Source organism: Ceratotherium simum, chromosome 1 (assembly GCF_057802395.1).
Source record: "Ceratotherium simum simum isolate JZ-2026a chromosome 1, ASM5780239v1, whole genome shotgun sequence".
NCBI classification, from domain to species: domain Eukaryota; kingdom Metazoa; phylum Chordata; class Mammalia; order Perissodactyla; family Rhinocerotidae; genus Ceratotherium; species Ceratotherium simum.
The window spans coordinates 75,116,878-75,373,970 of record NC_141900.1 but is presented as its reverse complement, the minus strand read 5'-3'; the positions used below and the strand labels follow the sequence as shown (position 1 = coordinate 75,373,970).

The 257,093-nt window shown below is 39.4% G+C and overlaps 1 protein-coding gene across 2 annotated transcripts; it reads right to left on the bottom strand.

Annotated features, from left to right (window-relative positions):
- Positions 1-49,074: 49,074 nt before the first annotated feature.
- MET (MET proto-oncogene, receptor tyrosine kinase) lies at positions 49,075-161,159 on the bottom strand. Of its 2 annotated transcripts, XM_004418777.3 has the most exons (21): positions 161,026-161,159; positions 133,503-134,719; positions 107,800-107,991; positions 96,660-96,794; positions 95,293-95,466; positions 90,370-90,530; positions 88,491-88,593; positions 88,243-88,379; positions 87,371-87,532; positions 86,495-86,594; positions 82,677-82,895; positions 75,676-75,822; positions 73,547-73,703; positions 73,220-73,360; positions 69,995-70,225; positions 68,002-68,082; positions 65,962-66,143; positions 62,379-62,488; positions 61,001-61,166; positions 51,681-51,817; positions 49,075-51,572 (listed from the first exon to the last, which is right to left on the bottom strand). In XM_004418777.3, the coding sequence occupies exons 2-21, from the start codon at positions 134,703-134,705 to the stop codon at positions 51,362-51,364; spliced, it is 4,149 nt and encodes a 1,382-aa protein (XP_004418834.1). In that variant the 5' UTR covers positions 134,706-134,719; positions 161,026-161,159; the 3' UTR covers positions 49,075-51,361. The 2 variants fall into 2 exon arrangements, with proteins under 2 accessions (XP_004418834.1, XP_014640983.1); XM_014785497.2 differs by lacking the exon at positions 73,220-73,360.
- Positions 161,160-257,093: the final 95,934 nt, after the last annotated feature.

Below are 257,093 nucleotides of genomic sequence, written 5' to 3'. Positions count from 1 at the left end.
GGTTGAAGCAGCGTACTTCTGTGGGTGAGATAGATGTCCGCAGATGGTCCTTGCCCTGGGCATGGAGGAGAGAGCAGAAACTTCATCTTCACCTGGTCAAAGCAAACCAAGTACAGACACAGATCTGAGCCAGGCTCACCTCAGGATTCAGCCCTCAGAATACAGCAGACATTTTTAACTTGATGGCCCTCAACATGTCCTATTTCTTGAGGCACACTGAGTTCCAATCTGGATATGTTTCCCTCTTTGTCAGGTGCATAGGTATTGTCTTGGTATCTCCCTTTCTCATTCTCCAGGAGATTCCTTTAGTATTATGTGTTGAACCTGTTTGAGATCTCTTATTTTGCATCAGATCTATTTTCTGTATACAATGACTTCTTATTTTTTGATTTACTCTTGTATTTATAAAACATATTGTTCAGAAGCTTCTTTTTTTTTTTTTTTTTTTGTGAAGAGATCAGCCCTGTGCTAACATCCACCAATCCTCCTCTTCTTTTGCTGAGGAAGACGGCCCTGGGCTAACATCTGTGCCCATCTTCCTCCACTTTATATGGGATGCCGCCACAGCATGGCTTGCCAAGCAGTGCGTCAGTGCACGCCCGGGATCCGAACCAGCGAACCCCGGGCCGCCGCAGCGGAGCGCGCGCACTTAACCGCTTGCGCCCCCAGGCGGGCCCCCATCAGAAGCTTCTTGATAAAAAGTATCTAAGAGGTAAATTTTTTCAACTGAACATATGCAAAAGCATTATTATTTGACCCTCATGCTTGATTGCTAGTTTGGATGTGTATAGAATTCTAGATTGAAATTCATTTTCATTCAGAATTTTGAAGGCATTTTTCCATTGTCTCTAGAATTTTTTTGTGTGTGTGTGACATCTTTGTCCTCAGTGTTTTGAAATGTCACAATAAAGTGACTTCTGTGGATCCTATTTCATCCGTTTTAGTGGGCCCTGTGGGTCCTTCCAATCCGGAAAATTATGTCCTTCAGTTCTGAGAAACTTTTTAAAATTATTTCATTGATGATTTTTATCCTTCCACTTTCCCTGTACTTTTTTCCTACAACTCCAGTTATTTGTATGTTCAACCTCCTAGACTGGTGCTCTTTTTTTTTTTTTTTTAAATCTATTCTTTCATATATTTACATATCTTTTCTTTTTTGTCCTACTTTTCAAGTAACAGCCCTGATTAACATGGCTACTTAGTTTTTCCTTTTATTTGTTATCTGCTTATGTTCTTGAGGGTTTGACTAACTAGCTGAGTTTTACTTTAGGAATATCTGATTGGGGCATTTTAAAATTCTCATCTTGTTTTGGTCAGAATCCCCAGAGCTGACTCTTCTAATCTCCTGCCAGAAGAGGAAAGGCCTGGCTAATAGTATTTTAGAGGCCAAGTAGAGGAAGAAGGCTGGATGTCTCAACATTCACCACCCAGACATTCCTTTAATTCCCATTTTTGGCATGATATCTTCACCCTCAACTATATTTGGTATCCGCCAGTCCAGAGTCCTTTTATTTTACCTTCCCCAGAGAATAAACTTCCAGACTTCTACCAGGGTGGGGAAAGGGCAGTGGCTCAGCAGCACAGAGTAGGGGAAGGGAGCTAAGGATGAATCAATCTGCTTCTCAAACAGCCTTCATCTGGTCCTTCTGATCTGGGGCCCCACTTCACCCCCATTTACGGAGGTACTTGATGCTATCAAGTCATGGATCTTTCAGGTTTCCATGCGTAAAAGTGAGGCTGAATCTTGGCTTTAGCCACCACCAGTTCAAGATTTGACTTTTTGAAGTCCCCAACTCTGCTGCGATCCTTCGTCTGCTTTCTAGCCTCAAAATTTCTGGTGTTGTTTTATTCTTTCCTTTTTTCTACATTGTCACATTGTTGTGTGTTTATCAATTTTTAAAAAGTTCCTTTTGTTGGCACCACTCACGTAATAAGTAATCTTTACTATACATATTAAAGATTTTGTTATTATTATTTTTAAACTAAATCAGGGTATAGGGCATTGCTCTGGTCTCTGATGCATATCCAGTAAAACAAAAGATTATCAGGAACTAAGACCAGATGCCTCCCCCACCTGGAGACGAATCCCCCTATATAACTGGCCTGTAGTCTTTGTTCAGTGAGATGGTTCTTTTGGACATTAGTCAGTCATCTTTCCCCTTGCTAGCAGGCTGTAATAAAATTCCTTCTCTCCTACCACCTTGCCTCTCGACAATTGGCATGTCTTGCAGCAGGCAGATGACCCCCCCCACCTTGGGTGGTAACACTTTCAGTAGAGCTTTCTGAGAGAGGAAAAATTAGACACACGTGTTCACTTTACCAACTTTACTTAGAATCTCCAATCCATTTACTATACTGTAGCTATAAGGAGCATCCTCTTGTGGCTTCATGGGTGCAATATCTCATCATGTGAGAATATTATTCATAGTTTTATTTTTGTTTTCTTTTTTCATTTTCCAAAACACTGTATTTTTCAAAACGCAAAGCTGTTAGTGTCACTTGCCCCATGTGACTCCTATTTTAGCAGCTTCCTACATAGCTTTTAGATAAAGATAAAATTCTCAAGAATGATTTTCAAGACCATATCAGGGGGACAAATTAATAGTGAAATATATATACTTTTGCAGTACAGTGTTGTTTTGTTTCAAATTCAAACGGAATTTGAATGCCTGCAGGCAAGGTTTATACTCTCCATTTTACCATAGGTTCTGCCACTCCCTCCTGTCATTTGACACGTTATCTGCCCAATCCCTGAGGTTTTAGAGTCATTTACCTCAGCCTTGCATGTTTTGGTGTCTCTCACTCATGGCTCACTACATTTCTCTCATTCTCTCAGCTTCACACACTGGCTTTCTTGTGGATCTTTGAAAGCCCCATGATCACTCTTCCACTGGGCCTCTGAACATGCAATTTACTCTGCTTGTAACCCCTTTTTTCTCTTTAATGCCACCTTCCTTCAGATCTCTACTCAGTTGTTTCTTCTGTCCTCTGACCTTCCTGACCAGGCCAAATCCCCCATCATAGGCTGTCCTAGCACCATGAGCTATTTTACATTTTTTTGTATGTTATTTGGTTGGTATCCACTTCCCTCAACTAAATTATAACCTTCATGGGCCAAGATCTAGGTCTGTTTTGCCTTCTATTGCATTCACAGCACCTAGCACAGAACTTGGTTCAGAGTAGGTATGTAATAACTATTTATTAAATGAATGAATAAAGCTGATACCTTAAGGATAGAGATTATAAGATGAGGACTGAGGAAAGAGTCTCCGGGCCAAGAAAACATGTGAAAATAATCTTGGCGGATTTGAGGAACTGAAAGACGACGGCTGTGGCTAAAGTCATGTGAACCAGGGGAAGTGGCGCTAGATGAAGTTGGAAGGATCAGCAGGCACCAGATCACAGGGGGCCTTTTAAGCAATGGTAAAACTTGTGAACATTTTCTAAGGCAACAAAAATATTATAGAGGAGTTACATACCCCAGGATACTACATGGAGAATGGATTGGAAATGGCAAAACTGGATGAGGACCAGTTAAAAGGTTATTGGTCCAGTCCAGGCAAGATGTGATGACTTAGACAGGGGAAAAGGTAGTAAAGATAGAAGCATCAAAGGATATTCTAGAAGCACAAAATTTGATGATGGATTAGAGATAGGAAGTGAAGAAAAGAGAATTGTCAAAGGTGACACTCAGGCTTCTGAGTGGGTGAACCAAGTGGGTGAACATGGGTACCAATTATTAAGGCAGGAAAGATTAGTGGGGAGCAAATTTTGGGAGCAAGAGGAGAATATAAATTTTGAATGCTTTGTTTTAGATGCCTGTGAGCTATCTGAGAAGATGTGTTGAGGAGACAGTTGAACATAGGAGTCTGGAGCTCAGAAGAACGGTCCGGATTAGACATATAAATTTGGGAGTTGTTGGCATATAGTTGCATTTAAACCATGGTAGTAGATGAGCTTATCCAAGGGTGGAGGAAGAAGATAAGAGGCCTGAAGATAGCCAACCTAAAGAAGAAGCTAAAACTGTAGGATATTGTGGTTCCACACTGATGTCTACACTAGCAATTTTGATATGGAAGCAGGAGTGGGTGTAGGAATAAGACAAAATCTGAGGTGAGTGTGACTTTAATGAAAGGGTGACTGAGCTGGGTTGGAGAAGGTCACTTGGGATAAGGTTATTAAGTGAGAGGCCAAGATATTGAATGCTTATCAAGCGAACACTGACATAGGTTATGTTAATGACAAGAGTTGGGGGGGGCACAGACTGAGAGCCAGGTGCTACAGACTTGAGGGAATGGGAAGGAGTGACTAACTCAATAGATGAGGTATGGAGGATGGAGAGGGGGACACAACTGAATGACATAAGTCAGGTTAAAGTACTTTGTACTTTTTCAGGCAGCGATAAGGTATTTTCATTATTTGAGTTTTACAAATAAAAGGCAAAAAACCCAAAAAAACCCAAAAAACCAATAAAACCAAAAAACCAACTAAACTAAGAAAACAAACTAAACTAAAAACAAAAGCAAAGTTTATTGCAATGGTTTGCCTGGTCTTTAAGCATTCAGGCTTTTTGTTTGAGTATAGCAACAACAAGCAAACATCAAATGCTCCAAAAAAGTAATACAGTGAAATACAGTAATGTAAGACTGTGACGATATTTTCTCCTTACACACTTTGACATTTAGAGCCACTACACCTGGAAACTATGAAAAATAAAATAGAAAGTGGAAATGTTGGAGGCATATATAAATGGAAGTTCTGTTCGGGATGATTAGTTTGCTTCTCTTTGGTGATAGATATTTAAGTCTTTACCACATTGTAATTAAGTGGTATAGTGTCCTTAATGGATTAGACACCCTAAATTTATAGGTCACCTATTCAATTTTCAAATATGAAAGTAAATATTCGTATGCTGTATATTCTGGTAGTCACTCTCAACAACAAGATAAAGTCACTGAATTAAATTAAATTAATCTCATTACATTATTAATATTATCATTCTGTCATATTACATAAACTTAAGATATATGAGAACTTTGACTAATAAAATGATTATCCTTGAAACAATTCATTCACATACACACACACACACCCCTATTAGCACAATTAACAAATTTGGAACATGGTATAGAAAAATAGGCTCTGTAACCAGTTACATAAAATTCTTCCCTTCCTTCCCTCTAAATATCAGTGAAACTGAGTTTACGCTCTACAAACATTTGGGACTTTAAAGGGTCACATTTTAATAAGGGAAGCTCCTAACAGGGTCTCATTTGTAGTTGACTGTATCTTATTGAGAAAGCACACTTACTGCACCATGATTAGAATGGAAGGTAGGTTTTCTTTATTTCACATTTGTGTATCACCTAAAACAGAGTGGCTTTCTTCAAAAAAAAAAGGAACAAGAAAAATGATCAAGAGAACTAAGTGTTTTTTGTTTGTTTTCATGTTTGACAAATTCACCATGACAAAAACTAAATTTAGTTTCTGTGCTAGTTATAACCTTTAGTTATAGAGAACAGAGACACTGGAGTTGCCTCGGTTCTGAGATATTTATTACAAGGAAACTGGGGAACTATGGAAGACGGGGATCTCCGTAAGGTGATGAGACCTCAAGAACAGGAACTCCCCCAGTTCTCACTAGAAAAATAGAGACCTAAGTGCCTCTCAGCGTCCTGGAGACCAGACTGCCTTCAGGACCTGGATGATCACTCCAGACTGGAGCAAGGCTGCTCTGGCATATAGGTTATCTTCTCATCTCATAAATCCCTACTCTATGTTTAGCCATTAATGACTCAACTCCTCTCTGCTCCTGTTGCTACCACTCCCAAAGTTATAAATTAATTAACTCCCTCCTACTCCTTTCTCCCTTCTCAGTTGTCTGAAAAAGCAAAAATAAATAAAAAAGATAAGCCAGAGAGGATGTGGTTGGAGGAAGGTAAGTACCACTCAACTGGTCTCCTCCACTTCTCCAAGGGTTTTCTGTTTACTCAAGGATTTTGTTCCCTCATGCTCTCATTGGTTAACTACCTTCGGTGTCTCCAGTTCAAGCTTGCCAGGCGAAGAATCTGATTGGTAGTACCTGTCATCTCTTCTGGGTAAAGATCTCATTCCATATGGCCTCGTTGTCTGCTCTCAGGTGTCTTTCTCTGGCCAGATAGCTGGGAAACCTTATTTCTGGGTGTGTTTATGAAGTGTTTCTGGAAGAGATTAGCATTTGAATCAGTAGACCGAGTAAAGAAGATCTCCCTTGCCAATGCAGATGGGCATCATCCAATCAACTGAGGGACTGAATAGACCAAAAAGGCAGAGGAAGGACGAATTCACTCTCTGATGGAGCAAAGACATCCATCTTCTTCTGCCCTTGGACATTGGTGCTCCTGATTCTTGGGCATTCAGTCTTAGATTGAGACTTACACCATTGCCTCGCCCCGCCTTCTCAAGCGTTCAGACTGAATACACTACCAGCTTTCCTGGTTCTCTAGCTTGCAGGTGGCAGATCAGCAAGATTGTGGGACTTCTTGGCCTCTATAACTGATACTGGCTCAACACAAGGTTGACATAAGGGAAGCCATACTGTAGAAAAGAAACAATATTGTAACAACTTTGAATGACCTCTGACTAACCCAGCTGGATATGCACCCTCCAGGAGATCTAACTGCTCTGTAGATTTTATGACCCCTGCTGGTGTATGTACCTCCCAGCAGATAATAACTTCATTCTTTTGAGTTCCCTAGGAATGTGATGAGCCCCAGACAGAGAGTCTATCTAGTGTGGCCACTCCCAGTCCGTAACACCAGAGGGTCAACATTCCTAACACCCCCTGTAACCCACTGGCCTGTATAACTGCTTCAAGATTCTGTGCCCCCCTTAAGATGGTTCTTTAGGACACTAGTCCATTTTCTGATTTGCTAGCTTATCACTTAATAAAATGTCCTTTCTCTGTCACCGTCTTGCCTCTTGACGATTGGCTTTTGTCTCGCGGCAAGCAGATCATGCCCTTTGTGTAGTAACATAACCACGTGAGCCAATTCATATAATAAATCTCCTTTTATATGTATATATCTATATGTATCCTATTGGTTCTGTTTCTCTGGAGAAGCCTAATATAGTAAGAGATAAAATTTTCCTTTCATTGATAAATGATAACAGTGATTTTCATCTTGGTTAATAATCAATTATACAGTCCCTTTGTTCTTGTTTTCTTATCACAGACAAGGCCTGGTCTTTTTTTTTTTTTTTTTTTTTTTTTTTTTAGATTTTATTTATTTTATTTAATTTTTTCCCCCCAAAGCCCCAGTAGATAGTTGTATGTCATAGCTGCACATCCTTCTAGTTGCTGTATGTGGGACTCGGCCTCAGGATGGACGGAGAAGTGGTGCCTCGATGCGCACCTGGGACCCGAACCCGGGCCACCAGCATTGCAGCGCGCGCACTTAACCACCAAGCCACAGGGCCGGCCCCAAGGCCTGGTCTTCAAAACATAAGTCTAGTAATTCTTTTGTTTTCTGGTACAATTCTGTTAAAGTAATTCATAGGATGACGAGCCTCCTGATTAAATCCAGTGCTCATGGGAGGTAAAGATAGCCTAAAGAAATGTATGAGATTACAAGGCACATTTTAATCAAGTTTAATCTTCTCTTGCCCCTAGCCATCCTTTCCTAGAGCTAAAGAGAACTCTTCGGTTTCACTTTTACTTCTCTTGAAGAGGTGCTAATGAGTGCAAAAGAAAGAAAAAAGTACTTGAGTACTTAAGTAATTTAAGATGTGTAAACCCTGAATGTTCCAATCTTCTACTTAAGCAAAACACTAAATTGATTTTTGTTAATTTGAGTGAAAAAATAAGAAAAAATATATTGAAAAGTTATGAAACTCATACTGATGCCAGACTCAAGACTGTAAATCAAGGCAATGGCTCCACTAAGGTGAGTTATCTTGCAGTTTGGGTATGTAATGGGGACTGATCTGGGGACCAGGGCAGTGGTTAGCCAGGGCCCAGCTCAGAGGAATTTATTGTGACTCAAATTTGTATGCAAATCAAGCAGGCAACTCTGGCAGATCTGCGATGGGAATAAAAGATGGTGTTTCTACCCTTCCAAGTCACAGAGGTTACATTTCATAAAAATTATCCTGCATTTACTGTGCTTATCTTCACATATAAACTCCTGTTGTGAGGTAAATAGAATTTTGAGGGAGCGAGATTCTATGTAATTAGGACTTTTTTTGACTGCAAATTCAGAATTGTTTTCACTAGAGTCCAGAGCCTCCTGGGAGACAAGAAAGGCCTTCCGAGGCTTTCTTTGGCTGGATGGGAGGAGGCTGGAGCCTGGGGTGGGGAACACTGGGGGAGAAGAGGGAAAAGAAGAGCCCACAGAAAGAGGAAAAGGCAGAGTGTTTTTCCCCCTCTGTGGCTCACAGAAAAGGGAAACTGGGTTTCCCAGGCAGAGGGAGTAGAACTGCGGGGGAACCAGAGACTCCGTGGTTAGAGCCAGCCCAGTGCAGGCAGAAGTGCCAGCAGCCTGAAAGGTCTTTAACCCCAGCTTGACACGATTCATGACCGAGAGACCTGGAAATCCATGCCCAGATCCTGGGAGAGGTGTCAGTACACAAATCCAAGATGCAGAGTGAAGGGTTGTGAGGTACCAGAAACAAGAGGATGACTAAACTGCAGAGCTGGTCAGGCATTCGAGAGAAGATCCAGCTGTATTTCAGAGTTGATCTTTACAAAGGGTTTTCTCTAAAAGGGCTATAAAAAGAAATAAATAAGGGAGTGAGACGCTAAGGAGGGGAGACCACTCAGGGTGGCCAGGGAAGGCTTCTCTGAGGAATGGCGTTTGAGCTGAGGCCAGATGGGTGAAAGAAAATGAGCCCCCAGGTGATGGGGCTGGGGAGCAGGGAGAGGGAAAGATATGGTTTGAGATGGGTCGGGTTCTGGTTTACACTCTAACAGTACCAAGTAACTTTCCCTCATAGCTAACTTTATGAGTAGAAGAGTAAACAGCTATAAGAGTGTTATGTGTTGGAGAAATGGGTAGAATTCCGCTTCCATGGATCAAAACATGCAATAAAGCCACTTGTGACCTTGTCTTAGTCAACCTTCAATGATATTTTCTTATGCCTCTTCTTGCTTGATTTCTACCAAATACATTTCTGACAACTTTCTTTCTTCTTCCAAATTTTCTTTTTCCAAACACTTCGTTTTCTCGTATATGGAGTCTTAGAAATGATCTAGACCAGCTATTTCCAAACCTGACTGCAATTCAGAATTATCTGGGGGATCTTGTTAAAAACAGATTCTTCAGGCTTTTGGTGGGAGGCAGGCATCTGTATTTTGAAGGGCTCCATGTGATTCTGATGCTGCAGGTTTAGTACCCTAATTTTGATCAGTAATTTCCAAATTATTCAACAAAACATTGGTTTGAAGAGATGTTATCAGTGCTCCAAGAATAAAAGATTCTCTTGTCAAATAAGCTTGAGAAACTGTCTTAGATTCTCCTCTCAGCATTTCACAAACCATTCCAGGATAAAGCTCTGAGACATACTGAAGTGCCTAACAGCTCAGCAATAGGATCATATCAGGTATTTTTTCTTAACTTCACACAGAAGAGTTTTCCCTAATCAATAGTATGGAAAACACTGATCTAGAAAAACAGTCTTATTTAATTTCCACAAATGTGTATGTGTATGTATTTTTTTATTATATCATAAATTCTATAAGAAGTTGCTCTGAGAGCCAGCCCTGATGGCCTAGTGGTTAAAGTTCGGCGCTCACAGCTTCAGCAGCCTGGGTTCGCTTCCCAGTTGCGGAACCACACCATCTGCCTGTCAGTTGCCATGCTGTGGTGGCAGCTCACATAGAAGAACTAGAAGGACTTACAACTAGGATATACAACCATGTACCGGGGCTTTGGGGAGGGAAAAAAAAAAGAAGGGAACATCACAATTAAAAAAAAAAAAGATGTTCTTGGGGCTGGCCTGGTGGCGTAGTGGTTGAGTTGGCTCCCTCTGCTTCGGCGGCCAGAGGTTCCCAGGTTCGGGTCCCAGACGCGGACCTACGCGCTGCTTGTCAAGACGTACTGTGGTGGTGCCCCACATAAAGTAGAGGAAGATGGGCACGGATGTTAGCCCAGGGCCAATCTTCCTCAGCAAAAAGAGGAGGATTGGCAACAGATGTTGGCTCAGGGCTAATTTTCCTCACACACACACAACAGATGTTCCTTCTGTTAAGAAAGCAGTCCCTGGGGCTGCCCCATGGCTTAGCGGTTAAGTGCACGTGCTCGGCTACTGGCGGCGTGGGTTCGGATCCCGGGCGCCCACCGAGGCACTGCTTGTCCGGCCATGCTGAGGAGGTGTCCCACATACAGCAACTAGAAAGATGTGCAACTATGACATACAACTATCTACTGGGGCTTTGGGGAGAAAAAGGAGATAAAAAGGAGGAGGATTGGCAATAGACGTTAGCTCAGGGCCAGTCTTCCTCAGCAAAAAGAGGAAGATTGGCATGGATGTTAGCTCAGGGCTGATCTTCTTCATGGGAAAAAAAAAAAAAAAAAGAAAGCAGTCCCAAAGAAGACATCTAGTCCTAGTTGCAGGTAAAGCTCTGACCAGCCCCACAGCTGGTCCTGAACACTTTCCCCCATGCCTCTGCTCTTGTTCTTCCACCAGCCTCTGTCTAAAATCTCTTTGCTGTCTCTCAAATTTACAAGTCTAGAATCAGCCCGCCCCACATTTCTACCTGTTTATAAAACATCTCCACCTGCAAGTCCTAGGCTTACTTTTTATGATTCTGACAACAATTGCAATGCGTGGATTATTTTCCCCACACCACCAACCAATTCTCTGACACCAGCTGGGTGTCCCATAATTCAACTCTATTCTGACACTGTCTACCTGGAGATAGCATCAGATTCCACAGGTTAAGGGCTCAGTCCTACAAGACTGCCTCCTTCCCTTCAGATGCCAATCACAAGTCCAGATTGTTACCTGTGCTTCTGACCAACTGGCTATAAATTGGAAGTTCCCATGACCCCCTCCTTGGCGTTGATTAACTTGCTAGGGCAGCTCATGAAACTCAGGAAACCAGTTTACTCGCTAGATTGCCGGTTTATTACAAACGATATTAACAGATACAAATCAACAGCCAGATGAAGAGATACGTAGGGTGAGGTCTCAAACATGGGAGCCTCTATCCCTGTGGTTTGGGGCCCTGCACAATGGCCTGTGGTTGTGTTCTGGTTCACCAACCCAGAAGCTCTCGAACCCTGTCCTCCTGGGTTTTTATGAAGGTTTCAATACTTAGGCATGATTGATTAAACCATTGGCTATTGGTGATTGAACTCAATCTCCAGCCCCTCTCCCCTCCCATCCTTAGGTTATCTCACTAACATAACAAAGACACCTTTGTTGCTCTCATCACTTAGGAAATTCCAAGGGTTTTAGGAGCTCTGTGCCTCGACCTTGGATGAAGGCCAAATCTATATTTCTTATTATAAATAACAATATCACACTCTCTAAAACAGAAAACAAAATTCATGTTCCTTTCCAGTTTCTCAGTATGGTTTCTCTTCTTGACTTTCCCAGTTGGATGGTGACTGCAATTGGCCTAGTGACGTAAATCTCAAAACTCTGCAGTAACTTCTGCTTCCTCACTCCATTGGAGATTCAAATTCTGTTGCCAGTCATCCTCGAGTCCCTCAGCATCATTTCTTCCCTCCCATTTTTTACTGTTAATGACTGCACTTTTTGTCCTCCTTACTTTATGCAGAGATGATTTCAATTGGAATTTTCACTGCACGTTTTCTCTCTTCCCCTCATTTTACCTTGACTTGCTTTGTGACATTGTTATGTTTTCTTCCATTTCTCCAAAAGCCCTTCTCACTCTGGAAATCTGCTGAGACCAGTCGTTCTCAAATTTTAGTGCCTCTCAGCACTGCCTGGAGAGCTCCTGAAGACAGATGGCCAGACTCTACCCCCAGAGTTTCTGATTCAGTAGACGTCGATAATTTGCATTTCTAACAAGTGCTCAGGTGATGCGGATGCTGCTGGTCAGAGACCACGCTTTGAGAACCACTGACTTAGACCAATGGCTCTCAGCCCTGGGTTCCACATTAGAATCGCCTCGTATAGTAGATGCTGTGATGCTCTGCCCAGATCTCCCTTCCAGGACTAAGACCCTATTTCCTCCCTCCACCCACCCAAGATGCTGGGTGTGTTGGTTGCTGATGGTTCACAACCGAATTCCTCTCTGAGAATTGTCCTTATACATGCTCTGTGTAACTACCATCCAAATCAGGATTTCAAAAAAACAAACATCTCTAGCTCCCTAGAAAGTTCTGCCATGTCCCTTTCCGGTCAAGTCACGTAAAAATGACTTGGATTGCCATAAATTAGTTTTATCAGTTCTTAGAATTTTAACAATTGAATTATTCAGTATATACTCTTACATCTGTGACTTCTTCCACTCGGCAAAATGTGAGATTCATCCAATCTGTTCTACATATCAGTAGTTTATTCTTTTTTATTGTGTATCTTATTCAGTTGTATCAATGTACCACAATTTATTTATTCATTCTTCCATTGAGGGGCATTTGCATTGTTTCCATTTGTTGGATATATTCATTGCTAATATCTTCATCCAGTCTGTGGCTTGTCTTTTCATTCTCCTGATGGTGTCTTTTAATGATCAGAAAATCTTAATTTTAATGAAGTTCAAATTATTATTTTCTTTTATGGCTATTTTTTTTTTCCTCTTTAAGAATTCTTTGCCTACACCCAAGGTTTTAAAAGATATTGATGCCCAGAACCCACCCCAGATCAATTAAATCAGGATTATGGGTATTTTTAAAAAGGTTCTTAGGTGATTCTAATGTGCAGCTAGGTTTGTGAACCACTGACTCAGACTATGAGCTTCCTGAGGGTAGAGATGGTGACTTACTTATCTTTGTTTATACAGCCCCACTCACTGCCTGACACAGTGGTGCTTGATAAACACTTGATGATGTTTGATGAGTTTGATCCATCTTTCCCAGGTCATCTCAAGTTCTATCCTCTTTGAAATCGTTTTGCACCATAATTCTCCCAATGACATGGTCTTTCCTGGACTATTTTGCTCTATAAGTGTTTCTCAATTTTAAGTATTTCTATCTTCTGTCCCCAACTAGTTTGCATAACTGTTAGTATAGAGAATATTTAGGGAGAGCCCTTATTCTGTCTTCCTCCTGTTTCTGTGGGGAGATTAGCCTCTAATTTCTGGAAGGAACAGTTTTGGAGTATTATTTCCACTTCCTCTCTCTATCCTCTCATTTTCCCTTTCCTCTGTACTCCCTCCCCTGAGAAGTAACTAATATGCTTGGTGAGATGAAGAGAGTCCAGTGGACATCCCACTCCGTGGACAGATGGACAGTGATGGGGTTCAGGGCAGATTGCCCCGGAATGTGCCACTTTGACGAGTGGATTATTTTGAGTTGAAGACAATCAAGGCCCTACAGACTCAAGAAGAGCTTTTTACCTCCCCCTTAACTGCCTAAAAGAATTTAGGTAGAGGGCCTGGTCCAGGAAGACAGCTATCACTAGAGATAGCTACAAAGAGTATGGGCTAGGTGTGGTAAGCTGGGAGGAGCTCTGCAGGGCCTGTTTGTTCAAATTTCTCTCTGTGTCCCATTGTCTCTGCATGGCAGGATAAACATTTGTTTACCAAATGTTTGCTCTTCCCATCTTCCTGTGAATTGTCTTCCTTCCCTTTGAAGCCCCAGACCTCTACTCCCTTCTCCTTACCTCAGGATGGCATAAAAACCTCAATTGCCTGACTGTCTTTGAACCATGTGAGGTTCCTGTATGTATGAAATTAAATTAGTTTTTTCCCCATTAATCTGTTTTATGTCAATTTAATTACTAGGTCAGCCAAAAGAACCTAGAAGGGTAAAGGAAAAATTTTTCCTTCCCTACAATGTGAAAACCAGGATTCCTCTAATTCTGTCTCTTCCCCTAGCGAATGCACATAGTAGTAAGAATACCAGGGCTCTCCAGTGGCATCTTTCTCTACGTTGTTAACCGACTAAACTTTTCCACCTGCAACTGGTTGGGGAAGTTATATTCATACAGACCCTTAAGTTTAGGGTGTCAAAGGATGACGTGACCCTCATTCAATACTTGAAATAAAATGACAAAACTGAATTGACTGTTAACCATAGTCAAGGGGGCATAGTCTCTCTGAATAGATTGCCAATAAAACTGCTGATATAATTTTATAGGGGAAGCGTGGAGCTCAGGGATTGTCAGATTTGCAGAAGCTTAGGGGTGAAGACATCATTTGCAGAAGCCTGGTTGCTTGGGTGAGGCTGTTGTTGATTAGTTGTCACAGTGGTGTATTTATTGGGATGAGTCTGTGATTGGTTGACTTTTGATAAGGGATTGACACTGATTGGTTGGCTTGTAAAAGCCATTCAGTGAGGTAAGTTGTTGATGGCTTGCACAGGTTTCAAGCAGGTTCTGAGTGCTACTTATTGTCATGGTATAAGGCAATCAGGCCTTTCTAAGGGCTGTGCAAATTTGTTTTTATTTTCCTATTCACACAGCTTCACCAGTAACTAAATTGGTATTGTCCTTTTATTATTTTCAGGCTTCTTGTGTGTGGTTTTTCAACTGGTTAGAAGCTGGAGACAGGAAGGCAGTGATTAGTGCCCCCTAAACTTGCCCAGACAGAGAGGAGTAGGTAGGGCTGAAACAGGCTGTGTTACAGCTGGAAGGAATTTGAGACTTTGTTCAGTTTAGAGAGTTTTTGAACATTTTAAAACAATGCAACCACCTCTCTAAGAAGAGAACTTAGATGAAAACTTAGTATAAGCTAAGAGCTAGTGCCCACCTCCCTTTTGTCTAGGACACGTGGGAACACAGACGTTTTGGTCTTACATCCCTGTTAAGATGGTTATGTGGAAGCTGCTCTTTGATGTCTTCTGATCTGTGTTGATTCTGGCTCCACCATACACCACGGCTCCCTTTGCTGCTGGTCGCCTCCTCAAAGCTCCGGGCACAGGCCTTGGTGGGACTCGGTACCCTCAGCTGGGTCCAGGTTGGAGAGGAAAATGTGGTACTGGTTACTGTCAACTCTACAGCACTGTCCCTTCAGCCTCCAGAGCATCATCATGTGGGCGCTCAGGTTTTCAGACTTTGAACACAGGCAGGAGAAGTTAAAGGGCCTTTTCTAGAGACCAATGGGAAAAGCACCATAAAGGCAAAACGTCTCTGCCAGGTTCCCTTGAATTCTACTCCCACTTCCTTTCCGGCTCCCCTGCCTCAGCATTACCTCTCTTTACCTGGGCTGCTACCCTCCTTCTAAGGAAATCCCCAGTTACCCTCAGGCATTGATCTCGCTCCAGGGCAGCCCTCTCTCTCTGTGGCCCTCTGTTCTCCACGTCTGAATCATTTGGCCTCGTCCTGTGTTTCACAAATGTCAATGTGCTTATAACTCACTCAGAACCTTGTGAAAATGCAGATTCTGACTCATTAGGTCTTGGGTGGGGCTTGAGAGTTTGCCTTTCTAAGTCCCCAGCTGATGCCCATCCTGTGGATCTGCCCCCACAGTTTCAGTAGGAAGATTCTCATAACATGCTAGTCAGCAAGGGATTCATGAGGACAAACAGGGAAGGCTGCTGATGTGATCAAATCCCAGCACACATCTTGGGGATTTGGCACTCAAAGTGGAGTCTGGGTTGGACTGGGGCTCTGCGCCTCAGGTCTCCTTTGGGACCTTTCACTGCTGTGAGCTGTAGGCATCAGGGCTGCATTATGACACTAGTGTGCTGCAGGTACTAGTGGCCTTTGTGGACTCCTTCCTCCTTAAAAAATGTTAAAAATTATATTTTATGATTGTGTTGGTACAAAAATGATTACAATCCAGGCTGAATTTATTATATATTTAATATTACATATATAAAAGATAGTATATATTTTTTCTTCTGGTTTTAAAAGACATGAAAAATTTCCATGGGGCCCTAAAATTATTATGGGCCCTAGGCACTGTGCCTGCTGTGTCTAATGGCTAAGCCAAGCCTTGTGTGTCTGCCTGTTGGACCAAACATGCACATCTGCTATGAGAAAAGTGCTTTTCAGAGACAGTGCTATCTAAATTCCTAAGGATAAAAATATTTTCTAACTGCCTTAAATTTGCAAAGCATCTCCCTTTCTGTGGCACTGTATTAATATTCAGCACAGGTATTAATTTGTTCATTCCTCTCCCTACTGCTTTCCAAATTGTGCTCATTTGGATTTGTCATGAATTAAAGAAAAGGGTATAATATTTTAATGGCTGCACCCTTAATTACAAAAAGGAGCTTTGAGACTCTTACTCCAGGAAGAACTTGATTACATTTTTAGTCAAGGGTGTGTGGTTCTCCTCCATTTCCATTGTCGGGAGAGAGGGAGAATCTCCCTCTGCCCTTTTCCTTAAGGTTCTTCTGGCTGGCCAAATAATCAACAAGACAGGTTAGCAGGAGAAAATAATACCAAGTTTAATAACATGTATACATGGGAGAAACTCAGAAATGAGCAACTCGTCCCTCTGTCTAAGCTGCTTGCTTAAGTATTGCAGTTAAAGGTGAGGAATGTGTTGGGGGTGGGTAGCGGTCTGGGACTTCAGAGGCCAGGAAGACAATTCTTTTCAGGGTCATCTATAGACAATGTGGTCAGGGAGAGACAGAGTTTTTGATAAAAGAGGCTTGGTGCCTTTCCTATTGTAACCTCTATCCTACATTATCTTTACAGCCATCATGATAATAACTTCTTCCTGAAACAGATCTTTTGTTTCAAATTCTTTAGGCATTTTGGGAGGGGAAACTCAAATATTCTTCCTGAGTTCTCTGAGTCCTTATTGTCTTCAGCTCGAAATAATCCGCATACCAGAGTGGTGCCTCCTGGGGTAGCTTGCCCTGAGCACCATCACCATCTCCATGTACTTTCTTCTCCTAGTTACCATAATAGATAAACAGGTGCAAGGGGAGCCGCTCTGGTTGAAGTGGGGCTGGGGTCTTGCCTGCTCAGCTTCTCCATGCCTCCTGGGAGGCCCACGACACCTCTGAGGAAGACCATGGCCCTGGCGAAGCCACCAATCGAATCCACAACCCTCACCACAGTTTACATATAAGGAATCAGATTCTTTTACGTATAAGGACTCCCCAGTGTGATTGTGTCTTCTGTTTTTTAAATCATAAACTTTGATGTGTTTCCAGGTATTAGAACTAGCCTGCTTATTCTAGAATTAGAATAGAATTCGCCTGCCTATTAGCTCAGATGCTTGCCTTCCTTCCAGACAGAATGGTTAGTCACATTGTTACGCTGAATGGTTTTGATCCCAGAACCACACCCTGATTTCCTGGAGCAAAAAAGAAAGGCCGGAATGGAATTGTCAAGGCGAACAATATCCTGCTACCCAGGAAGAGATAATAATAGCACACAGGTACTTAGAATGACTTGGGTCAGGCTGGTTCTAAATACTTGACATGTGTTAACTCTACACGCTTTTCATGCTAGTGATTTGAAGTGGGTGCCATCTTTTCCGTGCTTAAGTCACAGAGAGTTTCAGTGTCTTGTCCAGGGTCCCCCCTGGTTACTCAGGTGTAGAGTCAGGCCACCGACCTAGCCAGTCTGCCTCTAGAGTCTGACTCTTAATGCCTCTGCTATAGGGATAGCCCTAGAAGTTCCCATCCCAGTACTGACATTTTCTGCCTCAGACAACAATTTTTTTCCTTTCTTTTTCGCTTAGCTTCTGCAGCCTCTCCAAGGAATTGAGAAATTTCCAACATCCATCCTTGTCTAGGGATACTGCTTACCTTACTCTCTCAAAATCCATGTGCAGACAAGAACTTCAGGTCATGATCCTAACTATTCCCTCTTTTTGTGCTCATGGGGAGTGACTGTGAACTAGAACAGTTTTGGGGGCTCAGGACGGAGCTCCTGGAGGCTGCTGCAGAGTCAGAGTGAGAGCCAAAGTAAGGCTGTCTCTGGTCCTCAGAGCCCTTGCTGTCTGTCACCCCACAGCCTTCCCCACCAAGCCACGCCCTCCACGCTGGATGCTATGTCGGCAACTCAGCACCAAGCCCTCCCAACTTGACCAATAAGTCAAGCTGCATCCTTGCCCAGATAGCTGTGCAATACTCAAGAGTTCCTGTCGCCACTGAGGTTGATGCTTTCCCATCTCTGGGAGGCAGTCAAGTGTTCAGGCAGAAGATTGTCTCTGGGGCCAAACTGCCTAAGATTCAAAGCTCATCTTATTACTTACTAGCTTGGAGATGTTCAGTAAGTGATTTAATTCACCTGTGCCTCAGTTTTCTTATTAACGAAATGAAAATAATTATAGTAGCTACCTCATTTAGCTGTTGCAAAGAATGAATGAGATAATGTACATAAAGCACTTAAAACAGTGCCTGGTTCATAGTGAAGAATTAATAAATAGTAGCACTTATTACGATGAGATGGTTGGCAGCAGGAGAGAAGACAGAGCGATGATCTCCTGTTATCATTTTCATATTTCTAGCAGATTTCAAATTCTAGCATACTTCAAGACTAGAATTCTTAAGGTATCTTTCACCACTCTATTGGACCCCATTTGTTGTATAATCAAAGGAAGACAGATCTCTCAGACTTAGAATAAAATTCCTCGTCTTCATAAGTCCTTTACAGCTGGGTGGGGATAAAGCAGAGGCCCGATTAGCAACGTTAGCTTCCTGGGAGTTGTCAACTAACTTGCCCCCTAAGCTGACTCCACTATGTCTGTTAATCATAGTAGTCTGAGTTATATTACCAAATCACATCTGATTCACTGGTTTCACCTCTACTAGCAGAAAACCCATGTATTACTCCACGGACAGACACGCCCAACTCTGTATTCAGTTGTCTTCTTCATCCTACCTCATCATGTTAGGTTCCTGACTTTGTCCTGTCTTGTCTGAGATTCTGTACCACTCCTAAATGATTCCTTTTACAGCTTGGCCTTCCTGCCTTACTCATTTTCTTTTCTTTTAGACAATTTTTATTGTGAAAAATACCACACATAAACTGGTGTGGTGGTGGACACTGTGATGTGCTGCCTGATCCCTTTCAGGAATAAAGGACCTAGTCCCAGCTGCTCGGAGCATGGCCAGCCAGAAGTCCTCGGTTGTCAGCCCCCGGTGTGGATGGCCTCAGTTGAAGAGCTGTTTTGCTCAAGGTCAAGACCTTGTCCCAAGGGTGACTTGCATCCAGTGATTGATCAATGCGGGCATATAAAGACCTGTCCTCCATCACCAAATCAAGACAACTCTGAAGGGCCATCCCAGATTCAAAACTCCCTATACGGTTGGCTGAGACCTCCACTGAAACTGCGCTGCAGATCTTCTTCCGCTATCTAGCCTTGCTTCCTTCAATTCCCTTCTACGGTTGTTGATTCCAACAACACTGCCAAATAAATCTCTTGCATGATAATCTCCATCTCAGAGGCTGCTTCCCAGGGATCCCAACTTGTCGCTTTCCATAGTGTACTCTTTGGAAGGAAGTCACAATGCTCTGACCACACATAGGGAGTGGGAGTTACACTCCACTTCTTTGAGGGAGGAGTAGTTACATAAATTATTTGGAATTCTTCTGCACGGGGGATTTGTGCCTTCTCCCCTCATTTATTTATAGATTCAATTAATCATTTATGTTAGTATCAATTTATGAATTTTAAAAAATACTTTGGGTTATAATCAATACCACTTATTTTGTTACTTAAATTGTTCCAGCTTTGTTCATTGGGAACACTTTCAGTTGGCTCTTGTGTTCTTCCTCATTGTGTGTGTGTGAGTGTGTGTGTGTGTGTGTATGTGTGTTAGCACTTTCTTACTTTCTATCACTACAAGACACTCCAGGCTCATCTTGTAAATTTCCTGCCCGGGTCCTAGACTCAGCCATTTCTCCAAAGAGCCTTGGTTCCTTTTTATTGAAAAATGGTATTAGAAACCAAAATCTGGGTGCTAGGTGTGCAGATAGAGTTTTTTGGTTACCACTTTCTTTATTTTATGTTGACTGAGTCCTAGGGCTGGGGTTAGCTTTTCCTAGGGCAGTTAAACTAAACTTGCTCATCACAAAAAATGGATACTGTAAACAATATACCTATTGGGATATCGTATTGATTAGTTGTGCCTCTACTGGAAACTAGGATGGAATGGAAAGCAACTGAAATTGTAAAGAGCTTTGATTCCAGCAGTTCCTCTTCTTTCCCTAGAAATAAACATGTATTCCTATAGACCAGGAGTCTTCAGTGCTGGCTGCACATCACAATAACTTGGGAAGCTCTTAAAAATACAGATGCCTATCTCTGCCCATAGAAATTCTGCTTTAATTGATTTTAGGTGGAATAAGTATTTTTTAAATGTTCGCAATGTGTAAATAGAACTGAAAACCACTGTTGTAAACCATGTGCCAATTATTTGGGTAAAAATGATAATGATTTTATTTTGTACAAAGGGTATTTATTTTTAATGATTATTATACGTTCATCAGGGTAAACTGAGATCAAGAAAGCATACACAACAACAATAAACTCAGTGGAAATAATAAGGTATGTGATATCTCAGTTGCTTCTCTTCACTAAGAGGTTGTCTCGCCCAATGATCCGGAAAATGAATCAGTCAGTTCCTCAGTGGAGCTATCTGCTCTTCCTTTCTTCAGCCTGATAGTCTTCTAGCTCGTCTCTTTTATTCTATAACTTTCTACATTCCTTAGCATTCTATGTTCAACTATGACATGTTCAAGTCCAAGCGAATTATACATATTCAGATGGTCTTGTCTGACTTTTTTTTTTCCACTGAATTAGGAGTATATTTTAGTGATGACAGGCTCACCGATCATCTCACATTCATCTGGAAAAAAACCAGAAAGCCAAAAACCTCCTTCCTCCACTGCCTCCATAGGTGGTAGCCAGTAACACATCTTCCCTCTCTTGTTTACGGCCTAAAGTTTGATTTACTTAACCCACACTCTCCCACAAATCAAACCACCCAACAAACTGCACAGAGTAACTGGATGAATCATTTCCAGGGTAGTAGAGTCCTGTGATGGCCCTCAGAATCATTGTGATAAGGGCCAGAAAGGTGACTAATGGTTAATTACTAGGAGAGTAGAGCCTTTCGGAAAGCAATGGACAATTTCATTACAATGATGTTTCCTTTGAAATTTTTGGCTTTATGTATTTGGCCTTAAAAGAAAAAGCATCACTAATTCAAGAAAGAAAACTGTCCTTGATGAAGAACCTGAAGAATAACTAACACTTTTTGGAGACCTTCTACACATTAAAAATGTATATGATATTTGTCCTAATGCATTCTGTTATATTCTATGTCATTCAAACACCTCTAAGACTCTGGGCTTTGAAATCACACTGGCTGGATTCAGATATTTGGCTCCATCATTTATTTTGGAGAAATCCCTTAATCTTTACGGGCTTCAGTCTACTCATCTGTAAAATGGGGTAATAATATCACATTGACATATGAAATTATTATTTTTATAAGTTACAAGCAGTCAAATATCAGCAATTTCCTATGTTAAATCTGATAATTCCTACTTCACAAGGTTCTTGAGAAGATTACCTGAGATAATGACAGTCAGATGCTTGGAATATTTGTAACCACGTGCCCAGGAGGACCAGTTCCAATTGACCCCATCTCTTATCAACAGAGTGACTAAGAATTGTTTTTCAGAAAATTTGCAAAGTCATGTAGCCAGAGCATGTGCAGAAGAGGAAATTTTGACCTGAAATTACCACAGAACCAAAGATTCTTCTCCCCATGGAACCAAAGCCCTGGGACAGGATCAGAACTTGAAAGTCGGACTCTCATCAGAGGCAAGGGGTCCCTCATCCAGGAAGATCCAGTGTTAAAACCCCTCCCCACCTTGCCATAAAAGTTTAAAACCCTACCATAAATGTTTAAAACCTTACCATAAATACTTAAAGCCCTCCAAAACCTGCCCACCAGCATTTCCACGTGCCAACCAGTTTTCCAGCCTGTTTTCCCTAACCTCTTAAATTTCACCCCAAATCTTGAATTGGGGGGACAGATCTGAGATCATATGCCGGCTGTCTTCTTGCAGATTGATCTCACAATAAAACTATTTTTCTTTTCCCAAAAGCTGATGCCGTAATAATTGGCTCTTTATGTGCGTTGGGTGGCCAGCCCTTGCTTGGTAACACATTCTTGGCACTTAGTAAGTACTCAGTATGTACCAGCCAAGATTAATATGTACTATTTTCTTCTTCTCTGTAAGTTCTAAATATGTAATATAACAATTTAGAAACTACTGTTATCATGATTGGACACATGAATGGTAGGCCCACTTCTTGCTAGTCATACATACTACGTGTTTAACTTAGTCTTGCCTGAAGTCAAGGGAACAGGTAAATCAGGGCCTGGAATGGAGGGTGAGTGGCACAATGCTTCATGACACGATTTGAGGAGCACCAAAGGACTTCACTCACCAAAACGATCTCCCTGACAATCCTGACCATTTAAATATCCTCAACACTTATTCTTTTAGGTTTAGCATTGTGTCTACCAGAGTCCACTTAATTCAAATATCATAATTATATAAACATATACACATAACAAGAGAGTGGGGGAGAAATTCATCAAAAAACAGATACGATGAAGTAGAGATGAGAAGGGTGAAGGACCAAAGCCAAACTTCTCCCTTGTCAAGCTGTGTCAAGCCAGCTCTTGGCAGGGACAGTCTCAGAGCTCTTCCATCTTAAGATACTTTGAATTCGTTGCATAAATAAGTGTCTTGGAAAAGGAAGGAAAAAAAGAAGAAAAGACAAACAAAGAGCAAAGCAAAAAATTCCATCTGAAATGAAATTTTTAGTAAGGGCTACAGAGTGCTGATTGCATCCCTCTTGACTTTATGCAGTGAATAGTATTTTTAACGTCATCTCATATAAAGTGATTTCGAATAAGAAGCCATATATCAATAAACTATATATTTTTCTATTCAAACAGAAAGGAAAAGCAGCCCTACTCACCAGAACGAGGGCTGATTTATACACACTTTAAATAACTGATTTACAAACATCACCATTAGAATCTGCTATGTCTTCGATAACAAAAAACCACACATTATCAAATATTTTCCTCTTCCTTAGAAGATGCAGGACAGCACACTGAATCTGTAGTCTTCTGTTATGCTTGCACGAGAAAACTGTTTGGTTTATGTGCTCCTTTGGAATCTACATGCCCTTGTTTACTTCCTGAAAATCTGACAAACTAACGCAGCGAACAGAGTGATGAGAATTCATTTTTGCATGGGAGAAACCTTCTTAGGTGCTTTTTAACAGATTTTATAAAGATTTTTAAAAGATTTCTTTCTAGCATTTCCCTTCTCCTTTCCACTTCTGCTAGCACTAATATTATTATTATTTTAAACTTAGTGTTTCTATTTTTCACTCTTACCCCACTTTTCTCCTCATTTTTATGTATTGGTTCACTCATGACATTTTTGGTAAACTTGAGCATCTAAATTATTCCTTAGAAATAGAGTGAAGTAGAGGGCCGGCCCTGTGGCTTAGAGGTTAAGTGCGTGTGCTCCGCTACTGGCGGCCGGGGGTTCGGATCCTGGGCGCGCACCAACGCACCGCATCTCTGGCCATGCTGAGGCCGCGTCCCACATACAGCAACTAGAAGGATGTGCAGCTATGACCTACAACTATCTACTGGGGCTTTGGGGGGGAAAAAATTAAAAAAAAAAAAAAAAAAAGAAATAGAGTGAAGTAGAAACAAAGACGACACAGCTCCTCCAATTAGGCAAAGAGCAAACTGGAGTGGTGTGGAGGAGGAACATGTTCTCAGAGGGCCACGTGTGGTCACTCCGTTTTCTTCCTCTCCCAGCTCACTTCTGCATAAGCAGTTTCCCTGCTTAACCAGGAGGTTATCAACTGCTGTATGACCTATAGCCAAAGCCACATTGCTTATCTTTTCGTCCTATACATATAACTTTTCTTTGTAACACGGCATCTTACCTGGGCCCCAGCTACCAGCTGCATGTGGGTGAACCTAGGTAAGGGGCTCCTGGAGTCCTCTGTGTCTTCAAGCAGATGAAGCTTCCTTGGACGCCATGAAATCCTGGGCTCCACCACTTAGTAGCTGCTTGACCTTTGGCAAGTTAGTTAATGTCCTTGTACCTCAGTTTTCTTTATCCATAAATTAAATTAGTATGATGAAGTACTTGCCTTATAGGGCTTTTAATGAAAAAATACCTGTCAAGCACTGAATAAATGTTAATGATGACATGGATGATTATGATGATGACAGTGAAGGAAAAATTCCTGGGGCCACTTAAACAGATTTTCAACTATATCTCTTAATTTGTCTGGGTCCCAGGAGTGTCAGTGGAGAGAACTTGGCTCATGGCCATATCTGGTGTTCAGTCATATAGACAAATGGTTCAAATGGTTGATGTACTCATGGGAGGATGGGTTTAGGGAAGCCAGATTAAAGGGAGGGCAATGGGGTCTCTGAAATAAAAATCCTTATAAGGGAGTAGAAAGTCTGTTATACTTAGGTGACTTAAGTCTAAGTCTGAGTTAGAAGGTAGAAGAAGGTTCCAAATAAAACGCGTGACTACACATGAATCCACTCTGACTCAGTGTCAACCCTGCCACGCTGCTTTCATATAATATGAAAGAATTATATCTTTAGGGGTCCAAAAAACTCTGCTGTGGGAACCCCTCTAAAGAGCTTAACAGGGAAAAGAGAAGGAAGCATCCATCAGTCACTGCCTTCTGGGAGCTCACAACCAAGAACAGACACACAAGTAAGGGACATACAGATAGAATAAAAGAAACATGAATGTATACAGTATTTATCCATTTACATGATGTGTAAATCAAAGGTAAGGAGAGATGGAGCCCATAAGATTAGTGCCATAAGATTACCAAGCGGATATTGGTTATGGTGAAAGACACATGTCAACTCTCATTTGGAAGGGGTAGAGCATGGGAAAAATTTATGTTAGAGCTTGGGACAATTTTATTTTAGGACTTGACTTGTTTTAGATTATCATTGGAGGCTGGATCAAGGGAAAGGATCCTGGGTGTATGAGTTGAATTGTGTCCCTCAAAAGGATATTTTGAAGTCCTAACCCCCAGCACCTGTAATGTGACCTTCTTTGGTAATAAGGTCTTTGTAGATGTAATCAAGTTAAGACAGGTAATTAGGGTGGGTCCTAAGCCAGTATGATTGCTGCCCTTATAAGAAAAGAAAAACATCCTATGAAGAGAGACACACAGAGAGAACACCATGTGATGACAGAGCCAGAGATTGGAGTGATGCAGCTGTAAACCAAGGAAAACCAAGTATTGATGGCCACCATCAGAAGCTAGAAAGAGGGAAAAAAGGATTCTACTCAGAGTCTTGGAGCATGGCCCTGCTGACATCTTGATTTTTGGACTTCTAGCCTCCAGACCGTGAGAGAACAAATTTCTGTTGTTTTAAGCCACCCAGTTTGTGATACTTTGTTATGGCAGCCCTAGCAAACTAAGCTACTGGGGTATGTTGATGGTAATAAGTATCATTACCATCAATTTATTATTAAAGAGTGTTTTTTTTCATGCAGCTAGGCATAGCTTTTTTAAACCTCGAATGTGCCTTTATAAATAAAAGTTTCAGTAAATAGTTGCTCTTGATAGCCATATTAGAATCTATTCTGTATCTGGCACAGAGACGTTATGTAATATAACAACTGTTTGCTGGTCAGCATTTAATCTCTCCATTTCCTGCTTCCCACATTGTCACTTGTTTCTACCTTGGGGTGACTGGTCTTCAGTAGCCCATTCCAAGGTACCTACCATTTTGATCTTGTAGCATTTCCCGATGACTTCATGCTATTCTTACTGGAATCTGTTGGATGTGGGGTCTATTCCACTCCGGTGTAGTAAGTGTAGGCAGTTCCAGGTTCATGCTGTTTCTTGTGTTTTCACAAGCAAGACATTTCATTACTGTGGGTTCCCCCGTAGTTCTGACAATTTAGGAGGAGTTCTTGGTTTTCTAAGATTTTCTCACTCTTTCATTAAAAATGCAATTGTAGGGTGACCTCCATTCAGTCAGGTCCCACCCCAAGCTAGGTACTCCATACATTGCTTTTAATCTTTGATGCTTTTGCAGGTCATTAACTCACGTGTTCTCACTTTGTCGCTGCAGGATAAGCACAAAACAAAGACTGCTTTTCTTTGGGAACTGAGAATCATCTTGAGCCCCAGAGACTCTTGAGGTTGAATCCTAACTCTTATCAGGGTGTCCTTTGGAAGCCATTGCTCTGGTTCCTTCATATGCAGGTTATAATCACCACATCATTTTATGTAAAAATCAAGGCCTGCCTTAGTCAAAAGCAGACTGAACTTTGCCTCCAGTCCTGTCCTTTCCTTTTCAGGCTTCCTTTTCTATCAACAATTTCCTATTTCTTATCCCTCTTACCTCTTGGGAGCTGGTTTCTCTTTAAAAATGTGACAAAGTAGCACAGCCAACAGAATAATGAGAATTAATTTTTGCAAGGGAGAAATCTTCCTAAGTGCTTTTTAATACAGATTTTATACAGATAATATGCTAACTTTAGTGGTAGGAAGGACAGGCCTTAACAAATGGGGAAGATTTTTGTTTTGTTTTGAGCAGGAGAGGCCTCATGATACAGTTTAGATGTACGTCCCATTTTAGTCTTTCAGATATTTTTTTAGGGGATAAAAGAAAAACAAATAAAAAGGAGGCATATATTTATAGTGCCCTTCTACAGTTGACACTGGCTTGGCAGTGCAACGGTTCTAGCAGTTATTAGTGTTCCTTGTATTTTCAGGCCCCACCAAAAGAACATTGAGCATCTCTCTTCTTTTTGGCATCTGCTTGGTTGCTCTGTAATTCCAAGGACTATTAAAAGAACTGATTTTTGCATTTGGTTCAGGAATTTCAAAATAACCCGGAGCTCTCATAATAAGCAGACTGCTGGCTACTTTTTTTTTTTTTTAATCAAAGCAACTATAAGATGCATGCAAAGGGTTTTGTTAACTGGCCATTTTCAAAGCAGCAAATGGAGGGGAGAGGCAATGTGGTGACAGACAGTTCTCACAACTGTGTGATTTCCAAGCCTCTGAGCTTTGGTCTAAATTATTAAGCAAGTTTTCAGAATATTTAATTTCTATTCTTCCATCACTCCTTTCTGGTAAATAATAAAGAATAATAGTGTATGACATCTTTCATTGATACTTTTTTTTTTTTTTTTGCTGAGGAAGATTGGCCCTGAGCTAACATCTGTGCCCATCTTCCTCTACTTTATATGTGGGATGCCTGCCACAGCATGGCTTGATGAGCAGTGCATAGGTCCGCACTCGAGATCCAAACCTGAGAATCCCAGGCTACCGAAGCCGAGGGCGTGATCTTTAACCACTACACCACTGGGCCAGCCCCATCATTGATACTTTTCTTTTGTGTGTGTGCGAGGAAGATCAGCCCTGTGCTACCATCTGCCAATCCTCCTCTTTTTTTTTTTCCTGAGGAAGACTGGCCCTGGGCTAACATCTGTGCCCATCTTCCTCTACTTTATATGGGATGCCGCCACAGCATGGCCTGACAAGCGATGCGTCGGTGCGCACCCGGGATCTGAACCGGTGAACCCTGGGCTGCCACAGCGGAGAGCGCACACTTAACCGCCTGCGCCACCGGCCTGCCCCTCATTGATACTTTTTAAATGATGACTTGGAAACACAACTTATTTTTTATAATGCATGTTTATTGAGTGGTAGAATGCTTTGTCTTTAGCTTCTTTACTTTTCTCTATCAACAAACGTTTATTAGTAACACTTTATTATATTCCAGGCAGAGTGCTAGGGATGCAAAGATAAAACATAGTTCCTGTCATTAGGAAGTCACAATATGGTATCAAGCTAATAAATAATTGCCATATAGCTTGAAAAGTGAAAAAACAAAAGCATGTGTTTGTTACAGAGGCAGCATGGGAAAAAAAAAGGACTGATGTGGATTTGGTAGATTGGAGAAGATTTTGCAGAAGAGGAGATCTTGGAGTTGGGCACTGAACGAAGAGTATGCGTTTAACATAGAGGGGGAGGGGCGGGGGCTGCTGGAAAGACATTTCTAGCAGAAGGAACAGTCTGTACCAGAGCACAGAGATGAAAATAGGAGGGCATTTCAAAGTCATTTTGGAAAGGCTAGAGCATAGGGGGATATGGGGAAGCTTCGAACTGTGATGCTCACAGAAGGCAGGGGCCCAATCACAGAGGACCTTTCTCCACCTTACTTAGGATTCTGTAGAAGAGGTGGAAACTCTGAAGGAAGGCTGTTAACTGAAATTTGTATCTTAGAAAAATTGGATATTGGATTTAAGAATGGTGGCGCTAGGGGGAGGCAGACCAATTAGGAGACTGTTTCATGTTAAGGTAAAAGATGAAGAGGGCCTGAGGTAAGGCAGTAGGCATGGGCAGGAGAGGACATGATAGAAATATGAGATGTTTAAGAGAAAGAATTTAATAACTAGTTGAGCCTTGGAAACATTGACATTTAAAATGTGGGTGGAAGCAGGGAAAGAGAAGAAAAGGCATTTAGGTAAAGCAGAAGGAACCGGCCAACTAGCAAAAATTGAACCAAGTAGAGGATGGTATTCCATAGCACCTGAGTCTCAGCCTTGTACACAGGCAGAGCAATAATGACTACTGTTCATTCATTCACTCATTTGACACATATTTTTGGGTGTCTGTTGTATGTCAGGCTCTGTCTAGTTTCTAAGGATACAGTGATGGATAAGAGAGATCGATCTTTGCTTTCCTGGAGCCCATGATCTGGTGGAGGGGAGACAGATAATATAGAAGTAAACACATAGATAAACAAGATAACTTCAAATAATTATATATAATAAAGAACAAGAAATCAGGGTTATTTGATAGAGCATGACTGAGGGGGTGGGTGCTATTTTAGACTGGATGATGAGGGAAGGCCTCTCTGAGAATGATGAGAAGGGGCCAGCCATGAAAAGATCTGGGCCAGAGAGTTCCAGGCAGAGGAAACAACTAGGGCAAGACCCCGAAGGGGAAACAAGCGTAGAGGAAAGAAGGAAGGCTGGTGAAGTGGGAGGGTAGTGTGCTAGAGGGAGTGAGGAGGATGAGATGGGTTGGACAGAAAGCTGAGGCTCAGTCATGCAAGCCTTAATGAACCATGGTAAACAGCTTGGACTTCATTCTAAGTGCAATGGGAAGCCTTCCAAAGATTCCAGATGTGAAAGCACCATGACCTGATTTATATTTTCAAAAGTTCACTCTGGCTGCTATGGAAGCATGTAGTGTAGTGGAATCTTGGAGACCATTTGAGCAGTAGTCCAGGTAGGAAACGATGGTGGCCTGATCTGGGGGTTTGGTGGCACAAATGAAACAGATTGTGGATTTATTTTGGAAATAGAGTTAATAGCATCTGCTGAAGGGTAGGATTTGGTGGAGTGCCACTGGGTGGATGATGATGCCATTTTACTAAGATGGCAGAAGACTTGAGGAGCGGGGGAGGTCAAGAGGCTTGTTTTTTTAGGTTAAACTTGAGGTGCTTATCACATGAAGATGTCAAGTAGGCAGCTGAATATATGAATTTGGAGTTCAGGGGAAGATGTAAATTTGGGAATCTATAGATGTATTTAAAACAGTAGGACTGGGGCTGGCCCCCTGGCTTAGCAGTTAAGTGTGTGCACTCCACTACTGGCGGCCCAGTTCGGATCCTGGGTGCGCACCGACGCACGGCTTCTCCGGCGATGCTGAGGCTGCCTCCCACATACGGCAACTAGAAGGATGTGCAACTATGACACACAACTATCTACTGGGGCTTTGGGGAAAAAAAGGAGGAGGATTGGCAATAGATGTTAGCTCAGAGCTGGTCTTCCTCAGCAAAAACAAAAAGAAAAACAAAAACAAAAAAATAATAGGACTTGATAATATTACTTTGGAGGAAGTGAGGCCACAAAAGAAATGGGGCTCCAGGACTGAACCTGAGATAATTGAGTTTGAGTTGGGGAAAAGGATCCAGCAAGGGGACTGAGAAGGAGCTTTCTGTGAGATAGGTAGAAAACTAGGATGGTGCGGTGTCACTGAAGCCAAGAGAAGAAAGCTAATCATTGAGGGAGGAGTGATCACCTGGGTCAAATGCTGTGGAGAAGTGGTGCAAAATTGAGGACAGATTCAACACCACTGGTGACTTTGACAAGTGGAGATCTAGAGGAATGGAGGGATGGGAAATCAGTTGGAGTGAACTGAGGAGAGAATGAGTGTGGAAGTGGAGGTGGTGTCTTTCAAGACATTTTATGGCACAGGGAAGAAGAGAAATTTAATGTTACTACTATTTATTGAGTATTACCCTGTGCTAGGCATTTTTGCATATATTATAATTTTCACAACTCGACAAGGTAGGTGTATTTATTTTCGTTGTTTAGATAATTAAATAGAAGATGAAAAGGACAAGAAACTTTCTTAAAGCCACATAACTAGCAATGACAGAGCTGGAATTCAAGCCCAGGTCCATCTTGGTCCAAGTCCTATCCCATTCCAATATGCCATATCCCCACCAGAGTAGCAGATCACCCCATTAGCATGATTTTTCCAGAGCCTAATAATTCTCTCTCAGTTCTGGCCAGAAATATTTTTCCTGAGACTTACAGTGTTCCTGAAATTTCACTAATAAGGATTTAAAAAAATATCCATTCTTGAAAGTTTTTCAGACTTCTGTTATCAATTAAAATGTCAATAACCAAGAGAAAGGTAAGATCCAACAGCTTAATGCGGATTCCTATGGTTTTAAGTACTGTCTATAAGCTCTGATATCCCAATTTTTCTCTTAAATCTAGAACTTTCCTTTGTGCTCTGGGTTCATACTTCCAATTTGACATTTGAATGGCTTATAGACATTTAAAAATCAATATATCCCAAATGGTGCTCTTGACTTCCACAACTCTTCTTCCAATTTTCCACGAGTAAGTAAATGGTGACATAGTCTTTTCAGTTGTCTATTGTGGAAACCTAGTAGTCATCTTCTAATTCTCCCTTTCCTTATCTCTCACATCAGATCCATCAAGTTATGTCAGTTCTGCCTTTAAAAGAGACCTCAAATCTGTCTGCCTTTCTCCATCTTCAGCATCCCATCTTTACTACTGCCTCACCTGAAGTGGCTCTCTCCCACTCCATCATCTCTGCTATCACTGTTAATTTCCTTCTAGCACTTATCCCATGCTATTATCATTTGGTTTAAAATTTTGTTTATGTCTCCACTCTAGAATGTAAGTTCTATAAGGACAGGGACATTATTTTGATTACTGTTGTACCTCCAGTGTTTATCATGATTAGCACACCACTAGGCACATGGTAGACTCTCAACAAATATATTGGTACTTGAATGAGAGGATTAATGAATAAATAATTTCCCTGTGGGTGGCAGGGACTCAAGGCAAGGATATAGCCCCAGCCAACTGTAACTGGAAAAAAATGTGACAAAACCCGTGGTCATCAAAGTTAGGCTTTCCAGAATTTTTGAGGCACTGAGGTGACTGGGGCTGGCTCCCTGCCAGTGGCATCCTTTCCGTCTCCCTCTCCTGGTTAAGCTGTACGTTATTCTTCTCTGACATGGCAGTAATACAAACAACAGCTTGTTGTTTGGAAGTTTACACAGCACATGCAGATCTGTTACTTTAATAACTTGTGAGATGGGGGATAGGTTTTACAGAGGGGGAGTTTGAAGAATAAGAGGAGCCAGCCCAGATGGCCTAGTGGTTAAAGTTTGGCACTTTCACTGCTTTGGCAGCTGGGTTTGGTTCCCCGGCGTGGAACCACACCACTCGTCTGTCTGTAGCCAACGCTGTGGCGGCCGCTCACATAGAAGAACTAGAAGGACCTACAACTAGAATATACAACTATGTACTGGGGCTTTGGGGAGAGGGAAAAAAAAGATAGAGAAAGATTGGCAACCCAGAAGTTATCTCAGGGCGAATCTTTCCCAGCACACACACAAAAAAAGAATAAGAGAGTATGTTGTAGAGTTGATAAAGGCTGAATCCCTGACTCTACATCTACTTTGCAATCCACATGCTGCGCTTATGTTTTCTATCCGAAGGACATCATATCCAGTTTCAAAGCACAGTAATGTTATAAGGTCAATGCCAGGCAATTTGCCTAAGTATAAACCTCTCTGTTGAAAAGGTACATCTACTTTAGAATTTTGCCTAGGATTCATCTTGCTCATTTCTGAAAACCAGGAAAAAAACCTGAAAACTGTGATGATTTATAACTCACTGAGACTTTCACGTATAATGATCTCACTAACTCCTCAAAATGACCTAGGGAAATATGTAGAATAGGTTTATTATTGTCATCTTTGAGATAAGTTATCTGAGTCTTAGTAAGGAAAGGGCTGAAGGTGACCCACTCATAGAACATTGATTAAAAGCATGGATTCCTGGAGGAACACTGCCTGTGTTTGATTCCTGGTCAAACTATTTATTAGCTATGTAATCTTGGGAAAATTCCAGAAAAATGGGGATAATAGTACTATGTACCTCAGCAGGTTATTGGAGGGGGTTGTATCTGTTAATCCACATAAAGCATTTGTGTAATGTCTGGCACACAGTAAGCTCACACAAAGTGCTGGCCACTAAAAAGTGGCTGAGCCAGGCCCTGGACCTAGTTCTTCTGGCTCCAACTCTTGTGGTCTTCTTATCATTCACGTTAGCCCTATTCTTAGAAGAGCAAGCTGAAGCAAATTTCTTTTGAAATGCTCTTTTCAGGAGCATCTGAAGCCAAGATGTCTTGTTTAGATTTTTACTTAACTCATAACAGGATTGCAGAGCACAGATAAGAACTTAATGTTGCTACATCTTATGAAATCACCGCACAGAATGTAATTTTGCCAGAGAGTATGCTGATGATCATAACATCAACATAAAGAGTTGTTCTTGTTCATTTTAATTTTGTTTTTCCAGAATTTCAGGCCTGGAGCAAATGTGGCCATGTCTTTTTGTTATGACACACGCTCAGACGTATTGTGTGTCAAAGGAGAAATCTTCTCTTTAAACTTCAGATATTTAACATGATATTAGAGGCTGCATCAATTATTTATTACTTTTTCTGTCTCTTTAGGACTGTATCCTAGAAGAATAAAAGGCTGATATATCAGATTATATGTATAAGATTTTTTGCAGCATTATTTGTAATGCTAAACAAAACAAAACAAAAAACCTGGAAACAACCTGAATGCTCAGAAGAGGAGAATGATTAAATGAATTTTGAAACACCCATTCTACAGAATATTGGGTGATGAAAAAGACTGAGTTACAAACCAGAGGAATACCTGTGATACACTAAATAAATCCTGCTGCAGATTATGTACAGAGCGTGATCCTACTTTTGTTTAAAAACCCTAAAATCAACATATATGTATATCTTTCTATAATGATGAGAGGCATGGAAATATGGAGGTGAGAGAATCTGTTGGAACAGGGCAGTACCGGAGAGGATTGTTAGAATCTGCAAGAATGCTAGCTTAAAAAAAATTACATCTTGGGGCCGGCCCTGTGGCTTAGCGGTTAAGTGTGCGCGCTCCACTACTGGCGGCCTGGGTTCGGATCCCGGGCGCTCACCGACGCACCGCTTGTCTGGCCATGCTGAGGCCGCGTCCCACATACAGCGACTAGAAGGATGTGCAACTATGACGTACAACTATCTACTGGGGCTTTGGGGAGAAAAAGGGAAAAAAAGGAGGAGGATTGGCAATAAATGTTAGCTCAGAGCCCGTCTTCCTCAGCAAAAAGAGGAGGATTAACATGGATGTTAGCTCAGGGCTGATCTTCCTCACACACACACAAAAAATTACATCTTGACATTATTTTACACACAGGAAATGTATATTACTTATGAAATAAAAAGTCTAATAAGAACAAATAAAGATTTTTTTTTCTTTAGCAGTGGCCAATTTACACATTCACTCTCCCAAAGCCCAGGGATCTTGAGGAAACATTGATAAGACGCCTCAAAATACCCAACAGTGAAGCTGTCTGTCCTGTTTAGGAATCAAACCTCTGACCTTGGTCTCAGCAGCACAAAGCTCCACCTGAACTAATACCCCTGTTTACACACAATCATAGCAAACTTGGAGTCCACTTGCAAATTACATAAATATGCACTGATACAGGATCACATACCTCCTTAACAGACTAGATTTAATTATTTAATTATGTTAGTCTTTTAATTAATAAAAAACATGGTACTTGAATTTCAGTATAATGTGAAGCTAGAACTATAAAATCTCAACCTCAGATATAATAAATGTAATTGTCTTTTTTCCACTGATTTACCGGTGTTCTTTAAAATGTATGTTTGATGTCATTTAAGCCATATCTGCTATTGTCACCACCGCCTATAGGTTTCAGATTAGTGAAGTCTTTGAAATATGACTCTGCTCAGCAGAAAGGAATCCGCAGCACTTGGCATAAAGATTATAATCTTTGGCCTTCCTGTGGCAAGATTTACAACTGTGACCTTAGGCTCTATTTCTTTTGGAGTGTAGTCACTTTAAGTTACCAGTGATGATTGCTTTGAGTTACTAGGTCAGCGTGAATTGCCTAATATAATGTCAGATTCGTGCTTCCCCAGGGCTGGGTAGTATTAGGGACATGAAACAAAGTGAATTTTAATGTCTGCAGAAGGCAGTGCTCTGATACATGAGCCACCCCAGTAACAATGAATTTCCACGGCAGGAGATTTTAACACCAGTTCCTAACCTCTTCCATCTTATCCATCCTTTAATTCATGAAATATTATGAGTTCACTTTTAATTAGGTGAAATAATCTGAAACTACTTAGTTAAAGAGTTGAAAAGAAAGAGTTAAAAGCTAACTCTACCTTAGGGCCAACCTTTTCCTGGAATGATAAAAAGAGGGAGTTGTATGAGGGATGACGCAAAGCTGAAAACGACACCCTCCAATTCTGTTAACTCACTGCTGCCTAGAAGTTGAAGCCTTCCTGTCGCTGCATTCCAAAATGAATATTTTGTTTGTTTAAAATTCAGATCTATATCTGGATGACAAGCAATAAAGGTAGTTTAAGTGTTTGGCTCTTCCTAGTCAGATGTTGCCTAGTTTTTAACAGGAGGAAGTCGCATACTGTATATGAAACCAAACCTTTCCTTGATACACTGCATTTAAAAATGTTGCTAACACTAGATGGCACTCTAGGGTTGCTTTTCTAGTATCTTCCGCCAGTGTCAAGGTCCTTCAACATTAATTCCCTCCTTTAAAAAGAGCAAACATGCTATTCAAACAAAGGTCCCTCTAGTTGCTCTGTAGTTCTGTTTTTATATTTATAGTCATGTAATCAATATGTTGGAAGAGTAATTAATTTTTAACCTCAATCCTTGGGGAGATCAAATGTTAGTGGAGTTAATGGATGGAACAGGCTTCATTATTCTAAAGTAACACTAATGATAAGGCAAGGAAGAAAGTAGAGGTTGTAAACAATTGTGCTTTCAAACACAATCATAAAGCAACGGTGCAATGTGGTCACGGGATCCTGACCTATTGCCACTCTCCTCAGTACAGCTGTAGTTTCTGCTTTAGTCAACTAGACTAAACTGAAATAGTCTTCGAATCCATCTTTTAAAATATTTCCTCTTCCAAACAATGCTGTTGGAGTTATTATTCCAAATAATAGTTCTGGTTTTGTTGCTCTTCTGTTTGGAAATCCTTTTGTCATTTCCCATTTTCTAATGCCTTAGGGGGATACTAAAGGCCCTTCACGACTTGGGTCCTTTGCACACCCTAGCCTGTACCCTAGCTCCAGGAGTGCCATGCCATTCTTCACTCACAACATTTTTGCAGTGTTATGTGCCTATGTGCTGTGTTCTTCCAAGAGAGATAAAGCCCAGTGCAGCTTCCATATTGCATCATATCCATGGGCATGGAGGGTTCTGGATGGGCTCACTCCCAGGACAGGAGTGGGGTGGCATGGACAGAGCCGAGGGGCTGGAAGCCAAACAGGACAAAAGACTCACCCTCTCTTACCCTGATTATATCCTTCCATTACCCAGCCCAATCGTTGAATTTCCAACGTCACTTCCCAGGATCATGAGAAAATAAGAAAGATCATTGTGTCGTAGGCAGGGGAGGCTCACAGTGGATCATACACCAAGGCTCATTCTCAATAGACACATTACCATTTCTTTTTTCTTTTTAATTATTTATTTATTTCCCCCAAAGCCCCAGTAGATAGTTGTATGTCATAGTTGCACAGCCTTCTAGTTGCTGTATGTGGGACGTGGCCCCAGCATGGCCGGAGAAGCGGTGCGTCAGTGCGCGCCCGGGATCTGAACCTGGGCCGCCAGCAGCGGAGCGCGCGCACCTAACTGCTAAGCCACGGGGCCGGCCCGACACATTACTATTTCTTTCCTAAATTTTATTATATTCAATCTTTCTTGTTGCTTAACCATTCTTGTACTTTCCCAACTTCTTTGCTGACGTGATTGTCTTTAGGTGGAATGTCCTTTTCCTGTCTATCCATCTGAGCCCATCTCGAGTCCATCTTTCACGAAACCTTCTTCAACGTCCTCTATCATAATGAATCTCTTTATATGCTGAACTCCTAAATTTCTTAATTTATATGCCTATTATAATAACCTATTATAGTGAGGATTTCTGTCCTTATTTTTCTTTTCTAATAAATGTGTATATTATGTGAGGATTTGTAAATCTTTGTATCTCCTACATTGCCTAACCAGGTGCCTCATGCAATGAGGTATGGACCAATTTATGGACCAATGATGGTCCATAAATGTTGAATTTACTGAAATTAGATAGGATAAAACTTGATCAAAGGACCCAGGATGGATGGCTGTGTCAGGGATGCCTTGTTTTTTTGGACTAATCATTAAAAGAGGAAGATTCTTAAATGGTTTATTCCATAAAAACACTGGTTGATAATGGTCGCGTATACACACTCTAAATAGACTATAGTTGCCTATCAACATCCATTTTCCCCTTCTTCCTTAACAGAACCCTGGTTTTCAGCTAGGCATACTGGGGCCAAAAATAAAGGACTACATTTCCCAATCATCCCTTGCATCTAGGTGTAGCTCTAAGACTACGTTCTGGCCAAATACAGCAGGGGAGGAGTTTCTCAGGCCTTTTAGGAAGGTTCTCAAAGGATGCTGACTTAGTCTTTCCTCCTTCTTCCTGAAAGTCAGGAACCCATCAGACCACAAAGGTAACTTTGAGGATAGAAACCTTGCACTGGGAATCATGGAGCAGAAAGATGGGAGCCTGGGTCCCTGACGACACCTTGCAGCCTCCACACCAGCTCCCAACTATCTGTCTCCCAACTTGTTTTGGGTTAAAAAAAGGAAACTCTTACCTTATTTAAGCCACAGTTGTTTTGGGATTTTCTGAACTTAATCCTGATACATATACTCTAGATTAATTGTAGATCATTACTTTTTTTGTTTTTAGGAACTTTCTCTAAGTATAATAATGATCATATAAACTTATCATCTAAGTTTAAGCAGGAGTTAAGGTGTTCAGAGTGAACAGGTAAATGCAGGATGTACAATTTTCCATTTTAAAATGAAAGAAGGCAAGCCTGGATATAATTTGTGTTAATTTAGTAATGTAAGCTTTAGAGTAATTAGAATGAAACTGAATTCTTCAGGAGGAAAGAGGAGACCTGTCCTTTGGGATTACAAGTTGTGAAGCATGATGACTTGTTAGTATATGATCTTTGCTCATTTATTACATGCAGTTGGGACCTAGGTAAAATCAAGCTAAAATTTTTTTATTCCTTAGGATATACAGTGGCTCACTTATCTTTTTTAGAATAAGAGATTAATTATATTTGGATATCAGGAGTGGGTAAGCAGGGAGAAGGTTAAAAAAAAAAGGAAGAAATTAACAATTGTTGAGCGTCTTTAACTGGCTAGTAGCAAACAATACATAATTTCATTTAATCTTTCCAGGTGACAACTTTGCATTTTACCATGAGGCAGTAACTCCTGCTCGATCTCACTTCTCTGACCTCTAAACATCGTATGCCCTGAGGTTTCATCCTTGACCCCCTCTAGCTTCTATCCCTAAATGAGCTCATCTGGTTTCACAGCTGTGTACCACCAAATGCTGATGGTTTTGCTCCTCTAAACTTCAGACTTATATATTCAAATGCCTACTTGGCATTTCCACTTCTTTGTCTAAGAGGCATCTCAAATTGACATGTCCAAAGTAGAACTCCTGATCTGACCTGTGACTTTCTCAGCTTTTTCCCTCAGTAGGGGGTGACACCATCCACCCAGTTGCTTAAGCCAAAAATCTAAGAGTCATCTTTGATCATTGTTTTTTCCCTTTTCACACACATACAGTTCATCAGCATGTTCCATTCATTTTATCTTCAAAATGTATCTCAAATCTGTCCACTTATTTCTACCTCCACTGCCTCCATCATACTTCAAGCCCACCATGATCTCATGCATGGAGTTATTCAATAGCCACCCTGCTTCTCTTGCATTGCTACAATCTATTTTCACTCAGCAGCCAGACTGACCTGTTAAAAATAAATCATGTCCTCTCCTGTTTAACCCTCTTTAGTAGCTTCCCACTGCTGTTAGAATAGAAATCTAACTGGTTGTTGCTTACATTTCCAACTTTGCCTCACACCACTCTTCCCCAGCTCAATATATTACTGCCATGCAGGTCTGTTGCCTGGGCCTTCAATAGGCAAAGCCCTTTGCTGCCTCCAGAAGCAGCCTTGGTATTCTCTCTGCTTCAGTTGCTCTGTACCAGCTCTTCACATGGCTGGCTCATTCTCACCTTCAGGTCTTAGCTCACATTTTGTTTTCCTAGAGAGGTCTTTCCTGATCACTCTATGCCAAATAGCCATTAAAATTTTTATTTTATTATCCTATTCATTCCTTTCCTAGCATTTATAACAATTTGAAATTAACTTTTGTGTATCTAGCTCTTCTGTGTATCTATCTACATAGCCAACCATATCTATCTATCTATCTATCTATCTATCTATCTATCTATCTATCTATCTAATCTATCTGTCTTTCTATCTTTCTCTCTGCTTTGGAATAAGTGCTTTGTGAGGCAACAGTCTTGTCTAGTATATTCCCTGCTGTATCTTCCTTCCTTAGAACAGAGCCTGTCATATAGAAATCTCTCAAAAACATTTTTATTTTTTTATTTTTATTTTTATTTATTTATTTTTTGTGAGGAAGATCAGCCCTGAGCTAACATCCATGCTAATCCTCCTCTTTTTGCTGAGGAAGACCGGCTCTGAGCTAACATCTATTGCCAATCCTCTTCCTTTTTTTTTCCCCCCAAAGCGCCAGTAGATAGTTGTATGTCATAGTTGCACATCCTTCTAGTTGCTGTATGTGGGATGTGGCCTCAGCATGGCCGGAGAAACAGTGCGTCGGTGAGTGCCTGGGATCCGAACCCAGGCCACCAGTAGCAGAGCGCACGCACTTAACCGCTAAGCCACAGGACCGGCCCTCTAAAACATTTTTAAATGGAATAAATGGACAACCGTATCTGTCCACAGGCAAATGGTGAGTAGATGGCAGAGCTGGGATGGGAACCTGGCCCTTTCTTGCTTCAAACCCTTATGTTTTCATTACAAGACCTTCCTACCAATCAACCAGAACTCAAAGTTCTTTTGTGTTATGAAAGTAAGAACTATTTTTGCTAAATATACTGAAGAGTTGCAGTAATATTTGGTTAATTTGTGTTCCCTCCAAGTTATTTTACCTGAGCTCCACAGATGTTTCAGTTAATCATACATTTTTTATTTGAATTATTTAAATAATTGCCTCAATTCTCACTTTTCTTTGCTATCATTTGTTATTCTATGTATGAAGAACCATTTCCTTTTAAAAATAATGTTGTCCATACCCTTATGAACTAGTTAATTTTCTTTCCAACGTTTTCTTTTGGGTCGTGTAGATATGACCTAACAGTCACCGCAATAATGCTGTTTTTTCAAAGGGTAGAGACCTTTTCCTTATAAAAAATTGAATGTGAAAAAAAAAACACTGCATACAGTGTGAGAATGCCTGTTTTTCTTGGTCATATTTCATTTCCTTAGCAAGACTATTTTCTTCTGCTTTCCATTGTCAGCAGACAAAAAAGATACAATTAAATCAAGGAAACCTGGCAGGGCCGATTTTGGAAAATAAAGTGAATTCAGTTTCTGATTTGAACAAAGAGCAATTTATTATGTTGGAAAAACACTGCCCTGATGAGATTCAAACTCAACATGTCTCATGTTAGCTCAGGACACCACTTCAGATCTGCATTTGTGTTTGTCTTTGAGAAGGGGCAGTGATTTCACCCCCAAACTTTGAACTCCAAAGAGAAGGTGGAGTTGTTTAAGGGTCAACTAGCAAAGAGCACCCAGAGCCCCTGTGCGGAGGCCCCGGGCCACATTCGCGGCAGTCTCCAGTTCTGAGCTCGTGGATTCTAAGTGCAGATTTCTGTAAACAACTCCAGCAATTATGTTGGAGCAAATGAAGTGCTGGGGTTGGTTAGAGGAAATTTTATGAATCAGATGAGTTCTAAGGAGACTTTTGAAATAAAAAATATATTTTAATGGATCTAATAACAATATAATACCTTGTATTTGTATAAAACCTTATTATATCATTTAATATTCACATCCAGCACTGTGAGGTATGATTATCTTCATTCTTTATAGATACGGAAAGTACAGCTTAAAAAGATTGTGACACTGATGGTCACACAGGTAGTAAAGTCAGACTGGACTAGGACCTCGTTCCTAATATCAGGCTGGTACTACTAAAAAGGATGAAAAAAACCAGCGTCCGTTTTCATGACTTTTACCTTCACGTTGTGGTAATTTTATTCTAGAGTCTTCCACGTTGTATCTTTCTTGTGGAGCAAGGTAGGTTATTATTATTATTATTATTAACAATAATAGTAAAATTATTTTTATTATTTTATTAATAATAATAGTAGTAAAATTCAAGGTCTCCAGAGATAATTACTGCCATTTATTGAGAGTTTTGCAGGCATGATTTCATTCAATCCTCACACAATCTTATGAAGAAGCCACTATTCATATTTCCATTTTACAGATGTGGAAATTGAGGCTTAGGAAGGTTAAACAACTAGTCCAAAATCACACTACTGGTAAATGGTGGAAATGATTCAAACCTAGAGTGTCTGATTCCGAAGTGAGTCCACCTAACCGCTATGCTACAGCACTTCTATGCAGAATGAGAGTAAGGGATGGGCCTGCCAGGTCGCTGGGCTCTGAATTATGACTGGATTAAGTCAGTAATATGATGTCAGGAGATTCAGGTTTCCACATGTGGCTCCTTATGTAACGGACAAAATTAGGTTGAGTGCACTCCTGCCAAAAGGACAGTTGGAGTGAAGCAAAATAACTTGCTACAGTAAACAACCCATCTGTGGTGTATGTTTGCCACACATTAAGTACAGATTCCAGTCAGTTAAAAGTTGTCAGTCAGCTGAAATTCTGACATAATCCCTCAGAGAATGCTGCTTATCAGGAATCGGTGATTTATTTTTATTACCTAAGTTTAAAACTCTTTATAACTTCCAAGCAGTCTGGTTTGGAATAATGCAAAAGAGAACTAGAATTTTAGAAAAGTGTAATATTTTGCTGATTTTTTTTTTTTTAGCATATTGATTTTGCTTTGTTAAATGGAAATAAGTAAATCTGCTCTTTAATTTTTTTTACTAAGGGAGAATCATTTCAATCTCCTCTCTATTTAAATAAAAGTTAAGAAAATATTGGGGCCTGCCGGGTGGCGCAAGCAGTTGAGTGTGCCCACTCAGCTTGGGCAGCCTGGGGTTCGAGGGTTCGGATCCTGGGTGCGCACCAACGCACCACTTGGTAAGCCATCCTGTGGCGGCATCCCATATAAAGCAGAGGAAGATGGGCACAGATGTTAGCTCAGGGCCACTCTTCCTCAAGTAAAAAGGGGAGGATTGGCATCGGATGTTAGCTCAGGGCTAGTCCTCCTCAAAAAAAAAAAAAAAGAAAAAAATATTTAGGGCCAGCCCCGTGGCTTGGCGGTTAAGTGCATGTGCTCCGCTGCTGGCGGCCTGGGTTCGGATCCCGGGCGTGCACCGTCGCACAGCTTCTCCGGCCATGCTGAGGTCGTGTCCCACGTACAGCAACTGGAAGGATGTGCAGCTATGACGTACAACTATCTACAGGGGCTTTGGGGGGAAAAATAAATAAAATTATAAAAAAAAAAATATTTAAAGAATATCGGTTTGAGGTGCACCAAATTATAGGCCAGCTTGTGGGATAGAGGTGGTCCAAATAGCTGGTCTAGTCCTGTTTAAACAGCTCCTATTAAAAGGGAAATATTTTTGGTAGGAGTTCAAAGTCACAGAGGTAGAGAAACAGTCTCTTGACTGGGGAGATTATGCTGAGTGATAGTTTGGTCAATAAGATGGAGGCTTTTGAAGGATATCCTGAAGTGTCTGGCTTAGTTTAGAACTGATGCAGGGTGGAAATTTCTGGAAGAATATACAAGAAAGTGTTAACATCGGTTACCCTCAGGGAATGAAAATGGAGGGTGTGGGAGAGTGGTCAGAGGATATTTCCTGTCTACTTTATACATTTTGTTTAATTAAAATTTTTTCCATGAGGATATATTTTATAATAAAAATAAACAAAACAAAACAAGACATAACAACATAAAGAATTGAATTGATGCAAGGAACATCTAGGAATGGTTTTCAAGCAGGAAAATGATGTAATCAGGTATATATTATATTACATTATATAATACTAGATATATTATATAATTTTGGCAGCTGGGTTTAGACTATAAAGAAGAGTCAATAACGGAGAGGGCAGAATTAGGAAGTCAGTTGTTAGAATAATCTTGGAATAAGACGTTGAGTAATGACTTGTAAGCCAAGTATAATTTGGAGACAATACTCTAAAGCCCACGTGAAGGATCCACATTTTCTTCACATCAGAGTATTTAAAATATAATGATTCAGGGCAATCATAATTTTAAATTCGATATGCCTGCACTAGAGGGAGTTACATTTTTATTAACAGGTTAAATCTCTGTCAATAAAATAATCCATAAGTAAACATATCCTCAGAGTAAAAGTAGGATAGATGTATGAAAGAAAAAAATTATCAAGAATATATATTCTTTCTGAATTACAAATGAACTAAGAAAATGAGTGAGAGCAGCACATGACACATTCTCATATTAGCTTTTTTTTTCCTATGAATCAACCAGGCTCAACGTTGGCAGCTCTGATTTTTAAATTTCTGTCATTTTAAGAATTTGTTTACTAAACTAACAGCATTTCATTAAGCAAGACTAATTCCTGAGAGCATTACCTTAGCCCATTAGCTTCTAGACAGCCATCAATTCCTGTGACATGTCCTGGGATGAGATCATTATTATTATCTTTATTATTTTTATCAATTAAGTTCATTTTCAGAAAACATATCCATGTAGTTTTAACACTGGACATTTTCTCTCTGAAACATGTTTTTTAGTATCTTTGCGACAGGGATTTCTTGCTTTATCCATGTGTTTCCACAGACCCTTTGGCTACCACCGAAGGTAATTTAAATCCCCTATGTTTAAGTCTAATTAAAATTAGAAACAGCTTTGCCAAAGTAGCCCAATAGGATATTTGGGTTTCTCTGTAATTTTTCTTTATTGGGACATCTGAAACAATCTCTGAAGATCACATGACTGACTTCAGCCGTGCGGGGCAGGATTTCACAGAGGCTCTGAATTTGGCATTTCTTGTTTATAAGGACTGTTGCCACTGATGAATATGGTGGTGGCTTAGTCACAGTTCTACAGAAGGAAAGGCTCAGCTGGACTATAATGGAAAGAGCAGATGTCACCGGAACACAGTGACAAACGTCAAAGTGAGGGCTTTGGCTGGCAGGGAGCAGCCTGTCCATGACCACTTTCCAACACTTTTAAAATTAGAGACAGAAAGAACACTCATAAAACAACTGTGAAAATTATAAACAACCAAGAGAGGTAAATGAAATACGGTGCTCAAAAATTCCAGGCTGCCCAATAAAGTAGGAACTGAGATTACAGATCCCATGGACCATAACGGGGAACACAAATGGTTTGGGGAGTCAATGAAAAACAGTTCTGACATGTTTGGATGCCAAAGATTTTTAAAGTTGATCTCTTTTGGCCTGGTAAGATTTTATGCATTTTTGTCGTTCCAACCCAGAGGTCTAAGGATTAGTGGATGTTTCTGCCAGCCTGGAACTCATGCGGTGAAAAGAATGTACACGTGTGACAGTGAAAAAGTGAATGCACAAAGACAGCAGTCTATTTTCAAGAAAAGGATAAAAATTAATTATCATTGTAATCTGGGCCCCATGCTTCAAAATAATGTTAAATTAGTAGTTTACTTAAATTAAAAATTCCTGTTTAAGCATCCTAAATATGGCCGTTTCCATCTCAGAGTTGCTTCTTTCATGCACCTAGTTTTTAGGATGCTTAACCAGGCAGCATTTAACTGTCCAGGAGAACAGGATCTGAGCCCTATTCTAAATTGGTTGATATGAGAAACTAGCTCTTCGGTAAAAAATAATAATAAAGGATTAGGAGCTGTTTGGATGTCCGGATGCCAATGTTACGTGAAACTAATTAATTCATACCAGTTCTTTTTAAATCTATGCTTTTTATCGATAAGAAGGAAAACACATTCATCAGAATAGCTCAGAAGCATGCAATGGAGAAAAGGGAGAAGACAGAAGTTCCTTCTGTTTCCAGCATTTGTTAAATATTTGCCTTGGAGCCAACACAGTACTCGTTGGACGACAGGACAGTAAGTCCTATTAATGATGGGCTTTTCATTACTGTAGACATGCTTTTGCAATTTTCCTAGATTTTTGCTCCAGGGTCACATGGTAAGTCAATAGCGGTTATAAACCTCTCAGTGCTGTGATCGATACCTTTGGCTGACGTCATCTAGACCTCTGGCATAATTTACAACCAAGGACAGTTTGGGCAAGCCTGTTTTATTATCTTCAATTCACCAACTGAAATATTTCACTGGTTTATGACTGAAATTGTTTCCAATTTTTGATAGGGAATTGAGATAGTCCTGAAGAAAAACGTCAAGTATGAAAAGGAAAAACGTTTCATGGAATGAAAAGCAATAAGCATTTCTTCCTTTGGGGCATAATGTCTGCATACTTACCTCCTGAAATTGTCTAATGCGCCACAAGAGTGACCCCTGTGTGTCTGTGCAGTTACCTGTGTATGTCTAGTTCTAGTTATCCAGATGGATTACAATATTAATGAAGTATGCTTATCTTCCAAACACACACCATATAACTAAAATAATATTGTACTTAGTCTACTTTTTCCTAAATCTCAATAATCATTAACCATGCATTTGAGCAAAACAAGGAACACTAATAATCTCTAGACATGAATGTTGAGGATTGTGACTCCTGTCATTGTACCTTCGTGTAACTTTCCTGTAATTCAGATGGATTGTTTTTTTTCCACATCTGTTGTGTGTCCTACGTCTGAAGGCTAAACAAGAAAAAAGGGAACTAATTATTGGAGACATGATTAAAGGAATAGTAGGCAGTTTGGAGAAAGAAGGGGGATGGAGGTATTCTTCAGGTGTCCTGCACTAAGAGGAAAGGTGCCACTGTCTTGTCACCCTTGTCATCCCCCACCTGCACTGCCATATCACTACTCAAGGATGAGGTGGAATCATGGCTCTGTTTCTACTGTATAAAGCAGGTATGAGGTGAAGGATGGGGTAAGGATTTGGATTTAAACATCTGTAAGGTCCCTTTCAGGCTTAATTTCCCTTTCAATCAACCACAGGCTACCTTTACATGAGCTTTTATTGTCCAAGACTGAAGATAATAACACTATCACAATTATTGAGCAACTGTGGTGTGCAGGTGCCTTTAAACACTATTTTTTAGTCCTCAAACAACTTTGTGAAGTAAGTATGATTAACCTAATTGACAGACAGAGAAACTTAGCTTGAGAGAGGTTCAGTCTTTTGCCCAAGGTAAGTCAGAGCTTGATCTATTTGCCCAAGAGGCTTCACTTTGGTATGTTTACACTGTGATGCCTTCCCTGATTTCAAACTATATTACAAAGCTACAGTAATCAAAACAGTATGATATTGGCATAAAAACAGACACATAGATCAATGAAACAGAATAGAGAGCCCAGAAATAAACCCACACATATATGGTCAATTAACTTACGACAAAGGAGCCAAGAATATACAACAGGGAAAGGCCCATCTTTTAAATAAATGGTGTTGGGAAAACTGGACTGTCACAAGCAAAAGAATGAAACTGGATCACTATTTTACACCATACACAAAAATCAACTCAAAATGGATTAAAGACTTGAATGTAAGACTTAAAATGAAAAAACTCCTAGAAGAAAATATAGGCGGTAAGCTCCTTGACGTAGGTCTTGGCGATGATTTTTTGAGTCTGACACCAAAAGCAACGGCAACAAAAGCAACAATAAACAAGTAGGACTACATCAAACTAAAAAGCTTCTCCATAGCAAAGGAAACCGTCAACAAATGAAAAGGCAATTTACTAAATGGGAGAAAATATTTACAAATCATATATCTGATAAGGGGTTATATCCACAATATATAAAGAACTCATACAACTCAACAGCAAAAACACAAACAATCCAATTAAAAAATGGGCAGAAGTACTGAATAGATATTTTTCCAAAGAAGATATACGGATGGCCAACAGGTACATGAAAAGATGCTCAACATCACTAATCATCACGGAAATGCAAATCAAAACCACAATGAGATGTCACCTCATACTTGTTAGACTGGTTATTATCAAAAGAATGAGAAATAACAAGTGTTGGCAAAGATGTGGCGAAAAGGGAACCCTTGTGGGAACGTAAATTGGTGCAGCCACTATGGAAAACAGTATGGAGGTTCCTCAAAAAATTAAAAATTGAACTACTATATGATCCAGCAATTCCACTTCTGGGTATTTATCCAAAGAAAACGAAAACACTAACTAAAAAAGATATATGCACCCCCACATTCACTGCAGCACTATTTATAATAGTCAAGATGTGGAAACAATGTAAGTGTACATCGACGGATGAATGGATAAAGAAAATGTGGTGGATATGTATACAACAGAATATTATTCAGTCACAAAAAAGAAGGAACAACACGGATGGACCTCGAGGGCATTATGCTAAGTGAGATAATTCAGACAGAGAAAGACAAATACTGTATGATCTTACCTATATGTAGAATCTAAAAAACAAAAAACAAATACACACAAAAAACCAAGCTAATGGATACAGAGAACAGATTTAATGGTAGCCAGAAGTGGCTGACTGAGGGTGGGAGAAATGGGTGAAGGGGGACAAAAGGTACAAATTTGCAGCTGTAAACTGAGACGCTTCTTCAAGACGGTTTACATATCTAAGAAATGATAGTTCTAATATTCACTAGTTGGGTAATTTTGTCTCTTTCATTAAATTCTTCAGGGTGGGAGGGACTATTTATTCTTAAATCCCCATTACTTAGCATAGTGCCTGACATATGTAGATGCTCAATAAATATTAGTTGAATTAAATAAATACTAGTCGATTTCTTTTACATAATGCTAACTTGTTTCCTGAACTAAATTGGGTAGATTAACAATGTGAGATGTCACCATTGAAACATTTGATGTGATCTACAGGTTTTACGGCCCTTCTCCATATTTCTTTAATGATGCAATCTGCCGTGTAGGTCAGAAAGAGCAAAAATATAATTGACGCCTACATTGTGAAGCAAAAACTCCTGCAGTAATTAAAAATTCAGAGCATCAAGCAAAACTTCGCAAAAGGATATTTTTTTATCCCTCCCTCCCTAGAAAGGTAACCCCTCCCCGAGACATACGGATGGCCAATGGGTACATGAAAAGATGCTTAATGTTCATCAAACATCATAGGAGCTACGTAGGTAATAACTGTATCTGTGGTGATTTAAAGTGATTAAGGGGGCTGGCCCCGTGGCTTAGCGGTTAAGTGCACACGCTCCGCTGCTGGCGGCCCGGGTTCGGATCCCGGGCGTGCACCGACGCACCGCTTCTCTGGCCATGCTGAGGCCGCGTCCCACATACAGCAACTAGAAGGACGTGCAGCTATGAAATACAACTATCTACTGGGGCTTTGGGGGGAAAATAAATAAATAAATAAAATCTTAAAAAAAAAAATTTCTTAAAAAAAAAGTAATTGAGGATAAAGAAATCCTGTTTCACTTCAGCAATTATTTGAGAATCTACTAAGTGCCAGATACTAGGGATATAAAGATGACAGATTCTTGTCCTTCAGGGGCATGGAGTCTGACTGAACTTCCTACAGAAATGCATCTCTTGGCTGGGAGGGAGCTGGGCTGTGTACATGGATTGAATTCTCTCTCAGTAAAGAACCAGCCCCCACTGTATCTTATAGGGCACCAGTTTAAACTCGGGCCTTTTTTTTTTTTTTTAAATCAGATTGCTCCAAAGTGCCACATGATTCTTAGATGACCGAAATATCACCTTTGAGTTCCCTTACCATTATGAGAATATTCCTGGAGATAACCAGAAGGTAGTTTCTCTGTAACTGGGGGCTCTTGAACAGTGGGCACCTGTATAGACGGAAAGGGTAGTTTTAAGGGGCTAAGACGGTCTCTCTCCTCCAACTCTCAGCTAGGTATCTCTGAGCCAACTGTGGGGTTGCAGCTCCACTGTCGTATCTTCTGGTTTAAGGATGCATCTTGCTGGAGCCAGGTGCTCTAGCAGTTGAAAGATTGCCGGAGAAATGCAAGTAATTTGGCAACTCAGGGCAAACCACCCTTAGAAACACAGATTTCCTGAGATTCAGGGGTGCAAATTCTTTTAGCTGCCCATTGATGCAGCCAGGTGAAATCAATCTTAGGCTTCCTCTGTCATTATGTAAAAGAAGTAGGTAATCAAGCATAACTAGCAATAACCAACTCTCAGTATACAAGATGATACATCACTTTATTTTAATTGTATGATTTATCAGAACAACAACTATTAATATACAAAGTACCATTCAGCTCAACTGCAGGCATAGGCAGTGACAAGTATCTAATAGAAGAATCACTTACTCCCACAATCTGTCCAGACACATTAACCTAAGGACACGTTTATAAATAGCAAACATGATTTTCACATTGCAGCTTTCTCAAGCATATACACAGGTGTGTAGTTTTGTTGATGTGTTGTTTCCACAGGTTCTTTCTATTCTTGATGCATTCATTCTCCTGACACGGGTAGAGATAGTTATTTCTTTCTGCAGAGCAGATTTTTTTTTGTCATGTACCATTTACAATACTCTCCGAATCAGTATTTCTCTTTACACTTTTGAAATAGTCATATTTGAACTGAACTATCTCTGCAGTACAATTCCTTGTGTCTTCTGGTAAGTTCCACCATTGTCAAAGAGCTTTTGGTTGTAATCACTCTCTTGCAACAATAGCCCAACTTTACTATTGGGTTTTGCAGTACACGCCCTCTTTATAGCTTGCCGTGTTAACCTTTGGCTTCAAGTCCTGGTGATGTAATGAGGGTGGGGTGTACTGGCAATCAGTACATTTCCTTATCACTATTTACAGCCATTTGAAACCATGCTGTTATGAATCCAAGTCTGACATACCTTTCTGAAATGTTCACAGTGCAGTATTTTTGTGGCCTAACAAAAGTTTTCTTATATCATTAAAAATAAACATTTTTATAAAAATATAATACTTTAAATGTTTACATTGACAAAACCAGTTAGAGTATCCTGTGCCACATGCACTATACAGTAGTAAGCACAAAATCCCACAGAACAGAACATCACAAAAGTCCTGCCCAGAGTAACTGTTCATCCAGGTGAAATGGCCAGAACTTTCAATTGCTTTTTTTTCCCCTAAAATGTGTTTTGCTTAACACAAAACATGTCCTAATGCAAAACAGGACTGCCAAAAGTTTTATTGTCTCCAATTGTTGGTGGGGTGGGAAGCTGCCACTTGAGAGAGAGGCTAATATTTCCAGTCCATTGATCCTTTCTTTTCTCTACAAATGAGTCGTTTTTAGAATCAATGAACATTTTAGTTAGATGTATCCTGCTTTAAAAACATGCTGAAAGGGCCGGCCCGGTGGTGTAGCAGTTAGGTTCACGCGATCCACTTCAGCGGCCCGGGGTTCACAGGTTCGGATCCCGGGCGCGGATCGACGTACCGCTTGTGCGTCGCACCGCCATGCTGTGGCTGCATCCCATATAAAGCAGAGGAGGATGGGCACAGATGTTAGCCCAGGGTCAATCTTCCTCAGCTAAAAGAGGAGGATTGGCACCAGATGTCAGCTCAGGGCTGGTCTTCCTCACCAAAAAAAAAAAAAAAAAAAAAAAAAAATGCTGAAATACCTTTAAAAACACTTATCACAAATTACTTGTTTTATTTTCATAGTCGTCACTTAAAAAAATACAGACAAAACATCTAAATGTCCACATTCATTAGATCAGAACAGTATCATTCTCAAACAGTTGATTTTTAAATGACAATTAAATAATTCGTTGTGACTAAGCTATTTTATGAAAACACTCAATGTCGTCTATGTACAACACATAAACATCCTTATTAATTTATAAACACATTTCGTGTTCTGCTATTTTGAAACATTGACTGTGTCGCCTATAGATATTTCTCCAATAAAAGGAATGTATATGCAAAAATTTAAAAGGGAATGTTTGCCTGTGGGCAAATGATAACATCAGTAATGAAAAATGTTAGTGACCATACAACGCACAAAAGTTCTTCAAAACACTTTAATTCTAAATGAGTGGCCTGGTCCTGGGGCTGTCATATCTGCCCTGGATGTCACCACTTCTGAATTACCTGTGATCAAGAAGCCCTCAAAATTCATTGCCTCAGTTCCTCATATGACATCAGGTGGGATCCTCGTTTTTAAAAATTTCAACCCAGAATTCAGGTTTTGGTTTGACTGTGACAGGAGTGTCATCATAGCTGCAGTGTTGCTGTTGGTCACTGGCCTGGGGGACCAAGCTTCTGGCTCTGACCATTTGTCAGATGGGAAATTCCTTAGAATCCAGTTATTTTAAATAACAACATAAGGTCCTATAATAGTGCAATTTTGGCAAAAGCAAAAAATATCTGGTGGCCTTTCAGTGGCCAGGCAGTGAAAAAAATATTGGACAAAGTGTGGACTGTTGTTTGGACAGTTCTATGATGTTTCTCAGAAGGCAGCTGGTGGTGCATCCATCCATCATGTATCCCCCTCGCCATCAATATTATCTTGTGATGACAACAGAGAAGGATATGGAGCGACACACTTCACATTCACATAAGTAGCGTTCACATGGACATAGTGTTCCCCGATGAAAGTAGAGAATATTGCTGATATCCTGGACACCAGTTCAGAAAAGGATGGGCGCAGTTCGGCTTTAGGGTGCCAGCATTTTAGCATCACTTCATACCTGTTTTGGAAAGGAAGAAATGCTGTGAGAGACCCTTTGAAGGCAAGCATTTCTGTAAAATTAAAGAATGTAAGACCTACAGAAGATTCTGTCACAATTCCTACTTACAGGGGATCTGGGCAGTATTCTGGTTGTAAGAGCCTTCTGCCTTGCAACAAGTAAACTGTTATATCAAAGGTGTTGACGTCAGGATAAGGCGGTGCTCCTCTTGTCATCAGTTCCCAGAGCAGAACGCCAAAGGACCACTAGTCAAACAAGGGAAGGGAGAATCCACATGAGAGAAGTTTGCACAAACGTAAAAGGTGATCAGTAGGTCTTGATAACTAAACTTGGCTTAGAATATTCAATACTATTGCTGTTTTGGGCAAAAATTTCCATAAAGGCAATTAGTAAACTATACATTTTGTGACTTGTTTAAACCAGAATTGGATAAAGTTGAGATTACAAGTAAATGTAAAGTTTTCAAAAAGAGTATCCGAAGTCCACAGGATGATGAAGATTTCATCTGTAGTTAGGGGAGCACAACTTCCAAGGTCTCTCTTATGGGGTCAAAGCATTAACATGTTTCTATACTTCTCTTTGCCAATCTTTCTCTTTCTTATCCTTCTCTTTTCACTACAATTTTAGATTATTAGTAAAAGAAGATGACAAATAAGCCTTCCAAAATTTAAATTAGTGGGATTTCCAAATGAATGTAAATAGTCTTTAAGAAATGTAACCATATCTAAAAGTTAATGTTAAAAGAGAAGATTTAAGTCAGTTTAAGTAAAAATCTATATTAAAAATAGGAGTAATAAAATTGCTAGGCAACAAGGCTCTCTATTGAAAACTAATTTCAATAAAATAACTGTAATTTGAAAATGTTAAAGTAGGAGATTAATATAAAACAGCTGTATTACTACTTTATAGGAAGATCGCAGGGACAAGGGGAGGTTAAGTGACTTTCTAAAAATTCCTCAATAAATCTGAATTCACATGGGGATAAACATTTAAGAGTTCTTGACTCTTGGGTATTGCGTGGTCTACTAGACTGCACTAAATACGCAATTTCTTGATTTGAAACACTCTACTTGGAATAGGTCAGGTCATACACATTATCTCCCCCCTGGATGTGTGCCAAGGTGAGAATGACACAATGAGGGTAAGTCAGCAAGTGTGGGTCACCTGCAGGCAGAGGACCCAGGAAATCAGTTGTTGCTTAGCCAACACTTTCAGGACGCTCACAGACTAAGAAGCATACAGGGGGAGAAAGAGGCCCTGAGAAAAAAGAAGCTTGGAGGGGAAGGAGAATGCAGACCAGATAGGCAGAGTATGAAAACACTGAGAAACATGTGTAGCTCGTAATATTCAGCAAGAAGGAAAATAAAGCATGTCTTTGAACACTGCGATCAACCGAAAGAAAGAAACCAGGTACTACAGTTGTTGATACAAATCTCCATTAATGGCTCTTTCCCTTTGCCCAAGTGCAAGAACTCTTCAAGACTACCTTGATCCAAACTGAGAAAACAAACTCCTTCCCAGCTGGGAAGTAGGTAACTTTGCTGTCTTCTGCAGCCTTTCAAAATCAAAGTTTTCGAAGCTTGAAAATCTTAGAAGTCACTTCTGACAACTTCATTGTGCTAACATTCAAGTTCCAGAATTTGCATTAAAATTTATATCAATTTAACAAGTATCTACTGACCCTTGATGGTGCACGAGTAGGTTACTGTCCAAATTACTGGATCGGCCCCAGGGCTGATTTAACAGCGTTAAGAGTATTGTGCAATGAACTGTCACATAGAGCAATAAGATATCATAACTGTAAAAAAAGAGTAATAACAGAAGAGAGATACAAACGTTGTGAAGAGTCAGAGAGATAATAGTGGGGTACTGAGAAAGGCTTCTGGAGGAAAGTGACAGTAAAGTGGATCTTAAAGTACAGGGAGAATTTGTTTCATAGGTACATGCAATGTGAGGGCAGGAAGTGCTCTGGATGGAGGGAGCGGGCCCAGGGGTGAGAGTACTCGTGTGTTTTGAACTGTAAGGACAACAAGTCACTCTGCTTGACGTGTGCAGTAAATGAAGGGACGAGGGAGAGATAAGGTTGAAATGCGACCATGCCGGGGAGGTTTTTGAACGTTGAACGTGGGTTCAACTGAAATCAATGGGACATGACTGGAGCTGAGCGCCGAGAGATTGCATCTGTAAACACTATGCTTTAGACAAATAGGAGAGGCTGATCCACAATATGGAGACCAGTTAGGAGGCTTCTGGACAAGAATGGGTGAGAAGTGCTACTGCATACTGGCCACACGGAAACCTATGAGACTGAACCCCGAATTAGCGGGGTGAGAGAGTGTGTATCACATAATGAACCCAGCACCGGCATCATTCCCTTTAAAAGAAGATTATTTTACTTAATCCTTACAACAACCCTGTAATATAATTGGTTTTGGAGATGTTTTAAGGATGAAGAAACCTAAGTTCTGAGAGGTGGAATACTTGCCCGTGATCAAGTCTCCCTAAATGACAGCCTAGGCTACAGGTTTGTCTGGAGGCAACTTCACACAAAAGGGGGCAGAGTGGTGTAAATTTCTGAGGAATTACAGGACTTGGGCAATAATCGGGTATCAGAGGAGGGCTGGAGGACTCATGGGGCTGGAGACACGAGAGGGAGGCAGTTTCCAGGAAAAGCACTGTACTGTCTTCATTCTAAACTCCCCTGACCAGCTTCAGACTGGCAGGATGGTCGGGGGAGGGATGGTGAAGGAGGAGAGTGATGCTGACCAAAAAGCGGGGGGAGGAAGGAGGGAGGCAGAGGGAGAGACAGAGAGAAAGGAGGAGGAGGAAGAGGAGGAGGAGAGGGAGGGAGGGAGGAGAAGGGGAGAGGGAGAGAGAAAGAGAGAAGATAAGGGGTGGGAGAGAGAGAGGGAGAGGGAGGTGTACAATGCATGTGTGTTAGGAGTGACGGAAACAAGTCAATTTTAGTTTCAAGATAGGAGAGCTCTGCCATTCACGCTTACTGTGTGAATGGTCAAGCCTTTCTGAATATCTGAGCACCAGCAGTAAGCTCATCTAAAGAATCTCTGCTTCACTTTATTAAAGGTGAACATCAAAGCAGTTATTAGACGTGAGATTGTTATAAGCTATAAAAATTGATAGAAAGGGACGCTGCTGAGGCAAGCAAGGAACAGAGACAGCCAAATTCGAGCGTTCAAAAGTAGGTAAATTGAGATCCAATACAATCTGTAGAAAACTACAATTGATTGAAAAAATGGATAAATCAATAAAAATTTTCAACTGGTAAATCGTTAAGATTTTCAATAAAATGTAACACTTCTGCTCTTTGAAAGATAAAAGTAAAAAAAGTGAAAAGGCAAGCCACAGACTAGAAAAATATACATGCAAAAACACGTATCTGATGACACATACCTGTATCCAGCATATATAAAGAACCCTTAACAACTCAATAATAAAAAAAGAACCCAATAAAAAACCATTTTCTAAAATTTATTTATTTTATAAATAAATTCTAAAACTTAAGAACAATGGACAAAAGACTTGAATAGACATTTCACTAAAGGACGTAGAAGGATGGCAAATAAACACATGAAAAGATCCTTCACGTCATTCATCATTTGGGAAATACACATTAAAAAGAAAATGGGACACCACTACAATCTATTAGAATGGCTAAGCCCCCAACAAATTGACAATGCCAAGTTCTGGCGAGGACAGTAAACAACTAGAACTCTTATATATTACTATTAGGAATATAAAATGATATAGCCACTGAGGAAAACAGTTGGCAGTTTCTCATCAAGTTAAACATATACTTATCTTACAACCCAGTAACCTTACTTCTAGGTATTTACCCAAAAGAAATAAAAATTATGTTCACACAAAAACCTTTAAGCAAAAGTTATAGCAGTAATAATTACGTATAAGCAATTGCCTAAAACTGGAAAGAACCCAAACGTCCTTCAAATGGTGAATGGATAAGCAAAATGTGGAACATCTGTATGGTACAATGGAATACTAATCACAAATAAAAAGGAATGAATTACTCTGCAATGGAAAACAGTATGGAGGTTCCTCAAAAAATTAACACTGGAATTACCATATGATCCAGCAATCCCACTTCTGGGTATATATTCAAAGGAAATGAAATCAGTATTTCAAAGAGGTTATTTGCACACTTATGTTCATAGCAACATTATTCACAATAGTCAAGACATGGAAGCAACCTAACGTCCATCGCTAGATGAATAGATGAATAAAATGTGGTATGTACATACAATGCTATATTATTTAGCCTTAAAAAAGGAAATCCTGTCATATGTTACAACATGGATGAACTTTGAGGACATCATGCTAAGTGAAATAAGCCAGTCACAAAAAGATAAATACTACATGATTCCACTCATATGAGGTATCTAAAGTATTCAAACACTTAGAAACAGAAAGTAGAATTGTGGTTGCCAGAGAGGCTAGAGGGAGGAGGAAATGGGGAGTTGTTCAGTGCACATAGAGTTTCAGTTTTGCAATATGAAGAAGTTCTAGAGATCAGTTGCACAACAATGTGTATATAGTTAAAGCTACTATACTGTACACTTAAAAATGGCTACGATGGTCAATTTTATGTTATGTATTTTTTACCACTAAAAAAAGAGGAATAACTATTGATACATTGATACCACTGATATAACAACATGGATGACTCTCAAATGCATTATGAGTAAGTGAAAGGAGATAGACTCAAAGGCTCCTTACTGTATTATTCCATTCATACGACATTCTAGAAAAGGTAAAATTATAGAGACAGAAAACAGACCAGTGGTTTCCAGGTCCTAGGGATAGGGTAGGGGTGACTACAAAAGGGCACAAGGAAATTTCCTGGGGTGATGGAACTGTTCTATATCTTGGCTGTGGTGGTGGTGGTCATAGAACTACACGCATTCTTCAAAACTTGAAGAACTATACACTAAAAAGGGTGAAAAGTTGTTATATTGCATAACGGTGATGCCATAAATAGAAATAAAGAAGTGAGGAATTGAAAGTTGGCAGGAAAGAATTTGACTTTGAACATGGTAAATTTGTGATACTGATGAAAACATCCAGAAAAAGAGGTTCAAAGGTGATTGTTGATGGGAATGGTTGAAATTGTTGAGGGTGGCTGATACCTGAAGACCAAAACCCAGGGGACAGTTGTATGCAGGATGTGAGAGAAGGAAGAGAAGCCATCAAGGGTAAAGAAAAGACAACCAAGAAGCAGGAGGAAAACCAGATGGTGCAGTGTCCCAGAAACCAAAGGAGGAGGAAATTTCAAGAAGGAAGGAGTGGCTGACAATGTTAAATGCTGCAGAATGCTGAAGCAGGATGAAAAAGCCAGCTGGCTGAACAACTGAGAAGTCAATACTGACTTTAATGGAAGCACTTGTGCTAAGTTTGAAACACTGCACAATACTGGACATGAGTAATTGCAAATATAGCAACACTCCCATTTCGTTTGAATGAGTTTCAAGAGCATTCAGACTTTAGCTCAACTCCATCTGGGCATTTGTGAAAAAGTGGGCCTTTCTACAAGCAGGCACGTTTTTTGCTTGTAGGTTTCAACATACATACCGCTTATTACATACTTTTGGAAATGTTTCAGTGTCAACATTCAAAAGATTGTGCTGTCCTGGAAATGAAACTTTATACAAATTTAACCTTGCAATCAATAACCATTTGCCAAAGCAGCACTGTGTATGGATTATTCAGGTTCACCCTTTCTGTAGTATAATAATATAGCATCTTTCAATGAGAGAGAGAGAGATACAGCACTTCATTTCTGCAGAAGCCAATGTAAATTTCCAGTCAAGTATTTGAGTGATAGTTGCTACGTGAGAAGTGTTGGCCTCTGTACTGTGTGTGTATGTTTGTGGAGGTAGTGGTGTGTGTGTGGAGTTGTCAAAAAAGTCAGAATCTCAACTCTTGCCTTGAACATCCAAAATTTCATCAGGCTCGTTTTGTTTTGTTTTAACAGCTTTGCTGAGTTATAATTTATATATCATAAAATTTGCCAATTGTAAATATACAGTCGATGATGTTTAGTAAAGTTATATGGCTGTGCAGTGATCATCACAATTCAGTTTTAGATCAATTCCGACACCCCAGAAAGTTCCCTCAAGCCCATTTGCAGTCAATCTTTGCTCCCACCCTCAGTCCCAGAAAACCACTGATCTGTTTTCTGTTTCTACAGTTTTGTCTCTTTCTAAAAATTTCATATAAATGGAATCATTCAGCATGTAATCTTTTGAGTCTGCCTTCTTTCACTTGACATAATGTTTCTGAGGTTTATCCATGTTGTAGCACACATCAGTAGTTCCTTTATATTGCTGAATGGTATTATTCGACTGTATAGATGTACCACGTTTGGTTTATCCATTCACCAGTTGGTGGATGTTAGGATTGCTACTAGTTTTTGGGTTTTATGAACAATACTACTATGAACATTCATGAACAAGTCTTTGTGTGGGCATATGTTTTCACATGCTTATTAGCTAGCTATTCATATATCTCTTTAGTAAAATGTCTATTCACGGGGCCAGCCCCGTGGCGTAGCGGTTAAGCGCGAGCGCCCTGCTGCTGGCAGCCCGGGTTCGGATCCCAGGCGCGCACGGACACACCGCGTGTCAAGCCATGCTGTGGCGGCAACCCACATAAAGTGGATGAAGATCTGCACGGATGTTAGCTCAGGGCCAGTCTTTCTCAGCAAAAAGAGGAGGATTGGCATGGATGTTAGCTCAGGGCTGATCTTCCTCACACACACACAAAAAAATGTCTATTCAAATCTTTTGCTTATTTTTAATAATTGAGTTATTTTGTCTTCTTATTGAGTTGTAAGAGTTGGTTCTGGTTCTTTAATCCAGAGAGTAAAGTCTGGATGAAATGTATGTTCCTTGGGGATGGGTTACTTCTCCCTATCTTATGCCTTTACCTGCCACCATCACTAACATGTCCCCAGTCTACCTCCCTAGCACCCACTTCTTTCATATTTTTCAGAATTTTTCAGGATCAGAATCCCAGGCATTAAGCTCTAGCATGTGCCATCACATCCTCTTATCAATCTTACCCACCCTGAAGTCCCATTCCTCCACTATGTCCTGTGACACATTTGTTTATTGAAAACAAACTCCCAGTCATCCTCAACTTATTCTCTAATGTCTCCCTTACTTCCTCAGGAACTGAAACTCTGCTTTCACTTAAAGACCACAATGCCTTTGAAACTCTTACCAATAGGAGCCACACCTCTCCCTCTTGCTAACTCACAGGGAGGAGGGTAGATGACTTCTTGCTTCCCAATGCTGCACTCAGATCTGTCCCCTGTTCTCTCTCAATAGCTGCCAACCCTTTGAAGTCTACGCCCTCCATTAACATTATTTTCTGCCCATCTTGTTTGTTGATATCACCGGTTTACACTTTTCCCTTTTCAGTTGTTATCCTCAAGGACTGAAACATTACTGTTTCTCTACCTCTGCACATCACAATCTTCTTGACTTGCTACATGCAAATAGAATAAGTGTACTCTCTATTCCATTTAACACCACGCTCCTCAGCACACTCCAGACCTCTGAATCACTCAAGTCACTCAGCCTCCAAGACCCTTCTTGTGCAGTGAGTAGCATGGACCCTGCTGACCATATCCCATTTCTTATTGAAACTTTCTCCTCCTCTGCCTTTCATGATAGTCTCTTCTCCTGGGTCTCCTACCTCTCCGCTTTTCTTCCTCACTTCATATATGTAGGTTTTCCTGAATAATTGTTTTGGGACTCTCAAAAGCCTACTTCTACCCTTCACCTCTGCTACGGACTGAATTGTGTCCCCCCTCCTCCCAATTCATATGTCAAAGCTCTAACTCCCAGTGCGATGGTATTAGGAAGTGAGGCCTTTGGGAGGTAAGTAATTAGGTTTAGATAAGGTCATGGAGGTGGGGCCCCCATGATGGGATTAGTGCCCTCATAAGAAGAGACACCAGAGAGCTTGTTCTTGCTCTCTCCTCTATGTGAGGACACAGGGAGAATGTGGCCATGCGCAAGCCATGAAGAGAGCTCTCACCAGAACCCGACCATGCTGGCACCCTTATCTCCCACTTCCAGCCTCTAGAACTGTGAGAAATAAATGTCCACTGTTTAAGCCACCCAGTCGATAGTATTTTGTTATGGCAGTCCAAGTAGACTAAGACAACCAAAGAGGTTGTACAGGCTGCAGAACCACATTTCCAATTGCCTGATGGACCTCTCTGCCTGGAGGTTCTACTCCCAAGTCAAACTCATTATGTTCAAGGCTCAACTGGTATTTTTCCTCCAAAACTGGCTTTGGTCCTCTGCTTCACATATTTGTTACTGTACCAGCATATAACTTTGCTCATCTTTGACTTTTATCAATTTCTTGCTGAATATTGTTAATTCTACTTCTGAGATGCCTCTCTTTCCATCTCTTTTCCATTCTCACATTTTTTATATTATTTCAAGTTCTACCTCTCACTTCGTCTTCCTGCATCCACTCCTCTCAAAACATCTTATGGAATGAAGAATGACTGTAATCTGATTACACGTCAATGTTTCCACATGGCCAGAGAATAAATTCCAGACTCCCTAGTTTGCTTTCCAAGGACCTCTATGATCTACTATGAATATATTTTTCTCAATTTATTCTCATAACTTCCCTCTGTGCCTTCTATTTTTGCCAAATCACCCACTGCTTACTGTTTCCTTAGAACTTTAAAGATGTGTATACTTCCCTGCCCCTTTGCCTCATGTGGACTGGTATTTCTTATTTCATGGCCCATTCCATCCTCCTTTAAGGCCCATTTCAGACGCCACCTCCTCCACCAGGTGGAAAGGCAGTGTAGTGGATCTGGCTGCCCAGGTGAGTGTCCTTCCCGCCCTCAGCTCTCAGGTGCATGCCTTTTGAAACTTGTTCTGTGAGAGGAGGATGACGTCTGCAGATGATGGAGAGCACAGGGATAATGCCTTCACTGCTGGATCTGCCTCAGTTACAGCTTCCAGATTTCTCGCAGTGGAATTCTCACCGCCCTTGAGCTATGAATGGCTGGAGTAATCCCAGTCTACTTTGTGTGACAGTCATTGATGGACATGCCTTCTCTTCCCTGCTGAGCCATGTCCTAGAGGACATGACATAATTCACGCCTGGTTCAGCTCTGGGCTTCCTAAGGACCTAGCATGGTGCCCTGCTAGACAAACGGTTCTGAATAAATGAATGAATTTATGAAAACATACTATGGGTACCTATTAGACAATCAAGCCTATTTTTACTTAAGAAGAAAACTGAGATTAGTGGTGTTGAAGATTTCCTTTTTAAAAAAATTAAATAGCTATAAAACTACTAAAAATGTTGGGTATGAAAGTAAATGAGGAGAAGGTCAGGGATGATCAACACATTACCACATCTGACTTGGTGGTGAACTTCTGAGTCTGCAGACTCTCTAAAGCCATCCACTTCACTGGCAGTTTTGCACCTGTTTTGTTGTGTACACTATAGTATTCTTTATCATACATGTCTCTGGCAAGACCAAAATCAGCAACCTTGACAGTGAATTTTTCATCCAGCCTACAGAAAAAACAAAAGTTATTACTGGTAGCTGAAATAGAATAATTTACAGTGGTGCTGAATATCTGTAGATTAGAACAAGCGACTTCAGTATTTGAAATCCATAACTTCAGGGAGGGCTTCATCTGGCCTCTATTGACTAACACTAAATTACAGTGAAATTCTTGAATAAAAATGCTTGACATTTACATTACAAATTCAACAGCCAAAGAAAGAGACCATGAATGATGTGGCATAAGAAAATCCTTTTTGCTTTAATGTAGATCTGGAGAAGTAGTAAAAATGGCCCCCCTCTCAGCTTTCCTTGATGGCTAAATTGAGTATGCCAACTAACTACCCAAAGCATTTGCCAATCTTCACTTGTCAACTTAATTAGCAATACTCAGTTTTATGGGGGAGATAGGACAGGGGACTGTTATTTTACTTTTTCATTCTCAACTGGGCTAGGTTAGCACATAAAACTCATAGACCCCACCACTGAGGTAAAGGAGAGATATAGGATCCATAGTAAAGCATCTCAGAAAAACAGCAAGGTTCGACAACAATCCATTTCCACTATCTGAGGCTATGTATCTTTTGTTTAAGCTGGCTTTTATGTTGTTACATTGACCAAAACCAAGGTAGGAAATTAATAGCACAGCTCTTTCATTCACACATACCATAAGCCATGAATCAGTGCTGTGCAAGGGAAAGCCCTGAATCAATTACAAACTGTTGACTGTTGTATTATACAGCCCAGGCAGCCAGACACAAATAAAGTTCTTTGTATATTCATTCCCAAATACCATTTTTGGTAGGGTTTCGGCAGGCAGACTTCAAACCCACTCTTGGGAAGTTACAATATGCTGGTATTTGTGTTACCAGCCCTCTCCTTTTCACTGTAAAATGCTGAATATCAAATTCTCCTTCTCAAACACTAATGCAGTGTGAAACCACAACATTGGGGGCTACTGCTGGGAAGGAAAAAGAAAAGCAAAAGCACACAACAGCTGTTTAAGAACCCCTCTGGAGAATCCCTTTTAAATTCTCCATTTGATAAAGCCTGAAAGCCCCGCCTCATCCCCAGTGCTTACATATCGATTTAAAACTGTAACGGAAATAAAGGACTTTTGCATAAGAAGAGAAAACATCCTCACTAGCCTCAAACAGTGGGAAACAGATTCCTCCTTGTCACTTAATTTGGACTGTGGGCACAGAGATTCTTATACTTACATACAGTTTCTTGCAGCCAAGTCTCTGTGGACAAACTTTTTGCTTGCAAGATATTTCATGCCTTTGGCTACTTGAAGCCCAAAGCCAATAAGATCTTTTACTGTTGGGTTCTGCAATCAAAGAGAAGTGGAAACACATAAACTAAACATCTATTATTCTAGCTCTGAATTCAGAATTCTGAAGAGTTTATAAGAGTTATCTTGTTTCAAATAACACCTTGTGCCCTGTTGATAGCAGCAATCATTTATTAAGTATCTTTTGTTTGCAAAGCATCAGGCTGGATTTTTTTTTTTTTTTTTTTTTTTTTACACATTTTGGCTAATTCTTATACATTTCTGTAAGGCAGGTGATACGGGCTCCATTTTCCAGATGGGGAAATAGAGGTGTTTTAAAATGTAGGTTTTATTATTATTCACGTATGGTGAGGCCAACAGATGGGAGACAATTGTCACTGAAAAGATAGTTTGTTACTTGCAATTCCCAAGAGGTGAGGGCATGCCATGCCATGTAAGACCACACAGGGAAGCACCAGGGTTGGTTAGGAGGCAGAGAGAGCGAGGGGAAAACACAGGCAAGAGACTTTATTGTGGTTTCTGTGGGATGGAATGGGCAAGCCAGGGTAAACAGGTTTAGGATTAGTTCGTTTGAATAATTTCAACAGGCTCTGGGTGTAGAGGCTGTCCCTAGTTGTCTGGTACCTGGCTCTGAAGTGATTAGGGCAGGGGAATAGTGGCCCAGAGTGAGAGTGCCCTTTAAAGAAGGAGTTGGGGTATGGGCTCTGGACTGGTTGGTTTGCTTATGAAAGGCGTGCTCTTTGAAGGTGACTTGTTTATTATCTCTGAGAATTTGCTAGTCCTGAGAGGGCCAGTTCCTCCTGGGTCAGCAAGGCCCTAGAAGTCAGAGCATCAGAAATACATGGTTAATACAGGAAGTTCAGAGAGAAATAAATCACCCAAACCACTCAGATGGTAAGTGGAGGAGTTAGGATTTTAACCTGTTAGGCTCCAAAGCCCACACTGTAGTGGAATGAATCACATCAGAAGCCATCCTACTGGTACTAAAGCACCAGCCCACAACTCCAGTGGCCTGGACCCACACAGAGAACAGGAAATCTCATTCTCCAGAAACTCCATCCACAAAACTGGATGGACAGAATGTCTTTAGTAACTATACCTGAAATCACATAGATGTCACCGCGGCTGGTAGCCCTACTGGCACCTGGCCATCAAAAACAGGGTATGTTTTCTTTGACAGCCACTGTGGAGTTTGTGAGCTCAAGAAGCAGACAGTGGGGACCCTGTAAGGAGGGTTGCAGCCCCCCTTAATGCACACAGCATGTGGAGAGGCCAGTTCCTTGTGTTTTAGGCTTCTCTTTAGGACGTGTCTGTTAGTGGTTGTAATAAGTATAGACTCCTTGGACTATAAAAGGCATGGTATTGGATAAGAGGAAATCCCTATCATGCTTTAACCCTGGGTAATAACATCCTAGAGAAGGCAGCATATCCAACCAGATGAACTCATCTGGGTAATGACAAGAGTTAAAGTGCAAAAGTGGGATCTGTCAGGGCAGCCTTGTGCCCTGTAAGGTAAATTCATCGGATCTGCAAAATTCACTGCCAGGGAGTATTTTATTCTTTTGGCTGAACACAAGATATTTCTTTACCATCCTCGAGCTTATTTCTTCTGAGAACCTGACCCCACGTTTATGAAGTTGTTTTTAATCAAGAGTAAAGCTACTCTATTAACTCCCACAGAGGATGCCTGAGGGCATCTGTGACTTCAGTTCTGGGGACTCCTTCCCCTTCCCTCCCTGCCCTGCCTGGCCATCACGTGCTCACCCTTTAGGTCCTGGCATAAAAGTCGCTCAGAAAACTCTCATTTGCAAGAGCCTAAGAACCTCTTTTGTAATCCTGAGCTCAATCATTCAACAAATATCTGAGAGCCCACGTGCAGAACACTATTTTAGGTGTTAGAGCTACAGCAGTGAAGAAAATACACAAAAATCCCTATGCTCATGAGCTTGCATTCAAATGGGATGTGTGTGCACACATCCACATATTTACACACATATAGAGCTATCAGTTATTTGTTTATTGCCTAGTATAGCACTGTTCAATAGAAATACAATTTAAAATTTTCTAATACACTAAAAAAGTAAAAAGAAACAGGCAAAATTAATTTTCACAATATATTTTTCAATGTAACATATCCAAAATATTATCATTTTAATATGTAATCAATATAAACAATTATTAATGAGATATTTTACCTTATTTTTTTACTTTTTTTTTTTTTTTGAGGAAGAGTAGCCCTGAGCTAACATCTGTTGCCAATCCTCCACTTTTTGCTGAGGAAGATTGGCCCTGGGCTAACATCCGTGCCCATCTACTTCTTACTTCATATGTGGGATGCCTGCCACAGCACGGCTTGATAAGCTGTGCGAAGGTCCGCAGCCGGGATCCAAACCTGTGAACCCCAGGCCGCTGAAGCGGAGTGTGTGAACTTAATTGTTACGCCCTTGGTCCAGCCCCTTTCACCTTATTTTTTTATACTAAATATTCAAAACCTGGGATGCATTCTACACTTACAGCACATCTCAATTTGGACTAGCTACATTTCACGTGTGGCTCATGGCCACAGTATCGGACCACTCAGGCCTAGGGTATCAGAGGATGTTAAGTGTGATGGAGAAAAATAAAGCACGGCAGAGGAGACAGAAAGCATGAGGGTGGGGTGGGCCAGTTGCACGTTTAGAAAGGTCAGGGAAGCCTCATTTTGAAGATGACATTAGGGCAAAAAGCTGAAGTTGATGAGTAAGTGAGATATGTGGCTATTTTGGGGAAGAGTGTTCCAGGCAGTGGGAACAGCAAGTTCAAAGGTCTTGAGGTAGGAGACTGGGTGGCAAGTTTGAAGAATAGTTAGTGACTCATTTGTAATTAATTTTTCAATGTCTTTCCTTCTAGAGTTAAAACTCCATGGGGGCTGAGGCTCATTCTGCCTTTATGTCTCCTGTGCTGTGCTGTTTCTGGCATATGGTAGGCACTCAAAGATGACTAAATGTACCTGTCAGGGGGATGATAGAGCAAGGCTGTCTGGAGGGCAGGTAAGAATCACTGCTCCCAGGAAATCCTTCTAGGTATCACTATCTTCCCACCAGGATAGAGGATTTTGAGGTACAAGTGAATTGAATCGGCCTCTGTACGTCTGAATGGTGCCAACATTTTACATGCACTTCTTTTGCTAAAAGCTTTTTTTTTTGGTGAAGAAGATTGGCCCTGAGCTAACGTCTATTGTCAATCTTCCTCTTTCTGCTGAGGAAGATTAGCCCTGAGCTAACACTTGCGCCCATCTTCTTCTATTTTTTGCATGTGGGATGCCGTCACAGCATGGCTTGATGAGCGGTGCTCATCAAGAGGTTCAAACCTGCGAACCCCAGGCCCCGAAAGTGGAGCATGTGAACTTGATCACTATGCCACCAGACCGGCCCCTAAAAGCTTTTAAAAAGGTTCAAAACAGGCACATTTTGGAAGGCTGACTGGCTCACAGCTAGTTCAGTAGTTAGTAAGCTTGGTAATATACTTACGTGAGTCTCATTTCTAATGAAATTTCGAAGATCTCCATGTTTCATGTATGGTAGGACCACCAGTGGAGACCCCTCACTTCGAAGGCAGATTCCCAAGAGTGAGAGAACATTGGGATGACTAAAGTCTTTCATGATGATTCCCTCGGTCAGAAATTGGGAAACTTCTCCTATGTCAGTGATTCCTGAGAAATTCAGCAGTGGAGACATTAACTTCATTATAGAACAATGAAAACTTTTATCAAGTTCGGATAGGGAGGGCAACGGAATGTAAAACCAGAGGGCTACATCTTGTCCTGAGGCCTCACTCTCAGAGTGGTTTTTGGAATACATCTGAGTAAATGACGTCACCCTGCGCTGCGCCTTCAAGTCACCACCTACACCCATTTTTGTAAGACAGAGTCTAGCAATCAGTTTGTCTCATACAGAAAAAGGAGAGGTAAGCAGGCCAGTCCATTTCTGTACTGATTATCTAGGGCAGGGGTTGGCAAACTTTTCTGTAAAGGGCCAGATAGTAAATATTTTTGGCCATATGGTCTCTATTGCGAATACACAACTCTGCCATTGTCGTACAAAAGCAGCCACAGACAACAAGTGGCTGAATCTCAAAACTTTATTTACGAAAATAGCTGGTGGGTCATAGTTTTCCGATCCCTGCACTAGGAGGATTTGAAGACTAATCATTGTCATATGGTCATATGGCCATAATGTCATATCTAAGAAGACTTTTTTTGGTATAATAGTTTCTAATCATTTCCAGATAGAGATCCTGAGGGCCTGACACTAGTCAGCATTAATGAAGAGTTAATAACCTTTAATTTATTAATCTGACTAGTATCAGTGTCAGTGATGATATTCTTTACAAATGCAATGCATTCTGAGACCTGGAAGTCCATCTGGACTGAATAGAGATCAATGCATACCAGGGACAGAGAAAGATTTCTCAGTGTTAGGATTATTCTGAATACAATCAGCAGTGGGGTTCTCTTATGAGGCAAATTTATTGACGATCATACTTAATCCATCACAGTTTGCAGTTAGGTTTCATATAAACTGTCCCTTTAATTACCTTGTGGTCAGACTTCCAACAAAATCAACCATATAGAACACTGCTCAGCATGGAGATTTACATAAAAAAGGCTGAAAGAGTTCTGACAATCATGTATCTTGCAGGAATAAGCATTTAAAGTTTATGAATTCCAATATAAATTTGTAATATAGCTGGTTAACATTTTTCAGGCTGCTGCAAATTATAAGCAGAAATTTAGAAAAGGCAAGCACACTGACTTGATATGTGAGACCTGTCAGCAAAGGTGGAGCCAGGAAAACTAGTATGAGGAGTACCGTGGGTTGTACAAGAGAGTAATTTATGCCTGGTCATCAGTAAAGACTCAGTTTATGTTTGGAAGCATTCCCTGTTTCTTAAACAGAGTACGCATTACATCTTAAAAAGATTTTCTCGATAACTGCTAAAATTTTAGGAAATGTTCTAGCATTAAAAGGGGGGTAAATTTCACTTGTTTAGGAAGTTTATTTATGTGGAATACCTCATTCCCCAAAAATGTGGATAAATGAGGTATTAACCACATTTACGATTTTTTAATTTTCTGCCAGCATATTTTTCTCGTTTGTCTTATTTGATTTTTTTATCTTTTTAATGAAAGTTGCAGTTAAAAAATAATTATAGTAATGCCTTTGGGTAAAATGAGTCATTACTACTGTATGTGCCAGCATGCTTCCAATAGTTTCCATAAATGTCATTTGCAAAACAAATATTATAAGCCAAACATAGTTAAATGATACTCAGCTCATCCAAGAACCTCATTTCTCCTCCACTCTTACTTATGAGGGCTCTGAGGATAGTTTCTGAGAAAATATTTCAATAAGAATTTAGACCAAAAAAATTTTCAGGATTAGATCCATAATTCCAGCAGTAGCCGATTTCTCCACAAGGGAAAGTGTAAATTGACATTTTATTATGAACTATTTATTAATTTGCAAACCACAAAAGTATACTCCACTGTTAAACAAAATGTAACTTACTGTTCAAGGATTTCACAGCACAGTGAATTTTCTTGTCATCATTGTCCAACAAAGTCCCATGATATACACACCCAAAATGTCCTACATGGAAGAAGGAACCTGGTTAGTGCTGCATTACTTTTAATTATGTAATAATTATTTATTAAGTCCTTCATGGTCTTCATTTCCCTCTTTTTTTTACATGGCAAAAAAGTGCATTGTTTCTTCTACTTTTGATTAACAATACCATCGTGTGTTTGTATGTGTTTGTGAATATACGTAGATGTAATACATTTCACCAAAAGACACAATCAGATATGATTATTTAATACACGGTAAGAAAATTTAGGTGAAATAACTGTTATTAAAGCCTAATATAATAAAACATTCAACCATAGTGGAACCACTGAAAACAGGAGTAACATCTGCCTCATAAAAGAAATTTATTATTTTTAAAGATCAAATAATATCTTTTAAATATGAAAATAGTTTTACCCACATGAAGAAATGCAATTAAATAAGCTCTCTATATTCCAATAAACTGAAATGAAATAAAAGTGTTACCATTAGAAATAAGATTGGCATTATAGAATAAGGATTTCCCCATTAGTCACTGGTTAATACATAATCCAGGTTTGCAGAAACTGAAAGGCAAGTGCCCAAATGAAGCAAATTCACTCTGAGTCACTTCGTCTGGCTTTAGCCACATCACTTTCCCAATGGTAGCCTTTCATCCAGTGGCAATAATTTTCCCCAGAGGTGCCAAATGTCTGATAGCTGTATAAGTCATTCATTAATTAATGCATCTAGCCAGTCAGGACTCCAAGTGCCTAGTATGTGAGTGTCAGGCATGAGTCTACCCTCTTGTAATGCAAAGATGAATAAAACAAAACCTATGCTCTTGAGGGCTCACATTCCACTGGAAAAAATCATATAAATAAATATTTATAGAATCGTTAATGATTATTACTTCGTAAGAGAAATAATTGCTTCTTAGCACCTTTCTTAGCACTAAAATAAAAAATTCTAATTTTACAATGTGTAGAATTAGAATATAATCAGTGAGGCCACATACTCTAAAACTGGTGTAACTACCGGGATTTATAGGCCGGTAATAGAACTATATATTACTCTGATGTGAAACATGTTTGCTAACAGTGAAGCTGCTTATTAGGGAAGGGGAGCATGCTGATGTATGTGATAGAGGAATGTGTGGATGCTACCACAGGAAAATGGGAAGCCCTCTCGTTCATATAAGACACATCATCCCATCAGCTTCCTCTGCATCATGCTGGCAGATGCCTGTGTTACCTCTTGCAGCACATATTGAATAAAATGGATCAGAGGCCATTCAGTACTAAAGGCAAAAGCTTTTTAGGAAAAAAAAGGGAGAGTGGAGTTCATTTCCTAGCCTCTGGTTGGTTTCTTTTCCTGCTAGACATCTCCTCAAATACTGCGTATGTTAGCTGTTATTGCTGCTCTGGCTGGCTTATTACAAATACTCATTCCTCTTTGTATGAAGAAATTGGAGCACATTGTAGAGATGATATATGTTGCTTCAGATCAGGGGGATGCTATAAATTCCCTGTCTTCTGATGCTGTCCAGCAGTGTACACACTGCTATAAACCAGGACTTCATAGAGTTAGTCACTGCTCTCAGTGTAAAGAAAGGCTGGAGGGAGATATGAGTAAACACATTGGAACTTAAAAGAATGATTTTTAGAAGGAAGTAAATGGCATCTTCCAGAAACTATAGTTGCCATTAGGTGAGGAAAGAATGTGATTTATTTCTAATATGTTCGGGAGATTATCAAATTGCCTCCACGCACGGGGGCAAATCCCCGTGGATACGATTTGCAGGGCTGTATTTTTGCAGAACAGAAATCAAGAGCACTTGTTATCACTGCTCTGTCAGTTGCTTTCACCATTGTCTAATTTCCTAATCTGCAAAGGCAGAAGATAAAATGCTTACTGGAAAATCGTATTTAACCAAAAGCTGAGTGGAAATACTTACCTCTTCCTATGATTTCATTGAAATGTACAATCAGGCTACTTGGCCCAATCACTACGTGCTGGACTGCCTGGACCAGCTCTGGATTTAGAGCACTGAGGTCAATGTGGACAGTATTTTGCAGTAATGGACTGGATATATCAGAGTCCCCACTAGTTAGGATGGGGGATAGGTCCGTCAGGGGATACTGCCCTTGTCTGCATGATCCATTCTGAGATGAGTTAGGAAACTGGTCTGCAAGATAAAGCAAAATTATTTGAAACAATAGGAAAACCTCACTTAGTGGGGACTGCAACAGGGGCAGCAAACTAAATTAATAATGAAGCCGATTTTTAAAATTAGAGAAATGGTGGTTTTATCATTGAAAGAGGCTAGGAGGATCCTTACAAAAGAATTGGTTTAATAAAAACGATAAGTTGGGAAAAGATACTAGCTTACACATACAACTGTTTTAAAAAAATGTTTATGAAGTTTCTTTTAAGTAGACTGAGCATTAACGTTGGAAGCTTGTTTACTCTCTTCATTTCCTTAGACATTTCTCTTTATACACAACAAAAAGCCATGCTTGAGGTTTATTTTTTAATATATTATATTCTTAAGAATGGGAAGCAGCAAAAGTAGTCAAGCAGCTGCCTTTCTCAAAAAATCCAATCCAAATATAAGAAAATGAAACAGATGTCTTTTGAGAGACTAGTGTTTATTAATGGAATTAATTAGCATTACTCGAAACCTATATGGATTCCTGGCCAAGAAAAAATACATATAGTGAAATATTTTATATATATGAATTTGAAATAAATAATGGCTAAATTTTCAGAACTGAAAACTTTTCACATTAGCGGTAAGTTCGTCACTGTGTGGTGATGGTAGCAGATTTAGTGTCACTGCTGTTTAGAGAAGGCAGGTTAGAACTGGGTTAGCGTACCATCTCCATTGCTTAGGTGGGGGCCTTTGAAAAGGGATCAGCATTCCTTATTAGTTGAGCTAACAACCAAAGTCCTGTAAGAGCCTCAGGCAAGGTTCCCTATTGCAAGGTGAAGCTTTTTCATCTCAGGGGTAAGAAATTGTGAGGCTGAGAATAAATTTTATAATGCCAAATAAGGCAGAAAAGCCACCCGTTTCTTTGCCCTTCCCGCTGGGAATCCATACATGTCAAGGAGAGGGCATCATATCCACCGAAATTGACTTGAAGATAAACTAGGCAGGGTATTGACACGTATAAGTGTAGAACATGGGGAGAGGGAAGAGGCTTATCTAGGAGGTCTGCATTGGCACCAAAAGATAATATTGTTTGTTTGCAAATGAGCAGGAAAGTCAGAACTTGAGAGAGGGGCATTTCAAAGAAAGTTGATGGTACCCTGACTATTCCTAATTCGACTTAAGCATTTTTAGTATTTTTCACAGTGGACAGTTTGGTTAACAACAAATCAGTTTGGCTAGAGGAGTAAATCTCAACAACATCCCAGAAAAGCTTTGGGGCCACCTATAGTTATAGTAATCACTACCTGGAAATAAGAAGAGATGCAACCTTAAAGGAAGCATGCAGACCATCAGGAAAGTACCTGAAACGTTGGATGGGTGAGGGAAGAAGGGAGCCTAGCTGGCTGCCTGTTCCTTTAATCCCAACGAGTCTAGCTCTCCAAACCTTCCCCAGGGGATGGAAATGCAAATGAGCCTCTCTAAACCCAGCTCCTTCACTTTCACTTCCTAAACCTTTGTACCTGGAGATCAGGGTTCTGAATTCTCAGAGGTGCAGAGATCAAGGGAAATCCTTGGTGAGACACAGGAAAAAAGTCCTCTGGCATGGAAATTCTAGTGATCCTTGGGCTAAGTTCAAACACGTGCATAAACCAATTTAAAGCATCAATGTGTGATTCTGGGTAACACCACAGAGAATTCTAGGTCTGCATGAAAGACTGATGAGGAGGTTGTCCCCATCAGATAGAGCGAAAGGCTCTGTAGTTGCTTCTTCATTAGGTGCTGGCTGTGCATTTCCCCATTCTTCTCTCTGAATGACCTTCTCTTGCCTATTTACTTTTCCATGTCTCCAAGGATCAGGTTCAATGTAGGAAAGAGGATGAAACTCAAGCTTCTTAGCAATGATGACAGAGGTTTGGTGAGTAACAAGCTTGAAAGAAGATTATGTAAATTGTTAAAAATTACTTGTGAATTTTAATGCTCTCAGATTGGAGCTATTAAATGTGAATATAAAATAATAAAGAGATTTAAATATGAAAACTATAAACTGGATTTGATTTGTCTACATTGTTAATGGCATGGATTTTTAAAAGTGAATGGAGTCATGTGGGCAAAGACAATATTTATAAGATGCATCTCTACAAAAACTAACATAAACTTCAAAAAATGAGAGGCAGTAAGTGTTGAAAAAGTTAAGATGTTAAGTGGCTCACTGCTCTTGTACTTGTTTGATGAGCAGCTTCTAAGTTTTCCAGTATCCTCAACTGTCTGTGACTCATTTTATTTGTCCAATGGTAAATATTCAACCAGGGAAATGCTTGTACTTGACTCACGTCCTGTAACTTCTAAAGATAATGGAGCAGATACAATACAGACGTTTTGCTTTTACCAGGAGATTTTAAATAAAACAATGTGAAACGCTCTGGTTAACTTGACCATTAGGCCTACTGTTTCGCAAAGCCGATGATGTTAACGCCTCCTTTTTTAATAGCATAATTGAAAGTTTTTATTGGATAAGACTCAAAATATACTCAAGTCGTGGAATGCTGTGGGTAAAAGGCTGTGTATTAACAGTTCATTGAGAATCCTTCAAAGGAGTACTAAAGGTATAATTTAAATGTTTGAGGATCAACAGGTAAAAAAAAATGTAGCAGTGCCAACTTATATTTAAATACGTATAAGTTGGTATCTTAACTCTTCCTGGGTGGTTAAAGAGAGCTTCACCATTTCTTAGCATTGCACTCAGACGACAAACACCTTACCTTTACTCAAATGATTTCCAAATTAAGCTTTTTGTGAGAAGCAAGCTTAAGGACTCTAAAAATCTAATATAATATATAAATGAGTTCATTTAAAAAGAAGAGCCGTGTAATTCTGTGTCAAGTTAAGTACTTCTTGGACAAAGAAGAGGTAAATATTTCTTTCATATTTTCATAAAAATATAAAGGCAAGACCAAAAATAAACAACAATGCCAAAACCCACTGAGGTATATGTATAGGTATTTCTCAGAACAATAAACTGAAATATACCTTCTGGAAAAGTAGCTCGGTAGTCTACAGATTCATTTGAAACCATTTCTGTAGTGGGGCTTACACTTCGGGCACTTACAAGCCTATCCAAATGAGGAGTGTGTACTCTTGCATCATAGCGAACTAATTCACTGCCTGGATCTTAAAACAGAGAGAGAGAAAGAGCTCGTTAAAGACTTGGCTACCATGGGTCTCAGGAGACCCAGTGACCAGATCTGATGGGTTTTATGGATTGTATATAAGACAGCACACACGAATCTATGACAATTTTAAAATCTAATTCTTAAGGTAACTCCTTAAAACAAATGATAAAAAAAAAAAATGCACCTTTAATTTGCTTTCTCCTTTTCAGCCACAGGAAAAGCCCGAGTAATAACAAGAGTATTATTGCTATTGAGACAACACCAACTATCAATCCTCTGAAATTCTGATCTGGTTGAACTATTACTTTTCCAAGGACGGTTGAAGAAACTGCTTGCTTCCACTAAAAATGACAAATAAAAGTCACAATTTAGCTATGATAGATACAAAATGTACTACACAGGTTGAATCACAGTCTCTCTGGGCCCCAAATATCACCTGGTTATCACCATTCTAGAAGTGGCGTACTTGACTTCAGAGTGATAAGACGTGCCTCAATTCTGCTTCAATGTTCAAATCATTAGGGGCTACTGATCCCTAAAGTACTTATATTACACTTAGCTGTTTGTACTTGCAACTAAGTATTAGGGATAAAAAGAAATAAAAAAGTCTCTGATCTTGAGGAACTGAAGTATAAAAGGGAAGACAAATGCACAAATAAATGATTATAATACAGTGATATGTACCACAGAAATATGAACAAATAGTAAGAAACAGAGACAATAGCACATTAATTCTGTCCTGGAGGGTGGGGTGGAGGGCAGAGGAGACTTCGAATAACAGGTAAGTAATCATATTACTATTATGGGTAATGAAGTCTCAGAATATTCTTATTTCAGTTTTTTCTTTTTTTTTTTTGGTGAGGAGATCAGCCCTGTGCTTAACATCTGCCAATCCTCCTCTTTTTTTGCTGAGGAAGACTGGCCCTGGGCTAACACCCATGCCCATCTTCCTCCACTTTATATGGGACGCCGCCACAGCATGGCTTGCCAAGCAGTGTGTCGGTGCGCGCCTGGGATCCGAACCGGCGAACCCTGGGCCGCCGCAGCGGAGCACGCGCACTTAACCGCTTGCACCACCGGGCCGGCCCCTTATTTCAGTTTTGATATGTAGAAAAAATCTTTGAGGTCTCTTCCAGCTCTAATATCGTGATTCTTAGGATATATGGTCCTTCTGAATTCCAAATTCTGATTTCATTATTCAGCTTTAGATTTTCTAATTTTTTTTGTACTTTCCCATTTCATAACTTTTTAGAAAACTTCAGGAACCCTTTAAAAATCACTTATTCTTAGATAAACAAAATGTGTATATATATATGTCTACATACATATACCTATATATGTACACAATGGAATATTAGCCATAAAAAGGAATGAAATTCTGACATAAGCTGCAACATGGATGACCTTGAAAACATGCTAAGTAAAATAAGTCAGACACAAAAGGACAAATATTATATGATTCCACTTATATGAAATATCTAGAACAGGTAAATTCACAAAGAAAGTAGATTACAGGTTACCAGGGGCTGGGAAAGAGGAGGGAGTATGACATTCTGCTTAATGGTTACAGAGTTTCTGTTTGGGACGACGAAAAATTTTTGGAATTAGATAGTGATCATAGTTGAACAATGTAATTAATGCCATTGAATTGTACACTAAAAAATAGTTAAAATGGCAAATTTTATATTATACATTTTACAATTAAAAAATTAAGAATATAATATACCCAAACCCACTGAACGGTATACTACAAATGAGTGAATTGTATGGTAGGTGAGTTATATCTCAATAAAATAGATAAAAAAAAAGAATAAAAAAAATCACTCGCTCTGGTTCTAGGTTATCTGATTTAGCTGTCTACCTCAAAGGTTACTGTAAAATAGTTCAATTCTTATTTTACTTTGTCCAGTGCATACATATTATTTTACCTACAGGGGTCCATGCATCTGCAATCACTGTGGAGGGCAGCAGTATGTTGGCTCTTGCCTCCTGGGTGGTGAGTGGTGGGGGAAGGGGCACTCTTGCATGCATCCTTATCCCTCTTGAGAATTACAGCAAATTTTGGCAAGAGCGTGGCATGATGGAGAGGCAGGGTGACTAGGAAGCACTTTTGACATCTACCCTCTGAAGCTTGGGAAGGAGATAGTGCAATAAAAAACTCACTATTTCTAAAATAACAACTAAGAATCAAAGCTGAACTGATGAGCCAAAGCCAACACACAAATGAGCTTTAATGATTTATTTTAAGCCTGCAAGTGACATAATTACACTGGCATCTTTATTTACATCATGAGAGGAACGCAGGAATCCCACCTCTATATTTAGCTCGCTGTTCAATTTCAGCAGGTCACTGGGGACTGTACATAAAACGGCTTCAGAATATGAGTGTATATTCTCACAGCTCTTATTTCCAACTTTTAACACTTCACCTTTAACTGCTTCAGGGTCAATATCATTTCCCTGGAAGAAAGAAAAAAAAAAAAAGAGGTTGTTAACACTTCACAGTTCTGCAAGAATGCTAACAAGTGTGAAGGAATATAAATATACTGCAAACACAGGCCACGATGTGTGCAAGGCACGTGATTTTATAATACTCATTTTCATGGGAATTTGGATGGTTGGAAGAGAGTATGACCATTTCAGGGCACTAATGAGCGAGGATCACAGCACATGGCTTTTCCATAAATTGGATTTTAGAGAAAAGGAAAGAGATCCTTGTTTCACATCCTTACATCAATGACGTCTTACCCATAATCACCTTATTAATGTCTTCAGGGGGTATTGACGGTTGGCAAGAAGGAAACAATTTAGAGATTCAGTTGTTGTACTGCCTAACACTGACTGACGCAGTGATACTCAATGTTGGCTTCACTTTTAGAATCACACTGAGAGCTTTATAAAATACTGTTGCCTAGGTCCCAGCTCCGGAGATTCTGATCTAATTGATCTATGTTAACATAATCCTTTTGTGTTTGAGTTGGGCAGTTTCTTGTCATCCTTCTTGCACAGCTGAATCCTATACATAAATGAATTCATTTTTAAAGAAATGCCTGTAAGATGCTACGTGACCCTCATTATGATTTGGGAGCATGATTACATTATTTTGAACAATTATATAGTTACATGAGGATTTAAAAAAATTCTTCAATTTGACATATTTAGTTAACTGAAGTTAACATTAGGCACTTAAAAAATATCAACGCTTTGTTAAAGAAACCGATAATTAGCCTTGGGAAAGAAGTGAAAATGTAGGTAAAATTTCTCATATCAAGACTTAATGAGGGCCGGCCCCGTGGCTTAGCGGTTAAGTGCACGCGCTCCACTGCTGGCGGCCCGGGTTCGGATCCGGGGCGCCCACCGACGCACTGCTTCTCTGGCCATGCTGAGGCCGCGTCCCACATACAGCAACTAGAAGGATGTGCAGCTATGACATACAACTATCTACTGGGGCTTTGCGGGGGGGGGAAATAAATAAATAAAATCTTTAAAAGACTTAATGAGGGGCCGGCCCGGTGGCGTATGGGTTAAGTTCGCACGTTGCACTTTGGTGGCCCGGGGTTCGCCGGTTCGGATCCTGGGCGCGGACCTAGGCACTGTTCATCAAGCTATGCTGAGGCGGTGTCCCACATAGAGCAACTAGAAGGATGTACAGTTATGACATACAACTATCTACTGGGGCTTTCGGGAGAAGAAAAGGAAAAAAGGAGGAAGATTGACAACAGATGTTAGCTCAGGGCCAATCTTCCTCAAAAAAAAAAAAGACTTAATGAGTACAGTTATTTATTAAATGAGCTATTACTTTGAGGAGAGATACATCAAAACATATTACTATTTTCCTTGTGGACAAAGAGCAGCCAGTAATAACTACAATACTGCTTCTTTGTTTTATATAATCTTTAATACTCCGAAAACTGCTTTTATATACGTTGTCTCAGATGGCGCTCAATAGATTAGTAGGTCAGATATTATTCTTGAAAAAGAAGTTGAAAGAAAATACTTCTTCATAGCACGAATCTGGAGTTTAAGAAAAAATGGATATAGACAAATCCTATCCTTATGATATTTCTAGAGGTGGTATGTGTATTCCATTGAACCAGGTCAACCACACAGGGCAATTCAACGTAGAAGCACATAAATCTAATAGGTCACTTTGGGGCTTCAAGTGACAACCTGTTGGTTAGGTCTGAGGAGGGCCAAGGCATTCACTCACATATTGGAGGGAATACAGGGAATGACAAAGAAAAGAGATTAAAGAGCTAGAGGGCTTGATTTATGAGGGAATGACTAAAATGTGTTTTGCCTACTTAGATAATAACAAAGGCTGGGGGAAGGGATGAGCATACTGCATTTACATTTCCAATACTCCTTCTAGGCTCAAGATTTCCTAGAATGTTGCATAAAAGCTTCCCTAAAGCAAAAACAGATCACACAGTGAAACAACTGAACTCCTTATCATTTGTGCCTACTAAGGAACACATAAGTAGTGACTTACATAAGAAATTACTATCAGCTTTGTATGTTGAGTAATTATTTTAAAGGTCTACAACCCAACATATCACAGAAGTGATACTGGCAGCCCACTACTATATAAAAGAGAGGCCTGACTCAAAAAAATAAAAATAGACATAAGCTACTTTTTGTCATCTAAAACAAACAGCTATATGGAGCTATGGAGAAACTGTACATGTTTAGAACTTTTATTATTTATTTTCATTATTTAATATTGATTATTATTAATTAATTAATTATTTTTTTTTTTGTGAGGAAGATCAGCCCTGAGCTAACATCCATGCTAATCCTCCTCTTTTTTGCTGAGGAAGACTGGCTCTGAGCTAACATCTATTGCCAATCCTCCTCCTTTTTTTTTTTTTCCTCCAACGCCCCAGTAGATAGTTGTATGTCATAGTTGCACATTCTTCTAGTCGCTGTATGTGGGACGTGGCCTCAGCATGGCCGGAGAAGCGGTGCGTCAGTGCACGCCTGGGATCCGAACCCAGGCCGCCAGTAGCAGAGTGTGAGCGCTTAACCGCTAAGCCACGGGGCTGGCCCTAATATTGACTATTATTAAATAGAAGAAAATATTTACAAAATTGGCTCAGTTCTTCAGTCATTAAAATGCTAATATGTGGGTTTTTAAATAAAGCAACATAAAAGGAACTTTCTGGTCTTTAATCCTCCATACACATAGAGCAATTTACAGTTACAGTTATCTCATTTTATCCTGTAAAGACACCCCCCTGAGGTAGGTATTATTGTCATTCCTGCTTTACACATTGAGAACTAAGGTTCAAGAAGGGACTCAGTCATGAAGCAAATCAAATTCCATTTGATACAAAATCTATTTACCATCTACTGTGTGTTAGACACAATTCTAGTTACTGACAATATAAAGACGAATAAGATTTTCTTCCTCTCACTATAATGTCAAAATGAATACATTTCTAAAGTGGAAACTAATTATTCCCAATGTCTCATATCTGGATGTTACTTGTCCCTTTCCTCTCCAACTCTGGCCAGGTGTGACACATGTTTCTATCCGGGATTCAGGCCTGGGGACCCAAGTCTGAGCTGGTTATAGAACAGAGCAGATAGGAGCAGAAAAGGGTAGGATTTGAAAAATAGCATTATAACAGGAGGGGTCTTACAAGTTTTCATACATTCACGTGGCCACAAGATTGAGTCTGTGAAAGTCAGCTAAGGCAGTGAGGTACAGGTCGGTAGCAGGACTCAGGCCAGGTAACAGTCCAGGGAGGTTGGCAGCAGAAAATCAGTGAGCTGGTGGTAGTGGTGGGGAGAGAGATTTATACTTTATCCAAAGGATACGAGTCCCTCAGCTTAGGAACCAGGCCAAAGAACCTTCACAGAAAGCTTCAAAACTGAGTCCACAGGATGCTGGTAGGCATTAAGGGGGAAATGTTCCTAGGTCATTTGAGAAAAGCTGGGCGAACCAAAATTAAACTGGTTTCTTCATTGGCTACTTGGGGCACATTTGCTGTCTACGTGCCCTGGAATATGTTTTCTTCACAGAATGCATATTACTGTGTGCAGCACAGGGAAATACCAGTTTACAAGTACCATCAATAAGAATAGGTCTTGACACTGGGCCAAATGACCTCTAAGAAAAAAGCCCTTCACTTCCATCCTGTCTGGAGGTAGAAGTGGCCTCACAGCGGCTGTGACTGGGATTGGGCCTATAGTTGCAGGTAAATAAGTCAGAAGGAGGAGGGAGACAATCTTTGGCTGGGTCTGGGCAGCACGTGGACCGGGTTGGCTCAGAACTATGTTCCCTTCTACATCCTTCTGATGCCAGACACTGATGCAGGCCTCTACCTGAGCTTTCAGCCTTTGCTCTTGTGCTTGCAGTGTCACAGCCTGAGTCCCTGCTCCCTGTTTTAGCTCATCTTCCTGTTCCCCGTTTCCGGTTTTAGCTGACTTCTCCATACTGGACTTCTGAAGCATCTCTATTACCATATATATCAATGTGCTCCAGAATAAGATAACTCCCCAGGGTAGTGTCAGGCAGTCCTTGTTCCAACATTAAATACTGTACTTCTCTATTTTCCATAAAATATGCTCATGTACAAAAAGTCACATAATGAGATAATTAGGGAAAAATATATGGTACCTTTTAAACAGAATTGATTTTTAGATATTCGTAAAGAGTTTAGAGCTATTTCACTTAAAGAATTGTATGGATATCTGCATACCATATGATAGAAAATTTTCTCTATTATGAAAGGCATTTTGGTATCCATTAAATGAAAGTTAATATGAAAAGTACTGTAATTTAGTGGAAAAAAGACCAAATTTGGAACCAAGAAATTTGAGTGTGAGCCCTAGTTCTGCTGTTTGCTCCCTAGGTGACCCAAGACAAATCACCTAATCTTTCTAAACCTCTGTCTACTTGTCTATAAATGGGATAATCATCATTGGCCTCCCAACCTCACAGATCCACATGAGTCTCAGATGAAATATGTCTAAGTACTGTGTTAACTAAAATTCCACACCAGTGTGAGCTGCTAGTGACATGAGCATTGTGCCCTAATATTTACTCCCAAAGAGATGTCTCCTTCTGATGACCACTGTCCACAACTGGTGCTCGCTGACTTGAAGCCTTGGTCATAAACTACCTCCCCATCAATGGAGTTTCTGGTTCATTCTGAGGAGTGACTGGATCCTTGGTCCTATTATGTTCTCTTGATCTTAACTTGGCTGACCCTCTTGGCCATGGCGTAATCATTGGGCCAACTGCTGACTTAGGCAATTCTCACAACTAGGGCTGGAAACTATCACAATCTCTTTTTAGCCAAGGAATTCTTGTATGCATGGCTGCTTGAGGAGCATAAACTCTCACTGGTAATAAGGAGCAAATCTCACTCTAAACGTATGATTCTCTCCATAGTGCTTTCACTGATAGAATACAAATATACTTCTCACTCATGTTTTGGATGGTAATTGAACAAGCACAACATGAGATAAAATGCTATCTTTTGAAAAAAACAGTCCATTGCTTGTCCAGAAGAGGACTTTTTTTTTCTTTTCTCATTCTTTGCTTTCCTTTGTTTCTGCCCTGAGAGGCAGAGGTTTTAATATGATCAACTTTAGAGATAGATAAAGGGTTAAATTGCTGTGATACAAATATTCTCTTACACTTTAGATTTCCTCTTAAAATAAGGAAATAGAGTACAGGAAAAGATTGAATCATGACACCAAAATAGTCCCCCTAAACTGGCCCCTATTCTCCCAGATTGCCACTCTGTGACATGACAAGTGCTATATACTTGGTAGAGAAAAGAATTATTCTGTATATAGGCCAAAAAAAAAAAAAGAAAGTGTTTTGTGCCTGTTTCTAGAGACCCCTTGGGCCATGTTGGGAATAGCACTGAAAGGCAGAGGATGATGTCAAATCATGTTCTCCTTGGTTCAACAATTTCGTAGGATGCTGAATAATGGGTATTTAATTTACAGAAAAAAAAGGTTTTCTCCTCCATAGAAGACTGTGCTTGGAAGGGTAGATAAAGAACCATTTATCTCTAATCCTTCCATCATAGATATGGGAACAGAAAAATAGAGTTTATCTGGGCGCAAAAATATTTGCAAATAAACCTTTGTTTTCATCAAGGAAAACCAAATGGAATCTTTCAAATGGCAAACACAGTAATTGTTGAAAGTAAAAGGTCACACTAGATTAGTTTTATTGAAAAAAAAAAGAAGAGATAAAAGCTCTTTCTCCCTTTCTAAAACTAATTAAAGAAGCAGATGAAAGAACTTTGCTGTGGTAAACACGCTGTTCATTGAAGCAGGCTTCCATTTAATTTCATGCTGGGTTTGCTTAATTATTGTACAAAACACAATTGCAAGGTTAGTAAACTTGTATGAGTGTGAACGTGTGCATGGGTTCGGCTATAGTTAAAATCTTGTTGACAAAATAGAAAATTTCAGCAGAAATGTGTTATTACTTAGATGGAGATGATCTATGGGAACTTAGGTTACATCTAAATAAGGACTATCCTATTACTTTGTGCTTGTTCATATTGCCATTCAGGCTATCTTTCAGGAAAAAACATCTGAATGTCTAAAACAACACGTTGAAGGATAAACAGTTTGCCGTTTCTAACGACTAGGGCTATCGATAATTCAAGTCTTGATTGTTTTGCCTGTTTTATTACTATTTGAAGTAAAATGACTGAAGCGACAAACGAGAGCTGTATTCTAGTTTTTGTTCTGCCACTATTTTATCACTTGTCAAAATACTTAACCTCTCCGGGCTTTAGTATTCTTTGTTTGCAACAGGCTGGGTTAGAACAGATGATCTGTTATTCTCCAATTAAATTATGTTTTGAGGCTAATATATTCCTAAGGTAGAGGAGGTCCAACTCCATTTATAAGTCAGCTTAGAGATGACCACACCTAGATAGAAAATTCCAACTATCACAAGGAAGTACAGAACTACAATTGATGCATTTACTTTCATGACTCACCTTTTTTCCTATAATGAGCACATTTAGGTGTCAAGGGAAATACACAACGTTGGCAGGATAATGCATCACAGGCAGCCTATTTAATGGATTCGTGTCCCACATTTGCTACTTTTTAATATATACACAAGAAAGAGTTTTTAAACTCTTCACTAAAAAGCAGTCCATGATTGTTCTTACCTTTAGTCTTATGACAAAAAGATTTGTTTTTCAGAGCTTAGATATTTGCTGATGTAGCATAAGATAATGACCAAGTACAACAATTCTATTCACATAGCTATGAAGTCAATTAAGTTCAAGTTGTTGATTTAAGAGAGCACTTGAAGCATTTCTTACCTTAATTTCCAGTACATTTTCATTGCCTATTGAGATCATCACTGGCTTTTCAAAAGGCTTAAACACAGGATTATGTACATAAATGAGATCAAAGTATTTGGAATGGATCCCGTCTAACACGAAAAAGGCTTTGGTTTTCAGAGGGAGTTGCAAATTCAGCTGTTGTAGTGAAGGAGTTGTGCAGCAGATTATCTCTGAATTAGAGCGATGCTGACATGCCTATAGTAAGACACAATTATCCACTGTAGACAGAATATGGCTTGACAATACCAATAGTAACTTTCACATTTCACTGCTTCAGACAATCCACTGAAAATATATAATTTTTGAAAAAAAATCCGGATTTAACTTCCTAACGTTGAAGAACACATTTCTGGAAACACGACAGATGCAAAATTATCCAAACAACAACGTCTTTAAGGGAACACAGAGCTTCACCTACCCGGAATAAGCTATGTTGATCTATCTGAAGCCGGCTCTCCGTCCCCATTTTATTTTCCTTAAGAAGACAGGACAGTCACCTGGAGGGGCTGCCTCCTCATTTATGAAACAGCGGTGGCAGAGTGGGAGCTGGACTTGATGCAGTTAAAAGTCCCTGATTCACATCCTACCTTTAAACCAAGCTGTGAGAATCAGGGCAAAGCCCTTACTTGGAAACTCAGTTTCCTCATTTAAGAAGTAAGACTAAAATGTTATTCACCATGTGGGATACTACATGGTAAAGTGCTCTGTCAACTGCCAAGCACCATACGGTTCACATTCTAATTACCTATGTAGTTAGGTCATCCTATTAGTGTGTTTTAAGCTGTCAATTACTGAGCGCCAGGTTCTGTGCAAAATTCTTTACAAAGTTGGTCTCATTTAATTCTCACAATAATCCTATGAGGTAGGTGCTATGATTACCCACATTTTACAGATGAAGAAACCGAGCTTTTCAAGCTTACGTCATTAGACCAGGTCACACAGCTCTGAGTGGCAGAGTAGGGAACATAAATCCCAGGCCATTGGCTCCAAAATTCACGGTCTTAACTCCCACTCTATGCAGCTTCTTGCTTACTCTGTATTCTATATGGGTAAATCTTTTCCTATGCTCTCTATTTTACAAAGGCTCTGCTATTATTATTTTATGACCTTTCATCTCTGATTTCAAATCTTCCCCTTTGGAATTCTGATTTATGGAAGTTTGGAAAATGTGGTTTCCTCTTGATTGTGCTTAGACTAAACCAGCAACACAAAGTGGCACATTTAAGGTTAAATGGTTGCATTTGTCCTCCAAGGAAAAGACAAACAAGCAACAACATCCCTTAGATTTCCTTTTCTTTGACAAGTAGAGTTGGAGATAAAACAATTACTTATGCCCACAATAGAAAAAGGACTCAGGATATACATAAAAAGCACAAACAAAATTGGGTATTTGATATTTTCTTTTAAAAATAATTTAAAAAAATTATCCTAATTTTAAAACGTATGTTGTAAGTAGATAAAAGAGACTGATACATAGATATAATATGAATAAAATATTATTTAGCTTTGTATCAAATTCATATTATAATGCTAAAACCTATTTATTCCTATCATCTTGAAAAATGGAAATGAACAATTTTACTGCCATTACTATAAACGTCTCCATAACAAGAAATCTGAAAACTATACAATAAACTGCTGGCTTCTGGGACATAACGCATATTAACAAATTAATATACATTTTGTTAGGAAGGTGATTAGTATTTTTATTTTAAAAGATTTGAGTTTGTTTGACTTAAAAGTTATTGCGGCTGGATCAATATATCTAAATCAGACCTGACCAAGAGTTTTTATTTGTTAAATAATGAACGGGTTCAATTCATCACAGTCAGCTTCAAATTCTATAAGCAGCAGGGAATGTGGAAGGAACACACGGCTCTTTATGAGGTAATTTTCACAAAGAATAGTCAAACAGACCCACTGAATTTTTCATTCTTGTCCAATTGTAACGCATAGTTTTACTGTACTAATATGTTTGTGGCTAAAATAACACAAGTTTACATTTCCAGATACGTAAAGAGATAAGATTTTTATCTTTTACCATTGTTTGTATCCTCCTTGGAATATATGACTCTTATGTCTCATATCTAGGAGGTTTTTAATAAACATTTGATTACAAATGAATAAATAAAGCCAAGAAGAGTTCTATGTGTCATCATAATGTTGGTGAGGGAGAAGGAAATTTAGCCATTGTTTAATAACGTAGGCTTGGTGTGAATTAGACAAACTAATAATTTCTCAGATTTTTACTTTAAAAAGTCACATGCCAACACCAAAGAGGGTTACTGGTATTCTTATTTGGTTAATGAAAAATTGTTATGCTTGGTTCTGGAGAATTGATGTCTTTTAAATTAATAGCAGCGGTATTCTAACTTTGTTTGTGGCTATGTGTGGGGATTGGTTTCAAAGCTCTCTACTTCATACAGTGACTCCCTGGAGTACAATCTCTCAGGAATATGATAAAAATTTAATAATACTCTTTAGAGGTGATGCAATGTGGCTGATTGAGAAGGTCGAGAAAAATCTCATTGGAGATGACCTTATTGTTTGGTGATCTGGCTTGACATTTTTAGCCCCAAATTGGTTTTCGTAATTAAAGAACACCGTGGCCTTAGTCTTCAAGAAATATTGGATGGGGAATCTAAAAGAAAGTGCTGTAATTCAATCTATCACCTGCCCACTCAAGACCCTGCTTGAGAGGGGGCACTTAGAACTTTCATTCTAAGTTGAGTGCACAGGTCCAACTAGATTATGGTGTTTTATATCAGAGAAAAACAAAAATACAAAATCTTTGTAAATAACTCCAACCTTCAAAGGTCTAAACTAAAACCATCATTTTAATGTGACCTATATAAATTGATAGAGCACAAAATCGGTCAATTGCTTTTAAGGAGGCATTCAGTTAAATTTTGATTGACCTTGCAAATAAAAGAGGAAAGGCAGAGAAATACCAAACAACATACTCTAGGATATAACGTAAGTATTCTATTGCTTTTTCTCATTACTTAGTCATGTGCTAACAAAGGGACAAGAAGAATGGTAAAATGGAGGTGTGAGAACACGTGTGCCTGCCACTTAGAAAGTCAAGGGTGCTGCTGCCAAGAGTAGGGGCTTTACCCAAAGAGTTTTTTAGAGCAAAAGGGTTGATGTTCTATGGTGCATTAAAAGACAGGTGATAAGGGAATAATACAGACTGAATTCCCCAAGGTGATGGTATCTGGAGAAGGGCCTTTAGAAGGTGATTAGGTCATGAAGGTGGAGTGCTCATGAAGGAACTGGTGCCCTTATATAAAGAGATACACGAGAGCTTGCTTCCTCTTTCTCTCTCTGCCATGTGGGGATACAATGAGAGGACGGCCTTCTGCAAATCAGGAACAGTGCCCTCACCAGACACCTGGATCTGCCAGCGCCTTGATCTTGGACATCCCAGCCTCCAGAACTGTGAGAAATAAATGTTTGCTGTGTAAGCCACCTAGTCTATGGCATTTTTGTTATAGCAACCCAAACTGACTAAGACTGTTTTTAAAAACACTGCCTCAAGTTGGTAATCATCATTTGTGTGTAAACATTATATATGTATAATGTTTGTGTGTGTGTGTGTGTATTTTTTACAATGTTAGCCTGAGACTAGATAATTTTAGTTGTGGAATAAAAAAATACTATTTGACCTCAGCTGCAAGGAAGGTAACTAGCAAACATTAAAGGCAAAACCAAAACGTCCTATGTACTCTGAAAGCTAGTGGCAGAGGCACAGACTCAGGGCTTTAAGCACAATCATCACTCAGAGGACTTACCACTGTAAAGTTCCTTCCTGCTTCATGCACATTTATCACCATCCTCAGGACACTAACCGAATTCAGATTTTTTCCAACACCTGTAATTGTGCTTCCACCACTGGCAAAATAAAATAGACAAATAGCAATATTGAGAGGTTCTTTCCCCACCAAGTATTTTAAGAGAGAAGTTTAACTAAATTACATGTAGTGATTGCAAGTTACTGTCACAGCCAAAGTCAAATGGAAGTTCAGTGGTAACTCTTCTTTGGAAACAACTTATTTAACTGGAAAATATTTTTAAAAATTCCTATTTCATAAGCTGAAGAAATGCATTTGTCTTTTTATTCACCATATATGCAAAAGAAATATTTTTTCTCTCTGAAAAAAAAAATACAAAGAAAAATGAACTATTGTTGCTAGACTGATAGAATTAACGGAAACAAGGCAGCCTGAACTGGGTCCAATGAGACACTGATTCAGACGGAGTCTGATATAGGGAAAAGCTGCGTGTAAAGCAGGCAGGGCAAAAATATACCGAAGAATGGAGGAAAAAAAGGTGATTCCACTTTTGGGCACTAAGGTTAGTACAGAATTGACATGTATATAATATAAGTGCATAAATACTATGGTGCCACATTAAACTGCCTTACTGAAATCCATTTAAAAAGTAATAGAATAGGATAAAATGGTTCTTGGCATGAACTAGCACTGATCAAGTCAAATTGTACTCAGACCTTGAACATAGTTTTCACTCCTGAATTGGAAAGGCAGCCTTCAAAGGAAATGTAACAGCATCAAAGCCAGAGATAAAACTGCAATTCCTCTCGACTATTTGACAGCCAAACCATCCTTATGCTCATTATTTTCCTATACCCATCAGAAGCTTTTACTTACCTAATAAAAGATTTGGTTGGATGAATTTCATAGACAATGGGGTCTTCCCGGTAACTGAAGCTGTGCATCTCTCGGTTGGCTAAGTCAATTTTCAATTTAATGGGAAACTCAGTTGGAGTGGTTTGGGCTGGCGTATAACATTCGAGAATCCTGTCTGACACACTGAACAAAAAAATTAAGAAAATTAAAAAAAATTAAGAAAATGAACCTTAGCTATTAGATACACACATATTTTAGAATTATATCCATTTATCAAAAGGATATCACTCAATGGCTCCTAAATGGGAATTTCCTGATGTGGTCCAGAAAAAGTTCTTTCTAATGTAAGCTGTTTGCATTTGACTGGACCCCAAACTTAGCCTTGTTGTAGACAAGCTATCCTTGACTTCAAAATATTTGAGATTTTAAACAATTTTTAAAGTACCCTTTTGATAGTTCATTAAACTGAGCTCTTCCAAGTCTAAGAAGCAAAAACATAACTTCTCTCCAAACCCAATCTCCCTCATGTTTTTCACACTTCCCCAAAATGATTTAGTCTAAAGGTAAATCTTGACTGAAATGTTTATTTTAATTTATTGTCAATTACCAGAATCTCACAGCTCATAGCATAGCTAGGATACTAAGATATAACAGTAGAGAAGATGGATGAGAAGAGAAAACTCAAAAGTGGAATTAATAAACAATAAGGGAAGGGTAGAAAAATCCACAAAAGGGAGTAGACGGATTTGGGAAGGAGGAAGTTTTATAAGCAGGAGAGTAAATAATAAACATCTTGATATTTCTCCACAAAAAAAGAATAAACTTTTCCTGATTTGTTAGGTACAGATATTAATCTGACTTGATTGACACAACAAAAAGTAAAGTTACAACACCTTTTTAAAGTACATGTTTTTCCACCAATTGAAATGTGTCTAGAATTCCCACTGTTCAGGTACTTTCCAGTTAAAGTAAGTAAGGTGCCACCAGTCTTAGGACCATAACTTGGAGAAATACTTGTTATTATAGGATTCTGAATGGGAGATAAAAACAAAACAAAGTAACTTGTTAAGTTTATAACTCTAAAGAGATGAAGTAGCAATTAAATATCCTAGTTCATGAGAAAAGTAATGCTTAGACTTACCACATAGGAAAATGTACTATATTGTGCTGTCCCTCGACTGTTCGAAATAATTATGGATATATTGAAATGCTCATTCCTTGCAGGACCAACGGTGCATTTCAACCTGAAAAAAACAAAGTTTAATATGTTACAAATCCAAAGGCATTTTCTGGTTTGGTTGTTTTATATGAAGGGACATTAACTCTAAATTGTGAGCTGGCTACTCTGAATAGCAAGCAGAGTTTTGTGGTCAGCATTAGGGCTGGAAATTATGTTATTCTATTTCTGTACTATTACACTAAACTTTATATCGACTGTATTACATTATTAATACAGACAAAACAGGAAATGTTAAACCTCATCAATGCAGACCTCACCAATTGATGAGTTCAATCTTAGTCTAATCTAAGTCTAATCATCTCAGTCTAATCCTATAAAATCATAGGCATGATGTTTGGCATACTTAAGACAAAGAAATGGTATTTCAAAGCATATGAAACAATAGGCTAATTATAAATTAGCCATATCTCTTCATTAAAATATGTCAACAGGTACATTTCTGTGGTTATACTTGTCACTTGCTTATTTAAATTACTCAAAAAACAACGAAATTGTGATGGGCTTTCAATAGAATTATTTTTGAATTAATAATCTTATTATAGTTTTGAAAAAGTATAAACATAGTTTGTTTTATTTAATAACTTTTTTTTTTTTTTTGGTGAGGAAGATTGGCCCTGAGCCATCTGTTGTCAATCCTCCTCTTTTTGCTTGAGGAAGATTAGCCCTGAGCTAACATCTGTGGCAATCTTCCTCTATTTTGTATGTGGGTGACCACCCCAGAACGGCTTGATGAGTGGTGTAGGTCTGTGCCCGGAATCCAAACACATGAACCCTGGGCCGCCGAAGCAGAGTGTGTGTACTTAACCACTCCTCCACCGGGCCAGCCCCTTAAATAACTTTTTAAAGAAGAGAGTGAATTACTTTTACAGGCTCTAATTTATGATGCGATGAGTAACAATTTACAAGGGAAATTTCTAGAATGAATTTGTTTTGCCATTAAGCCAAATAAGTATGACGTTAATTGATTTATCTCAGTAAAATGAGTAGATTTAGACCTCTCTGTAACCCTGGAAGGAATTCTACTAGGTATAAAATAACCACTTGATAGAATAGGTTCAACCATAAAACTTTAAATGCTTGGTGTTGTTACTACATGATAATTAAAGATTTCTGGATTCTCTGTTCATTACGGGACTCAGACCTTATAGAAGGTACATGTAGAATATAGCAGAACAAACACAGGTCTAGGATCAGGAGAGCTGAGTCCGAAGGCCTGTTCAGCTCTTTCTCTCTAGATTACCTCTGCTAAGCTACACTCCACCTCTCTGAATTTCAGGTACCACCTTTGTAAAAGAGGAATGGTATTCCTATCTCCTGGGATTTGGGAATGGCTAAATAAGATACACCCCTTACATTACAGTGCCAATAAATATGAGCTGAATATAAATTTAAAATCATCAAAAAAAAAATCAAATCTCAAATATGTGATTCAGCTGCTTCACTACACTTCTGAGGTTTAGAAAATGAATTTGGAAAAGAGGGTCCATACTGAGCTGTGCACTGATTTTTATAGAAAAAGCTCATGGAGACTCTCCATATTTGAAGACTTTAAATCCTCCCAATGCTAGATTCTTCTTCACCTAGGCAATGCCACCTTTCTCTCTCCTTAATCCTGGTAAGTAAATAGGATTAAAAACAAAACAAAGCCACAAGGGATATGATAAGCCAAGACCCTTTTTAACTCAAGAGATGGACGTTTGGGGCAATTTTTACAAGTATTCATTCAAAAACAAAACCTGTTTTCCAACCAAACCCCAGCAAAGCATTTTAAGATCCTTACGTATTTGATGTGCTCTCACTTAAGGTCAAGGTGCAGCTCTCATTTCCAAGGAGAATTCTGGTTTTCTTTGAATCAAGTTTATTATTCTTTCTGAATCCAAAGTCCCAGCCACATATGGTCAGTGTCGTCCCTCCTTCAAGAGGGGCACTGGTTGGGAAAACCTACAAGGACAACATAGAACTTTAAAAAAACCCCCAATATATTATTGTCTTTCATACGTATGGAAAACAAACAAAACATGTATCCTCAAATAGTCTGAAATTCTTCCATTTTCCCACTATCTAAAAGAATTGAATTTTCACTAAAGGAAAAAGGGTCACAAACTTCAGAAAATCTGGAACAAACATTAAAACTATCTGACGTGCTGATGAAACAAGTTGTTTTCAGGAGATCCAGAGATGGGACAGGGAGCAGATTCAGCCTGGGTGGGAATGAAGGGCCTTCTCGGGCCACACTGAAGTGAATTCTTCTAGGAATCTTCTGGGCTGGAGGAGACACACTTTGGACCCAGACTCTTACATGCTTATTCCTCTGATTATAACTCCCTCACGAGCCTCCAGATCAAACTCTGCTCAAACCTCCTTCATGGGCCCTAGAAGCCAAGTGCCAGTATATGCCTTGCTCTGTGCAGCACCCACAGGTGTGTGTGCTGTCTCGTTGCCGTGGTATTCCCCACCCAGAGAAGAAAGTCACCAAGTAAAAATACCTCTTTCAGTATCCAGTGTTTTCACAGTTTAATTCAGCAGCTATCGTAATATGAAACACATAGGTGGTATTCAATACACATATGCCATTCATTCTCTCATTATTTATTTAGAAATCATCTACTATGTGCCAGGCACCAACAAATGAATAAGTGAATCTACTTCTTCATACTTGTTAATTCACACTTATTACTGATTTGCGATTTTTCTTTTTTCTTTAAATATGATCACTATTTGATATATACCAGCTGGTTAGTTGACACACTCAGCCTTCTAAAAATGATGTAATGTTACATACACACAATATATGATTTCTATTAGAAATAGATAAAAAAAGAACTGGAGAGAGCCCCAAATGTGATGTGTATTGTAGCAATGTTTCTAATTATCTTCCCTGGCATTATTTTACATCTCATTTCTAGGACTGATTTTTTTCCTCTCCCATGTTCAATGTTAAATAAATAATAGGTTCATTTTTATTATTGCAGGCTCATTTTTGGTGTGTTAAAAGTAAAATTTGAATTTATTAATTAAACTTTGCCAACTGTGATATAAGATAGCACTAGACTCTTATGAAGTCTATAAGACAACTGTTTTTAGGCTAAAACTATTAAAACAAAACAAATTTCCACGTTAAAAATAATCTTCTCCTCAGCAGCTCTGTGACAATTGAGAAAGGAAATGCTTTTTTGGGGGGACACATTGTAAATTGTGCTGTAAAGTACAATGGTGGGAAAACACAGCACCACTCAAGAGGCAGCTCAAAAACCAGTTAAGGTATTTGCTGAAGGCCAGTTAGTGAAAGTCTAAAAGTGATTCTTTTACAATTTAGAAAGGCTTTTAGCAAAATTCAGATTTGCAAACATTCCCATCCCTCCTAAGTAAATAATCGCAAACCAAAGTCTTAACTTACCCTTGTTACCAAACCCCTTTAAAGTCCTAGCTTAATGCTTTTATGATAGCTATTTTACCCATAAAATCCATTACACAGTGTGCCTTTCATGAAAACCTACCTCGCCCATGTCTAGCCAAATGAGAACTGCTAGGGAAAAAATATCTGTTTATTATTATGTTAGAAATTCCGTAGGAGAGAAGGAGACATCTAACCCTCCCCGACTTTCCAGCCTGGGGCAGCCACACAGCTGCTGTTCCCTCGTTTAACGAGGAGGCTTCCCCATTGAAAGCAGCTGCCCGAGGCTGACATTGGCCTGATCCGGCTGCCTGGATCCCCCCATTTCTATGTAAAAATTGAAGTCTGTCACTCTACATACACCATCACTTTCTTTATGAGGAAAAGCGATTGGGTGATGATTCAAGAAAAGACACTGAGAGGTGTTCATTTGGTGCTCTGGCAACAGAAATGGATATTATAAAAACTCTGCTAGACTGTTAGGATTCAAAAGGCCAGCTCTACTTAGTTTTTCTTTCCAGGCTGAAATACTGGGGCGGGTGTGGGGGAGGGGGATGAGCATTTTCCCCTTAGCTTATGGGGTAATGTTCCCTCTTCCAGGGGAAAAGGCAGGAAGCAGTCTTGGACTACACACCCTTGGATAGAACCAACAATGGGCTGGCAAACTCTTGAGTTATCCTGAAGGGCAGAGAAACTCTGTGGGAAGGAAATGAGTGTCCACATAAAGCCACAGAGGCTGGGTCTCCCACCTGTCTGGATAGGGGAGAAATAGCCAGAAAAGTAGCTATTGTCCTTTCACAGGTGAAAAAGATTTAAATGGTCATTTTTCTTTCAAAATCCATCAAGATACTAGATGAGAAAGCTAAAACAACAACAAAAACCTAAAATTTGCAATGTACCATAGTAACGTAAGATATTGACAATATGGGAAACCCGATGAGGAGTATATGGGAAAAACAACAACAACAATCACAACAAAACCTTGGAAAATGAAAATTTGCCTCTTCAGTAGAAAAAATGTCACATGGTGGCAGTGTATTGCCTGCATGACCCCTCCTCCCCATAAGATACCGCTGTAGTTTCTTATCTGAGTCTTCTGATCAACTAATAAAGTGTTTTATTGTCTCACTGGGATTGAATTCAACCCGACAAGATACGACAATTTTATCCTAATAAATTCAGAATACATTGGAAAATGCTCTTCCTTTTCTGAAGCTTTCTCATTGCTCTTTAAGGACAAGATCAGATAACATGTTTGAAATAAAATAATGGGCTTGCAATCCTGAAGTCTCTCATAAGTGGAATGGCAAAGAATTTTAGCCACTGAACATCATGTACCTTGAAAAGCAGGTTAACTTACATTTATTGGAAAGTGAAACTCTATACATTAGCCAGGTTTTGTGCCTATAAAGTTTAAGACAGATAAGAAAAAGATGAATAATCTTATTTTTTGCAGTAAGAATGCTAAATGTCACGCTCTAGTGTAGCGTGAAATCTTTCTAACAACTATGAACCGAAAGGGATTTATGGACTCAGCTGCACCACTTTCCTTCTAACTGTACAGTCCGAGCCTCACTGACTCATGCACGATGCAATGCAACCTTTTAAAATTGCCAACTAGAGTGCTGGAGTTAAGAAAGGTGAGAGGGGAGAGAGATTCAAACATCATGAGAGATTTCTTGGTTTCAAAAAATTCTAAAATATTTACTCTGTTGTTAACCATTTTAATAATATAGCTTTCATGACTCATAAAAGGAAGCACATTGGTCAAAATTAAATGTTTCATTTGTACAGGTTCTCAACCTGCTCTTTATTAAAAACACCAGCTTGGCTATTTTTGAAATAAAATTATTATGATTTAATTGCATGCATGTGCGTGCGCGCACACACACACGCACTCCCCCTATCTCTTTCACGGAATAGCTGAGATCAGATTTCTAGTGTCTCAAATTGCCGAGACTGTGTGTTTAAAAAAGTATAAAATTGCATGTAGTTTTAAAAGTATATTAAACAAAAAAAGGTGCATAAATACTACAGTATAGATTTAAATTCGTTTTCTTACTATCTTCTGGTTTATTCTCTGACTGATCAAGCTAAGTCTTACTAATCATGTCACACCTAACAGAAAATGATTTGGTTTAAAACCCAGTCACCCAGTACAAATCTTGCCCCAAACCGTAACTAAATGAAAACAGCCATGTGCTTGGGGGCATTTCTTGTTCTGACTTGCACACTTTGTTTACTTGGGCTTGAACCAGGCAACCGAGACCTTTAACTTGAATCTTTCACAAGAACCACTTACTAAAGTCCAATTGTTCTACATGCAGGCAGAGAAAACACATACTGGGTCCTCAATAGGGAAGTATTTTCAAGCACAATGTATTTGGATCAAGACATTTAAAAAAACTGCCAAGGAGATTTTCATAGTGCCAAATATATGCTTAAGCAAATAAGGCAACAAAGTTAGAGAGTGTGGCTACAATGTCATGACTGAAGTCCACTGCTAGAAGCTAAGTTCTCTAATAGCAGGAGGCACTTTGACTTGTTCAGTCTGTATCCCTCCAGTGTCTAGAAGAGTGCCTGCTGTGTGGTATGCACTCAATAAATATTTCTGGAATGAATTAAAGAAGGAATTGGCTCACAGAGTATAGATGTTAGTTAGTATAGTCATCAGCTGCTCCTTTACCTCTCTTCCAGGGACTTTGAGAGAAGGCGCACAGCCACTCACGGGTGTCGACCACCTACTTGCCTCCCACATCACCCTGATAAGTAACCTCTAGTCTCATCTGTGATGAGACCAGGCTGCCATCTATGCGTCAAACTAGAAGAAAACTTCTGTCCTATCTGCCCCAGCAGGGCTGGGATCTCTACCTTGCATGGTTCAGCTTAGGGTTTTGGGTTATGACCTGAGCAGAGCTCCGTGTGTGGTGGAGGCTCACATCTGGGCACCTGGTAGATAAAGTGGGTAGTGTGGAATCAGAGAATGGGTGAGTCAGGAGGGAACAGGTCCCAGTGTGAGGAAATGGGGAGCAATGTTGCTCACTAGCCACCACTCTTTTATTCACATAGCACTAAAGGAGAGCAGTTCCCCAAGGAGAGAATATACTTAGTGAGCGTGAAGTAAGCACTTCAGGGGCAGGACTCAGGGGGATATGCCCAAATGCCATCCTAAAGGAAAAACCCAAGGGAGATGGTGCTTTCGCTGATGTCTCACAGCTAAATGAGTAAATTGATTTTTGGATTTTTTTTTTCATTAATGAGATTTGTGTTTACCAAAAAACATACACCACAGCTGACAGATATTCCTACCTTGTAAATTGTAGGCAGACAGATCTCTTGAGTCCATGTTCCGTCGGGGCATTCCTCCAATCGCACACACTTGTGGTTGCACCAGCCACACTGCACAAAGGGAGGGGCGGAGAGACACTGACTGCAGGACTGGAAATGTTGACAGCCCAAGCCATTCAGCGGGATCTTGGTGATCTGTGAAGAAAAGCGATGGAAAGAGCTTCCAGAGCTTTGTTAAATAAAAAGCAAATGCACCAAAGATACATGTAAATATAATTTCGTGGAGTTTACTGTGCGTGCAAATCGTGTAATGCTTAAGTGATTGAAATTTAAAAAGTCAAATTCCTTCCTTCCCTCTATTGTTGGCACATATGTGATCAAAGTTAACATGACTGTCCAGTGAACACAAACATTGTCATGCAATTTCACACACTTGAATCCCTGAGAGTAAGTTTACATATTCTGGCATCAGGATGCACCTCCTTCTCTCAGAGAAAAGGGATGACTGGCTGGCATCAGACTCCAATGTATGTTTCAAGACTTATCTGCCTGCAGTAGAATTCTGCCATTAGGACTGGAATTCTCATTTTGTGTGTTTTTCTTATTGAGAAATACAGGACAAAAGGAGAAGTACTCATTATGAAAAAGCCCTCCCTTAGGTCCAATCTTTCCCAAATAAAAATTTAACTTGATTTCAGAAGATCTCTGGACTACTCAAGAAGAAACTTGATAGAGGCGAGGTGAATCCAAGACGAAGAGAGAAGTTAAAAAGGACCACATGGTATGGAGATTCCTCAAAGAATTAAAAATAGACATACCCTATGATCCAGCTATCCCACTACTGGGAATCTATCCAACGAACCTGAAATCAACAATCCAAAGAGGCTTATGCACCCCTATGTTCATTGCAGCATTATTCACTATAGCCAAGAAGTGGAAGCAACCCAAGTGCCCCTTGACTGATGATTGGATCCAGAAGATGTGGTATATATATACCATGGAATACTACTCAGCCATAAAAAAGACAAAATCTTCCCATTTGCAACAACATGGATGGGCCTGGAGGGTATTATGTTAAGTGAAATAAGCCAGAAAGAGAAAGACAAACACTGTATGATCTCACTCATATGTGGAATATAAACCAACACATGGACAGAGAAAACTGTATTGTGGTTGCCAGGGGCAATGGGGGTGGGGGGTGGGCACAAGGAGTGAAGGGAGACATATACATGGTGATGGACAAACAAAAATATACAACCCAAAATTTCACAGTGTTATAAACTATTAAAACATCAGTGGAAAAACAAAAGGACCACATGACACTGGATGTAAATATCCATTCAGGAAGAACTGCATTCACGGAACCTCCCTGTGGGAACAGGCCTTACTTTTTTCCCAGTGACAACCAGTGTGTAGCCATTTTGGTTTAATGGGTGCTCTACAATCACTTCTGGAGACACACGGTGGGAGTCCAGGCGAAAATTCACATGAGGGGTTGATGATCCCGATCGAGAAACCACAACCTGAGAAACAAAACAGAAAACACCCTTAGTCCAATAAGCTCACAGTTTAACTATACGTGGAAAATGTGGATGATAACGGTAATAACAGATTAGGAGAGCTCGTGGGTGTTTGCACTAACGGCCCAACGGTTTATCTCATTGTAAATCAATATGACATCTTCTAATCTCCTGCCTTGAAGACAATTCATCTGAACCCCCAGGACAGACATTTGCCTATGATCTTTTAATGGTTTCCAGGGAAGGAGATCTTCCAGTCAATCAGCCAGCACATGGAGACAAATCCTCATGATTGTATAGGGAACTGGAGGAGCCAAAATTCTCCCCGGAACAGAAGGCCTCACTTATGCTACAAGGATCTTGGATTATTTTAAAATCTATCCTCCTGACGCTCCCACCGGGCAGCTTCCCTTGACATAATGGAAAGTGTACCGGATGGGGAGTCTGGAGACCTGGATCTAGTTCCAGCTTTGCTACTCTTAAGCCATATTTATAGATCTTTTGAGGTCCAAATAGGCCCTCAGCTAATTTGAAATGATGTGCTGTAGTTTTTATAAACCATTGTCCCATCGCATATTATTACTTGGATTATAAATAAAGCTCTGCTTCTTGGCTTGGTTTTTATAATAAGGCCTGAGGGTTTCAACAATTCCTTGGGAATGAGGTTTGTTGACTGGTGTCATTCTTGCTTTCAGGTATTTCTAATTTGCGATGTTTCTCAGCTATATAATTTCCATCTGACCTGTTGTTAGGAATCGTTAATAATAAAGTCAGGATTACCATTTGAGATGAACATTTAGACATCAGGAGAGTTTAGGAGGACTCAGAGAGATTTTCATTCTTCAATAGGCCGTAAGGTTCTATCTACATGAGGGTGTAGGAGGCTGAGCACAGCTCTGGGCTTGAAATTGACTTTGTGAAACTGCCCGACATCCCCCAAATCCTTTTATGTTTAATTGAAAGTACATTTATTTGCCGTGGGTATGAAATTACAGGAAAAACCCGCGCATCTGTGAGATTAAGATTAGTTAAATACACTCCCTCTACCTCAACTTTCTCATCCGTAAAATGGGAATGAAAATTACAGGAGTAATTAACTGCTTAGTACTCTAACAAACTCTCACACAACATATAAATGTTCTGGGGAACCAGTGGTAAATTTTTTCTTCAACATGATAAAGGATTCAAGTAGCCTGAAACAATTTGGGAAGATTCCCAAAGTACCTAATTTGCTCCCAGAGAGTGGATTGTTGACAGAGAAACTAACCAAGCTTATATAGAGCCATAAAAGTTAAACATGACATTTTTTTTTTTTTTTTTTTTTGTGAGGAGATCAGCCCTGTGCTAACATCCGCCAATCCTCCTCTTTTTTTGCCGAGGAAGACGGCCCTGGGCTAACATCCGTGCCCATCCTCCTCCACTTTATATGGGACGCCGCCACGGCATGGCTTGCAAAAGCAGTGCGTCGGTGCGCGCCCGGGATCCGAACCAGCGAACCCCGGGCCGCCGCAGCAGAGCGCGCGCACCCAACCGCTTGCGCCACCGGGCCGGCCCCTAAACATGACATTTTTGTTCTAACATTTGTTCTACCCCAAACACTTAATACTTTCAAAACATCTCCATTAAGCAAGGTGGCTATATGTGCAAAGAAGTTAAATGATGGATCAAAGGTCATTTGGCCAGGATGGGAAAGGAGGGAAACTATTGTTATTCCTAAATATAGGGCCAAACAGGTATTTGTAACTTTCGCAGGTAAAGTAAAAAGAAGTTCAATTACCAGTCCTACCTCCCTCTGGGTGCTGGTTACAAGTAGAGTATTAGGACATGAGACTTCTAAAGCCTCTATTCGAAATTATCCAGATTTCACTTACCCAACTTTTCAATCTTAACTCACTTTTCTTGTTTTTCCTACCTCCTCCCTCCCATTTTTTCATATTTCCCTGGTTGATGCCAATCATTTCAAACTGCAAAGGTAAAAAGAATTCCTTCTCTCACAGACAAGTCAAAAAAACACCAAAATACCAGCCTTTCTTAATCCCCTGACTCTGTTCTCCACCTCATTCTGTGCTTCAACACTTCACTGAAGATCATTCATCCCTATGAACTTTCCTATGGATATTTGCTTTTTTCTTTTTGAGGAAGACTGGCTCTGTGCTAACATCTGTTGCCAATCCCAAGTAGACAGCCCCAGTACACAGTTGTGTATCATAGTTGTAGCTCTTCTATAAGGGATGCTGCCTCAGCATGACTTGATGAGTGGTGAGTAGGTCCGCGCCCAGGATCCGAACTGGCAAACCTGGGGCCGCGAAGGGTAACTCGAGAACTTAACCGCTGTGACGCTGGGCCAGCCCCTGGATATTCCCATTTTGTGCCTGTCTCTCTTGTATCTTCCACTCTATTCAGACCTGGCACATAGCAATCACCTCCTAGGACCCTTTTTTCTCCTATCTTCTAGCTCTCTTTAATACCATTTCCCATATCTATAATAAGCAATCCCTTCTTAATTACTAGGTCATCATCTTTGATTTTATCAAATGTCTGAAGTCTATCCAAATATTCATTTCCCAGAAAAGATTAACCTTTCTCTGTCCTTTCATAAATAAGCTCTTTGCACCTATGGAACTTGGATAGATTGATTTGGTGTGTCCCCTGTCAAGACTTGTCTGGAGAGCACCACATATATGGTACTCTCATAAGAGGTAACCGAGCCAGGCATTGTGCTAAGTGCTTTAAATGGATATTTTGTTTACTCTTTGCAGTAATCCTACAAGGTTGGTACTTTATTTTCCATAAAAAAAATATGACAGAGAATTTTAGCTAGAAAATGCAAGAGTCAGGTTCTCCAAGGAGCTTTATCTAATGCCAGAATCTGTTTGCTTGATCTCTTCCTAAGCACTCAACTGCTACACTTTTGGGGCACCAGAGTAAACACCAATAAAAAGCTTCAACTCTGAGCTCCCAAGAGCCACTCGTGAGTCAAAGCATTAAAACAAATTTCACAACGTATTTGCCTTGCCAAATACTCCTTGTTTCGGTAATCTTGGCTGCACAAGTTAAGTGTGCCTAAGGAGAAAGACTCCACATCTAAATAGTTTTTGATGGCACAGGGAAAATGTTACCAGCACCGCTAGCAAGCTCTACTTTTGATCATGAGCTGGGATGAGCGTGGCCTGGTATAGAAAACGGACGAACAAGAGAAGACTGGAAGACTGTGTTTTTAAAGTGAGATGACTGTTTGGAATTTTGAGCAGAGGTCATATCACAAATGCAAATACCTTCTTAGTTGATCATTAGCCCTCTCTCCACAGGGATACCTACCGCTATAAAATGCCAGGAATGCTTTTCTATCATTAATTCCTCACTTTCTCTTATTTCCAGAATTCTAAATAATTGAGCAACCACTTTAACTCTCAAAATACCCCTGAAGCAAGTTTGCCAGAAATTACGAGTTCCTTTTGGTTGTCATGGAGATATTTCTAGGGATAGAACTGAATCTAGCATCTAAATTTAATTCTTCTGATGAATCACCTGGCCATCTTAGGACAATTAGTATGAAATAGAAGACTGGCAATTACCTTTTGTGTTTCCACTGTGTTGACAACTAATCTTTAGCATTTAGGTTTCAAAATCTTTTCTTTAATGCTCTTGAAAATACAAGACTAATATGTGTTGAGGCAAGGGAGTAGGGAGGAACCTGAATTTACTTGATTGTTATGGTATGATCTCAAATTATCTGGGAGAAGACATGGGGAAGAAATATACGTACAAATAAAATACAACCTTTGTGGCTAGGCCCCAAATTTCATAAACCTAAACAAAGTAATTTTGTGTGATATATCTATAAAAACATAAAGGCCAGGTCCCCTCATACCACACACAGAGTTTTGTTTTTAACTAAGTTGTGTTAGAATTTATTTATTTATTTTTGGTGAGGAAGATTGCCCCTGAGCTAACATCTGTGCCAATCTTCCTTTATTTTGTACGTGGGATGTTGCCACAGCATGGCTTGATGAGTGGTGTGTAGGTCTGTGCCTGGGATCTGAACCTGTGAACCCCGGGCCACTGAAGTGGAGCGTGCAAATTTAACCACTATGCCATTGGGTCGGCCCCTAGAATTTAATTTTTTTAAAGAAGGACAAATACAATTTAACATAAGATATTTGTACTCTCCTCATTTCCTTTTTTTAAAGTGGACAATTCAATGGTTTTTAGTATATTCACAGATTTGTGCAGCCATCACCACAACCACCTTTGGAACATTTTCATTACCTCAAAAGAAACTCCACACCTCTTAGCCATTACTCCCACCCCCCCGATTCCCTCATATTCTCCAGTCCCTGGCAACCACTAATCTACTTTCTATCTCCATAGATTTTCCTATTCTGGACATTTCATATAAACAGAATCCTACAATATGTGGTCTTTTGTGACTGGCTTCTTTCACTTAGCATAATGTTTTCAAGGTTCATCCATGTTGGAGCGTGTATGGATACTTCATTCCTTTTTATTTCCAGTAATATTCCATTGAAAGGATATACCACATTTTATTTATCCATTCATCAGTTGTTGGACATTTGGGTGGTTTCCACTTTTTGGCTATTGTGAATAATGCTGCTATGAACATTCATGTACAACTTTTTGTGTGAGCATATATTTTCATTTCTCTTGGGTCTATACCTAGGAGTGGAATTGCTAGGTCTTATGGTAACTCTAGCTTAACCTTTTGAGGGACTGCCAGACCATTTTCCATAGGGACTGCACAATTCCACATTCCCACCAGCAATGTATTAGGGTTCAAATTTCTCAACATCTTTGCCGACATTTGTTATTTTTCATTTTCTTGGTGATAGCCATCCTAGTGGGTGTGAAGTGGCACTTCGTTGTGTGGTTTGTATTTCTCTGCCAAATGTTTTCTCAAATTAAGTAAAAGGCAAGTTTACTTCTAGAGGTTCACAGCCTTCCGCCCATTCCTCCTCCCTGAGACTGAGTACTTGGGCATCACCTGCCGAGCCTCCCACCTGAAGAACATCCCCTCATGGTCAGACTGGACTTTTGTAAAACATGGTCCTAGAGAGGCTGGAGGTGGGGGAGGGATAGAAGAGACAACAATGGATTCTCACTAGGAGATCAGTCAGAGTGGAAGATGCACAGTCCCTAGGGGATACTGTTTTTTGAAGATTGAAGTGAACTTTCCTTTTATAAGAACAGAAAACATACAGTTCTATTTATAGGCAAATAGCACTGAATGGAACCTCAGAAATCATCTATATTGATTTCTAACTTAAAACGTAAGAAAAATGCAGGGTTTCTGTTAAGGAATAAGGAAAACTTTATTTTTAACGAAAGATGATGCACATTATTGGAGTTTGAGACTCAATGAGAGAAAATGTGAGTTGAGGGAAAAAAAATGTGAGTGAAGGTGATGACAACATTAATAAACAGACTGGGTTATAACTGGATGTGACCTTGCGGATCCAGGGAGTGGGTCTACTTTCCCTGTAGTTCTCAGTACAGAGTTGGGCACACGGTAGGTCCCAAAGGCATATCTATTGCCTAAATACATGAATAGACTGAAATAAGAAGCTCACTTGAGCCCTGATGAAGGGATGGGGTTTTTAAATGTTTCAGATATTTAGATAATCTTCAAAAGTTTGATCCGCATTTTCAAGGTATGGCTTCTGATGCCTCTTGCTTCTTCCCTGCTGCAATGGACTGAATGTTTGTACCATATGTTGAAATCCTAACCCCCATGTGATGGTATTAGGAGATGAGGCCTCGGGAGGTGATTAATTCACGAAGGTGAAGCCCTCACGAATGAGATTAGTGCCCTTATAAAAGGGCCTCAGAGGGCTCTGTTGCCCTCTTTCCACCATATGAAGACACAGCAAGAAGATGGCCATCTATGAACCAGGAAGCAGGTCTTCACCAGACACTAGGTCTGCCGGCACCTTGATCTCGGACTTTTCAGTCTCCAGAACTGTGAGAAATAAATGCTTGTTTTTTAAACTACCCAGTCTATGGTAATATGTTATAGCAGTCTGAACTAAGATACCTGCTTTAGGTTTACTATCTTCAGTATGTGAGAGAAACCAGTGTTTGTTTAGAAAGAAATCAGATACGAAGAGTAGAGTTCTATGTTTCAATCAAGCTAAACATCTAGTTTTATGCAACAGAAAAAAAATAAGCATGAGAAGAAGTAGAAATTGCTGATTGTGCTGACAGCTCAAAATTAAAAGTGGTAAGACAAAGTACCAGGTGGTAAAAACTGAATTAAATGAAGCTTTACTTGTTTCTTTCCTTCACTCGTTTTGGTAAATGGGCAGAAGTGCTTTTGCACCAACTTGATACTGGAAAGGCCAGGTATACACAAAAAACAAAACAATTTTTCTTACTACTATGATACTGATGTATGTGTGTGTTTCAACTTTTTGAAATGAGTCAAAGTGAGTCGAAATGAGTCATTACCACATCGAGACTTCTGTAAAAAATTTCAAGCATCTAAAAACCAAATAAGCTAGTAAATTTGTAAAAATTTTAAAATAACCAATACTTTCAAATCAATATTCCAAATACAATGATTATAGGATTAGCCAATCTATACAGAAAGTATAACTGTTTCTGAATTTCAAAAGTGATAAAAATTCAAAAAAACTACTCATATGTATGTCTTAAATATAGATATTATATGTCTATAAATGTCTTACTATATCTTAACGTCTTAAAATGTCTCTCTATTCTTTTAAATAAGCATCCAAACAAGAAATCCCAGTTATTTCCTGCTACCAAAACCAAAACAAAAGCTTAGTATTTTCCCATAGTTTCAAATATTTATGATGTTTTAAATTGTAACACATGTAACAGTATATAAGATATATGTATTTCAAGAGCATGTATTAATTCATTTTAGGGGACTATACACGAACTGGGCCTAATTTTTCGTTACGGACATAACTAAAATTATTATTTATAATTGGTTCTTTTTCACACAAAAGAAATTTTAGAACTCATGAGTATATGTTCTTCTAAAGAAATACGCCAAAGTTACCATTCTTTAGATGTAACTAAATCAATGATGTAGACATTAAAAAAAAGGCAGATGATATTTTTATCCAAACATTTTATAAAGATATATAAAGATGGGTAAGTTAGCAATCCCTAAAGAGAAGCGCTGTTCAAGTTCAAGCTTCATTCAGCTGCGTTTCTGCTGGATGCTCACAGCATTGATGAACTGATGATCTGTGTCTACATACTCTAAAACAGCAGTAATCCCAAATGTAATATATATGTCACAGGCTTCCAACACAAAGCATTGACATGCCATGATGGTGGCACAGGAACCAAAGGAATCTGAAGACAGGAGGTCAACAGATGAATTGATTCTTCTTACTGGAAGTGAGTAATTATTCTCAAGCTCACTGATTACTAACATAATACTTTGAATAATGGGCATAAGGAACGATCATGAGCTAAGGATGTCTTTTTAGGTGAGCTCTACCTCTTTAAGTTTCTTGCTTAAGATCCAACTAGTTCAGTTAAGAGGCACAAGAGAAAAGGTGTGAAGAGTAGCGATAGCATCAAGGAACTGGCAGAGCGGAAAGGGGGATGGGAGAAGAGCAAAGATGATGCCAAAGAACCTAATGACAGCTGTGACAGTGCCCAGGCAGTGGCCACTGTATGCAGACAAAGTAGCTGCCCAGTGAATGTTTGTGGAGTGAACTTGAAACAAGTCTTGAAAGTGCCTCCCCACCCTCACCCCACCCCAATTCACTCAGTCTCCCTGGCCTGACAGTCATGCACAAATATTTTAATAGCAAGGCCTTGCATCTAGAGATTAAAGGCCTATACAAGTGCTGTTAAAAAAAAAAATCAAGCAAGCATTGTTTTTGGATATAGATTAGATGAGGAGCTCAGAAGGGGAGATGTGGGCAATCCCTGTGATTAGTCCTGTGATCTTCACGAGAATCTCTCTTCCCTCTCCCACATAGCCCTGCACACTGCACTAATGTTCCAGAGTCTTGTTCTTTTCTACATGCCCTCCCCCTCCAAATCTGTAAGAAGGCTCATTCTTAATGTTTATTTATATAATCTCAAATATTGCTTATCATATTATTTTACTTCAGAGCATCCCAAGAGAGTGATCACACAAATAAAACTGTTTTTGAAATCTATATCTATATTGACATGGCTCTACAGATAGAGAGACTTAAATATATATACACATTAGTATATTTAGACATAGCTGCACCTGCACTGGATAAGTTACACATGTTTTTAAATGTTAGAAACATGTCAAAAATGTCTTCTCTGCCATACATATAATATTGTTAGCTAAACAATATAATTCTTTCTAATCAAATAACCACTGTGAAATACCTGATTCATTTTGCACTCGACAGCTGGGGCTGTAGCTTGTATTCCCAGCCAGAGCTGAACATAAGCACAATAGGAAAGGCAGAAACAGCTGCAAACTCTTGGGAGAAAACATTTGCAAAGCAACTCTGCCTTTAGGTTTCAGGGTAGGAAGGAAGTAAAATCATTTTTCTGTTCCTTTTCATGTATGGCAGCTGTCTTTGGAAAAAAAAATTATGTCCATTCTATTTTGTAACAGAAACTCCATAGTATTATTAAAACACGAGTTGTAGAAACTTAGGGCTGGCCAACAGATTTAGCACTTTAGTGCAGTCAAAACATTTACAGAACTAGGTAGTTAATTACTGCCCGGACAGATTAAGCTAGAAGGTCTCCGTGTCTTCGCTGTACTCCTGACTCCTCCTCCAACAGTATTTGCTGTAAACAAACTGGATTTCAGTAATGTTGATTCCCTGATCCTCCAAATGCTTTAGGTTTATTTACAGAAAATTTTATCGAATGGAATTCTCTTAGGCAAGTTATCAGAGAAATAGATCCTCTCTCTGTGGGTCTCAGTAGCCCTTTGTCTGTATGTCTTTGTCTCACATACTCTTGGTATCAGGTACATGTTTTTATCTCTCCTACTAAAATTTTAGTTCCTTAAAGGCAGGTTCTATGTCACTGCTTCCTTTGCTTCACTGATTTGCCTAGTAAAGCCAAGTTAGTAAATTCCTGATGTATATTTAAGGAATTAAGAGCGATCTGGTTTTTAAAAAAATCAGTGATATGAGTACTTTTCATAAAATAAATATCTACTTATTTACTTATTTTCATCTTTAATGTTTTGGATGCACAGGTAATGCGCATACTATAGCTTCTTTTATGAAGAATAAAACATCTGTTACAGCATTTGTTATAATGAGACTGATGCATGACATATCAGTCGGATGGTGGAATCTGTCACAGCACACAGCAGAATTTACTCAGTTATTAAAGCTATCTATCTAAAAGTGGGATTTCATTAGAACTTTAGAATCTGGGAATAGGCCAAGAACCTTTTGATGTAAAAAAAAGTGTCAGACCTGAAGTGACTATAGAAAGCTTATTAATATGAAACTGGATTGGCAAGGTAATAGACAATTTAGAAAAAAAGAAAAGCAGAAATAAAGACAAAGGGAAGCAAGCCAACACACTGAACACATTAGGAATTCAATAGATGCTAGCTTCTCTCATCCTCCATCAAAAATCCTTTGGAATTCCACAGAATAACATCAATGTAAACTAAAAACACATATAAACACAACACAATACTACACATTTTACAAAGATTATAGATATGACCATATTTCAAATATGTTAGTGTGCTCATCTGTGTGTGGGGGACAGATTTTGAAGAGTTAAGGACAGAATTAAATGGTCTGAGGTAGGTAAATAAGAACACTGAGCTGGGAGGGAGGGGGGAGGGGGAGAAAAAGTGTAGTTAACTGTGAAGCAGTGGGAGGAGGGGAGATTAAGTGTGGGAACATTTAGACAACAGGATCTATATGATATGTTTTGAGCTAGGAAGGTTTTATTTACATGTTTTATGACTTTGAAAAAATTCTACCATGCCTACTAGTACAAGAAAAACATGATTTAAAATATGGCAATGACCAATATTCAGACTGCTATAAAGACAGCGGTAATTTTTAAAAATGTTTTGTAAAAGAATACAGATAGAGGATGTACAGATGTGCAAGTCATAGGAAAACATCATCGTCCTCAATTGGTTTACTAGAAGTCATTGACTGGGATGTTAATTATATCAGATGTTTATGAAATAAGCATCTCTCTTTAAAAGAAATTTCTAGTATTCATAAAAGTCAACATTTCCATAGATGCTGTTGTCATTCTGCATTAATGAAGAATCTACTAATGAACTCAGGTTGAAAGCACTACCCAATAACTATTAAGGCAGTAAGAGAGATCTAATACAAGAGCATTTTAGTTTCCGCAAAGTGCTATAATTCTTGTATCTAGGAAATACAATAACTGCGAGTCTGAAATGTGAACTTTTTTTGTATGGAAATACTGCTGCTATTCATTAAGAGAATTTCTTAACAAAATCTGGATTTTTTTTCCTCCCAGTATTTGAACTTCTTTGTGTCTGACACCATCATTTTGAAGAATCAGGAGAGCTGGAGTTACAATGGGATTTTGGTGATAACGTCCCTTCCTAACCCCTGCCAATATTTCTCAATGATGTGAACGTTTCCTCTCATGGAGGCGCACGGTTCACACAATAGCTCTCCTTTGATCCGTAGCTTCCCTTGAAATAGGAAAACATCGCCTGGAAGTGCTTTAATTGTTTCATTTTATTTTCCAATCATGTGATAGAAATCATGAATGGAAAAAAAAAACACAAAACTCAAACCATTCTGGGCAAGAAAATTAAAGCAACCACATTTAAACTGAAAGCTTCAAGAATTGAACAAAAATAGGCCATACACGTCACAAAAAGTGGACCAGGCTTCACTGTTTTGCTTTTAGTCTGTGTCTCTAGCTTCTACTGTGATTTTTCACTTTACAATATTTGCAAATACTTTACTGCAAAAATAAAAACAAATTAATTGCATAATACCAGACAAAACAGACACAGTCACTCTCAGAAAGTGTTTACCTGCATGAAGCGACCCTCCGATGTCCCAAGATTAGCAATGGTGAGGTTTCCTTTAATGAAGGTGGATATAGATGTCAAGAGGACTCGGTTGAATTGGCCCGTGAATAAGTCAACGCGCTGCAAAGCTGTGGTAAACTCCGTTCGATATTCATCATTGCGTACTTCACAGCCCGATGAATTTCTCAAAAGTGTCTGGAATATAATGTGGTTATAGAATTAATGTGAGTCCAGATGCGAACAAGCTGGTAAAAAACTTTTCAGTGTGTCTTTTCAGAGCTCGGAGGGAAATGGCAAGGATAACCGTGCAAATAGCTCCAGATAGGCAGAAATATTTCTAGTGACCTGAATGGCTCCAGTATCACTAGGTGCTGTGGTGTATATATAGACTCCAACCTGGGGGCAAACCTTACTACCATAACTTGCACTGTGGGTCAATATGTGCATACCTAAAAATGGAACTTAGCTGGTGCTATTAAAAGAAAAACAAAACTATGAAATGTCTCAGTCCTGGACATAAAGGTAATGCTTCTAGTAGGCAAGTCCAATGAGATGAATTTCAACTAAATAATCATAAATGTTAAGAGTCACACTAGGACATTATATTTTAAAATGTGTGCCCTTGTGCATCTGTGTGTAGGGAGGTGGTGGGGAATGGTGGTTGGTAGATAATTCATGGGGAGGCAGCAGAGCATAAACCCCAGACCCAAGTGCTTGCATCAAATCCTGGTCCCTAATGCTTACTTGCCTTATGTAGTCCCTATAACCTCTCTGTTTGTGAAATTCATATTTTCTCTGTTTCAGTTCCCCCAACTGTAAAATCAAGAGAATTCTAGAAATATGCCTACCCTATGGAGCTGTTGTAAAGATTAAATGAGCTGGTTTATAGAAATCTCTTACAATAGAACCTAGCATGCAGAGAACACCACGTAAGTATGTGTCATCATTATGGTGAAAGGCTCAAAAAATGTAAAAGTTGTACATCAAATGTCTCAGTAACCAGTTTAGTAAAAGGCAATTACCATTCAGTCAGGTATTTATCCTTTAGGTTCAACTTTAAATGGAAGGATTTAAAAAAAAAATTGTTCAGTAATATACAACAATTAAGCACTGTGGATCTCTCCCTTCACCTTGACACTTCAGTCTCCCAGTTTTCCTCTGCTTCTCAGACTGCAACGTTTATGTCTCCTTTGCAGGACCATCCATGCCTGGCTATCAATGTTAGGGCTTCTCAAGGCTCCAGCCTAGGGCCACTCCTCTGCTCACTCGTCATACTCTCCCCAGGCAATCTCAGTCTCCCCCGTGATGTCTATTACTATTTAGTTGACACACACCTTTGTACCTCCAGGCTACCCCTCTCCTCTGAGCTGACTGTGCATACATCAGACTGCCTATGAAATCTGCACTCAGATGTCTTAAAGACCTCAGGCTCAACATGACCAAAGTTGAAATCACAATCTTCCTCCATGCCTGATCTTACGATACAACGCATCCCAGCGAATGGCTCTACCATTCCTCCAGGTGCACAAGTCAGAAATCTAAGTATCATCCCTGATTCTTCCCCATATACAGTCCATCACCAATTCCATCAATTGCGTTTTCTAACTATCTCCTGGACTCATCCAGTGTTCTCTGTCTCTACCACGACAACCTTCATCCAAGCCACCCCATCGCCTTCCTGGACTACTACAATGGCTTCCTAACTGGACCTGCCACATCCAATTTCATCTAATCTCTTTCCAGATCCATTCTCTACGTTGCAGACAGATTTTCTTTGTAAAACACAAATCTCATCATGTTATCTGACAGGCCTCCTGAAGTCAAATGCTTCTATTATAGACTGTCATAATACCTTTTATCTACATGGCATAGCACTTGGTATAGCTGCAACTACTATTTGCTTGTGCGATAGATGATTGATGTGAGACTTCTCCCGAGTGGCTCCCTGCGATCAGGGACCCTGCTTGTTCACCACTGTATTGCTAGTAGTAGATGAAATATCACATATAGTAGATGTTTAATAAATATTAATTGAATGAATGAACAAGTAAGTGAATCAATTATGGGTAGATGGGGCATGAGTATGGAGATATGAATCAATGTTACTACAGTCATTTTTTTCAGGAATAGGGGTAGTTTAAGAGTTTATAAGAGACACATAGAGTGACAGCTCTTGACTGTCCTGACAAGATAGTTGTGAATTGGTAAATCTGGGGCAGATATCAGAGGGCAAGAAGATGTATTAAGGAAAACAAAGTCTAACTTGGAAGAAAAAGAGAGAAAAAGTTCATTTTTACACATCTTTGTATGTAGCTACAAGTCCAGGAAAAGATCTGAAGATTAGAAATGCTCTATTATTGTCCTATTATATATATAATGATCAGAAAGTTGTCATAGTATATTTCAAACCAACTTAGTGTTTAAGAACAAACTGAAATAAAAAAATTTAGTTATCCTTATGTAAAATAACCTTACTCCTTAACGTCAAACTTCTGTCACATAGAATGCAAAGTTCGTATATCTATTGACTTTAAAAGTTAAAAGTCACCTAAAATGCTGTTTTATATAGCAACAATCATTCCTTTATTTTAAATGGCCATAAACGAGCAAGCAGAGAATCTCAGTGATGCTAAACCTGACTCTTCTAATTAATAAAACATTCTAGTTCTAGACATTTATTTTGATATATTAATGATTGCTATTTCACTATTTAATTAGAAGGTTTTCTTCACTAAAGTACTATGGATTGCTTTGAGGAGTAGTGGATAACTGAGATGTACCAGCAATTCAACAGTAACCGATTAATTGGTAATTAAGTTTTTATTGGTGATCAATCGTCCATTTTACAGAGATAGCCAGAACTAAGGGAAGATGCTTAAAGGAGCAGAGATCAGTTTTAAATCGAAGGCCATCTCAAGTATTCCAATATAGAGGTGATTGCTCTTCAGGGTCAGCTTCTGTGGTTGTCAGCTTCTGCGGTTGTTTTGTTCCTTCTCTTGCTCGTTCTTACTTTTTTCTACGTCTAGGTGACATTCCTGGAACTTCAAAGCCTCAAACTTGACCTCGGGTTTGGTGCTGGTAGAGATATGATGGATTCATTGGGATATAAAACAATTTGCTGTGTGTGGAGTAGAGTCTTAGATCGTAAACTAATAGCAGCCTTCAATCAATAAGAGGCCAGGAATTGTCTCATTCATCTTTTATCTCCACTGTGTATCATGCCCAGCACACAGTAGGTATTTAATAACAGCTTGCTGAAAAATTAATGCATATGCAAAGTAACCAGAGATAAAGCCTATCTGCCTACCCAGCTTGCTTTGTGGTCTGCCTTGCTGAACAAGGTGAGCTGGAGAATGGAGGTGAGACGGATCTCCAGGCATTTGCAAACCTGCAGGAACTTGCTGATCTTTTCTAAACAGCGGGAGAGCAGTATGACAAGAACTTTAGCCTCTATGTGTCTGTTTCCTCACATGGAAGGCATAAACGTAGAACTCTGCATCAGAGTTAATGTAACATTTATATTGTGCATTTCATGGCTGCTCCTTCAGGAAACAGTAAGGCCTCTAAGTGGTACCTCTTCAACGGCTGACAGGATTAAGTTATGTCTCTATTTCCACCAAAACAAATTCCTAAGTACAACATTGCACAATCTTGGACTAGGATCTACAGAACTCCTTTACCTTGAAAAATTGTGCAATTTGGAGCCAAAAAACAAACATCACGTCAGGCTCAGGTGGCATTCAAATTCATAAGCCAGGGGACCCCAACCTTTTTCTTTTTCATTTTCTCTATAGCTGCAGGAGAGGGGTAGGGGCATTAGCTTCCAGGAAGGAGTAACACTCCAGGGTTCACTGTAGGAGAGGGGACTACTCCTTGTCTCCTCCTGCTGAGACTCCTGATAAACTCAATGACCGGGGTCAGGGTGGTAGGATTGGGTTACAAAGCAGCATGCTGTCTCTGAGCTTGAATAGTAGAACTTTAACTAATAGAGAGCCTTGGTTTCAGCCCTCAGTATTGCAAAGGTAAAGCATTGCGCAAATATGACTAAATCTCAGCCTGATTCACTATATCCCTTAACGATAATGAGTGAATGTATTTGCCGCTTATTTGTGCAGGGAAGCTGGGGTGGCTTCTTCTCACTGTTTGACACACAGCTCCTGGGTGTGGCATTTGGGGTGGGATGGGTCCAGATGGAGAGCAACTGCAGACCTACTGCCAGCAGTCTCCTTGCCACTCACACTTCCCTCAAAGCCAGGAGGTCTTGTGCTTTGGGGTAAAACTAAGCAAGGCTGGTGGAAAGTTCTCTGGTACAACAGCTGTTTTGGGGCACTGCAGAAGAGACTTCAGAGAAGGTTTCACCCCAGCACCAGTTGGGGAGCCAGACTAACGCTCTCCTTTTAGTAACAAAGGGAGGAAGAAGGAAGGAAGGAGGGGAGGGAAGAAATGAATCTTTACCCTGCACCTACACTGTGCCAGGCACTGAGTTGGGCATTTTCACATACAACCAGACTCACAGCAGTCCTGTGAGCTCTCATCACACTCAGTTTTCAGGAGGAGGAGACTCAGGGCAGCCAAGGGTGTGGCCACAGTGTCCAGTTCACTGGAACTGGCACTAGAATTTAGTTCTCTCTGATTCTCAAGCTCATGAATTTCTTTTGCTACTGTTTAGTATTCTGGGCCAAGTTCTGAGAATTGTACAATTACAAAAATGGAAAGGGCCTTAGAGACCATCTAACTCCAGCCCCTCATTTTATGTATGAGAAAACAAAAGTCAGGGAAGTTGTAACTCTCAGAGAGTTGGAATCATTGAACAAAAGTTATAATTTAACAGGTAAAATCCTACAACTCTTCAAGGTAGGAACTGTAGACTTGCCTACCCTGGATTCCCTTTCTGAGAAAGGCTGGAATTAATCATTATTTTCTGGATAACAGCACAGAGATAATCATTAGCATTTTGGGCTGTTGTAATCAGCTTGGCTTTCAAATTTAGCTCTGTTACCTATTTAGGTTAACAAACATTACCATCTTTCCATACAGGTAACTTTGAAATTTCAGTCATCACCAACTCCTCTTTCTCTAGCATTTCCTACATCCAACCAGTTGCTAAGTCCCACTAAACCCTGTCCGCAGTGTCTCTCCTGTGCAGCCCTCCAGCCTGCACCCTGTTCCAGGCTAGGTGTTTCCTCACTGGCCTTTTGCTGTCCTGTCTCATCTCCTTGAAGCAGTTATAAGCTGTCACTCCCTTCTTCAAAACTTTAGTTGCTTCCCAAAGGCCTGCAGGAAGTCCAAACTCCTTAGCACGGCATCCAAATCTGCCTCGATTTATGTTTTTAGTCTTTTTTCCATTAAGGTGAAAGGTCAGGTGACCATCTAGGACACCAAATAAATCTCAGAGTGGCTATCCTGACACAAGACCCTTCCCATTCTTGGATTCTTGCATTTGCTTTGGCAGCAGATGCCCCATCTCCCGCTAGTCACTGATATCCACTCCTTGCTCATGTAAACCTGAAGCCTGGCTCTCTTCTAAAGTCTCTCTTTACAAGGTCTTTTGAATGACAGGAGTAATGTGTTTTATTGGGTGGGGGAGGGGAGATAGTGACAATGAATAAAGTGGATGGTATAAGGGTACAGAAAGATACCATATAGCTTGAGATTTGAGTCAAGAGGAAAAAAGAAATAAGAAAAAAAATTCACCCAATACAATATAGTGTTTAGACATATACATACATGTAGTGCAACTAATGGCAAGGCAAGACGAACAAACAATTTACAACCAATGTCTACCCACTTTTCTGAGAGGGAGAGGGATGTGACTGAGGTGGACACACAGAGGGCTTCAAAGGCACTGGTAATATTCTCTTTTTTAAGCCCAGTGGTAGAAAAATCAGTAATTGTTTTATTTTTCATACATGCGCACACACACACACACAACACACATACTTTATATAGTACATGATTCTTTTATGAATGTATTATATTAAAGATAAATTTAAAAAGAAAGCAGTGAATAAATGGGAAGTGAGAAAGTAGAGAAAGCCTATTAAGAACTCTCTCCACTCCAATTTCTTAACGTCCTAAGCAGGTCTGAAACATTCTCAAGGCTTTTCTCAGCTCACAGAAGCTCATAACAATGATGTTAAATAACACCTGCATAGTGGATTATGGTTTTCAAAGTACATTATCTCATCTGATCCTCTCAACATGTCTGTGAGTTGAGTTTGTTATGATCATCACATTTCTACAAATAAGGAACTGAGGTTCAGAGAGTTGTCAGTAAATATTAGAGTTTGAATCCTAGTTGTCCATTTCAAATCCTGTCTTCCTTACACTGCGTCATGCTACTTACTTGTAGGCTCCTAAGGTATTTCTGAGACAGACTCACACTCTAGGGATGGTCTAAGGACCTGGTAGAGAAGAAGAATGAGCATACCTACAGGACAGGACTGGTTCTACCCCAGCGAGGATGTGACAAGTCGCGTGACCTTAGGCAAATCACTTGATCTCTCTGGGTCTGAGTTTCCTTTTACTTATTTAACAAACATTTATTTGTAGTGTTTATGATGTGTCAGACACTGTTCCACAGCATTTTCCAAATATTAATTCACTGAATCCTCCTAACAATCCTAGGAGGAAACTGAGGCACCGAATGGTCACATGATTAGCAGCGGCAGGGCCAGGACTAAACCTAGGCCATGGCCTCAGGGTCTTCACCACTGCACTACGCTACATGCTCCTTGTCTGTAAAGGGAGGCTTGAGCGAACTGATCTCCCAGTTCTTTTCCAGCTCTACAATGCTGTGGATCTGTGGGTGGCTTTCCAAAGCTACTGCTAGGCTTCGAATCACCAGACTGCCATCAGCCCGCTGTCCGAACAAATGATTGCCCAGGATGTTTAGGATGCCATGAGTAAAGAGTCACTGTCCCCCAATCACCAGAGGCTACTCCAAAACATACATAGATTCTGGATACACATGCCTATTCTAAAAGAAGTTTTGAAAAGCATTTAACTTTTCAAGGTTTATCTTCTTCTAAAATAATTGTATGACATCAACTCTGAGAACCAATGGTCAACACTCTTGTTTTTTCCTAAAACTTGCTACAAACTTGCTTCCTCAACTCAAAGGCTTATATACTGCCATGGGGATAAATAATAGGAATTACTTTAGAATCTGTAAAACTTGAAACAATAGTTTAATTAATTTAGTCTTTCTTTACTTTTTCATGAGTACTTGTCAGATTTTTTTCGCCTGACTCAGGCATATACCTTTCTTTATAAAAAGAAAATTGAAGTGCTATATACCTCCATGTATTTGATTCAAAATGTTTCCCCTAATTAACATTATGATGTATGCAGTGAATATGCAATTACATTTGATTCAGTTCAATTAAGGATGTGATATATTTAAAATAGTGATTCTTTTAATTGATCTATAGGACGGATTTAGCTCATCTATAGATAATTTAAATCAGTCTTGCAGATAGATTTTTAAAAATGTACTATCTTGCGAAGTCTTTGCCAGTTCACTCATATCAGCTCTCTTCCCTCCTTGCCCATGACTAAATTAACAGAAGCAATTTAATATAAACTTTATTCATAATTATACTTTGTACAAATTCTGTGGTTTTCAGGGGGATACATATTTCAAAATAGAAAGTCCCTCTTTGCCTAAGGCTTTTCATATAGTTGGCTAAAAATTCAACTGCTTTAATTTTAGGAATTCCACTTAGCTTATTTCTCTAAATTTCACTCACGTGCTCTCTTCTCTTTACTAAATGGGACTGCAAGGGGGTGGTATGGAACTGACCGCAGGCAGAGGCACAGAGCTTTGAACTTCAGTGTCCGGTTATGCTTCTTTCAGACTATATTTTAACTTCTCTCAGTCTGTACTCAGATATCTAAGATGTCAACACTGAAGCCTCATTCTCTGTAAAATGCAGAAGAGTCAGCTCTCTGACAGAGCAGGCCCTTCTCTTTAGGATCTTTAATGAAAGGCCAGACGGTTAGGGTGGTGTGGCCAAACCCTAAGAATCTGACTACGTTGTCTTGTGCTATGAAGAGGACTCAGCCTGATGCTGTGCTTGGTGCACAGTTCCTTAATACTTCTGCTGCCATGAACTCCCCTTGATGAAGTAATCCTGCTTCACGGCTTCAATAGCCATTGGGTTCGTGACAACCTGAGACCTCAACTGCTGTTCTAGCAGGAGAGCAAAACTGAGGGGCAGTTAAAGAAGGGTTGATTCATCCCTAGGAAGGAAGAAAGGGCATCTTCTCTGGCTGTGTGTAGAACCTAAGATGGCCATGAACATAGCATAACCAGGCATCTGGCCAGCCAGCTGCTGGTTCAACACTGGTGATTCATGAGGTGATGGATGCTGCCTCGTGGTGATGACTTAACTTCACACATCCAGCAGCATTCTCTCTTCTGAGGACCAGCTCTGTCTCTGAAACTGCCTTCAGCCCAAGTTTGAACGTGCTGTTGATGACATTCAAACTCATCATATTTCTTTCCAAACTGGCTCCTCCTTCCAGTTTCCTATTTCTATATGGCATCAATAGCTACCCTCTCCCTAAATTTGAGGTCTCAGCTATCTTTGACTCTTCCCTTTCCTTTATTGTTTATATCCACCTATCGATTCTTAAAAATTTTTCTTCTGAATTAAAGGAAATCTCATACTTGGCCTCCTACAATCTGATTTCCTTGATTCTAGAATCTCCTTCTTCAAGTCCACTTCCATAATTTTTTAGTGTAATGTCCCCCAAACACCTCCTTAGTCATGTCCAGTGGTAATCACCATAGCCTAGTGGAGAAGAGCACGGGCTCGGGAGTGGCCCTGCCCTTACCAGCTATAAGAACTTTGAGAGGATACTTAGATCTCCAAGCCTCAGGTCTTTACTTGTAAAATGGAAAAACACATACCTATCTAATAGAATTGTTTTGAGGTTTAAATGAAACAAATCCAGTGCCAGCAATATGTTAAATGGTTACTTCCTTCATTCATTTAGTCATTCAAAAATATTTATTGAGACCTGTAGTAGGTTGAATAGTGTCCCCCCAAAAATTCATGTTCACCTGGAACCTCAAAATGGGACTTTATTTGGAAATAGGCTCTTTCATACGTAATTAAAGATCTTGAGATGAAATCATCCTGGATTTAGTGTGAGCCCTAAGTTCAATGACTGTTGTCTTTACAAGAAGAGAGGACACAAAGAAACACACAAGGAAGATGGCCGTGTGAAGGCAGAGGCAGAGACTGGCGTAATCTGCCACAGCAGAAGGAATGCCTGGGACCACCAGAACTGTAAAAGGCAAGGAAGGCTTCTTCCCTAGAGCCTTAAAAGGGAGCATGACCTTGGCTGACACCTTGATTTCGGACTTCTGGCCTCCAGAACCGTGTGAGAATAAATTTCTGTTGGTTTAAGCCACCAAGTTTGTGGTAATTTGTTATGGCAGCCCTAGGAAATGAATACAAAACCATACCACGTGACAGATACTGTTCTGGGTGCTAGAAGGATACAGCAGCAAACAAAACAGACCTAAGTCCCTGCCCTTGTGCAATATAGTTATTATTATTATTGCTGTTGATGGTCTAGCGATTCTTCATAATGCCTACAAAGACTAATTCTAATTATTTAGATTAACAAACCTCGGGTTCTTCATCTCTAAAATGGAAACACTCACACCTGTCTAATAGAATTACAGCTAGTAAGTAAAGTTGGCCCTCTTGTCTGTCCACTATTATTTTCCATTTTTCTCTAAAGCAGGGATTGGCACCCTTTTTTTGTAGAGGGCTAGATAGCAAATACGTTAGGCTTTGAGTACCATAAGGTTTCTGTAGCATATATTAGTTTGTCTGTGTGTTACTTTTTAACCCTTTAAAAATTGTAAAAATCATTCTTAACTTGCTAAATGTACAAAAACAGGGCATAGTTTGCCAACCCTAGCAAATGCTTCTACCTATAGTCCAGTCTGTTCCCTCAGTGTCCCTTGAAGGCACCATGCATATAGAGAGACAAGAGACAGACAAACAAAACAGCTAACTAATACTGCAAAGTACGAAGAACATCGCTGATAGATAAGTTCTAAAAACACTGGTACAGGTAGTAAATGCTATAAGATTAGGAAAAGGATAAGACCAGTGTGGGCTTTAACAGCTGGAGAAGGCTCACGGCAGAGGCTGAAGTTGCGCCAGGTCTTGACAGAAGTTAGATTAGTGAAGAGGGAAGAGATAAATACTTGGAGCAGAATATATTTTATGTATATGTGTGTATGGATTTATAAACGTGTACAAATGAATAAATAGATCTATTCTCCTCTCGAGGTACCCCTAGGATTCAAAAGACTCACAAGTCTACAATGATAGGGGCTATGGAATTCTAAGTGACAAAACTTTTGCTTCTTTATCATCGTTTCCTTAGGTGAATCAGATCTGAAACAGACCAAGTACATGTGGTTTCAATTAGCAGCCTTCACATTGCACTTCAATCACAGTCAGGAGTGACAGAGTGATTCATAAAAAAAAGTTGTTCCAAGTGAGGCACATTTTAACGCTTAGTGTTTAGAGGTTTTCTGCTTTTCTCTATTTTGTTAACAGAAAACAAATTTTAATGTACTTACTCAGAAACATAAGAGATACTCAGAAGACAGAACACCAATTACCTTGCACTAACCAGGAAAACCGAAGCAGTCCTTCCTGTAGGTGGTAAGAGCCATGGTCTGTTTATGTGCCTAACAGTGTCACGCTCAATAGAAACAGGGTGATGAATGTCTTAGTGGAGAGGTGAAAGATGGATGAAAGCAGAGTCCTTCAACTGTGCCCAATATATTGTTTAAACCCATGACTATATTCTAGCCTGCCATCACTGTCGTCACCTCTTATCCTTCCTCTCCATCTTGCCATTGTGCAGTGAGACTCTTTGCTCATCCTCTCCCCTTGTTCCTGACCAGAATTGTTTATCAGAAACCTCAATCTGTGGGCCACTCTTCTCACTGGCCAGGGTCCCTCAGGTCCTTACCAAACTCTCTTCTAATCTTACTGCATTTATATCAAGACCAAGCTCAGGAAAGCTTCTCTCTGTACCAAGCATGTACTCAGTACCTATGAAGTGGTGCCATCGTGGAGTCTAATCTTGTGGCGACAGTAAGGGTGGTATTAACAAAGACCTACGCCCTTAACTTCTTTTCCTTACCTCATACACTATTGTCAACTTGAAATCATAGATTCGTGGTCAAGAGTGAAAATCTGTGGATTCCAAACGCAAACTTCAGGGGAGGGCACCTCTATTGGTACCATTGCTTGAAATGCCCACCAGAAGGTGTTGTTTAAAGTCCCTCATACAGATAGTATCACCCACTCAGAGGGCAAGCCCTGTTGACAGGCTCAAGATAGCCTTAAGGAGCAGAGAAGTTACTCTTTTCTTTCTCCTTTTAATAGCTTTAATTGTATTTTCCTAATTTTGATGACAAAGCTCTGGAATTCCTGTCCATTCACCCTCCCTATCTTCATCTTTTCCTCTCCTTTCATTTTTCTTCTTTGTTCTTTGATCTATCTTCATCTCAAACTGGAGGATGGAGGAGGGTGTGTGTGTGTGTATGTGTAAGGAAGGGGCATAGGTAATGGTGAGTGGAACTTCCCAGAATTTCTTCAGTGCTAATGTAATTCTCAGAAACTCCTGAATTCTATAAATTAGTTTTTAGAGATTTGGGGGAGAGAATGAAAAATTGTTTTATCTAAAAATTATTTTTACTAATCAGCATTTTATTACATTATTTGAAATATGGGGGCTTTGTCATAGTTATTTACTCATTTGATAAATATATATTTTGTTAAAGCTATTGTGTAGGCACTGGAGATGCAGAGATAAAAGCCATAGTCCATATCTTCGGGGGCAAATGAGGGAAACAGTGAACATATCACCACAGAGTGTGGTAAAAGATACGATAGCAATAAGCAAGGGTGCTACTAGAGTTCTCAGGAAAGGCAGCTTATCCAGAATATCGGGTGAGGGGAAAGCTAGAGAAGATTTTGAGGGGAAGGAAATGCCTGAGTTGAGTTGTAAAGAATAGGGAGAAAGTGTTAAACTGATAAAATGAGGGTTGAAGGGAATTTGAGGCAGATGAAGTGATAAATGTTAAGGCAGAGTTGTGAGGGAGACTGATGGATCTGGGAACTACAAGAATGATAGGTTAATACATATTCAATAAAGGGTTAATATCCAGAATATACATGGAACACATAAAACTCACTAGCCAAAAAACAAATAATCCAATTAAAATATGGGCAAAGGATATGAATAGATACTTTTCCAAAGAAGACAGACAAATAGCCAACAAGTACATGAAAAGGTGCTTAATATCACTAATTATCAGGGAAATGCAAATCAAAACTACAAAATACCTCACACCTGTTAGGATGTCTATTATCAAAAAGACAAGAGATAAATGCTGGAGAGGACGTGGAGAAAAGGGAACCCTTGTATGCAACTGCTGGGAATGTAAACTGGTATAGCCACTATGGAAAACAGTAAGGAGGGTCCTCAAGAAACTAAAAATAGAACTACCATATGATCCAGCAATCTCACTTCTGAGTATATATCCAAAGGAAATGAAACCATTATCTCAAAGAGATGTCTATACTCCCATGTTCATTACAGTACTACTTATAATAACCAAGGTATGGAAACAACCTAAATGTCTGTCAACAAATGAATGGACAAACAGGAAAGAAGATGTGGTGTATATATAAAATGGAATATTATTCAGCCTTAAAAAGGAAGGGAATTTCTGTCATTTGCGACAATATGGATAAACTTTTTAAGCTAAGTGAAATAAGACAGACAGAGAAAGACAAATACTGCATGGTATCACTCATATATGGAATTAAAAAAAAAAACAAGTCAAACTCATAGAAACAAACAGTAGAGAAGTTGTTGCCAGGGGATAGGGGATGAGGGAAATAGGGAGAGGTTGGTAAAAGGGTACAAACTATCAGTTAAAAGATGAATAAGGTCTAAGGATCTAATGTATAATATGGTGACCGTAGTTGATAACCGTGTATTGTATAATTGAAATTTGCTAAAAAAGTAGAACTTAAATGTTCTCACCAAAAAAAAAAAAGGTAGATTGAGAGTAGCGTAGAATGGCAGTGGTGTGCTTGAGACATCTTGTACACTATATAGAGAGTCAATTATAGAGATTATATACAGCCGATTATAGAGAAATTATAGAAACAACTGTAAACATTTCTTCTTAGTTCTTGTTCAGTAACTTTACCTTGATAGCTTGAAATTGGTTTGGTGGAGGTATTTACACCACAGAAATGGGCAAACACTACAAAGCAGGGACTTCTGTTCCCTCTCTCTCTAGAGTTAAATATTTACCAGCACATCACCGGTAACAGCCAGGAAGTAGCCAGGGTCAAGGTAAGAAATGCCTTAAACTATGATACTAAAGAATGTAGATTTTACTCTGAAACCACTGGAGATCCCTCACATTATTGCAAGGGATGCAGTTACACAAATGAGTTTGCTTTTGAGAAAGATTACTTACTCCAGCAGCAGTATGGAGACAAACAGACTGGTTGGGGATGAGGATGGAACCAGAAAGATCTAGTGTGATCTTACTGGCATCATTTTCAACACACTTATAAAACAAATCCTGTCTGGAATGATAACATGCAAATTTTTTGTTTCTGCTTTGTGTATACGTAGAAGAAGAGAAGAAGTAAAGATTTTTAAACTTCATATCTACTGTGAATGAGACCAGGTTTCATTCTGAAGAAAGAACAGAAGCAGCAGACTAAAAGAGATTGTGCTCATGAAGAAGGCTGAGATAGGCTGAACGATTTTTTGGAAGTATGAAGTTTCTTGATTAAATAGGTGTTGTTAGCTGCACCCAAACCAGCAGCTGGATAAAGTGCTTAAGAAAGTCTTAAATAAGGTTGATACACAGAATGAGAATGTCAACATGGGTTAATGAATGAGAGAGGCTGTGTAAACTATTACTTAATCCCAACTGAGGGTTTCCTGAGCCATTGGGGAACTGGGCTGAGGCTGATAGACAAGAATAAGGCTAGAAGGAAACAGAGCATTAAACAAACAATAGTTCAGTTTAACTTGTGATTTACCCAGTTTAAAGTATAAAATGAAAGCCTTGCTAGTAGCAAAAAAGGTAAAATGAAGCTATGCCAGAATGGTTATTAAAATAATTGTTTAGCCATTCATGGAACAGAGATTTTATTATATATTGGCAGAGAAAATAGAAAATTTGACAGTTTTTTAACTAGTTCTTGAATCCTGAGCATAGAGTACTAAATAAGGCACTAGGAGTTATAACAGCTGGTTCTAACGGCCCAGAAAATGCAGGGAAAGCTTTAATATCTAAAGCTCACACAAATACTAAATTAATATTTACTTATGAAAATTTAGGTGTTTACTTTCCAAATATTTCATAATCCTTCTTTTTTCATGAGTTCATCTGCATTCAATTGGATTTTTATCTTATCAGTAGGGTCATAAGATACTCAATATCATATAGTTTACACCACAGCTACCCTAGATCTCATAATAATTTGGAGGGTTTTTTTTGTTTGTTTTTTTAATAAAGAACTTTCTTTTGTTAGGTGTAGTAAAGTTCTGGTATATATTCTTCTACGATCTATAACTGTGCCACAAATGGTGAACTTCAAAGTTTCAATACTGAGGTGAATATGTTTTCCTGTGCAGAATCTACTAAAAACAAATGGAGACAGGAGAGGAGGCATGGGGGTAATTAGTGTGCCACCATGCTGCATACCCAGGATCATAAAAAGGACTCTTTGCCTAAAAATCTGAAATTGCTCCTTATGTTATCATAAGCATTTGATTCTAAAAAAGTATCTAGATAGAAAATATCATAATCATTGTCACAATTTACCACAATATCTTTTTAAAGCAGGCACATATTTTAGTCCTCTTTGTACATGTCGAAACCTGTACTTGGACCTTTCAACGTTAATTACAAGTTATACCTACTACTGTTAAACTACCACTTACATATTACTCATCATTTGCAAACACTCACTAATATTCTTAATATTGGTCCAGTAACAGAATTGATCTTGTGCTTTGTCTGCCCAATTCTACTTGGAATCAATACCTTTTTTATGACTCTCCTACAATGAGAGTGAGTTTGGCTGAGAGTAAGAAACACTGCCCATTTTTTTCCATATCAGCTGTAGATAAACCAAACATAACTGGTGTTTTTTAAATTAGAAATATTTCTCAATTACTCTTACTAATACATTTACTGATTCTTGTTTACCATGATGTTGGAGCCACAAATAAGTTTACATTTAATGAATCATCAAATATATTATATTCTATTAAAAATTCCTCTTCTTTCTTCATTTAATTCAGTTCCTTAAGTATCAGGATCATCTAATTTGACCTCATATTCACCTCTTTTATTGCACTTTAGAACATTTTCAGAGTCTTAGACCTTCTCATATTAGTGAATAGATGAAGAAAAATAATCTTACCTCCCTATTATCTTTCTTGAGGCTTTGTATAACCCCTACACACAGGGCACTCTTATAAACAATCTCTTACATTCAAGATTCTGGTCACTTTACTGGAAAATAAATAGTCCTCTGCCTATAATTATAGCCTTCAGGAAGGGGCAAGCCAGTGACCTCTCTGACTTGTAGGCGCAGGAATAAGCCCTGAAGATTAAATGCCTCCTATTCCCTCCTCTTTTCCCTTGGCAAACTCCACTTCTTTCTCGGCCAAACAAAAGTGAACAAAGTGAACACAGAAAAAGGTGAGTATTTCTTTTGATCCCTCATACATATTTTTGCACCTGCATTTCAAATCTTCTTGGTTTGTGGAGATGACAAAAACACTGCCTTTTATGATCCAGTCATAAAAATACATTTGTAGATTTTTATCAAGGACTTTTCTCCAAACACTTCAGCAATTCAGATGGTCTCTGTTTACCGTGTAAATATACAGATTTCTTTTGGAAGACAAAATTTGTTCTCAAGTAAAATCAACACTATTGTCTAGGGTCTGCAAAGCAATATGCTTAGGTACAAAGAAGCATGACAAACTGCCTGCCCTCTAAGACCTTAAACTAATTGAGGTATTTGCATAATTAAATATATATAGGTAAACATGATTAAAATGAAAGAGAAAGGCAAAATGTGTCTGCTGCTAGAAATGCATTAGAACAACACAAAGGAAGCACTAACTAGAGAGCAGGCCCCTGGACGTTCAGTAGGTGCTCATGACATCCTCGTGAGTCCCGGGAGCATGTGTCTCTCACTTGGCCCTCTAGGCCACATGATTCTCATGAGAAGGAAATGGTCTAAGATGGATGCAGTTGTGCTGAGAACAATACACAGATGCAGAAAGACAATATGACTTGGGCTCACTCAGCATCACATTCCCTTGAATTCTATTAACTTTTACAATTGTGATAGTTTGAAAGAGCTTATTTCGTGTATTCTCAGAATTATATGATTTATTCTGTCACAGGACTTACTGGTAACAGGACAATCCCTTCCACCCCCAAGAAACACAGGTTCTTCCGACAAATAGCGTCCCAAGTGTTGGCCACAGAAGAAAGGAGAGAGGGACAAAAAAGAAACAACTTGGACTGATATAAGAAATATCTATTTTCAAAGGAGCTGATCAGGTGATAGGCTATGATAGGCAGTGACAGTGAGCACTTCCTAAATTATGTCTTTAGCTTCTAGAAATCTCCGCATTGTCTTCTTCATACTAAGAATCACTTAATGACAAGTAACTTGAATCATTTAGAAATCAAAGAAAAGACAAAGTTTGAACACATTGACAACTTTTCTTAAACAGAAACTGTTAAAAAAGTTAAATTCTCCAGCATAGTTCCACTTCGTGTGATAACGTTTTCTAAGTGTAAAATAATACGCACTGATGGCCAGAACCCACTTTGAAAAGCCAGCCAACAGCATTTAGTTAAGACCTAAAGCTTATGAAATAAGTAACAATTATTAATTTGTTAAATACTGGCTATGTACTTGTCCATGTACTGAAGATATATTGCTTTCCCAAATTTTGAGCTTCATGTAAAAGTTAACTTTTAGCCTTATGTAAAAGTTAACTTTCACTTTCTCGGAGTGGCCTTTTGTGACTATACTACCAAATTAACATATTCTCCTCATTTACATTCACAGATGTTTATTTCCCTCACACTATATTTCAAAAATTACCATGATGCATTTGTTTACTGGTGTGCCTGATGGTTTATTGTCATCTCCTCCCCTAGTCTGTTTGCTTCATAAAGACAAGAACCGTGCCTATCTCATTCACCACTGTAACACCAGCAGGGTTAGGCACTCAATAAAGAGCTGTTGGATTTCTTGTTGCATCTTGGTTGTATGAATAAATCCTTTCCTCTGTCTCTTGATGAAAACAATGATTACAAGTTTTTGGTCATTTTACGTACTAAATAAAATGGTTAGGCTTCTAGCACTTGGCTTAAGCTAATAAGATGAAAGAACAAGCATGTAATGTAATTAGTTTAAAATAAATGGAAAATATTGCACATTTTATTGTCAAGATAATTTTTAGAGATATTCGTTTTTGCTATTGACTGCCACTGCATTAGTGCTTGTAACCTGTTTAGTGCATTAGCACTAAATACTATTGATTCATTCAGCTAACTGACCAATTTAATCTTTGCATTTTTCCCATTTCCTGAGCACCACTTTATCTATAGTTTAGTTAGTAGACTGGTTGCTAGATGCAAGTGTTAATCGAATTTTAAATTTAAAATGTCATTAGAAAATTTAATATCATAAAGATTTACACTTTTCTGGTACATGGACACACAATTCTAACAAATCATGAATAATCCATGTATTTTGAGATGACAAGTCAGCAAACTTAATTTTCATAAAATCAGCTCTAGAAAAGAATGCTTTACAAATCAAAACTGACCTTAATTCACCCCTTTTATCTACAGCATGATTTGAAATATCACCTTCCATTTTAAAGCCCTCTGATTGATGAACATTTTGGTGATTTCCCCAAATAAGACAACTGAAGTCAGACTTTAGTGTCAATTCACAATTTTTATTATTATTTTTTTTTTGTGAGGAAGATTGGCCCTGAGCTAACATCTGCCAATCCTCCTCTTTTTGCTGAGGAAGACCAGCCCTGGGCTAACATCCATGCCCATCTTCCTCTACTTTATATGGGATGCCGCCACAGCATGGCTCGACAAGTGGTGCATGGGTGCGCGCCTGAGATCCCAACCGGCGAACCCCGGGCCGCCACAGCAGAGCTCGCCCACTTAACCACTTGTATCACCGGGCTGGTCCCCACAATTTTTATTTTTTTGTTTTATAGTTATACTATTCATAAACCATTTCCCCCATTTGTGAACATCAAGAATGGTTAAAATAAGCCTTTATTCTATATTTAGTGTGTTTGTAAGACATTTTTCTGTCCTCTTGTTGAAAAACTAGAGAATATGTTTGACGTATAGAAGGCAGACACACTTCACCTGCTCCAATGTGAGCCTAGGTCTAGGGTGAAGAGCAGTAAACCTCTTCTCCAAGGCTTTTAGGATAGGAAGTCAACACTGCTCAGCAAGCAATTCATATGCAAATGAACCTGCCTGGAACATTTTAGTTAGAAAAAATATATAATTAGCAGACTGGAACGTATCCAGGATCTTAGAATCACTTACCTCATCCACTATTATAAAAAAAAAAAAAAAAAAAAAAAAAATCAAGGGAGTTTAAAGGACTTCAAGAGTAGCTGAGCCCTTGGTTTCATTTCTCTGATAAATGAGCCCTTTACAGCCCTCCCTGGCTGCTGGAGATGTGACTTACGGCACACATCTGGGCACTGAGTCATTCTGGACTCCATGTGCCCACTGACTCAGTATCCGTGCCAATCCATGAATAAGCAATGGCAGAAATTCCCAGTGGGTCTTCTAGCCAAATTCTGACAGATCCTCATTTTTCTTATTAGAGTGAGGAGCTAAGAATGTAGGGTGGGATGGCTGTTGACAAGATAGAAGTCTGAAGCAAGGGTGTAACACCCAAAATTTGATATATTATTCCAAGTAAAAAAATCCATTATTACTCCAGGAGATTAATATTCTTATAAAAATGCAGGATCCCACACGCTTTCAGAAGTCTCTAATCATGTGTAGTATGGCAATGAAAATATCCTGTATTAAAGCTGTGTCTTCAAAGCTTTATTAACACTTCAGCTTTTCAAAACCCAACTTTAAGATTTATTTTCTTTGCATGAACTCCTTTTGTTTGCTACACTTATTTCATCAAATGAATCCTCATGTAGAAATCAACTACTTAAATAAAATACAGATCACACCACTTGCTTCAAAAGACATTAAGAAGAATAAAGAATTAAGTTAAAATGCATGTGGCATAGTTAACTGTTAAATACCCACCCATCTGGGAAATACTATCCATCATATTATGAACCGATATAATCCACAGCTAAAGCCTACCTACATTTTTGGTGACAGTTTTAGCATTACCTGTGTTTCCTTGCTGTTAGCTTATAAAAACATCTTGCCTTTGCTTTTTCATTCTTTCGCGGGGTGGACTTGCGTATAAGCTATGAAATGGTTTAAATAAATATTAGCAGGAGGAAGAGAAAAAAGCAAAAGACGTTAATGGTTCACTCTGTAACACATTTTCTAATACCCCCAGGGTGTGCCCAGTGATCTCAAAGAATGTATTCTGGAAAGAAAATAATTTTAAATTCCTTTTAATAAAATAATGCAATATGCCACTTTTCATGGGACAGGAAAAGCATGGAGAATTCAAATAAATAAGTTAGGGAGCAGTGACTCCCTGAGCCTTGGACAGAATAAAGAAGAGTTTACAGAAAGAAAGGAATCAAGTGTAAAATTAATGAATTTGTACTTAGATTTTTTTAAAAAGTATGTTGGATCTTTATACCTTAAGGATTTTCTTTCCTGCAAGATTTTGCTTTGGTAGCTATTACAGTTGGCATATGGCCAAGATATTTAGTGTTTAGAATGAAGAATGCTCAATAACATTTTTCATATAGGATAACATTCTCTCATTTCTGAGCACAGGAAGCAAAAAAGCCCCTGAAATCTGACTTCACATTTTTCATCTCTAAAACAAAATGCGTTCTCTTGAGAGTGCTAGATTATTTAAATAAGACATGCCAAACCAGTATAATTACATGGATGTTATTTGTAACATTGACTCCACATTCCCAGTTCAAATGGTGTGGTATGGAGATTATAGATATATGGCTTATCAAGAGTTATAAATCTTTGTTTATTTTATTAAATATCATGAGACATGCCCTGAGGATGACAGATCAATAATGGTCCTTGTGGTTTCCTGATGGAAGGCTGCAATTATTTTCTTCCATTACAACTTAAATGTAACCCAATTTTACTCATCTGTCATCTTTATAATAGTAATAAAGAAACATCACTGTATGTTTATTTTTCTGCCTATTCCTATTATTCCTTGTTTGCATCTTGTTTTGATTTTGTTTTTATTCAAAATTGTTCTAATCACTTTGCTTTCCTCCTTTGATGGTTCCGAGTGGTGACCCTTTAACTTTGGCACTCTTTGAACGGAGATGGAAAATTACTACTTTAAGTTTCCTTTATTTTGGGAAGCAGTTGGCTACTCTTTGAATTTGAGTGTAAATGATATTTAAAAACAAGGAAGCTTGATACAAACAACCTGTGAGGTTGACTTTTTCTAAAACTGCATTATCTGCAAATTCTTGAATGCACAGTATAACTTGAATTACATAAGCATAGCATCTTATAGTGCCATGGGGAGCTGGAATTGAAAGTTGGGAAAAGGAGCACACCTTATACCTTCTGCCTTGACTATAGTACAATTCTGATTCAACTGCCTTTTTCTCTACCCCCAAACCACCACCACCCCCTACCTCTCCTTTTTAAAGAAGGATTTATGCAAATTAAGCATTTTGGAGGTGGTTCACTCATAACAAGTAGGGAGGGAAGTGAAAGACCTTCATAAGCAATAAAACCAGAATGTGACTCTTTCAGAAAACAATCCAATAATTTGAATTTGCCTTTCTTTTTTAAAAAAAATTTATTGAGACTTTTTAAGGGCTTAGCATATTGTCTATTCTGAAGAAAGTACTATGTTTACCTGAGATAGATGCATATTCTGTTGTTTGGCGGAATGTTCTATAGATGTCTGTGAGGTATAGTTGTTTTTTTTTTTTTGGGTGAGGAAGATTGGCCCTGAGCTAACGTCTGTTGCCAATCTTCCTCTTTTTGCTTGAGCAAGATTGTGCCTGAGATAACATCTGTGCCAGTCTTCCTCTACTCTATATGTGGGATGCCGCCACAGCATGGCTTGATGAGCAGTGTGTAGGTCCTTGCCCGGGATCTGAACCCGTGAACAATGGGCTGCTGAAGTGGGGTGCACAAACTTAACCTCTATGCCATCGAGCCAGCCCTGAATTTGCCTTTCTTTACACAAGTATCCTTACAATGATACCTGCTGCTTATAATGTGCCAAGGACTAAGTTAGGGTCTTCTACAAACATTATTGCATTTGTCCACACAATAGTCCTGCATGGAGGAAAATGGGTTCATAGAGTTTAAATAATGCTCTTGTGGTCAGACAGGTAGGAAATGGTGGGGTCCAGATCTGAACCCAGATATCTTTGACTTCAGTCTCATTCCATTTAGCCAAAGAGCTAAATTTATGGTCATCTTATTGTGCCAGGTACTTTTATACAAATTATCCCAAATTTTCACAAAATCCTGTGAAGTAGGTACTGTTATCTGAATGTTACAAACGAGGAGACTGAGGCTTTAAGTAATGTGGCAGAAGTCACATAGCTGTATGTAGTAAGCCAGGACTTCCATCCAAGTATGTCTGGTACCAATCTGCATGCTTTTCCCCTTCAATTGATCAATCATTGGTCACTAAAATGACCAAGATGTTGGTGAAAATATTTTATATAAGTCTACTTTTATTCTTTCAAATGCTTATGTATAGAGCAAAACTTTGATAATGAGATAGCAAGAAACAGTGTAGTGTGATAACTGTATTTTCTGGGTAGGTGAGAGATATTTCAAGAACTCTTTTTTATTTCAACTTTGATTAAAAATCTTTCCAAAATACATTACTCCATTTCTCTTAGTAAGTATACTACAATTTAGGGAATAGGATCTTGGCTAATTTGGGGATTTAAAAAAATTCCCTTATTGATTCTCATTTGTAGGAAATTGGGCCAATGTGTTTTTTCCTAGAATAATTGTCATACTAATAAAGCCCTTATATGATACTGTTGGAGAGTCTAGTTAATGTGCTTAAAATGAACTGAATTTTTAGTACTGTTTATCCCCAAATAGAGGTGAAAGTTTTTTTCTCCCCCAATTTGGGGATTTACAAAGTCACCACATTATGGGACATTTTCTTAATTACTTTATTTTGAATAATAATGTGCTGTTTAGGGAATACACATTAGCCTAAAACAACTTCAGTCAATACTGATTTAGGATGCTTACAGAGGGCGAATGATGAATGAGCAAAAAAGGCGGTGAAGATATTAAGGCTAAAGATTTAGTAATTATTTGTGGGTGTATAATCTGATAATTCTAACTATTGGAAATCACTGTAAACAAACCCTTTAAGAATCCCTTTCAAAAGCAACATAGGAAATGGTCACATTGTGAAGATGAAGAGTTTATTCTTAGAGAACAACTGATATAATCAACACTAATATTACATGAATGGGTACCTATGGCTTGGGACAAATTTCCAGAAACAGCATCATATGTGGAATCAAAGAGTTCTGAAGCACACATAACTTAGAGGAGACGATGATGTGCTCTGGAAACTATGAGATGACTCAAAAGAGGGCGTCAGTGATGGCATTAATATGAGAAGATGTATATGAAGAATTTGCACAGACGCATTTCATAAAATGTGAGAGTGGGAAAAGCAACCCAATAGGTGATCTTACATAAGCAATCAGGACTGAAATACCTGCTGGACCCATAGAATTTAAAAAACCCTTTCCTGGCACTGTCTCTGTCTGATCCTGTGATAGAAATCCTTTTTGCACACAGTGGAAGCTCAAGGAGGGCCAGAAAACCCCTGCCATGGCTGTGCCCACACACTAAGGACTGGGCAGAAGCCTCAGCTGAAAGTTACTGCTGCAGCTTTCTTAACCTTGTCCACAGAGCACACAACAGTCCCTCCATAAAGATCTGATGGATAAGAGACGTTAATAACAAAACTACAATATATGTATTTATTCACCAAACTTTATGCCAAAACAAAAACTCAGTTCCAAGAATTTATTAGAAGAGTCACCTGATACCCTTGCCAAGTAAATCTGCCAAGACAAAATGGAGTCATCTTGTTGCTTAGAGTCTCTCCAAACTGGTTTGATCTTGTAAGTCATTTTGTTTTTGTGTAAGTAATGGCACTAGGTGCCTTCATTTTAAGACGAAGCTGGGAAATGATTGTATGCTGATTACTGGAACGATCTCAGGTCTTTCAGTGGAACAGGTATATGAAAACTGAGAATGTGGGTAGTCTCATTCTCAGAAGATTTTGATCTTTAGTAACCAGAGGAGATGAATATGCAAATAAATACAGGAGGTTTGAAGGTATTTGTCTTTATGGAATTTGGCCAGTACAAAAATTGGCTTCCCTTGTAAGAAGACTATGTTGGCAAGACCCATCTTGTTTCCCACAAGAATTTTTGCGATGGGAGTGATAACGGTTTCAGGTGTGGTTGGTGCATTTTGGGCATTTTTCCTGGGCGATAAAACTGACCTGAATTTCATTGGGTAATCCCACCTTTTTGTTCCCTTTGGAATACTAGAAAAGTTAAAGGGGTAGGATAAAGTTCAGATGTGTTTTGAGAATTTCTAGAATTGCTAAGTACTTGTATATCTGGGGGCTGAAATGTACAAAATAAAATAATGAGATAAGATATCGATAAACTCCCATAAGGTAAAGTCTCTTTTTAATTTTTAACAGAACAAGATTTAAATAGCAAAGTCATGTGCTCTAGAGGCCCCAGAGGAATTTCTAATAAACTCTTTTTAAAGGTGTTTCTGAAGCAATTTATTGGATGCAGGAAAAGTGTCTTCTGTGAAATGCTATTAATATTACACTTTTATTTCCTAATTCCAAGTTTCTGAAAGTCCTTTTGTTTCCTTTCATTCTTTTGTATTTTATAGTGAAGAAAAGGGGCAGCCACATGAGGAATTCCATTGCTTCTTACAGAGTTTGCAACATATATTAAACATATTCATGGAGAAATGTCTTAGTTGGTATATATATGTATTCATATTATGTATATCTATATACTTTGGAGAGGGGAGGAGGGAAGTTAGGTCTTTAGTTCACTAAAAGATGAATTTATTTTCTTGAAAGTATTTTTCTAGCTTTATAAAAAAATTACCTGGAATTTCCATCCGGAGAAGTATCCTAGACATTTCAGCAAAAGTGAACCAAATGTTTCTGAATTCGTGTGCCCTTTGTACTCCTCAGCAAATTATATATTTTCTCTTATCAAGGACATGTTTAATGTCCTTTCTGCTTGCAATTATAACCTTTATTACTTAGACTGAAAACTGCTAGAGTAAGTAAGATGTATAGTTCCGGAGTCAAATCATCTTTAGAAAAGCTATACTATTTGTTTATCTGATTATGATCACTAGTGGTCATTATGTTAGGAGGCAGAGCCAGGTCCATATGTTCAAATCTGGGTCCAAACCAAGAGAGCCCAAGACCACAATGGACTCCCAATTTGGTGCTCTTTCTCTGGCACCAAGTGATCTGATAACTAGCAGGATAAATCCTCTGGGCATAGCTGGTAGCTTTTACTATATCTAAATCAAAGCAACAAAGAATTTCCCTAAAATCCCCTGTGAAAATACCATTTCATAAAAGTACAAACAATCATCAATCATAAATATTTATATCTATAAATATCAAATACCAACTAGGTAAAAAGTACCAAACTAGAACTTGGTAAACACATGGCTATGCAAGCAGGAAGTCCACAATTGAAGTCAAGATCCAAAGGAGGGATTTGGGAGCAAAAATTTCTTCTCTCGTTTTCTAATTTATTCAGAGAAGTATATTAGCACACTTAAAAATGTTTTATTTACCAACATTTTAGAAGAGATTTTTTTGTTGTTTAGAGTTAAGTTTCTTTAAGTAATGCCAAGAATATAGACCATTCATTTATATATCAGTGAGCAAATGGGGCCTCATAAGAAAAAAGCCTTCAAAACTCACAAATTAACTTGAGCGTCTTATTCTAAATGTTGTAAGTCTGCAGTGGGATCTCAATAATGGTGTTGTACAGGAATTGCTGTCGTGTGAAACTTTGTGTTAATCTGACCAGAACTACTAAATGTTATATGAGAAATAAGTTTAACAATGTGAAAAGTGTTGGCAAACATGCAAACCCAAATTGTCAAAATATTTTATATTTTCTTTTACCTACCACATTAATTTTTTCTCAAGCTATGATTTTACTTTTAAATGAAGATTCAACTCCTAAATCTTCTTGGAAAGAATTTGCAAATATTTTGGATAAAGACTGTTTACGAAGCACTAAAAAGCCCTTGATACTCTCTTGTAGACTAATACCTATTCTGATTTATACCTCATAATTTCTAGTGGGGAACATGTGTGACTTACCCTATTGAAGCAGTGTTCGTGGTGGGGTCCATAAAAATGCTGGAGACATCTCACATTGTTTTTGTTGACGATCTTGTTGAAGAATTCATTGACATATTTGACAGGGAACGCACAGACGGCAGAGCGATTCATTGGTTCAGCAGAATCCGGCTTGCTTTGTGCGAACACCCCATAGAGAATGTCATCATTCAGGTTGGCACCTATTTGCTTAGCAAGATGGGCCCCAGGCTTACTGACATATGCGGCTTGGAGAATATTAAACACTTCCTCACTTGTTGATCTCTTTCTTCTCTTTTCTGTGAGAATACACTCCAGAGGCATTTCCATGTAGGAATGCAATCCAGAGTCTACGGAACAGAACCTGATTATTCTTGTGTGAAAAGTCTGAGCATCTAGAGTTTCCCGTTGGACTGTTAAAAAGTAAATAAAATCGTTGCTTTCAAAGGCGTGGACATACTTAATGGGGTAAGAATCTCGGAACTCAGGTAGAACATCAATATAGGACTGATCTGTCAAAAACTTAAAACCATCTTGTGTTTCCTTTAGCCTTCTCACCGATATCGAATGCAATGAATGATCTGGAAGGTAAGAAGAATTTATGGTATTGCCTACGAAGAAGTTGATGAACCGGGCCTTTTCAGACAGCAGGACTTTAGTTCCCAGGGCGCTCACCACACAGTCAGGACACTGGCTGGGCTCTTCGTCTGCCTGTGGGGAGTACATGCAATGAACCTCCGACTGTATGTCAGCAATATCGTTGGGAGGAAGGACGTGTCGCTGGCAGATCCCTCTGTGTACGCTGCCGCAGCTAATGAGTTGATCGTCATAGTACGTGTCAACAAGCAGAGCCATGTTGATGTTATCTTTCCAAACGCCACCTGATAAATTGGCTTTGTGGCTGCAGTCCTGACATGGGAAACAATCTGGGTGTTCCAGCACAGGCCCAGTCTTGTACTCAGCAACTTTCTGAAGGTCTTTGTCATTTAAAACGTAAATGTAGTTAATGGCACCAAGGTAAATGTGATGTTTGTGTAAAACGACATTCTGGATGGGTGTTTCCGCAGTGAAGTTGGGAAGCTGATACTTCATGTTCACATTCATCTCGGACTTTACTAGCGCCTCTTTACACTCCCCATCGCTCTTCTGCACCAAGGTAAACAGAAACACAAGGATGCCAGGTGCAAGCACGGCGGGTGCCTTCATGGTGAGAAGTTTATCTGCCAAAACACGTTCAAGGCAAGAGCAGTTCAGTTGTCATGAGAAACAAAGAAGAAGAAACTGAAAGAACCATACCAGTTAAACTATTAGAAACAAAGCTTCCTAACAGGAATTTTTACATCGAGTGAAAACAAAAAACTCTAGCTGGTTTCACATAAAGATGCATTGTGCAGTTGGACATGACTCTACATAGTTTAATTTTAGAACTCAAGCCATGAACGAGTAATTTTAGAGAACCATTATGAGATGCAAACAATGTTCTGTATTAAGGACGATAGAGCAACTAAGTTACACTCATTCAGCAACGAAGTCAGAAACATAGCAAATTTCTTTCTTAACCCCTCGCTGGTTGTTTAATGTGGTTTAGTATCTGTGGTTAATGACTAGGTTGATATTTAAACTTTCTCAGTTAGTCAAGTAAAGGAATTGTGGTTCAGATTCATTTATTCTAGAAATCACAGCAGGCATTGTTTCCTTGGGAGCATGTAGAATTGCTAGGCTAAATTTAGCTTCCTTTTGGAAGAAAACAATCATAAATTCTAGAAGCAATATGATCACATGCTGTTTATAGGATTTTGTGTGCAGAGGAAAGGTATGGTTATAATCTGGCTATAGTTGACTTATTGTTTTGGATAGACAAATGCTTAACTCAATGTAAGATCACCAGGAACATAAAAACAGCAAGCTGAAAATGTATAAAATAAAATATAATCTTCAGCACTAAAGTCCTAGAATTATTTCTCAGGGGAAAAACAACATATTGTTCATTACCAAGTCAAAAGCTACTAAATAATAAAAAGAACATTACTTTAACATTCCGTTGTATGCACACGGACAGTATTTCTACTAGGAAGCATGAGTGGATTTGTTATTCAGTTTTTAAAAACTTAAGGTGCACAAGTTATAAACATTGTGAGTTCTATTTATAATAGCTGTAGACAGGGTGGTAGGTTGGAGAGGACAGGTCTTAGAAGGAAAAGAAACCAAATAGCTATTATTTTTTTCCCTTTTTTTAAATGCAAAATTCTGACAGGACAAAGGGAGCCTCTAAAATCATACTAGGCATTATAGCTATGCCAAAGACTAACCCTGGGTCTACCAAATCGCAACAGAACTCACTTAGCAACCAATATGTGCATGGCTCTGTGCCTGCACTATGGGGAATGGGACATGGTGCCTACCCTTCAGAGAACCTACAATGTGGTTAAGAGATAACATACATATGCAAATAACTTTAATACACGGCCTTATAATACCCTAGCACAAACCAGAAGCTAAAAGCATCAAGAGAGGGAGGCATGGCCTGTACTTAGGATTACTATGATTATGAGAAATAGGCACAAGTCCACTATGTTGTGAGGTCCAGGAGAGCAAGGACAATGTCTGTTTGTCTGTTTGGCTCATCACTCTATCCCAAGTACCTGACATAGAGTCTAGAACATAGTAACCTTTAAATAAATATATGTTGAATAAATGAGTGAATAAAAATTAAGCAATAAATTCAAAGTCACAGAACAGGTAAGTGTAGTAGTCAGAACTTGAATCCAAATCTTTTTGACGCTAAAATCAAAGATAATTTTACTCTACTAAATTGATAGGAATTGCAGACATTATTTAAGAGGTAATAGAAAGTCATTGAAGGGTTTTGAGCTGGAGAGTCATATAACCAAGGTTTTCCTCTAGGAAGATTAAGCTGGAGGCAAAGTGGCTTAGAGCAGGGAGAATCTGGCAATGGGACGACCAGACGAAGGCTATTATTATAGCCCATAACCAGGCAATAAGGGCCAGAACCAAGATAGTGCCCTCAAGAATAGAAAGGAAGGGATGAATGAGAGACATATTTGAACAAATAAGATTTGATACCTAAAGTAGTGGATCACAAAGGAGAAGGCAAAAATGATTAGCAGTCATCTGCGAAAAAGTGGAACAAATTACAAAACTAGAGTAGTCAGCAGGAGGAAGTTAGGCTAAAGATTGGGGAATATGATAAATTGGTTTTAAACATGTTGAGTTTGATGTGTTACTGGGAAATGAGTGAAAATGTTCTACTACATGGATGACTAGCAGGTGTTACATTGTTTACCAGGAAGCAGGCATCTGGAATAAGGGAAGAATGAAGATTCTGAGCAGATAGAGCATTTGTGCCAAGCAACAGAGGAGAAAAATGAGAAGGATTATTGAGGAGAAGCCTGCCCTTAACCGGGAAAGTGGCACGATCGGTCTTGGGTGAGACAATATGCATCTTGGATGAGACGGTGGCAAGTGGAAGCATGAGTGCCAAGTATTTCCCATCTCTGCACTAGAAGGAATGAAAATTCGGAACTTGGGCTGGCGGAGTAATTGGGACTCTAGCTGAAATAGACATAAACTTTACATGGTATCTGAACAGAGGTGATGGTTAAAACCAAGAGTGAGTATGTTCACGGAGGGACAAGGTGAAGGAAGAGAACCAAATCTTGGGGAATACTCACAATGGAGAAACCAGTGAAGGAGTCAAGGAAGGTAAGGTCAGTGAGGTGTCAAGAGAGCCAATATAGTACCATGTCACAGAAGCCAGGCAAGGGGCTCAAGAAGGAGGATATGGTCTACACGGAAGCTCTTTGTTGACCTTCACGAGAGTAGCTTCAGTAGATTCAACAGTGGTATCAGATACTAAATTGCAAGGGAATGTGTGGTGAGGAAGCAGAGTGTTTGTCAAAGTAAGGACAAGCAGAAGGCAATATCAAGGTCAAGAGGAGTTTATTCTTAAATTGTAGGAAAGATACATGCTTATTAGTAGATCTCCCTATCTTCTACTAACATTTATTGGGTATCTATTAAGGGCCAGGCACGGTGGTAGGTGCTGGGAACACAGAGACATGGTTCCTTTCCTCTGGAAGCTTGCGGTCACTTGGTGGAGGCCTGGGGGTTGACAGATAGTTATGGAAGTGTGTTGGAAGCACAGCCAATCAGACTGGAAATGTTGTTGAGCTGAGCCTTGAAGGAGGATGAGGAATGGAAATTCCTAGTGGCAGAGCAGTTTGTGCAAAGATAAAGAGGCAGGAGAGAGCTCATGGCATGGTCAGGAGAACTGCAAGTAGGTGTGCCTAGAGAAGTGGGAAAACCAAAGAGCGCAAAAGAGAGAGAGAAAAATTTTGGAGCTACGTTCCAAAGGAGCAAAAAGAGGCATTTCCCAGAGCCCTGAACATAAGAGAGGTCATTCTTTCTGAGACAGCAGGAGAGGATAAGAAGTCAGACGAATATACAGGGACACTGAAGGAGTTCAGGGTATATGATCTCAATGTTCTAAAAACAAATTAGGGTATATAACCATCTGCTGAAATTGATGGCTACAGAGGAGGGACTGGGACTTCAGGGTGGAGACGGAGGTTTACAGTACCTACAGCAGGGCATGCAGACTGAGGTCAGCAAGAAATGAAAGAAAGGATTGCACAGCAGCTCTGAGGGCCCTTTAAGATAAGACAGAACGTATTATGACTTCCTCTTCACATTCATGAGGTATGGAATGGAAGAAACCCAAGGCAGAAGGTCACGGACACAATGATTTTCAGGATCCAAAAGAAGGCATCTGATTGGGGATACAGGCTTTAAAGGCTAGAAAATAATAGTTGGACCAGAGGGCAAAACAAAGCTTCATTCAGGTAAAGAATTGGAAGAGGTACAAACCATATAATAATAAAAATAACAATAACATGTATTAAGTGCATACTATGTGCCAGCCATTCTGCTAAACCCTCTGATTTACTCTTCATAAATGCCCTGTGAAGTAGGAGGTAGTATTATTCTCCATTTCCAGATGAACTAACCTGCCAAAAGTCACACAGTTAGAACCAGATTCAATCCCACGTCTGGCTGACAGGAATCTGTCTGGGCTCTTAAGTGCTTCACTCACACTGGAGCAGCTTCCTGAGCCGAGAGGGAAAGTACTGGAGCAGAAGCTAGACAGTTAGAGCTCTGGCTCCCGCCCTTTCCCTCTCTAGCTGTGTAATTTCAGGCAACTCATCCACTTTTGAGTCTCAGGGTCCAAAACTCACACATGACTATTTTAAGTATCAAAAAGAGATCTCATCTTTGAAAGCACTTTGTTATACAGTGTATATAAACATAAATGTAGGGTGTTATACTTGCTATTTTTATATATAATTCTTCATCGTTTTGAAATGTACTAGAAAATTTTTGGTCCTGGTGGGGAGAATGACAAGGAGTAAAAGAAAAGAAGGATTTGGGACAAGTTGTCCTATTAGAAGACAAATACAGGCCGGCCTCATGGCTTAGCAGTTAAGTGCACGTACTCCACTGCTGGCGGCCCGGGTTCCCGGGCGCGCACCGACGCACTGCTTCTCCGGCCATGCTGAGGCCGCATCCCACATACAGCAACTAGAAGGACGTGCAGCTATGACATACAACTATCTACTGGGGCTTTGGGGGAAAAAAAATAAATAAATAAAATTATAAAAAAAAAAGACAAATACAAACTGCAAATACATGTCTAAACCTTCTAGAATATATTATGTGGAAAAATTAAATGTACTTCTCAATAGTATCAGCGTATCTTCTAAAATTGGGAACATTAGCCTAATACATAATTTATCACCATATTTTTTCTAGAAAAATAATAAAGGAAGAAAATAAACGAACCATTACTGCCAAAAGAAACAAAGCATTACAACCAATTTGCATCTTAGTTGATGCCCATTAATGTAGTGTGAAGGGAGAATGATTTTTTTTTTTCTTCTAGGCTTTTTCAAAGAGCCTTCAACATGATCTTTAAAAAAAAAAATCTGAGGTATATTATATTAAATTATGTTTTAAAAAAAATTCTTATCTTAAGGTCGGTACATAATTCACTCTTGGTACTAAACCTCAGTTAACTAGGATCCAAGAAAATGTACAAATGTACTAATGGGCTTTTTTGTTATCTCACTTGATTAGATGGCAAATCATAAGAAAACCAGTAGGGAAGGAGGAGATTTCTTCTATTTAAGGAAAAAACCTTGCAGAATACCCCTGGAGTTAGCAGCCCAGTCTCCTACACCTTCTTTACATTCTCTTGAAAGCAAATGGTGATGCCAATTTTCAGATGGAGAAATCAGAGAAACGTTAATTTTTTTTATTAAACCAAAAAAATAGGACTAGGGCCCATTGTCAACAACAGGATTTTTAATTAAAATATGAGTTTCTATTTAATCCTCAGATAATGAGAAAACTTAAACACCCCATTTCCTTGATAATTCCAATTAATTAAGGCCCTTCCCCATTAACAACAGTGTGTGCTGGTCAGATTAGATATTCTCCAGGAAATGTGTGTCCTTCATAACAAATGGAGGAATGCTTTTGTAAGGATTTGTTGCTAAGCTGTGTACCCTGATGACACTGCCAGTTAACTGAGTGACAGCTGAATGGTCAAGTGCACAGGCCCTGGAGACAGACTACAGGGTTTGAATCCATTCACTGTCTGTGTGCAAATAACTCCTTGTGCAAATAACTTCTCTGAGCCTCTATTTTCTCATCTGAAATATGGGCGTGATTATAGTACCTACCTCACTTGTGATGGTTATTCTGAGGATTCAATGAATTAATGTATATAAGCCATTAAGAGCAGTGCTTGGCACACAGTAGGCCAACAAATGTTCTCTATTATTATTGTTTGTTCATGCCCTCAACAAATACTTTTTGAGCATCTACTGTTTTAGATACTATGCAGAGTGCTGAAGACACAAAAATAAACAAAACACTTTTCAATTGTCAGCAAGATCTCAGACTAGTAGAGGAGGCAGACAAACAGACCACAGTTTAAACTCAATGTGAAAAGGTCTATGGGGGCCACTAAAGGGGAACTCAACCAGGCTAGGGGAGTCAGGCAGGCTTACCAATCCATCAGTCGCGGTCCTTTCTTCATAATGTGTTCACAATACTGAGGGCAGCATGAGGGAGACCCTGAGTTTTACTTGTGGCAGTTTAGCTAAACAGCTGTATGACCCAAAGCCAGTCACTCAACTGCTTTGGCCTCAGCTGCTTTCTTATTTGTAAAATTACAGTGTTAAACTAGCCACGTGCTGGAACCTCTGCACCAGCTCATGACAGCCTATCGTGTCCTATCATTTCCCAACTTTCGTCCAGTGACCTCATCTTGGTAGCTTGATATCAGCCATGGTGGGAGTATTGACACGATAGAAATTGGCAAACACTATACAAATCAGGGCTTTTCTTCTCCCCTGAGGGGACGGTTATTAAATATTTATAAGCATACTCCTGGGTTGAACTAATGAACTCCAAAGTATTTTCCAACTCTAATAATTTTCAACTCTGAGATTGTTTTTCTACAATAAAATTTTACTCCAATGCCACTGAGTTGGCACATATTGCTTTCTCTTCTCCATCTATATAATCTGCCAGATCACGCTGTGTGAGCAATTTTTTAATATTTGTATTGGTAGTGACTCCAAAAATACTTTCACTTTTCGTATATTTTTGTCTTGATACATTTATTCCTGTGATGTGCCTAGATCAGGCTGCCAATACAGAATGTCTTTTTACCGTTTCCGTTTTTTCTTTCTTTCTTTCTGAAATAGTGCTGGCCATTTAACCAACTTTGAGTTCCTTATTAAAAGGAACACGTAAAGATGATTCAAACAGACTGACTAATTCATTCTCTTAAAATGTTGTGCACATAGCAGGTGAAACTGAATCATCCATAAAACATTTCTTTCTTTCTTTTCAGTTGATAGTTAAAATAATCTCAGTGGCAAAACATTTCCTGGGAGTGATTATCTCAATGGCACCTCGGTCATTAAACTATTGGTATTTAGGAGCATTTCCTTTAAAGAGTACTGCTCTGTTAGCTGTGAATATCAGCTCAGTCTAACCTTAAGATCAGCTGCTCAACTCTGTCTGCCGTCTATCTGCCTCTAGTTTTCTCACTGAACTAGCTTACATTGGTCTTTTCATCCTCTAGAAATCTAGCAATACCTTTATATTACCTAAGAATTATTGAATGGCTACCTATGCCTTTCACCCCCACTACTGTCACCATCACTGTCCTCATCATCAACAAAAACCTGTCACAAAAGCATATGTGTGGCTGTATTCAAGTACTGATTCCTCAGGAAAACAGACAATAGGTGTAATGAAACACATTTTGTAAGAGAGAGACTTTCCAAACTTTAACATAGGTAACTTTGCTTTCTTTAGGTATTGATTTTCTTAGAAATCATAATATTTTATAACTGTGTAGATAGCAATTTATAGTTTACAAGATACTGTCAATTACATCATCTCTTCTAATCAGCATGATTTCTTAGAAGGTAAGTATTATTCCCATGTTTTTAGATGACAAAACTGAGATTCAAAGAGGAAAAATTATTATCTTAAATGTGATAGGGATGCAATCTAGCTCTTCCGAGTGTATTTCAAATGCTTTTTAAAGAAAGTTATGTTGCTTATTTGAACTATTTCAAATTATTTGCATTTCCTGGAAAAGATTTTTATTCAAAAGGCATAATATTTTAATGAACAAATGTTTTTACCTGCCCAGCCCCCACTGTCTACTACTGGTGACTCTTGAAAACTCTCCCTCCTCTATCTAATGGGGCTGTCAATCACACGGCCTACTTCCCTCACCACAAGGTGAGCTTGCAAACCAGGCTGGCCTTTCAATGAACTCTATTCCTTTGACCCAGAGCTTGTCAAGAGTGAGCATGTGACCAAAGCAAGGCCAATCAGAGTCTTTTTTGGGATTTAATACAGATACTGGGAGAGGACCTCTCCTTCAAAGATCACAAGCACTAAAGATGATGTTAACTTGGAGTGTCTGATGAGCATGTTTGCCACAACGTGGAGAAAGCCTGCCTGAGCATGACACTGACCCAAGGGGCAGGAGATCCCAGACATGAAGAAAGGCAAGTTACTGATGTTATTGTTCTAGTATCTATATCCACCACGTCTTAAGCTAATGTGAACCAGTAAAATTTTTTCCCCCTCCTTTCTTTCTCTTTCCTTTTTTCAATCAGCAGTTTCATTGTGATTCTTTTATTTCTCGCTCTTGAGAAAGTCCCGACCAAACAATGCCCACTCGAAGATACTACAAATCTGAATTCAAACACAAAGTTAAGTGCATAAAAGCAACTTTATGTAAAATACTCAAGGAATTGGAAAAAGATGGTTTCTTTATTCACTTGAATAATTACTTTAAATATTTCACTTTGCCTTTGGAAACATATATTAGTCGAAATTTTTGAGGTGGTATACTAGTTTTTTTCTGCTATATAATTTCAAATTCTTCTGCAATATTTACTTAACATAATCTTAAGATAGAAATAATGTATCTAAGTGAAGAGTCAAGATATAAAAATTAGAAAACATTTCAATCCTGCTTTTAAGTGTAAAAAAGGGATTTATGATGATGGAAATTGCTGAGATCTCATATTAAGGAAATTGCAGTCATAAAAAGCTAAATCTAGCTGTCATAACTAAATCTCCAAGAGGACTTGCCAGAGTGAAATCCTAAGGAAAATTCTTAGCCCTTTCTACATTTATATTACTTCCATTAACTTTAAAAGTAAGCCCATAAAAACAAAGTTAAGGAAAGAAGATTCCAATAGGAGATTCCTGATGACATTTAAAATACTGTATTTATAAATACTCACTGGTTATGAAGAGTCATATTACATTATATCACACAATACTAATCAAATATTCAACAGCACCCATTGCATACCATGCTGTTGTCTAGATACTGAGAGTTTCTATCCTCAAAAAGTGTAGTCCATCGATTTGAAGATAGCAAGATAAATGCCAAAAATTTGAACGTGTAACTTAAATTGAAAAGTGAATGGATCTACTGGGATGTTGAGAAAGCAAATTTTAAACATGCTTTGTTGGGCATTTGATTCTTATGCCTAAGATTTAACACAGCATTATGATCATTAAAAAAGCCTAACCTGACTTTAGAAAGATAAAACAATACACCATGTCAAAAATTGCTTCTAACATAGCTAGACACTACCTTGACAATGATTTCTAACAGTAAGTCAAAGGACAGAAGAAATCTTCAGCATTTTTCAGCTCATCCAACTGCTCTTTTATATGACCACATTTAAATGATCCAAAATGCCCATGAGTCAATCTTATGTGTAATAATTACAGACTGGTTGGCTTGACAACATTCTTCCCAATAGCTCATAAAACCTTCTGGAGAAGAGGTGGGGTGTAGTGGAGAGAGTATAGTCAGACAGACTTCGATGTGATGTAAATCTGGGCTTTACCATTTACACACCTCTGACGCTGTGTCAGTTTCTTTATCTAACACATGAGGACAATGGTACACATCTTGTGGGTTGGCTGTGAAGGTTAGAGATAAATTATGAGAGACACTGGCATTCAATTATGCAACATACACTGGCTTTCAATAAATGTAGCTACTATGCTTATCAACCTACGTTGTGTTTTAGCCAGTTTTTGCCTGCCTTCATAAAAAATGAGGAACTTGGCACAGTCCACTGGGTGAGCCCACTCCAAATACCTGGTGACTGTTTTATCACCTTAGTCCTCTCGTCTACAGTTTAAATAGTGTTATTTCTTATTTTCCCACCCTTTGGTCATCTTGTAGTTTTCCCCTAAACTCATTTCAAGTTCTTCAAGTCCTTCTTAAGTTGTCCTCCAAGTCAAAGGCCATGGTAAGGTCTTTCCATACTAAGGAAGAACAACAAATAAGGAAGCATTACTTGACCTCTTTAAAGAAGAGCAAACCCGTACCTTCACTGAGGTCTAGCAAATAAAGATATAGGATGCCCAGTTAAGCCTGAATTGCACACAAACAATGAACAATTTTTTTAGTATAAGTATGTCCCATGAATGTATTTTATGTGACAATCCTAGTTGTAAGTAAACAGAGAAAAATAAAGGAATAATCATCCTTTTTACTAACAGAACTTAGATTGAAAAGATTTTGATTGAACCTATTCATCTATTGGGGTAGAACAGTATTTTTAAGGTTTTTGTAGCACATACACGTTGCAAAACTGCATACAATTTGTTGTTGTTGTTGTTTTGCTGCTGTATGTCTAAAACATGCTGTTTTCAAAGTGATTACCAGGGTAACCTGTTTCTAACAGTTGGTTTTAAAAGTCATGTGAAGGTATTTTTTTTTTTTTTACTAAAAATCAAGGATTTGTGTGCTGGTGGAGGAAAGTTATACTGTACATGGCAGCCTGTCATTGACATGAATTTCTGAAACAGAAAAAGTATTCCTAGATTGAACTAGTTAATTTATAATAAGCAAGCTTTATTAAAAATTCATATATAGGTGGCTATAGGAGAAAACAAGTTAAACATAGTACAAGAATAATTTTCATGTGTTATAATTAATGTTTTGGGGGCTACTCTAAACACTAATTCTTGATTATTACACAGATGTTGTTTCTTTAAAAGAGACCTAAATAGTGCTTTTATTCAGATTCTTGTCCAATACTGCACCTTTTCTTCTTCCAATAAACAGTTTAAAAGTTGGAAATGACTGAACTGTAGCATAAGAAAAAGCCAACTGTGCATTTTCTAGTTGTAACATATGATTGAGATCATTGCCAACTCCGATATGGTAAGAGTAAAGATAAAAAGAATAGAATTCCATTATATTCTCAAGATCATCCCTCATACATTTATAATCTGTTAGTAAACATCTTTGTCCTTTTAAGAATGGCTGAAAGTATTCAACTTCTGGGAAAGAAGAATAAAAGGACATTTGTTTTATCATTGTGCGTATGGTAAAAAGTCCTGTTCAGAAAATACACTGAACTGTCAGAGTCCTGACTGATGGACAGGCTTTTGTTCCATTAGTAACTTGTAGGTCAGACAAGAATGTCTCATCGCCCTTGAAAATGCGAAGGTTGAACTTCCCCAATGTTAAGAAAGTGCTAAGATGCTTGAAATCCTATAAAAGTATTTAAAAATATTTTTTCAGCCTAATGGATAGATCTAATTTTATAGTTCAGATTGTGCAGAAGTGCTACGAGATTTTGCTCAATTAATCTAGGAATACTGAATAACATGAAGCCACAAATCACATTTGAGAAACAGAATTTCTAAGTACGTAAGTTAAAATTAAAAAGTCTAGCAATCTTTTCCAGTGCATTCAACTATAGAATCTGAATAGGATAAACCTGACTGAACAGTCAGAGTGTGAACCACTGAAGGGAGACAAGTTGGAGAGGAAGCTGGTACATTACTCACTAATGAATCAGACACTTCTCTCCCTCAGTGTTTGAAAATGTTCTTGGCATAAGGCATGGTAAACTCCAAATGAGGGGAACTGTGCTCAGGTTTAGGTTTATAAAATGAATCAATCTCCTCTGGTGTTACCTAAAGCAGAAATCAAATGGCTGCAGAGGAACGCTGGTGGTGAGTGGACCCCATTCTTGTTACAGTGGCTGTCATGTAAAGAAAGAGAAATCAACATGCAGGGAAAGAGACAAAGGGGAGAGCCATGAGGGTGCCAAAGGCCAGGCGCTGGCCCTGAAATGTGGAGTGGTCAAATGAGGTGGGCATTCACTATTTTCACTTAGTCCTTAGGGTATGTCTGAATTTTATTTTGCTCACAGCTGAGAACGTTTTTTGGAAATCAAGGTTAGCAAGTAGACTCTCTGGCAGTGGAATGAACTTTCAAGGTGAAGTTTGTCAGTATATGACATTTCCTTTTTCAGGTAAAGTAGAAAAAAAGTTCTAGAAATCATGAAAACACTGAGTGGAAGGAATAGCCAAGCCTGGCTATATTTTGTACAGATGTGGATTCCTTGGGTGAACACAAAGCAATTCTAAAAGTGTTGGGAGAAAAATCAAAAGCACATAAATATCACTATGTTGAGATCAATATGTAATTAGAGGATAAAGAACTCCTATGTGGAAGATAACAACAACAAACAAACGAAAACACAGACACAGAGAACAGATATGTGGCTACCAGAAGATAAGGGGGGTGGGGAAGGGTGAAATGGGTAAAGGGGTCCATTTGTACAATGATGGATGGAAAATAGAATTTTGGTGGTGAATATGATGTAGTCCATACAGAAGTCAAATTATAATGATGTAAACCTGAAATCTCTATAATGTTATCAATCAACGTTACCCCAATAAAAAAAAAAGGAGCCAAAACTTTCTACCAAAATCGTTAACTACTTTTAAAAGAATAGAGAATGCCAAGCAAAAATATCCTTGTAAAAACAGAACAGCACAGAAAAATAAGTACAGAAGTACAGAATCCAATTTCTAAAACTCAGTAAACACTCTGGATCCTTGCGAAATCAATAAATCAAAAGGTTAGGACAACCTGAAAACAACTGTGCTCAGGATTGCGTTTATATAACTGATCAATTCAAGGAAAAATAATTCAAGGCAGTTTGTGTGTGTGTGTGTGTGTGCGTGTGTGTGTGTGTAGAAGGTATGTGTGTTTGAAGGAGGAGGGAGAGAGAGAAACAGAAAGAGAGAAGAGAGGGCAACACATAAAAAAAAAAAAAACCTTTTCAACCATCCAAGTGTTGCCCTCTGGCTGGTAGTCCCAGCCGCCTACCCCACTGCACTCCAGGCAGTGCTGCAAAGACAGGTGCACATCCCTGGGGGAACAAACTGGGAAGAAGAGCTAACTGTGGCAGACAGAGGCAGGGACAAGGAGTATTTCAGAGTGGTGATATTACTCGAGCTGGGTCTTGTAGGATAAACTGGAGTTGCTCAAGCACAGCTGAGGAGGGGGACAGACTCTCTGCACAGAGGAGCGGCACCTCAGGGAAAATGTGCAGGGCTGTTCAGGATGCTGTAACCGGCATAGAGGCTGTGTGGGCTGGGCTCGGTGTGGATGAAGCTGGAAGATTAGGCTGGGGCCACATCACAGCAACCTTTATATGTCCTGTTGAGGGGTCTGCACCTTATCTGTAGCGGACAGTCATTGGGAGGTTTTAAGGAGAAGATGAAAATCAGCAATATCTATATATTAGACAATTTTGGTGACAATGTGGAGAGTGGACTGGAGTGGTAAGGAGCTAGAGGCCAGAAGACATGCCAGAAGATCACTGCATCTGTTCAGGCAATAGAGAATGAAGATTAACAACAGAGTGAAGACTCCCAGATCTGTATTTTCATCTCTATCTCCAGAAAGTCCAGAAATCCATCTCTCAAGCATCAGTTTTGTATGTCCAACAGCTATTTAAGACTAAATTTGACAAATTTTTATTGAGGTCCTATTATGTGCCAGTTTCTTAGGGTAAACGAGTAAACAAAACAAACATTCCTGCCCCTGTGGAACTTAGTTTCTCAAAGGTGGATCCAGACAACAAATTATACATACAACAATTAAGTTGATCATGTAGTGTGTTAGAAGTTGATAAGCGTTAGAGGCAAAAAAAAGAGAAGGGTTGGGGGATCAGGAGCACCCAGAGGGAAGGTGGTGGGAGAGGTTAGGAGCTTTGAAAAGTTGGGAAGGCGGCTTTTAAGGAAAGAGTTGAAGGAGGAGAGTACTTAGCCATCTGAGATGTGAAAAGAGATTTCTGGTCAGAGGCAAGAAGGACCAAATGGAGAGCATGCCTGGTGTGTTTGAGGCACAGCAAAGGGGTCAGTAAGCCTGGATCTTGGTGACTAGATGAGATCACACAGGACAAAGAATCAGAGCATGTAGGGCCTGTGGGTCACTGTGAGGTTTGGGTTTTTATTAGCATGAAACGGGAAGCCACTGAAGGGCGTTGAGCAAGTGAATGATTATGTTTGAATGGAATCAAAAACTTGACCGCGTGTGGGAGAAGACTGCTGGTGGCAGGGGGTGGGAGAGGGCAAAAACGGAGAAGTGAGACCAGTTGGGAGGCTGCTGCAGTAGTCCAGGTGAGCGATGGGCCAGAGAGGAAGGAGTGAGTGATGAGAGGTGGCTGAACTCTGGTTATATTTTGAAGATAGAGCTAACAGGATTTGGTGATGGATTTGGATGTGGGATGTGTGAGAAAAAAAGGAGTCAAAAACACTCCAAAGATTTTGGGTTTTGTAACCGGGAGAACGGCTTTGCCAGTTACTGACATGGAGAAGCTGGTGGGTGGAGCAAGCAAGGCGAGGATGTGAGAAGATCAGGAGTTTAGTTTTGTTCATGTTTGAGATACTTTTTAGGCATCCAAGTGGAGCTGTTGAGTATGCAGTTGGATATTTGAGTCCTGGAGTTGGCCTGGACTAGAGATTTAAATTAGGACGTTGTCTGCATATCGATGGTATGAAAAGCTACGAGATTGGATGAAACTACCAAGGGAAAGAGTGCAGAGAATGAAGAGAGGAGGACTGGGCTCCGGGAACACCAAAGCTAATAGGCTGGGGAGAAGAGGGTGAACGAGACAAAGAGACTAAGAGGGAGCAGTTGGATTTCCTTCTGGCACTTCCATTTACTCCCCTGGAACTTGCTGTCCCACTTGGTGTCCTGTCTCAGTGCATAACATTTCCCACATTTCCAGGGCATCATTCTTGACTCCCACCAACAGGTGTTTTAAATATGTTTATCTGCTTCCATCCCCATTGCCACTGAAAGTTCAGGGCAGTGTCACTTCTTGCCTAGATTACTACAACAGCTTCCTACCTGGTCTTCCCTCTCCATTCTTGCCCCTGATCATCCGTTCCCCAACATACCAGAGAAATCTTTCTGAAATGACAAACTGATTATGTTACTTCTCTGTTTAAAAACAGTTCAACTCCTTAGCATGGCTTAAAAGCCATGCATGATTTGGCTTCTGCCTAATTCTCCAGTCTTGCCTCTTACCATTGCTCCCCTAGAAATCTAGGCTCTAGCCAACCTGCTCTTCTGAGTTGTTGAAGCAAACTGTGTGCTCTCTCACTCTGAGTCTCAGTACATGCAGATCCCTCTTTCTGGCACACTTTGCCCTGACCTTCACCTGGTTTACTTTTACTCTAGGTAACACTTCTTTTAGGTGGCCTTCTCCAATGCCTCTCTCACCCTCTAGTAAGAGATTGGGAACTCTCCCATGTGCTTATACACCAAACCTTCCTTCTCCTTATCTAGACTTTATCATGTTGTGTTATAATTTACTTATCTGTATCTCCCACTAGACTGTAAGCTCTATTTTTAGCCCCTGGTGTAGTGCCATTACATGGCACCTGGTAAAGATCTGTTGAAGAATGGATAATGGAATGAATTAATACATAAAAGAATGATCCAGAACAAAGACTTTGGCAGTATGGATATGATAGAAAGAAAGGATGAGATCAGAGAGATATTAAAGAGATACAATTTATGTGACAATTATTTAATATAGATTTTGATCACAGGAAAGAATGAGATGTCAAGGATGGCTAAAAAAGTATCTATCTTGGGTGTCATCAACAAAGGTAAGGAAAACAGGCAGAGACGAGTTTTGGGGCCAAAATAGTAGTTCAGTTAACAACTCTGAGGTATCTGTTGGTCATTCAAGTGCAAGTGTCTATAAAGTAGTTAATCTATAAAGTAGTTAACAACATGGGCATGATGGTCTAGAGCAAAGAGGGAGTCAGAGATAGCAATCTGTGAGCCACTGGTCCATCAGTGTATTTGAAGTCATGGAGGTAAGTGAGATCACCCACAGGCATGTTCAGTAAGTAGAAAGGAGACATTCAGATGGAACCAAAAAGACAAGAATCTAAACTTTAAAGGTAAAAGGAAGAGTTTGAGTGGTATTTCAGAAGCTAAAGGAGAAATTTCAAGAAAGGAGAAGCAAGACGCACGCGTAGTGTCAAATTTCACAGAGGGGGCAAGTGGGATAAAAACAAAAGTGTCCATCAGATTTGGCAATGAGGAGGTTACTGGTGATTAGAGTGGGGGCACTTTCTCAGGAGTGTGGAACAGACTGCTTGAGTTGAATGAGGTAAGGAATGAATGTGAGTAGACAAAAAGAGTTACAAATTTATTTTCAAGAATTCTTTATTTAAAGGCTGAGGTAGAAATAGGAGTGAATACTTAAGGTAACTGTGTATTAAAGATCAGAATGTCTAACATATGTATTTTCTTTCCTTCTAGAAGAAGCAACAAGTTGAGTAAGGGCTGAATGAAAAAAGGTGAGGGAGATTTTAAAAGATGCGAGGGGTTGGTAGGGAAGACAGGATAGAAGGAGCAAGGTGCTTGAAGAAGTGAGAAAGAATGGGACCAAGGCCATAGGTTGAAAAGACCATTTCATCATTTGAGACATAAGCAAGGAGGTAATAATGGGTGACATGGAAACCATATGGGCTTCTGTTTACTCTCTAAACTATAAAAAAAATATTACACTGAGAATGAGGGGAGCCAAAGAGATTCAAGAACTTGAGGGAATGGTGAAAGTTTGAAATCACTGTAATGGGAATGGGGAAAATGGGAAATGACCAAAACAAGACTAAAAGTTCACTTGAGATAATACTCATCCTAATACACAATGCCCATTCTCACCGAGTGTCCAAGCAGTCTGCAAGGCAGATTTGGGAATTAAATAATTCCATAATCATGACCTCTGTAGTGAATTCTTTGTAATGTTTATATAATTCATCAGATCTATGGGCCTTTATTAAGAGGAAATGCCAGCATTTGATTATTTTTATTTCAAAACCAGTTTTATTGAAATCTGCAAGGAATAACTTCAGGGAAAAGAAAAACATATTGAAACAGATACTCTGCTCGCTTTTCAATAAAACCAACAGTCTAAAGATGTTAAAGAAATGAATCAGATATAATGATCATCTAACTCTGAAAATTAAAACCCATTTAGGAATTGTGAGGGAGGCTTGATCCTAAATACCAGCCTAGTTATTCATTCAGAATCTTTAATAACATTTAGAAAGTAATTAAACAACTTATGACATAGATTCAGGGCTGTCACCTTTCATTGTTGTTAATGAAATTGTCTGGGGTTTTATCTGCACTTTTCTGGCGATTTAAAGAACAATTTTTTTTGGTAAGCTCTTTGAAGACCAGAAGAATGTTTAAAATCTTTGGACCTTGATGTTCAGATTTCAATGAACAACCCACGTACGTTAGTGAGAGTGAAATAAAATTTAGAAGTATCTTAACTTGAACATGTTAGAAAGTGAATTTTTGAAAAGTCCAAAATGCGTATTGATTTCTGTTAGGAGAAAGCTTTCTTCTGTCAGCAAACTTTGCTTTGGCTGCTTCATTATATAATAAATGGAACTTAAAATATTTATTGTACTATTTTACACTCAACTAAAGAAAAAAAAGCTAGGGTAATATTTTAAGCCCAAAGGTTCATGTAGGCCCTAAATGATTCTATTTGTCTGCTGTCTTTGTCTTAACTAGATAATAGTCAAACCGCAAGCTCACTTGGGACAGTGCAGCCATCGGCAGGAGCTGGAGGGATTCTGCCTGAATGTGAGGCCAGAGTCAGATGACAGCTGCTCACCTAAGACTCGCAGAGGAACAAAACGACAGGAAGTGAAGGCAGGCCCTGATACGAGCTTTCCTCACATCTTTAGACCACTGTCTGAGCTTGTGTTTAGAACATGAAAATGCAATTCCTATGCACACTCTAGCGTGAACTCTGTATAACGAAGGCCCAAAGAAATGGCCTCAAGATAATATCTGCAAGAAAAACTCATATACATCTACAGTACAGGATATCCCAATGGAAAGTAATTATGGATTATAGTTTTTAGGGCCATAACTTTTGGTCCCAACAGTAATGAATGCATTATAATTCTCTGATCCACTAGAAAATGAATATAGTCATGAAAACAATGTAAAACATTTATAAGTTTGTTTGGTTAATACTATGATTTCCTTTGAGAACATGAAATTTCATTTAGAGTGTTGGCGAGTAGCTGATAGAGTGCTTAGGACATGACTCCGACACTCTTTCTGCTCCTGCTACGTATTCCTGCATTCTTCCTGGTAGCTGAGGGTAGGATAGACTAAGAGGCCTCCTTTAGGAATGGACAGATAACAAGTTTAGTCTTTCCAAAAATCAAACCACATGGGACAGAGTTGGAGGAAGTTTAGACTTTGCTTATCACGAGCCCTACCATTTTCTGTGAGTGTCCCTTGATTCCCCACTGTTTTGGCCAGTTTTTTTTCCCTACTTGGAAGGTGGCAGCCTGATTCCTGATGGGACACTCTCTTCGTGACTTACAATGCACCCAGGCCCATCATCCTTCAGCATATCCATCTACCTCTCCCCTCCCATAACCTCGCTTCTCCAATACCCCATCAAAACCTCCAGGTCTGCTCCTTCGTTATCTATTTTCTCTATCTGGTGCGTGAGAGTTATCATAAAAAATTTCTTAAATTGAACTACCATTTTCAGAATGTTCACATACAGAGGCAGTTGACTGCTCATTTATCAAATTCTGAGACCTTTGAATTAGAGTTTAAAAAATCATCTAAATATGAATGTGTACAAACACACTGACACACGATTATCACTGACAGTTTGGTCAACGATTGAAATAAAAATTAAGCATGTCAAAACTATATAATTAAGTTATTCCTTACACAGAGCTATCTATAATAAAATTTCAAAACAAGCTTTAATGATGATATATGTATTCAGTCAAGAGTTCACCTAAGAGAACCTCTATTTCAACATGATAACACAATTTTCCTTTTTCTCCACACCAAGATTTAAGAAATTGACAAATTCTGGCATCCCTATGCCACACAGAAACAACACACTTTTGATCAGTGAAGGTTTTCTGAGGACAAAACATGATGAGTAGTTAGAAATTCACAGCATGGTTATCAAGAAAGATTTCAATGCCCATGTTTCAGTACTATGCCTTCTTCTATTACTACTTTACTTCTTTTAGAGACAAGGCATTGCTGTCTCCATAGAAGTCAGCACTAATCATGTGCATTTCAACTGCACTGAAAGCTACGTATTTGTGCTGAGTCCATAAGGGAAGTCTAGGTACCAGAAAATACACACTCACAAACAGGAAATCTAACTACGGTAAGAAGGTGTTTTCCTCCACACAATAGAGTCAAAGATGTGTCATCTGTGTAATTTGGAGTAAAACCCAACACCACGATTATTGTTGAGTACCTCCCTCTCCCCTCGTATATGATGGCAACTTATGATTATAGCATTACGTTTTCCAAGCCTGTTTCAACTTGTTTATACATACAAACGACCTGCCCTTTTCTGTGCATAGCTTTCAATCAGTAAGCATGTCAAGGTGGGAGGAAGAATGGCAGAAACAGTAAAAGGGGAAAAAAATCAATATTCAGAAAGCATATGGTAACAACTGAATATTTAATCAAATTAGCCTACAAATTCCTTCCTATTTTCAGCACTCTCTGCAAGGCAATTGCTTCGTGGTACAGAATGAATTTCAATAAATGTCATATATTTAGTTAGATGGCTTATTTTTAAAATTTGTTGAACCAGGTCACTGACTCAGAACAGATCTCATTCCAAGACATGACAGATGGATATTGATATCGAATGCAAAGATTGACATTAGCTGGAAGGTTCCGGGAAGAAGAAAGTCATTCATCATTCAACAAAATATTTACTGAGTACCTACTGTGTGCCAGGATAAAATGATAAATATTTGGACGTTATATTTACATTACAATAGAAAGAGGAATGGTGCCAAAATAATTTCCTTGGGGTTAGTAAAGATTACAACTGAATACCAATGGTAAGCAAGGTCTTTAAAAGTACTTATATTTTTCACACTGCATCAGAAAAATGCATTAGCACTCATTCAAACATCCATTCTGTCATGGTTGCAGGATTTCAGACCTAACTTAGATTTTTGAAGATGCTGTTTACTGACCCTCAGCAAAAATCAACTTCCTATTTTCCAGGAACAAAAAGGGCCTTACATGGTTTCAAAGATTTCTTAGACATCAAAGAGCTTAGAGAGACATACAGTTTATGGGTAATGATTTAGGATTTAGTGAATCAAAAACACATGGATTAAATTTCCTTTAAAAGACCCCTGGGTTTAAATTTTAAAAGCTAAAATGTTGGTCTAAACACATGTTAGTCCCAAGCAAAGCTAAAACTTATTTTTAAAGATAGTTGGAGCTGTCTTATGGACCCGAAACTTGGCTGGATTTTCCTTTCTTACATGATCAGGCCTCAAAGGAGGCAACCTGCCTTCTGCTAAACAAATTACTCCACCTCTCTCTTTCTCTGCCTTGTGAAGACTGCATTATTTCAAAGGTCTCCAGCTTTGAACGCTCTTCTTGATATTTTCAATAAAATATTAAAAATCAGAAACATCCCGTGGTCTTATAAAACAATTGGGGTACTTTTTGATGCCTCCAAGTGAATTCTTTGTTTTACATACAATTTCAAAATTGGACCTGAGATTCTAGGTGCTGCCTCAGAATTCCAACTATTGGGGAGCATGAGATGATTTCAAAACAGGAAAAGGCCACTAATCTTAATATGTGCTCTGTTTCATGATATATTATTATATTTGCATTTAAAATAGTAGGAAGAAATACAGTACATAATCTTCCATTCTAACACAATGGCCTTCCGGAAGGCCGCTAGCCTGGGCATTTCACTGAGTTTTTAGGATTAAAGGAAACAAGTTAGTGCACAACCTGTGAGCTTTTATTCCTTTGGAAAAATAGATTGTAACACTGATCTGATGGTTTTTAAAGGGCACTCGAAACCAATGCAGTGCTTGTTTTGAGTTTCAACGGTAGAGGAATAACAACTGATGAAGTTCAGTCAGATCTAAAAAAACAAAACAAAACAAAGAAAGCACCAGTATTCCCAAGAGAGAGTTTATTCTGAATGAGAACTTGGAAATGAAATATGAAATCTACATATAAAGTTATGATGAATTTAGGTTTCAGAAAATGATTGCTTCAGTTTAAGAATGAAATAACGAGATTACCCTTTAGTTTAGAAATATACATAGCTTGATAGAAAGTATGTGGGCTGATGAGCTTAGAAAAATAAGTATATGCCAATAGATGATGAATTATAAAATATCTTTTTCCTTTTTAAATTGCTAAGCTAATTTTCCAGAGACGAAAAATATCAGAACTCTACAAGATAAAACACTTTGCAGAAGCAGTCCTGGGGATCTTTGGCCATGCATGCTTTTGCTGCTGAATTCAACAGCACCCGAAGGTGACACAGGGGACCACTTGGCAGGTACAGTCATGGCTAAGATTGCAAACAGGACTACCAGAAGCCAAATTTGGCCTGCAGACATCTTGTCTCTCTAGCCTGCACAGTGTTTTAAAAGAGGCTGAGTCAACATTTTAAAACTGAGAGATTTCTAGCTTCTCCTGAAAATCTGAAAGACAACATCACACGGGCCCATGCCACACACTGGGCCTCGTGACAACTGTGATGATGCAAAGTGGTGGCTGCTGCCTCTTAGGTAGGGCTTCTTCTGAGCAGACTGTCAGTCTCTAGGGAAAGGGTTAGTTTTATTCATTAGGTTACTTGTTTGCAAATCTTCATACAGGATACAGAGAGGGCATAAAGGGGAAGGAAGAAAATCCAACATAGTGGTTTAACACTGGAAAGGGAAAAGGAAGGGGAGAGAGAGAAGGAAAGAAAGAAGTGCACAGCAGACAGAAGCTGTATACCACAAGCAATTACCTCCGTGGCTGTCTCCAGATTTATACTATGGGAGGGATCCATGACGAAAGCTATGAGTATTACTCTCAACAAATCCCACTGGGCCAGGCTCACAATAGAGAAAATAAGAAGGAAAATTGTCCCAATGGAGCAATATCGCCGATCAAGGACAGGATGTGGGGATGGGACCAGGCAAACGCAGGAAAATACCAACGGTTCTCTTCTTCCAACCCCATAAACCAAGGGATGTGGCCCACTCCTTTATCTTCATCTTTGAGACTGTAGTGAACTATGGCAGGCACTGTCTGGGTATTTCTCATAAAAAACCAGGGACTCCATGTACAGCTGTGCAGGCTGTGCACTGCACAATTCTAGAGACAACAAAATGAGAGTGGCACTCCTGAGGAATGCAAAGTAGAAGCTCTGCTCCAGATATCCACATGGCTCTTTCTCTCATTTCCTTCAGGTTCTAGTTCAAAGACCACCTTTGCAGTGAGGCCTTCTCTGACCCCATGACTGAATTGTTCAATCACCACCCTACCCCTTCTTATCCTTGACTGTCCCTACTCCCCTTCACCACTTGATGCTTCCTCGTAACTCTTATCATGACCTCACATACAACACATTTTATTTTATTTATTGTTTGCCTTCCTCAGTATAGAACAGAGAATCATAAGGTCAGAGACTTTTGTCTGCTTTACTCTCTGCTGCATTGCCAGAGTCTAGAATTATGCCTGGTAGGTACACAACAAATTATGCTGAATGGTTAAATCCTTAATCACATTCTTAGAGTACAGGGACCTGGCTTTCGCTAGAACCTGTGATTCTCTGACCATATGTCATAATTGCTCTGACCATATTTCCTAATAATCCTTAGTTATATTAGGAGAAATACATTTTCAAACCCTATGGACCATTATATAATTTATACAGCTCATAAGCTCTTACATAATTTCTATGGGACCTACAGCTACATAATTTATTACAGAAATTAAAAACAACAGGAGTAACCTGTATAAACGTACTTGCACAAATTTACACAATCACAGAAGAAATACGTATACCTAGGCATGCAATTAGCCAGTTAACTGTTTTCTTATTTCACCGTGCTTACACCTCCAGCCACAAATGCCACACGTGTGATTTTTCTCTCAATTAAGTTTTACAGCTTATAAAAACACTTTCTTCATTTTGTCCCTTGAAAAGCAAAGTACTTTGATTTTACTGGATGTTTTTATTGAAACAAATCCCAAGGGGAATATACTAAACTGTTAAACACAGCTGAAGAGATATCTGAGAATGGGCTTTCTGATAGAAGAGTAGATTACAAAATTACTCACAGCTCTTAATCTGATAATAGGAGAATGCCCCACACATATGAATGGAGCCTTTCTTGGTATGCTTTACCACAATGAGAAAGAGAGAAAAAGAGAACTGGAGAAAAGAGGTGAGAAAAACCCCAGAGACCAGAAATGTCATAGTCATCATTTATCACTAACCTAAGGATCCCAACCTATTTCTCGATGGAAAATGCTTCAGATAGCTAACCCTCATCGATGTCTGGGCAGAGGCTGTGTGGTGCTGTTGAGATATCATGGGGGCTGGGATCAAGCACAGAGTTTCCTTGTCTATAACATGGGGAGGTCAAGATTTTAATATCAGCCTTGCCTATTTTGCAAGGTTGTTGTAGTATGAGAAAGATGATATACTCAGAAACAGCTTGAAAATTTTAAGAGGCCTCTAAGTTATGATTTTTTGATTTCTAAAAAATTTCTATTATTTACCAGCAAACGGGATGACTCCTAACATTGTCATTCTCCTTAATAATTAAATATGTGTGATGTCCCCTTAATAACTATGGATCTTGGTTCAGTTTCTATGTGTGATATTTATCTGTATATCTAGATTTTAAACTCTTCAAGGGCAGAGATTTCATTTCTTCCCTTTAAAAAATGTTCCCCTAGTACCAAACACATAGAACGCTCAACATACAGTTCTTAGCTATTTTTGGTGAGGCGAATGTGGGCCTGGCAGCAACTGAGTGTCTGTTAAGAACAGAGAATCAAAGTGATCCTGAGTTGACATCAGTCAGTATATCTACCATTTATTACTAAGAGGTGACTATTTTGCAATGAGCAAAGCCCTTGAAGAAACTCTGCCCTGAAGGCTCAGAGTCAAAGGCACCAGTTTCAACATACACCAGGGAAGTAAAGGAGGTTACATGCCCGGCCCTTGAGCTTCCGCATATTTTCAATCCCCTTAAGGTGGCACAATTAAGAAATTCGGGATTCCATGAACAAACACAGAATATTATGGATGGTGGGAAAAGAAAGCATAGACAGTCTGGTGAGAAGCATTAAGCCTAATGACAGTGAAGAAACCATGAAATTGGAGTGGAGAAAAGCATAGAAGGGCTTGGAAGCAGCTCTGACCAAACCAAGGGAAAGGGATGAGGAGGAAGGGGGCAGAGAGACCGGAGCTGCTCTGAACGTGCAGGGAGCTGTGTACACACCATGGGTGTGTCACCATAGGCACTGGTGCAGCCACTTAGAGAACAGTGTGCGTCCTGAGAGGATGTTAGACCTTTTGAGTTATTCACTTTGTTTTGAGATGACCACATTTGAGAAAAAGTTTGTTTGAGGCTATTATACCCATTTGTAAAAGGAAAATTAGACTAATGCTATTTTGGACTATTTTTTAGACCAATGCTATTTTGGACTATTTTTTAATCAACAGCTAAGGAAATTGATTTTTGAAATGTATTTCTTAATCTAACCCTCATTAAAACAATTTTTTTTTAAATTTCAAGATTATAGTGGGACATACACATACAGTCTTAAAGGAATTTATAAGAGTATTTCCCCCACTTAGAAAAGTAACATTTTTCTTTTATTGTAGGTTTAAAAGTCATGAAAATACTAGTTACGAGCTTTCATAGTGACCGGCTGTGGTTCATCTTGCACATCTTTATCATTCAGATAAACCTTATCCACTAATTCTGAAGGCACGGAGTGTACATCTAATGTAAACCTCTACTGCAAGTATTAAGAACAAAGCAATCTTAGAAAAAGCAGTAGTCAGCAGATCATCTTCTATATGCCATAAATTCCATCATATTAAAATCAAAATATACTTAGGTTAATAACTACAGGCTGACGCACTGTCAAGTTTGAAACGAACAGAATTTTTAAAACACCAGTATATTTTATAGGCAATCAGACACATTTTTGGTACAACAAAAAATTTCTTATGAGTGATGTAAATTTCACCTGTCTTATTCAGCAACCCAAAAAGAATGAACACTGAATACACCACAGACTTTTGCAGTCTATGATTGGAACCAAAGCGTCTCAGCTCTGTTCCATTATGGACGGTGACATGTTAAAACAAAGCCCAGTAAGCTCAGAGCTGGAAAGGAAAGCTATGTACCTGTAAATAATCTGAGCACCACTTACAGTTTACATAAAAGCACAATTTATGTCCCAGTAGCAAAGAGAAACATGATGTACACCATTTTCAGATCATCCTCATGCAGAAAAAATTCATTAGTCAGCTATAATAGTTTAGCTGTAAAGGAAAATAATGTTTTTCTGAATCCATTTGCATGGCAATGTGCATGTGTCTGGCTGATGAAAATGACAGGAGAAACCTCCACCCAACTCTACACAACATTAACAGTCTTCTTAAAATTCAGGAGAGGGTCCAGATAGTCTATATTCTCTCCAACGTCAGTTTTTACAATCCTCTCACATTCATCGACCATCTTGAACTTGGCAATTAAAGTATCCTGATTATTTTGCCTAAGAGAGTTGACAATATTTCATTCTGCCCCAAGGCTCCTTTGAACATAAAATTGTTAAATTGTAAAATACACTGGGCAACTATTCATGTGTGAGCCACTGCAACCCTCTCCAACTGTCAAATTAGTAAGTGACTCTTTTAAAACATAAAAGGTATGAAATGGGAAACCGTACTTGGGAGTAAATTCTGCATTGGCAATAGCTGGTGAAAATACTTTCGTTGGTGCTTTAATTACTGGGTCAGTACCAGTACAAGCCAGACTGCCGACTGCTGGTTATAATCTATTTCACCTAATAAGATAGATGTCCTCCACAGAGTCCCAGCCAAGAGAGAAAGTACGATTGAAAATGATGGATCACAAAGCCCTGTGTATTTGCTAGAAATGAAGAATTCAGACCTTCACAGAAACACCTGCCCCTTGGAAGGACCCCTACGTAATACAGATAAAGCAGGGTTGGGAACAAGGAAACCGCTCTGCGGCTCAAACCTTGCCGGCTGCATCACCCCGGGACTGGGTGACCGGATCCCCTTTGTAAGGGCTGAGTCAGATCACAGCCTTGAAACTTGCCCGGCCATAACAGTCATCCATCACCCTCTACCTCTGACTGGCTGTGGTTTAATCTTGTCATCTGTGTACATCTTTATCATTCAGACAAACCTAATTCTGAAAGCACAGAGTGTACATCTAATGTAAACCCCTGTTGCAATGTATTGCGCCCCTCTCTCTCCAGAGTCATACAGGTGGCCGTCAGAAGCAACCCCCTAAAACGAAAAGCCCCATTCTAGTTTCGACTCCCCCCTGGCCACAGTCCTTCAGTTTCTGAAGCCCCTAAACTCTCGCCCACCTCCCCGGTCTCGTCCTCTGGAACAGCAGTCAGGTCTCTTAGGGGAACAAAGAGAGGAGAAGCGCTGGGGCCAGGGGTGGGTACGGGATCTGAAGGGGACTGCAGTTTTACCTTGCGGCGCCCAGGACCCGGCGGAGGAGAAGTCAGCCGCGCTGGGACCACCGGCGCGCTCCGCGCCTCCCCGCCTCCTCGCAGCAAGTCAGCTGTCGCCCCGCATCTGGCTCGCGCCCTCCGCTGGGCTCTGCATCTGGTCACAAAGCGCTCGGGGCTCGGGGCGCTGCGGGCGGCGAGAACCGCCGGGTCACCTGCCTCCGGGCCCAGCCGAGCGCCCCGTCGGCTCGCCGACCGCGCTCCCTCCGCCCCTCCGCACCCGCGCGCTGCCCGGCCCGTGACTCAGCCGGGCATCGGCGCGCGCGGCCCGGGCGCGTCCAGGCGGGAGGCACGGCCAGGCGACCCGACCGCGGCGCTCGCCCGCCCGCCCCAGCACGTGTCTGACTGTCTCGCGCACTGTCCGTCCGCTGCGTCCGCCGGTCCCAGGACCGCTGAGGTGGGGACTGGCACCACCCAGAGGGGGAAATCGGCCCCCGCCCTTCCTGCCGCCCGCGCGCCGCGCCTGGCCCCGCGGGGGTCGCGTTTCCTCCCGCCCCGCCCACGGCAAGGTGAAACTTTCTAGGTGGAGAAGTTTCCTCGCCCTGGCTGCGCGCTCTCTCCTCCCCCAGCTCGGGGAGTTTGAAGTTTGCAGCACCGGAGATAAGCGGCACCGAGTCTCCCCCTCCTGGTGCTCGCGCGGCGAGCGTCCCCCGGCGCGCACCCTCCGCGCTCCCCCGCGCGCGGCCGGCGGGAAAAGCGCGAGGCTCTGCCCGGAGCCTCTCCCGCGGCTCCGCCGGCCGCCGGGCGCTGCCCCGCGGGGAGGAGGGTTAGGGCGCCGCGGAAACAAGGCATTCATTGTCCAGGCGGAGGTGGGAGTAGGTGGACGAACTGTCCCAATGATATCGTTATGCAACCATTATCCCCTACTATAATAACTCGGATTTCTGGAAGGAAGAACAACACAGGAGTTGAACCCTGATGAAACTTCACTATCACTTTTTTTTTTTGTAGCAGGAAACAGGCTGATTAAATAACTAGGCAAACATCAAGGAACAAGCAAAACAGAACAAAAGTTTAATTCTTGAATGTTGAAATCTTATGATTTTTTTTTTTAAAAAAAGGGTGTTAGGGCCTTGGTGAGTTGTATCAGGATAACTTTTTATATCTCACATGTCTGAATATAAAAATTGACATTAACCTTCAAGAGAAAATAAACACTCAAAGGTAACAGGATCTAAGGAAGAGCGTTGCCTATTAGGACTTAGCATTCTCCTCTCTGCCTCTGGGAAGGGCTTGTCAGATAGTGGCATCTGGTAGTTATTGACAGTCATGGGACAAAACGACATTGACTGTGTAGGTTCAGGAATTATTTACTACAGAATGAAAAATAGGAAAATATAGTAAGAACAGTTACCGTTTTCCTGAGAGCTTACTATGTGCCAGGCACTTTACCCGGGACTACACAGAGCCGTTTCCATCCTCAAATGTGATTACCTCATGATTCCCCAATTTTATGGAAAAGGAAAGTTCCCGTTACATAATACTGTGCTAGAACCCTGCATTGAACCGTTTTGCAGATGAGGAAACTGAGTGCCTGAGAGTTCCTATGAGGGTCACACAGCTGGTTAGTAGAAGAGGAGAGGTTAGAACCCAGCTCTCAAATCCCAGTCAGGTGTTCTTCACAACATGCCAAGAGGCCACAGCCTGGGAAGGCTAAATAAACAACACAGCCCTACTGAAGATTTCCTAATATCACATGGTGTAATTTAACAATGACTAGGGTTCATATTAAAATGCTAATTGACTGGTTGGAGGCCCCTGGGCCTATTTATGGACAGGTCAATTATAGTTTTGGGGTTCAGTACCAACTTCCAATAAAAGGTGAATAAACTAATGAATTTACACACACACACACACACATATAATTAGTCACAGTTGTCCAAAGGAATGATTAGAGTGCTGATTCTGTTTCCTGGTTTCCATAGCAATATGTTAACTGGATTTTTAGATTGCATTATGTAGTTGCCTTAACAGGTTTTCTGAGTTTGAGTGCCATGATAAAAATATAAAAGAAAAAAATTACAATTAAAGTGGTAGAAAGACCCAGAAAATCCAGTACAAACTGGAAAATAAAATAGATTATAAATCCAAATAACCTATTATATATTTTCAGCACTGAAGTTTCCTAGTTTCTAGTTACTGACAAATTTCAGTCCAATTTTGAAACTTATTAAGAATTGTCATTTTGATTTATTAATTATAAATAAGGAGATAATATTTTATAAAAATAACATAACTAAGAATAGCATAACTAAAAGTAACTGAGTGTATGAAAATTAAATAATTAGTTTTTACGCACTACCTAGATAGGTTTGATCCAGAAAAGAGTTAAAAGTAATTGCACATATTTGGAAAAGGAAAGAAGCAAAAAAAGAAAAAAAAAAGGTCATAGGAGTTCTACAATTCAATTTTGGTTTTGTGGCCAACTTTAATTGTTGCTGTTTAACTTCCCTTGGATCCATGGCATGGGTGACACACTGTATGATGAAGTTCTGTTGGTATTTTCCTAACCAAACCAAACCCCTGTGGCCAACATTGTTGGCTGGCTAAGCCAGCACCTGTTCCCAACCAGATATTCCCTTGCCTGCCTCCACTCTTATAGCTGGAAAGGAGAAATACTTGCTTTCTCAGACTCCTTTGCAACCAGACATAACCATGTGATGTCATTCTGGTGATGAGTTAAGCTGAGGTCTATTGGGGACTTCTGGAAAAGAGTTTAGTTTCCCTAATAAGCTGGTGCCACCCCTTCTCACTTCTTGCGTTCTTGATTTCATATATAATGCTCAGCAAAGAGCTAGCCATCTTGCAACCATGAGGAGAAAAGTTGGACTCTGACACTGCTGAGCGACAGCACCAATGCCAGTAGACACCTGCTTCCAGATTTTGTTTTGTAGAAAAATACTTGTTCCAGACACTGTTAGCTGGGATTTCTGTCGTCTGTGGCCAAAAGCATTCAAAACTGATATACCCCTCAAATGAGGAGCAAGACATCTCCAAGTTTAGCACAGCAGTTAAAGGTGTGGATTTTAGAACCAGACAGCCTGGATTTCAAGCCCAGTTCTGCTGCTTGCTAGCTATGTAACTATAGGCCAGTGGCTTAAACTCTCTGTGCCTTATCTGTAAAATGGAGATAATAATAGGATTATTGTGAGGATGAAATGAGGAGCTATAAGTAAAGCACATAGAATAGTGTCTGGTAAAATATAAGTGCTTGAAAGACATGAGCTATCCTTATCTACATACTTGTGGATGACATAGTGCTCAACTATAAGCAAGATCCCATCTCTTAACCCTGAGATGGCCTAATGGTAGCCATGGTCAAAGGGGAGAGGAGCAGCAGTGTCTCGCTCTAAATATGCCACATCCTTTCTGCTCTCCCTTCAACACATTAAAATTGGAATCTTTGAAGGTACTCTAAGTGTGTTCACATGTTACTGTTTTTGAAACGAAAGAAATCTTCTTAGCACAGGGGCTTCATGCTGGCAACCTGTAGAGGGTAGGACCCACAGACTTGCCTAGGCCCACAGAATGTTTTTTAAAAGTTTGAATTGCAATAGACAGAACATATGTTCTGCAGTTTGCCATCATCCCATCTTCTCTTGTAATGCATCCCGCCTACCTCTGATCTTGACGTCACTTTCTCCTGTAGGCATTAGGATTTGTGACCCCTGTCTTAGAGTATTTATTCTTGGATTCTCTCGCTCTACTCTCTTCCCTTCCCTTGCCCCGTTGCCCCTATTAGTGTGCCTGTGGAAAAGGTCTCCACAGAAGGACAAGAAGAATTATTCAGGTGCTGGTTCCTCAAATCATTTCTGTGGGCGAATACAATTTGGGGATATAGGACTCTTCTTACCCTTTTTAGAGATACATCATGCACATTAGAATATTGAAGATTCTGAAAAATCACAGGGAAAAACAAAACAGAACAAAGCTAAACCGAAAATATGCCTTTTTTTCCTCATAACATCTTCAGTAGCCATTTTCCGTAAAATTAGTTTAATAGGTAACATGCTTTGGGAAACCTTGTCTTAAAGAATGCCAGCTACAAAAGGTTAAAATGAGGCTCTTGCAATATGAACTACTTTTATGTTGATTTGTATTGGTCATTTGCTTGTGGCTGGGCTCTCTAAAAATAAAACATGCAATGTTAAGTTATCTAAAAATATGACCAAGTGTATTCAGTATCGAGGACAAGTACAAGACTGCTAGGCTCTTGAAGCTACAGGTATCATGATTTTAATCAGAAGGCCTAGGAAACTGGAGGCAGAAAAATTAAAAATAAATTACTATCTCCAACAGGGTGCTGCAATTTTGTTAGTAATTTGGTTCATTTTCACATTTAGCTTATTGCCTTTCTCCTAAAATCAGGCAAAGGCATAATGTGTCTAGCCCTCATTTATTAAATGTCTACCATGTATCAGCCATGTGTTTGAGTTTTACTTATGATCTCATAATAAAACTCCAGGACAGGTATCATCCTTCTCCAGTTTACATCCAGGGAAATAATGAGGCTCAGAGAGATCATGTAACTTATTCAACATCACACAACTGGCCTAAGTCTGTCTCTTTCCAGAACACTTGCACTTCCCGTCGCAATATTATAAACTGTCACTGGTCCTGTGGTGAATGATGCAGTCATTTAACGTGGAGCAGCAGAACTTAGGGCTTTCTCTCATTTCCTTTCTTCCCTGTCCACAAAGTCAGCTGCGACTTAAGGCATGGCCACCCCTCTGTTTGCTTGACCCTCGGGGACTGGATGTTGCAGTGCAGAATAAAGGTGCTGGCACCACCTATGTTGTCCATCTATAAAACATTGCACGGGTTGGAGCGAGGGTCCCAGGCAGTTAGGGTAGCCTGGGTGGTGGGCTATAGATGCATAGGACGTAGACTTCCCAGACGTGAAAAGGACCTGGAATGCTCTTTCCCCAATGTCTCTGTTTTCACAACCCCTGAGCTCTCCTTGGGGACCTAGGGAATGTGAGGGAGAGAGGGAAGCATCAGATGACAGAAAGTCAGGAGTCCTAAGAGAGGGTCTTTTGGAGAGTCTCTGTCCTCTCAGAAGATGAGGAAATAAAGGCAAAGACTTGCAGAAAGACCCAGAAGGCTGCCCTCATAATTCTTTCTTCTATCAATACTTCCCTCCCTGAAGCTGTGTTAATTTGTTTTTCTTTTCTTTTCATCTCTTTTCCTTTTATGTCTTATACCTTGTGGTAAATTGGTAAAAGCATTTTGGGAAAGAAAAATCTCTCATTTTTATACAACATACCATAGCATTATTTCCCAACTAGCATATCCATTCTATTTGTTAAACTGTTTGATACTAACACAAATGGATTAGCCTATCTTGGGAAACAATGCACAAAAATAAACGTGTTTCCTTCATTGATCAGTGTTTCTTTATGGATAGCCCTTTAAAAATGTGTATGTGAGCGTGGGCATTTGTGTAATTACTGTAGTTCTAGGTTTCACCACAAACTTGATGAGTGCTTTGGCACTTAACTCCTGTGAATCAGTTTCTTCAGCTATAAAAACAGTTCTATGGTCTGATGAAAATGATTAAAAATTAAATATCAACCAAAATTTTACTAGAACCAGTCCTTTTGGAGCAAATATACCAAACAATTTACTAATTATATTGTATATAAGGGGACATTCTATTAGAAAGGAAGTACTCCTGTATGTAGTTCTTATTAACTACTGCCTTGTCCAAATATGATAAAATTCTTTTTTGTATTCCAATGATTATTGATTTAATAATCAATTTAGGGATAGTATGTTTGATGAGTCCAAAAGTAAATTAGGCAATTTAGAAATGGCTGCAAAATTTAACAGTTTGAGAGGGAATATATAGGTTTTAGTGGCATTGAAAATGATAGGATGTTTGAACGTTTTGACTAGAATCACTGTAACTATTACACATAACTAGTGTTTTCTGAAGAATAATAAAGATGGTTCCAACACTTTTGCATTGGCTAGATTTCGACCTTTTGTTTAACAACCTCAGAGTCTAAACATAATTAGTATTAGTGTATGTTCAAAACACACAGAAGAAATGGCAGTAACTCTGGATTAACCTAGGTTTGTCAATGAAGAATTAAAAACATAAGAGCGCAGACAAACTGTGAACAGTCAAGGGTCATGTTCAGAAAGTCAGCGGTGATGCAAACTGCTTTGGACTTCCAGTTCGCTGGTCTATTGTAAACATTCCTGCCTTTACTTACTCTGAAAAACAAAATCCAAAAACTACCCCCTAGAGACAATTGCAAACTAACCTCTAGACAGAACTGTCAGAGCCAATAAAATCATCTGCAAACTTTCATACTTATGTTGAAGGAACTTGCAAGGAGTGTGCAACCTGAATTAGAAAAGACATCTTTTTAAAGCTTTCCCTAAAGTGTCTGGGCCATCTGTTTTGGCCCAAGCTCCCCATGTTAGTGCTGTTATCAAGTAACGTTGGCTCTTCCATTGCTACTGTTAACAAATAGATTTGTCACCCCAAAGTTAAGAAAAACCAGATGTTTCCTTTGTTGTTCTATATTCCGATGGCAGGTCAAGAGCATATTTAAACAGCACCATTGAAATTACGATTTAGAAATAATCTTATTAATATGATCAATGAGGTCATATGATTTAGGGCTGTTTCAAGATTTAGACTGAACTTCAATATTTGGCCATCTACATTTATCAGATTACCCCCCAATTAATCATTTTAAAAAATAAATATAAACCTATATTTTATGGGAATCATAAGTTGTATGGAAGCAGTTATAAATGTGGAATAAATTATTTAAGCTTGTCAGGTCTTGTAATCCATCAATTAATTTCTTAACCAAATGTTTATTGAGCCCCTATCATGTGCCAGGGAAGTGTTAGTGTCTGGGGCTACAAAGATGAATGTGATGTGGTCCTTACCATTGAGGGGCAAGTAGTTGAGCACAGAAAACCTGCATGTAAATCTGCAGACCCGGTACAATGGAGCAAGTGCTAACTAACCACTGTTAGGACAGCATCATGGACTACCTAGGGGGATCAGGAGGAGTGAGGAAACATGGAAGACACCTCATGGGAGGCCACATTTGAGCCACATCTTAAAGGATGAGCAGGAGTTTGTCAGGCAACTGTATTTGCAGGAGGATGGAGGTGAGGAAATGAATTCATAGCAGAGGGAGCAGGCACACAAGCCTAAAATAATTATATATTCAGGGTTCTGCAAGTAGTTCAGAACAGTTGGGGCACAATGTGTTTGGGGGCTAGGGCAGGAAATTAGGCTAACAAAGTAGGTGAGGATCAGAATATAAGGGGTCTTGTATACCACACCAAGAAAGAAAATCTGTATGGTGGGTGATGAGTCACTAAAATAGTTTAAGTAAAATAATTAGAATTTTGCGTTTGAGAAAGATCACTCTGATTTAATGGAAGTTTTGGAGCAGGGTGAGATTGGAGGCAGGGTGGCAAGAGGGAAGGCTATTACTTTAACACAGGAGAGCAGTGATGAAAGCTTGATGTAAGGCAGAGACTGCTGGGATGCAGGGCAGGAGGAAAGTTTGATAGATGCCTAGGATGTGGAACATACAGGACCACTTAGAGGTAATAGAAATGGAGCAATGTTCAGATATTGCTTTTTGTTTTATTTATTTTTTGTTGTTTAACGGAAGTTTGGGATACAACGATGCATTCATTTTGGACTTATTGAGTTTGTGGAGGAGTATTTACGCATCCCTGCGTAATGAGTTGTTGGAGGTCGGGTAGTTAAGTCAAAATACCAATCTGCTGGATTGATCTATTGTCTACCTGGTTATGTTGGGGCCTAAGTTTTTGAGATTCTCCTTCTCTGCGTAATTCCGGATTGGATTTGGCCCAAAGGGAAGTTGCATGAGCTCTGGGAAGCAGAAGGGAAGCAGTCAACATTATGTTCTGAAGGTTATCATCACCTATAGGTGGGAAGAGACGGATCCAGGAGTGCCACTGGGTTCCAGTTTGTTCTTATTCTTCCCTCCTTCCTAATGCTGGCCTTGCCCACCAAAAGTGACCCCAGACCTCCTCTGGATGCTTTACTGACAACTCACAGAGGTGGCAGCCACGAAGAGCCAACAACTTTCCACAGACTTCACTGTCCCACCCAACAGCAGGACGTGCTGGTTTCCAGAGCTCCCTGCAAGTTCTGACACGTTCGTGACTTTTCTCTGTTCCTTCAACTACGTTTTTTGGATCTTTATCTTCCCAGGTCTTTCCACAGTTGAGTAAGCACTCATTCTTATCATAAATTCCTTTTTACATATCACTCATAGTGGTTCTGCTTCCCTGATTGAATCTTTTTAAAGCTACGTCCAAAGTGTATTTTCAAACAGAACCCCTTAAAAACACTATATTTTCCACTCAAAACTTTTTGCTTGAAATTGTTTTGATTTCGAGAGTCTGTTTTTTTCCTGACTTTCTGATAGTGATCACTAGTACAGAATGATGATCTTAATGTGTCCAAATAGGAAAAAAAATGTCAGAATAGCTAAGAGGAATTTCAAGAGAATGCAACATTCGGTTCTTATGCCGTTGAAAGAAATCATTGTTATTATTTTTTGTATGTGAACGTTTTAATATAATCCAGTGCTCTAGGACTATCTGGGCTATAGAGAGCCAGGCATGAAAGATCTCAGGTGCCTTGGAGACAGGGGGTGAGGACCAGGGCAGATTGTGGGAGGAAAAGAAGATTTCCTCCTGCTGGCACGTGGAACCATTCTTGGGGTGAAGTGTGATGGAGTCTCTTGGTGAAAAAGCAGCTGTGGCACAGAAGTCCTTGTGCTCAATGAAGATCCCATTATGAGCAGGCCAAGAACAGGACTGAGTAGGGGGTACTGTCCAAAATTCTAGAATGAGCATTTGGGTTGCTCCTCTCCATCCACTCCTGCCCTGGGAAGAGGGTGGAGTTTAAGCCCAAGGATGGTAATGAAGAGGTATTGACTTTGTTGTCAGTATTGGGAAATGAGACTTGACCTGAAAGGTGTGTGCTCTGGGGAGTACTTCCTTGTTTTTGTTCTGCTTTTTGCCTTTCTTCCAAAGCCAGCAAAGGAGAACATGGATGTTTCCTACTCCAAGAAGAGAGTGGTGAAGGAGGCAGTATTGGCAGCCTTGCCAGCAAAGGCAATGGTATTGGCATTGTTTATTCTTCCGGTGGGAGTGGCCTTCCTTCTTATATTTGCATGGCAAACTCTGACTCATTCTTCAAGATCCAAACCTAGTGTTGGAAGGCTTCCATGACTGGCCCTCTCCCACCCACCCTGTCCCACACTCTAGGCAGGTTGACAGGTTGCTTCATCTGTTTTCCAATGGCACTTCATACTCCTAATTTAGCGTATCTCACACTGTATTACAATTATTTTTTGTTGACAGCATAACCCAATGGTATATTAGTTTATGTGGTTTTTTTCTGTCTTCTTCTTTGTGGATCAGAAAGCATGAAGGGAAAGAAAATGAGAAAAGCTGTCACTGGGGGTGGTGGGAGGTAGGAGGTCTTACATCTCTTAGAGTGTTGTGCATTCAGAAGAGGTTGCCTTGCTGCAAATACAGGATCACCCAGCTTTACATTTGCTTGGTTAGGCAAGTAACTAGAAATAACACCGTTTCAATCTGTTTGCCTAAAAACCTTGATATCTATGTATTTACAAAATTTTAAAAATTCATAAGCAAGTGTGAAAATTGGGCTGTGTCCTCTGCAGACTGCTTTGGAGGCATAGCAGAAGTTGGAGATTGTGTTCTGGGGGCAGAGCCTTCATATTGCAACCCCTTTTATGGGCCTGATGACCCCTGACCCATACTGTGTAATTAATAACCTTTCCCTTCTCCTGGGAAACAAATGGGATTAGCAAACTGTGACAGTATCTATTATTCTTAAGGAAGTCACACTGAGATTGGTGTCTTCTCCCTAAAGTACATATTATACATACTACACAAACAGAGAGTCATGCAATATGTGCAGAAATTCTTGTGACAATATTCTCTTTGTCCAGAGACCATGCTTGCTAGCTATTTTCTATTACATATTTGGAAGGTATCCACTACTTAGTGCCACAAATGAGGCAAGAAAGTTGGGATTGAATGTGTCCATTAAACCTGTTACAAATAAGGTAAAGCTTGTGATCAGAGGGTACCAGTAAACCCCTCTCATGGGCCTGGGGGAGGAGAGTTGCACCTGGATGTCACCCAGGACTCACAATACACCTATTCCCTTGGAAGCACTTGCTGATTCTGCTCATAGCTATTGGCTGTAGGGTGGGAAGAAGCCCTCTTGCTGCCCTAGGACCAACTGAGCCATGCCTGCCAGGGCTCCTGTTCTGCATAGGCAGGCAAGACTCCACATCAGCCTGTTAGTCTCTTGACATCCTGAAATTACTTTCTCATTATAATTAAAAGAAATGAAATGAAACCTGACCTAGGAAGGATCCCTGATTTTGGTAACATTCTAAAACATGCAGCAAAGGCTTGGCTTTTGAAGGATAGCAGAATCCTGCTGGAAGAGAGCTAATAGACAATTGCTGTGAAGTCTTTCATGGTTGTGTCAGTCAAGTCCCATGGGCCTTGTCTGGGACTTGGTCACTGGGCTGAAGTAACTCTGTCAGAAGCCCACTCATGAGGGCTTGGGTGCAGCATAAGGTGCTCCAGGCCAGGACAGCTCAAATAAAAGATTTACTTATTTGCCTGTGATGGCCAAGGTAACAAAGCCAGAGTATCTGAATTAAGGTTGAGGAGGGGAAGACAAAGGTGAAAATCAGGGAGCAGCATTTTGTGTCAGGACTGAGGGATGAGGCAAAGCTACATCTAAGGCATGAGCTGAGAAGTCAGAAGCAGGATGATTGGCGTTTCTATCACCTCTCACCTGTTTCCCAGGTCCTCTATCTTTCTCTCTCTTGGTTTACTTTTTCATTTTTGGTGGAACACTTCTTCCCGTAGCTTCCTAAAAAGGGGTGCATGTGATGAGAATTTTTTGAGACCTTGTAAGTCTGAATGTGTTTTTATTTTACCCTTATCACTTGATTGATAGTTTGCGTGGAAAGATTCATTATCTTCTAGCCTCACTCCTGTTCTTGAAAAGTTTGATGCTGTTTTAAATCCTGATTTTTTTTTTTTCCCTCCAATTCATTTTCTCTACTCTCTCTTCTGGGACTCCAGAATTGAGATGTTAAACCTGCAGGATTTATCTTCTAGTTTTTTTATATGTATATGAAATATATACATATATATGAAATAGGTACCATGCCAGCCATCTTGGTATCTTCGAGAATCAACAACGAGGCCAGTGTGGACAAAGAAAGTAAGTGAGGGTAATAGTCTCAAATATATTTGTCTTAATTATTCTAAATAAGCCAGGAACTCTTACTTTAGTAAATGGTCTTTGACAATGTAAGTAGAAAGAAAAAAAAACCTTTTTGGTAAATTCAGTAATTTTTCTCCTTTGCTCTGAATATTACCTATTTTATCTTTAGTTTAGAAAATTTGCTAGGGTAGCTTATTGGGTAACTTTGGGTGAGTCGCTATGGATTTTTATTTCCTGGATGTAAAACAAGCAGTTGGGTACACGTAATCTTTCATATCACATTTGGCTCTAAAAGCTGATCTTGCCTTGGGTTATCTCAATACTAATTAGTACTTCTGTTAGAAGAAGGCCTATGACACAGAGAGGAAGTGAAACTTAAATCAGCATACTGGTGCTCATTCAGCATTTCCAGAAGTGTTGGGTAAGAATAGACCCATACCTCTAAAGTCCATTTATAGATTCTAAAGTTCTTCTAAGTTTATTATATTCAAAGAGAAAAAGATCACAGCCACTACCCAGCCCGTGTGGTTCCTATTTGCTAAATGTAAGTGAGGTTTTAATATAGCTATGATCATTTCAAGTGCACAATTAATAGCATTTAACATACGATTATATGGCATAGCTCAATGTCACAAGCATCGAATGAGTACTCTTAGTAATAAAAAGTGTATGGAACAATTTCTTAAAATCAAGTCCAAACTCAGGAGTTTATATCCAGCACTTTTAATGCACATATTGCAAGCAGAAACAAAGAACAGTATTTACCCTGACCTATCTTTCCAAATTCATTTTCTATTACTTGGCTCCCTACATTCTACTTTATGCTAGTCTCATACTCAGTATGCTTTAGACTTTTATGTGTCCTATGTCTTTTGTTTCTGTTACCTGGAATCCTTCCACCACTACCGCCCTCCCTCCCCCATATCATGGCCTCCAACTGCCAAAATCCTACCCATCCATCAAGGCCCAGATTAAATATTTCCTTGCTCAAGCAGCCTTTCCTGATTCTCCCAAGGAGCTCAAGCTTTTTCTTCTTTAAAGTTGATAACATGTTATTTGTACCTTTCTAATGATACAGTATTTATTTATTCTCCTTGGAAATATACCTCCCTATCTTCCTTTCACATTATAAACTTCTTGAGGGCAAGAACCTTGTCTTGGTTGTCTGCATATCTCGTGCTATACTCAGTAGAAGACTCCTAATAACTGTTGTTAAAATGAATTTTATATAACACATCTGCAGGCAAAAGTCCATAGTCATTCGAAAATAAACAAAAAACCAACAAAACCTTTCTCATGTATATGGGAAAACATGTATGTGTATCTTTCTTAAAAAGAGTTGTATCTCTGGATAAAGCTATTTTCCATTCTATCATAAATTATCATCTTTTCTATTCCACCTTTATTATTAGCAGAAATTTTGCATGTTTATCAGATTTTGATGACCTGGATTCTATTCCTTGGGTAAGTCATTAAAGTTAAATTTGATATTCCTTTGGAAGAGTACTCCCCACACCCTCAGAACCAAACAAAATAACCCATAAGTTTAAACTATTAGCTTTGAAATGGCTTTCATTAGTTAGCTGGCTTACAACTCTAACATTTTGAGCATGTCAGTTCACTAGAAAGGGTGAGCCAGGTGGAATGGAAGCCCAGTTCCCTCTCTTTAATAGCCTGGCCAGGATAAATGTCCTAGGAGAAATTTTCCAAAAATTTATTTTAAATTTCTGATGATTTGGAAAATCAGCAACTTCAAAAGATCTTTCAGGATATTGTCCTATATCTAAACTTTAGATTGCCCTTATTCGAAGAGTTTTAAAAAATCTATTTAAGGAGATTTTTGGAAAGATTACTGATGAAAGTCTGAGTTAAAAGTCATTGGTTCATGTTTCATTAGTCCTCATGCCGTTTGTCACCAGTAAATCTTGCGCTGGACACTTGTCCATTCCTATGAAAATGACACTCTTGCTTTTATTTCTGTATTTTAGCTTCCATTAAACCGAGGCTTCGGTCTCATTTTTTTTCAGACATAGATAAGATTACCAGAAATAAGTATAATATTGAAACTTTTATTTAGTGACTGAAATAAGTTTATCTGCCTCTATAAGGGACCATGGTTATATCTCCTTCTGTATTTGAAAAATTCCGTTGAACATATGAATTGTATTTAATGAATTTACTCAATGAATAACAAAAATGTAAAAAACCTTGAGATTTTAAATATTTTTAATATGTCAGGATGTTTCATGCCATACCAAAGAAGTTAGCTCTTTGGATAGCACATTCACAGTAATCATGTATTTTACCATCATTTTTATTATTTATTCATGACAACAACTCTAAGATAGGTTCAGATAATACACATAATATACATTCATATATAATTTGATTATTTCTTTAAAAGAAATCTGATATGTGCTGTCCTTTCCTGACATGTGAATTGAATAACTTTTTTTTAGCAGCTGTTTTTTCAAATTTAATCTAGGAACAAATTGCATCAAGCTTGGTGCTAAAAGTCTATCTGATGAGAATCTTTCCAATTTTATTTTTATATTTAGACTTATAGATAGAAGATTACACATCAGTCACATTTAAATTGAAGTAGCATTTCAAAATAAAGGGTTTCATTTTATGTTTGTTTTAGTAATGTGGCTTTGCTTATGTTAAATATAGGGTAATAATCATTTACTAGGCTAGTAGTAGCTAAATACCCAATTTTCAGGTTAACGTTGAATTTCTAGTACTGCCTACTTGATGTCCTTACATGGCTGTAACCAAGTAAGCTCCATAGCGCTTGATTGTAATGTTCATCTGGCTTCCTGCCACGTAAATGGATGTATTAATACTCAGTTCTCGAGAGTGTTGTGAAGTTCAGTTAATTAATGTTTATAAAAGCTTCTTGAGATTGTCTGCTGAAAGATATTACATGAGTTAAAATTATATAAAAAGCAAACATATAGAGCACTCTAGAAATTGTTGCTTAGCAAAGATAAAAGTGCCCTGAATATCTATTAGCAGTGTCTGAATCAACGACTTCTGGTTTCTTTAATTTACTGTAGTATTTTATGGCTAATACATAAAGATGAGTTAAAGATGCATCTCTTTTCATAGTGAAGAATTCTTTATGAAATTTTGGTCAGAGAAGTTTAGGTAAAGCATTTGTCTGGTGCTCATTCAGGCAGAACGTTCAAATCAAAGATCTCATATAAAATAAAATGTTAGCCAGAGGATTCATTCTTGCTCCCAAGTGAGTGCAGCTGGTGGTAGGCATTCTAGTTGTTCACCAGCATCTAATCTCCGTTTCTCTCTTGTAACAATAGAATGCCTAATTTCTTGCTGGGCACATGGCCAATCTGAACGAAGTCTACATATTGTCCACCTTTCTTACAAGCTGGATGTGGCCTGTGGTAACTAAGTTCCAGCCAATGGAGTGTGAACAGAATTCATCTGTGAAGCTTTTAGGTTGCATCCTTAAAGGGAGGGCATGCCCTTCTTTCTCTCTTCTTTCACCCTATTGCTTGGGATATAGATGTGGTAACAAGCCACGCTGGACATGTGGGTGGGAAGAAAACCACCTAAAGATGGAGGAGCAAAGATGTTTAAGACACGATTAGTTTGAGTCTTGGTTATAAACCATCGACTATATCGATCGACTATATCTTTATAGAAAGAAAGAGGCGAAAAAAAGTGATTCAATTTTCAGATCTTACCCCAATTCGCCCACTCATGGATCAGGTCTCATGGAAAAATCAACTAATTTTTATTTATGCTGAGTACATTAAAAAGCTTGAATTTGGGGATGTGACTCCCCATCTTAAAACATATAAAGAAAAAATTTTTAGTTGTACCTCTGAACAGACTAGAGAGCTCTACTTTGAAATGACTTCATCCTCTGAAAGTCCTAAACATTGCAAAAGCAGTAAAACTGAAAAGAAAATATTTTAACTAAAATTGTACAATTCTGATATATTATACAGGTAAACCATCTTGACTGACCATTGCACTCTGTCCTACTCTATCTCATTCTTGTGTTTATCAGCTGAGTGTTTTAGTGACAGTAACTGATTTCTCTGAATGGTAAAACCCAACCCAACATTGTTAAAAAAAATAGATGATCTCTATTCTAAATTCCTTCAGAGTTCACAATTCATTCAGAGCTCAGGAAGGTGATACTACTGTATCAGATGCTTTTCAGGGATAGTTTTCATTTGCTTCGTAAATACTTTTTGCTTTCATGTAAATGGGGAATACACCCTCCCCAAGTTTTTCACCAAATATTTGTATCAATGGCTCTGTGAATATAGCTAAATAAACTACAAAGTCAAGTATTAATAATAAATGTATTTCTGGCTTATTGTACTAAATAAAGATAAGTGGCGTGTTTATGATGATATTTATGTTCTTCACAATTTTTGACCACTAAAAATTCATCTATATTTACATTTCATTAAGGCATCATTAATTTCTTTCACTGAAAGTAATCTATTGCTGTGTAGCAAACCACCCCAAAACTTAAGACTTAAAGCCAAAGCAATTATTTGTTTTGCACACAAATCTGAAATTTTGGCAGTGTTCAGAGGGGACAGCTCGTTTCTGGTGCATAGGGCATCAGCTAGGACAGTACAACTGAGGCTGGAGGATCTACTTCTAGAATGGCTCACTAAAATGGCTGGCAAGTTGGTGCCAGTATTGAGCTGGGAGGTCAGCCAGGGCTATAAGCCAATGGCCTTGGTTCATTTTCCTGTTGACCTCTCCATGATGCTGCTTGAACTTCTTCCCAACATGGTGACTGGTTTCCAAGAGTTTGTATTTGAAAAGACAGGACGAGGAAGCTACCAGTCTCTTAAGGCCTGGGCCTGAGAACTGGCACAGCACCATTTCTGCCATGTTACAGAGCCCATTCAGATTCAAGAAGAGGGGACATAAACCTCACCTCTTGATTGGATGAATGTCAAAAAATTTGTGACCATCTTTGATCTACTCCAGTATTAAACATTTTCTAACCAGTTATGAAGACACAATAACAGAGGGAAAAATAGTTACGATAATAAGCAGTAGCAGTCACTCTTCCTAGGAAAAAATGACAGAATATCCTGAAAAGAAGTAACAGAATGGATTGACGAGTGTTTTAGAAATGTATGGAATCTTGTATTCCAGTGGTTCTAATATTTTTGAGTTCATGATTTCTGGTTGAATAGAAGAGTTTTTAGTAACAGTATGTGGCAGACATGGATGGTTGCCTACCCAGTATCCACTCTCTCCTCCTCCATACTAAGAGATTTCTGAATTTGTCAGCAATCTGCCCAGGTAAAAATTTGCACTTGCCTGAACTCCCTTACATTTGAGGATTGCCATGGGACACAGTTCTGACTAATTCGTTGTAAACAGAAGTTATTAGCTACTAATTGTAGGAAAACACCCCAAGAGAACAAACTCAGCTTTTTCTTTTGTTCTTCATTCTTCTCCCATCTTCCCGCCTGGATTGAGAATGTGACATCTTTGGTGCAACAGCCTTGTGATCAACACAGGTGATCACAGGTAAGAAAGCAACATGTAAAGGATCAATGACAGAAAAGCTGGAAGGCTGGAAGGTTGGGTCTTTGATGGCCTTGTGGAATCACCATAGCAGTCTTATACCGTCTACTCTAGATTTCTTGAAATGTGATATAAATATTCCTGTATGTGGTCAAACCACAGCAATTGGGTTTCTGTTGCATAAAGTTAAATCCATTTTCTAACTGAATTACTGCTGTAAAAGAGTCAGCAATAATTATAATATAATCACTGCTAGAGATTAACAATATATCACAGGATCTGTAAAAGCATCCACAGGTTCTCCTCTGTTCACTGTGTTTCTGTATGAATAGAGCTGTTACTGCTCTGACTGCCTTCTCTCCTATACTCATGAGGGACAGTTTTGGCATGTTCAATAAGTGTGGGCTCTCTGTGCCAGCAAGACATTATGACATGCTTCTTCCCTCTTATTTGCAGCATATTGAACTCTGCTCTATAATGGGCAACATAGTCTACTCAGCAAAACATTCTATCTAACAGTACTCCACCTGGTGATAGCAAAAATAAATCCAGTGAAATGCTTGCAGTGTATCAGTGATGGAACCATTGTTGCAACTGGCGAGGTATAATTTTGGCTAAGTTTATAAGATATTTTATACTTCATAATTTTAAGGGCTACACCCAAAGAGTGTAGTAGTATCAATAGATTAATATGTATTCTAAGTAAAGGATATGGATTTGGCTGCTTTAACAGAGATCAAATAACAGTGGCTCAAACATGATAGAGGATTTATTTTTCTCTCATGTAAAAGTCTGAGTTGATAGGTGGTGGAGGGAGGGAGGGTAGGCAGCTCTAGTTCACCAGGAAATCCAGGTTCCTTCTATATCATTGCTAGGCCATCTCCTAGACTGGAATGTTGTCTTTATCCACATGGTCAAAGGTGGCTCACTACCACTATGTCCATATTCTAGACTTCAGGAATGGCAGAAGTTAGAAGCAATGGGCAAGTAGCCTCTCATAAGAATCTGATCCAGAAATTGTCCACATCCTTTCTGCTTACATCTCATTGGCCATTTGTTAACAAGCCACAACCAACTGAATGGTCTGTTAGGAAATGACTCTAGGTGGGTCCATGTGTCCAGCTAAAAATGGGGAGATTTCATAACTCAAAAGAGAGTGGAAATGGATGCTGAGTGACAGTTACGTACCTCTTTCACAAGGAGTATATCATCTGCATTCAGAGGAGGGATGGTCTATCATGCTGGCATTTGGCTTGTATAAGGAGTTGTTAAAGTGAACAATTGTTATTTGGTATTGAAAGCCTGTGGACCTGCCCTCAATGAGCATTGTCTTTTGCTCTCCAGTCCTCATTAATACCAGATGGCTTACAATCTCCTGATTTCATCTTTTTCTTGATTTCTGGATTCCTCACATTCTGTCACCATCTTGCTCTGCTGCCACCTTGACCGAAACTTAGCACTCTTTACTTTCAGTATATGTATTGACATACCCAAAGCAATTATGAGTTTTGCAAACTTTACTGAAGACTAGGGGTGGCGGCAGGTGGTGAAGGATCACTTGTTCACAGAGCCTTTCACCTTTTCAGTGGCTTTTGCTCTTCCTCATTTCCCTTCCAATCTCAGCTCTTCATCTACTCATTTCCTAATTACCCCAGGAACTTCCAAATTTCTTTTTCCCTATTAGGCGCAACTATTTTCCTGTTCCTCTCAAGCCTTCGCAGACCACACCAGACCCTTGGAGGGTTCTGCTTCTACCTCAAGTGTTATTCCTAGCAAAAGTTTTCTCCCTTAAAGGAATTGTAGTGCTGGTTGTTGAAATAATAATTTTATTCACTTCATTATAAAATGAAATCAACTTCTGCATTTGCTGTAAAAATGTTGTTGAGAATATTGTCCATTATATCATTCGATGTTCCTTCTACAAGGCTCCACATCAGAAAGTTCTTTTAGATTTCAGTGCCAGAAAAACTTTGATTCTCCTCAAGCAGGCTTCCTCCTTTCTGATAACAAGATCTGTATAACTTATCATGCTTTCTGGACTGTACAACTCTGAGCCAAATCTGTAGCTCTATCATTGTAATTATGTTCAACATGCATTTACCCGTATTTGTATTTGCTTGGGCCATTTTATATGTCTATCATATTGGTTTGCTTTTTGTTCTAAGCCATTTCAAATCCTTTTAAAAAAGAGCCAAGATAAAAATAAGTTGGTCATTAACAAGTGAAGTAAACAAGCAGCTTAGAGGTCGTCTAAGGCAATAGTAGGCAGCATTTTGGACAACCCTCCCCAAATACTTAGATAAGGCAAAGGCCCTGTGGACCACCTACTCCACTCATTCCTACTTTTCTCATTCCTACTTTTCAAGGGAAAAATAACTCAGTGAATATGCTGCCTTTAGATTAAGAATGAAAAATTTAAAAATTTGATTCTTACTAACTCGTGTACTGCAAGTACCAGACACTTCTGTACCATTTTAGATCCTTTCAATGTCACTTGTCTTCAAGAGTCTTTGGTCTCTTTTTCCACTTCAGTCACCACGACAGTGACCATCTCAGTAAGAGTTTTAACTGATTTCAAGAGAGTACAACTCAATAGCACCTCTCCTTATGCTTGCCCAGGCACTGCTTACCTTCTGCCCTGGGGCTTCCTTGTTGATAGTGAGGAAGAAGACACTATGAGATCTGCTTGGCTCCCACATATATGTGACCTAGAAATGAGGAAAAGCTAACACTCTTTGGAAAGGGTACTCACTAGACAAGACTATCAGACGATCCAAAGTGCTGGCCAAGAATAAGGGAATCTAGAATGGATGGTGGAGGAGGGAAGATGAGATGATGAATATCAATTATGGCCTTATTATGGGACCAGCAATAGACATAGGAACTGAAGCTGGTTCTACTAATTTCCTTGCTGTAAGTTCCCTGCTTTGCTGGATTGCACTCTATAATGAAGTAGGTGCACATATGCTTTAGCTTCTGTCTCTGCATTCTGGGGAACCTGGCTAAGAGAGTAGGTTTTTGAAACTGGTCCTTGGTCATATATAAAATGAAAATCTAGGGAGTGCACATCATTCCCCTGTAAGAGACTAAGGAAGGATTTTTGTCCTTTCTTGGCCCATGAAGAGAATCCTCATTGCCCACCCACTAGTGAAGTCTTGGCTACCAGAGGCCTGAAAAGTCTGAGGGACTCTACCATTGCTGCAAGCAACTTAAACTCTTGGAAATTTAATCACAAACAAGCACTATCATTAATGGAAGCTACCGCAATAAGCTAACCTAGATGGAAAGACCTAACCAACTTCTAGGGCTTCTCAAGCAAATCCAATCCTATGTTGGTATTAGAAATGTCCCAGTTAAAAGCAAAACATATCTAGTACTTTCTGTAGCATTCTTTCTGATCCATAAATATCAATGGTCTGCAAATATATTATAGTTGGGTCTATTCTACAATAAGAATGAGCTATATTAGATGCTTTCTGATCCAGAGAGATTGGACATTAAAATAGTGAATTTTAATCAAGTTAGGAATATTATGACAGATGCCTCATTAATTACTTATACTAAGAGAATATTCTCTTTGCTACGTCTTTAAGAGTAACATAGACCTCATTTCATGGTTTAGTTATATCATATATCAAATCATATCTTCAGCCACCTTAAACTATTTATATATTTAATATTACATAGGTCAGCTGTAAGAAATACAGAAGGATTTATATTTATTACTGGAAATCTTTTAGCTCTAATCATGGAAATTTTCTCCACAGAAAAATGTTGCTAAACATTTTGTGGGATAACTTTTTAAAAATAATCCAATAGAAAACATGGCATAGATACATAAAGAATTTCTTTGTTAGAAAGTTCTTTAAGGAATTTTTTTAAAAAATATTCCCAAAAGGGAGACAGCTGAAATGCCTTGTAGAACACACGAGTAAGCAAACATTTCTAGGGAATTCTAGGAAAAAAAGCTAAGGGATAGGTTATCCACGTGTGTTAATTTTTCTGTAGATAAGTTTTGTTTTTCAAAAATGATAACATTCAGGGCCAGCTGGTAGCGTAGCAGTTAAGTGCGTGTGTTCAGCTTCAGTGGCCCAGGGTTCGCAGGCCCAGATCCCACGTGCGCACCGATGCACCGCTTGCCAAACCATGCTGTGGCGGTGTCCCATATAAAGTAGAGGAAGATGGGCATGGATGTTAGCCTAGGGCTAATCTTCATCAGCAAAAAGAGTAGGATTGGCAACAGATGTTAGCTCAGGGCTAATCTTCCTCACAGAAAAAAAAATGATAACATTCAAGAAGAATATTATTAGGATTTACTTATATTCTTCTTCTTCTTTTTTTTTTTTTTACAATTCCCAAAGATTTTTCAATATTACCTATCCTGATATAGGTCACAATGTTCTTAAAAAGCCAACTTCAAATGGCATTATTGATTTTTTTTACCATGTCAAAAGACAGTATTTTCTCCAAGTTTTCACAAGGCGAATTAAATCTATAATCTAATTTTAAAACATCTATTGGGAGCAGTTTCAGGAATCTGAAAAATTTCATTAAATGGTAACTGTACCTTAATAGAAATATTGTATAGCTAGGAATGCCTCAATTGATGGAAATATTTTGGTAAAATGCTATTTTGTTTAATTTTTTTATTTTTAATTTAAGATTAAGTGTTTCACTTTCAGTTCTTACTGAAAATCTTTTAAAAATGTATTGATAGTCTTTACCATCATGGGAAGTACAAAAAGTATATTAATCTTTCTTTGGCCACTGTGAATTTCCAGTGCCTGATATTGATCTTTCTGAATGTCAGTAATCATTGTATGTCAGAGATTGGGATGAGTGTATATAACTTCAGCACACAATCAGGGAATTTATTATTTGAATAAATCCTTGATATAAACTTCCTTTCTCAAGATGTGCTTCTTTTTCCTTCTCAAAATAGAGTTCTAGCAACTAGGCTTAGGATTGGAAATGTTTAATCAGGGGCTCTAGATAGATAGATATTTGTTAAAATAGGATTTTACTGTATTCTTGATGGGGTTTTGGTGAGCGCAGGGCTAGATTGCTGAGGCCTAGTCCATATGCTGGCAGTGATTCACTCAACAGGGTGTAGCTCATGGTTAGGGACTGGATAGGAGGAAGTAACCTGGATGTAGAGAAGGGCCTTGAGTGAGAGTAGTCTGTTTAGCATCCAAGAATTGTCACAATCTCTGGATTGACTTTGGAAATAGGAGTTCAAATACGGCAGGACTGCTACCAAGAAATCTAACCAGATGGACTGGGATTGATTGGTTCTGGAAGACTTTTTATAGTGGTGCTTATGAGTAGGGGATTAAGCCTGGGGAAGAAAGGCTAGGAGACATTAGGGCCCATAGGTATGAGCTGGATTTAGAATAGGGTCCCAGTGCTAAAGGGGGCCTGGGAAAGTAAATAGGATCACCAGATGTAACTCTACAGTGCAAAGTCAAGGCAGAGACTTCCTATCAACATGGTGAAAGGAGATGACAGTGAAAGTCTCTTCCTCCTGCTCCTAGTTATAGAAATACTGCAAATTATGTACATTTTTAAAAGTAAATAACCAATCTTGAAAGAAAGAAAGTAAAAATCCCTGGTACCAGAAATGAGGAAGGAATATAAAGTCAGATTTGCAAGGAGAAGATGACGCCATGGAGGCTCACAGGGGTTTTCCAATCAGACTGAGATTTGAGAGTTGGGACTAGAGTCCAGTTCAGAGACAGGAGATAAGGCCCTAGACTCACGTGAGACAGACACTGAGACAGTCCCCTGAATCAACGGGAGTCTAGAAGGGCTACCCCTGTATGAAATGGGACCACAGAAACTACTCTCTGGGGCAGGCCTTGGGTGGGTTGGGTAAAGAAATCTGCAAGGATTTGGAAACTTAAGGCAGCACAAACAGGTGTGTGTCTTGAATTTACACCACTCCTGGGGTGCAGGAATCCCAAACTGAGAAATTAACACCAATATTGGCACTAAAACTCATGAATCTCCCAGGTCTCTAGGAGAAACAGGAGTGGAACAGCTCTGAAAGGATCATCCCACAAAACAGAGCACATGGAAATTGCAAAAAAATCAGAACACAAAACTCCAGGAGGGAGAGAGAACAGCTGCAACGACGAGGAGAATTTGCACTCCAAGAGCTGGAGATTTTAGAAGGATCTGAATCATAATAGGCACATTAAAAAGGCTGAAAGATATAAAAAGAAAGAACAAAAATCATAATAAAAAATAAACAAAATAGTATGGAAAAAAGAAAGGCATAGTACATATAGTAAGTAAATGAAAATTCAACAAAGGTTAAGCAGCAGATTAGGCCCAGCCAAAGAGAGGATTATTGAATTGGGAGCTATTCTGAAAAAAATCAATCAGAATATAGCAAAAAAGGTAAAGAGATATAAAAAAATGATGAAGAGAGATGGAGGATAGATAAGAAGGCCCAGCATAGGAATTCGAGAAGCATAAAATTGAGATAATAAGAGGTTGTATAGTTGCAAATTTTCTAGACCTGAAGCAAGATAGGAGTCCTCAGTTTGACAGAATATACCAACATCTGAGGAGATAAATGGAAACAAATACAAATCCAGGCTCTTAAAAAACAAACAAAAAATCTTAACCGCTTTCTGAGAGAAAGGGAAGAAAACTTAAAAGAAATGACGATTAGACTGAAAGCAATTTTCTCACTGCAAAACTAGATTGAGGAAACAATGGAATGCATTTTTAAATGCTGACGTAAAAAAGGGTGGAGTGTATTTCTCTACTGCTTGATTCTAGGCTCAACCATCTGACTTGCTGTTGCCAATAGAATGAAGTGAAAGTGACAATGTACCAGTTTGAAACCTAGGCCTCAGTTGTGAGTTTCTTTGTGCTGATGCCATTGCCTTGGGGAAGAACATGCCTGGACTACCCCACTGGTCCCAGGAGGAGGATGAGAGACATGAAGAGACATGAAGAGAGAGCCACCCCAAATTGAGTGGGGAGGAGATAAACTGACCCACAGACCCACGAGAATAAATCACTGTTTTTTAAGTTCTTGAGTTTTGGGATGAATTATTGCATTATTTTCTTATTACTGATGTAACAAATTAACACACACTTAGAGGCTTAAAAAACACAAATTTATTCTCTTACAGTTCTGGAAGTCCAAAATGAGTCAAACAGGGCTAAAATCAAAGTGTTGGCAGGGCTGTTTTTTCTGGAGGCTCTATGGGAGAATTTGTTTCCTTGACTCTCTAGCCTCTGGGGGCCACTCGCATTCCTTGGCTCACGAACCTTCCTCAAGTCACTCCAGTCTTTTGTTTCCGTTGTCACATTTCCTACATCTGTAGTCAAATCTCTTTCCACCTTCCTCTTTTAAGGACAGTTGTAATTACATTTAAGACCTACCTGGATAATCCAGGATAATCTTCCCATCTCAAGAACCTTAATTTACTTACATCCTCAAAGTCCCTTTTGCCATATAAGGTAACATTCGCAGGTTCTGGGAATTAGGATATGGATATCTTGGGGAGCAGGCATTATTCAGCAGACCACAATTGTGATATAGGGTTTTATTTTTATTTTCATTTATTCTTTTAACAAAAAGACATTTTTTAGAGAACCAAAGTCCAAGAGACTCACTAGGCAGAGATCAATACTGAAAGAACTACCAAAGGATGTATTTAATAGGTAGTGTTAGTGTAGTGATAAAGCACGTGGATTTTTTAGATAGACTGCCTTCATTCAAATACAAGTTCTGCCACTTTCTATCTGTGCAACCTTGAGCAAATTACTTACCTTCCTGTGACTCAGTTTCTTCATCTGTAAAATGGGAATAATCGTAGTAGTATGTACCTCATGGGCTTTGTATGAGAATTAAATGAATTAATATTAGTAAAGTGCTTCAAACATTTGTAAGGCTCCTAGTAAGTGCCATATAAATATCTGTTAAATAACAAAATGAAAAGGAAACAACCCAGAACAAAGGAGTGAGATAGATGAATCATTTTACTCTCAACTTGGTAGCAAAATTTAAAATGCCTGACAACAGCAAGTGCTAGAGGTACTGTGGGGAAGTGGGAACTCTCCTATGTGGGAGTAGTTGTATAAATTGATACTATTTTCTAAAGCAATTTGGCAACATCTAAGAGTTGAAGATAAGCCTATCCTACTAGGCAGCAATTTTGGTATATACCGAGAACCCCCTGGCAAATCTGCACATGGAGACTCATGAGCATGGTCACAGCATTTTATAATAGTGTTTATGATAAGGACCCTGTCTGAGGTAAGGTTCCTCTGGAGTAGAGTCTGAGACAGCAGTGAAGGTGTATGCCATTTACTCTGGCATGCTTCTCAAGAGAAACCTGTGAAGTAGTGAGGGATGCACGGGCAAGATGGAGAAACGCCAGGCAAGGATGTGGTCTCAGGTGAAGAAGTCTATTTTGGTCAGCTCCAGGAAGGGTTCTGGGACATAAATCACATCGAGGAGTTCCTCCCTTGAGGTAAAGGGGTCTTTTTGTACCCCATTACTGTCATAACTGGGCGTGTATATGGGGTGGGGTGGTATCACCTCCAGGGCAAGGTAGCTCCTGTCAACCAAGAGGAATCTCTGGATAAAGGGGCAACTGGGAGCTGTCGTCAGCAGCCAACACTTAGAGCAGCCGGGGTGGATGCACTGCCTGGGGAAAAGGGATCTGAGTGGAACTCCCCTCAAAAATGCAATACAACAAAACCTAATGCTCCTCAATAGGAGAGTGAGTAAAAAAAATTATGACCTATGCATACAGTGGAATTCTATATAGAAGTTAAAATGAAGGAATGAGATTTACGTGTATTACACGGATAAATCTTGGAAGCATAATGTTGAACGAAAAAAGCAGATTGAAGAATGGTTTAAATAAGTGGTATCATTTATGCATATTAATAACACAAAAAGAATATGTGTTGCTATGGTTGCACAATATGTAGTAAAGATATTAAATTGTGGATTTGCACTGACTTTATTAGGATAGCAGTTACCTTTCAGAATGGAAGAATAGGAACAGGATTAGGAGGGACACAGATGGCATTTGAGGTATATCTGTAGTGTTTTATTCAATATGGCCAATGTTAACATTTTGTTAGCCATGCTGTGGGTTTAAAAAATACCATCCTCAGGGCCGGCCCAGTGGTGTAGTGGTTGAGTTCGGCATGCTCCACTTTGGCGGCCCAGGTTCCTGGGTTCAGATCCCGGGCGCCGGCCTAGACCACTCATTGGCCATGCTGTGGTGGCAACCCACATACAAAATAGAGGAAGATTAGCATGGATGTTAGCTCAAGGCTAATCTTCCTCAAAGCAGAAAAAGGGAAAACTGGCAACAGATGCTAGCTCAGGGCAAATCTTCTTCAGGAAAAAAAAAATCATTCTCTTCAATTTTCTGTATATTTGAAATATTTTATATAAAAGAAATAAAGAGAAAAAAATTCAAGGAAGAGGACCAGATTTCTGGACCATGCCAATCTGGACTGAGATTGGGAGGATATAACTTATACATACATAATTCTGGCTCCTGGTACCCAGGGTGTCTATCAAGGAGATTGTGGGTACCTGGAAGCTATGTTTGGGCCCCTAATCATATCTTGGCTCTGGAAACACTGAATTAGAAACCAGAAAGACCCAGACTTGAATGATCAATCAGTGAATCAACTTTAGGGAGCCGAATGGGAGAAAAAAGGGGAAAGGATAATGAGACTGCAGTGCAATGACAATATCTTAAGTAGAAATGTTTAGCGAATATTTATTGAGTCCTTAATCTGTATCAAGCAATGTGCTAGCATCTTTCCATTAGAGGCTAACAACTATATCTGTGGCCAGAGTCCTTTGCTTCTGAAACAAAAATCCCCAAATAATTTCTGTGTAACTCAAGTCTTTCAAGACGATCTATGAAAAAGGGGTTTTATAGTCAAACATTTCAGGAAATACTGTGTGCCATATTTCCTTCTTGGAGATTCATAAAGCAATTAACATATGAAAATTATCAAGACGAGTTATAGAAAAGAAACCTATAAAGAAATTTTGCATCTCCACAGATTATTTGACACCAACATTAATTTTTTGGAGGGGGAGGGTAATGCCTATAACACTCCTTTAGCGTTTTGTGGAATTCATTTTGGTCCTCTGTATTTACATTATTATTTTCCTAACTTCTTTGAAATATTTCTAAAAGGTTTATTTAAAAAAAATTTAAATTAAACCTTTATTCCAGTGTTTCTACTTAAATGTTTAAACTCTAATATTGTGCTTAAAATATTAACCAGAGGTTTAGTAGAGTTATTTTGTTTGACTTTCTAGGGAGAATTAATACCGTGAAGTTTTTCTCCAAGTTATTTTAGATCTTCAAAATAACAGTAAGGCAGTGCATTTATGATGGGCATATAGACCATTGTACTTTTTGCAGTTTGATTTTATGGTACCTCCTTTAAATGTCTACAATAACGCTCAGTCTTCAGTCTTTTGAACAAACGTATCAATAACCTTAAATCAAACTACCATGCTAAAATATATTACTGTGTCACAGCCATTTGCAGCTATCCACTTAACTGCATCCTATAAAATGGACCAGGAGGTATAAGTTTACAAACATAACATCTGAGGTGGTGGTAAGATTAGAGCTAAATAACACGTGTAGTTTAAATTCTCAATAAAGTCATGAAGGGCTGTAATTTTAATATACTGCTGAAAAGAGGCATCTGAGAATTAATGTGCACTCCCAATAAATATTTTTAGTATTAGAGGACATAATACAACTTCAGTTTTATGTAATGCTTACATATACCTTTTTTTTTTTTCACCTTTTGCCGGAGTGTGGGAATATTCAACTAGTATATTGTCTAAGTTTAAGGAAATAATAAAAACACTTCACTCCATAGTACAATTTGTGGCACAAAATGATTACTCTGTGACTGTTTATTTACTATGTAGTTGAAGTTTTTTGTGTTTGATTAATTTAACCCCCTCCTCTCAGAAATTACAACAGAATTAATTAAATATGGGATATGAAACTAATTTCCGTTTGATGAAATAGATGGTTATTTTTTCATTTGCACGATTATCTGTTTTTAGTAAATCTCTTAAGTTAGTGAAAATTTCTCTTGTATGTGTGTGACCTTGAGTCTGCAACTTATCAGTTGGGTGACCTTGGACAAGCTATTTAACCTTTCAGTGTCTCTGTTTCCTTGTCTGTAAAATAGGAATGCTACTAGGATTGTTGTGACTGGTAACTTAATTTAATATATATGAAGTGTTTAGAATACATGAAGTGTATGACACACAGAAGTGTACCATAGGTGTTAGCTATTATTATTATTATTTTGAGAGTATATTGGAGATACTGTAAATTATTAGCAATATACCATTGCTTCCACCAAAATCTTCAATCACAATTAAGCATGATCAGATCTATTAGCCTAACTCATAAAAACAGTCTAGGTTAGATCTTATTCATAGTTGCTTATTTGGTTCTTTTTTCCTGAGGAAGATTCCCCCTGAGCTAACACCTGTGCCAATCTTCCTCTATTTTGTATGTGGGTCATGGCCACAGTATGCCTGATGAGTAGTGTAGTTCTGTGCCCGGGATCTGAACCTGCAAACCTGGGCTGCCAAAGCGGAGCGTGCCATACGTAACCACTACACCATGGGGCTGGCCCCTTATTTGGTTCTTTTTTACAGGGAAATTTATATAAAGAAATTGGGTAAGTGTTTAAGTTTCGAGGGGAAGGGAAGGCTATTGTTGGATAGGGAACATAGATGCTGAAAATTCTCCTGTTCTTTGGTCTGCTTTAAAGTCTGTGAAATACTTTTTAGTTAGTATCAAGAGTGCAAGAGCCTATTAGCTTACCACCTAAACTTCTCTCATCTATTTCCTTTTATGTTTTAGCCTTGTTTCCATCTCTCCTTAACAGCCATTCCTTGATTCTCCTTTACCTCCCATTGGCTGCTGGACCAGTAGGCAGAATTAACAAGCATCGGGGGGTAGGCGGAGGTGGTGACATAGGTGAGGGCTGTGTAAGTGGCATATTATGATGGAGAATGGAGCTGAGAGAAAAAGGTTGCCTTCTTTTCATCCTCCCATTTAAATCTCTGAACTTATCAAAATGTTTCTTCATATATTTTATAGTCATCATAAATATATATGTATATTTTATATTTTCAAGGCCATACTCGTAGAAGAAAAGGCAGAGAAGTTATATAGAGACTTTGCTCACTAAACTTTAAAAAAAATTAAGTGAGGTTATCACTTAAAAAAGTAGAGTAATAAGTAGACATAGTGATGGCTATTTTTAAAAAGTTTGGAAAAGCTTGATTAGGAAATGAGCTGCAATGTGCAAAAATATAAAAAGAACCATAAAAATATTTTTTACATGTATTAGAGAACATGTTCCTCAACTAAGTGGAAAAAGACAAGAAAAACTGATTCCTACAACAATATGTAGTTGGGTATACTATGCATCAAACTGTGTCTCTACAGTCATATATATATACTAAAATATACTAACATATTAATTTCGGGCCACTGTTCAAGACACAATAGGAATGTAGGGCAGAGCTTGGGAGAGAGTTAAAAGGGGTAATAAGATAAAATGTTATAATCTTTATACTGTCTTTCCAACTTCCATTCTAAACCTATAGAGACAAGAGTAGGGCAGGAAGTATACATATTATAAGTGGAAAATCAAGCTAGGGTTTAGAGGACCTGGCCCTCAACTATTAAATAAAATAAAATATATTAAGATATATAGGCTCTTTAGAGAGCAATCAATAAACTAAGTAATTATAGTGATCTGAGTTACCAGTTTTGAGAACAGAGGATGGAGAGGTTACTCAATGTGTGTATGTGTATGCACACAAACGCACACACACAATATTAGAGACGTATTTTGCAGGTAAGGGGGAAAATATACATTAGCAAGAATATAAGTTGTGGAGAAATACACATGACAACAGTTTTAAAAGTATTATGCTGTCAGCACAAGCAATACTGACCTAGATTCTGGTTTTATTCTTATGACCAAGCAGCTGACCTGAGAACAAAGTCTGATTCAAGGTCACTGGAAACTTTGAACTTGGATTGGCTCCAGGAGAACACTGGATAACACAGTAATTGTCCCCCTGAGTGCCGGAAGTTTAGTAAGATTCAAAACTGGTAAATATTTTTATAGAAACTCAACTTACTATTTCCTACCATTGGGCTATTCGAAAATTTACTGTTCATAAATTGAAACAGTGACTACAAAAAAAGACACGGTACAGAGGCCATAAGTATGAGTTGGCTCTTTAAAACCCTTGAGAGGCTAATTTCCATGGCCAAGATAGTGTTTCAAAGAGATTTCTTTTCAATGTGTTTTGTTAAGAGGGCAAGATTTCAAAGAGGAGAATTAGCGAGGCACGGTAACTGTGATACTGCCATCTGGAGTTTTTAATTAGCATTTCTGACTAATACTTGGGCAAAATTGCTGGTAAATATTTCCAGAGTTGAGAAATAATCTTGTGGCACTTTCTGTTCTTATTTTAAGGACATCAAGGCATGTAAAAATAATACAAAGAGGTTTGCAAAGTCCAGCTGAAGGGAGTTGGAGCATTCTGGTTTTACTATCACACTTAGTTGTTCCATGTTGCTTGTATGTAAAATAATGTATTTAGAAATGGCAAGAGAAGTGATTGGCCCCAGACTCTTGTAATTCAATGACTAAAGGATGATTAACATATACAGTTGTGTAAAAATAGATATACTAGATCAAGAGATGACTTAAAACATTATTATTGAATATTAATTTTTAAAAATTAAACTTGTTGACATGAGCAAAGTGAAAAACCTTAAAAGCACAGATTGTGGAACTATAAAGGGCCTTAGAGATAGTTTCCAGTTGCCTCATTTTACAGGAGGGAAATCTGAGGACCAGGGAAATGAAGTGACTTTCCTGGGGTCACATCGAAAGTCAACAGCAGAGCTGTGATGGCACTCAGATCTCCTAATCTCCTGGCTATGCTCATTCACCAAGAGTGCTTCAAAGAATGTTTACAACATTTAGTCACAGTTTATCTTTTGGTTAATTCCACATTTATTCCTCTTTTTGTGGCTGCAAAAATAGCCCAGAGTGGGCCGGCCCAGTGGCACAAACGGTTAAATGTGCGCGCTCTGCTGCGGCGGCCCGGGGTTTGCCGGTTCTGATCCCGGGTGCCCACTGACGCACCGCTTGGCAAGCCATGCTGTGGCGGTGTCCCATATAAAGTGGAGGAAGATGGGCACGGATGTTAGCCCAGGACCAGTCTTCCTCAGCAAAAAAAGAGGAGGATTGGCAGATGTTAGCAGAGGGCTGATCTTCCTCACACACACACACAAAAAAGCCCAGAGTGATATAATTTGCTCCAGATCAAACAGATACTAAGGAAAAAGGCAAAGCTTTCACTAGCCATACTTCTCATGTGTAGTTCTTTATTACGTGTGTGCATATATGTGTATATGCATGTGTGTGCATGTGTATGTGTGAGTATTTGTGAACAATCCCTTATTCACTGCTCCCAAATCCAAAAAGCTCTGAAAACTAAACGTTTATTCATATTTGTGACAAACTCCATTGGTGGCAAAACCTGATGTGAACTGATGTGAGGCTATTTATAGACTTCGTATATACCAAGTGTGACTCATACATTTCGTTTCAGAAATAGTCATATGTTTGATTATAGGGCGCCACCCCAGACTCTGGAAATGATACGTAACACAGGCTCCATGTAATTTATTGCATTTTCAAACCCTGAATAATCCTGAATTCTGGCCCCAATGGTTTTGGATAAGTGATTGTGGATCTTCAATTTTTCCATAATGTAATTTCAGTACATTAGTTTAAACAGTTTTGGCTTATAACCAGGCAATTCAGAAAATGCTTTACCTATATGATTCCCTTTGGTTTAAAGTATATGAACCAAAGAGAATTAAATGAGATAAGCAGAGTGCTATCTATGTGAGAGTAAATACATAAAAATAAGGAGCTTAGTTTCGCCATTATTATTCGTGGTCAGGAAGCCCAAGATAAATTCGATGTTCAGTTGAGGCAGCTGCCTCAACCCAGGTTTCTGATAAAATTATCTGTGTCTTTTTCCTTTTCCTCCCCCTTTTTTGTAACCTTTAATTTATAGCCTTCTTTTATACATTTTTCTTTATTCTAAGCTGCATTGAATAGTAACATGTAGGTGGGGAATGAATTAAAGATTTTCTACCCCAAGTCTCGCAGTAACTCTGTGTTGTATTATCTACTCAGTAGTGAAGTTGAAGACTAATCAGTTAACTAATGTTTACAGTTTATAGTTTAGAATGTGTTTGTCGAGTAGGTTAGAGTTTAAATGGATTTGACCATACCTGACGTAATGTAGTCTTCCTTTATATTATAACTTTTATATTTAACCAAAGTCTAGATAAACTCAGTGTCCTGATAATCTGTGCTCAGCCTAAACAACAGTGACTGCAGAGCCCGTGGCACTGGATTTTGTCCCAGCTGGAGTTGCACTTGACCAACGGCAGATGGAAAGGAAGGGGCAGTCATTAGGGCAAACTCACAACAGGGCCAGCCCTTTCCTTGTTTGCAGGAAACTGCACCAGTTAAAAATTTTGACCTTTAATACGCTGTCAGGATAAACACACACACGCACACACACACCAGGTGGATAAGAGTTGACAACATCTTAGACTTTTCCTTGTCTCTATTCAGGATCCTAAAAGTAAATTTTATAGATGAAAGTCATACTTTTTGGTGAGCGTTGCTCCCATCATAACTTCGGGTGTGTTCTTAGAGACGTAAGTTTAATTTCTAGGCAATCAAGTTAAATGTAAGACATTTGCTTATTTCAGTGTATGCAGATCTCAAAGGAGGAGGGTGTTCCCTCTTTTTGTCAGCAGTCCCTATAAAGTGGTAGTTGCTTAGACTGTATTATTTAAAGGGACATCTTTGACATGATCTAACACTCTCCCTTCACCCCTGGGCCAAACAGGAAGAAAATAGTAGGATCTAATGGAAAGATACGGGACCATGAATCAGGTCCCTCCCAGCTGCACTGTGAGCTGGCTGTGTGACCTCAGACAAGCCATCAGCCTCTCTGGGCCCCAGTTTCCTCTTCTGTGAAATGAGAGGACTGTACCCTGTTCAGCTCTAAACTGTTACAATTCTATGAGAGGTGACCATCAATAGGCTCATAGTCTGTTTTGGATCTTCACTGAGAGGAGACCCCTCAAGCAGCAAATTTCTTCCAAGTTTGGGGCAGCTGTTCTTTGCCTGAGGAGAAATTTTTAAGCATGAGATTCTGACGTGGCTGGAGGGGAAGGAAGAGGCTTGCTGATAAGCCCCATTCAAGAGTTCCCTTCTCCCCAAGTGCAGGCATTGTGGTCTTGTGACTGCTGAATGACCCAGGGGGAGGGTCTGGCCGCTGTGACTCTGCTTGGCCGACTGACCAGCTGGCTGACTTGATTCTGCACCTTGGAAGAGCCCATGAAAGAGACCATGCTGAGCCAGAGGACTGGAGAGGAGCAGCAGAGTGGGCACTGTCTCCTTTGTGGCAGAGTCAGCTCTGGTCCAGGAGACGTGGGAGTGGGGAGGTCATATGTGAGGAACCAGGTAAAAGGGGAACTTATGAAGGAACAGGATGGTAAGCTTTATGTAAGCGATAGGCAGAAAAATCGACTCCAAACACTTATAAAAGAGAGTAAATCTCTTTAAGGCAGAACTCATTTTATAGATTACATCAGATGTAACGGGTATCCATTAAGTAATGAGTAGAGATGGACTATTTTATTTATTTATTTACTGTAGTAATAGCATTTAAATTTTATCAAGTATTATTGCCAGACATTCTGGAAAGTGCTTTGTATCTATTATCTTTTAATTATCATTATAACCGTATGAAGTAGGAACTATGATTTCCAATTTACAGATAAAGAGACTGAGGTTTGGGGGACTCGAATGATGCCCCATGTCACACAGCTAATAAATGGGGGGATCTGAGGTTTGAACCTAGATAATGTACTTCTGTACTGCCTTCCTTTTCCTGGTTTTCAGAGTATTAGAGGCAAGCTGTGGAGTCTATTCCTTTCTCCTCTCCTCTTCTCTCTTTCTTGTTTTAGTCTCTCTCTCACTTTCTCCTTGTTTCCTAATAGCATCATTATTCTTAATGATTATTCTTAATGATTATTTGATAATGACATTCTTAATGATTATTTTCAATTATTCCTCTGGAAAATGTAAAACTGAGATGCAAAAGGATTGCTGAAGTCAGTTAACAGAAAGTTCATCCTCCATAAACTAACCGCTACTGCACCCTATTAAAGATATTCTTTAATAGGCTCATAGTCTATCATTATTATCCAAATGATTTTAGAGTTACAGACCAATGTTAGCTGTAATCACAATAATTAAAATGTTGTTAACTCATGCTCCCCAGAAACAAAATTGAGATTTATGCTGTCATTTATATAAATAAGAAGATATGACGAGTTATTTTTTCTCTTCTTCAGAGGGGAAAGAGAATAACAAAGCCATGAACACCTTCTTCTGTTCCTCCTATTATGGAGGCCTGCTCTCTCTGTTGGCTTTCAAGATAAGGTAGTTAGTCCTACCTAGAGTTCCCATCTTGCCTAGAGAGAGAATAGCCTCCTGAGATAACTGTTAGGAGCTCCTGGCTTCATAGTTGTGTTTGGGTGAGTTCCAGGCATCCCCAACAGTGATAAAGGATGCTACACCCCTCTCCGGAACCAGGCTGTTAAAGCAGCTGAGACGCCAGACCAAATGGCTGGGATCACAGCTGATGCTCAGAAAATGATATGAGATCCACAGCCACAATCTTGTCCGTGGTGATAGACAGCAGCTGTACCTCTTGTAGGCTTCATTGCCCTTGATACTGGTTCTGGTCTTTCCTAGGGCATTGTAATTCTTCAAGGTGCTGAGGGGAAATTCCCACCTTCCTCTGATTCCTCTGCTCTCTCCCAATGCCCAGCCCCTTAGATTCATTTTCAGAGCCACTTCTTGGGGGCACCAGCCTGATCCAGAAGGGCAGGGCTGGGAAGTCTGGCTTTAGTTTTATCACAAACCCAGAACCATCACTCCCATTTGACTCCCTGAGTCAGCACTGGGTCAGCTCATTGGGCCAGGCTTTACTCCACCACCAAAGTAACTTTATTTTAGGAATCTGTTGCCTTTTCCTGTCTTTGAGACTTGGTTGAAGCCATGTTGGTCTGTCACAGCCTATTTCAATAATTTTGAATTTTAGGAGAAGGGATTGAGCATTGAACATTTCTTCCCAGAATGCCCTGCCCTCAGGCCTGTATTCCTCTAGTGTCCCTCTCAGTACCCTAACTTCTTTCACGGGCATGGAAGTTCCTGGATCCCAGAGCATGCACAGGCAGGAACAAAGACCCATACCTCATGCATCTTTCTCTATACCTTCCTTCACCAATACTTCTAAGCCAGGTTAGATGTGGCTCTAGGTCAGTGCAGGGCCTATTTTCCAGGCTTGTAGCATCCCCCCAGCTGCACCCAGGTAAGTTCATTCTCATGTACTTGCATTCCTCTCTGGGCGTTGTTACAGAAAACCCCTTTCTACCATCATCTTAGGATAGAGAAGTTATAGCACAGAGGATGGATTAGCTCCCTCAGTCTCCAATCCCAACCACCTCCTGTCTTGCCTTCCTGTGCTATGGGTGTTGGAAAACTAAATACTCAGTCTTGCTAGTCATCTGGTCAGAAGTAGCCATGGGACACAGTTCTGGCCAAAAAGATGCTGCAGAAACTGGAAAGGATTGCTTTTCTTGAATGAAAAAACAAGGCCATAAGAGGAGAAAGTTTTTGACTTCTTCACCTTCAACCCTGTTTGGAATATGAGAATCCTGCAATCTCTTAAGATCATTAGAGAGAGAGAAAGAGAGAAAGAGAGAAAAGGAAGTTATAGGGTAAGGATGAGAGAGCAAAAAGGTAAAAGGATTCTGGATATTTGATGACATAGGCAGCAACATCTGCCCTCAACTTCCTACCTCAATGCTTCTCATTATGAGAAAACAAAACAAAACAAAACAAAACAAAACTGTTTAAACCACTGTATTAGGATTTTCTTTTACAAGGGGCCAAATGCTTTCCTGACCGATACTATGGGAATATCTGCTTGGTTTTCATTCACTTTCTCTCTCATCTCCCTTTCCATACATCGTAGGACTCTAGGCTCAGGGCTTTTCTTCTTTCCTGTGGTGATAGTTTGAATTATTGTGCAGCGAATTTCACTCTCCTCCTCTTCCACCGGAGGCAGAGTTTACTTCCCTTAATGATTGATATAGGGCTTGACCATGTGACATGCTTTGGCCAAGGAATATTAGTGGACATGACATGTGCAGAAGCTTTAAATATGCTTGTGCAATGTGGCTGGCCTCTTGCATTCTGATGATCCACCACGAGAAGAACATGCCATGGCAAATTGCTGCTTCATTAGCCTGGGCCCCACAATGTAGAATGAACCTACAACTTGGAGCACAGCCCAGCTGTACCTCAGCCTGAAGCACAGTCACTCTGTTGAGTCCAGGCTAGATTAGCCGAACCACAGTTGACCTACAGACTCCAAGAAGATGAGAGGAAGTTCTTATTGTTGTAAGCCACTGCGATTTGATGTGGTTTGTTATTCAACATTAATGTGACCACAGGTGACTAAGACATCATGTAGCAGGGACCTCTCTTAAGACATATCCTTTAATCTCTTCCTTTGGCTTAGTGAAACTGAAGGTACCAGTCAGTCAAACTTGGCTCTTGATATATAAATGGGAATTTAAGTAATTAATAAAAAAAGTTTCACTCTGCTATGCTGGGCTTCAATATTCTGAACTGAATTTCAGTATTCAGTACTCAGAACCAAAACATTTTATTTCGGTATTTAGTAGCTAAACGTTGATTCTTTCTCCCTCTTTTCATATCTGCTAAATAATTCTAATCCACCCCTAAGGCAAACGGATGCCTTTGGCCAATCAAGGAGAAGGCCACATAAAATGAAATGTGAAATAAAGATGCACATAAATACATTTCAGAAAAAATGTAAATTATAATTTCTACTGTTACTAGTCTTTGCTTGTGCTTTTTAACTCTTCTGTGGCATCAGTAAGAAGTCTCATTGTCAGCTATGGTCTACAGGCCAAATCTGGCGATCTGGTTTTGTATGGCCCGTGAGCTAATGGTTTTTACAGATGGATATTTGCAATTGATTTGATGATGGGGCACTAACTTTTATGCCCCAATTAAGTGAATTATCCCCCTGCAAGAGAATTTCACTCTTCTCAGCAGTAGACCTGTAGTCCAAAAAAATTGTGCCCCATTATTATCATCATTATATTTTGAATTTTGCCAATAAAAATTTTGTGGAAATATGCTTTCTCTCTTGTTGTATATGTATTGACATGCTATCCTTGATTTTGTTTCCTGTTTCACAAAGGCTAAAATGTTAACTATCTGGCCCTTTCCAGAAAAAGTTTGCTGACCCCTGTCCTAAGGTATGAGGCTCCCAATTGCTATACTAAAAGGTTTCTGTATTCTCCGTGTCCTGAAGAGGCAAACTCTGAGGTGAGCAGAGGATAACTGCCATCCCCATTCTGTCATTGACAAAGGGCAGTTTTGTTCCCAGAGAAATTTTAGAGAAAAATCAATGCCAGTTTTCATAAATCTCTGTGTGCTTTTCTCTTATTTTATTTTTTATTTTTTTTATTTTTAAGTTTTTTTTTAAAGATTTTATTTATTTATTTTTCCCCCAAAGCCCCAGTACATAGTTGTCTGTCATAGCTGCACATCCTTCTAGTTGCTGTATGTGGGACGCGGCCTCAGCATGGCTGGAGGAGTGGTGCCTCGGTGCGCACCCGGGATCCGAACCCGGGCCGCCGGCAGCAGAGCGCACGCACTTAACCGCTAAGCCACGGGGCCGGCCCCTATTTTTAAGTTTTTTTTGTGAGGAAGATCAGCCCTGAGCTAACATCCATGCCAATCCTCCTCTTCTTGCTGAGGAAGACCGGCTCTGAGCTAAAACCTATTGCCAATCCTCCTCCTTTTTTTTTCCCCCCAAAGCCCCAGTAAATAGTTGTATGTCACAGTTGCACATCCTTCTAGTTGCTGTACCTGGGACACGGCCTCAGCATAGCCAGAGAAGCGGTGCGTCAGTGCACGCACGGGATTCGAGCCCGGGCCGCCAGTAGTGGAGCGCGCGCACTTAAACGCTAAGCCACTGGGCCGGCCCTCTCTGTGTGCTTTTTACTATGCTTATAAAAGCTTTCTTCTGGAAAACCTAAGCAGGACCATACAGACATTCCTTGGGCTGGTGCTCACACTGTTATGCTAAGGAAGTTAATGCGTGCCCAGCTAAATCACAGTTAGAAATAAACTCGGACTGCCGAGTCAGGCACCGTTCATATCACTCACGTAGAAATAGTTTAAAGAGCACCTCCACTAATTTACAATTGGAATTCAACTTGTTTACTTATATTTCTCAACATCTCAACATATAACTTCAGAAAATCTCTTTTGTGGCTGAGATTTTTTTCTAATCACTGTTCATATTTTATCACTTCCGTTAGCTGTGGTAATTACTAGGTGTGCTCTACTTTAATCTTTCCTTAATTACTCACATTTCCTTTTGGTACTCCAAACAGAGAAATGGGTTTTGTTTCCAGTTTTCACATCATGCACATCGATCCATTTAAATGTACCTTGGCCTTTGTCGTCATGGAAGTAAATTTCTTTTGTTTATCCTTTTTAAATATCATTATAGTTATTTCATGGGTGATATTGTATAGATTGGTTGTACTGATTTGGTGCCTGCATAATCATGGAATTGCTTCACATTCAAGTTTTCAAGTTTTTTATTTAAAATATTTTTTAAAGTTTTATTTATTTTCCTGCTGAGATCTTCAAAAATCACTTGTGATTTATATTTCATTTTTGCTTTTTGTTATTTTACTTTCTTTAGCATCTGTTTGATAATAATAATACTTACTGTGATAACATTTTAGTCACTCCAGATTTACCCAGTGCTCAAAAGCAGGCTTGGAACTCTCCCAACCATGCAGAGAAATCTCTGGTAGAGGAGAGAGTCAGTGGATGAAGTTGGTAAGCCTGCCCTGACATTTCCCAAGAGCTCCTTAAGGTTTCTGTGCTCTCAACCTCCAGCCACTGCAGTTTTGGTCTGAAGGAAAAAATTAATTTAACTCTTGCATTTACATTTTTATGATTATGTCTTTAAAGCTTATTGCCTTAATAATACTTCCCATATGGCCACTGTTTTTCAGAGCCAGCACTCCACGCTTATATTTTGTAATCAAATTTTCTCTTTTAGATGCCTGTCATTTTTCATGGACTTCTGAAGCTTTCTAGATTAGGGCAAGATTATGCATGTAAAGAGCTGAGCACAGAGCCTGACACCTAATATGTGCTCAGTCAATGGTAGCTGCTGTTATAATTTGATTTTATTTGGCTTAAAATCCCTATGTACTTTTACTGAAGTTCATTGAGATTATTTTTACATTGAAATTCAAAGGTCTAGTTATAAGACTGAAGGTCTGTGGTTGGTAAAATTCTGTATTTCTCAAGACGCCTAACTGGGGGATGCACTAATATGACTCTAAGCATGAAAGAGAATTATTCTGATCACTGTTTTATAAATGCTTTGTAGAGATATTCTTGCCTGGATCTGTTCTATAGTAAAAATAGGTTATTTTCAAAAAGCTACTTGATTAGAATACCTATCTCTTGGTCCCAGTGTGTAGCTGAAGTGTTATTGTGTATTTATGCTGCATGGGTAAGTATTAATTTTAGGGATCTCTGTGGTGTTTCTGAAGGCTGAAACTTTTCCCAAGTATTTGCCTGCTATTGTGAAGTCAGCACTGGAGTCCCAGGAACCCTGGATCTCAGTTTACTTCTGTAACCAGGAGTTCACATGACCTTTCATAAATGCCCTGCACTGTAATTACAATTTTAAAAAGTCACAATTAAATTAAATCACCATTAAAAAACAAGTATCCTAATTAATAAAACTATTCCACTAATGAAGTTACAAGGTCAAATAATTAACAAGTCTCAAGAACTATAAAGAGTTTGGTGATCTCATTATCATCTTTCTTTTTTTTTTCTTTGTGGTATCAGAACACCTCAGCAGATCAAACCCAAAGAATACTTGCTAAATTCATCTATTTTGGTAAATTGTTGCCTCTCCTACTTGTCTTACAAGTGAGGTATGGTTGGGTTTGAGTCCAGGGGATACCTAGCGTGCAGCCAGGACAATCTTCAGCAGGCCATTTTCAACAGGAGCAGTCTTGTCTTAGTCCACAAGAAAGCAATTTCTTTGCCAATCAGAATGATTTACGTGAAGATAAAAAATTAATAAATGGCGTAAACACCATCAGGAAAGCTTTATTGGAAATTCCCTTTGAGATAAAGTTCTCATTAGCCCAGCAAATGGTCTTTTGGTCCTTTTTGGCCACTAGTTATTAACTGTTGCAAGGATACCTAATACATGGGTGGCTTGGCACCCACTTCTGCCACATTACTGAATGTAAATTAGCTCAGGTCCCATGGGTTTCATGACTTTCTCAAACAGTATTGCCTCTGGGAAACTGTTTTGTCCATTGAGGTAAACATAGGCCATTATTTATTCATTTAGCAAGTATTTATTTGGAATTTGCTCTGTGCCAGGCACTGTGGCAGAGGTTAGGAAGACAGCAGTAAATAAGTCAGACAAAAATCCCTGCCCTCATGGAGCCTACAGTCTAATTGGGGAGAGAACCAACAGTGTGATAAGTGCTATGATTGGGCAAGTGCAGGTTATTGTACGACCACATTTATAGTTTAAAAAGGTGGATCTGCTCAGGCTGAAGACTAGATCCAAGTGTTGGGTGGCTGAAGTGCTGGCCAGCTTGTTCTTATAGGCATTGACTTTTCCCAGAGTTATGATTCTGAGTGTGCATGGCGGCAGTGTGTCCAAGACTTTGGTGAAAAGGGGGAAGCGACTGGAAGCTGGTAGACAATAGGAACCAGAAGAGGTAGCAAAATGCCATGAGCCTCAAAAGAGCGGGGAAGGTTCCCAAAGACACTGACCCCACCTCCCAACTCAGCTTGAGAGGGTATGGAAAAAGTGCTGTTCTCTCAGGCAGGCCAGGAGGTGGAAGGAATGTTTAGTGAGGAGGCTGGTGAAGTTTGTTAACTATTAAAAGGAGTCCTAGGGGCACCCATGGAAGGCATGAGAGGGAGAAGAGCAGAAAAGTTGGGTCAGTGGAGAGGAAGCAAAGAGTATTTTGGTATTAAATATCCTGGGGCAGACAAATGATTGGAGAGGCTTGTATCTTGGAGGGTGACTAAGGTTTGCAGGAATGTGAGGTACAGGGATGCTCAGATCCCTTTGGAATCACTGAGGGGGAGGGGGGTTTAGTTGGATTGCACTTCTGAGAAACACATGGTCTTATTTGGGAGACTCCCACGGAGGTCTGGAGGGACTGTGTAGACACAGCGAGTGGTTAGTGGCCTCATCCACCTGGCCTCATGTGACAAGGAGCTGGGAGGCATTCAGAGTCCTCCACGACAGTGTGCAGGGTGGGAATAAGAGCTCACTATATCATGTCTGAATCTTGCTGATATGGTAAACTTCAATCTGAAAAGCTTATGCTTTTCTTATTTGTACCTGTCTTCAAAAGGGCTTAGAAGAAACTTACAAAATCATTTTAATAAGTTTCTCCAAAATTATGATGTATTAAATAGTAAGGGTGTAAGGGAGAATCTGTAAAGCAAGCATTGGGGAGGAGGAAGAGATGGATAAAAGCTGTGAAGGGAAAGACCAAATAATGGCAGAAGCAGCATAAAGCTGAGATCGTAGCAAGCACACTGCAGGCTACCTGTATCAGTCATTCTCTGTGAAAAAGTACTTTATGTGAAGCTGAAATTGGTACAAAGTTCTGCAGGAAATGGAGGATTAGGGCAGATCTGTTTATTCCCAAATCCTCCACACCCCTCCTGAGGCTGCCTTTCGGGTTCAGGTACCATGTGTTGCAGTCTCTTTAGAATGTCCCCAAAGTGCTGTTGGCAAAATAGAATCTCTCAGGATTGGTTTGGTCTCTGCGCCCTGAGTTGAGTTTTTTATGTTTCCATCCTTTCTTACCTAGGCTTCTGTGAAGGGGAAAAATGTATCCCATGATAGTTGCTAGTGCTAATATTAAGCATCTTGAGGTAGATGAAACTCTCCTCTCTTCCTTCCTCCCTCCCTACCCCCCAACCCAGGACCTGGCTTGGTTGGGCAGTGGTCTGCAGTCTCTCATCTAGCAGTGTTGGGTGTGACGGACTACAGAGAAGTGACTTGAGATCCTGGACAATTGCATAAGGACTGTGTATACTTACCAGTCAGCACATACTTACTTTCTGGTCACAGTATTAATAATAGTAATAATAATAATAGTGATCACTCTTTCTATGTGCTTCATGTTCAAGGTTCTGTTTAAGCCTTTCACATTTTAGCTACAATATAAGGTCTGTGAGGCCAGAAATTTTTGCCTGTTTTATTCACTGTTGTATCCCAGTTGTCTAGAATGGAACTTAGTCCACAGAAAGCAACCAATAAATATTTTTTGAATGAAATTATTTATTACATTGTCACCACAACTATCTGAGGTAGATACAATTATTGTCTCCATTGTACAGGTGAGAAAACTGAGGTGCAGAGTGGTTAAGTTTGCACAGTTAGGAAGTGGCAGAGCCAAGTTTTGAACCAGGCAGAACTGCTGCTTTGCAAAAACGTGAAAGCAGTTTACATAATAATTACAAAAGAAAGTTGGGCTGTATGCAAAATGAAACGCACTTGGATAACCTCACTTTTGGATAACCAAGCATTGAACAAATTATATTGAGTCTTTTACCATATTTTTGCCACATGCTGAGTTAACTTAATCCCCTAGTTGTTGTTGTTTTTTGAAGTAACTTACATTTTCCTCACTAACATTTTATGAATTGTGAGCTGTTTTTCAGCCCTTAAGAATATACCTCATTTTGTTAATCCAGATGGCATTTCTTGAGACTGCCAAAATACACAAACAACATAAAAATATTAACATATCATTTTTTAAGAGAAAAATATCTCCCCTTCTGAAAACTCAATAATAAAATTCCAGAAGCCTAAAAATGCAAATTATTAGCAAGTTCACTTACTGGTCATCAGAAAGACATGCCCCTTTTAGAGTATCATATTCCAAAACATACACCTGATTTCCAAAAATGTGGAGAATGAGAGGTTCTATGCTTGCCCATATTTGGAAGTTTCCAAAGACTACATCACAGCAGATGTTACAAGTAGGACTGAAAAGATGAAGTAATTAAAAGGTCCTTGTTTATAGCTGAAATTAAAGATGAGTTTAGTGTGTTCTTAGAAAGGTGAAAGAATACCTGACAACTCAGTTCTGGCACCTCATAGAACAATGCATCTTTCAGGGCACTCCTGTCATCAGATTTCTTTGTAGCAACCCAAAGGAATTAATAAAACGATTTCAACAAACATGGAAACATTCAAGAGCAATCTTTGTTCTTAGCTCTGGAATACAGAGATGAGAGAGACACCGCCAGTTCCTCAGGTAATTCACAATCCAGAGGGGGAGGCAGAAAAGAAAAACGAATGGAAATGTGAAACCCAAATCATAATAAAACACAACGCGGATATTATGGCTGTGGAATGCACGGGGTGCGCAGAAGCTCCTTGAAGGAGTGGCTGATGTAGCGGGGGGCATGCCTACAGGTTTCTTGGTGGAGTTGTCACCTGAACTGAGTTTTGAAAGACAAATCTAAGTGTTTCTAAGATGGAGAACTTAGTGAAAAGTACAAGGCAAGAGGGAGGAAATGGCCAGTACTTAGGTATGACTGGAGCAGAGCCTGGAGAGGGAGTGAGCCTGGAGAGGTGATCAAGAGCCGCATTGGGAAGGACCCTGACCAAAGGGAGAGAGACTGAATTTTGTCCTGGGGGTAATTGAGAAATAATGAAGGGTGATAAGCAGAGGAGGGACAAGTTAAATTTGCGTTTGTGGAAAGATGATTTATTGAATGTCTAGTGGGATAGTATTTTGAGAGTTAGCTATGTTTTATTTTCTCCCTGCATTTCCCTCTTTCTCTGCTGTTTGCCTGTCTCAACCTGCCAAATTCAGACCGCTGGCCCTGTGCTCATTGCCTTAGAGTTGTAGCAAGAAATAAGGTACCAAAAGTCTGAGAAATTGTGTCTCTGAAACCTAAACCTTTTATTGAAAGTTTCAGAGGATTTGTGTAAAAAGTGAAAGGACTTTAAGAAGATACAGCATATATTCAAGATGTCTTGGCCAGAAGCATAAAGGGCTAAAGATTTTTTTCTAGACTAGAAAGATTCTGACCTTGTGTGAGATACTAATTTCTGTTTTGTTCTCCATGTATTTCACTCTCTTTTTTTTCATCTCTAGAAAGTGGCCAGGACTTTGTGTTTCTTGGCCTGAGGGAGTTTTGGGTCTTAGTGTCTAAAAGCAGAGTTGCCAGAAGAAATAAATCTTACTGGGAGGAAACCTCACCTTGTTAAGGGGAGGGAGAGGAGAGAAGCAGGAGGTCTTCCAACCTGGGGAGGGGTGGAGGTCCTCAGAGACCATGCAGATCTGTGTTGTAGTCCCTTATAGTGTCCCAGGAAGCTAGCACAGGGTTGGGGGGGGAAGAGGGTGGGGTGTCCTTAGAAGGCTGAACTCATGGTAATGGGTCTACCAGCTTCAGCAGAGATTCCTATGCTTCAGGAGAACTAGCTGTGCCACCTACCATCAAGGGATCATATTTTATTTTATTATTATTTTTTTGGTGACGAAGATTGGCTCTGAGCTGATGTCTTTTGCCAATTTTCCTCCTTTTTTTTTTTTTGCTTGAGGAAGATGGTCCCTCAGCTAAAATCTGTGCCAATATTCCTCTACCTTGTATATGGGACACCACCACTGCATGGCTTGATGATCGGTATGTAGGTCTGTGCCCGGGATCTGAACCTACAAACCCCAGGGCGCTGAAGCGGAGCATGCGAACTTAACCACTGTGCCACCGGGCAGGCCCCCGGGGATCATATTTTAATCTACATAGGACTTTTGAGATCCTCACACAATCCTGGAGGGAAGGTTAGAAGAAACTCAATAATAACTAAGAATAAGACTTTCTGCTCAGAGTTAGATTTAATTAGATTTTAGGAAAAATAATTTGGTATTTCATCAACATTTGAATTGGTGGATCAAAATTCACACCCATTGCACATTATAGAATGATTTCTCTGGTGTAGGAAGAAGTACTAGAAAACATCTAAACTGGAAGTAGGCAATTACTTAGGAGGCTTATACTAAAAACCAAACCAAAAGGTCTAAACTCAGGCAGGAACTCTGGGACTGGAGAGAAATTGATAGATCTGAGAGATGCTCAGGAGACAGAATTGAGATAGGGAGTGGTATCAATCAGGCTTCAGTCAGGAGACAGAAACCACACAGTGATTTGAACAGGGAAAGTTTAATATAAAGTATTAACTAACAAAAGGGGATTAACTAGTACTAAGAGGTAAAGAGAACTCTAAAGAGTACAGGAATAGCAGATATAAGGAGCTGCCACTCACCCTGGGGATGAGACAGAGCACCCAAGAAAGAATAAATTTGGAAATGCTCCCACCCTCCAAGGCTGAGATTCAGATCTCAATGGAGAAGGTTTCTGTAGCCCACCGGATGGTGAAGAAGTCTGCTGAAGTGCAGCAACCCAAGGCTGGCAAACAGGGAACAATCTACTAGGATGTTGATAAAGCTTGCCATAAAACTGGCCTCTGGGTGCTGGTGGAATTTGTTGGGAAGCTGTCTGGAGGAGTGTCGCTGAACTTCCTGGGGAGCCACTTCATGGCTAACCTCGCTGGGAAGCTGGTTGTGGCACTAGTAGAACTCACTGGAGAGCTGAACACATGGCTGCTGAAAATCTCTGGGAGTGAGCACCACTGAGTGTTCTTCATACTGGATAGGCAACACAGGAGCAAGAAGAGAGAAAAGAAAACTGCAACCAGGAAGAGAAGCCCCTTCCTTCTGCCATGTCCCTCCAGTTGCCTCCACTGACAAAACTTAACTTTGGGCCAGCTGGCAAAGGAGAAATGTTCACAGGGTCCAGATTCAATATCACAAGCAAGACAATGAAGGGTGTATTTGGAGATCAGAGGCAAAAGATTGATAGCTGGTGTGAGGTTGGGGGAACTTCTAGGATGACTTACAGGTTTTTGAGTGATTGCATTTATGTTGATGCTTTTCAATACGGAAGGAATAGGAGGTTGTGAGGAAGAATTTGATGGATTCAGGTCAGATTTGGTACATCAATAAGATTGCATGTAGAATGAAAAGAGGACATGACTGATAAATGAAGTATGAGAATACCACTATTTTAGAGGTGGATGAGGAAGAGAAGAAGGAAGGCCATAGGAGGTAATATTAAGAGGGAGTGTTGGTTATGGAAGCCAACAGAAGAGAGAATTAAAGGAAGAAAGGAGAAGTGAATAGTGCCAAATTCTGCAGAGAGGCCAGTAAAAATTTTAAAAAAAGTAAAAATAAGAACTAAAATCTATCAACAGGATTTAGGAGCTAGGAGATCTTGTGTAGAACCTTATCATATACAGGGTTAGTTCTAAAAGTGGTTAAAAAAGTCAGGGTATTGGATCATGGAGGTTGAGCAGGTCATTGCTCTTGAATTTGCTAAGACAGAGAGATGTATAAGATGCTAGGACGATTTTCAGGGAGTGTGCTTTAGAAATAGAGAAAAGACGTATACAAATAACTCCAATACAAGGTGTACTGCAGTGAACGTTGTATGAAACAACAAATGAAGTGTACTTGGAACACAAGGGAGGGAGATCTTGTCTCATGACGAAAGCATCAAAACAGGCTTGATTTTAAGGAGGATGCATGTAAGTTGGGCTTTGCAGGATAGGCAGAGTTTCAGGAAGTAGAAAATGGAACAAGCCAAGACACTGAGGTGGAAAGATGAAGACAGGCGGGAAGACCATGAAGTTTGACCTCTGTGTGTTATGTCTAATGGCAAATATTGAGGGTATTACCAGAAATGGAGGCACAAAGAGAGGAATTTTTGTGTGGTTGTTGACCATTTAATGAGTAATGGAAATGGAATGCCAATGAAGGTTAAGTTAGGACTTGACCAGCACTGTGCTTAGTAAGATTGCTGGGGGCAGTTGCATGGAGGACTGATTGGATGAATGATAAACTGGAAAGAAATATGTGAAATCAGGTGGCTACTGAAGTAGGCAAGGGACTAGCCCAGCCCAAGAACCAAGAACTTTAATTGGGGAGTAGCTGAGGAGATGGCTCAGAGGAAAACTAAAGGAGTTAGCAAAAAAGTGACAAGAAGTAGTGCTGAGATGTTGGTATCTAGTTGAGGGGGAAGTAGAATAGACCCTAGAGTTTACAGAGATTGGTTTGGGGAATGGTGACACCTTTAGTAGAAATGGAGAAGAAAAATATGGGTAATTTGGGTTGGGATGAGCTTTAGTTCTGGACCAATTGAATAATCTTAGGAGAATAGAAAATTTTGATTCTCATCTTTCCAGTCTTTAACATAGTAGCTACAGCCTACTGGGTGTTTCATATATGCTATCAACTGCGCACAGGGCTTTAAGAATGGGCTCTCATCTAGTTCTCAGGACTATCTTAGAGAAGCTGTTATGTGACAAATGTCCTACAACTAGTAAGTGGCAAAGCCAGCTTTCAAGGTCAGGTTTCTCTGTCTCCAGGCTCAGGCTCTTAACTATTACATAAGACTCTACTTGTGTATATGTCTTCCCTCAATCAACTAACCTGTAATTCCTGGTGACCAAGGAGCCACACCTTGCACTGCTTGGTAGCTCTCAGATTACTGAGGACAAGACTTGCTCAATTTAAGTACAGTCCTGAGGTGCATAATGACATTTCGATCAGGAATGGACAATATATATGATGGTGGTCCCATAAAATTAGTACCACATAGCCTAGGTGTATAGTAGGCTATACTATCTAGGTTTCTGTAAGTACACTTTATGATGTTTGCACAATGATGAAATCACCTGATGTATTCCTCAGAATATATTCCCATTGTTAAGCAATGCATGACTGTATTCAATTAGTATCTGTTGAATGAATGAATGAATGCTGAAGTCCACTTAATGGACCCGAGGGGCTTGAAGAAGTTGAGACTCCTATATTGACCAAATAAATATGTGCTTGGACTTAAGAAAATACAGCTGGTTAACTCAGTTGATTTGAACATGATACTAATGAGGCCAAGGTCATAGGTTTAATTCCCTCGTGGGCCAGTTAACTTTGCACCATTTTCATGCTCTCAATCTTAAACAGACTTTCTAGCAAATGCAAATACATACACATGGTCCCAAGGGAGCCAGCCAAAGAAAGGAGAAAGAATGAATCAGTGCAAATCCATCACTGCTATTGGAAAAACACCTTGAATAATATTACCTACTTATGGCTGGTCACTGGCGTCACTTAGGTTTACATATGAAGAATTGCTCGTAATTATTATGTGCCCTGCTTGAATTTGTTATACTGAAGTCCAAATTAGGACACGTACCTTAAATATAAGAGGATTTAATAATTTAAACAAAACATTATTAAAATTATTTGCCAAAGAATTTATAGCAGAAGAATACACCCTTCGTTCACTTAAAAATTAATTTGATTTATACATAAGAACACCTTTAATACGTTAAATGGTGTATTCCTGAATAGTTCCCTAGCCATTGTGATGTAAGAAATTTGCTTTTGGAATAAAAGAGAAAAGGAAGAAAGAGAACTTTAGAGAATGATATATTGTTGTGGAAAGGTCACGATGGCTGCTCAGGGCAGATATTCCTGGGTTTGAATCCTGAGAATACCGCTTACTATCTGTGTGATCTGTGACAAGTTACTTGGTCTCTCTGAGTCTCAGTTTTTCACGCGTCAGATAATCCTATGGACCCTACAGGGTTGTTCTGAGGATCTAGTGAAATGATATAGGTAAAGCACCCTGCATACAGGTGGTCTTAAAAAAATATTGTTCTCTTCACTCTTTATTTCTCAAAATTCCTCTGACTTTATTTCTCTGAATTGTAAGTGGTGTGAATAATTAGAGAAATTGTTGTAAATAAAATGGTAGCATTTAAAAAATATCTGTTGGGCCCGGCCCGGTGGCACAAGTGGTTAAGTGCACGGGCTCCGCTGTGGCAGCCCGGGGTTCGCCGGTTCGGAACCCCGGGTGCACACCAACGCACCGCTTGGCAAGCCATGCTGTGGTGGCATCCCATATAAAGTGGAGGAAGATGGGCATGGATGTTAGCTCAGGGCCAGTCCTCCTCAGCAAAAAAAGAGGAGGATTGGCAGATGTTAGCACAGGGCTGATCTTCCTCAAAAAAAAAACAAAAAAACCTGTTACATTAGCATTAAATATATCTTTTAAAGAGTTGATTAATTTTTCCAAGAAATTTTTATTTTGTTGGTTTGTGTTCTGTGTGTGGGAAATATTTGTTTTAGAAATAAGGAAGAACAATTTTCTGTAATGCTTTTACCTTTTCTTTGGCAAAGGTGAATTTTATTTTTTTCTGATGTAGTATAAATGGAATTTCAATTAAACGGTAGATCCTTTGAGGAACAATAATGCTTTTCAAAAGAGACTGTAGAATACAGAGATTTTCAAGGCATTATCTGCTGGAAGAACCATCATTGTGAGTCACTCTACAGCGCAGAGTTTAGTTTATTCCCTGTCTGTGAAGAACAGATTGCAGGATCAGGCATTATATGTTTACTGGGGTCAACCACCCTCTTTGTAGCACTAATATCATCCTTGCCAACAAACAGGCAAATTGGCATTTTTGTAAAATTAGATTAGTCACAAACTCCAAAGGAAAACATATTTATTAACGCAAAACCTGGTGGTTTCTAAATAAGATATTTGGAAACATTCATAGAAAGGAAGGAATTGGCCCACGTCTACCTTTGGGTACCAGTCTCTTTGGGTTTCTAATATGCTTCCATTCTTCAGTTCAGAACACCCATTGTACTGAGCCCCTGGCCTCTAAGTGGTATCTATTAATCTCTGTTACTCATATTCTCATTTTTCTGACTGATGTTGCTTTTGTCTAGGGAAATTTAGCGGAAGAAAGAGTAAAAATGTAGTCTGTGGGGGGAGGGATGGGGACAAATATGTGAGATAGATGGAGGAATCAGAAAAAAAATCAAAGTGGAAGGATTAAGATAAAGAATTTATGGAGTACAATTTGTCATGAGTTGTATTGACCAATAAAGAAAATGAGAAGTTTGTGGATTAATATTTTAAACTCATACCCTGAATTAGAATCCAGCAAATCAATGCCAGGAACCAGCAAATGTACTTAGCAATTAGCAGGAGGAAAAAAAAAATGTGAGCTAGTTAATCAGCTTTGGAACCTACCGTGGTTCAATTTTGCATCCTGATTAAACAGTTTCAATCTAGTTGTCATTTACTTTTAAAGTGCTGGTACAAGGAGTTTGCTGTAAATAGCAGTACTAATTGCACAGACTTGAGCCAAGCACACATACTGCACGCTGTGCATATTTGTCTTTTGTTCTGTAGCTCTGCCAAAGAACCTGTTCCTGCTGCTCCTACCCTTTCCTTTGTTGGGCACTGCACACCCATTTACTAAGTTCTCTGGTGTGTACGTAGGTGTGAATGCGAGAATGTTTACGTGTGGTATATGTGCGTATATTCTTATAACGGAATAATAGCATGAGCATTCAAAACAATTCCTTTTCATTTATTCTTAGGCCTTCAAATCCCGTTTTCTCAAATGTGAAAACCCATGGTGCTAGCCTAATGAGCCACTTACGTCCTGGTATCACTTTCATTCTTTTATAGATGGCTCTTTGGTTTCATTATTTCCCCTAAAAGTGTAAAAGGATTAGCCATTGCAATGCTGTGAATTCCCGTCTCTCTCAAGCTGCTGCTTGTCACTGAATCACTGAGCTGTAACTGAGAGAACGCTTTATGCTAACTTGATGGAGCTGTTGATAATCGGGGGACTGGTATGTCAGGTCTCAGGTTGGGGCAAGACCGAAACTACGCTGAAACTGAAAAAGGCATAATCACCTAAACCCAACTGCATATATACTTCCAGGAAACTCTTGGGATGTGAATTGGTAAGTTATGAAAAGAATTGTAAAGAAATGGTTTACACATATCACATACCAATTGGCAAGACATGATGTAGCATTCTTTCTTTTTTTTTTTTAAATCAAACTTACTAAAAGTATTTCTATAACGTGAACTAATTGCAACCTATCAAGGATGAACAATCACAAAGGTGAATTAATACCAAACCTCTTTTTGACTATTGTTGAGGAAGATGCCCGTACCCCCATTACCCCATCAGGGAAAAAGTTCAACTTACAAAGCAAATGCGTTAATTACTGTTTTTTTCAAAAGTACTTTATTTTGTTAGAGTGTGCAGCATTCATCACCTAGACAACCAGCTCCTTGGGAAGGCTGTGCCAGTAACAGAAAGTCAAGATAAAGCTCAAAAGTCAATATTGAGAGTACAGAATTCAAATCAAATTAAAGAAACACAAATGAGGTTGCCAACCGTTTGACTTGTCTACTGTGTAGGTTTCAGACAGCAGGGAACATGACATCACAGGGATTTCTTTTTGATATACGCATGTGTCCCCCTTAAATGAACTGTCTATATTTACTGGGTCCAGAATCGAGCTCTCCCTGATTATTAATAAGCTCAGATCTTTGACACTACCTTCATCATTTAAATATATTTTTTCCCTTTGTCTACCCTCAGATCATAGAGAAGACTCCTAACAAATGATCCTGTCTGGGCACAAAGAAAACACCAGACTCATGAAGAACACTCTCCTGCTAGTCTATTCCCTGGTTGCCCTTAGTGAGCAGCCTGTGCACCTGCAACCTCAGCTGAGGGAAGAAGCATAGCATTTCCTAGTTTATTTGTTACTAATTGGCAGGGAAGGATTCACTTTGCCATCTAAGTCTGGGCAGTGTGATAGTCTAAGCCACAAGTTTAGGCAAATGAAATATAGCCTCATACAGGTTTTCTTATTTAGTTGGGACTGTTAGCTTATGTTTTTTCATTTTCTTGTCTTTGCTCTAAATAAAGATTATCTGAGAGAATCAGTACAGTGGGAAGGGAAACCAGGGCTGAAAATTTAACTCTCCCATCCAAATCTCAGATATAATTTGAACATGAGCTGGGGCACTGGACGCTAGAGGGATGATGGCATCTGTCCCATCAGACACATCATTGTTTACAAGGGGTCTTCTGGCTTATGTTTTTAGTTGCATCTGAGATGCTATTACTTTGAAAAATTTGAAGCTGCAGAGGGGAAGGGCAGATTTTTTTTAAAACAATTATTTAGGGAAAAGCTGTGTTTTGTGACCCATAATTCAGTAATTGAAAATGAAAATTATTTTCCCCCTAGCCATTCACATTTGTGATCAATACATGCAGTTTTATCAGGAATATCATGTCTTCATATGTAGGGTCTCTACATAGACAACTATTCAGGAGAGCATTTTGGTTTCTCTTCATTTTGTAGAGCTGGTTTCATGTTGCTCAGTGTGCAAACCCAGACTGTGTATAATTGAATGAATTAATAACCCATACTTTTAAAAAATCAAAGCACTTAATTTTACTCCTTTTTACTCTTTCTTTCAAAGATTATAAATAATATTTTTCTAAATTACTTACTACATTTAAATAATCCACATTTAACATCCTCATCCAGAAGCAGTTCTTCCATTGCTATCCATTAGCTTTTTATATATAATATATCTTTTAGTCATCACAATGTACTTACATATAGAAAATAGTTGAAGTCTTTTCTTTTTGCTCAGGTCCTACCGCCTCGATAGGATTTGACACAGTGGATGCCCACCCTCTGCTCATTTAACAGTTACATTCTCCATCCTGTGGCCATGGCACTCTTGGCTCTTCCCTTATTCCTCCTCTGTAAAGTCATTTTGGCCATCTGCAGTGCCTCTTTACTTGACAGAGAAGTCCAGAGTGGAGGTGGGCAGTGGGGTGGAAGGCACTGGATGACCACAGAGCCGTACCAAATCCTTACCACGGTGGAATGACCATTGCCCAAGGCCTTGTGGGATTAAAAATCTGGTATCAGCTTCCAAAACTGACTTAGTAGACCTTATCCTCATGGAAAATTTCACCAGAAACTGATGCTTATAACTTGATTAAATTAAACTGCAGTGAGATATGGAAGAGCCTCAGGGGATGGATACTCCTGTCTTCTGCTCAATATGTTCTCTCTTTAAGGCAAAGTGTAAGGAAGCCAAGTTACCTTCAGCAGGTTGCATAGTGAGACGAGGGCAGGAAAACAAGGAGCAGATTAAGTAATTGATCTTCACCATGGGGATGTATATTCTTGGTCTGAATTTAGAGTGGGTGAGTTCATGGGCCAGCGTTCCTTCTCCCCATGGGCAGTGTTTGGAGCTTGATGAGCACTGCCACTATTTTTCTCTGTGCCTCTCTTTCATCTCTGCTTCACTAGCTGATTCCCATCATACCATGACCCACTTTATGCCAACCTTGCACCTTGTACATATCCCCCCACCTTTATTGTTCCTTATGAATGGTTTTTCTTCGGGGTGCAGTCATATCTGAACATATATGGGAATCCTACCCTCTGAGTTATTAGAAGCAGATGGTATAAAGGATAACTAATTCAATTTATATAGATCTCATTTACAATCTTATTTCCATGATTTGCAAGGGAAATAATTTGATTGTCATAGATGCCTCATTCCTTTCTTTTTTCCTTTTTTTTTTTTTTTGGTGAGAAAGATTAGCCCTGAGCTAACATCTGTTGCCAATCCTCCTCTTTTTGCTGAGGAAGATTAGCCCTGTGCTAATCTTCCTCTACTTTATATGTGGGACGCCTGCCACAGCATAGTTTGACAGCGGTGCGTAGGTCCGCGCCCAGGACCGAACCTGTGAACCCTGCGCCGCCCAAGCGGAGCGCACAGACTTAACCACTATGCCACCAGGCTGGCCTCCTTCCCTTCTTTCTTTGTGCGATTTTGTCATGTGGTCAAAGGAGCATAGATTTTGCAATCACAAAATTTCAAAGGCAGATCTCCTCTCTGCCTCTGTCTGGCTAACTATGAGATCTTGAGTAAGTAATTGATACCAAGTGAGCTTCAGTTTTTTTCATTAGTAAAATGGAATATAATAATATCTACCTTTTAATGACTTTAGCAATGTGGCTGATTTCCAAGGTCTCGTCTTTCGCCCCAGTCATTCTCCTGAGGTCCAGAACCGTGTTAACAACTGCTTACTAGGAAACCCTATCTGGATGTCTCACTAGCAACTTAACCTCAAAATGTTCTGAAGGTGCATCTTCTCTCCCTTCAACTCTCTGCTTCTTCTCTTTAACAGGATAGTATTAGGTGCCAGGTGGGACTTATTTCAAAATTGTAATTAAGGCTTAAAGCTGGAAACAGAAGATTCTAAGTAGTCCACATTCTAAATTCAGAGAGCTTACTGTTGGAGGAGTCAGGCTCTTTCCCTCGGGGCTTGATGAATGGTTTCAGCTGAATCTGCTGTGTGCCCAGCCTTCTCCAACTTCCCAACTTTGCACATGCCTCCATCTCTCTCCAACCTCATTCTCCATCCTTGTTACAGCAGCAACAGGAAATTGTAAAATTTGGTCTTAAGCCATCAAGTAAGCATACTTCTGCCTCCTCCCCACTGTCCCTCCTCCCAACTCTGAGATCGGAGGGGAAACACAGGCAACGGGGGAGTGGGGTGGAGGGGGGGGTGGTGGTGGCCATATGTGAAAGAGGACATGCCCCAACCTCCACCCCAAGCTGCTAGAGCTGCAGGTCTAAGATGGCAGGGTGGGAAAGGGGTGTTCAAAAGAGAGCTTTAAATCCATGTGATACTGAGGTTTCTAAATTACCGGGACCGAATTTAAAGAAGTAGAATTAGAAGTGTCAGAAGAAAGTCAGATACCAAGTTTTGGAGAGAACATGAAGCAACAATGTCTTCAATATCTTGCTAGAGGGAGGTAAATTGATAAAGTGCTTTGGAATTATCTTATGATGTTGAAGATATGTATATTCTGTGACTCAGTAATTCTGCTCCTAGATATCTATTCAAGATAAATTCATGAATATGTGCACCAGGACACAGGTACAAAAATGTTTGTAGCAACACTGTTTGTAGTAGCAAAAATAAACAAACAAAAATCTGTGGATAACCAAAATGTTCATGGCAAAAATAGAAACAAAAAGGATAAATAAATGGCAGTTATTCACACAATGGAATACCATACAGCAGTGAAAATGAATTAGTTACAGCTATATCCAAAAAAAGGGCTGGATAATGGCAATATAATGTTGAGTAAAGAAAAAGCCAGCCCTAGAATATTATATATAGCTTGATCATTTTGTTCTAAACTAGCATTTGTAATAAATTATTTTTTAAAAAGCAGGGGAATGATGAACATAAACTGGGATAATAGTCATATCAAATAAGAGGAGGCAAGAGATAGAATGGGGAGGTGAACATAGAAGTAAGTTTTTGTCACTGTTCTAATTCTCTGGTTGGGTGGTTGATTTATGGGTATTGATTACATTATTAATAAATACATAATAAGTAAAAAGAGGGCCATGAATGATGACAGTATTTAATGAAACAAGGATTATGCTTTATCCAATGTTGTACTCCTGAAGTCCATTAAAAAAATAAATAAAAAGAAAAGTTATGAAGTCAGGTGGGGATGAGTGCAGTGAGAATGAAAGGTGAGCGACGGAGAATAGCTGAAGGCAGTTACCGGAAAAAGTTAAGTTGTATGTTTACTCCCCAGCAAGTTGAGACTTCTCAATAAAATATTTTCAAATGCACAAAACCACCATTCTCCCAATTGCCCAGGTTTGAATCTGAGTCATCTTCTTTATTATCCAGTCCAGTGTTTTTTAAACCACAGGTCATGACCCAACAGATTACGAAATCAGTTAGTGATTTACTCTCGGCTTTTAAATAAAAAAAGAAAGAGAATAAAAATAGAAAATACTAGAGTGCATCACACATAGTAAAGGGGGTGTTTTTGTGAAACTTTTGTTTCCATTATTTATACGTGTGTGTGTGTGTGTGTGTTGAATTACAATGTAATTAGAGGATGCATTAAAAAAGTAGTTGGTGGCCAAGGTGTGTAGGTCCGTTTGCAACACATCTATTCTCTCCTGTAATTCTCACTGCCCTCAACTTTGGGCAGGTTCTCCATCAACTCACTTGGGTGTAATGGCCCTCTAGTGGTATCTTAATTCCAAGCTATCCTCTCTTCAATCTGCCATAACCTCTGGAAGAATCTAACTAAAACACAGTTCTGATCATCACTTCCTTGCTCAAAATCCTTCAATGATTTCCCTTTCATTATTTGCTGAAGTCAATAGAGATCCCCCTACCCTGTTAAAAACCCTCTGAAATATAGTCCAAACACATTTTTGTAGACTTATCCACTGATACTCTTTTTCCTGAAGCCTCTCCAAGATACATTCAATTTCACATCATTCTTGTAGCACTTCTGTTTTTACAGTAATAATTTACGTACATGTTTTGTTCTACTATTTCATTTCAAGCTCCTTGACATCAGTGCCTAGAACAGTGCTTTGCACATAATAGTTGTCTGATAAATATTTGTTTATTTGAGAAAGAAACTTGCAATATAGGCTTGGATTTCTATTTATTGATTAATTTTTAAGACAAGAACGTCCATGGCAGCTTTATTTATAATAGCCAAAACCAAGCCAGACATCCACCAATAGGAAAATGTACAGTATACTGTCATATATTCATACAGTGAAATGCTTCTCAGCAGCAAAACATAACAAACAATTGATACGTACAACAACATGGATGAATCTCAAAAACATTATGCTGAATTAAAGAAGCTGACCTGAAAGTGCACATACTCTATGATACCATATAATTTTTTTTGCTGAGGAAGATTCATCTTGAGCTAACATCTGTTGCCAATCTTCCTCTTTTGTTTTGTATGTGGGCCACCGCCACAGCATGGCCACTGACAAAGTGCTGTAGGTCTGTGCCCAGGAACCAAACCCGGGGCCCAGAAGTGGAGCAGGCCAAACTTAACCACTAGGCCACCGGAGCTGGTCCTATGATTCCATATTTATGAATTTCTTGAACAAGTGAAACTAACATGTGAAGGAAAAGAAATTGTATCAGTGATTGCTTCTGGTGAGGTGAGACAAGAAATTTACTGGGAAGGAACACAGGGGAAATCTAGGGTAATGTAAATGTCTTATTGATAAAGTTTGGGTCACATAGTTGGATGCATTTGTCAAAACTCATTGAATGGAAGGCAAAACTATGGAGAGACTAAAAAGATCAGTGGTTGCCAGGGGTTGGGGAAGGGGAGGGACAAATAGGGGGAGCACAGGGATTTTTAGGGCAGTGAAAATACTCTATATGATACCGTAATGATGGATAAGTGTCATTACACCTTTGTCTAAACCTACAGAATATATAACACCAAGGGTGAACCCTAATGTAAACTATGGACTTTGGGTGATTATGACGTGTCAGTGTAGATTCATCAGTGGTAACAAATGTACCACTCTAGTGGGGGAGATCAATAATGGGGGAGGCTATGCGTGTGTGGGGGTAGGGGGTATATGGGAAATCTCTGTCCCTTCCCCTCTATTTTGCTATGAACCTAAAACGGCTCTAAAAAATAGTATTAAAAACAACAACAACAATAACAATAACAACAAAAAGCCCCATTGAATGGTACACTTAAGATTTGGGCATTTCATTTGTATAAAATTTTTCTAAGAAAAGGGCTATACACAAATAATAAATTAAAATTAATAATGTGCATGCGGAAGCATTTAGGGAGAAAGGTATTAATGTCCACAGCTTACTTTGAAATGCATCAAAAAATAAGATGGATTGATGGATGAGTAGAGGGATATGTGGATGGCTAGATAACAGATGAAGTAAGTGTAATAAAACGTTAATGGTTAGAATCTAGGTTGTACGGGTGTTTACTATAAAAATTTTCAAATTTTCTGTAGTTAGAAATTTTTACAATGAACCGTTGGGTGGGGAGAAGACAGGTAGAAAAGTTTAAAATGCTCTGTGGTTTATAGCTCTTCATTAGTAATGGATTTTTCTCTCTATGATATGTCTGCCTTTACGGTGCCTGGGAAGACTGGAGGATGGGATGTAAGGAAAGTCTTTTCAGAGAGGAAAAGAGGGGTGTTGGATGTGAAAGAGGAGGGGAGGCAGATGGCGAGAGTGTTGGGGGAATGTATCAGTTAGAGATCAACTAGAGAAACAGAACCAGTAGGAGATACATGTGAAGAGGTTTATCGCAAGGAATTGACCTAATGTAATTGTGGGGGCTGGTTGGAAAAGTCCCACATCAGCAGGGCAGGCTGTCAGGAAGGGCAGGCTGGGAACTCTCAGGCGGGAGCTTGATGCTGGAGTCCATAGGCAGAATTTCTTCTTCTTTGGTCTCAAGGTTCTTAATGGTCTAAAATTTGAGTTATTTAATTATTGAGAGCAGTGGGAAATCTTTAAATGAAATTACCTAGTTATAAATTCTCAAATTTGCTCCTTATACAATTATATTAAGTGACTTGAATGCAAATGTCATCTGACTTTCCAAATTATTGATAATTCACAGGGCATATAGCAAAAGTTATTAACAAGGAGAAAAACGCTAAAAATTTTTGCCGTGGATATTGCATTTACATAGATAAAAGTACAGCACTAAGACAAAATTACAGAAAAATGCAAGTACTAGAATATTTTAGGTGATAACATTTGTATTGATGATTTTATCTTTTTTTAACTTATCCTGAATGACTATTTGATTAAATTATTTGAAAGTCACTTTCTTTCATTTTGCCCAAGTAGGAGATGATCTAAGATTTTCTATTGTAAAGTTATTACAAATACTCCTACATTTTTTTTCCTTAACAAACAGTAACAGAAGAATAGTGAAATAATATAAAATAAAGACAGAGAATCTGGAAACCCATGTTTGTGTTTGGACTTTTCCAATTAAGTAAACAAGTAATTACATAAAGACCGAGTAGGAAATTTGAGCTAGATCTTCTCTTGCATTCCTTACCCATACTCAGTGGTTGAGTCTAAAAGCAGTAAAATGCCCAAAATGCAGTCAAGGAAAGACTCTAGAAAAACGTGCCCTTAAAAAAATCTATGATTTGGATTATCAATTACTAAATCACCAAGAATTGGCTGTATTTAAATCCTATCAATTTTGAGCTTAAAAAGAATTAACTATGTAATCAGCTTGTTTTTGTAAATCACTTTCAGTTCTGTTAAGTAAGATTTTGCATTTTATGTAGTAGTATTTCAAAGGTTTTTTATTTTGTTTTATATGAAAACTTTCTGAATGATTTCTGGGCACCAGGTTTTTCAATTAGATAAGAAATTATTTAGCTACCTAGGCTTCCTTTTGTCTTTTGAGGAAAAATAAACATTATTGAAAGGCCTTTGGCAGGCATTTTTATACAGACATTAAAATTTTTTCCAATTCTGTATTATAGGCCAGCTATAAGTCAAACTATTTCAGCTAATGAAATTTGCTTTGATCAGAGGAGGCCAATCATCCTTCAAAGCCTTGTTGTGTTTTGAAATGCAAGCAAGTGCCTAATAAATTGAGGGTGCTGTAGCAGCAACAGATCAAAATAGAGGTTGATGTTTCATTAGATCACATTAATACCTGACAAAAAGAATGACTACAAATCAATGGGGAAGCCTTCTACTATGTGGGTCACTGTAGGGGGAAGGCAGACTTTCTCCTCCCTCTCCTTCCTGACCTCTCTCCCACCTTTCCTTGTCTCTTTCTTCTGTTCTCCATTTCTTCATCTATTTCCCACTTTTACCAAAGTGTTTTAGACTATAGAAATAGTGACTTAAGGTCAAGTATTCTTTATTTTTCACTAGACATTTGAAGTGCTAAATATTGCAGTGAGCTATAGGACAATAAGTGGGTAGACAGGACACTTTAAAAAGAAATATTGTAATAATTTTTATGATTACATAAACTATTTTATTATGCCCCCCTGCCCCAAATATATATGCATCTATTTTCTTCTGGGGAAAGAGTCTTTAAATGAACTTTTTTCAAAAGATGTAGACTCCTCATGGAAAATTTCAAATATGGCTGTTATAATAAGTGATGTATCTTCTCATTCAAAATAGGGTCAGATGACCTCGATAAGCAAGATTGGGGAAATTCCTATATTATGTCATAAGAAAGAATTTTCTGTGGGTTTTTTTTCCTAATTACTAGAAATACAGGTTACTTCACAAGTCACAGAGCAAATTATACCACTCCATTTTAGAGTTATCCATCTCTGCCACTGAGCTTGATTTAGCTAGTTAATTAGCCATTGAGGATATTCTTTGTTATTGTCCAACAATGACCAATTCTCTAATTCTCTGACACCAACTGAGTGTCCTAAAATTCAATTCAATTCTGACACTAACTACCTGGAGTTAGTGCAGACCCCACAAGTTAAGGGTTCAGTCCCACAAGACTGGCCTCACTTCAGACACCAGTGGCAGATAGGGTCCCCAGGCTGCCCACATTTCTGTCTGGTCAGCTACAAATTGAGAAGTTCCCACAATTCCCCCTCAGGTTCAATAATTTGCTAGAACTACTCATGGAACTCAGGAAAGTGCTATACTTACAAATTACAGTTTTATTCTCAAAGATACAACTCAGGAACAGTCAAATGGAAGAGATCCATAGGGCAAGGCATGGAGGTGGGTGGTACAGAGCTTCCACACCCTCTCTGGGTATGTCACCGTCCCAGGATGTCGATGTGTTCACCAATCAGGAAGCTCCCCAAATCTCACTGTTCAAGAGTTTTTATCGAAGTTTCATTGCGTAAACATGATTGATTAAATCATTGGCCATTGGTGATTGAACTCAATATCTAGCCCCCAGTCCTTTCTCCAGAGGTTGAGGGGTGGGGCTGAAATTTCCCACTCTCTAATCATGTGCTCAGACTTTCTGGTGAGTAGCTCTCGTCCGGAAGCTATCTAAGGGCCCCACTCTGAGTCACCTCATTACCAACTCAGGTATGGTAGAAAGAGGCTGACTATGAATTCCCAAAGACACTCCTATCACTCAGGAAATTCCAAAGGCTTTAGGAACTCTGTGCCAGAAACCAGGGGCAAAGACCAAATTATATGTTTTTTATTATACCACAGACATGCATCCTTCTTGTAGAGTCCTGGTGCTATTTTCTATCTTAGATTTTAAGGCCTATTCCCTTAGCTGGCACCACTTGAGATCAGCTCCATGTATTTATAAGAGGTGAGGTTAAGTTGGCCTGAGACCTAAGGCCAAGGGTGGGTGGGTGGGGTGGGGGTGGAGCTGGGGGTTGATGCCAGTACCTGCCTCATAGTGTTGTTCTGAGTATTAATGAGCTATTGCTCAGAACAGTGCCTGGCAGATAGTGATGACTCTACAGGTGTTGGATATTATTATCTTTTTTATTGTTATTATTATTATCACCATCATCTTCATTTTTCACGTGAGAACACTGAAGCTCAAGAGGTGAAGTGACTTGTGCAAGGCCCCAGTGGCCCTTACATATCTGAAGCCCAGGTATGAACTCTACTGCCTGGATAAGAATTGGAAGTGGCACTTTTAAGAGGTGGGTTTCATTTGAGGGCGTCATTTTGGCCATGTTCTAAGCAGCCACAGAAACTCACATTATAGCACTTATTAGGCACCACATGCAGAGAGCTGTTCATGAGGAGGTTTTATGGCTGCTCTCCGTGTGTACAAGGCGTTGAAGTTGCGTAATAACTGTGCGTGGGGCTCTGTAGTGGAACAAGAATTTTCCTGCATTGCCTATTAGAGTCTCACGCTAAAAGCCGGTAACTTGGACTGTGGTGAAAATGAGTCTGTGCTGATGGTAATTTAATGGGAAAGGTACGCTGGAAGCCAAGTTCCCTTTCAGCTGCCTTAAATTTTACCTTTATTGTCTCATTGCCTTTTGCATCTGAGCTTGGCAGTTAATGGTCTCTGTAATAAATTCAAAGAAGAGAGTTTAAAACAATGGGGGCTTAATTTTCCTTTTTTGAGTCCACATAGGACCATCATACTGCTATTACTTAGGTGCTGGCCTAGCAATTTTCACGAACTTGATCCTTTTATCTTTCTGGCCATATAATTAATAATTTATTAATTAAAATTTGGATTGGGTGCCAACAGCAGAGAGCAATTTACATGTAAGAATTTGAGTTGAAGTCTCTTAGCTCTGTTTCCCGTTTTGTTGCTACTTCCCTTACCAGCTTCTAAAACTTCAAAAATACAAATTCAAGCAAGAGAGAGACTCATATCTGCAGCCTCTTGTTTCGTGACTATTAAACTTAACTTGACGCTCATGGGAAGTATTGAAAATGGGGGCTGTGTTGGAAGCATTTTTGCCTGGTTAGAAATGCTTTAAAACTACCATTCTGGTTAAGAGGTCTTCATTAGTAATGTGCTAAATATCACATCTTAGCTGTGTTCAGCCTATAAACCTTTACCACTCACCTCAATGCTTTGCCTGATTTCTTTAATGCTCAGCAATACATGGAGTGAGAGAAATGATGCTCTCAATCTCTGGCTGGTTTGGTTCTGTCTCTCTCCCGACCTGATCGGATAAGAATAGCTTCGATTGCCCCTTCCACTTTCTGTGCTCTTTCCTGTCTCTCTATTTTCTCCCAGTCAGCCAGGGATATGTGGGCAGACATTCCAGTTTCCTTTTTATCTTCGCCTCAGATATTGACAGAATGATAGTCCCAATTAAAGAACGAGGCTATAGATCACACAGACTAGCGTCAGAAAAACACAGCTTACTGAAAATAAGGACAATTGCAGCCTTTTTCTCCAATTACCTTTAACTGATCCTGTCCGTGGAAGAATCACTGCAATGTTTTGTCTTTTTTGGACTTCTATTCATAAGTAATTGCCAAAATTGTCTTGCGTGTGTGAAATAATGCGCTCGGATGTTTGGAATTCACTGGGAGAAAGATGTTCTATAAATCAAAGCAGTCACTACCACCACAGGTAACATAATTCTCAAGCTGCAAGTTGCTCTTTCATTGAGGCACCTCCACCACCTCAGGAGACCATCACTGAGCAACCTTCACAGGCAGGGCCCTGAAGGGTCGCCGTGGGTGGCATGAGGGAGTGAAAGCATCATCTCTGCTCTGAAGGACCTAGCTTGGGAGACAAGGAACGCTTTAATCACAACACGTAAATCAACCCAGAATTACTGTGAGGATGCCAAAAATGTTCTGAGCAGGTATGTGGTTTACTGGAGGCAGGAGGAGCCTGGGAAAAGCTTCAGGGAAGAAAAAGCAAAGATATTAAGCAAAAGATTTTCCTGTGTTACCCAAGGTGCATGGTTGCAGGCTCCTCTGTCTACCATGGGCAGAAGGATGTTCACTGGACTGATGTATGAGTTGGGAAGGGTGGGTGTTGTAAAATTTAAGTTGTATTTTTATGATGCCAGTCTGTGTGATTGATCTGTAGCTTTTTTCTTTAATTGGAACCATCATTATATCAGTATTGGAGGCGTGGAGGTGTCAACTTGCAGAATAACACAGGACTAAAGGTCGAGGCTTGGAAGAGGAAGAAGCGAGGAAATTCGGAGGTTGTAAAAACCATGGTGTATTAATCAGGGTTCTCCAGAGAAACAGGACCAATAGGGTATATAGGTATGTGTGCATGTGTGTGTGTGTGTATGTGTGCGTATATACAGCATGTGGTGTGTTTATATATATCTATACATATCTGTGGTGTGTTTATATACCTCTATATAGTTACATATATATATGTATATATATATATATATATAGAGAGAGAGAGAGAGAGAGAGAGAGAGAGAGAGAGTGAGACATCTCTATCCTTATCTATCTATCTACCTAACCAAGAGATTTATTTAAGAGATCTACCTAACCAAGAGATTTATTTTAACTCACACGATTGTGGAAACTGGCAGATACAAAATCTGCAGAGTAAGCTGGCAGGCTGGAGACCTAGGGAAGAGTTAATGTTGCAGCGTGAAGCCCAAGGCAGTCTGCGGGCAGAATTCCCTCTTCCTAGGGGGAGATCAGTCTTTTTTCTATTAAGTTCTTCCACTGATTGGATGAGGCCCACCCACATTGTGGACAGTAACTTGCTTTCCTCAAAGTCTACCAGTTTAAATGTTAGTCTTATCTAAAAAATACCTTCACAGAAACATCTAGAATAATGTTTGACCCACTATCTGGCTTCTATGGTCTAGCCAAGTTAACACATAAAATTAACCATCACACATGAAAGTTCCTCTTTGCAGGTGTGGTCTGGTTAGCCTGCCACCATTGAGAACTGTGAGGAATCTGTCAGTCAAGATCAAAGTCCTGATTGGCCACATCTCAGTCCTATGCCCACCCCGCTACAGCACGGTGAGGAGAAACAGGCTCTCGCCCCTTGGTTTCCAAAGTGAGAGGGTGGCAGTACTTCCTGCTGGGGGTTTCCCTTAAAGGGAGACCAGGCTGCTCAGGGCAAGGCAAGTGATATTCTGAACAGCTGAAGAACAAACGTCTACTTCGCTTCTTTGCTGTGTGACTCCACGTTTCAAAAGTTCTTTGTATCTAACCTGTTTTTTCTTTGAATTCTCCGAGCCCAGAGATATTATTTATTTCATTGTTTATCGTTTATCTCTGCACCCCCCACCAGAAGGTAAGCTTCATGAAGGGAGAGATATCTCTTTTGTCCACCCCTGTTATTTTCAGTATCTAGAACCATGTCTGACATATAGTTGGTGTTCAATATGTATTTTCCCAATAAATAAATATGTAGATAAATATTTGACTGTGGACAGTAGACAGCCTATGCTATAGACTGAATTTTGTGTCCTATTAAAATGTATATGATGAAACGTAAACGCCAATGTGAGAGTATTTGGAGGTGAGGGCTTTGGGGAATGTGATTAGGTCATGAGAGTGGAGCGCTTATAAAAAGAGACCCCAGAGAGCTCCCTTGCCACTTCTACCATGTCAGGACATGATGAAAAGATGACCTTCTATGAACCAAGGAAGTAGGCTCTCACCAGACATCAAACCTACTGGTGCCTCCATCTTGGACTTCCCAACCTCCAGAACTGTGAGAAATAAATTTCTGTTGTTCTAAGCTACCCCATCTATGGTATTATTACAGCAGCCTGAAGGAACGAAGATAGTCTATAAGTAAATGTATATGGTTACAAGTCTATAAATACATATACAAGGTTATATGTCCTGCTTGACTTTAACTGCTTGCTACTATGATAGGAAAAAATGATGGGGTAAAAAAGAGGAAGATGGGCAACAGACGTTAGCTCAGGGTGAATCTTTCCCTGTGGAAAAAAAAAAAAGATGAATATAGGGATATCAAAAATTTTATTCGTATGTTTTAGTTCCACAAAACCAAGAAATTTAATAGAAGTTTATTTTGTTTCATAGCCATAAATTCACACACACACATAACACATATATGATATATGACACCATATATGTTAAAGAAACAGGAAATCTGAAAGTCAATCTCATATTTATGAATCTTTGTCTCACACTTCATAGACTTATCTAATCTTTTCCACAATTTGGAGAGTTTCTCGTCTCTTGTGCTGTTATCTGCATAATGGAGACTATTTATTAAAAGTTCCAAATGTAACCTAGACCTAGGAGAAAACTGTTTTCGCCTCATAAGAAAATGAAAAGCATCAGTAAGATACAGATAAAGCTTTTTCCAGATGATCGGTGTTTTTCGCTAAAGAATGTTTTTTATAGTTTCCATGGCAGAGAATTCCACATCCAAATGTTCCACTGTTGCCCGTAAAAGTTTTCCTGGCCCAGCACGAACAATACTCAGTTAACAATAACCTAGTAATGTGTATATTGAGTCCCTCAGCCAAAAATTATAATGTGAGAGACTTGTGCTTGGATGACTTATGTGACAGAATGCACTTTCTAGCATTTTCATACTTTTTGTCCAGGATAACCAAAAACTGCTTTCCAGGGTGTTTGATCTCCTAGCCCTCCTGATGAATTTCCCCAGGTCATCTATTCCTGGAAACAGGTCACACCCAGCTTTGGAGGGGTGAAGCAGCAACCATCTTATTGTGCTCACTGATTCTGTGGTCAGGAATTCAGATAGGGGACAAGCAGAGATGGCTTCTCTGTTGTTTGGTGTCTAGGACCTCCGCTGGGAAGACTCAAATGGCTGAGGGTGACTGGAATGGTGGGGGCTGGAATCATGTGGAGGATTCATGCCGGGCATCCAGGCAGGGATGACTGGGAGGCTGGGCTCAGCTGGGACCGTGGGCTACAGCGCCTACCTGTGCCCTCTCCATGCAGCCCGGGCTTCTCACAGTATGGCAGCTGGGTTCCCAGGGGGAGCACCCCAAGAATGCATGTTCCACATTATGAATCTCAGAGAATGGTTTTCTTTGAGGCACATTGCATCGTGGAATAAGACATGGATTTGAATCTGCTGTCCCACTAATTAGCTGAAAGAACTTGGGTATGTTTTCTCTTTTGTGCTTCTCCTCTTCTTTCTTTGTTATTTTATAACTTCTCTGAGCTTCAGTTTCATCATCTGCATAGGGAGAGTCTAGCAAAATGGAAGGTAAACTTTTTTTTCTTCCCCCATGAGAGGAATAATTAACTCTTTGGGAATAGAGTAAGTAATTTTGTAATTTTACATAAGGAACCCAGAAGACTTCTGGGAGGGAAGGGGCCGAGATTACTCACTGTGTCCCAATTCTGATGTTTCTATGATTCAAGTCAGCAAACCTATCAGAGTGGACCAGTGTTGCCTTTAGCAAGGTCTCTGGGAGATATGACTCCCAGAATAAAATAGTGACAGGTGTAGAAAGAGAGGACCACAGGACTGGTCACAGTCACTGATTGGAGGAAGCAAAGAGGAGCTTGTTTTTGCTGTGGTGAGATTTCTATGTGAACCACTGGAAAGGGCTGCAAGGTTGAGCTTGGGCTACTTTGGCTTGGTATCCCTGTGGCTGAACTTTGCACCAGGAGAGAATTGGACAGATATTTTCTCCTCTTCCTTGATGTAGCTCGGGGATGTGGAGCATGGTGGTGGCAGAAATACAGCCATGGACAAAACAGGAGAAGCTCTTCTGGCTGCCCACTTTGGTTGTTCTGTGGCCTCTCATGTTTATGGCAGCACCAGGAGCACTGGTTTACTCTAGAGCTTCTGGTGTCAATTATGAGATTCCTCAGCCTTAAAATGGCTCTCTTGAGTTGCAGCTCCAAAGAAATCCATAGGTCTGGGCCTTTGAATACTTTACATACTGGCTGAAAACCTTGAGCGTATCAGGGAAGAGAGTCTGGGGGTGAGTAAAAAGTGACAGGTGGGGGTTAATGTGCTGTGGGACTCTCAAACTGACACAAGAAACCACAGTTACAGATGTAAAGCAGAACAAAATACCAACTGTATCTGTTGTAAAGTTTACATAATAAAAATAAATATATATGTAAAGTGCTAAGCCTAGTACTTGGCCTATATTAGGAACTCAATTAACATTATGTTTGCTTCTCATTCTTCTTCTCTCATCTCTTTCTTCTTTCTTACAGGGGGAAAGCATGGATTTTGGGGTCAGACAGACCTGATGTTTGAATTCTGACTCCTTTATTTGCTGGTTGTGATCTTGGGCCAGTCTTTTAACTTTCTGAGATTTGGTAAGCCATTAGTTAAATGGTTTAAAAATAATTATTTCACAAGTTCAGTAAAATTAAAATAAAGTTATGAAAACTGAATAAAATATTTCCATTCCTTTTCTAAGTCTTTCTCTTATCTCCCCTTTACTACACACTCAACAAAAATCCATGGCCATTTTGTAGTTCCAACTTCCAGGGGAATTTCAAATGTGCTCCTCTCTGCCTTTTCTGATTGACATTGGCCTTGACAAGCATTTCTTTGGGACCACCCCTGTTTCCGAGACTGAATTTCCCCAAATCTCCCTGACTGAACACCCAAGGGGCCGTACTCACTTCCTTCCTTTATCCAGGAACAAGGTCACCTCCTGTAAATTTTGGAATGTGTCCATTTGAGGGCCACTCAGCCTTTATGGTCATCATTTGACTGACTTGCACCTTAGAGGAACTAGATAGGCACAGGGTTAAGCTTAAGTTTTTTTTTTCCACTTAGATGGCAAAGTATTATTACCTTCAGGGATAGGAAAACAATTAGGTACCCCACAGGGAGCACCCAAGTTCTCAGCATATTCCACAGTTAGTATTTATTGGGTGACCAGGAGCTGAAGGGCTCCCTATGATCAACACTTGAACCTAAGGGCTCAGACTAGCCTCAGAGTTTACCTGTCCGCAATCTCCACATTCAAGAGTTCCCTTGAAGTAGGAGCAACTCCAATCCAGAATCAGTGCCTCATATGGTAAAAAATCCACTCATACTTTTGAATTCTCTATCTGAAACCCTTGGGTGGTTTTAGAGCTTTTCATAACCACCCTATTATTGGACTAGATTTGTTATATAGCATGTAATTGATACTAATGGGAATTCAACCTCCTGCCTTTGTTCTAGCTCCTGTCCAGATGTGACTCCCCCGAGACAGTGCCAATTCATGACTTATCCTAGCAGTTACTCTGTCTTTTATTTTGGTGTTGACCTCAAAGAAGAGTCTTCTAAGTATTCAGATGAAAAGTTGTGGTGCATGAAAGGTGTTAGCATGACATTGGCGTGACAGACACTGCCTTGCATTATGAAGAGATGATTTCATATACTGGGGCTTTTATCTAGTTTCTTCTTATAATTACAGAGCTTACATATCAGGAGAACAATTCACACACACACACACACACACACACACACACACACGACGTTAGGTGGAGACCAGGCAGCAGGAAACCTGTCCACTCTCCCCAGTCCTTTCTTTTTCTGACACTATGACTGAAAGAAGAGTGTCCTGCTGATTTGAGGGGCACATGCTTTGAGGTTAATCCCCTTTGCGGATTGTTCAGGATCTCTCATGTGCTAGTAATAACGATCAGCTGAAGGTCATTTAGGAATCTACAAAGAGGACTAAGTTGATCTGTAATTTTTAACTCTCCAAAAGGGAATTGGAACAAAGATACCCAAATGATATTGATTAATAGATTGATATCACCTGGAAGAGAAGTTTCTGGTGGTACCATGTGATTTTGTCCTTTGCCTGGATCTCAGGAAAATAAATAGAGATACATTGGATGAGGGAAGCAGGAACCAAAAAGGTACCGACAGGAAGGAGTGACGAGCCAAATCTCACAAGATTAAAGGAGATGGTGATAAATGTAAAAATCTGTGCTTGGGTTTAAGAACCTGACTCTAAGGGGATTGTTTCAGGCAGACATGACTTAGCAATGGCATGTATGAGAAAGTGTTTTGTGTCAAAAGGATGATAATGTGGCAGCCATTTAGAAAGTAGATAAATAGAAGGGATTGGTCTTGATTTACTCTGAATTGGTCACATGATGCCTGTGATACTCATTACAAGTTTGGAGAAGCAGAGAGACAAGCAAGTTGAAGCAAGCTCAGAAGAGAGTGACTTGGGTGGTGACAGGGCTTGAATGGTGTCATGAAAACAGTCAAGGAAACTAGGGGTGCTTGGACTAGAAAGAGAAGACTCATGGACATGTTAGTACCCCAGCTGAGAGACTGTTAATGTGGCAATTTAATTTGACTTGTTCTTCTTGGCTCCCTGTGTTCGATGATGAACAATGGATAGAGCGTCAGGTGATAGATACTTGGTTTACTTGAAGAAAGGATGTTTCCTAACTAAAGATGTAATGGGTGATCTGAGAGGTAGTAAATTTTCTGTCATTGGGGGTATTTACTCATAAGTTGAAAGATTAATTATGGTTGAGATTTAGGCATTGAAAGCATGGTTGGACTGATAACCTCTAAGCTCCTGTTGAAGCTGAAAATCCTGAATATGTGCTTCTAACATTTCCATGTCTAATCGAACATTTGTTTGTTACCTGTGATACATTTGAATCATCGTGATGAAGAAGGTCCGAACCCAAATTTTTGCATATGAGATTTAAACATTGATCTGGATAATTTAGCTCAAGATTGTTGGTAATTTGGCATGTGTGATGGAACTGTATTTTACTGTGGTGGTTCTGAGTTCAGCTCTGGTCCATCCACTGATGAGCTATACAGAAGTTGGAACCGGCTGGAACCGGCTCTCACTAGCTCGTGAGAATTGACTGTGCGTATTCATTCCCAACTTTGCATTCAGAGACTTCATGTTGGCAGCTTGAAATTGACCACACTGGGAGTACTTACACCACGGAAAGTGGCAAACGCTACAAATCAGGGCTTTTTATACTCTCTGGAAAACTGGTTGTTAAACATTTACCAGTAGAACCATTACAAAATATATTTTATATGAACTCCGGAGTATAAAACAAATAAAAAAAGGATGAAGCTAGGGGATTGGGGCCCTAAGCCGTGCCCACTGAGCTTCCCCTTTCCTCCATAAAAGGCTCTAAGTCACCTCTGTGGCACCCTATAACTCCATGGGATTTAAAACCTCCGGAAAAATAATCCTTTCTGCTCATGCTATGACTGTATTCTTTTAACCATTATTTTCCTTTTCCTAGATCTAGGAACACAGACATAAAACAGCAGGGTTTCCCTCAGTTGTGTGAGATTGTTTTTAAATGCGATGCCAAAGGGATCAGTCTGAGAACATTGGAAATCTGATTCCTATAAACACAAGAAGCAATGTTCGTAGGAAATAGTGAGTTTCCTCACTTTGTAAATGTTCTTGAAGTAATTGTGAGTTTTCTCTTGTAATGCAGGGCCAGCCCTATGTGTAGTCGTAAGTTTACGTGCTGTAAAGGCACCCCAAACCTTTCCATTAGCATATTACCTTTTTTTCCTTTGTTAGACTAGAAACTTGATATCCTAAGGGAATAAGATTTGGTGGAATGTTGTAACGTGTGGAGGGTTGGGGCTAGGGAAGGGAAGGTTTAGATGATCAACAGACCTTTGTATGGGCTCCTAAGAAAGGTGACAGGGCATTAAAACGGTAGCTCCCCAAGGGAAAACTTTATCCGCTTGCTGTTGTGAATTGCATGGCCTGTTTCCCGCAGTACCTGAAAGTGACCCTAGGGGGATCACGTAGGCTGTCCAGGCAGCTGGAACAAAAGTCTGGCATTTTGCATGACATGCTTGAGGTGACCCTGATGTTTCCAGGGTGTCCATAAGTAGGAAAATAGGAGCGTGAGCGGCGTGATCTGCTCCAAAACTTATCAAGTCAAATTGACTTTATCATTGCTTGTGGAATTCCTTTTTTTCTCAAATGCTAAAATGATATCATATGCACGTTTTTTTGGTTTGAATATTTTCATCTGAATTTCTCTTGTGCTCTGAACTCTGATTTCTTTAATCTCACCCTTCCCATTTTCTCCAGAATTACAATGGATTCATTTTCCTTTCAAGGTCTACTAATGCTATCACCTCTTCCCTTGACTTTGTCCCCTGATTTCCCTTATATCAAGTTCTCATCTTCAGAGGGAGGAACAGAGTCATGGCTGGCTAGATTGTAGCCCTTATCTCTACCCACACTCCTTCCTGTTCCCTTCTCTTGCCAAGCTTCCCTCTTCACTCTGCCCCTCAGCCCTTGAGCTGCCTTTTGGACTTAGAGCCTTTTCTGCCCCATGCCCCTCATCTTAGAGCCCCTCTCCTAATCTGCACTGCCATGAACTCTCCTTCCTCTTTCTAAATCCCTCCCTTGTCTCCCTAGTCTTCAACCTGCTATATTGTCTTTTGCCAGGTGGGATTAAATCTCTATTTCTTGCCTTATATTTGTGTCTTTTCCCTTAAATTATCTAAAGGAAAGGCTTTTATATTTGCAGTGGAGCTATGTCATCTTTCAGATATTAAGCACACATCCTAAGATGAAGTATAATGCCACTTTAAGTCTCTTTACAGTTAACCATTGAATATTTTGATTTCTTATCAAATGCAGAGAAGAACAATTAAAAATGTCCCCAAATAATTAAAAAGAATCAATTTAGGCTTACGAAAAGTAAATATTTTTCTCTTCTTAGAACACAGATCAGAAGTAGGGACTGACTGATTATATTGCTCCAGTCCGCAGGGACAACAAAGTCAAGCAAAGCTGCTTTACCATGCAATATAATTTTGCAACGAATTTGGGAAGATAGATACTTTTTAATCAAATACATAAAAACTCTGTCTTCAACAGGTTTAACTTTTCATATCAAAAGATCTGAAACTTAATTTTGAGTACTGCTAAATATTTCACAAAGTATATTAAGAGAATCTCTATTTTTTCATTCCATTTAGTTTTTCTATATACTTTGTTTTTTTCAGGTTTATTTATTTAATAACAAATTTAATAAATTTATTTATTTAATTACAAATTTAATACATTTATTATTAAATTTATTTATTTATTTATTTATTCAGGTTACAGTATAGCCTCAGGATAGATATAACTTACTCTTTGGTATTCAAATTGCAAAATAGGACTTGAAGTCAGGAGGCTGGGTTCTAGTCACAGAGCCAACTAGCTCTTGTGACCTTGTGAAAACTATTTTCCTCTTTGAGTGTGTCTGAATGCCCACTTTGATAAAATGAGAGTGATAGACTATCTTGTTTATCTCTAGGTCCTCTCTAACTCTAGCATCCTATGAGATCTCTTTTTAAAGCAATGCATACGTATGCCAACTCTATTTTGAAGCTTGGAATATGTTCACTCAATAAAGTAGCAAATAAAACAGTTGTTAATTGGAGAAGTATGGTTATTCTTTTGCTAAAAAACATCTGTTGTTACAAGTTATAACAAAAAACTAAAATAGGATTTTAATGATTTATAGTGGCACTGTTGGTAGAGCTTCTGTGGTGACGGAAATATTCTATATCTACACTGTCCAACACTCGGCACTCGACATGTAGCTCGTGAGACTGAGGAACTAAATTTCAATTTTATTTAATGTAAGATTAATTTAAATTTAAATAGCCATATGTAGCTAGTGGCTACTGTCTTGGACAATACAGATTTACCTAGTGCGGAGATATGAGGATTTCTTTATGGATTTGGGGTTGTATTCACCAATATGTTTAATTTGCTTTCTAAAGTAGCTCTGTATTTCTCTTGCTGTTCCACACTCGCCAGTCCTATTTTTTGCTGGAATCCACCATATAAGTGTGTTAGGATTTGTTCCATATTGTATTTTCTCTGTTGGTTTCAGCTATATAGATCTGGTTTAATTGAATTTAGGTAAAACAAAGATGTTGTCTCTGGTTCACAAACGAGGATTAAAACATGCAAAAATATTGAGAACACTTTGTAATGCTTAGTAAGGGTAAATTTCAGAGCCTAACCCCTACAGTTATTTTTCTAAGCTAATTCTCTGCATTTGAGCCTTCAGGTTTAAAAAAAAAAGCTAGGAGTCTCATGAGATATCGAAATATATTATTTTCTATTTATTATAATGTCTAAAAAGAGATAAATACATAGACAATTTTTAAAATTTTTATTGAACTTAAATTTTAGCTTTCTTAAAATCCAGACTTTCTTAAAATCTACCCTGAAAACACTCTAAGATTTTGAATAGAAACCTCATCCCACTTTATTCATTCCATATTATTTATCATTAGGTATACTTTCTTTTGTGCTCTTGCAGTTAAAATTAGACACACTCATCTAACTCTTTCATTAGTACATAATCTATCTTGATTTCTATTATTGGCATCATAGAAGACAATTTAATTTAACCCCTATTGCCAGATAAACAACTCCTCCAGCAACACATACACACACACTTACATAGACATATACATTGCACATACATATGCACAGACACGTGCACATATACATTCACACACACAAGTACAGATACACCTGTCGAAGATTCAAAGTGACTGGGAATCTGTCATAATATTGTTGTTGAAAGGACGTCTCTAATGAGGTGCATATGCATGGGAGGATCCGGTCCAAAATAAGCAGAAAAATGACATGTGACTTATAAAGGTTGGTTGTAATATCTATAATAAATTTTATCTTTTCCACACCTCAGCTTTCCCTATCCTAAATTTCTGCCTTACTAAAAAATTACTATGCAAGAAAAAAAAACTTGTCACTCCCTTATGTATGTCAAATATTCAAAACTTGTTACTTTTTACATTTTAAAATGCAAAAACAATGTATTTGTCTGCCATCTAATCAAAGGATAGCACTATCTATCCAGAGTAACAACAGGTCAAAACTCAACTAAATATATATATTTTTAATAATATTATACAAAAATAATTAATGTTTTCAATAATGACCACAAGGCACTACAAAACCCTGAACTGCCGTCTGAAATGAAGATTGAACTTTATTTTATGAAAAGGTCAGCATTGTGAATGTGATTGAATTCAATTTCTTAAAAATTGGTAAGCTTCTGTAAATGTATGTAATTGCACACCTACTTCCAATGTATAGTTTCAGAATGTGTGATTACAAAGAATGTCCTATTCTGCAATCATTTTGTGAAAAAAGAAGTTCCACTTTTACTCGAACACATGAAGCATGATATGAGTTGTCTCTGCTCTCTGGCCGTATCAAGTAACCACAATTTGAAAATCATTTTATTAGCATGAATGCAGTGATTCTGTATTCACCAGGGTGGCAAACGAACATTACTCTGCAGGCGGAAATGAAAACTCCTTAGTGACGAGTATTTCCAGACAGAATGTTTCTATGACTGCCTAGTCCACTTACTTATTCTATGCAGCCATCCAGACACTTATCTTTATTATAAAAATTAATGACATTTGTGGCGTGCTTTTCTTCTACATATGCTGCTTCAGTTGTAAAGTGCACTTGGTCCTAGAGCAGATTAGCTAGTTTTATATCGTAAATGTCCAGTAGATGTCAGTCTATGCACTAGAATCCACAGACCGTTGTCAAACTCTCACTGCAGCTATTTTTTACCTGCATTTTGGAAACTTTGATGAAGTTTCACACAATCAGGTTGTGGGTCAACTTTAAGCTACTTCCTTCTTCACTATAAATGGAACATATATCTATTTTTTTGTTTCATTTTGCTTGAAAAAGATTCTGGCACAGTAAAACAAAAGCAATTATTAACTTAAAATATCCACAAGCACTAGAATGACAAAAGCAATAAACCAGTTTTCTGTAAGTTTTCTTGATTTGTTAGAGAGGAGCAGATGGGAGGATGTGGCCAAGATGTTGCCCTTCAAATGTGACCAGGAACATTCCAGATGATGCTTTGTTCTTCTAGGAAATTTCCTCTATCTGTTGAAGACACAACGTATGGGCAATTGTAGGAACTGTTATTAATGTTATATACTGCAAAGTTGCTATTGTACAGGCTGCCAATCTGATTTGTCAAAGGGAAGTTTTGGGGGGGGGAAGAGATAAAATGATAATGGAATGTTTTCCCCTAAGGGGCAGGAGTTTCCAAGGGGACTTTCGCTTTGGTGGTTGTTCTTGTCTACCTCAAGACTTGGGCAAGGTAAAGAACCTATCCTGGTCCACTAGAGAGCAGAGAGGAATAATCATTGTTTCCAGGAGTCAGTGCATTCAGAACATCCCCTGGGGGTTTGTCAGGCCAGAAACAAGCAAGCGTTAGGGCTGCTGGAGGTGGTAAGGCTGTGGATGCTGGAGGTGAGCCTGCCCAGGTCAGAAGAAGGTCAAGGAAAGACCTTTCCTGGTCAAAGGACCAGGAAGATACCAGGTGAGGTCATTGACTCTGTTTGAAGCCAAGAGATGTGTGTCCTGGTGTAGAGGAGCATGTAGTAAAAAATCAGGGAAGATGAGAGGAGATGAACCAAGTATAAGTCTTCACACTTGCCATTCACTCGACTCCCAGTGCTCCTCTCCCCTCTACTTTCTCTGGTCCACCGTCTTCTCAGTCTTCACATCTCAGCCTCACAGAAACATTTTTTCGGTAAATGAATGAATGGATGATCATGCAGAGAAGATTAATATTCCAAGCCCAAGAGTTCAAAGGTACAAATGAGGCAGGAAGTACAGCCAGGGTAGTGGTAGCAGGGGAGAGCTCCTCCATGGGAAGGGTAGCAAGCTCTCGTCACCCTGAGAAAAGCCACAAAGTCACTGGGGCCCACGGTAAGGAGGCATGGAGGTCAGGATGAGAGCTTAAGAGAGCAAGGCAATTCTGCTTCTAGATATTTAACCAAAAGAATTGAAAGCAGGGTTTTGAAGAGATATTTGTTCAAAACTGGCAAGTCAAGAAGAGGGAAACTTGGTGCTAAGAGCTACCATTTAAGAACTGTACTAAGATTTTGACATGAATTAACTCATTTAACCCTTACAATCCTATAAATTAGACACTATGTTTATTACCTTTTTACAGATAAGCAAAGCAAGACTTAGAGAGAATAGATAATTGGTTTTGCTGGACTTTGGACTCAGGCCATCTGATTTTAAACCAGTAGTCCAGGGAGCTTTAAAACAGACTGATACCTGATTTCACACCTAGGAATCCTCATTTAATTGGACTGGGATATGGCCTCAGTATTGGGATTTTTACAGATTCCCCAGGTAGTTTTAATGTGCACCCAGGGTCTAGACCCACTGCACTAAAGCCTGGTTTTCTAAGAGCTGCTCAATCCTACCTTCCATGAAGGCAAAGTTTCTGAAGACAGGCAGAGCTGGGGAAGCTGAACTGAGAGCAAGGATGGAGCAAGGAGAAAAGGTCCTCAGGCAATTGCCATGAACACAGAAAATAGCCACATGTTGTTGCTTCCTCCTATTGTCTTCTGACGACAGGCGACTCAGACCGCTTTAGACATGGGTGGTCAGGACAAATGCCACTGGCCTGTTACTCTCTCTTGAAATCTTCCCCTGATGTCATATCCTATTTACACATGAGGCTGAGTGTGCCCAACTCTGTACTTGCCCTTCACAACTGGGGGGGATCAAAATCAGGCCCTGGTCTCTTCCAGAATTCCTGTCTTATAAAAGTTATCCCAACTTAAAAAAAAAACAAGACCCTCTTCCTTTCTCATACAACTTCATGCTTTTTGCCCTATGAAAAGAGATGGAACCGGGACCTAGATTTCGAGATTTTACTTGGGTTGGTAATAGTTTATCATTTCCTTGGGAAAAATGTATTAGTTATCCATAGCTAAATGAGTTATTTATAAGCCTGCATACCATTATCAGGTAGGTAATTCCTTTTGTTATTTTCCTAAAGAACCTCAACTGGGTACTATGAAAGCAGAAACACCCACATTTTGGGTGAACCACTCAACTATCCATTAATATTGGTGCTTAGGCAAGAACCAGTTGAGTCCTTTAGGCTCCCAGGTCCACAAACACTGCTCACACAGCTCTGGTGTGAGTACTTCCTGGAAACCAAATCTTGTATAACGGCCTCAGAACGTGGTCCATCTATAAGCATGAAAGCCAGGTCTTACAAAGGTCCAACCTCAGATAAGTTGGTTAAGAGTCCAATTCATTCTCCCCTCGGATTCAAACTTAAAAGAATATGCAATCATTTTCAGATTTCCAGTAACTTTCGGTTTCCTACAAAGTTAGAGTTAGAGTTGATAATTCTGTGGTGCTGATAGAAACGCAGGAATAGATTCACCCTCTTTTGCTTCCTTAGCTAGGAGAGGGTTTTTGGAACAGCCTGCTGGGGTAGGGGTAGGGTGACATCTTTGGCTATAAGACAGGGTGAAGCCCTTGGTAGCGTCTGTGAGCCTGGCCTCATCCACATTGACTCTGACCACTAAGTCAGGGGTCAGCAAACTAGGACCACAGACCAAATTCAGCCTGCCACCTCTTTTTTTCCAATAAAATAGAGTTTTATAAAATAGAGCCAATGTGTGGAATGGCAAAGTTGACTAGTTGTGATAAAGACCATATGTCCTGCAAAGTCTAAAAATATTCATTATCTGGTTAAGAAAAAGTTTGCCAGTCACTGCAGTAAGTTATTCAGAGATTTAGAAGAGAATTGGTTGAAAAGTATTCAGGTTGTCTCTAGTCTGTTTTGGGGGTCAAGATGAAACCAAAACAGGCTACCATTTGCTTAAATGTGGTACCTCTGCAATTTGGAGTCAGCCCCTTAAAGGCTATTGGCAGTCAGATACAAGGCTGGTCTTAGTTGGCGCTAACAGTTTTTCGTTTTGGAAAAACTCATTATAAAAATAGGCTTATGTTTTTCAGAACTCATTGGAAATTATAAACTAGTTTTTGGTGTAATTTGGACTTGTGCTCTAGCAAAAAAAAGAGCTTATTGGATGCCTCCTGGAAAAGTTTTCCAGGACTGTCATTTTTTTATTCAGCCTACAGGAATGCTTGACTGTTTCTTTTATTTTTAAATTTTTTTTTTTTTTTGAGAACTCAGTTGTCCCCTTGGGTCTTATTGTTCTCATATTTTTTTTAAACTAGTGAGTCAGAGCCTTGCTACAATGAGAAAAACGTTCAGTCTCAAAGGCCTTTGCTAGCGTGAGAGATGGCGCTGAGGTGCAAAGATGTCACTGGATGAACTAAATATAGGCCCAGCAAGGCACTCCCAGGCCCAGCCATTTCTGTTGACGGAGGCCTGCTACGTGTCAAGAGCCTCCTCCCCCTTTCTTTGCCCAGTGCCTTTTGCACTGCTCTGAGGAATCTTTCTCCTCAGGGTAGGGCTGCTGAAGCGTTCCTAAATTCCCTGAGGACACAGGACACTGCGGGAGCTGCGTGAACTCTTTTCTGGAGGAAACAAGCTGGTTGTGGTGACCAGGCACAGAGTCGATTGGGAGCCTCCAGACATCCTGTCAGAGCATTTTTTCCCAGTTCTTAAACTAATTAGCTGCTAAGTGTGGGGACACCAGAGGGTGGAACTTTTCAATTTTCTTCTCTGTACTGAGTCGGGCAGTGTAGTTTACAGATTAAACAATGGGAATATGCATTTCTAATGACATGAAAATACTGATGGGATAAAGTCACTTGGGAGAGAGAGTGAGCAGTACTATATATAAACTGAAAAGGGATTGTCCAGTTGATTTTAAACTTCCTCACTTCTCTGAGGCTGGTGGGCTTAAAGTCTTCTCAATGGTCTGTGTCAGAAGGTAGGATCCTGATTTCATGACCCTTCTCCTGATTAATCCCTACATCCCTAAGCACAGATCTAGACTCCATCCTGCAAGAGGAGAGATGCCCCAGCAGAGGGAGAACATGAATCCTTGCTTTGCCTCTGACTCACCTCATGACCATGGAAAATTTTGATTATAAAACATGGAAAAGTCAAAGTTTTTCCCTTGAGAAACATCTCTTTGACAGTGTCTCCCACCCATCTACATGCCCTATACATCTAAAACTACTTCCTTGGGCAGTAAAGAAAGCTGGGACCTCCACAACTGTGAGGGAGCTGGGAGCAGGCTGCAGACAGCTGGAGTAACCAACTTGGCTGTGAGCCTAGCCTTTGTCGTGGGTGGCTGCATTGGTTAATATAAATGCAGCTGCTGTAACAGATAAACCCTGAAATCTTAGTAGCTCAGCTCTTACTAATGTAACAGCCCATTAGTGCTGGAGAGTGGGGTGGGTGGGGGATGGCATTTTCCTCTACACAGTCTTTGGAGGACCCAAGATGAGAGATGCTCTGCCATTTCAACACATGGTTTTCATAGATGCCCCTGGTCTAGACATCCAGCCAACAGATGGAGGAACATGTGGGTGGTTTTTATGGCTCAGGCCTGGAAATAGAGCATGTAATTTCTGCCCAAATTCCAGTGCCAGATCTGAGTCACATGGCCACTGCAAGAAAGACTGGGAAATGTAGTCTAGCTGTGTGTGCCCAGGAGGAAAGGTAAAAGAGTTTTGTGTACAAACTAGCCAGTCCCCGTCACAACAGCCAAGGTCCATTTCTCAGCATGGCTGATATTGATGCCAGGGACCTGGTGGGTCCTAGGCTGGACCTTGCTGGTTGTCAAGTAATGAGGAGACTTGAAGTCAGAGGATGAGTTGTGTCTGCTTCCCAGAGAGTCTGTGTAGTTTGAAGAGGCCAGTGGCAGAGACATTGAAAATAGGGTTCAGTCCCCTGTGGATGGGAAGAGAAGGCTTGGAAGAACCAGGCAGGGTTGTAGGGTGGAAGATCATAGCCAAATGATCTGGGCCCAAACAGATTTCAATGCAGGAGAAGTCAAAATGATCTCAGGAAATCCAAGGTGGAAACTCAGTTATGGTTCCTTGGCCAATACAACAAATTAGGAGCAGTTATAGCCTGGGCTCTGAGGGTCTGGGACAAGTGTTTTGGACATAATGAGGAAAGTCAAATTGTAGACCACAACACCTGGTGGAGAGGGGTCTCTAGTGCTCTACCAGACTTGGTGGAATTAACTCTGGAGATAGGTAGGGCAAAGGTCTTGAGTTTCTTCATTTAGTTGGGGTTGAGGAATGCAGAGTTACATATGCCCTTTTGCTCTTTCCTTGAATCTAGTTGATATTGTGGTTGAGTCTCCAAGGTCTGTTTCACTACAGATCTAAAGCCATCTTGGTAATTCCATTCATTTACCTGGCTGGGCAACCTGGCAGAGCCAGGAACTCCCATGTGAATTGCAGTTGCATGACTGGTGAGAAAATGTGGAATTACCAGTCCCCTTGATAGACCTGTGGAATTGCTCCACACCTGTGAGTAACACCTCCCTCAGGTGGGGCATTTTCCAGTGTAGGATATGGAGATGCTGTGGATCTGTCCATCTCAGTTCAGTGAATCCAAGTGACCATAGAACTTGAGCACATCTCCCTTCCCCTCAAGGTGGCAGGGTTCCTGGGAGCAGGACTGATATAACTGGCACCAGTCCAGGGGGCAGAAGTGGGAGGGAGGGCCCAAGAGGCTGAGGACTGCAATTGGCCACTACCCTCCCTCCAGCTGGCTGGGGACACTGAGGCCAGAAGAGTGGGCTACTTCAGGAACCATGGAGGTTCTCATGACCCAGAATTTCAGCCTGTGAACTAAATCTTGGAGGGATAGATTTGCAGCAAAGTTGGAATATGTGGCTGACGGTTCAGAGCCAGGGAAACTAGCATAATGGCTTAAAATCTGCCACAATTAGGGCATTCCTCTTAGGTCTACGCAGACTTTGTTCTTCTCAGCCCAAAGTTGTTGAAATTTTAGGATAACCAAAAAGGTTTTACCCACTCTTCATTTGCTACCAAGCACTAGAGCCAAAACTGTACTTGACGTTACTCATACTACTTTCTACCCTCAGTTACACCAGGGTGCTCAGCTCAGGACTAGCACTGTCCCCAAGATGAGTGTAAGTAGACAGGATGGAGAGGATGCTATGGCCTTTCAGGTGAGCCTCTGTAGGATCAGGCCAACTGAGCAGATGTCAGCAGTGCTCCACCCATAACCCATGGATATTTCAGTATCTGCACATTGGGGTCTGAGGGCTTTTTTGGGTGAGGGGAGGAGTGGAAACTTCTCTGCCTCACTCTGCTCAGGAGCGAGGCAGGCTGGAAGTGCAGGGGAATTAACACCTGCCCCCTCCAACTCAAGCCCCAGCAGCAGCTTCAACCAACTTGGGAATTGGACATAAATGCCTGCTCTCCTGCCCCTTGGGTGTTGCACCATTTCCCTGAGTTTTCCCATAACATAAGCTGACCATGGTAGCTGACTCTTCTAGCTGCCTTCTCTTCCCTGTATCACTTTCCTGGTTCCCAACTGCTGTTCCTTGCTCTTCTCAAATTTCAAAACGATTTGCATGTGCATCCTTGTCTTGGGGGTCTGCTTCTGGGAGAATGCAAAGTAAGACTCTACTTTTCCAGAAAACAGCCTGGGCCATATGAGGGAGTTATTCTGACACTTTAAAAATAATGTTTCCCCAGGCAGATATTTTGGGATCATGATGGAATTTACTCCCAACATTTCTTTCTAGCTAATCTTGATAGGTACAGGGAAATTTCCCATTAGAACTTTCTTTTATTTTATTTGGGACCCAAAGAAAATTTATCCCCACATAAATTACGGTAATGGCTTAAAAGATTTTCTAGGTATTATCCTCAGTAAAAAATATGCTATATATTGCAACTCACTACACACATGCTCATCCAAGTGCAACAAGTCTTACTAAATTCATCCTATTACCCCTGCTATCTGTGATCTACTGTGATATTTCTATTCTATCATATACCATTCCATCCCATCCCATCCCATCTCATCCCATTCCACCCCCTCCCATCCATTCCATTCTGTTATATTTTCATTAAAAAAATGAAAGCTATTACACACTAACTCAGTTTTGTAATTCTATAATAGGTCAGCACTCACAGTTTGAGAAACACTAGCTGAAAGAGACACATTTCAAAGCAGAGACCAGCAAAATGGTTCTTAAAGGAAGAAAGTTCAGAAAGAGATTTGCAAAACTGTTATTTGTTGTCTCTCAGGATAGATGTGCAGCCAATTTTGTTGTTAGAATCCACAATTTACTAACATCCTCTGTTCCTAGAAGAAAGAAAAAAATCAATACATTGCAGGTACCAGGATTCTCCATGTGGGAATTTTTCCAAGTATCCCCACTTCAGTGAGAAGAAACACTGTGGAGTCAAATGGAACAAATAGATGACTGGAAGTTGGGAGGTTCCTGAAGGTTTGGAGTGACACTACTGGGTTTACACTTGCTTTTAAGAATGGATCTCATGTTTTGGCTGGCTGGAAAAACCAGGAGCGGGGCATGCACAAGCTGTGTGCTCACTATGATCTCACATGTGTGGTTATCTATAGCCAGCTCTGTGGGTTCACCAGAGGCTTATTTGTATGGGAGACTTAGAGGAAAGACAACGAAGGGAAACACTGCGTTCCAAGGTTAAGTCCTACGACTAGGAAGAAGGAAGAGTTCAAACCTCTCAGCCATTCAAGGGGAGAACCCTTCTGAAGGGAGAGCAGTTCTATTATAGTCTCTGTAAATGACCTCATAATTCTTTAGTACTAACAGAGGGATACATGGTGTGTGCGTATGCGTGTATGTGTCTAGTTTTAGAGAACACCTTTAGTGGTGAATAGTTAACTTTTGAAATACTGGGCTAAGGAATTCACACTCCAAGGATACTCAGCTAGCATTTGAAAAACAATTATCTGCAATCCTATTGTAACTTTGTCTCCCATGAGCATAAGAAGGTTTGCTAGTTAGCATAAGGGTTGCTAGAATAATTCTTCATTGGTGAAATGGTTGGTGATCAAGTTATGTAGATTAGCTGGAAATATCATACAGGCACCGCTGCCCTTGTGTGAACAACAAGGAGTAGGAAGCTAGAGTCAGCCCTGCCACCTACCCCCTTCACAGGAGCCTTCTTGGACCAGGGCTCCATCCAGGCTTCGTTCAACTGCTCAACAGAAGATCCTGTGGCCTGCCTTCTGACCTGAAGCTGAACTGAATTCTTCACCAGAACACTGATGCATCTGCCTTGAGTGACCCTTTTATACATGGCATTGCTTAGGATCTCATTGCACTTATGACCTCAGGTTATCTAGTTGTTTCCAGGCCTGCTTGTTATGAGTATTTGAATCGTGGCTTCTTTGGTCCGAAATGTGCTTTCAATATAACACATCACTCAGTAATGAGATTGTGGAGGAGGAGAATTATAATTCTCACTTGTTCATAGCTACTGGAGGTGACTGATATCTGCTAGAATAACCTAAAACTCATGAGCAACCAAATTTGCTAAAGTCAGTTCCTTAGGTAAACTCACTTGATCTAAGAAAATCATTTGAGGGTTGGAGAGAAACTCTGTTTTTTTTTTTTTTGTGAGGAAGATTAGCCCTGAGCTAACAGCCTATGCCAATCCACCTCTTTTTGCTGAGGAAGATTGGCCCTGGGCTGACATCCGTGCCCATCTTCCTCTACTTTATATGGGAGACCGCCACAGCGTGGCTTGACAAGCGGTGCGTCGGTGCACACCTGGGATCCGAACCCGCGAACCCTGGGCCGCCGAAGAAGAGTGAGCGAACTTAACCACTATGCCACCAGGCCGGCCCCAGAGAAACTCTGGTTTTTGAACACAGCCTAGTGAGTGTAACTGGACTGGTCTCCAACTCAGCCCTCACAGTTCTATGGAGATGGGGGCTGTGACAAAGTGTGAGTCAAAAAGCCACCTCACTATGGCCTCTATAAAAAATGTGGAGTGGAAGGCAGCCTTGCTTTGACGCACAGTCATAAAATGGGCAGCAGTATGATTTTTCTTCAAAACACAGGATGTGAGTAATACTTCATTTCTTTCTTTTCTCTAAATAAATTTAATATGCTCCAAGCCCCCATTCAGCCTAACTGGTGGAAAGGTCAAGCTCTGTCATCATGGGGTCCTTCTTGGTGCCATCTGAATGCCCTGAGGGTCTTTGTATTTGGTCCTCAAGGATCACAGCTGATGTAGTCAGTGCTCAGACTATTAGCAGTGCTCAGCTGTACTATTCCTCAGGGATGAAGGCTTTCCTGGGACACTGCCATTCTGGGGCACTGGGGGTCATTGCCATGGGACCTCTGCTGTCTCCCCAGTCTTGAAGGATAAGCCCCAAATTGCCTTTCCATCTTGCTTCTTTCATTTCTGAGAGGATCCTATATAATCATTCTTTAAGAGGCCTTTAGAAATACAATGTGAAATCTCTCTGGAGAGGTGGCTGGGAAGATAATATGCCAATACTAGTCTTTTCCTACAAACGCAGAACCTACAACGTAACCCTGTTGTGCCAACAGCCACATCCAACAATGTCAAGAGCTGGGTAGGAGGAGTAGCTGCAGAATTGTCACTTGAAGCTATCCAGCAAGCAGGATGTGACCTTAGATATGAAGTGGCAGAGAAAAAAAGTGGAAATCAACTTAAAGTGGAAGAAAGAAATTTGACCTTTTTTGGGGAGGGGTACATATATGTCTTTACTGTGCAAGAAAATATGTATTCAATTATTTGGTAATAACTATGGTAATCATTATTTAAAAATGTTATTTAATTCAAAGTGAGTAACATTTTTAATAATAATCTATATTTGCTTAGCATTATATATTTTCATGCATGTAATCTCATTTGCTGTTGACCACATCCTGGGAAGGAGGCATGGCAGATACAATCTCCCCATTTTGCAGCTAAGAAAAGTCAAGTGCTTTTCATGGTAGTTGAGCTCCCAAATCATTCAGCCAGTTGACAGTTGAGTGGGACTAGAACCCAAGTAGATTGTTTTTCCACTTGACAACTCTGTCCTAAGCTGTAAGACTGGGAGTGAAAATAGGGTTTACAGATGACTCATTCTTAAGCAAATCAGTGATGTTGACATACGTCTTTCAAATTAGCCACAAAAGGCTTTCCTCACAATATCTAGCAAATGACCAAATTCTCTCTTCCTTTAGATCGCATATTTCACCCTAACTGATCCAAGTAAATGAGTACATATTGAATGCTCCCATCATTCTGCAGCTGAGAGCTGTTTGGAGGGATGTAGGTTTACAGAAAGATTAGGTATGTACAGTCATTCATTCATTCAGAAGCATTCACATAGCAACTACTATGTGCCAAGCATCATCCTAGCCTCCAGTGCTGCTCTGTCCAACACAGTAGCCACGAACCACAAGTGGTGATTTAAATTTAAATGAAATGAAATGAAATACAATTTAAAAATTGGGTTCTTAATCATACTAGCCACACTTCAAATGCTCAATAGCCACATGTGGCTAGTGGCTACTATTGGGCGGTACAGGTACAGATTTTTAAAGGAAGAAAGTTCCTTTAAAATCTTTCCATTTATTATAATGGAAATAGAACTTTTCTATAGTTGCAGAAAGTTCTATTGGACAGCACTGCTCCGTAGTTATAAAGATGTAAAGGGATCAGACTTGGTCTCTCCATTTTAAGAATTTATAATTATTGAATGCCTATAGTAGAACTTAGAATACATCATGGTAATCTATAACAGAGTTATTAGTTGAGTTTAGCAGATATTTATTGGGCCAGTCACTATGCTAAACTCTGTGGACACAATGATGACTAAAAATTGGTCTCTGCCTCCCAGTAGCTTACAGTTCAGTGGAGATATGATAAAATGCCTAAAGGCCTTGAGGACCAGAGCAACTTTCTCTGCCTGGGAAAGTTACAAGAGGAAAATGCAATTATGTCCATTTCTTCTGTCTTCTCTCTCCGTGTACATGCCTTCTTTCTTGACCAACACAGAAAATACTTTAATAACTGTATTATGTAATAAGCAATTATTATAATTTTGCATTGTCATTCTCAAAGCACTGGGCTCCCTTTGCTCTATTTTACAAATGAGCCTGGACCACAGGGTGGGAACCGTGACAACTCCCAAATTTGCTTGGCAACATTATTCATAAGGCAGGCAATTAGACCTCACGCCAATGACGCTTCTCTTTGCACTCTGCTGCTTAAAGCTGAGAGAACCTCCTTCTTGTCCCCTCCCCACCACCAAGGGTCAGGTTCAGGAGACACTTATGTTTAATAATTGCCCCATAGTTCTAAGAGTGGCTAGTGGTGATCTTTTATTGAAACTTCTGAAAAAAAAAAAAAAAAAAGAAACTTCTGGCAGCAGCTACTTTGTGTCTCTTCTCTCTTTACCATGTCTCATTTAAATTACACAAATAGTGAAATGGTCATGTCCTTTATAGTAAGATGATTCCTCTTTTAATTTGCAGGTAGTGGCTGAACATTAACTGTGTTTTCTGAGACTCCTGTATGAAAGAGACATCCGTTCAATGGCTGAATTGTGGGGGTGGGGAGTTGTCCACTGCTATCTAGGGCTGGTGCCAAAGATTTAACCCTCAAGTTCTTCCTTTACTGGCTTTAATGTTGCTCTGCAGAGAGGAAGTTGCCTAGGAGTGAAATCACGTAGCCATGGAGACAGAAGTCTATTTCAAGCAGATTTATTCTCTTACTTTAGTGACCTTTGATAGTTCCTTCTTCTGTCTGTGCCTGTGTTTTTGCCTCTACAATTGGTACTGATACAGCATTTGCTGCACTTGCTGTGTGTTTTGGAATCTTTGCAATCTTAATTGTTAATGAAATACCAGGCAGCCTAAGCTCTCAGAAAATCGGGCTTTATTTCCTGTTCCACCAGACTCCCATTATGTGGCCCTATGTAAGTCATTTGTCTTTGGTGCTTTATTCTTCCCATCTGTAAAATAGGTTATGAGGACACCTCCCTGCCTGTCTCGTGGGAGTACAGGAGGACACAGATGTGGAAGAGTTTGGAAGATTTGAGTTTTATGGATATTTAGATTATGATAGACATGTTGGCCAGCTTGCCTGTCACATCTTTTTTCTAATTAGCTTCCCCTTCCTTCCATAACCCCTTGAATGGGCAACCTTTCAAACCAGGTGACTTGGTTACCATAGCTGCCACTGATTGAACCAGGACAACAAATCTAGGAGGAGCCGATCTTTAATCTAGTCTGAGCCAATCAGATGTCCACCTTGACTCCCTGAATATAGAGACACAGAAATAGAAGTCAAACAGTGATAGATTCTGAAATCAAAGCTCAGGTAGATTTGTGGCATTTTGACTCAGTTCATATTGATGAGCACAAGAAGAAATTTGGTCCACGAAGAGTCAAGAGAATGGCTGGGATGTGTTAAGGAAAGCACGTGAGTGACCTTGAGGCACTAGAAAGAATGAAATAGTGTGATGGAGAGAGGGGCTGTCTGAAACTTTCTAATTCCCATGAGATCTGGCTCTGTTTTGGCATTTTCATTCAAACCACAATCTAATGAGGTAGGAGGCATTATGGCTGCTGGTTTAAGAGAATATAGTCAGTCATGTGACTTATCCAGGGTCACACAGCTGGTTCTGAGATTGGTTGAGGATTTAAATACAGGTTCCTGCTTCTAAGTTCAAAGCTTTTTCTGCTACAGGATGTCTTATTGTTTGCATTTATTATTATTTAAGGCTGAAGGTGAAATAAGAAGATCTAAAGAAATTGTTCTAGTCCAAGGTAGATACTGAAGGCTGATATTTTATTTGTAAATTGCCTGAGCAATATTGGACATCATCCTGGGTATTTGTCCCAATGCCAAAAACCACACTGTTAAATTTATTTCCTCCTTGGAGATATAAATGACACCACTACTGTCCTCCTACTCATCCCACTCAAATCATTACTCATTTCTATTAGGACCAGAGTGTGAGAGTTAGCAAAGCTATCATATATTTTAATTGGTATTTATTCATGTTTTTGATAGATATTTTCTGAGTTTGGTCATCTCCTCAGTTGAGCCTGCATCTTCAAAAAATATTATTAGAACATATTTGGGTGATAATCACAAAAGCAAGCACCAACATTTCATTTAAGATCTAAGTTGGTATAAAATATGTATTTATTTCACCAAGTCATTCAATGGTTTTCAAATTTTCTTGGTGATGGAGCTATTTAGTCAAACAAAATATTATGCTGAAAATTCTTATGAAAAGAAATTAAAATGGAGCTTGTCTGTTTGAGGGAAAGTGGTAGATGCTATTCCTCTCATCTCTAATCCTAGCCCACCTCTACCATTTTAGGGGACCAAGTCAATACTTCTGGATTCTGTAGAACACAGTTTTAAAGCTGTGTTAAACTGTGAAGTTTATTGTTAATTTTTATTTTACAAAAAGTTATTTTCTCAGCAGAAAAAAAGAAAATATTAATTTCATCTTGCAGTTGCCTTCATGGATGCTTCACTGAGCGTCCTTGAAGACAAAGGCTTTTGTCTTACCCATCTTTGTCTTACTTATCTTTCTATTCCCTACCATACCAGATAGTTGCTCCATAAATGCCTGTCGAAAGAATAAAGTGAACAAATATGTGATCAGAATCTTGGATGAGAGAATACATTATCTGCATGGCTTTTAACCATTTATTGTTCTTTGTTTCCCTTTGATGACATACAATGGTATCACTGCCAAATAGGGCCCCACTTTTGCAATTTCCTTGAATATAGTGAGTTTTTCCATAAAGAAGAGCTTTGGAGCTCATAGTCATGGGTGTTAAACTCACTGGGTAACCTTGAGTAAGTTATTTAATCCCTCTGAGCTTTTCTTTTCTGATCTCAAAAACAGAGCAATAGTATCTACTTGACTTAGATGACAAAATGTAAGCCATATGGCTGTTGTAGGAGTAATATTTGTAAATGTTTAGCACATTGCTTGGCATATGGTATATGCCCAATAAATGGAAGCTATTTTTATTTTGAGGGCAATATGAAAGACAATGAAGCAAAGAACAAAATCATGGTGAAAATGCAAAGTCAGTGTCAAACCAAATCACAACCATCAGTGTGAACATTGTGCTATGCATTTCATAAAGCTCTTACTTGTGTTATACAGCTGACAGAACTTTCTGTTTTAAATTTGGCAGGTAACTAAATTTCACCTTTCCAGGAGGTTGTGCAATATGATGAAGGATTTGAGAAATATCCTCTCAAAAAGGACTTTGACTAATCTGTGGTATAGTTATTATCTCATTAATAGTTGGCATTATATTAATAAAATGAAGGAGAGGAATAGGTTTCTTTGTTGCCCATTCATAGAGTGGCTCAGACTGGCAGCTGTTGCCTTTTTTTTTTTTTAAATGACTGCCTTCTTCCTGTTATAAATACCACATCCTTTATACCAGTTTTCACATGTTTTTTGCTTGTTCTGTTAAAGTACTAGGTAGGTGTATAGTAAATTACTCAACTTTCCATAGCATCAAATCCCTCATTCCAGTTGGTTTTATTTGCTTTCCCCATGTCTAACTCTTCCCACTCTTCTCTCATCACAATAAAAAAATCCTTCTTCCTTACTTGTAACTTTCTAGCTCTGTGGAAGTTTGAGTGACTCATCACATAGTGGAATTGATGAAGTCAACAGCTGGTGGAAAATCATCTTTTTCCTTAATAACTGTATCAACATCTGTTTGCTATTATTTAAGTAAGAAAAATATGTACATCAAATATCCATGATAGTCCTTGCTAAAATTTTCATTGGGGAAACTCATGTTTTGACATATCAAAATGTTCAAGTGGGTACAGTAGAGAATGTTTTGATGGGGGAACAAAATCATAGAGAAATAAAGCGAAGTGGAAGAAGAAAAACAAATGGCAAGTATGTTGGTGATAATGCTGTAATTTATTTCAGAATGGGTTAGGTGACTTTCTTCATGACACTATTAGTGGTAAAGCAGAAATTTGACACCTCATGCTTTCATAGACTCCAGGATAGTCTGACCATCACCCATCCATTCATCCATCTATCCGTTCATCAATCTATCCAAAAAATGTTAATTGAGTGTCTATTATGGCAAAAATCTCTGCTTCGTGGAGTTTACATCCTAAGCCAGATGAGGACTAAAAAAATGTATACAGACAAATAAAATAATCACTCAGTATGGCATGTACTGTGAAGGAAATAGGCAAGAGGTTAAGATAGAGATTAAGAAGAGTGGACTTGCTTCAGATAGGGAAGACATGGAAGACTTTAGTGACATTGAGGCTGAGACCTAAAGGATGAGAGGGAGGTAGCAAAGTAGAAAGGAAGGTATAAGAACATTCCAGTCAGAGGGAACAGCTGTGTGAAGTCCTGTGACCAAGAAGGGCTTAACGTTCTCTTGGGCCTGAAAGATCAGAGTTTCTGGAGCACAGATAGTGATGAGGTGGTGGTATGAGATAAGGTGGGAGAAATTGGTGGGCCTGGGTCATGTAAGACTTTCTAGGTCTTGGTAAAGGGATTAAATTTTATACCAAATGCAATGAGCAGTCATTGGAGGGTTTAAAGCTGTTTGTGTATGTGTGTGTGTGTACATATGTATGTGACAATTTGTATTGCTATAAAGAAAAATGGCCAAATGAGTTAGATGGGGGGGTGAGGGGGGCAGGAGTGGAAACAGAAAGACTAGCTAGGATAGAACATGATTTAAATGATGGTTGCTCACACTGAGGTAGTGACTGGAGATGAGGCAAGAGTTCAAAAGCAAGATACATAGTGGAGATGGAACTGACAGAATCCTATGAATCAATGACAAAAGAAAAACCACCCTAAGAAAAGTTTGCTAAATGATGTGAAAAGTCATTTCACAAAAGAGGAAACCCATATGACCAATAAACATATGAAGAGATGCTCAACCTCATTGGTAATCAGAAGGTTACAAAACAAGACTAAAATAAGATACTATTTTATACCATTTGATTAGAAAAATTTAAAAAGTGTGCCAGTTCCAAATGCTGGTGGGAGTGTAAATTGCTATCATTACTTTGAAAAGCCATTTGTCATTATCTAGAAAAGTTGAGGGTATGTCATATGTCAGGACCAAACAATTCAGTCTTAATGATAATTCCCAGAGGTACTTAGGCCCATAGCCCCCTCAGGAGAAATGCAAGTATGATTATAGGAGCACCATTGGATCCTAAGGACCCATCAAGAGGTAACTGGATAAATAGTGGTATGTTCACACAATGAACTAATGTATAGCAGTGAAAATGAAAGAACTAAAACTATATTCAATAATCTGGATGAAGCTTAATTAAAATAATAAGTGAAAAAAATTGTGTCAGAATATTCTATCCTTCATGATACCCTTTTTTTAAAAAAAACATAAAAATAACTAAAACTCAGTAATTTTCTGCTTGGGAGATTGTTTATATGTAAAACATTTTTTGTTTAAGGGCAGGGAAATGATAAATATGAAATTTAGGGGAATGATTACCTTGTATGGATGAAGGGGGACAGGTTAACGGAAAAGAGAAGGAACAAATGTGTGGTTGTGAGTTCTTATTACTGTCCTAGATCTTTGATTGGTGATGAATTCACAGGTGCTAATTAATGATAACTAAATAACAAAAGAAAATCAGATAAAAGAAAGCCACACAAGACCAATGATGACCTTAACCTATGACTATGCTGATGCCTACATCTGGGCACTTGAGATAAAAACTTATTTTAAAAACTTGTTTGGCTTAAAAGTACAATTATAGCTAGGGTAATTTGATACTGTTTAATATCTATAGATAATGTTTTTTGAGAAATTTGACTGTAAAAGAAAGTAGAGAAAATTGTTGATGGTTAGATGCCAAGGGAGGGCGTTTTTTTTTTTTTTTCATGAGAAAGATATACGTTATGTTTGTAAGCTGAAACAATCCAGAATACAGGGAGAGATTGATGGTAAAGTAGTGAAAGGCGGTAATCAAAGAGCAAAGATCTTGGGAAAATAAGAAGGAATGAAGTTCACAACACATGTAGAGGGAATGGCTTTTTGTAGGAGTGTAGAATCTTCCTCCATTTTAGCAGAAGGAAAAGAGAAGAATGGGAGCAAATATAAGTAGACTTGTGCGTTATGGGAAGAAGAGAGTTTGCATTCATGGCTCTAGTAAGTTGAGTGATGGATAACACTTAGAGAAACTCATTTTTGCTCAAGCAACTGGCAGATTTGAGAATGCATGTGAAAGTTAAGTAACTGAATGGATTCCTAGAGAAACAAAAATAGAAGTGTTTTAAATCTTGATGGTAAAATTGTTCTGTCAGTTATCTATATCCAATCTGATTCCATTACATTATTAAATTTTTGTCTGAATAAATATAAATATCATGGTTCATTTCAAAAAGTTTGTGTTTCTTTGCATCATTGAAATCTCTGTCCTGGAGTCTGTACATCACTTTGTCACTTAGTCATTTTATGGTCCTGAAGGTCACTAAGCTATAACGTGATCAAATATACATTATTACAAAACACTTTTTAATGTTGTAAAAACTTATATTTAAACTTTAAATCAAAGATTTTGGTAAATCTGTGAGTAATTTTAATTTTAATTAGTATTTAATTAGTATTTTTTGTGTGTGTGTGTGAGGAAGATTAGCCCTGAGCTAACACCTGTTGCCAATCCTCCTCTTTTTGCTGAGGAAGACTGGCCCTGGGCTAACATCTGTGTCCATTTTCCTCCCCTTTATATGGGACACTGCCAGAGCATGGCTCAACAAGCGGTGTGTCAGTGGGCGCCCGGGATCTGAACCCCGGGCGGCCGCAGCAGAGTGCGCACACTTAACCGCTATGCCACCAGGCTGGCCCCTTAATTAGTATTTTAATTGCCGCCCATATTGTTGACCATTACTTGTTCTCAGTAGAGGCACAACTTGCTTTCTGGTTTTTGGCGTTATCACTAACTCTGTGGTTTGCTGCCATGGTTCGAGTCCCAGACTCTGGAGCCAGACTCCATGTCAGTTACTGGCTGTGTGACCTTGGACAAGTTACTTAACTCCTCTGTGCCTAAATTTCCTACCCTGTAAAGTTGAGATGATACTGATAGTACATACCACATAGGGTTATTGGGAGGATTAAGTGAACTAATATATTTAAAGGGTATAGAACAATGCTTGGCATGCAGAGATTATTGAAAGTTTTAACTACTGTTATTTAACTATTGCTGAAGTTTACTCCAACTCTGCTCACATTACTTTCTGATTATGTATATAAGGGTGCGTGAAATGATTCTGCAAGCCAGTAGGAACAGGAAGCTTCATGAAGAGGAGGGAGGCTTAGGGCTCAGAAACCACACAGAGCAGGAGGACAGAGGAGTGGAAGGAGCAGGGCTTAGGTGTCAGATGCATCTGGATTAAACAAGAGCGCCGATGCTTATTAGTTGTGTGAATTGGTGACTCACCAAAGTTAAATCTTATTTGTAAAATGAGGACGTCAGTATCATTTTGAAATGTTGTGTAAATGATATAATCCCTGTAAACTGTCTGATGGGTACTCGGAAATGACGCAATTATTTGAATCCCCTCCTCCATTTTTTTAAAACAAAAAAAGTAGCGTATCTTACACACAATTTTTAGCTTTGCTTTTTAAGTTAACGTTATATCATGAACATATTTCCATGTCATTAAATATTCCATTACATAAAAATATTTAAAAGCTGATAACTGTGGTAGACTGTTAAATGTATATACTGTAATTTATTTAACCGATTTCCTATTTCTGAATATTTATGTTGTTTGCAATATTTCTTACTGTCGACAAATACTGAACATCTATGATGATAAACCTTGATATGCTGCTGTTATTTTTATTTAGTAAGTGAAATTGTTTGATCGATCATATGTACATTTAATTGTCCTCCAGAAGGCTTGTACCAATTATACTCACAGAAGCAATGGATGCATGTGCTCGTGTCCCTGCACCCTCTCCAACTGGGATATTATTTTTGTTTTTGATCACTGCAAACTTAGGCAAAAATGGTATCTTGTTGCTTTGATGTTTATTATCTCATTACTAATAAGTTTTTTCATATGATTGCTGTGCACTTCTTTTTGTGAATTATCTTTTCATATCTTGCCTTTTTTTCTATTGGCATCTTCATCTTTTTCTTGATTTTTGAAAGCTACCTTTTCAGTATACTATAATGCTTTGCATTATATATATATATATGTTGTATGTATATATCAAATGCTTTCTTTTAGTGCTCTTGATCACTGTTTTCTATTTGTTTCTACTGTTTTTGCTATACAGAAGTTTAATATTTTTATGTATTCATAGCCATGATCTTTTCTTTTGTGATTTTATCCTTTTGTGTTATGCTAAGAGTGTCTTTCTCTATTTCTCCCCTTCTCTCCCAATTTTATAAATATGGATTATAATTTAAAAACCAGAACATTTAAATATCAGCTCCCACATCAGAGAAGGTACGAGTCAGCTATTCAGATTGAGCCCCACTCCAGTAGGTGGGTGTGTATTATTATGTAACTAACATTTACGAAATGTGTGAAGTATGAAGCTGTTTATTCCCAATTTTACTTTCTTCTAAGGCCATTCTAAGGAGTAAAAGTTGTCTAAAGCCATGGTAGTTATTTGTGCAACCAGAAATGGAACTGTTTCATGTGTATAGCTGAGCCAAAATATAATTAAGTAAAATCTTGATTTTGTTAATATGCATTCATTTAGAAATTCAAATAATAAAGCCAACAGAAAGATAATCCTTCTTTAAAGTCACTTAACTGATTCTGCTTGATGAGGGCATAACTTTGGCCAGGATCTCACATGCTGCCACTGTAAAAGGCATGTTTCCACACAGCACACTAGAAATGGATTTGTTGGGTAAATACAAATACCAGACTAGGTTACTAAATAAGCAGCCTCAGTGCTTGCTTGAGAGTCCAACAAAGAGAAGGACTCTGCAAACTGCGTGAAAGGAATTTCAGGGTGAGAGAAATTAGAAGATCCCCTTTGCAAAATTTTGTTTGGAAGCTGTGATGGTTAATTTTATATGTCAACTTGACTGAAGTGCCCGGATATTTGTCAAACATTATTCTAGGTGTTTCTGTGAGGGTGTTTTTGGATGAGATTAACATTTCAATTGGTAGACCGAAAAAGCAGATCACCCTTTCTCATGTGGGTGGGCCTCATCCAATCAGTTGAATGACTGAATAGAACAAAAAGGCTGATTCTTTCCTGAGTAAGGGAGAATTCCTTCTGCTTGACTGTATTTGAACTGGAATATTGTTTTTTTTTTTTATGCCTTTGAACTCAAACCGAAACCTTGGCTTTTCCTGGGTCTCGAGCTTGCCGATGTTTGGACTGGAACTTCACCATTAGCTCTCCTGGGTCTCCAGCTTGTTGACTCACCCTGTAGATCTTGAGACTTGTTAGGCTCCATAAATTGTGCAAACTAATTCCTTATAATAAGTCTCTTCATGTCTATATTATTCCTTATATATTCATATATATATTTCATATATTTCCTATTGGTTCTGTTTCTCTGGAGAACCCTGACTAATATAGAAGCCCTGATTGTAAACTTGGTCAAGGCCAAAAATAAATTGTTTCTTAAATACGCCTTTTAAAAAAATCCCGGTTAAGGGGCAGGCCAGTTGTGTAGTGGTTAAGTTCGGTGCGCTCTGCTTCAGCAGCCCAGGTTTGCAGGTTCGGATCCTGGGCACAGACCTACACCGCTCAGCAACCCATGCTGTGGCAGGTGTCCCACATACAAAATAGAGGAAGATTGGCACAGATGTTAGCTCAGGGCGAATCTTCCTCATCAAAGAAAAAAAAAAAATCTCAGTTAAGACGTGGCAAAATTCAAGGCATTACTCACC

What these genes read in the sequence shown, in the direction of transcription:
- MET (XM_004418777.3), bottom strand. Translation starts at nt 134,705, where the DNA reads ATGAAGGCACCCGCCGTGCTTGCACCTGGCATCCTTGTGTTTCTGTTT. An exon ending in AAGGAGAAAGCAAATTAAAG is followed by an intron (nt 73,361 to 73,546) that starts GTGCATTTTTTT and finishes CTCTGTTTTAAG; the next exon opens with ATCCAGGCAGTGAATTAGTT. An exon ending in TCACCACCAAGTCAGATGTG is followed by an intron (nt 51,818 to 61,000) that starts GTAATGTGTTGA and finishes TTGTTTGACTAG; the next exon opens with TGGTCCTTTGGCGTTCTGCT.